A 288,358-nucleotide genomic window follows, 5' to 3' on the forward strand; every position below is an offset into this window, starting at 1 on the left:
AATAACTACCATACCAATCCATGTGGTTTATATAACGTCAAGTGGTGTTGGATTATGAGTGTCAAATATGGGCCCAAAGATGTTCTCCTTTTTCATTGTATTTATTCTGGAGATGGTTGTGCCCTGAGTCAGGGACCAGGAATAGCCGTGCCCAGCACTGCGCTACCTCACAACAAAAAGGTGAACTTTGCCTCTCGGCTTCTTCTGCTGCCTGAAGGCTGTTTGGGACACTGGGGCAGGGCACACAGGAGGAGCAGGAGGAACAGGCAGACAGGACAGCTTTTAACATCGCGGCTCCCAGCATGGAACAGCATAAACACAGGATGCACACTACGTGTGGCTGCAGCATGCTGGGCTGTATAATACTCTGTGACAGGGTTGAGAACCATCCAGGAGGTCAGCCAAACAGTCCTGGGAGCAACCAGGTAACACCAGCTCTCTGATAGACCTGTTAGCTGCTCAGTGGTAACCAGTAACTAAGTTGCATAGGAAGAATTATAACACAAACTTGGATTATGCTTCCAGCCTTTTTGAAGTGCTTGCTTTAAGGGCTATGTGTACTTGTGAGGCATGGGGAAGGCCACTGAAATGAAAAGGGGCTGTGGGTCAAGATAAGTAGCTATGTAGGGAGAATGTGTTTCTTTACCCACCCTCAGTGTCCCTGAATACGTTGAAAACCGGTGCAGGCCAAAGGAACAGGTATACAGCAGGGAGCTCCTTGCTGTCGAAGTGTTCACAGCACAAATGAGAGTGTCTGGAGCTCCTACAGTTGCCCAGATGGCCACTGCAAGCTTTCTGGCAGATCGGTTTGCATCTGGTTGTGGCCCCCTCACCTGGGAAAAAGGCTGCTGGATTATTGCTTTTCCAAACAGCTGCTAACCCAGTAGCACACAACCAAGTCTGAGCACTCACTGGGCTCAGAGATGCTTATCAAGCACTGTTACGCATCCCCACAGCAACAAAATGGCTCTTAAACCCACCATCTATATGTCCTCCCTGGGATACACATGTATCTACTGTGGATCCCAGTCACGGAGGGCCAGAGACTGGTGGTGGGGTGGGTGATGCTGGGTCAGTCACACACCTTCTCCAGGTTTGGTCCAGCACAAGAAGAATAGTTATTCATTCTCTCTACTGCAAAGGTAAAAAGCAAAAGTTAGGAAGGGGTTATGATCTATTGGCATTTACAAATAATTTTCAGATGTGATTTCTGTAAGTCTCTGTGATGAAGAACTAGGAAGAAAAGTGTTTGTAAATGGTGCTACTGCTCGCCTCAGGCAACCCTCAAAGCCTTTGTTTTTATTCCCACAAAGTAGCTCTAGTTTTACTGTACCAAGGCTGCCAAGGACCTTCAGAGCCTGATGACAGCCTTTTCATTTGAACAAGCACTTTTTTGGATGGGTTTTCTCCTAAAAGGTGAGAGACGACACACATGCAGGTTAAAGCGAACCTAGAGATGTCCTGCCCTGCTGCTGGCTCATCTCCGGGGCTCTTCTTTTCTGTTTTGTTTTGGGTTTGTTTTACTAGCAAGTTTCAGGGCTACATGTGTTAGGCTTATGTTCTAACACCTTCCCCAGTATTTTTGCTTTGAATGTCAGCTTTTCGCTTTCCCATGCTAGCTACTATCAGATAACTGCGCTTAACAGAGGTTTCTTTCATTAGCTGTAACTTAGAAGAGCGCTGAACTCTGGGTATTCCTGACAAGTCCCACTCAAAACATCGCAGTGCTTTTGCTTATTTACCTGCAGTAATTAACCTCAGCCTCCCCACTCCCCCCTGGTGAGCAGCTCTGCCTGCGGGACACTTCCAGCAGCCGCTCTTGCAGGTGGGCACAGAGGCTCACAAAGCACAAATGCCTTCCGGCCCCAGGGGTGTCAATAGGTCTGCTCAGCTATGCCAAGTGTAGTCATGCATTTTAAGTTTCTTCCTGAACAGGGGTCTTGATTCTTGTGCCATTTTAATGGAACAACGAGGTCGGGTTATTTATAGGTCGGTCGCCTTTGTGTGCGTGCAGCTAGCAATGCCTTCAGTGCTCCAGTTCCTGGGACTCTTTTTCCCTCCGGCTCTTAAGTCTCAGCTATTCTCTCCTAATGCAATAACAGTAATTATCCTATCGCTGGCCACTGCAGCACCCTCCATTAGCGCCCGCCTCACCTAGTGTACAGCACAGGCTGGGAGCCAGGTAAAGCCTGTGTAATTTATAGCTCATCAGAGAAGCCAACCAGCCCACGGTCTTCCTGTTTTGTAAAGAGACAGACCTATCACCTAGACACTGCTGTGATGGGTGCGCTGGGAAGGCAGGAAGATAAAAGTAGTGCACAGGCAAGCTCTGGCCCCATCTCTGTTTGTATTCTCTGTTGTTTCATCCAGGCATGCAGTCAAGCAAAATCGATGCAACCAGAAGGCAATATTGACGTGGTTTTTGCTCCCCAGTAGACCCATGACATTTCACAATGTAATTGTTGTTTCATATTTGGCTGCTGAGCGCAGAACAAGAGACGTAGAGCTGGCCCTGCTAAGTTTTCATCTAAGGCCAGGATTCAGCACAAGGATAACCTCTTACATGTTTTATTTCATTGCTGTCCTATAGCATCCTATAGGGCATACTGGATGGCGCACAGACTGACTTCACAGCTTCTTCAGTCCTTATACATTTTCAGGGTACCTATAGCTCCTTTGGGCTGAAATTGCCACCTAATCCTCTGGTACATGGCTTGATCTCAAAATTGCAGAAAAGGGACCAAATGAGGGGAAAACCAAGCTGCTCTGAAGGGACAGGGCAGTTTGGCTCCCAGCCGTCTTTCTGCCACCAAACTGCTTGGCCTGGGGCACCCTGGGGCCGTCTGAAAACAACACCCTGATTGCGTTTTTGCCTAACATCCTGCTCTTTTTATGGCGAAATTCTATTTCACTCTCCTCACCTAGGAAAGTGCTGTGCCAGGCAAGGAGCTGCCTGTAGGGGACTTTTGGGCATTCCACCCCCCCCCCAACCAAGCACGGACTCTCTATTGAGTTGTTGGTGACTCGAACCACCATCAGGCATCCTGACAGTCCAGCTTCCCATCTCAGGCACCAAAGAACTGCTGTCACTGTCAAGGATACTTTCAAAAATGTAACCAAAAAGAAAACCAGACTCTATAAATAAAAGGCTGGACAGGGCTTTGAGCAACCTGCTCTAGTAGAAGTTGTCCAGGCACATCACAGGGGGGTTGCAAGTACATTACCTTTAAGGTCCCTTCCAACTGAAGCCATTCTGTGGTTCTGTGAAATTCTCCCTCATGACAGTGCTTGTGAAGTGTCTGCTCTTGGAAGGAAAAGTTATTTTTCTGTAGCTGCTAAGCCGACCCATTCAGCAGGATTTGGAGGGCAGAGCTAATTGATGTGGTTAGATGAAATGAGAGCAGATCTTGAGAGAATCACTGCTGACGCAGATCCCAGCCTCATGCAGGCAAGGCCAGATAGTCCTTTGCGCAGAGGATGCAACATGAACCTATCTGCACTGGAGAGATTGGTCAAGGAAAATCTTCTCCCACACCATTTGGGCTTGGTAGCTCTAGGCAGTGAGGAGTATTTTCCACCATGCCTTAGGATTCTTTGGGTTGATAACCATGCATTTTCCAGCATTGGAGTTTCTGGCAATGTTTCACTGAGAAGATCTTACCCTTATGATAGTCACACATGGCCTCTGGAAGTCAGCAGGAGCAAAGCTGCAGGGTCAGAAATATACTTTGTCTTTGTTCCTTAAACTGCTGCTCGTGGTTTTGACTGCGATAAGAACTCTTGGAAATTATTCATGTCTTCATTCAGTGCTTTGGCGATCTGAGGAGACTGCATTACTTGATTCTGCTTCTAGCTAGCACTGCTAGGGCACAAATATTCCTGGGTTTGACAACCAACAAATGTCTTCATCGGTGAACTTGTACAAAGTGATGTTGTTTTGATGTGCAATTAAGTTACGAGGGATCTAGTCACAGAGCAAAGCTTTGAACTGAGTAGCTTTCACTGTTTGAAGCAAATAGGAGAATAAACACAAATACATTTGCATCTGAGACTCTGTTTGCCAGAGGGCAAACTGATCAAGTGGGTGATACTCCTCAGCAAAGCTGGCTCAAGTGAAGAAGGTGGAGGCATGAGTGCAGGGGAAGTACAGGCATGGAGGTGAGGGGTCCCACACCCTGCCTGCTCGCTCCACGTGTCCATGGAACTCAGTTCTCTGGTTAGTCCTGGGGAGCCTTGGGAAGGCTGTTAGGAAGACACAAGGGTTCACAGGCTGCAGAAAGAGGACCAGATCATTTAGAGGCTAAGAAATGCCAGTGTAGCTGTCAAAAACAAACCTGAGCTGAAACTTGCAAAGCATTCCAGAGGAAAAAAAAAGAAAAAGGGAAAAATTCTTCAAACCTTAATGTAAGAAAACAAGAAAAATAGAGACAGGCTGCTGTGCAGTAAATGAGATTAAAGATAATCTAGGCATGGACTACAATCAAAGGAGCATTTTACCTCTGTTCTCCTTTAAGGAAGACAAATCCTAGGGGCAAAAGCAGGCTGGTTAATGGGAACAGGGATATGGAAATAGAATTGCTACTGTGCTCAAAGAGCAGACTGCATTCCTCTTGGGGGGCAGATCATGTCTGTCCAGGAGTTCTGGGAAGACCAGCGTGTGAGGTGGCCCGTCTAATAGCAACTATGCTCCTATACATCCATCAAGTCAGTGAGGGACCCCATGGCTGCAGAATATCCATTGCAACGCGTTTGGTTGTGCAGGGTTAAAAAATAATCCAGCCAACCATTGTCCTAGTAGCTCCGACCTCACTGGTATGCGGGGCTTTGGAACATGCCTTGAAGGTTAATTAAAAATGCAAAGGCACATCAAAATGGGATGAAATGCAACTAAAGCTGCATCCTGCCAGACTAACCTGATGGTTCTCTTTGATAAAACAATTATTTTTCCAGACAGGTAATACTGGCCAGATTTCCTTTATCTCGACTACTATAATGTACTTGCTATGGTGTCAAATGTGAAACTGATGTTGCTGGAGACAAAATAGATTAGCAGAGGAATTGTGTTGTTGGTAAGAAGAGGAGACAAGGAGTGCTGAGGATGGAGATCTCAGGCCAGGAAGAGTTATCTATGAGAGCTCTTCAAACAGGAGTTCTGGGACCAGTTTTGTTTTAATGTTTGCATTAATGGCACACTCCTGACCCATGCGAGCATTGCGCTAATGAAGTGTGCTGCACAAAGCTGTGACGCAACTGCTGGCATGGAGGTGGTTTGCAGGCCAGGCAGAACGAGTGGGGCACCTCAAGAACAGCTGTAATAAAAGGAGGATGACATTCAAGTAAAAGACAAAGAGTCTTGGAGGTGAAAACCGGTGTCAGAGGTGACTTTTGTTATTAACAGGGAGTGAGTCAGTTGGGAAAATAATTGAGGGAAAAGAAAAATCAGCATTAAATAGTCACAGAAGAGCTGTGTGCTGCCAGCTTGATCCTTATCTATTTCCAGTTGAGATGAGAAAATATGAGTGCCAGCATACATGCCCCAGATCAACTCTCCTCCTTTCCTGCCCCTCCTTTTGGGAAAGATGCATTAGCAGCAGAGCAGCTGCAGAGAAGAGCTACAAGGGAGACTAGGGAACCAGAGACCCTCTCTTCTAGGATGCCATAGGGAGGTCCTGGAGCATATGTGTGTGGTGATGGGGATGGAGTTCAACAGAGCAAGTACTGTCCCGCAGTCTTGGGTTTAAGTATCCAAACACCGTCTGCATGGGGCTGCTGTCGCCTAAAGCCAGCCCACAGCCCTCTGCTAGCTGAGAGTGTATGCACATTTGTTTTGTTTGGATTAGGGGCACACGGCATAGGCTGGGTTGGGTAGAGGCTGGACCAGCTCAGTGGTCTCCCAGAGCTTTGGTACCCCATGAAGCCCTGGTGCAATGTCTCGCACTCTGCCCGGGGAGTTACCAGCCCTTCCGCCAGCACCTCGTGCTGCAGCCTGGCTCAGCCCGTGCCAGCGCTGGCGTGCCATGAGGAGCGGTTCCAGTTGCGTGCAATTACCTTTGCTTTAATATTTTTCCTCCAAGCTTGGAAAAGCAACTGGAAGATGAATAAAAGCAACGGCCTGTCTGTGCTGTTGACAGCCAGAGCGATAAACTGCACACTGCTCTGCCCAGCAATTACCAGAAGTTTTTCTGCATGTGTTGTGGTGAAGGGAATTTTCAGGAGGGCCCCAGATGAAGTCTGAACAAACAGGTATGAACAGAGTCCAACCGTCTGGTCGTGCCTTAAGCCAGTCAAACATGGAGCAACCTGTGCCTGGAAGCTGTATTGCCACCTTTGCTGAAGACGCTGTTGGAGAGATGCTGTTGCTGGGGGCTGTCAGATAAGGCCCAGCAAGTTACTAAGAGCAATGGTTTCCACCTGAGTTTGTCGCCCCAATGCTCAGGTCAGCAAAGGGAGCAGAGGTGCTTGGGGCTGTTGAGACTGGGCTGCAGGGCTGTGCCCTCTGCGGAGGGATTGCACGGTTACATTTCTGAATTTCTTTGGCTTCCCTAGGAGCTAATATCGTCTCTATTACTGGTGCCTTTCAAAAGAGAGGGGTGAGAGGGAAAGCAGAATGTGAGAGCAGAGTAAATAAGAAAGAGAAGAGCTGGGTGGCGGTGTGAGACCGCAAGAATTGAAAGTGGAGGGTCTTAAAATTTGTGCAAGGCTCACACAGCACCTGCAGGTTTGGCAAAGCAGCCGGGAGGGCTCCTGCTCCTCTCGTGAGAGCAGCCGGGAGCAGGGCAGGACTCTCCCACTGGGAACCCTGGCAGCCTGTTGATAAACACGTTGGTGTCGAGAAGCTAAGTCAAATACAATTATTAAACTGATTATTCATATTGCATTCTGCTCGCTGTGGGAAGATACTCCTTTTGGGGTTAGGTTTATGGGCCACACAGATTGTCACAGTGAATCTAATTAGCAAAAGAAATCCAAATGGAACAATGACTGGTAATTGTTGTTAACGATGCAAGCGTATTATACCAGCTAAAATGAAACTTTGGGCTGCAAGCAGCACTGAAAGGCAAATGAATATTAACAGTTCTATGCTGTAAGTCCCTACCTCACTGATGTCAAGTGTGGTTAAGATGAGCTCCCACATATAAAACAGCGGTGATTTGCCAAATGCTTCCCAGCGGCCACTGGAATAAAATGCTGCAGGAAATTAATGACCTGCAGAGCTTTTTTAGGAGAGGTGGTCTGGAACTGGTGAACGGGCTGAAAGCTATCCCCTGCTTTGCTTTCACCAAAGCAAACCTCAGCTGCTTCCAGAGCTGAATTGAAAAACAGGATCCTTTTTACTCGCACAGTCTCTGGATTGTGCCTCCTGCCTGGGAGTCAGACCATCCCAGCTCCTCAGCTGTTGGTGCTGCTCTTGGCATGCCGCTCCAGCTCCACCGAGCAAGTGTGGGGCGGGCCACCATCCAAATATTTTGGATTAAATTTGGATCGTGAATTATGCAATGCACACAGACACACACACACAAAACCTGCATTGTTCTGCTGCCGGAGGTGGGCACGCAGACCTCCCAACCGTATGGCAAGCTGTGCGTCTGAATTCATTGGAAAGATGTGGTCGAGAGCCTGTATTTTGGTTAGCAGCCCCCAGACTAGAGTGCTGATGGCTGGTACTCTCAGTCTGCGGAAACTGCCATGCTTTAGCAGTCAGTGGAACTGGGACAGCTCATAGCAGTGGTGGATTTGATCCAGCACTGAGCTTCAGCTCTCTCATGGGATGGCCCTGGTCCCGTGCCTTGTTTCTCTCTTTCTAGCTTTTAGAATATTTTGGACTGGTCTTCAGTTAAAGTCCTATCTATTCCTCTGCTTTTTTTGTGTATGATGGGTTTGTAAGAGGTGAATTGCATAGAAATGTTGTTGGGAAAGGTGGTTCAAGCTATATAATTTTGTTTTCAGATATTAAACACAAGTTAGCTGGGTTTTTTGGCAATACTATAAATGTAACTCTGATGGGAAGCCTGGACAGCTGAAACATTTTCTGCTTATTCATCCTTCCAAATGTGTGTGGGCAAGACAACCTGATACAGACAGAAATGCAGACTCTCCCTTACATTGTTTTACATTTTCTATGGCATAAAAAAGGAGACTTATAACGGCCAAGTGCGGGAAGGAAAGCAGAAGGAAGAATGTGAGAGTTTTAAGACCATGGCACCAGCTAAAATCTCCATGCCTGCAGACCACTGCTCCCTTGACCAGAATGTGCCAGCTGGCTGTTAAATATCACTTCATTGATGCAGTGTTGGAGCTTTGGAGACGAAGCTGAGCACTCAGCTAAAATGAAAATGTTCATTAAAAAAGAAAAGTTTATACTAACAGTTGTAGAACTTGAATAAAAACAAATGAAAGAGCTGGCAAAACCTAATGCAGATACTTTTGCTTGAAATAGCATGAAAGAGTGGTCTGAGACAGCTGGTTTCTTCTAAAAAACCTCAACATTTAAACAGTAATTTTTATTTCTCTTAAATAGGTTTATCAGCATTTTTTAAAACAGAGAGAAAAGAAACCTTTCTTCTGTGTAGTCCTCCTCCTCCTGATGCAGGTTTGAGTCATTATAATGAGTCCATTGATAGGCACGCAGTTTTGCCAAGGACACATAAGGTTAAAAATTGAAAAGCTGTGAAAGTACTCACATATACTCATATACGTTAAAGACTTTTATTCGAGTTTTTCCAATGACAGGCACAGAAGCTTTTTTCATATATCCAGATTCATACATAGAAAAGTATTTTCCACAGCTAACAGTGTCATCATAACTTCATTTTTGTCTCTTAAAAATAACGATGAGATTTGATTTTTTCTATGCTTCTATTTTTACAGGAGTATAAATGGTGATTTTTTTTTTCTATTTCTCTTTGCTATTCAGATGTGCCAAGGAATTTCAAAGAAAAACAAAAAATTGCCATTCAAAACAAAATTCCTACAGTGTCAGGCACCCCTTGTTTTAAACATCAGGAGTGGATTGTTTCTTTGTAAATTATTAGAATAAAAGAATGCATAAATCCAAATTCTCCGTTTCTGAAGATTTTCAAAACTCACTCGACCAAAGCACTGAAGAGCCTGAACTGGTGTAGAAGCTGGTGCAGCTCCAAGCAGGGTGTTGTACCACGTAAGTGCCAGAGGTTCATTCCAACCCAAACTATGCCATGATACTGAAATCAAATTTTTGCAAGTTTCAGTATATTCCTTCTAGTCTGATTTGATTCCAGAGTTCTTCCAGTGAAGATTTGAATGCTTTTTTGTTGTCATCAAAACCTGGGTCACAGTTCATTTATTTCTTCATTATTTTCAGTTACAATAAATAAATCTGTTACCTTTAACTGGAAGGCTAAGGAATGATTAAAAGTTACAAAGAGACCTCTTGGTATCCCTTTAACAAAACTGAACAAATGCTCAAGAGAAATCTTCACAAACCATTTTGCTAATTCATTTAAAAGTATTGTGTAAGATGGCATAACAGAACCAGCAAGATGTCTCTGATCATATTATAACCAAGCTTTATTCTGTAACAGCTTCAATATACTAACAAAAACCTTATGTCTTTATTGCCAAAAAACCAGCACGCTGTGTCTAACTTAAATTGCCTGGTGTTTTAAATATACTTTCACAGGCAAATCTCTGTAAAACAAGTTTCTCACATATATGCCTTGAAATTATCAATGAATCGAACATTTAAGAATACAAAAATGGGCAAAGTGTGACAGCATGGGCTCCCCAGTACAGAGCAAGACTCTTTTTTGCAGTAACTTAAAGAACACACTATACCTCACATACAATCCCCCAAATACCCCAAAAGATTGTCTTATTTATTCTAGAATCCATGAACCTGCACAGGTGGAAATAGTTTATTTTGTTAAGCCATAATCTTCCAAGCCTTAGCATGGCAGCTGTGGGTTTTCAGGAACTAGAACTATCCCACCTGTGACTCTAGTGATGGAGAGTGGCTCTCAGTAGCACAGACTCCTTATCAGAGGCTTAAAGGGCAAAAATGGCAGTTGCATTTGTTGATTTAAACAGCATCATCGCTTTTTTTTGTTGATATACACTTGATGCTATTCTAAGGTGTTGTCCAATGTCAGTGTCTACTCCTTCTTTTTGTCTGCATTACTTCTTCTCCATTCATTTGCTTCCCTAAGAGTTGATGTTTTGTCTGTTAATACAGAACTAGAGGAGGCAGCAGCAGGAGGTGAAAAAACAGCAGCTATCCAGGTGGATGTGACAAAATATTCTCCCAGCCTGTGAACATGGAAGCATGAGAGGACATCTGCATCAGAGCAGGATGAGGTTTATGGCATCCAAATTACACCTGTGCTGTTGGACATTCTTTCACCTCCTGAAAAACACTGATGAAGAAAAACCCCAAAATATTTTAACCTCATCTCCTTAATGCAATAAACCTTCTTAACCTTACAAAATGTGATTATCAAAGAAGAAAGAATTCCACCTACTTTACTTATTATGTATAATTTACATACTACCCCATCCTTCCAGTGCAGGTTAGTAGTATTTAAAGGGCACTGAAGTATGATAATAACAAGTCCTATGCTGGCTGATATATTATGATATGAAATGCATCCCATTAGTCACTTTGTATCTGAAAGGCAGGAAAATATCTACCTAGCAACAGTGAGGCTTTTAGGATTAAAAAAAATATTTGGCAGGCAGTAGGCGTGTTAAACCACGCCAGGAAGAACTCAACCGAGGCTTCTGAAGACAACAGGAGCATAAATAAGTTGCCACCAGTGTTGCCCACCACAGAGCTGGAAGACAGTTCAAAGCTCTCTAACCTGAAGGAGCAGAAGACAAGTGAAGGGCAGCCCGGTGGCAGCCGTGTGTGGAGATCTCTGGGAGGAAGCATTGCCCTCCAAAACTGCAGAGAAATGTAGCAGCAGACGCCACAGCTCACCTGATCCCCACTGTGCCATTATGCGGGCCACAAAGATGCCACCTCTATTTTGTAGCTTAGAAAACAGATCCACTACCAGAAAGGTTCTATTAATTATGGTGGTAGCGAGAGAGATGGAGGGGGATTCTTGCCAAGTCTTTTCTCTTTCCTCTTACATAAGAACATAGCTGGTGCAAGAGATGTTACCACTGAAAAACAGAGCAAGCAGAATGCTTTCATTCTGGACGCAAAGCACGCCAGACAAAGGAAAGGAACTTTCCCTGTTTGTTTATAACATTAACTACCTAGATTTTTTTTCCTGTCACCTGTAATTTATCCAGACACAGCAATGCTCTTAATGGGCCAGGCAAAACCTTCTTCCAAGAGGACCATGTTTCAATCACATTAAAATTTACATTCAATTCTTTTCTTTCGGAGGAGAAGCTCTTTTAGCAGAGCAGGAGTAAGCAACCAGCAACCTCCCTGCATAGCTCAAGAGCAGCACACTGAAAACAGGCAGCAATAGTTTACTTCCCAGGTGCATCCAAGTCCAGGACCAGGGATTTCAGAAGGCAGCCAGGGAACTTCTACAGGCTTTGGGGAAGATGCGAAATCTTCTGTCTCAGAAGGATGTGTGCCTCAGCCTCAGAGCACATTCACAGAAAGTCATCCTAAAATGAAGATCGGGAAATTGCTTTTCCACCTGTGAAGGGACAGTGCTTTGGTATCTGGCCATGATGGGTAAAATGAGCAGATGAATACAGGTGAGCATAGTGAATGCATGTGACTCCTCGGCCTGGCTTCTGGAGGGAGCTGGTTTACTTACAGGATGATATTTCTGCTGCACAGAGAAGACCAGTAGAGGAAGGAGGCCTGAGGAAGGACAAGCCTTGTCAGCCCCCACCTTGTTGGAGAGGCAGGCAGCCCACAGGAGTCAATGTTCCTGCCTTCTCCCTACGAGCCGTTATGTGGACATTGCTGGACATCTCTGGCTGTTTGTCTGGAGGAATGGATCACATCCTCAGCTGGGACTCACCAACAAGATGTTTGCCTTATTTTATTAGTGGTGAGTGACAATATTTGTGTCAAAACTTCAGGAAAGACTATACACTGCCCAAGACAGCAGAAGGGTAGCTCTGAGCTGAGTGTTCAGCAAAGAATCACCATCCATGCCTCCTGCAGCTTGTCCCCCAAATGCCTTCCAGCACAAACAGCTCTGTGGTACTCCCATGAAGGGTGCCAGCAAGCACAACAGTGCTGAGCAGTGGAAAGAGGTTTGCTGCTGGTTATCTAAGAAGCCTTCATACACTTTGTTCCTTATTCCCATCTACTGGAGATAGTGCTGAGGCTGATAAACTTCTGCCTGGAGTAAAAGTCTTCCCACCCTTTATGTTAAACGGAGCCCACTTTAGTTCGGGGACAAGCCATAAGCCATGATTTGAGGACAGCTAAAATTGCTGTGAACTTCCCTTCTGCTCAGCTTAGTCTTTGTGTTTCCTATCATGAATTAGGTAGGGCAAACGCAGCCAGACAAAACAAGGGCTGAAACCTGCCATCAGAGCTCAGCCCCATCACACAACCAGTGCCCGAGGCTGGAATTCGATCATGGGGAAGCTAATAATAACAACACACAGCAAAGAACAGAGTACTTTGCTGCTGTTGCTGAAAGCATGAAAAATACCATCTTAATTTAGAGACTTATTATGACATATTATGGCAGGGCATGTTGATAAATGTGGCGTGAGGTGGAAGTGCTATGCTGCCGTATGTGCTCTGTTGCAATAATAGCATAAAAAAATAATGACCCAACATTCTGAAAATCACAGTATTTCACAGAATGGTTGAGGCTGGAAGGGACCACTGGGGGTCATCTAGTCCAACCTCCCTGCCCAAGCAGGGTCACCTTGAGCACATTGCTCAGGACTGTGTCCAGGCAGCTCATAAATATCTCCAGGCAAGGAGACTCCGCAACCTCTCTGAACAACCTTCTCCAGTTATCAGTCACCCTCACAGCAAAGAACTTCCTCATGTTCAGGTGGAACTTCCTGTGTTTTAGTTTATGCCCATTGCCTCTCATCCTATTTCCTGGCATGACCAAGAGGAGTCTGACCAAAACACAGTTTGAAAAAAGAAAGGATGTTCTGCTGTTTATTCAACAATAAAAGCTAAAAGCTGCGATATACACAAAATACTCTCCCTTTAAAGTGACCAAAAATAAACTGAAAGGAATCATTACTTTTCTGTCTCTGAAAACCTATTACATGTCCCTGTGGCCTGCAGAATATTCCACACAAGTGCTTTAAATCTTTTTCAGATTTTTCATTGTACTTGACATGTCCTTTTTATCAAATTTCATTCTTAAAAAATACCAAAGCTCACAGTCAAAGAAACACAGGCACTTCAAAAGCCTGGTGGTACTCCATAGCTTTCATTTAGGACATTGCAGCCAGCTTGGTTAGGATGCAGTGCTTGCACAGGGGTACCAGAGATAGGAGCACACATGTGGGGCCCACCACCTGCTCTCGTGCTGCTCTGGCTGGGAAAGCAGAGGTGGGCTGCAGACCTGCTGTGAGGGTCTGCTGGTTAAAGGAAGATTTCAGATTCAGAAGAACCGGAATCCCTTGCTCCTCGCTGCACTCAGCTACCTGTCAGACCAGAAACAGGATAGATGGAGAAACTTAGGCATACCCTGGAGCTGCTGTTGACTGATACCCTTCAGAACCATCACCTGTACTCTGTAGGCACAAGGGCACCCCACTGCCAAGCTGTAATCAGGCTGCTCTTTGCTCTTCCACAGCATCTCCAGTAGCACCATGTAAAACCACCATGGTACATGAGCAGGATGCACCACTGCCGCTACCAGAACAGTCAGAGCCTTCCACATGCATCCTTGGAGGTCACCTGTATTTCATTTAACAGGAGCTTATAATTACTATCCAGTAGGAGGATTTCTTAACAAAATACTAGATAAATCCTAAATTTGTCTGGAAGGTGATCAGCCCTTTCTGTTTGCAGTTACTTGGTAGAGAGATTATTCTCAGGAGTTATAAACCATTCTCCAGTAAGGAAGGAATGTTTCGGATTTCCAGCATTAATGCTTGTAAGAAATCATTTGGCTGTCACTAACGTTACGTAAATAGATGGTTCATGTTTATACTCTACAAAATGCATTTACAAGAAAAAAGCTGACTAATTCAGAGGTCACTTTCTAATTCAAGGTTAGTACTCAACAGAGGTGTTTTTAGCTACCAAAGGCTAAATTAAAACCATGTGCTGTAACCTACCTTTATGTAGTTACTGATATAAGGAGGGTAGAAGCAGTTTTGCTATCAAACTTAATGCCACTCTCTAAGGAGTGAAATAAAACATGCCACAGAAGCTTTTGTACAAGGACCCACACATCAGGACTCCCTGACCTAGAAAGTGTGAAGTGCTCAAGTACATGAAAGTCACCTTCCAGTGACCTGTCACTGTTATGATCTTGATTTTACAGGAACACATTGAAATAAAAAGCCATTTAATCAACAAATCATCCTCTTCATTAGGAAGAGTAATTGACCACAGGGAAAAAAATGTGATCAGCATGATGACATTTGATTCTCTTTCAGATGTTTGGATATCCCAGTCACGGTGAAAGAGGCGAGGCCCATCCCATTAACTCCCCTAGACCCACAGTAGGTGGTGATATTGAAGATGGCTGCCAAATTTCTGAAAACTGTCAGGTGCCAACGTTTGTACCAACATTTTATTCTCCCTTCCAACGATTTGTTTGTCATGTCTTGAAAATTACCTGGCGTTTAAAGGCTCACTTCAAACTGAAATAAAAACTGAAGCCCACTCTTTATTAGCTTCTCAAGTAAAACTTGAAATTCACCCAGTATCTTCTTAAAATGCTTTGCCTGGAGAGAGTGGGAGCGTTCACCTGAAAACCCAAGCAGAATGTCAGTGACTCGACTCAACTGCAGGGCAGCTGAGTACAGTGTTTCTGTTCAGCCCCATAAGCACGCTCCCAAACAGTTTGAGATGTGAGGTCTGTCTGGCCCCGTCTCTCAATCCGCCTATGCCTAAGAGATGTTTGGCCCAGGTCTGGGAATGAAGTCAGGGAGATAAAAGCCCAAGAAGATGTCAAGTGGTGGGACTGCAGCATGCAGGCAATAGGCCCCCATGCAGAGCCAGCCTGACCAGGATCTTCCTGACTTCTCAGCCACTGAGCTATGGACCTTTTGGGGTCATGCAGCCGTCCTCACAGATCCCAAACAACACGTCTAGCCCTTACTGCTGCAGAAGAAAACCTTCAGTTTATGAATGGAGAATTCAGTTGTGCAGCATTCTTCTGCAGAGCCAGCCAGCTCAGAGAGTTGATTTTCTCTGGCAAAATCATTGTGATTATCTGAAGTAATCTGCTAACTTTGGAGTATAAAATACAAGTTGAATTATGAAATAAACAAATGTTTGCACTTCATTGCCCCAGTAACAACAGTAATACACTTATACATCACAGTGGCTGACGTGCATAACACAGACTACTAGTGCTGCAAGGAAATACAAATAACAGCTAACTATAGGATGCGTCTTCAATTCAGAGAAGGCCAGGAAATAAAGAGAATTCATTTATTTAACTGCTGCAGGAAGGGACAGCATGGGCATAGGGTTGCTGTATATGGGGCTGGGTTTGCCGTGCTGGTTGCATGCTCCCACCCAGGTCCAGAAGGCTCCCGTGCCCTGCATGAGACTGGAAGGGCAGTGAGAGGATCAAGCATGTGTCTACAGCCTGTAGCCAGTGCAGGGTAGATGTGGCAAATGAGTCTCCTAGGTGCTGGATATTTGTGTTACCTGGAGATGCACCTTGCCCAAGGTAGAAATAACACCCAGCATTCTCAGTTTAAGGAATTCTCTCTTATTTCCCAAATCCTCTTTTGTTTCAGGCGTTACATCCACATGGTACCTTTAAACCCAAAAGCTCCTACATTTATTTACAAACTGAGCCCCCATCAAAATGCAAAAAGATATATTTTAAGTATAAGCCCAGACTAGAGGTGGTGACATGAGAAGAACTGCAGTTAGGTTCATTTCATATGCAAAACTTTAAAACCTAAAAATGATGACACACTTTAATAATAGGCTCAGTACTGCCTGTAGGTCTGGCACAGTGTGCAGGGGTGTACTGACCCATCAGAAAGTGGGAATAATCAGGATTGTTATAACCTGACATTGAGTCTATGTAACTTTAATCTATCGCACTGCATCTGTACCTGGATTCTGGCGACGACTGTAGTAGTAACACACCTTCCAAGAGGCAAGATACGCAGTCTGAAAAGAAAAAGCTTTAGGTTTTTGCATTAAGTGGAGAAATGGTTTTGAATGGATCAGCCAAGATAGCAATAATTGCCACAAGGCTTAATGTAGTTTGTGCAGAAAATGTTTCTCAATTGCTTATGGTTGATTGTCAGATGTAAGAGCAGACAAATTGAGCAGCTTGTGAAAATAATCTCAGCATAGCTTCCAACAACAGAAGTTGAACTTTTTTGTTGCTAAGAAATGTGAAATTATAAAAAACAGCGATACCAGTTGCTGCAGAACCAACAAAAGCAAAAAATATCGTTAGATGCAATCATTCATTATGTATCATCTGATTAAAAGAACTTGCTAAGTAGCATTTTCCAAGGTTTGCCCTTAGATAAAATGATACGTTTTGGCAGAAAAGGTCTTCTGTATTGACACGTACAAAGTGAAGCTCTTTGCAAATTGAGAAAACAGTTTTAAAAACTTTGCTGACAAGAGCATGTTTTCCCCGCTGTTCACTAGAGACTCAAGTCATATTAAAACGCTTCCAAAGGCTTTCGTTATCTGAAATCGGTTGTTTTTCTGAGTATTTTCAATATGGTAATAACACAATGTTAGCAAGTTTGGAAAAAAAAAACAAACCAACCTAGAATACAACCAAATTATTTGATTTCAAAACTACCTATATTTGGAGATGCCAGTATTAACTTTGGGAGATGCTACTTTCTAAAAGAAAAATGAAAAATGAGAATGAGTGATTGCTGCCAGCTAACTGTTGAAAACATATATATTGCATACATCCATAAGAGATGATCATTTAATCTTCATTTAATCTTGAGGGTTCTGCATAGCTTTCAATCACTTAGGGGTTTTCTTCATCTCTCTAAATGTCGGAATTACCACTGTCAATCCAACGGTAAGGCATGCCCTCACATGACAGTTCATCCCTACACCCTAAAGTTGAAGGTAAAATGCTTTTCCAACTAACAAAAGTTATTTTTGTCCAGTAGTTGAGAATTGCTCAATTGCCATTTTAAAATTCCTTAAGGATGAGAAAGACAGTGATGAAGGAAAGATGTTTTCAGTGACTGAATACTCCTTATCTTCATCTCATGCTGTGCTAAAAGTTGGACTGTTCTAATTTTAAAGCTATCTAATCTTTTATGTGCTAAAGCATATGAAATCATGCATTATCAAAAGTACGAATTACAAGAAGGGTTCATTTATTTGGTGTTATATATAACTGTTATCTAAAATGCATGTGGTTAAAAATTTTTCATTTAGTAATATTCATTAAGTCTGAAACTTTTCTTTCAGAGAATAAAATCGCTTTAACCTGGTTCAGATATTTTATCTGGGGGAAAAAAGTTACTTTTTTACAAAGTCTATAAGCATTAGTGAATGTTTTGATACTTGACAATGAGTTGGATGTGAATCCTGTGTATAAAGAATGTTCATTACTGGGAGATCCATTCAAGTGAGTGTACAGGCCTCAGGAGTCTCACACTGGGAAACAGTTACATATTCTTTCTTCAGAAATGCAAGTTTTTCAGCTTCTTAGAACACGTGGAATGTGTTATATTCATTTCACTGTTGCATCTGAGCAAGGCATGTATGAATATTTTGTTTGTATACACATGGTTGGAAAGATTGCAGAAATTTATTAAAGGCAAACTCCACTTAAGGTTGAGCTTGAAGTGTTTTTAACTGTAGAAGAAGTAGTTTCATCAGTTGATTTTTTAAAGCTGTGCTTAAATGCTAAAATGATGCTTATCAGTTTACCAGTAAACTGAAGCTTAGCAGAGTGGAAGGCCGCACTTGAGAGCAGTGGACATTTCAACCTTGAAGAAAATCAGACAACGCTTGAAAGGCAAAATGGCATTTCCCTGAAGTGTTGCTTAAAACAACATTCTGAACGCCTACCCAACCACCCTGCCCAGAAATGATGCTTTCAGGACAGATGATTTGTTCTACAATGAAAACACAGTTCGAATCTGCACTCATGCTTTTAGTTAAGGCCTAGGACTTGGGAGTTTGGTTTTTGTTTTCAAGTGTCACTAAATCTTTCTCCCTGCCCCTCCACTGCTAGATTAATTATTTTCTGTGCAAAAGCCCTTCTTTCAAAGTCCTCCATTATTCTGCTTTGACCATACTGGGGAACTTATCCAAGTCAACAGAAAGGCAGCCTTTATCACAGAGAGGCTGTTCATGAAGTGGATAGTTTCATACATTACTGGGGGAGAATTGCCTTAACATTGCCTATTCACACTGATGTGCCAGGTGCATCCACTTACATGGCTCAAAACACTGCTACCACCACATCCTCCGCTGCCAAGACCATTATGTACTTTGAGTGATGGAGCAAGAGGCAGGACTTAGATCTTCTTTGCTGGGAAGTGCAGGGAGAGAGAAGTGATCTTTGTTTCAATAAAAAAACCAAACCTGCTGTAGGGAGCCTTTTAACTCTCTGCAGGTCTGCAACTGTGAGAGCTTCGGAAGATGGGGAGGAAAACAACATGAGTTTAGAGTAAGACTCTGCTCTGCATCACTGCCCCGAGATACTGTAAAGAGGACAAAAGGAAACTGGGATATAAATAGAGAATGACATTTTCCTTGCATTGTCCACAATGAATACATTTGTACATGAACAAAATCGTTGGAACGAGACAACATGCATGCCTGATGTCGAAGAAAAGCCTGTTTGTGCTTAGTACATTGGAGACATTGTTCGAAAATAGTTCATCCTTTTGTAAATATTGCCTCGGTATTGGTGCCAGGGTCACTGCTGCTTTGCGCTAGCAGCTGAGTGAGTATCAGTCATGCACATGCTGCTGGGAGAAATTTTAATACGGGCACCACATTTAAAAGGAGAAAATTATCCTCCTAAGGACTGTCCCATTCACTTGTAGCTAATACTCCCTGCTTTCCTCTTCTTCCTGTTTCTTCCAAACTTACCCTGTTTTTCTTTACACCTAAAGGGTCCCTGGGAAATAAAACTTGCTCTATTCCTCAGGTGCTGCTTGTATGTGCACAAAAAACAAATGTCCTTTTCAAACAAACCCCTGATCAGTGAAAGCTTTGCCTTTGTTTTGCATCTGTACTGATGCAGCTACAGCAGGTCCAGGCTATGCTCCCTGTGCTCCCTCCTTGTGCAAAGCGGCTGATGTCAGCTGAGCGGCGCCGAGTTGAAGATCTTGGCTCTTTGGTTTGTTTGCTTGTTTTCTGGAAAGACATTTATGTGGCAACGCTTTATTTTTTCTCCAGAAGTTTTGAGAATCCAGCAAAACAAATACTTGTATCGCATGCAAAACAAAACTTGTGAATTAATAAAATATGTTCTGCCCTCACTGAAAGCCTCCTTGTATCCCTGAGCAGAAGGCAAATCTGATGAACAAGATACTTTTGTATTCATCCCCACACCCAGCTTTTTTGGCATGAAATATCGAAAAAAACCAACCCAGAGTTCATTAACATACTGAGATAATGGACCACAACTTGTCTTTAAGTATGCTTGTGCAGCTCCACCATTATTAGTAAGAACAAACGGGTGCAAATGAGGCAGAAATTAACCATCAAGTAAAAAAAACCTCTTCCAGTGATGTATCACATCAAAACACTTGTGATCCCAACAAATCAGGCAGACTCCTTTTAGTCAGTAGGAAAAAGTGGGCTTTCTGGAGCACAACTCCCATGATCTACTTCAGATCCCTAGTTCAGGGTGAGGTGACCTGGTGCTTATTTCTCTCACACAAATATAAGGGGAGTTCAGAGAAGAAGAGGCGTGCGCTGTGGATGTTTAAAGGTGAGTGTGGTGAATCCAAAGATTTTTGTTAACAGGTCTGTATGAAGAGTTTTTAGCAGCAGCTATGGCCTTGGATGAATACTTAAATAAAATTGAGAATAATACTAAGAGAAGAACAATTGCTCCAGACGAGAATGTGCCTGTTGAGATTTCCAACAGACCATGGTCAGTCTGGCAGGTAATTCTTACTGCTAGGCTATTAGCTTAGAAAGCATCTAATTAATATGTTGGGTTTGGCAATCCAGGAGTCATGTAGGTGGGGGGCACCACGACAGACCATGACGAATGGCAGAGTTAGTCTGGTCTTGGGATGTGCCACCTGAGACCTGGTTTCATAAAAGTCATTGGAAATGGAAAGGTTTTAACTGAATAGTCTTTGAGTGAACAGATGACTCCTGGTTGTAGGTGGCCTTGGCCTCTTCTTAAACCCCAGCTATCCACACCCAGTGGGGCTGGTTTAACAAGAATACAAAATAGAATTTTATAGAATTTGATTCAAATAATATTATCAGTTTTCATATTTTCTTGTTGTCCAAAAAGCAAAGTTAACACTCTTACATGTGCACCTTATGTTAAATATGCAGAGGTTTTGTCTCATTTTGGATATGCCATGCTGCCCTCATTTCCCTGCCTGATTAGGAATGGGCTTTTATTTCCTGAAAACCACCTGCTCCAGAAAGGAAATTAATGTATTTGTAAACTGAGGATACTGTTCCACATCAAGATAATATGCAATATGAAACTACAGAAATTGCAGGACCCTCCAGTATTCCATGCTCGCAGGCAAATACAGTTATCCCTATGATACTGACAAATAAATCAGGGGAAAGTGAACTACTGACTTGCCCAGAAAGTAGTCAATGGAAGAGCTGAAAATTATACCTTTAAAAAGTGCTATGATGTTCAGGCAATTTTCAAAACGTTTCGCTGCCTTAAAGAAGGTATAGTTCAAGTTCAAACGAGATGTGGTAGGAGCTATTGTACCAGGCTTATGCAGCATCTGATGATAACGATGCAAACACCCTGAAGATTACTATATTCTGCCACTCTGCTTTTATCTCTGCAGCCATGCTGCAAGGTTAAAAAGTGGCACCCTTCAAATCAGGCCTCTAGATTTTGCAGTTGGCAGTGGGAGTTTCATTATGCTCCCTGACAGAACAGGGACATGGTATATGTATTTCAGCAAGCATCGCACCCAGTTTGAAGTTGTGTTGCACTCACCCACCTTCACCTGGGCAAAAGGGCCAGGTGCCCAATCTGCTCCCAGTTGGTGGGGCAGGGCTCAGGGGACACAAGTCCTGCTCTGTGGCTGGCCTGCTGTGCGATGGCAGACAGCTTCTCCAAGAGCCCTCTGGAAGGAAAAGACCATGGCATAGGTGGGCACCACAGGAACCTCAGTTTCTGAGGAAGTACATATGCTTCAGTTCAGTGACTGCTTTTGTGCATTTGACCTCTGCCTGGGTTTATGGCTCAGATGTGCCCTTCTGGGCATCCACTGCTCAGGTAGACTTTGTCATATTACCAATTTCATTGCAGTTGCTTAACTGATTGCTGTTCCCTAAAACAAACAAAAAATAAATCTATAGGTCAAGGATGAATGTCCAAAGACTCTAGTAATCAATTAATAGAAAATTTATTTAATATCTGATAATAATGATTTACTGGAAATTAATCCATCATATGTTGTTTCAGGCTTTGCTGATAAATACCTTAACACAGTCAATTTTCATGTCTTCTAATACAGGTCTGCCAGGAGCTATTTGAAGTTTGTGGAATATCTGATAATTGTCTGCAAAACAGTTGCATCTGTTGATTTAACTATTGTTTTCCAGAAGCAATGCCATACCCGACAAAAACATACATGTGCTTTCACACATACAAGCTTCAACTAACAATGGTGATAAGTATAGAACTGGAAGAAAAGGAGACCACTAGAATTCATATTTTGTGGGGTTTTTTTTTCATTATTATGAAACCCTTTCTAGTTTCACTGCAGTAGTTGATGAATGGATTTTTTTCTTGTCTGTTCTAGATTGGTTATGAACTTTTCTGAACTAAGTTATTGAGAAGGCTGCTCAAAGCCAACTACACTACTCAAATAGCTTGTGTTTGAGCTTTGAAACACCTTGGGTCCTCGTATCAGTGTAGTTCCCTGCACGTTTTCCAGCACTATAATGGGGCCAAGATTCCATTCTACCTGGGTCAATGGTTCCAAAAGTATAAGAAAATCTAGAGGTCAAAGGAAAACAAAATGTTCTTGTAGTAAAATTAGTTTGACTAGAAATGTGAATTTAAATGAGAACTAGAATCCATTTCTCTAGGCAATCACTATTGTGATTGGCTTTCATGTGTGGTAGAATTTGGCAGACTTTTAAAGTAAAATTTGTTTATTTGTGTATTTATATATTTTATTTTTTTATTATTTAAGTAAAATTTGTATATATATATATATATTTATAAAGAAAAGGAGTAAAAAATTTCATCCATCCCAGCAGAAAACAGCACATCAAAAAGTTACCATTTTAGAACTGGGGATCGATTACTCAAAGAAATAGAGGACTGAGTAGTCAAGGAGACAGTACACTAATCCTAAGTAGGCATAGTTCTCTTCCCTAGTTGTGATCTGCAGTGGGTACAGAGCCTTGACTTTGCACCGTATTTCTGCTAAGAAGAAAGGAAGTTAATCTGTATCTTCACAGGACAGAATAATAACAAAACATTGTGATACAATGGAGTTATTTCAAAATACAGTTTCTCTCAGTATTGTGTGGTTTCTTCATAGACCATAAATAGGGAGTTAAATATAAATATTCAAGAGAAAGTACTGTCAACAAAGGAGCATCCTACACCTTGGGAGTGATGTAAAGTAAATGTATTAATAGGATTCCAGCAGTAGCCTATACTACAAAGTTTTACTACGGTCTTTAGATGACAATCTGACATCACAAACACCATATATATTATTAACTATAATTTGCTTTTATCATCCAGGTGTTCCACTTCAGACCAGGGACCTTTCCTCTAGGCACTGTAAAAAATCATTAGAAATGTGTCTGGAGAGATTAAGATGAGTATCTGGCTACATCTTGGCCCTGATTGCAAAAGAGCACACCGTCAAGCATCTTAATAACATATTTACTGATGTTCAATTAGATGCTAGCGAATAAAATTGATCACCATGCTTGAAAATATTTGCTACTGCCTTAAAGTGGTGAAAAGTGTCACCATCCATCATTTATATGGAAGACCCACTGGCTGAGCACCAGTTCCCACAATCACTCTTCATGCCTTGCAGAGGAGCTGGTAAGTGCATCCAGCCCTGCTTCCTAGTCATCTTCAGTTTTCCACACGTACCTGGGCAGCACAGATGGGGAAGGCTGTTGGAGTCAGAAACAAAAGTCTTTAAAAAAAAAAATTCCCTCTGTGTCCGTTTGGTTAGTGACCGCAATGTTTTGTAACCAGTTCTGTCGAGTCATGTCAAGCTCCATTTTGTCCTGAACAGCTTTCTGCACATGATTACTTTTCACATTTCCTGAGGACAGGTGACCCAGATCACAAATGATATTGGGCTGGAAAGCAGATACTGGTAATCCTGCATCTACATTGCTACACCATGCACCTGCATCTGCTTCTTTCCCAGCTGCATCCCTCCACTGCCCCACAGGGTCATCCTGTGACCTTTGGAGATCCTCCTGTCTGTCTTGGAGAATCTCACTTGTAAACGCCTATCTGCAGCTGAAACTCTTCCTAGTTCCTTAGTGTGCAGACATGGGCTTTAATTAATTTTCACCTGCTTCTATTAATGCAGTGGACACCACCATCCACTTCCACTCTTCTATACTGACACCGAACTCCCAGCTCTTGCCTTGTTGGCAGGTTTCACCTGTACAGCTGATACATGGATTGTGTTGTTGGTACAGGTCACTCATAAATATATTAAATAACCCTGATCTCTGAGGTACTCGTCAACAGTCTGCCATCACATCTCATCTGCCCAGTATTTTCTGTGTGTGTAACTTGTGTGTGTAACAACCCCGCGCTCTCCTGCTTACTAATGATTTTTAGTGCAGCATTGTAACAACTGCTTTACCATTATTAATAGATTTGATGTAGGAGGACAAAAGAGGGAAAGAGAGGTGAAAATAAGGGTCAAACTATAATCAGATTGTTCTACATACTCATATTCTACAGACTCATCTTCATCACTCCTTAGCAGTGACTCATCTTCATCACTCCTTAGCAGTGACTCATCTTCATCACTCCAGCAGTGCCAGGGCTACCCTCTTACGTTGTCTCTTTTCTTCTTGGCCTTTCTGAAGGTAGGGGAGAACCCTGTGAACTGTTGTTTTCTTTTGGTACAGTGAGTTTTGTTTGTTTGTCTGGTACTGTCTTTCTAACTTTGATTTTGTAATGTTTTCTAAACAAACACATTGCTATGCATTTATGTGAAAGGCAGCCAGGCCAAGGAAACACGTACAAGATTTGGATAAGTGTTAGAAAAGTTTTAATAGCACCATAATCAGGCTGGTTCTTTTAAAATGTTGTTCCCTATCCCTTTCTTTGTAACTCCTAAGGTTTTGCTTGCTTTTTGAACCGCTGCCAAGGAGAACATTGATGCTTTTGTGGAAACATCTATTACAGCCCCATGACACTGCTCTGGAAGGGTACAGCCAGCTGAGACCCCATCATTTCCCCCTGTGTATCACAGTGCAGTTGTCTACACTGGAATTCTGCTGTTATGTGTTGCGTAGTCACTCAGCTTCATGGCGTATTCCCTTGTCCTGCCTTTGTGTTGGCAGTAATCTCTGCAACTTTCATTTATGCCCCTTCCCAGAATGTTTCTGAGCACACTGGTCAAGGAACTCTGCTATTTGTCTCCCATCACCATGAATAGTGAGCATTCAGTTCTGTCATTTGGTTCCTCTCTTTTCATATGTGGTTTGTCCACATGAGAAGCTGCCTCTTTGCCCATGCAGCTTAATTTCTTTGAGAGCCTCTCCCCATACAGAGGGACTTGAGGCATTGCTTCTCTTCACAAAAGCTGCCTGTTTCTTGCCCTAAGTCACACTTACCCATTTGTTCACTAACTCTTTTCTTAACTAGTTCACCTGGCTTGGCCATCAGGCCTAATGGTCTGTACTTACCTGTATCTTTCTCTAGAGCCATTGCTAAAAATTAGCACCACATGAGCCAGTGAATTTTCCGTCCAACTCATTTTTTACATAGAAAATAGTGTTTTACATATATAACCTGCCAGATAGGCATTCTTTTCTATTTATTTTCTTCATTTGGGTATAGCTTCAGGTTTTTAAAGAATGCCTTGTAACTTGTAGCAATGTTAACCAAGTTGTTTAGCTATGTTCACTTTCTTTTTAAGGCTTTATAAAACCTCCAAGATATAACCAGCCCTTGGTGCACTGGTTAAGAAGCAAAGTGTGAAAATCTTGGAAGAGTAAATGGCAGGATTTAAAGGCTTTTATGTCTATGGTCTTCTCATCTACATGCTAAAGTCTCCAAGAAAATCCACGTTTCCCTACCATGTCTGTGAATGAGCTTTTCCGTGCATCCTTTAGATGGAGGTGAAATGGAAAAAAGAAAAAAAAAAAAAAGGGGGGCGTTTTTAAAAGCCACCAAACCCTACTTTTCTACATATGAATAAATGTTTGCAAAGTAGTTTTGAAGGGGAAGTCTCCAGCTAGAGAAAAGTAGATAGTGGACTTCCTTAAAGAATGATTCCAGACAGACCTTACTCATTGTTTTCACAGACTACCTTAACCTAGGAATGATCAACCAATGACACAAAGGTATTGTTTGCACAAAGTGGGGCTGGAATATCAAAGGGCTCTAAAGTGATTTTACATGATGGGCTTGACTCACTACCCTGGAACTCAGCATACACCAAACCTAGCAAAAGTTCTTCAGTATGGTATTTTCACTATAAACCTCAGTGGTCAGGTTTCTACAGAAGTGAAATATATCAAATAAAATTGCTATATAAGAATACCACAATACAAATTTTATACAGCACGTTCTGAGGGAAGACAAAGAAAAGAAAGAAAAATAGGGTTTTGCTTATTTAATTAGAGACAGTCATTGTGTTACTTAACTTCCAGAAACACAACCACTGAAACCCTCTAGATTCTCCTCTAAAAAGCCAAACTAAAATCTTATTTTTACATGTTAGTCAAGAGTGCCACACAACGCGCAGAAGTCCTGCTCTCCCGCTAGTTTCACAGGAACAACTTTGCAAACTGCGGATTAACCTGCAGGATGAATGGAAACAACATAATGTGTCACCGAGCCCATCTCCTCTGTTGATCCAGAATTTGGTCTCTTGCTCCCAGAGCTGTTGAATGAAGCCAGTGCAGGACAGGGAGTCAGAAGTCCTGTACAGCTTTCTGAAGGCTTACCTGAAATAACACACCGTGTTGTGCCTGAGGTAACGTAATACAAGAGACAACTCTGTTCCATGAGCCAAACTTGCTCACCTGTAAAGCCCTGTGCCATATCATGTGCATGTGCCAGCTCACGTCCGTAGTTGTGCAAAACACAGTGATTGCTGAACAAATCTGGACATGCCAGAAAATTCACGGGAAGCCCATGCCTTGAATGAAACTGGTGACACCCTTATGAAAAAGCCTTTTGACACCTCTGCCATGCAATACCAGTGTAACAGTCCAAGGGTCAAGGTCATAAACTAGGAACAAATAAAAAGAACTTGTGCTATCAGCATCCACAATAAAAGGTAAGTTGGGTGTTTTGCTCAGTCCTCAAGGCCGTGAGATGGTGATAGCAGGTACCTCTGAATATAAGAATTTATAAAAAGCAAAATATTCGTTGCTGTATATCTGGCAGGGATGGGAAGGCATTTATGCCACCACGAGAGGCCCTGGTGACGACTTATCTGTAGTATGGTATCTCCTTCTAACTCTGCATGTTAAGAGATTTACTGAAATTGAAAAAGATGCAAAGGAGGGTTAGAAGAATGGTGAGGAAAAAGCGCCCTCATCTACAACAGGTACAGCACAGCTGTTTTGGCTGAACAGAAGCTGAGCAGGTTTCAGCAGTAACTTATGATAGCTCAAGGGGTGACAGATTGGAAAGGACTTTACACTGGGAGAGAAAAATGGTGTTTATACTGAAGTCAGAGACCTCGCAGAACATAAAGAATTCAGCTGGTCATGATACACATCATCTGAAATCTTTAACCATTCAGAGGAATGGAAAATGAGGAGCAGCCTCATGACAAGGGTATCCTTAAGATGGAGCCTGGTATCTCTGCACAGAAGTTGAACAGTGCAACACAGCTGCCTGCAGTAGCTGGGATGAGGCCTGATGGCTGAGGCGGTCCTCTCGCCTACGTCAAGGTCAGAGCTGACGAGGAAAGTTCTGATTTTCAAAGTGCATTATCAAATTTACACATTTGTCACCAGCCAGTTTATCACCACCTGCTATCTTCTATTCAGTAGTGTTACACAAGAGTATAAATTAACATGGAGTGCAATCCTCCTAATTATTACAGTTGGGGAACAAACGGGCTGTGCATATGCAAGTGTCTAATTAGTCATGTCGTGGTTGCATGTGTGTGGAAATACCCTGTTTGACTATGAAATCATGCTGCCTACTTTGGCTTATACAATGGTGTGTGTTGCTGTGACTCTTGCACAAGGAGAATTAAGCCTCCTGTTTTAATAATACTGCTCAATTCTGGGCCCTTAATCTTGCATCACAGTGAAACACGGTAGCAGCAACACATAATTGTATATTTTTCCAGTTTTCCATTTTGCAAAATGGTAGCTCCTGAGCTCTGCTAAATGTGTACAGCGGCCTACCTTGACATAATATTAATCTTAACAGAAAAGAGTTCCAGTGTAGCTGTAATAGTAAAAAATAATATGATCTTACCTACTCAGGAATTTCAGTTTTCAGCCTTCTTTTCTCAGAACACCGCTATCATCTTAATACATCACGTGTGTAGCCTCACAAGATCTGTTTGTTTTAGAACGAGATGACTTGGCCTTATTAGCTCTTTCTATCCCCTTCAGTTTTGGTGGGGTCCCAAGTGCCTCCTTAGCCGTATTACAACAGAAAATCCCCAGAAACTGCATAAAGCCCTAAAAAAGCTGAGGGCAAAACTGAGTGAATCTCTGCTCTAACAGACAGAGTCCTCCCCTCGTGCAGCACTGCCGTGGGTTCAATGGCAGCTCTGCAAAGAGAAAGAGAAACACAGCCCACAGGTTTTGCTCGCTCTCCGTGTCTGAAACCTCACCCAGACTACCTTTTCTGTATTTGCTCCGTGTTTAAGGGAGTTTATTGCTGGGATTTCCAGGACAGACTGATGTCCCTGTAGTGCCTGTGTAATTTACAGTTAATGGGTGCCAAAACAAAAATGCAGTTTGGAGGATTGGGTACAGTACAGGGCTATGCTCTCTAGTGAAATACTTGCCTTTCTGCTCAATCTGTAGGCACACTTGCTCATTTCTGAATTATCACTGCTTCAGTTAGATGAAAGTCAGCACTGGACACATAAAAAATTATCTGCATGGTTTTAAAAATACCTGGATCTTTTCTCCAGAATATGACAATTCCTTTTGCTGATATACACAGCAATTCAGATTCCTCCTAATTACTAATTAATTTTAGGGTTGATTTTAGCTCCTTTTCCCCCTCCAAACACACAGACACGCATATACTTACGTACATGCACATACGCATACCCCATCAAAATTATTTCAGCCCAAGTATGAATGTCGTGAACCGAAAGTTTGGCATCCCTACTACAGTGAAAGCTGACTGCCACCTATGGGTAAGAGCTCATGTTAACATATTTAGGTAAAATTTTAATATTATTCTTTGTAATTAATTCAATTTGTAATTATCGAGCAGGACAGAGTTTTGATTTCTTTGCTATACAGTTTGTCAACAACCACTGCGTATCCTCTGAAAGCTGGGTATTAAACCCAAATCTCTTCCGAAGGAGCATCAGCTTTACGATGAGTAAAAAAAATGGGGTATGACGTTCCTATTTTCTTATTCTAAATAAGGAATACACAGAAGTACCTTAATTCTCTGTGCAAACAAAAAAGACTCAGTGTTACACAGCAAGGTGCATCATATTACATAATGCTGTATTTAATGATTACTATAAAGTTTAGCCATCTCAAGGTTTTAATATTTTGCTTGCTGCTTTCTTTTACTAAACACATACAAAGAGCTTGGCTATGCAATCTCATGAAAATTTGTAATAATCAGTATGTCATAGTAATTTACTATTCAAAATTTTTCATTTTTCAGAGTAAAATGAAAGCTAACTGGGGGAAGGAAGACGGGAGAAAAATACATGGCTTGATTATGTAAGCCTCAATTTTTCTGATTCTCAGTCTATGTAGCATTTACTTAGAAAACTCAAAAGGAAGTACAAATTGAAAAGCCAAACTTATTGTATCAGGAATATGTGTCCTGATTCAGCTTTCAGGTACTTAAAAGCAAACAGTCTGACAGTTCTGAATATTTGACTACCAAAGAGAAAAATGCTAGATTACAGCTGTTAGAGCATAGTAAGCTGCATTACAAAGGACATCGCTATTTCTCAAAAATGCCATAGGTAAAAATGCCTGGAAATTTAACAGATTAATGCATATATTTCAGTTTGGAAAAAAATCATCTTGCTCTGGTAAACAGAAGGTAATTGTAGCCATTATATTTCTCCTTTTGGGGGCAGGGTCATAATAGTTCGGAGGGAAAAAAGAAAGAAATTTACAAAAGGAAAAATAACATTAAAAAGCAACTAATACAAACTAAAATTAGTCTGATGTTAATTTTTTTAAACCCCCTTTTTTAAGTAATCTTATTCTCGGGCCTTCTTATTCACACTCTATAAAATATGATAATCAGCCCATCTAAAAAATCTGAAGTAAATATTACACTAGTGCTTAGCTTGTGCATTTTCACTAGGTTTATATTACTGAACTTATGCTATAGACTTATGAAATAATGTAAAAGCAGTCAGTAAACGACACTTCAGTATTAGAGGTTATCACATCAACATCTATGATTTCATGCTTGCTCCGATAGCGTTGGTACCCTTTATAATCTATGTAATTCAGATGTTCGTGGTAAAATATTGGTGCTTCATAAACAAAAGCATCTTGTAGTTAAAGTAACTCTGCTTCACAGCAATATATTTGTGATGTATTTTCCTTCTTACTTCTGAACTGACATATTTTAAGCACCACAAGAAATGACAGTCTCCAATTTACTTCCTTGCGTCCACTTTGGGTATTGAATCAAGCTGTCAACTGCCCAGCAGCATTTCCCATATTGAAAATAACCTTGTATTTTCAAACCACAATTTAAAGTTAACCCATTTAGTCTCCTTGGATGGGAACTTCATATCATACAGAAATTACTGATTTTTATGTTTGATGAATCCAGTTTAAAATAAAACATGAGAAATGCAGGAACATCTGTGACAAATGACTTGTCTCAGCCATTCTGCTCTTTCTTACTTAATCTCCCACTGGAGTACAGTTTAGTAGGTATGCTGTTTTATAGTGCAGATCTCCTGCCACCACCATACTGCTTGCAAAAGAAATAATAATAAAAAAATATTTTCCATGTGTCATACTAAAACCTAAAGAGAATATAGCTGAACCTTTCAAAATAATTACAAGTATTTGTAACTATTGCAAAAGGGAAACAAACAAATCAGCTAATACCCTCAAATTTACAAAAGCAACAAAAAGGTAAAAATAATGTAAAAATGCAATAGAAGATTGATAAACTAATAGATCTATTCGTGCAATATGAATCAAACCCCCCCTTTCCTGGTGACACATCACTGAGCTACTACTTGTACACTTCCACGAGTATAAAATGAGAGGAAAAAAAAACTCTTATTTTTTCAGTATATCAAATTTTGAGATATTCCTGTTTCACTATCTTTAAAACTGCGGCCTTGTTAAAGGACAGGGTACTTGGAAAGATCTCCATGATTTGGAAAACCGAGACAGGTTTCTCCTGATTTTTTTTCCCACCGATGAGCTCTGTGTGTGATAGAGGAAAAGAATAAAACCACAAATCAGGCAGTGCACCTAATTCTCTAAAGTGCTTGTTGTTAATTTTATGCCTTTACAAAAAAGACGGGGAAAATTCCACTTCCCAAGTAAATAAATACAGAACATCATAACAACTTTAAAAGATGATTCTTTCTGTTCTATATAGATGGCTCATCAATTTCACTTCAATGCTGCTTATACTGTATCACATATATCTTACTTTAAATAATAGTACTTAATGACTATATGGATATTTTTTTTTTAATCTAATAGCTTTTCTAGAACGGTCACAAATTTTCTACTATGCTAAGTATTTTTTCAGTACTTAGTCACACGCCTGCATTTTCCAATAGACATTCACAATATTACTGCATTCTGGTCTATTCCACCGTGTTTTGACTCTGGAGAAGTGCATTCAGATACCCATAATGTAATATGCTTATAGGAACAACTGAACAAAAAAACAGATTACCTTGCGATATACTGGAATGAATGGGACTTTCTTCTAATCGGGGGAAAACTGCTTATAATAATTTATTTATAGTTGAGAGAGGGAGCAATGCACCTGGAGCTGACTCACTGTAAACTCCAGAAATACAAGGAACTTCACAAAAAGTCCATGGTTACCTTGTTTTTTAAGTAACCATGCAAGGCTGACAGCTATTAACAGTAGCAAGGACTTGCATAACGAGGACTTGAAGGAAGCACTGTCCATGCTGGAGTGATTTAAAGAGAACGAAGGCACGTATTTCTTTATGATGCATTATGTAACAACACAGAGGGCAATCTGAGGCATTGACAAAAATACAGGACCCACATTTCATCTTATACTTGTTTGTCACATGAATATTTCATAGTGTTTATACTCTGAGGCTTGTAAAACACCTAACTTAGGAACGTTATCCAGTACAAATGAGTTTGAAATGATTTAATGACGTATTTTGTGGTTTGCACATCTTTAGAAAAATATAATAGGTCCCACAATTAATTTTCTTCAAACTTCTGAAAATCATGACGTCTCAGATAAAATTGTCAAAATCAGTGATAGCTGGACCTTCTGGTTCACATTAGTGTGAAGAGAAAACTGCTGTTGAGCTGACACATTGATAGATTACGAGTTCTGCTGAAGAATAGCTAAAAATGGTGATTCAATCTTGTTACTACTATATAAGAATAACAGAAGTGGAGATGGTACTCATGATATCATGTCTTTTATCAAAACCCTAAAGGGTTCTGGTACATTGGACACATTCTCTTCCTAAGAGCTTCTGGCTCTAAAAAATACCAGTGTAAGTAAATGAAAATAAATTGGCCTATTAAAAGAAAAAAAAGGATTAGCTTGTGCACTAAATCTATTTAAACATGAAAATAAAGATCAGCTTGTGAAAATACAATCGTTTAAGGGGTTTTTTCCTCTTCCTCCTTTTTTTTTTTTTTTTCACAATAGAGCTACAGAGATATTTGCCTTGTAATGATGAAATGAAGAGCTAGGAGGATTATGAAACACAAGTAACATAAAGGGCAAATCTGACTGGAAGAGAGGGAGAATATTATTCCAGTTACTTAAAACTGAGCTGGGTTAGTTCCTTAACTAACTTAAATCAACACAGAAATCAGTAAGGTGATATAGGTTCACCCAAGACCTACCTAGGATGCAAGATAATGCAGACCATCATCTTCTGTTAATAAATACAAATACATGGGGAGCATCATCTTTTCTAAGCAGCTCCTTCATTTTTAGATACGCAAAAGAGAACTTTTAAAAGAGGCATCTTAAGTACTTCTGCTATTCCAGCCCTGGTCCTCTGCTTATGCTGAAGTCAGGTTTAAACACTGACTTCAGTCCGTCAGTGCTTCATACTTCCCTGTGCTGCCTGCAAAGCACCACGGAAGGCTCAAGATGGAGGGAACGGGGCCTTGGTGGTTTGTGCCTTCTTCCCACGGACATCACCAAATGCTCCTGGTGCTTACTTCCAATTCATCCAAGGAGTTCTGCAACAACAGAAGGCAAAACAAGGCTGCACAGTCCTCATCCTTCACTCGGAGGGGTAACAGGTAAGGAGAAGGAGGAGAGAGTAATGGGGGGGGGGGGGGGGAGTTGGGGGGGATGTGTTCTTATGACAAGCTTCCCCCACCTGAAGGGAAAAACCTTGATACAAACTTCATCACATCACACAAACATACATAGGTAGGCACCTGAGATTTCTGGTAACTCGGTGGTTTTGTTTCAGGGAAGGGTAAAGTACTCTTTCTACTTTTGCTTTTAGCAGGGCTTCTACAGTAAGTACTTGCAGCTTCTCTTACAATAATTAATGTTTCACGTTGCATAGGAATTTTTTATCTAAAAAAATCTACCCAGCAAAACTGTGAGTTAAGTTTTGCTCTTAATTTGAGGATAAATGGGGAACAGGGGAAAAAAAGCAGCAAGGCAGGAAGTTCACCTTGTTCTAAAACATAGGCAGAAACAGAGATTAAATCCAAGAGATGCCTCAATCCTGCTCTGTTTTGCCTGCAGTTCTTACACACACATTTGCCTTTTGAGTATGCATGCCGACATCTTCAGGATATTCAGGCAACATATTAACACACTGTGGATAAGGGAAAGAAACAAGTCAGAAATATTTGGAGGGTGTGAAGCAGTAAACAGTAACCATGTAGAAATGTTTTAAGCAATCCCGTTAGGGCTTGATGGCACAGTGGAAGCTCTTTTCAAGCTTGTAAGCTTGGCAGCAAAAGAAACGAGTTAATTTTTCAGATTTTGGAATGTAACTGAATTTTGGTTGTTCCACAGTGCTATGCAGCTCTTAAGCATAAGAGCTGTTACAGATGAAAGTCTGCTTTTAGGACAGGCCCCGCAGTGACAGGCTGCGGCATGGCAGGGAGAGACCCAGGTAATTCTGGCGATGCTCGACCCAGCAGGTATCCAACTCGCCTCACTTAGGGATCTCATTTTCGTCACACTACATCTCGCCACCGCACAAGGCAAAGGCTATTCCATCTCCCCGTGCAGCGCCAGGCCCAATATCCGCATATAAATTTATTATTTATTTATGTTCCCTCTCCAAACAGCACATCTACACAGCGGTGTTTACCTATTTGCCCGAGCCGTGGCTGCCACGCAACCTATCTTTGCGGGCGGCCGCAGACCCTGAGTTCACCGGAGCGTTGCCGAAGAGGAAACCCCCGTCCCCGGCTCCTGGCGAGCAGCTCTCCCACGGCGGCGGCGGCGGCGGGGCGGCGGGCAGCGTCCATTGCGGCTCGGCGGGGAGCAAACATCCACAGGCTCCGGATGCGTGCGGGGCACCCAGCCCCTCTCCATCTCTTTGCCTCCCACCCCTAACACCGTCACTACCATCATCAGGTGCGTTTCTCTCTCACACCGTCTTCATCCCTGTGCCGTCCATACCCGCCAAGCCCCCGCAGCCCGGAGTGTCCCCCGGCCCGTCTCTCCCTTTCTAAGCTTTTCCCAGGGAAGCAGCGCAGCGGAGCGGACCTCCTCTCTGCCCGATGCCCGCCCTACATTCCACCTCCCCTGGAGCCCTTAAAACAAAGGCGAAAATTGCTACTTTCCACGCTCCCCCCCGCTCCCCGCCGCGCTACGCGGCTGGCTGCAGCAGCTGGCCTAGCAGGGATGGAAACCAAGGCGGGGGTTAAGGAAAGGAAGCGCACCCAGCCCGCCCCACGGCCGATCCCCATCCCCGGCCGGCGGCAGGATGCAGCACTACCCGCACACCTGACAGCCCGCCGCGCCGCGATGTATTTCCCTCCCTTAGCGACAGGGGAGGTGCGCGGCGGCAGCGGCACTGCCATTGGCGGAGGGGAGAGGCGCGGCGCGGCCATAGGCTGCCACCGCCGCCAATGGGGTGCGCTGTATCCGGGAGGCAGGGGGCTGCGGTGCTATTTAAATCCATCTCGGTGATGTCAGCGGGCCGGCGGTTGGCGGCGGGAGGGGGGGTGTAGTGCGGTGCGGGGGGAGTGGAGCGGCGGTGGCCGCGCCTGTCAGGCCGCGTTAAGCACAGGGCGAGAGGTGAGCGGGAGCGGCCCTGCCGAAACATCCTCGCGTTACGGGATTCGGCAGCCCCCTGCCCGCTGAGCGGGAGCAGTACGCTTGCCCGGTGGCTCTGAGCGCCTGGATTGTGTGGGTTAATTTCGGGGTGTTGGCATGCGCACGCTGAGGCAGAGCACAGGCAGGTGGGCTTGCTAGTTGTGGAATTTTATGCGAAGCCACCTCTTAAAGAGGAGGCAAAAGGGCTGCTTTCTGCATTAGGAATACTTCTGCAACTGCTTGTGGGAGGGGTTACCTCGCAGTACCTTTCTGCGCTGCTCTGATTCACGTCTAGGGCCTCCCCAAGGATTGCGAAAGCAATTAAATGCATTGAATTTCATCCTTTGCACCGTGCCTTCAGGAAAACACGGCTTACCGCTTGGTGTGCTGGAGCTGCCTGGCTTTGACCCTCAGGGAGTGCCACAGGAGGGAAATCCCCAACGGGTGGCCCTGGTTTAAAGATGCATATTTGGTCCACAAAGCATGCCAATAGTAGGTACAGACATCTGGCTAATTTTCTTTCTGCATTTCTGATTGTAGTTACAGCAGGTCATGTCCAAGTTATCAGATTAGTATTAACAAGTCCAAGGAGGACTTCCAGATGCTAAAACTTTATAGATGCTTCTGGCCACAAGTGGTCTGTTTTCTACTGTCCCCCCAGCATGCAGTCAGATAGAGTCAAAATCTTGTAGTGTTACAACAGAAGAAGATAAGGGAAACCAAGGTACAAATGCACTGGTCTGTCTTGGTAGAAAATGTAATTTGCTGTGCTCTTCAGTTTGCTGGGGACCTGTCCTGGAGCTCAACTTGTTGAGCTGAATGAAGGCTGAAAAGCGGGATTAAAGTCAACTTGTTTGACCTGAGGTATGTAATCATCCTGCCTGCAGCCTGATGCCCAGTACCAAAATGCAGGCATCTCCCACCATATAGTGGTGTGTCACTCGTGATGGGAGTGCACACAAACATCAAGTAACAGACTGCAAGTTTCTCTCAGTTTGCAGATGGATGTGTGCTGTTACCATAAATTTTGGTCTGTATTTACAGGCGTTTTGGTTGCCAAAAGGTGTGTATTCAGTTATATGGCTGCAGTAGGACATATGGTGTGGTGATCTGTGGAGGTGGTTCCCTAAAAGCAGTGCTGGGGTATGGTAAGCTGAACACACAAGATGTTACTGAGCTGAATGTTTCTGGTGTCCGAGAAGATTTATCATGAGGAAATTGGGACTGGAAACCAGGAAGAAGGAGGTTGCTGACAATCAGGGGACTGAAGGTCTCAACAGCTTCCCAACAGGTCAGCAGAAGCAAACAATCTATGCTGTTTCATGGTGGAGTTTCATAAACTCACAATCACGATAAGTATGAGAAGGCAGATTTGACCTAGTACTTAGCAATTAAAGCTGGAGTGAGGAGCTGGTACCCCCAAGGAAGAACGAAAAGCCCTGACTAATGTGTGAAGGAGCTGCCATTAAAATGATGTTTCATCATGGTGGCAGGATGTGACAACAGAGGTAGCAGACATCAGAGGAAGGCTCTCTGTGGAGGTAGCTTCTGAGTGGGGAGGGAAGGCACATCATAACTTTGGGTCCTCAAGGTGAATCTGTTTTTCTTTTAAGGATGTTCTTTCACTGAGAGTCAGATGAAAGAATCTGAAAGAATCAGGAACCAATTCTGTGCCTTTTCAGTCCCGTTGGCATTTCCTTGCTTTTTCCAATTTGGAAAGCTGCTTGGACTAAAGACTACCTCACTACACTCAGTATGTTGTTCATGTATTGTATTTGTCTATTAATGCCACACTCTAGATTTTCTGAGTTGCTTGCAAGGGTCAGAAAATATTTTTTTTTGGTGTTATTTTGATTGAACTTTATCTGTATCTGGCTGTGTTACTTCTAGGGTGAATTGGGTAAGTGTCAGCTTCCTATGAATTATCAGATCAGTATTAACAAGAGATTAAAAGCTGGCCAGAGGTGTTTGTGGTGGACCTGCTCCGGACATGCTCACATGCTTGGAATTCGGCCTGGAGAAGAGAAGGCTCAGGGGACCTTAAAGCAGCCTTCCAGTACCTGAAGGGGCTGGCAAGAAACCTGGAGAGGGGCTTTTTCAAGAGCATGTATTGATAGGATAAGGGGGGAATGGCTTTAAACTGACAAAGGGCAAACTTAAATTAGATAGCAGGAAGAAGCTCTTCACTGTGAGGGTGGTGAAGCACTGGCACAGGATGCCCAGAGAATTTGTGGATGCCTCATCCACAGTGTTCAAGGCCAGGCTGGATGGGGCTTTGAGCAACCTGGTTCAGTGGAAGGTGTCCCTGCCTGGGGCAGGGGGCTTGGAAGTAGATCTTTAAAGTGCCTTCCAAACAAAAACCATTCTATAGTTCTATAATCTTATGATCAGATTTGTATTGAGAAGAAAATTTTTCACCCAAATGCAATTTAGGCCATTGGATTTTGGGTGAAAAAGGAAAGTGGGAGGCATTCGCTCTCCTCTGCAAGATGGAACATGATTTGCTTTGTAAAATGAATGTGAGTATTTTGCGACAGTAACTGCTGGAGTGGACCTTGGCCATTTGGCCTTTGGCCTGGAGTAATACAAACCTGAAGTTTGTTTTGGGGTGTATTAATATATGTGAGTGGAAGAAGGAAGGTCATTGGATCTTTCTGGATTTCATAGCTATGGCATAAACTTACTGGGATAGAAAAGAATGTGAATAGTTCATCTGGCCCATTCTGTGATTTTACTACCATAAAGCAATATGCAGTCTCCTTATCTATTTCTGGTAAATATCCCAGGTATGCAAACATTTTCAGGGAGAGAATTTTATGATCTCCTCAGGCATCTCTTCTAGTGCTCCACTTTCCTTAGCATAGGACGGTTTTCTGTTGCCTCCAATTAGAAACTCCTTAGATGCAGTTTAACCCCATGACTTCTTGCTGTATCCATGTAGAGAATGGATCTTTCCCTTTTTACCATAGAATTTATGTATTTTGAAGACTGTGAGCATGTGTACCTTCAGTCTTCTCTCTTTTTTACAGCTAACCAAGTTCTTAATCTGTTCAATTTTTTATCATCAGTAATTTTTTCTAGTTTCCTTCATGAGACCCTGGGAGACTGCAGTCCCTGACCCCTTCTCATTTTCAGGCCTACGTATCTGTTTAAGGAATGTCGGGAGAAAGAGGCAAGTAGTGATGTCAACATTTCCTCATAGTCCTTTTTTCTTTTTTTTCTCCTAAACAACCATGCTGAATGAACAACATTAGTGTCAGATAAAATTTACAGCCTCTAGGGAAGGAGTACACACTGCAGAAGAAGATGGATGGATGGTGCTGAAGTGGTGACACCAGCTCAAGAGAGGGACATAGGGACAGCTGGCTGCTAAATGGATTTGTGCAGCTCCAATGAAAAACTAAAACCCCAGCAAAACCCTGACTTTAGGATGATTAAGGAAAGGGGATGCTGAATGATGAACAATAAAATGTTACTGTAAATGACACTCATTGGCAATTATGGTTTGTTGCAGCACCTCAACTCCAGAGTTTCACAGAGATGGCTGCTAAAGCTGGGTAAACTGAGGCACAGCGAAACTGCGAAACAGGTGAATGACTTGAAGTTTAGACAAGGTGGAACTGGAAATCCTCTCCCGGTGTTGACACTGCTGCTTCCTGGCCAGTCTTTAGAAATCCTTCTGGTTTCAGGATAGTGGTACATGATACCATGGTTGGTTTGTGTTTTTTTTTTTGTTGTTGCTAAGAACACATTCTGCACAAGGGTCTGTCTATAATGCTGTGTAGGTTTCAGCTGAATCATCTTTGATAAAAATCTATTTTAAATGTTATGGTCAAGACTAGTGAAGCTTTTCAGTTTTTAAATGTGTTTCATGTCAAAAATCCCTCTTAAATAATTAGCAAGTGCTGTAAGCATTACTGCATCTTTTATATTTCATCTGCTTGGAAGAAATGGACAGTTCTGTTGCTACAGTTTAACTGCAATTTATTTTGTGATAACCCTCACTGCTGGAAGAGAGATTTCATAGTTCGTTTGCTGTACATCTGATTATTCAAAGAATGGGGATGGACAGAAAATGTGTTTAACCGCAACTTTTCTTCTACTTCAAGTTCCAGCAGACATTTGAGTTTATAAAGAAAAAATCTGCACAAGCTGAGAATTTGAAAACCAGAGAGTGAGTGGTTCGACAGCACCGAGGATTGCCGTGCTGGCTCTTATTTTCTTGGCTTGCATTGGCTATGATGGTTTATTTATTTTACCTTTGACATAGCCTTAGTCCACATTTCAGTGTAAATTTTTCTCAGGTGGCAAAAAAAGAAAATCACTGCAGCTGCTACTGCATGAATTAGTCTTAGGTACCAGTGGGCACTCCTTGTGTTTAAAATGAAGAATTTGGCACAAAAAGCTGTACAGACTTAACCTTTTCTTCACAGAAATGGATTTACAAATGATTCCTTTCATGAAATAAAAGATAAGTTCATCTTTTAATTAATTTTGATGATCAGGTCTTTGTTCCTAAGGTTCTTTGAAGAATAGTTTATGTCAGAAGCACGTCCCTGGCTCTGCTGTGGGCAATTCTGTACACCTAGGTGCTACACCATCAGGCCTTGCAAGCTACACAGGGTGGTAACTGTCACTTCTGTTTTCCTAGAGAGTTGTTTTGTCCTGCCTTCAAGACAAAGTTTTGTAATTGGCAGCCATTCCTGAAGGAATAAAATGCTTCAATCTTTATGTGTGTTGGACCTAACAGCCCTCCTGGCAGTCAGCGGGAGGCTTCAGTATGCCAAAGAAAATGCAGATGTGGGCTCTTCAGCCTGAAGAGATTGCCCTAGATTAGAGAGTACAGACAAATGTTGATTAACTAAATGTGCCTACAACACACAAAAGTTCTCCTAGAGTATGAACTAACTTCCAAGCTTTCTCCTCTGGTGTAGCACCAGTAGCTCAGAGCTCTCAACAGTCCTCTGTTCAATTTCACAGCCAATGCATAGGAAGCAGATATAGTTTGTTTTCTAAGATATGTGATATAGAAGGCCACATCAGCTTCTTCCACAGTTTGCCTAGTGAGCATTTGCAACAGGCATCTTGTGAAGCCTTTGGAAAAAGTCTCTTCCAGCTTGCCAGAGACAAACATGTAGGATGCTGGTGACTGGGATTATAAAGAGGATGGTTGCACTAGTACTCAGTGGTCAGTTAAGGGCCGGATCAGGCTAACGAGGATTGCAGGGAAAAGATCAAGAACTTGAATAAAGCTAGTTCTCCGTTCTGGCAATCAAACAGGGGAAATGTGTGTTTTCTTGCAGCCCTGCTGAGGCTTGTAAAAGTTCTTCCATCTCTAAAATGTTACTAAGACTGATGCCAATGAAAATAACACACAGCAACATTTTTAACTTTTATGCCACTTGTTTGCAATTCAAGTATGGTAAACTCCTGTGTGCTGATGTGTAGGGAGCAGAATAGAACAGACCAATCTATGAAGTCTGAAGGGATTATTTACCATCACTGAGACTCAAAGGATTTTTAAATGTTATTGATCAGTATTCCCAAAATGGACTGAATTGTAGCTTTCCTGTTGTGATAAAGCTGTATGACTAACATTTTGATTATTTTGTCTGTTGGTAGCTTGGGACCACATCTCAAAAGGCAGGGGACACCAAAGAAGGCAATAAGAATGTGTTCAAAATAGCCCAGGGAGGCATTTTATGTATTATTTCCTAGGTACAGTATTCCTAAGGCAGTATAAAATCTCATTATTTCAAGAAACTTATCTATACATATGTAACAAAGTCTGGTTTATTAAGTATTGAGCTGTTTGGGCAACTACTCTTAGATTTGGGATGATCATTTTAGTAGATAATACTAATTTCTGCAAAATTTTCCATAAAGAGCAGGGAACTTGAGAGGAATGGCCTTTTATAAACCCATATAATGAAGGGGGAAGCTTGTCAGCTGTATTTCATGTATATGGAGTATTTTTGCTTTTAAAAGCTAGCTCTCACATTTCAGAGTTGCCTTCTTTTTCTCCCCAGTCCTGAAGAACAGCCTCTTCAGTAGCTAGCATGAAATTTTAAGTCTGGAGATGACTGTTCCAGTAAATACCAGCATGACATTAAATGTAAGTTCTTGCCTAAAATATCTGCAATAAAGCGTAGATCCTATAGATATGTATATGTATGTATTGGTACTAGAATATGATCTAGGTAGGGTTTAAGCACCACATTCGAAAAAGGCAAATCCATTTAAACCACTTGTCACCTCTTCATCATCTGAGCATATGCAGGCACCTACCGTCTTTGTGACACTGTTTCAATCCTATGTGGAATGGCTTAATGAAGATAGCTGCATCTTTAGCATACATGGAATTTACAGAGTTCAGCACAGAGCTATTCCCAGTCAAGAATGCAAACCAGCAGAGATGGCTATTGTCCACCTCTTGTCTCATGGTCACCAATAGAGGCCTTGCTGAGGAAATGAGACTTTGAGTGCTCTCAGTCAATACCTGCTTACTAAATAAGAAATATCAGCCTAGTGGCACAAGTGGAATCATGACAGAGCCTCTTACATAGTCTTCAGAGTTGATTTTCATTGTCTGCCATGCTTGCATGGGACTTTTCTATAACCACTTAAAATGCTCTATTTCTCTGGTTTCTGTGAAATTCCTGGTTTGGAGTAAGAAAAGGGATAATTTTAACACCAGAACTGAAATTGTGTCTGACTTCTGAGTAGACAGACTGAGTGCTATTACCTTAGGTCTTTAATTTCTGAGATAAAAAGTATACACCTTCACTCTGGTACACATACTCCAACTTCTCTTGTATCCTTTGAATAATTATTCTGTTAGGAGTTGTAAGTTACATAGTGCTTTTCAATTTATACAATTCAGCATGAAGAAGTGCATATCAAATTTATGGGCTGAAATGGAATCATCAACCATTCACAAGGGCGTTTCTTGTCCTGAGCAACACAGAATACTGAGTAGCTACTTCGTTAACTTGTTAATGCAAATCAAAAGCCCCTGGAGTGAATCCAGTATTACTTATCTGTTTAAGAGCTGTGTCCGTGTGTTTGGTTGGTATCATGTTTTGGTTTTGTTTTTCCAAGGGAATCATAACTCATTTGCACAAACAATTCTAGTCCATAATGAATATACATACTAGGATTTATAACAGATAAATTAAAGGATATGCGCTCAAGAGACAGCAAAGCATGCAGCAGTAGAAAGGATAAGAAGTACCCTTTTCATGCTGTCTGATAAGAATGATCACTTAGAGCAGAATATAATTTTCATTTCTAAGTTATCCAAATACCCACATTAAAAAAGGAAAACAAAGAGAGAAAACAGGTATTTATGGACACACTGGTGTCACAAGTGCTTTGGTATCCTGCTTTTGTACAATGCATTTGATATCTGGTAGGTAACATACAGCACAAAAGTGCACAGCATTCATAAAGATGTCATTAAAGAATGTGACAGTCTAGGCTGCAGGATAAAATAAGAAAAAGCATGGTCCCACTTAATCATTTGCTTGAATCTTGCATTACTTTTTTCCAGGGTAAATAAAATAAAGATTGTTAAGCAGAAGATGGCAAGTCAGCTGCTGCTCAAAAAAAGAAATGAAGCTCTGCATGGTGTCCTCAAAAAAATGAGAGCCAGGAAGAAGTTGTCATCTGCAACAGAGAGCTGAGGGCACATGTTACTCTTTAATATAGGTAAATTTAATTTACCAGTAAATCAACTATGATAAGATGCAGGGGAGAGATAATCATGTTGTAGGTGTGGGTGGTAATAACATGCACAGCAAAACAAGCTGGTTGGATATGTGGAGAAACGTGTTGCTGGAAAATCTTGTAAGACTTTTCATACTAGCTGCAGTATCATATATTAACTCGTGTCACATGCTGTTGATCAGGCAGAATTCAAATGCTAACTTCTATTTTCTGCTAACCCTAACTTCTACTTTCTGCCTGTTATGACTACGCAGTGCTGTTTCACGGCAGTTCAGAGGTTGTTTGAGGGACTCTGAGGAAAGGAGTCTGAATGGCATGCAGCACTGGAATGGACACAGCAACAGCTGGAAGGTGCAAGGATTCACAGGAGCGGAAGGCAATGGAGAGAGGCAGAGTGAACAAGCTTGGAGTGCAAAGATGGAACAGAAGTGTATCATTATGGTAAGTTTAAGACCCTACCTAGGGATGCTAGGACCTGTGGGAAGCTGTAGAGTTTATCAGTGCTCTTTGCTTGGCATGGCAGACCTGCTTATCTAATCATTTTCTGTAGTATTTCTAGAATACAAGTAATGTGCAAGCTGTACTGCAATGTGGACACAGCAGTACAGGCAGTTCAGATGCTGGGATCTGCAGATGCTGATGCCTGTGATCCCTCTAATTTGCTATGTGGCTGGCAGGAGGGGACAAAGCTTAGTAAAGGAGAACCACGGTATACTTGGTTCTGTGGTTCAAACAGCTATAGCTGTCAAACAATAGTGTTTCTTGTTTGGGAGTTAGCTTGGGTTAACACTCTTCAGACCTACTTGCCTAGGGCAAGCCTCCAGGGTGGAATGCTGTTAGGAATTTGCAGCTTAAAGCTCCTTGGCAGCAGTTGCCATTTTTCAGCTTCTATGGCAGTGGAGCAGGTTCCTGAGAGTCAGAAGGGAAATCTTGGAGAGTATTTGTGAGACATCTGGGAGATGTGTGTGGGGATGGGGAGGGAATCTGGGAGAAGCCAGCAGGGTGTTGTGTGTCTGTGGCAGACCTGGTAGGAGGGGGAAACTGTACTCAGCCTCTTTTCCATTTCTCAACCTGCCCTGTTACTTCCTCGCAGGGGTGGTTCCTCATGTTCTTGGGGTTTCAGATTGTTTCCAAAGTCTGTAACTGTCTTCTTCCCACCTTATAGCTGCCTTCCTCTATCAACTCAATTCTGCCTAGAAAAAAAACCCTCCTCATGGCTTTGCTGTAGCCTCTATTCTCTGCTGGTAAGAGGACAATGCTGGTGTGAGTTCTGTTACAAAACAAAGAGGGGGCAGAAGGTGGATGAGGATTATTTAGGCCAGAACAGCAGGTTCTATCTCCCATAGCACAGGCAAAGGCAGTTTTCAGCTGCCCCTACCTTGTCTTGTCCTACTGAGCTGACATCACTCAAGTAGTCATGCTGATGTTAAAGGCCCACAGTTCGACCTTTATTATGTTGCTACATAGTTGTAAGGGATGTAGCTTTTGTTAGGTAAAGCATGAGAGGGGAAGTCTTATGAAGAAAACATAACTGGTGGAAATAACAGAACTAACCTAATACAATAATACTTGCCCAGTGACTCGCTACACCCATCATCAAGGAACACTTTAGAGCAGATTACCAACCAGTAAAGATCAACCAACTTGGGTGGTGGTCTCTATGTCAGCCTGAAGGACAGTAACAGAGCCCTGCCTTCAAGGACACCTGACCATGGAGGACTTTCAGGAACACGTGGGACCAAGCTCACATAGTTGGAACCCGCACACTGAGCACTACTCCTCCTGTCTAGTGACAACCACCAGTTCTGTCAGCAAAGAAATGGGAAGCAGATATAACCACTTTTCTGTACATCTGTAGTGCTCTTTGCATTATTAATCACTCTTTCACAGAAGTAATGAATATCCACACTCCTTCACACACATCCAGTTATATATAATAATTCATGCATGCATTTAGCTCATCCTGACCTAAACCACAAGATGCCAAAGTCTTTTGAGTCAGTTTAAGCCTGCCTTGTGAGTTTCTAAATCAAGATCAATTAATGGTACATATTTCCTGCACACTCTCTCCAAGCTCCTCTCCCAGCTTCTGCCCTTCAGAGTCTGTTTCCCAGTGCAGTGATAATCAGACAGGATCATAGCTCAATGGGGAGTGATCTGGTGGGCACAGTAGTCTCTTTTGTCTCTGCACCTTCGAGTGCATGTAGAGGTTACATGTATGCAACTTTGTGTCTAGCTAAAATGAGCAAGGCTAACTGAGTGTGTATGGATGGAGTAAAAACATTTTCCTCTTTATTCCAGATCCGATTTCTATCCAAAATAATTTATTGTCCTGTTGACCTATCCACCCCAGTGTCCTCTGTTTCCTCACATAAATAAACCACAGTTCTCTGTGTTTCTTGCAAGCTATGCTGACTTAGATGACTAATCATCTCTTTATTCAGGTGTTGCCTTTGGTCTCCTCAGGGTCCTCATACCCCTGCAGTGTGTAAAACTGGATGATTCTTCCCCTTAGTTACCTCTAAAATAGTTCAGTCTTCTCAAATAATTTAAACTTATCTGGACCTTTTCCATCACATACCTTTACTAAGGAAAGCCAGTTTCAATGATCTGAGAAGCCTTTTGTTCCCTCTCCTGGTTTTCAAGGAAGCTGGTTCCTATCTTTACTCAGCCAATGCTTGCATACTGCTTTCCCTATGTGAGTTTCAACTCATGCTCCAAAATGCTTTCTTCCTCATTAGTCTTGAAGTATAAGTCCTTCACAAGCATGTATGGTAGACCACTTTAGAAGTTATCTTTTTTGCAGACACTCTCTGAATCTGCCTGTCATGATAGGAATCTAGTTGCAGACATTCTGGGATTTATAATTACCATCATAGCCACTCCTTCATAAATATCATCTCTCTCTCTCTGCATTCACCTCCATTTTTCCTAACAACTGGATTGCAAAATCTCTGTGACCAAGAATGTTGTCATTTTGCTCAGTATTTAGAGAAACATCTAATGCCATTAGCTTATCATTCATGACTGAATTCCTAGATATTACAGAAATACATGTATTTTTTACTTTATGTATTCATTTTAAAATAATGTGATATTAGGGAGTATTTTAAGAGATTTTTATGGAATATTCCTGAGAGAAAAATCAAACTTACTGATTCAGGATTCTATTAATCAGACTTTTTCTCCATTGCTCAAATTGCCCTGGAGTCCCTCCTCTTACCTTGTTTGTAAAACCAGCACTTTTAGTGTTTATCTGGACCCTCACCTAAGACCATAAACTGTATCAACCTTCACTGCAGGAATGCTGTGATATCAGGGCAGAGCAGTTTCAAAACCTCAGTAACTCTGTATTCTTTCAGATACTTAAAGTAATAGATTTTCTAAGCTGTATAATCTCACCAGATTCTTAAAGAACACCATCTGGCTGGGCCATCACAAAGTCCAAGAATACCCTCCCCCTCCCCAAAAATGCAAGATTTTTTTGTGGCATAATCACTGAATGTATTTTTACAATTAAAGGAATTTAATAATGTATTTGAAGATAAAAGACAAGACAATTAAGAAAGCAGATTGTGAGATTTTCCTCTCTGGAAATATTTGAAAATCCCAGACCTGATGGGAATGTGGAACTTGAGCAATGCTTGTCCTTTGCTCCAACAGCTCAGGAATACCATTCTTAGAATCACAGAATCATAGAATAGTTAGGGTTGGAAAGGACCTTAAGATCATCTAGGTCCAACCCCCCTGCCATGGGCAGGGACACCTCACACTAAACTGTGCCACCCAAGGCCTCATCCAACCTGGTCTTGAACACTGCCAGGGATGGAGCATTCACAACCTCCCTGGGCAACCCACTCCAGTGCCTCACCACCCTAACAGGAAAGAATTTCCTCCTTATATCCAGTCTAAACTTCCCCTGTTGAAGTTTTAACCCGTTACCCCTTGTCCTGTCACTATAGTCCCTAATGAAGAGTCCCTCCCCAGCATCCCTATAGGCCCCCTTCAGATACTGGAAGGCTGCTATGAGGTCTCCACGCAGCCCTCTCTTCTCCAGGCTGAACAGCCCCAACTTTCTCAGCCTGTCTTCATACGGGAGGTGCTCCAGTTCCCTGATCATCCTCGTGGCCCTCCTCTGGACTTGTTCCAACAGTTCCATGTCCTTTTTATTTTGAGGACACCAGAACTGCACACAATACTCCAAGTGAGGTCTCACGAGAGCAGAGGGGCAGGATCACCTCCTTCCACCTGCTGGTCATGCTCCTTTTGATGCAGCTCAGGATACGGTTGGCTTTCTGGGCTGCAAACGCACACTGAACCCAGCTCATGTTAAGTTTCTCATCGACCAACACCTCCAAGTTCTTCTCCGCAGGGCTGCTCTGAATCACTTCTCTGCCCAACCTGTAGCTGTGCCTGGGATTGCTCCGATCCAGGTGTAGTTCTTCCAGCACTAGAGCAAAAATCATAATACAGATCTCTGGATGTACTGTGGGAATAACAGGGCAGGATACAGAAAATAAATTTTTACTTTTGACCAAGTCCCACTCTGTTTAGTGCTTTTATGAATTAGGACCATTACTAGCAGTAGGTTTGATGATAAAGATGATCTTTCTCATCAACCTTCTTTCTAATGAACTATGGCTTTCCTGTATCCTGCCAGCCTGTAAGTCACAGCCCAAGCTTTAGTCATGCTGCATCAGCAGCCTGGCTTATATTAAGATCCCTAATAGATGAGAAAAGAGCTCAGTGTGTAGAGGAACCTAAGGCTCCATTAAAGCCTTATTATGTGTTACTGCACATTTAAGATGATCTGCAATGCTCATCTGGATGAGATATGCTACATCCTACCTGTGTGTTGGCTTGTTTTACCAATGAAAACCCCTTTTATTTTTGTGTACTCTCATTATTTTCCATCAAAGAAATTTTGTTAGTATACTTAAGTTTCTGATAAGGTAAGAGACAAAATCTGTGGGTCAGTAACTGTTTGAAAGCTATGCAGAAATGGAATAAAATACAATTTTTTTCTCTTTTAACCACAGAGATTTGTTACAGTTTCACTGGTGCTGGTCTTTTATTACTACTTGCTATTGAAAAGGTGAAGAATATGGTGAGGTTGATACTAAGTTCTTTAGCATACTAAAATAAAAAGCCAGCTGTAAAGTGTTGCAGAAGGACCCCACAAAAACTTGAATGAAAAAAGAGCTGACAAAATTAGGTTTATTTAAGAAAGTCTTAACTTTTCAACAGACCAATGGTTTCTAAACTAACATTTGCCATTCAAGAAAGAGGCCATGAAATCATTTTGACCAGCTTGATTAAAATAGTCACAGTTGAAAGGCAAACCCCAAAGAAAGAAATTGAGAATAAACAGAAAACATTGATATAGCACTGTACTTTTCCCTATCTCTTACTTCTCTAGGTTACAATACAGGGCAAGATGAATGATCAGAGGTGTGGAACTTTTCCATATGAGGAATGAAAAGTAAGCAGACTAAGATGTTTCTGTTTGGAGAAAGGGTAACTGAGGGGCTACTATGAAATAAACCTATGAAAATGGTGACTGGTATTAGGCAGACAGGGAGCAATCATGTACAGCTTCTCACAACAAAAGAACTGAGTGGAGTCTATAAAATTCTCATTTGGTAGGTTCAAAACACAAGGAAGTAACTTCTCCTGTAATGTACAATTGGATGTAGAATACATGTACTGTTATGGTAACAAAAATGGGCATGGGTTAAAAAAGGAGTCAGAGCAATCTGAGGGGCCTATCAAAGACTATTATATGGTCTAGAAAGAAATCCCCGGCTTGGTATTATTGGGAGCTACAGAATATGCCCTAGAAAGAATCAATTTAGGTATCTAGTAAGCTTTTCATAAGCACCCACAATTAGCCACTGTGGGAAAGAGGGAACCCAGCTACAAAGACCCTTGGTCTATCCAAGTACAGACATCTCAGCTTTCACTTTTCAAACAGAATAAATGAATTTAATGAGACTTTTAATATAAACCACATAATGTGAGGTTAGCACAGGTAAAGGAAATTTCAGATATTATATTCAGCTCCATATTGCCTTGATAACAGCAATGATATATCCAAAGGGCATTACTGGGCATCCTTCAAGTGGCACTGGTCATATGCTATGAAGGCAACAAGCCTATATATGAGTCCAGAGCTCTTCCTCCTGGTAAACACCATGCCATATGTTTTTATCAGGCACTAATTTGGGGGAGAATTAATCTTTATATAGTTATGATGTTAGAGTGTCCTAGTTATGTCAAAGTATAGAGCTGGGGGCTCCTTTATTTATACGAATATTGCTGAACATTTAATTTCAGATTCTCAATCTGATGGATAATAAAAAATGACTACGCACCAAACCAGTAGCATTAAATGGAGACTGTATTTTTGACAGATCATCAGAGAGGGGTTAATACTACTGGAATTGATTTGTTTCTCAGCAATGCCTCCTTAAAAACAGCTTCCTCTGAACACATTTTTCTATTTTATTGAGAAAAGGGAATACGATATTAGAAATCAATGTTTTTAAAGGGTAATTTAAAGAAATCTAATCTTGGCAGATGCTGAAATATTTTCAATTTACAACAAACAGTATTTCTGTCATCCATTCAGCTTTTTAAAATTAGACCATTACTCCTTGATAAGTTAATTACAAAACAGAAAGAGACTCAACCGATATAATAAAAGTATTAATGAAAGTATAGAGCACACATCTGAAAGCTGCTTTTACTGATTTATTGTTGAAATTTTATTTTTTATACAAAAGACCTTGTCTCCAATGTCTTAAGTCATAGGAAAAAATGCTCAATTTTTCACCCAATCACAACTAATTTTTTACACTGGTACACCGATGGACTATTGTTTTTCTGGGCTACCATCCATTATAAAAAGTGACAGCATCATAACTGAAGTTGTTTAAAATATGGTGCATTTAGATAATGCGCTACTTCGGTACAAATATGACTACATAGGGAATGCTGCTACTGGAAATTGCTAGGATGAGCTACCAAAATGGAATCATTGCTTAGCAGGCCATATTCCTCTGGGGATAGGAAATGAAAAATACCAGAAATTCCTTCAAAATGCAAAATGAGAAGAGAATAGAAGGAACATTTTTTGTTGTGTCTAAGGCCTGGTCATCTTTAGTCAAATTCTTACACCAGATATCCAGTATCAAATGCTACAGTTACACACTGCACAGACACTTAGGCTCCATGCAGAAACGGGAAACATGGAAAATGCTTCAACTGGGTTGAAATATCTCCAGGCCTATCAGCTGAATCCTGATCTCATTGAAATCTTTGGCAAGTTTTTCAGTCCAATGAAGTCACAATTTCACTCCAAGGATTTTGGGTAAACACAAGAAAAAAAATCACAAAAAAAAAAAAAAATGCATTCGGTGGTTCACGTCATAAAATCTGCCCAAGGATGTCTTCGTAACTGCACTGCGTGGCTGCATTTTCTGCTTCTTACAGTAAGAACCAGCCAAAGTGCCCAGTGGAAATCCTTCCTGGTTATGTCTGATGTCACAAGTGTGCCTGATCCAGTGTCATGGCAGGTATCAGTCTAATAATTTAACAGTATGAATAGTGGCAAACCAGAATCCAGACTAAATGCCCTGCCCCTGATTAGTTTACCAGTATAGAGATTGTACCACAGAGTGAACTGGCTTGGCAACCTTTTTGGGAGCCCATCACTTAGCAATGCGTGCTGACTGGTAAAGCTACTTCAACTAAAATACTATTTAGCCTCAAACAAGCAGAATAAAAGACAATGGAAGAGGAAAAGGCTTTAAGCCTTAACTAAAATATCAATACATATCTTCCTTACCCCCAAAATGTTAGTGCCCTAAAGTGAAGAGGCAGGTTTAGCCTTTTCAGATACTGTACAGTTTCGTATAAACACCACTCCCATAACATAGATTGCTTATCTCTGCCACTATTTTCTGTAGTTCCACAACAGCTGGCACACATAACAGAGGCTGATAATATCGCCTTGCAGCTATTTAATTGCATACATAGTCCCATAACAGCCCTCTGACAATTCATGAGGAATGATCTTAGCTCCAGTCAGTGTTTAATTTTCCGGCCCATATTTCAGCAAAATGTATTTCAGCCAATATATCAATCTCTGAGTGCTGCCATGCTGCACATCTTTCCCTCTTGACCGAAGCCAGATCTACAACATCATCTACATCAGGTTGCTGATTTTATTTTCAACACTTACAATGGCTCAGTTGGTCAAGAAGTGGTCAGAGTTTCATATAGACAAGGTTGTGTGACCCCAATAAGGGCAAGCCAAGATTGTGCTAATGGCAGCTGCTGGTGCTGCATTGGCTATGATATAGTTAGAACAGACTGGAATGGAATGGACAAGACTAGAGTAACTATTTCAGTTGGAAGGAACCTACAGTGATCATTGAGTTCAACTACCTAGTCAATTTAGGGTTGACCAAAAGTTTAAACATGTTATTAAGGGCATTGTCCAAATGCCTTTTAAACGCTGGCAAGCTTGGGGCATCAGTTGCCTTTCTAGGAAGCCTATTCCACTGTTTGACCACACTCTCATAGAGAAATGCTTCCTAATGTCAAGTTTGACCCTCCCCTGATGCAGCTTTGAGCCATTCCCATGCATCTTATCACTGGGTACCAGGGGAAGAGCTCAGCACCTCCCTCTCTGCTTCCCTTCCTCAGGAGGCTGTAGAGAGCAATGAGGTTGCCCCTCAACCTCCTTTTCTCCAAGGTAGACAAGCCCAAAGTCCTCAGCTTCTCCTCATAGGACGTTCCTTCCAGACCTGTCACCAGCTTTGTTGCTCATCTCTGGATGCATTTTGACTACCTTCACCTCCTCCTTTATTGGTGGGGCCAGAACTGCACACAGTATTCCAGGTGAGGCCATACCAACACTGAATGCAGTGGGATAATCTCCTCTTTTGACTGGCTGCTTATATTGCGTTTGATGTCTGCAAAGATGTGGTTTGCTCTCTTGGCTGCCAGGGCACACTGCTGCCCCATATTGAGCCTGCTGTCGACCAGCAATCCCAAATCCATTTCTGCAGGGTTTTTTGCCAGACACTCTGCTCCCATTTTATACCTGTGCCCGGCATTACTCCATCCTAGATACAGAGTATGGCATTTGGACTTGTTAAATTTCATCTCATTAAACATAGCCCAGTGTTCCAATTTATCTAGATCCCTTTGCAAGGCCTCCGGTCCTTCAAGAGGGTCAACAGCACATCCCAGTTTGGTACTATGGGCAAATTTGCTAATGGCGCATTCATGAATTCAAATACCCGCATCCAGATCACTGATAAATATAATGAACAGGACTAACCATAGAATTAAACCCTGAAGACCACTGGTGACTGATCACTAGTCAGATGTAGCCCCACTAAATTCAACACCAAAGAAAAAATGTTTGCAATTTCTGTACTTCAAAGACAGAAAAAAAAAAGGCATAGGATACAGTAAAAAAAAAAACCCTTTAGTATATACTATGTGATAATTTTTTAACTACATGTGAAGTCTCCTTTACACAAGGTTTTATATATTACTCCTCACATCAGTACTATCTCAGACATAACCACCACCTAAAAAATGCAATATTACCTTCCTAAACATGGAGCAAAATTGAGGCAGACAATGGCCTTCATCTCTATCCCCTTCTCCCTTTTGATGAACAGAAATACAGGTACCACTGTAAAGTTTGTAACTTTATACTGTTAAATGAGAATAAACAAGGGAAGCAATTATGTTCACTATCAGGAAGTATATAATGTCCAGAATCATCTCCAGATCCAGATATAAGAAAAAGTTCTTTACTGCGAGGGTGCTGAGGCACTGGAACAGGCTGCCCAGAGAAGTGGTGAATGCTCCATCCCTGGCAGTGTTCAAGGCCAGGTTGGACAGAGCCTTTGGCAACATGGTCTAGATAAGGTGTCCTTGCCCATGGCAGTGGGGGTGGACCTAGATGCTCTTAAGGTCCTTTCCAACCCTAACCATTCTGTGATTCTATGTTTGACAGTCTGACCATTTCTTTAAAAGTTGTATAGTAGGTGAACATCTTTTACCATGTTCTCCTGTAATCATGCAGGTAACTAAGTAGCACATCCCAGGTGAGTCCAGGGAGCCCGTAAAATTAAATCCCTGAGCCTCACAATGGTACTGTAATTTCCTGACTTTATTAGTTTTGTTTATTTGTTTTATTGCAGACACAAAGTAGTAATGTTTACCCCTTCTATTTAGAGGGAAAACCTGTCTGGTGATTTTTATTTTCACCTTACAAAGTGACACAGTCTAAGTACGGTGAAGGACAGGCATGTTAGCTCTGCAGTTTTGATTTGGCCTTTTTCCAGGTTAGACCATTTTTTAGACATTATTAATTACCACTGTAGAACAGTTTGTATTTTGATATAATTGAAATCACTTTATTTAAGTGCAAACTTTAATTTTCACAGAGGAAAAATGGAAGTCAGAAGTTCTGTATGAAAAATAAATATAAGCTATACTGAAAACTGGACTTTGGATCATTATCCATTCGTTCACATTAATGTGCAATAGGGAAGTTACTGTTAGCATGACAGCAGAGTTCTGAACCCAGGTTCCAGTTCTGTCACCTCCTTGTGGCTTTTCAGCAAGAGTTTCTTGACTTGCTCCACCATGTTAGGACAATGTGTAAGGTCAAGTGGGGAGTGTCACTGAAGATCTGTGTTAGGAATTGTGTCTGGCCTGAGAGAATGTAGTCTCCCAAGCTAAGTCCATTATCATGGGCTCCATTTGACTCTTGTGGTATTTATCATAGTTATTAATGCGCAAACTCAAAAGGTCAAGTGACTCTCACGACATTCTCAGCTTCCATTTGAGGAAAAACGTGTCCCTAGCCTTGTACTTCTGAAGAAAAGACACAAAGGTTTAAGGAGTAGGAGAATACTTAGAAAGCAAACATGAAAAGACATAATAAACATGTAGAATTTTTTATCTGAAATTATGATCTGGGGGACAAGTTCATGATTTTTGAATGTCAGGGATAGGAAAGATTAGAACGGACAATAGACCTGATGGACAGGGTTAGAGTAGTTGACGTCATCTTACTTGGACTTGTGCAAAGCATTCAAAACTGTCCCACATGACATTGTTGTCTCTAAATTGGAGAGACATCAATTTGATGAATGGACCACTCAGTGGATAGAGAACTGTCTGGATGGCCGCATGCAGAGTTGTGGTCAACGGCTCAATGTCCGGCTGGAGACCAGTAACGAGTGGTGTCCCTCAGGGATCAGTGTTGGGACCGGTCTCGTTCAACATCTTTGTCACTGACATGGACAGTGGGATTGAGTGCGCCCTCAGCAAGTTTGCCAATGACACCAAGCTGTGTGGTTCGGTTGATACGCTGGAGAGAAGGAATGCCATCCAGAGGGACCTTGACACGCTTGTGAGGTGGGCTGATGCCAACCTCATGAAGTTTAACCACGCCAAGTGCAAGGTCCTACACCTGGGTCGGAGCAATCCCAGGCACAGCTACAGGCTGGGCAAGGAAGTGATTCAGAGAAGCCCTGAGGAGAAGGACTTGGAGGTGTTGGTCGATGAGAAAATGAACATGAGCTGGGTTCAGTGTGCGCTCACAGCCCAGAAAGCCAAACGCATCCTGGGCTGCATCAAAAGGAGCGTGACCAGCAGGTGGAAGGAGATGATCCTGCCCCTCTACTCTGCTCTCATGAGACCTCACTTGGAGTATTGTGTGCAGCTCTGGTGTCCTCAACATAAAAAGGGCATGGAGCTGTTGGAACATGTCCAGAGAAGGGCCACGAGGACGATCAGGGGACTGGCGCACCTCCCGTATGAAGACAAGCTGAGAAAGTTGGGGCTGTTCAGCCTGGAGAAGAGAAGGCTGCATGGAGACCTCATAGCAGCCTTCCAGTATCTGAAGGTGGACTATAGGGATGCTGGGGAGGGACTCTTCATTAGGGACTGTAGTGATAGGACAAGGGGTAACGGGTTAAAACTTAAACAGGGGAAGTTTAGATTGGATATAAGGAGGAAATTCTTTCCTGTTAGGGTGATGAGGCACTGGAGTGGGTTGGCCAAGGAGGTTATGAATGCTCCACCCCTGGCAGTGTTCAAGGCCAGGTTGGAAGAGGCCTTTGCTGGAGGAAGGTTTCAGTCCTCACATCCAACTGGAATGAAGGTGACACAGTGGGGAATCAAAACTGTGGTTGCACATCCCACTTCTGGCTTTGACTTATTGCACTGGCATTCAAGAGATGGGACAGTCTTCATCTTCTACTATGTATTCTAATAAATCCTTATTGTGTGATGAAGGGGGGTATTATTTAGTTTTTAAATTCCTGTGCTTGCGGGTTTTTTTTGGGGGGTTATGGTTTGTTGAGTTTGTTTGTTTTTTTTTTTTGATAGATTCTACATTTAATTTGCAGTTTGAACTTCCTAGGACTATAAAATGTATTCTTTTATTAGCACTTGACATCGCTGCTAGAGTATGAAGAGAGAACTTCTCTATTGAACTTGATGGCTCCAAAATTCCCTTTTGATTAGCTAGCCAGTGGTCAGATTTTCAAGGGAAGGGCACAGTTGCTTCAGAAATGATGTCTATTGGTTTTTCATAAATATCTTTCATAAGCCTGACAGGAAAAACCTCAATATCTGGGAAGAATTGTCTTCTAAAAATCATAAAATTAGAAAATTTGCTCTAAGTGACCAATACATTCGTATTTTTCACCTTTAACCCAGCTGTGGTTTAGCTTCATTTGTTTGCTTCATCTGTCACTTGCTGACTAGTAATGCCCTGGAGTCCAGTCATGGCTAGTTCTTCACAATGTCAGATGATGTATGAACACACTAGCAGAATGATGCTTCATCCCAGAGATGACATAGAATTGTTGTTAAACACAGTCCTAAAGATGACTAGGCACCTGAGGAAGCAGAAGTGTTGGTCAATATACTACATCACCATAAACATGATAGGCTGGCTTTAGCTTGGCAGTAAGTTATCTTTTGTCACATATTTGTAGTTGCATCTGTAAAGTATTTCCATCTCACATTTCTTAATGTTATGCTGTTCTGCTTGTATCACAGCTGAAGACTGTTAAGTATTTATAAGCCTACTGAACAAAACTTCTTGTATTTTTCCCTTGTGTGGGCTTGCTCCAGGAGCAGTGAGAGCTGAAAGGTAGAAAAGCACTGTTTAAAAAAGTGGTGGGATAAAGAAGTCAGCTAGAAAAAAATACCAGATGTAAAGCCCTCCCACCTAGAAATGCTGTTTCTTATACCTTCAGTTTCCTCTGCTTCTCACAGTCTATCCTACCAAATATGCTTGCCTTTCAAAGTTACCCTGGTTTTGGAATGAAGGTGTCAGCAGCTGCAAGACCCCAGAGGGTGTGATTATCTTATTTCCTGTCTGTTGACTATGTTTAAACATATGCCAAACTGGAAAGGTAATATTTCTAGTGTGACTCTGGAGTACACTTAATGATAGTCTTGTTAGTGACTGACCTCTGTACCTACAGAGATTAAACATCTTGGACAAATTTTCATTGCTTGAATCTGTGCCAAATCCTTTTAATGCTTGAAGGACTTGATCACTTTTAAACCAGCGGTATAGAGCAAACAAGGTTCTATTGTTTGATGCCCAGAGGCCTGCCTGATTTTTGCAGTAAAGAAGCAGAAATTCATAATCATTATGGGAATAGCAAAAGAACATGTATCTGCACAGATCTTTGTTGATAATCTAATCTGATTGCAAAGTGCATCCTGCCTGGGCCAGGCTGAGTGGCAATGCAGCAGGCAGTGGTACTACAGTCATGCTACCTTGCATAATGAAAATACTTTATCTGAGTTTAATCTGTCTATGCATCAGAAGCATAACCTCAGCTTTCAAAATATGGGAATATACTTTTAAAGTATTTGTATTGTGGAAATTAAAGTAAATTAGACCATGTTGTAGTGTTGGTTTTAGCAACTTGCACTTACTCCCATCAAATTTAGAATTAAATATAGCTGAAAAACCTTATTAGATTATATATATGTATATATATATAAAATTAGATTATAACAGGGCTATTTTTAGGGCCCTTTTTATGCAACACTGACTTAGCATTTCATGGCACTGCCAATGCTGGCCTTTCTGATTATATTGAACCTTGCTGAATAGGAATTTTTGTATCATTTATGAGCACTTCTTTGCTCTGCCTGTACTCTCTATCTTCTTCTCAGGGATGATGACAGGTGATGTCTCAAAAGATAAGTAAACCTCCACTACATACCATCTGCCTACAGTAAGTTCTCTAGATGTTCTACATGAGGTTCTCCAGGAAAATTCATCATGGCATGTTACCTACTTTATTTATCCATGCCACCTGATACACCTACTATAAATAGCTGTTCTTAGATGACTGAGTCTTTTCCTCTTACGTGTGTCAGTCTGCAGGACTTAATTCTGTAACTGATTTTACAAAACTGAAGACTCGTAAGATGAATGGGCTGCATTCCACTACTAACAAAACACGAAATTGTATCCTCTAGGAATATTCCGATGATTTAAAAAATCCTAAGGATAGATGTCATTTAGAAGGAAAAAGAAAGGGGAGGGATTCCATCCCCCTTTTCACACTTATTTCCTCTTCTTCACCATATTTCCTTTTATCACTTCTATACTTAGGTAATCTTTCTGTCACAAAATTAATTTTGCCATTTTATGCATCTTTTTTTTTTTTTCTTCTTTACTTTTGGATAGTTGTTGTGGCTTAACCCAGCAGGCAGCTAAAAACCACATAGCCACTCATTTCCTTCCTCTCTCAGTGGGATGGGGGAGAGAGAGAATTGGGGAAAAAAAAGTAAAAGTTTGTGGGTTGAGATAAAGGCCGTCTAATGGGACAGAAAACGAAGGGGGAAAAATAATAATAGAATTAGAATATAGAATATAGAAACAAGTGATGCACAATGCAATTGCTCACCCCCTGCTGACTGTCACCCCCTGCTGACCGTCACCCCCAGCCAGTCCCTGAGCAGCAGCCCCTGCCTGGCTTTCTGCAGTATATATGCTAAGCATGACACCACATCTCTTTGGTTAGTTGGGGTCAGCTGTCCTAGCTGAGTCTCCTCCCAGCTTCTTGTGCCCTCCAGCCTTCCTGCTGGCAAGGCAGCATGAGAAGCTGAAAAGTTCTTGACCCCTGCTTAGCAACAACTAGAACACTGGTGTGTTATCAACATTGTTCTCATTCTAAATCCAAAACATAGCACTGTATCAGCTACTAAGGAGATAATTAACTATCCCAGCCAAAAGCAGCCCAATATTCTGTTACACTACCACTATGTGAGAGAATATTTCTACTTATTTCCAGGTATTTTCTGTATTTTTATCATTAATGAGAATGCAATTGGAACCAAATTCAGCATCAACCAATGGCTGATTAGCAATCTTAGCATTTGTGGTAAGAATGGGCAGATAACAATTCAATTTTGAAGGAGAGGTTAACTATTACAAAATTTTGTGCACACCCTGGCCTTTCCTTGATACTTTAAGTAGAAAAAGTAGATGACTGAATGTAGCCTAGCTTCTCATCAATAGAATGGTTTTCCTTACATTATCACTGAAGGCTGCACTGACAGGAGGCCACATTAATGCTTGCAAAACCTGAGCTTGTGGTTTAACATTGACAGTAAATCCCCTGCACACTATGACAGAAATGATGGCCCAGAACGTAGTTTGCTGGGCAGATATGCACAGGGACAAGGACAAAATTAAAAATAATTCACCCAACCCTTCCTTTCTGTGCTCAGGGGCAGGCTGTAGAACACAAGAAGTGTTGAAAAACAGTGGCTGCAAAAATCCAAACCAGCACAACCTATCTTTGGAAGTGGTGCTGAGCAGGCCAGCAGGGTGCAAAAGGAGGTGGGCTTGGCACAAGTATGAAGACAGCACATGTACAACAGTCACAAGGTCATGCAAATACTACTCAAATACCTATGAATATCTGAGCTTCAGCTGCTGCTAGAAAGTGTTTTTTTGTCACTGTAATTCTACAGGTAGAATTATATTTTTACATATAGGATAGAATCACACTTCACATGGAGGTTTGTGTTTCAAGATAACAAAGAATGTCTTCTGCCTTAGTTCATTTATCATGGAATAGAAGTGTCCACTCAAGAAGCTTTACATTCATAAATATATTGCTAGATTTTTACTGGTTCATTTTCAATGTAGGCAAGTCCTAAAACTACTACTTGATAAGAAAACTTGAGGAAGAACAGGAATTGATGCTGAGATGTCCTGGGGATGTTACCTTCTTACATAAAATCCATTGCTATGTAGGGATGAATCTGGACATTACACAAAATACAGTCAGCAATGAAACACAGTGTTTAGCAATTTAGGAAAGACATGCAAGGCAATAGAAAAGAATCCAGAAAAGCAACAAAGATGGTAGACACATGGTTGTGTGTTTCACAAACACTGAGCTCTCTTAAAATAACACGGAAGGAAGAAAGAAAAGCCAGAAAATTATACATCAGCAGTACTATTTCTAAAAATAATGGTTTTCAAACTTTTCCATGAGGCATTAACAGCTCTTTAAGGGATAATCTTTATTGCTTTGTAATGTACAAAGCAATAAACAGCTGCCTAGATTGATTAATAGCCAAAGCAAAGTTGAGGCATGTAATCAATCTAAAAAGCCATTTATTGTGAGTATACTACAAAGCAATAGAGATTATTGCTGTTGCACAACAAACCATAACAGAGAAAACACACAGACACACACACACAAAGCAAAAACAGTTGTTTTCTGTTCAAGGCTCACAGTGCTACACTGCCTCTTTTCTCAGCTTTCAAATGGCAATCCATTTGAGTCAGGCAGTCAACTGGCCTTACAGCAAGCAATCTCCAGGCAAAACTAATACCCTAAGAACTTCAGTGTTACCTGAGGGAGAAATAATATTTGGGGTTTTTTTACTTTCTATAATTAGAAATACAGAATTCCACATGTATTAATCTTGTCCTCGGAACTGGTACTGCTATCCATATTACTAAGTAAAACAAAGAACTGGCTCCCCAATTGAAAAATTACTTCAATTTATGCTAATGCAGAGCTTGTTTAGAAATGAAGGCTATTTACTTTTGCTTTTTTAATGAATGGCTACTAAATCACTTCAAAGTTTTCACAGGAATACTAAATGGGACAAGTGGGTCTGAGCTCCAGCTATTTTGGGCAACTGCCTCACCCCATTCTTTTTATACAACTTTAATACAGCTCTTAATATATTTTAGGTTTTGCCTTCTCCAGTGTTCCGGGGAGGCTGTTTCAGAATTCTATGTCTCCAGTGGTTTTAAACCTTTAAAAAATGTTGCATTTCCAGGTCAGATAATGCCCATTTGTTCAACACTGTCTTCTAGTGTAAACTGCTCTTTATCTTCTTTAAAGGGATTACACAGGGCGAGCCTCTCACCCTTCACTTTGGCAGAAAAAACTGTGCCACTGTAGCCTTATGCCACAGCAGGCTTATGCCTTGATCATTCTCGTCTAGCACCCATCCTTGTCTTAATTCCTCTTACCTGAACACAGATGCTCTAGATTGCACTGAGTTCCAGAGGGGCTCTCAGCACTGCCTTCTCCAGCCACACTCACCTACTGGAAATAATTTCACCCAGTAAACTCAAGGTTCAATTTTTCCTTTTTCACATTCCCTTAGCATATGAAGCCAGCGGTCAAATTGCACTTCCAGGCACAACTTGCATATTTCTGTTTCTGAACTGATGATCTTGCAACTTATAACAGAAATTTGTGTTAGTTCATAAGGGCACACACTTGCCATTTACACTATTAAGTTTCATTCCATTTCTATTACTCTAGTTCTCAAGGTTATTCAGTTTTTCCTGTATCACATTGCCATCCCCTTCCATACTAATCATGTCTCCCATTTTCTTGTCATCAGCAGATTTCATTAGCAAACTCCTTCTTCCTATTTTAAGGTAATGAATAAGAATACACCAGTATCCTTGAGCACAGTAAAATATCATTCAATGCCAGGTATCACAATAGCAGGAAGTGCATTCTTCAATTTCACATTTGCAGGAAATACAATTCAGCTGAGTGAAAAATTAGATTTCATATCCTAGTGGATATAAACTTTCCAACCTCTTGCCTTTGCAAATCTGAACTATTTCATACCTAAAATATTACCTGAAATTTAATAACACCTACTTAAAATATTAGAATAAGAATTTTCATAATTGCAAGTATGGTAATTCCATACCTCTTCATAGCTAAAATTTGGACTGTATAAATTGTACCCATGGTGTAGTGATCACTTTGCTGGTTTCTAAGTATTTAACTCTGGTACTTAAAATATTTGTTTTAAAGTTATTTATACTGTAGCAGTCAATTTTACCCTCTAGCCACTCTCATATTTAATTTCTTTTCACTTTCATACTACTCCAGCAAATAGCAGCCTTCCTGGAGCAGATGATCCCCACATGTAGTATCACATTCTCCGTGAATTCCTGTTCTCTGTGGGTCTGAAAGATCACATCCTCATTTTCCCACTTTGGGCTGCTGTACCATTCTTCTCGCAGGGTACACTGGGCCCAGATTCATGACCATCTTAGCCCTTCTCTACTTCTTATCACTTTTTTCCAGCTGGAGAGCTCACTATCAGCAAAATCAATACAAATCTCTCAATAATGATCAGCGATATTTCTTTTTTCCTGTTAGCATTTTATTTGCAAAATGGTTGTCACTGCTGTACATGGTCTTTTGTCAAAAATGTTGAAGTTCCACCTACAGCAGCCAAATTGAAGTTTGTACCTGTCTCACTACATGTGTCTGGTGCTACATTTGTGTTGCTGATCAATCTGGAAAGAGTAGAAGAGTATTGTTTTGTTTTTTTTCCAACAGAGTGCAGACAGAGTCCTGTTATCATTTAGCAGAAAATGACCTATTGGAAGCTGGGTTTGCTGCATCAGCATAGCACTGCAGAGATGGGACTGCTGATGGTAAGGCAAGAATATGCCAAGTAAGACGGATGGATGCACAGCAGCCTAGTGAGAAGTGCTGGTAACTGGACCTATGAAGAAGAAGACCCCTGCAGAACAACTGTTGAGTATCAAGAGTTTGTCCGAGCAGAACTTCTGACAGTAAAACTGTATTATTTGAACAAGGCCAGCAGCAGAAGCATACAGAGGACATATGGGTTACAACCTGCACTGGCCTGGGTGTTGGTGAGGAGAAGGGCAGCTGTGCTCTCCCTTTACTTCTTGCACTGCTGCCACTGTGCAAGCAGCCACCAGGATGCCTGCTCATGAGATGCCCTGAGGCTGTGTACCACTGTTACTGCTGCTTCTGGCCTTGTCTGGACTAAAAAGTTTTACTGGCAGAAGTTCTGCTGGCATGTGCTACCGACACAGCTGTTTCAGCAGGATGTGTTCACGTTTGGCTGTTTTTTAAAGATGCAGTATGTCCTCAGAGCATCGGGCTTTTATCAGCAAAAGAAGTCTGGCATTATGGGAGGCTAGCCCTGAATACCTTGTGGCATGTTTGGTAGATTGCCTTCTGTTAATTTATTGCTCATATTGTGGAGCAGCCATTGTATACTGCAAGGTACAATGTCACATCACAAAGTCTGTGTCAATATTGGGTCAGATTTTAAAAAACTTATATCTTTTGCAATAACCTATTTTTATATGTATTGTTCCTCCACATTGCAGATTTCTCACTGCCAGAAACCTAGAATACATCAAACAGCAGAGCTCTTTTGTTCATTTAGGGCAGATGAAAGGATTCTTTCATATATAAAGAGCAACCTAAAATACTGGGTACTGCGGACAAGTGCAACATAGAGACAATGAATGGTAGCTAACTATTTGCAGTAAGTATTTGCTAAACTACAAGAACAAATTGTACTGTGAACAATTTCAGAGTTGAATGTCAAGTTTGTGTTAACCTCATAACTCATTCACCCTAAGTCACGAGCTGTTTGAAAGGAGACAGTGGAAGAATAGGTGGGGCCAGCTTTCTGAAAAGCTGTTCTGATCTGGGCATTTTGGCATTATTTGGGGTGCTCAGTCTCCAGTGAGCCACACAAAATTAAGTATTTCCTGCTGCATGTCTTTTCATGCTGGGCAATGTACTGGAAATATGAGATATACCTGACACAATCAGCTTTGCTAACTGCAGTGGAACAGCAAATAAGGTTTGTGTCCAATTTGGTCCCACCTTGTTTTGAATACAAAAAATGAAAGCAGTGCTTTTCCATGGTGATCTCTAGACAGTATGTTACATGAATGTTGTTTGGGAGAAAGCCCATCCTTCTCTCCCCATCTATACTGTTGTCATTAATAGAGTTACAAAGCCACCAACTCTGGCAACAGAGACGAGGAAGCTCTGGTTGGAAAGGTGTTTGTAAAAACAAAACCCCTGTAACTGAAAAAAAAAAAAAAATAATAGAAATAGCCACCAAACTAGAAAACTCTAATTTAGTGGTCTCCTACAAAAACCAATGAAGGGTCTCAGCGGGTACCTTCATTTGCTGAGCAAAGTTGCATCCCCTTGCCTGAATTCAGCGCAAAGCAGTGCTTTAGTGCTTTTTTTCCAATGACATTTCCAAATATTACACACAAATGCACTCCTTCTATCATATATGTAGAACAGATAGATGGAAAATACATAGAGCTTGGAGACCATACACATGCATGGAACCCAATGGCCTGAACTGCATAACCACATGTGTAATGTGATTTCCCAAACAATGAGTCTGACATATTATGGACATGCAGCACCTCTGCAGGCAGTCTGTATACATACAGTAAGTACAATGTGTTCTGGACAGGTCCAGTTTATCACTTACTCACAGATACTCTGCTTAGCACATGCAAAGAAGGTCTGGCATGACTGTATGCACCGTGCTGCACATGGACCGAGACTGCTGTTTTACATTTCCTGGATATAAGTCAGGAATTCAAATTTCTATAGTGCTATTTATTCACTCATTTGGTTCCACTGTCTCTAAAAATAATCTAAAGTTATTTGGGTTTCTTCCAATGATACTGTATGTTATTGGTTTAAAGCAATACGATGAATGTGCTCACTCACTGCTTTGCAGTAGCTTTTTTTCTGCTCTGTGAAAGTTTTGGTTTCGACTTTGACTTTTGGCAAATACTGACATTTCAGTACTCTCAATATTCACTCCCCCAGCATTTGGTCAATACAGTTTGATAAGAGAATGTGGCAGGAGGAAAAGTCAAAGAATGCCTTTGCGAAAGAAATCTTCTGAAAGTAAGATCACTGTGTTAATACACCAGCCCTATTAAGTGAATTCCCTTCCTCAATTAGCTATGTGCGCTCAGTGAGCTCCATAAGGGGTTCTGTATCTCAGTAGTTTTGACTCCATCCCTGTCTGTTCCTCAAAATCTCTTTTGATTAAGCCAGTTCTTGGTATCCTTCATAGGCTTAAGCGAATGATAAGAACAGTATACCAGCTCAGTATGTTCCCTGCAATGAACACACAACCATCAAAAGGTGTGTACAACAAACCAGTCCTAAAAGGAACACCTTGGACCTCTTAACTTAAGGTTATGTCCTGCGAGAAAATAAACTGCCTTTTTTTCTTTACCTGGCACTGGGTCTTATCTCTGCTTTTACACTTCACATTGGATTGTGGCCTCCATGAGCTTCACATTTTCCTTCCATACCTATTTTTTATTGAAAAAAGGCTGTCTCCCCAAGCATTCCTTCCAGGTCTGCCTGTAGAAATCTGGGTTTTAGATTGAGTAGCAGCACCAAAGTCATGTGGAGTCCTGTCTGTCTAGTCCAGTCAAAAGGCAGACTAGAAGAAAAGCAGGCATTCTGCTAACACACCAGGGATTTCCAGTCACTCGCAGAGGCAGCAGAATTAACAGGAAATCAATGAAAGCAGTCATTGATGTAGGGACAATTGCATAGTGGGTGTGCGGCTGGTAGATCGCTTACAGTGCTTAGCTGGTACAAGAAGTCCTTGCATGCTGTGTGTCAGCACAAACGTACCAACTGAAGGGTATTTCACTTAGGAAATCAGCACAACTACATCAGGAAATCTCAGGGGTTTACTGATGGGACTGAACAGTGAGCATGATGGGAATCAAGAGCTGGTCAGAGTGAAGGTAAGGTGCAGAGTTTGCAGGATGCTGGCACAGTGACCTCATCACACTGAGCAATGCAAGCCAGATATAGCAATTTCCAAATCTTAAATTTCAGCCAAATCTGAATAAAATTTTAAGGAATAAAACAAAAATTAAAAAAAAAATATCACACAATATTTAAGGTTGGAAGGGACCTCTGGAGATCATCTAATCCAACCCCCTTGCTCAAAGCAGTCAACTACAGAAGGTCACTCAGGGACTTTTTCAACCAGATTTTGAATACCTCCAAAGATGGAGACCTCTATGAGCAACCTGTTCCAGAGTTTGACCACCCTTACCACAGAAATTTGTTCTGTTTAAATGGAGTTTCTTGTATTTCCATTTGTGTCTACTGCCTCCTGTCCTATCACTGGGCACCACCAAGAAGTCTGACTCCGTCTTCATTGCACCCTTCAGATATTATACACACAGGTAAGATCCCATCCAGAGCGTTCTCTTTTCTGAACTAAACAGTCCCAGCTCTCTTGGCCTTTCCTCATACTAAAGACAGTCCAGTCCTTTAGTCATCTTAGTGGTCCTTCACTAGGTTTACTCCAGCATGTCTGTGTCTTTGTTGTACTGGTAAGCCCACAACTGGATCCCGTATTCCAGCTGTGTCCTCATCAGTGCTGTGCAAAGAAAAGGATCAGCTCCTTCCACCTGCTGGCAATGGTCTTCCTAATGCAGCCCAGGAGGCTGCTGGCCACCTTTGAACATTGCTCACTTGTGTTCAACTTTGTGTCACCTGGGAACCCCAGGTCTTTTTCTGCCAAGCTCCTTTCCAGCCAATTGGCCCCTCACATGTACTGGTGCATGGGGTTACTCCTCCCCAGGTGCAGGGCACTACATTTCGCTTTGCTGAGGTTCTGAAGATCCCTCTTGGCCCAGTTTTCCAGCCTGCCAAGGTTTCTCTGAATGGCAGCTCAACAATCTGGGGTAACAGCTACTCCACCCAGTTTTGCACCATAAGCAATCTTGCTGAGGGTGCACACTGCTGATGGCCAGCCTCCAGCTGCATTTTGTCCTGCTGATCTCAACCCTATGAGCTCTGCAGTTTGGCCCAATTTCATCCAGCTCACTATCCACTTAAATGGCCAATACTCCACCAGTTTGTCTGTGAGGATGTAATGGGAGACAGTCAAAAGCCTTACCTAACATAAACAGCATACCCCGCTCTCCCATAACCCACCAACTAGTCATCATATAATCAGTGCTCTTTTCCTGTCACAGATTGCCCTTCTGCACGTAGTGGAGATCTTCATAAACCTGTCTGATTGAAACTTATTAGGCCATCTAGTACAGGAGTTGTTTCTAACTGCCGTAAAATGAACTACTTCACCTGCCTTTGTAATGAGCTATGAGTGATATGAAACACAGGGCTTATTTAACAGCACGTACCAGATGGTCTATGCAAAGCTGAACATGACAGGAACATTTTTGTCCAGATTGGGGGTGGGACTGTTGTTTCATTTTGAAAAAAGAGGAAAGATATAGGGAGAAATGGGGATTGCACTGCCACTTGTGTTGATGAAATTGCACTGGAGGCTGCTCTTACAGGTCAGCAGCAAAAAGCAGCAAGTATGATAAATGAACACTTGGCAGGCAAAGTGTTTAACACTGTTAACTAATTCTGAATAGCACTGAAATATAGGCCTTGTATGCTTAGATATCCAAATAAGTTTCATTTCAAGAGAGATTTGAGTTTTCTAAACTGAAAATGGAGACTAGATAGCAGCACAAAATCCCTTTCATTATTTTCAAATCTGAAACATAATCTGAATAAATATGCCATAACTGAGTACTTTGTGTTATTTCATTAGTTAGACAGAACTGCTCAGAACACACTGCTTTCACCTCAGCAATCTCTTGAGCTAACACTGCTTGCCTAGACCAAATCAGTTTATGTGTTTTGATGATACTTCCATTCTAAAGCAGTGTTATTGCAAACAAGGAGATTTAATTAAGTACCCGGATTTAAAATAGGTGCCAAGAGAGTTCATGCAATAAAAAGCCCACGAGAAAAGGGATTTAAGTGAGAAAGTTATAACAGTTGAGACATAGCAGAGAAGCAGCACACAAAAAATATTTGCTGTAATTGCCAAAGCTCAGAAAATGAATAAAAAATTAACTCTTCAATTTGATGACCTAGAAAATAGAGGAGAAATAATGTACATATGAAAAGGATTAAAGAAGATGCCAAGAAGGAAGGCTTAGTGGGTTTAACTGGGTGGATTTAAAATTTGTTTAAAGTATGATGAGAACAGTTAAAAGAGCTCCAAACTGGCTTTACCAGGAAATAGATCTACACATTTTTCTGTGAAACTTCGCTTGTATTACCTCAATAGAAGAAAGGTTCAGAAGGAAACAACAGAGAATGAGCTAACTGTGACTGATCTGAAAATAGTGTGCATGCACATGAACACACATTCTCTTGGCTTTTGAGGAAGAATGTACAAAGAAAAGCAAGTACAATACTAACAGGGTTTTCATTACTTCTGAGGTACTGAGGTATTGAACTTGGCTGCAGAAGAAAGAGGGCTAGATGTCTAATAATTAGAGATAATGTAGAAGCTAGCAGAGATAATGGCATGTGTTATGTAAACTGGGTAGGGTTACACACAGAGATCTTTTTACTGCTATCATAATGCCTGTCAAAATCAAAAGAGGAACTGTAAGAGAACATTTTTCTAGAAGAAAGGGGCATAAACAGACGTATAACAGCATTCAGAAAGCCAAATTAAATTTAAAATGTCCACAGGGTTCTCGTCTAACAAACATGAGGAAGTAAAAGTTATGATGTTTGTAAGCAATTAGCAAAAGGAACTTCAAATCAGAAATATACGTATATTTACATATGAATATATACACAAGATTAATTTATTCTGAGAGTGCTTTCAGATATACCTTAAGCATGTTATAAAGGAACCACAGAAGAAGGTTGTTCAGATGGAGCTGTATTTGTTGTGGTTTTCTACTATTCACAAAAGGCAATAACCACCCTCCTATAGCAGTTTTTAGATACATTTCAAAATGCATTCAGAGATGGTGAACAAAGACTGTCCTTGTCAGTCATGAACAACTCACTTGCCACAACAGACCCATCTTGCTTGTTGCTACATGTCTGAAGGTTTCCTGACACAGGCCACGATTGCATCCCCATCCCTGTAGTGGAAGGCATGCGAGGGAGCAGTTCAACAAGTGTCTGGTGCACCTAGGGAATGGGGGCCAAATCCTGGAGGTGGCTGCATCTTTGGTAGGACCTTGCCCAGAAGGCACCTTGGGGGAGACACTGCAGGTGACCCCCTTGTGCCATGCCAACAAAGTTCTCCAGCCTGTGGGACTGATTTGGGCGGAACACTGCTACGGACATTGTGAAAATGGCCTCCCAGAGAATAGAAGGGGAGCAGGAGATGCGATAGCACTTGTGGCCTGGTAGGAAGCCATCAGGATGAGGGATCTGGCCCTCAATGCCTAACCAGCGGAACCCAGGGAAGAGGTTTTGTGCCAGCTGCTATGCTGGGCCCAGCTCATAGAATGGTTTGTGTTGGAAAAGACTTTAAAGACCATCTAGTTTCAATCCCCTGCCATGGGCAGGGACAGCTTCCACTAGAGCTGGCTGCTCAAAGACCCTTCCAGCCTGGCCTTGAACACTGCTAGGGGTGTGGCAGCCACAGCTTCTCTGGGCAACCTGTGCCGGTGCCTCAATGTCCCCCGGTTTTGTTTTACTGTGATAAACTTTCAACATCACTGTGTACACTCCATAAATCAGACCTCAGAAAGAGGGTATCATAACAGGTCACATCCAGCACTTCCGAGTAACTTGTCATCCTTAACCTGGGCTTTTGCCACCTGCTTCTACACCCCAAACGTGACCCAGGACAGGACAGGGGAAGTGCCCTAGAGCTGAAAGCCATCATTCTACAGGCCAAGGCTGCAGCAGGAACCTTCACTGCGACCACCCCCGGGCGTGCACATCCAAGGGCGACGACCACAGCGGCACCGCTAACACGTTCCCACGAGCCCACCCAACCCGCCCTGGCCTGCACCGAGCTGCGCATGCGCCTGCAGGTGCCTGCGCAGGCGCCCTCGCGTCTCCGGACTCCCCGACCCCGACCCTGCAGGTGTGGGTAAGGGGAGCGAGCGGCGCTTACCGGTACTGGCGCCGTGGTAAGACCGTGGTCTCTCTCGGCGGAGGTGAGTAAGGGACTCGCCCGGCCCCGGCGTGCCCCCGGATAGGGTCGCCCTTCTCCCTCGGCGGCCATGGTGTGTACTGTTGCCATGGGAACAGCGAGTGCTGGTGCCACCGGGCGCGGCGTGGCGAGGTGAGGCGGGTGAGGGGTAGCGGGGTCCCGCAGCTGGGGAGGACGTGTCGGCGGGACCGTTAGGCAGCAGGTTCCGCGGCCAGCGCCCGGATGACGGGGGCAGCCCTGTCCTGCATTGCCCCTCCCCGCCCGCCAGTAATGCTCGTCCTCGGGGGTGTCCCCTCGCCGCGGGGCGCGGAGGCCCCGGCTGGGGCGTGCGGCAAGTCGGCCGGAGGGGGAGAACCTGCGTTCCGTTTACCGGCAGCTTGCTGTCCACCGCGTCCGGAAGAGTTGTTTGCCGGGCTTGGTTTGGTTACTCCGCAAAGCCCCAGTCAGCTTGTGCTCCACGGTGCTGCTTACTTAGAACATGGTATCTAAGGGCTGAAAACATTGCTCTGTTTATTGGGGGCTGTAGGCTCAATTTCTCATTACTTTGTCCTCATTTCTTTTTGATAGTGATTTCTCTGCTGCAAAATTTCACCATGCTGAAAGCGTGACTGGTAGCTCACTGATGTTTAAAATTGTATCTAATAATACCCATTCTTGGTTCACTCTTACTAAGCCTGTGTTTGGATGCTAACTTTTCTAGAGATTTGCTTGGGAAGACAAAAGCTGGGTTCAGATGTTGGTGAGCAGAGTTGTTCAGGGTTTGAGTGCAGGGTTTCTCCTCACTGTATGCAGTGATTGCAAGTATACCCACTCTGTGCAGTAGCACATAAGTGACACTGGTTTTGCGATGGGAGATAGGATGTGAGAGTCAGTGTGATGCCACATCTGATGTCATCAGCCGTGCTTCTTTCATGTGCTGATGGGCCCCAGGTGAGTGTTCAATGGGTGCAGCATCTCATTAGGACTAATTCCATGTTCTCTGATCCTGTACCCCTTTCTACTGGTTTCAAGTCTTCCTGTACAGAGAAGACCAGTCCTCTGGAGTAAACAACTGGGGAAGAAAAGACAAGAACTTAAGTATGGCTTTTCTGACACTGTTGTAATATTCTGCCTTCCAGCTGAGTCAGAGAAGAGCTGTTCATGTGCACGAGTTAAAAGGTATCTGGGGAACAGTGACAGCAGTGGGTGACAAGATCTGTGTGTACCAATTATGCTGTTCCCATTGACACTGTGACATTCCCTTTATCTGTCGCCTGCTATGATTGTGGAGCAAAATGGGGACAATAATAGGTTTTCAAAAAGAAGCACTAATAATTAGAATTATTTCTGATTTGCAGTTGGGATACTTTATTTATTTAAGGGATAGAGTTTGGGAAAAAAATTAGAAATTCTTGCAAATAAATACAAAGGTAGAACTAGGCTTGTATAAACAATGAAAGCCAAGGGTAAAACCAGATTGTATGCTGGGCAGCCAGCTCAGTAGTTTCCCTTCCACTCTTGTGCTGCTTCTTCACCCTTTACTTCTACATTCTGCTTGTCGCACTCATTTGTTGCACCTTAATTTAAAATGGTCTTTGGCATTGAGATTGAATGATTCAGGTCCTTATGCTCATCAAAGTCAAGAAAGCTTCTGGTGACTGGAGGGTTTTTCCTGTATGCACAGATATAGGTGGTAGTTTTCTAGGAGCAGAACTGGTGTGATACAGCTGAAGGGGCTTCCTCAAAGCTTCTGGGGTGTGGGATGCTGGAGAGCAGATGAAGCTTCTTTCTTGAGGGCTGCTGCGACAAAGCAATTGCTTGATGCTTGAATGAGTCAGCCTTAGGCCTACAAGAAAGATGCAGAAGGACTTATGAGAGCAAGTAGGAATAGAACGAGGGATAATGGTTCAAAATTGAAAGAGGGTAGATTTGGATTAGTTGTTAGGGTGAAATTCTTTATTGTGAGGGTGGTGAGGCACTGGCACAGGTTGCTCAAAGAAGCTCTGGCTGCTCCATCTCTGGCAGTGTTCAAGGCCAGGCTGGGTGTTGCTTTGAGCAACCTGGTCTAGTGGAAGGTGTCCCTGCCCGTGGCAGGAGTTGCAAGTAGGTGAACTTTTAAGTTCCATTTGAACCCAAACCATTCTGTGGTTTCAAAACAGTACAAATTTTCTTTCTCTAGCTGTCTTTTGAGAAAGAGACAGTGGTTGCACAGTGATGGCACAGCAGCCAGACTCATTCAGATAAAAAAATTAATTATGGATCCTTCATGTTTGCAAGAAAGAGTAAGCTTTCTTGCCTTATCATATCCATCTACACACACATCTCATTTTGTGACACTGCTGACTTGTTATTCTGTGTTCTGTTACATTTTCTGGCTAATAATTATGGGATATCTATTAATGATATATTTGTATCGTATCACTACTTCAATTTCGAGTGTGTCTAATACCCCTTTACGCCGAAATGGCGAGGTGTTAATGCTCTCATCGGTTCGGAGCTGTCTCAAGCTCTGCTCGGTGCCGCCCCCCGGTGACAGCTCCCGCCCCATTCTGCTCTCGGTGCCGGGAGCCGGAGGCTGTCCTCCGCCAGCGCCGAGGAGTGAGCTTAGTCCAGCATCCGAACTAAGCCGTAGGTTCCCTTTGCGGCTTTAATTGTTAAAACTTTGTTTTTAATGGATTGGAAGGGTGACTAACAGTGCCCAAATAGTAAGACTTCACTAATTAAGCTCATAGCAAAGCTCTTGTGACAGTTAAAAAGAAATAGGTAAGAAATGAAAGCTTCCACAAAATGTTATAATGGAAGCTTGATCTTAACTGTGGCAAATAAATGTACTTCTAGGATAGAAAATTTGCAGTGGACAGCAGAATTAACAAAACCTTATGCTGATTGTATCAGTGATGTATCAGAAACACATCCTATGTCTCAGGTTGTTTCTTAGTTTAACTGTGAGGTACATATATGTAAATCCCATAAAAATATATGTTTCAGTGTCAGAGCACAGAGATTTTAAGAACAGTGTCCTTCAGAGATTAAATGTAAGATAGTCGATTACTTGAGAAGATTTATTTTAAATTTTAGCAAGGTGGATAGAAATGTATAGACCAGAAAAGAATATTTGTGAATTAAGTCAAATTTATGATTTGTAGAATCGTGTTAACTATGGTTTAGTGTTTATTCATAGCTGTTGTTTCTACATCTGCTTGACACTAACAGTGTCAGACATATGGCCTATGCAGAAGACCTTCCACTTAAAGGTCAAAATCTTGACTCCCAGTAGCTGGGAGAATAGGGAACAGAAGCCTGCCTTCCCTGTTTGGTGAGGCATGGCTGTGTGATTGCTCCAGACAGACTGCTGCAGTGGAATTCCTTACTTAGTTCTTCTGAATCATGTTGTAAGAGAGCGAAGAGTAGGGAGCATAGGGAGCCAAATTCAGTCACAGAGATGTATTAATGGTAGTCAGATTAAAAACACTGGCAGGCTCAGGCTCCTGATCTGTTCCTGTATTTTATAATTGTGCACCTTTTAGTGAAAGAGGTTGGTGCACTGCTTCTTAGCTTCCAATTTTATCTTGTGTAGTTCAGCTGAAGGTGTTCAGTTGTGTATTAATTAAAGAAACTGTGCCAGAATGTACAGGCTCTCAAAGAAAAAACAGGAGAGGCAATTGGACATGTGAAAATGCAGAACAGGAAGAAGTGAACCAAGAAACTAGAGAAATAGGATTTATTTTTTTTTTTTCTTCATAGTTTAGGAATAACCGAGATATTGGTGTCTGATCTACTGTCGGTTCATTGTCATAAATTATGTGAGAGAATAGAAATTACCAGATGGTCTGAGTCACAGACAGTGCAGAGACGTATTTTTCTTTTTAGGTAAGTTTGAAAAGCACAAGAGGAATTTTGAATGGTTTAAGGCTCATGATGAATTTTCTGTAATATGACAAGGATGGTATCTGCAGAGAACTGCACCAAGATAGTGATTGATTTTGGAGGGCTCCAGAGACAATGAAGCAAGTCTTTCACTGCCCACTGCATTTGCTAGAAGATGCAGCAGGACAGAACACTGATTGAAAGTTTGGGTTGACAATTTATTTTAGTGTTGAGTTCATTTGCATGTACTTGAGGGTAGGTTGGGGAGGCATTTCTCTCAGATTGAATTGCTTATTCTTCCTTGTCTCTGCTTATTGATTACGATAACTGTGCTTCTGTTACTGAGAATAATGCCTCTTTGACTTATTAGGAAACTGCCCTTGGTCAGGTCAATAACTTATATTTGATTTCCTAAGTTCAATGGAAAGGAAGTGTCTCTTCACAGCGTATTACTGAATTCCTGCTGTGGCTATGATGGTTTATAAGTAATCAGGTGTTAAGAAACAGATTTTCTGTAGTATTGGAAAGTACTACATTTGGCCCAGAAAGCACTGTGGTACTGAGTGTGGTGTACTTCAGCTTCCTCTAAAAAACTGAAGGTCCTCCATGTCAGATGCTTTCTGCTTTTCAGTGTTTTCCTAAGGAACTGAGAAATAGCGCAGGACTGTCTAGAATTTTGTAATAGTATCCTTTTTAACTACACTGTGGGAATTTGATGAGTTAACAGTTTATCATTTTGAGCTAGCATTATATTCTGTGCCTTCCATATATGCTGTAGTGTTCTTCTTGTGCACTACTTTGCAGAGGAATGCAAGCTTCAAAGAATAAAAATACAGAAGAGGCAGAACCATTCTACAAGCTTTCAGTGCCAAAGGAGAAGACTAGTTCTGAGATTATAAATGAAGCGAGAGATTTTCTACGAACACTGAGAACTCGGAGACCATTTACACCTACAGAAGAGCAAAGGAGACTTTTTGGATCTGGATCCTCACGAGCTCCTCAAAACAGACCCCCTTCAGTTTTTAGGTACTGTGGCTTTAAGATTTTTTTTTTCAGCAAGAGATTTGATTCTGTAATTATGTTTCCGGTGAATTTTTTCCCCTGTATTAATCTGTGTTCCTAATCCTTTGCCACCTTCTAATGATCCTTACTGTTGATGTTAATCTACATGTCCAGGAAGTTCCTGTGGATTAGAGATACCAGAGGCAGTCTTTACAGTAGTTTTGTATGTAAAGAGTAGTATAGGAAAACAGTAACTCACTTTTTTCTTAAGACAATGTATGCTTTTAATATATGCTTCAGTTTTTTCCCTGTGAAAAAAAATGAAACTGAGAAAGCTTGCTTGTTTCCACATAAACTGTATGCAAGATCTTTTTATCAGAGCTTTCTCAGGTATTTTTAATCATAAATTGTAGGTCTTGAAGTTTGAAATGCTCATTTTTAATCATAATTTATACTACTTCGGAATTATTTGTGTGGCGTTTTGTTAAGTACTATAATTCACGGAGCTCAATAAATAAGTCTCTTGTGACAAAAGAGAAAAATATATTGGGCTTTTAAAATCCATTTTACTGGTTATTTTTTTAGCTCCCCATTTATGCCAGTTCTATAGTCAATGTAGGGAGGAGATATGAGCTGTATTCATAATGTTAGGTGTCAGGCGTGCCAGAAATGATACTGAAATGTGTTGGAAAAGCCGTACAAGTAAGTCAGTGTCCATGCTGTTTTCATGGCAGCATAACTTCAGGCACTCAATGTACCTGATACTCCTTACTGCATCATGTTGTGTCCTCAGAGGAGGCAAGAGCCTGAGAGTGACTTGATGCTTGTTGGTGACCAGGTAATGAGATCCCTCCGGCTGACATCCATGCTTCTTCTGCCTATGCTTCTCGTGTGTACAGGAAGGAGCATGCTTATGCCTACACAAACCTGGGGTTTCTGCCCTGTGGTGTTCTGCAGCTTGTGTCAGATAGCTTGGGCATTAACCACGGTTAGTTTGTGGGTGGATTTAGGCTTGTATTAGAGAATTGTTATAGTGTGTATGAAGTAAGCCATGTGATGGCAGGTGTGCAGGTGATCTTTTAATTCTTCTCCCTTGGTGCTGCTGGATTCCCACATATCAAAGTTAAATAGAATTCATGGAAAAAGAATGATAAACTGCTCTGTCAGTTTTCCTTTCTTCTTCCTTTTCACCATATTCATTGGCAAATACAAGAAGCAAGTAATAAAATACAAACAAAAAAATAAAACCCAACCAACCAAAAAACCAACCAAAACCAAAATCCCCAAAACACAAAACGTTGGATCTGCTTTATTCATATTATGTTTCATTTCTTTATACTAGTCTTCATGCATCCAGTTTTGATTTGGCTGAATCAAGACCAGTGTCTGGTGCTCGTCTTAGCCCACTGAAACATGTAAGTAGTACTTGTTCCAGAGTTTGAGGATTCCAGGTGAGAGAAAACAAGAGACAAATAGAGAACTTGCAACTAGTTTATTAATATAGGAAAATATAGAGATAGTAAAGGCTACGGTCAAGGATACTTCCGATGTTTGGTTATCTTACCAACCCCAAGGACCCTGTTAAGACGATCAGGAAAGCAGCTCTGAGAATCATCACTGCAGTGCGAGGTGGCAGTCTCAACCTTAGCCGCTGTCCCCGCGGAGGCAACATTGACCTGGGTGGTATGAAGTTCTGCCTCCCCCACATCGCATGAGGCTTGGGGTTTTATACTGACAAAAATGCACGCTCATTCTGACTCAGGGGGCCAGCCTAAGATGGAAGAAGTGACCAGCAATATCTAGAAAGGTCTCCAAGGGTCGAGACTTTTCCAGGGATTTCTAAAGTGGAATATTCTGGGTAGGAACCAAAGCTGGCCTTTCCAGGGAGCAGCCAAAGCAGGACTCTCCGGGGAGGTGCCAAAGTGGACAAACAGTACTCTTCTACGTTTGTGTGTTTCACCATGGACCATTATCTGTTGTCCCTGACACAGTACTCTAGAAATAACTTGGGCAATACTGACATAAAAATACATTAATTTGTAGCATAAAGTAAAGATACAGTTTAAATAGGTTAGGGAGAAGTGGAAGGCCGTTGTAATGTTAGTCTAAGGCTTCAAAAGTCAGTTTTGACTTTTTTCCCCCCCAAATAAATCTGAAAATAATTAAAAACTATTTAAATATTTCTGTATTGCATTGTATTTCTAAGTGACATTAACAAGAATCAGAAGATGGATACCTGAGTCAGCTTTCTTTGTGTAAGATTGCTAAAACAGAAAAAGGTCATGAGCATCAACATGAGCCAGCAACGTACCCTTGCCACTAAAAAGATGGCTAATGGTATTCTGGGCTGCATTAGGAGGAGTGTTGCCAGTGAGTTGCCACACCTGGAGTGCTGGGTTCAGTTCTGGGCTCCCCATTAAAAGAGAGACATAGAGCTACTGGAGAAAATCCAGTGAAGGGCCACAAAGACAATGCAAAAAGATGATGAAGGGCCTGGACTGAGGCTGGGAAAGCTGGGAACATACAGCCTGGAAAAGAGAAGGCTCAGGGAGATCTTATCCGTGTATATCCAAAGGGAGAGTGCGAAAAAACCACCGAAAAACAGAGGGGGGGGGAGGGGAAGTGGGACAGAGACAGTGTTTTTTTCAATGACAGAACCAGGGGCACGAACTGAAACACAGGAGGTACCCTTCAAACTTCAGGAAACTCTTTTTCCATCATGTAGGTGACAAAGCACTGGCACAGGTTGCTCAGAGATCTTCAAATCTTCCTGGATGTAGTCCTGAGCAACTGGCTGTGGGTGTCCTACCTGAGCAGGGGGTTTGGGCAAGATAACCTTCAGAAATCCCCTTCAGCCTCAACTATGCTGTGGTTCTGTGATCAGTGACTTGAAAGTAACTATATTGATTGTGCTTTCTATTTGACTTACACATCTATAAAAGGTAATGATTGTAGTGTATTTAAAAACAAATAGAAGTACTTGTAAAAATTTTTCCCCCTCTGTGAAAAATTTGTTGGTTTTTTTTTCAATTTATAAGCATATCTTCTGTTTCAATTTTTTTTTCTATTTAATCTTTAAATATAAGATTGAGTCACGATCATTTGTTTAGTACCTGAGAGAACAGAGTGTGCTAAAACAGGTAAATATGCTTGCTGCATATATTGTTTCTTAAAGATAATATTCTTTAGGAAATTAGGGACAGGAAATCTAAGAAATGTTATATTTCAATTGTTTTGATAAGATAACGTGTTTATATGAATCTAATTTAAAAATCATGACCATACTTAGGTTAAATGTATTTGCAGTTGTATTTAATAACTGATGTTAAGTTTCCATTTATCTTGTGCGTGATAGTGGAAGACTATCTGTTAAGACCAATGCAAAACCTGCCTTTTCTACTTTACCAATGGAGAGAAGTTAGTACATTGTAAATGAAAAGCTTGTGTTAGTCACAGTGGATGTGTGGAGTGCATCTCACCTGTTTGCTAATGGGGAGAGCTCTGGAGGATCGGACTGGAGACTTTTGAATGGATCCTTTATTGTAAGGAAATTGATAGAGAGCCTTGATCTTAGAGGGCAATGTCTTCATTTAGGGCAAAAGAAGTGTTCTGTACCAGAGGTTCAGGGCCTTGGCACATCCTCAAATGCAAGGTAGTGACATAAATAAAGCTGGAACTTGCATGTGTCTGGATCTGCATGATTTGTTTTAGTGTGATAGGAAGTGGTACATGTGATATGAACACATTTGAAGTGTTTTGGAAATACTAGTTTAATGCTCAAAACCGAATCATGAAGAACAAATATGCCTCTAGAATTGTTAGTACAAGTCTTTGGCACAACATTTTTTAGTGTGTTTGTTTTGTTTTGGTTTTTTTTACAAATAATCATACTGCAGATGATGCTAAATGAGCATTTATGAGGGAAATAAGTGATCCTGAGTTTCAGTTGCTCTACTCAGGCTAGTTTTTGTTTGTTTTCTGCCCCTCCCTAAATATTTGCTTTTAAATGGCTTTCTGTGGTCATAAAAGGTAGTGGAATCCATATGAAAATTTATTAATGAGCAAATCTGTGGGACTTCTATCTGTCCTATTCTGAACTTAATTTTTTGTGTAAATAATTTGCATTTTTTGCTTATATGAAAGTGAAATTATCTGTGCTTTTATTAAAATACTGTCTTTATCTTTGTCACAGAAACCGGTATTAGTCACTTCTGCAAAAGGTGAAGATTCTTCCATTTTCTTTCCAAAAACTCTTGCTGATGCTGCAGAGATCAGAAAAGTCAGCAATGCTCGGGCACGCTTATTTAGAAGAGCTTCTTGGGGAAATTTCCTTTCTGCTAAAACGGTGCCTCCTGATCAGAGTAAGAATATTTTAATATATATTATTTCCTAGAAAAATAACTGTGTGATGGGTTTTAATATTGTTACTTATATGACTTATTCTATTAAATGACTTGCATGTCCTTTCAGAGTAAATTTAAAAATTACTTAAATGGCTTTAATGCAGTTTTGAAAATACGATTTAAAATATTATACTGGCTTTCACTTCTGAAAGTGAGTTGAAAGCTGCATATGCCTTTTTTTTTTCCTATAGGTTTCTAAGTAATGGAATTTTTACTGGAAGTTTTCGTCAGTGGGTAAAATTAACATTAACTGCTGAAATGTTTAAAGAGATAATGAGATGGCATCCTCTAAGGAGATTCCCTGATGGATTATTGAGTATAAAGGAGGAGTAAAAAGAAATTCTGTGTCTTGACAGACTTCCAACTACATTGCCTTTGTTGTTAAGAGTTTCGTTAGTAGAGAATTAATAAAGGTCACAAACCATGGACTTTTAAGAGTAATTTTTTGCAGATGGAAATGTCTTGACATCTCGGTTTCCTGCACATCGGCTCATCGTAAAATGTGCTGGAAATCTGTCTTTAATGAAGACTTATTTGTAATAATGACAATTCTTACATGGCTTGGGATTGTTACTTTACATGATAAACTGAGTATCTCACTTTTTACCTTACTGCAAAATAACTCTTACACAAAGAGTACTAAATTTTAGTTCATTATTATGTACATATTCTATAGATGTATATTTAGTAGTTTATGCAGTTTATTGTAGATGTAGTTTAATCCATTAGCCTGAATAAGTTGATGTTACTAATCGAAGAAGTTGAGAACCTGATGTAGCTATAGCCTGAGTTTCCCCTCTTCTCTTTGGAGATCATGCAAATGTTTATGTAAGGATTTCTGGGCATGTTCTTGTCACGTGTAGATACCAAGGTACAATATTAACAGCTACTTTTTGAGTGAGTTCCTTCATAATATTCAGATCCTGAAATACAATCACTTTTTTCACATGGTACAATCCACCTATCTCTAAAAGGGAAATAAAAAAAATTGATTAAAGATAAAAATGTTAAAACACAAAATGGAATGCCCGTGGCAGGGGGGTTGGAACTAGATGATCTTAAGGTCCTTTCCATCCCTAACTCTTCTAGGACTCTATGGAAAGACTCAACAACTTTATACTTCACTCTAATTATTCTGAAGCTTTCTCACTTTCTAAACTAATACAAGCACATTTAATGTAACATGACAAACAGTAGTTCATTTTAGCTCTGTCTTGTGTATTTATTGTGTATGAATACTTCTACAAAACATATTCTCTTTGGCTATTTCAGAGGAAGAGAAGCTAGATTCTGAACAACCAGCTATGATGAATAATCTTTGCAGGACTAATAATGACTGCTTAGCAGAGCAAAGGTCAAACACACGATGGAATGGTGAAAGCAGACAATTAATTTGTAATGAGCGTATCAGTGGATTGGAGAGTAGAGACTTTGTAAAAGGGACAGCTGGAAAACTTTTGTTTCAGATGAGAGGAGAAAGGTCAGTATTGATTGAGTATAGTAATGTGCGCCTTCCATACAACCCTCTTCCTATGTATTTAAGGTTTTAAGTATCAGAATGTTTAAAACTGATGGAATTTGAAGGTAGCACTATTCATGCATTACAATAAAACTAGGTTTAGGTTATTAACAAAAAAAAGGTATCTTTACACTTCTGTTCTTAAGAAGTTTCTACACTCAAAAGACTTGATTTGTCCAAAAATTGTTGGTATTAAGTTGCATAATGTGAAATAACTTTGTTTGATCATTAACATTTCGAAACTAAGTTGTCTCATAATTGCATATAGAATGTTCAAGTTTAAATTCAGTGTGCTTGCTCTTACAGTTCAAGCCTGTTGTTTTAAGGTATATACATTCTTCCTTTAGCTCCACAGATGAGTAGAGCTGTGTTTCAGTTCTGGTGTTGGGGAAATATGTGATCATACACAAAAATCAGGCTTAAACGCATTGCCAATACAGACAGAATTTTTTTTTGGCTTTTAATTTTTTTAGTTTCTTCGCTTTTTTTTTAAATGACCAAACAGGCATAAGAGATTGACGAAATGTATGTACATGCCTGAATCTGAACCTAGATCATTACATCCTTTCTGTAATTCATAATTGAGTCTTCCCCCCCCCCCCCCATTTTTTTTTTCCTCTTTTCATTCAGATCTGAATTCTCACACAGGAAGAAATAGCCTGTGGCACTATGTTCAGCAGGTGTATCAGTTGCTGCACTATTGGTTGGATGAACAACTGTTTTGTGCTAATAACGTTGACAGAACTAACAGTCTCTACAACAAAGAATAAATAATAGTTTATTTTCAAAACATATCCTGTAAACACTTGGTCAATATTAAGTGTAAATATTTGCCCACAGATATTTTCTTTCTAGCATGTATTTATGCTTAGGAAAAAATTATTTACCTGGATATTTTAAACACCTTTGATATTAATGAGTAGATTCTTAGCTTTATAAAATGAAATGCCTTTCATTTGCTAGCTTGGTGATAGTATCATATAGTTTAGAGGATGTTGTCCATTGAGGCTCTTACAGCAAATGATACATAGCAGAGCTATTGTAGCACTCTTCCTGTATATTAAACTGAAAGAGGATTTAAGAAAAGACTGGAGACTTGTAGGAGCAAATAAAAAGTTTCATGAGTATGGAGGGAGGGAAAATGAGACAATAAACCCAGCAATGAAAAACATGGGTGAAGGACATGTTTCTCTACTGACATATTCTTAGGAACAGGCAGAGAAAAAAAGAGAAAGGCCTATTAGCAAAAAGACTGCTTGTGTTCTCTTCCTCTGTGTAAGAGGAGTTTTAGAAAATATGAGGAGTTGAAAGGGGAAAATGATATATTTTCAATTTTATATTCTTCAAGTACCATTATGCATATTTGAAGAATATTTTGTCAAGCTTTGTTTTGCATAACCTGTGTTGGCTTAATTTCTTTTTGACCTGTTTACTCACTATTCTGACTCTTAAGATGATAGCTAAAATAATAATGATTCTAACTATAAAAGATGGATTGTTTATGCATGTAGCATATTATGTCCATGTTTGATCTAGGGAGAATACTTCTTTAAGTAGTTGGATCTCACTCACATTAGTTCTCAAATTACTGGCCTTAAGATAATAAAATATTTTCCAATCCTGTTCTGACTAGTTTTCTCAAAATAGAAGAGCAACGTATTATTCCTCCCTCTTCCTGTGCTGTATGCAAAATCTGTGTTTTTTGAATGGTGCTTTACCTTCTCCTGCAAGTTGTGCATGCTTTCTGTGGACTTGAGACAGAGATTATTTTTGCTGATGTTGCCTGTGCTGCTTTATACCCTCGTGCCAAATATCACTAGCAACATTTAGGTGCTCATATGGCTTAGACTACCAGACATACCTGCAGTGCTGCAGTATGCACAAAAATAATACAAAGTGCTTTCCCTTTAGTAAAGACAAAAATCCTTCATCTGTATCAGCCCAAGTATTTCATGCCATCGTATGATGGAATGGCTCTAGGTAATCTCAACTGCCCTCATACATTCTAGCTGATTGCTAAGACTTAATGCCAATAGATATGTTGGTTTGGTATTCACATATGATACTCACAAGTCAGGCAGATCCTGATCTATGTCCTTTTCTGAGTTCAGAGATGCCATTTTTTGTCTGACAGGGTAGTTGAAAGATACCACAAACGTATCCTTCAGTACAGTTCACTGAGTTTGCAGTTGTACATAAAAGGTTCCAGTACCATAGAGATGTTACTGCAGTAACAGAGTTTTGTTATTCTTTCTCAATATAACATATTTACAGGTATTGGCTGATTGCTCTGATTAGGTTGCTTCTATGTCATAAATACGTGAGGCATCTTGTATGAAATGTAAAGATATTTCTATTTAAAGTACATTGTATTCAGGAGTAATAGAATGAAGGCTTAAAGGAATGTGAAAACTTGTATCACCTGGAGTCCTGTCATTCTTCATATGAAGCAGTTGTCAAGCCTCAGTTCTGTATCCTAGTGATTTAAAATCCTTGCAGGAATTAAGAAAGAGAATTCTAGAAATAGTACACTTCATGCAAGAGGAGGTGCATGAGGCTCCTTACTTCCGTTTCCCCACAGTTCCTATATATGTACCAAAATAACTTTTCCAATAAAGCTGTTTTTGTTTTTGTTTTTTTTTCTAATGGAACTGTAGAGCATGCCAAAATAGCATAGTAATTCTTGCCTTTAATGCTATTACTGTTATTTGAAAAAGAACAGAAGGGAAGTATTCCACAAAGTGACTTGCTCACTTTCCATCTTGGGTTCTTTTGTTGTCCCAAGGACTGATGAACAGATGAACAGTGCTGATGGAATCACTACTGCTTTATAAAGATACTGGGGGGGGAGGGAGAGAGAAGGAGAAGAGAAAAAGACCTTTTGAGGAGAAGAGTTGTGCATCATTTTGTCTGCAATTCTGTTTTTCAAATAGCCATCTAGTTAGAATAGGTAGATTAATTGAAGTAGATTGGATTTATTGACATTTTGCCTCAGGAAAGCAAGGAGCAATTTCTGACAACTATAAGGAAACGAAGTTTTGTTTATAACTTCATCCAGCCATTGTGCCTTGCCATCTATTGTGATTGCTATAGAAATGAAAGTTCTAAAATGTTTTCTGCATTCATATATTTCAACAGACATGTCAACAGTGATGGCAGATTTGCTGATGAAGAGCAACAGTTTCCCTGGTGAGAAAAAAGGAATTTTATTCTGGGGTTTTTTTGGTTTGGTTTTTTTTTTTTTTTTGTCTTCCAGTTTTTCAGTGTTCTGAAAGCTTAGATGTCGTTGCAGGACTCCTTAGAAACATAGGTGCCTTTGGTGAGGAAAAGCTTGGTGGCAAACAGTTGATTCCCAAGTGGCCTGCTCTACACTTTCTCTAAAGTTGTTTCTATAAATATCTGCCAAAGGATTAGAAGGTGCTGTAAAGAAGATATACTATGCCCTGTTTTCTTTCACCATTGCTGTCATTGTTAAATGCCTGTTTGACTGATTCCTCGAGAGGTATTCATTAACTGCTTCCATAGGACTAGTTTCTCTTTTTTTTGTGCCTTTTGTAGTTTTGGAATGGTTCCATAGAAAATGATAAAAGCAGGGGACAAGTGATTACTGGAAATCGCTTCTGTCTGATTGCTTAAGTGAGCTTCACATCTGTGCCCGAAATATTCATTCATCCTCTCCTCAAAGAAAAGAATTCCTATGGAGGAGGTAGATTTCTTTCCTGAAGGGAACACCCATTCTGTTTTGCTCTGAAATGAATGACATGATGTGGACATTAGTTTGTTGTGTGGTTTAGTCGATATTGCTGCAGATTCTCCAGACTTCTTTCAGGATTTGTCTTATTATGTATATTCACAATTTTTGGAGTTCTCATAAAGACATGGAAATGGGACATTAATCTACTCCTAACCTTTCTCTGTTTCTGCCCCAGTTCCACTAGCTACTGAGGCCACTAATTTAAGAAAGAAACAATTGAGTGGTGGCAAAACTGTCACAGGTAGAGCCTTCTGCATTGTTTTCCAAGGACGTATGACACCTGTCCTAAGAAGGTGCTTATGTAGGGTTGGGGAACACTGAGAGAAAATTGGGAATGAAGAATTCTTTTTTCATAACTTTCTTTAGACTTCTGAAGAAAAGAGTGATAGGTAGCTGTTATCTCTGGTCTCTTCACTTGTGAAATAGTGGAGTTTAGGCTCACTTCTACTGCCTATGACAAAGGGAGTCTCTCCACTGTAGTCATTAATTTCAGGATAAGGTCATTGGTCTCCAAGCGTGGGAGATCTAGGTCTTGAGAGCCCTTATTGCCAATTGAATGGCAATTGTAGAATGGGAAAGTGTGCCTTGCAAGGGGTAAAGAAGGAATGCCAATTCAGTCTAGGTATAGTAATGATGGATTTAGATTGAATTTTTGTTTAGAATGTGAATGCGTATTCAAGTTAGGAAGATGAAGATGCTGTGGTTTTCAGACTCAAATATATTTAGCCTAGTATTTTAGGTATTTTTTTAGTATTTTTTATCGTTAGAATTAGGCTGTCAGTTGTCTGCTTCCTTAAAGATATTCTGCCACAAGTAGATATTGTTACTATTTTCTGTATTAGGTAGAAGAAGAAAAAGGATAAGGATACAGGTTTTTCATCAACCTCTATTATTCTTTTAAGCCATACTATTTAACATGTGCATGAAGTTCTTCATCAACAGCCTGTATAAATAGAATTCTATATTCTTTTTATCACTGGAGCTGTCATAGGTAATGGGCTATGCCCGTGATTGTGTTTATAGAGAAATTGTTATTTGCTCATCTTTAGGATGACTCAGAGTGTAGTTGGACTATTTGTCAACTTATTTTTGCAAATTATGCTTCCTTTCTACTATTTATCCTTTCTTGTATCAGTGATATCAGTCGCAGTTATAGTTTTCACTCCTTTTGTGTTTGTCTTTTCTGGTGGTGTTACTTATGATATAATCCTCTATAATTCCTGAAGTAATTTCAGGACATCTATATTATCAGTTTTTAAATTATTTGCATGCTTTTGAAAAAGTGAGAAACAGGACTGACTAGAGGTTTGTGTAATTGGTTTAATACTTTAATTCATATTTCTTTAGCTGCCTGCAAGTAATTTAGTATGTATCTGTTGTTTTCAGAAAGGAAAATAGATAACAACCTGCTCCTCCCCCCCCCTCCCCCCCCAAATAATAATCAAGCTGTCTGAGAAAATCAATTGCAGCCTCTCTTAACTTGTTCCAGCTCTACATCTGACTCTTCTCCTTTGCCTTGGGTTCTTCCACTGTCCTATCCCCTGCTGCTGACTCAGGATCTGCTGCATCTTGCCCTTATTCCCAGGATCACCATTAGTTTCTTTTAACTTTCCCTGGAGATGTCATTCTTCTTTTTGTGATAAAGCTGCTGAGTCTGGCTATGCCCTGATAAACTTGATTATGCCTTATGCATCTTTGTACTGTGCTCCTGCCAAGAGATGTGATGGGCAGGTCATGAGACCACAGTTGTGAATAATTTAGAAAAATTACAACTGACAGTATATAAGCAACTCGTTGTCTCATACACCAGAGGGTTGTGCAGCCATCCAGAAGGACCTCAATAGGCTGGAGAAATGGATTGACAGGAACCTGATGCAGTTTAACAAGGGCAAGTGCAAAGTCCTGCACCTGTGGAGGAACACCCCCAGGCACCAGTATATACGGGGGGACTTCCATCTGGGAGGTAGCTTTGGAGAAAAAGACCTCAGGGTCCTAGTGGACACTAAGTTCATAGAACAGCTCAGGCTGGAAGAGACCTCAGAAGATCCCATCCTGTGGAAAAGGGAGCCTAGATTAGATTATCTAGCACCTTGTGCATTTACATCTTGAAAGTTTCCACCATACGTAGAGTACTGGGTCCAGTTCTGGATTCCTCAGTGCAATAGAGATACAGAGCAGCTGGAGAGTACAGCTACAGTGGAGTCCTTCATATGAGGAAAGGCTGGGAGAGCTGGGGCTGTTTAATTTGAAGAAGAAAAGGCTCGGAAGGCATCATCAATGAATATAAATACCTGAAGGGAGGGTGCATTATGACACCCTCATTCATTGTGTAGCAAGAGCTTTTCCTTTTCTCCTGTGGCAGGCACTCAAAAGAATTAAAAATAGCTGTTTACCTGTTAATATTCCTTTTAGAGACTTACTGGTTGAGACTTCCACTTTCATAAGTACTTTCCTTGTAGCTTTTCCCTTTGTAATCCATACAGAATTTGGGACTCTTTGATTGAAAGGAAAATACACAACTGCTTAAATAGCTAAATGATTCTTATCAATAGAAGGTATGCCATACTGGATACTGCTGCCATTAAAAATAAACTCAGATTACAGTGTAGATGTAGTCACGCTATAAATATACATGTCAGTAACATCTCAAAGAACAGTTTTTCTGAATGACATATCTGTTTTGTGATTATACATAGTCAGGGGACTGAGCTCTGATCTAGTCTGAAAGAACAACTTTGTGCTTAGTAGTCCCTTGGTACATCCAGCTTGCCTGAGACAGGCCCCCAGCATCTTCTTAGCATTGGTATAAATCTCTTACGGATTTTTTGGATGTAGATACATCATGTCTGCCTTTCCAATGCACACAACGTATGTTTGTAAAATCAGATATTTGGTGCTTGTATTTATGTATAAACAGTCTGCATCTTTTATATGCTGCAGTGTCTAGGCTGTTTTTAGAGCCTTGTGAGAAGTTAGAAATGGCTCTCCTAGACACTTGAAGACCTGAAAACATTGATATATCAATGATCCAAAATAAAGCTTGTAAAAATTTGAGTCACGTTTTGGGGTTTTAAATCAACTAGAAGAAAGGAATCATGTGGGGGCTAAAGGGGGTGGAATGAAGAAAAATACATTGGGGAGAAATGAAGTGACTATAGGGGGGAAAGTAGAAGAAAGTAGAGTGGGGGTATGAATCAAGGTGAAAAATGTGAAGGCAGAAACTGAAAGAAAACTGAAGGCAGGGCAGCCCAACAGCATGCTCTATTTGCTGGGGGCATCTCAGAAGCTGCTAGAAGGCACTGAGTAAGGTGGACTTTCAGCATGACCTGTTACAGCCTTTGTATGTTTTTGTTATATAAATGGCTAGTAAAAGTGTCATTGGTTTTGTTTGCCTTATCGAAATAAAGATGAAAAATAAAAGGGCTCTAAGGACAAACAATGAAACTATTAGGGGCTTAGATTTGCTTATGATTAAGTAACTTAGGAGATTAGAATTGTGGTTCTATAGATACAGAAAATGCTCTGCAGTTATGAATGTGCTGAAATTGTATTCGCATAATTACAGTTTTCTGACTTAGAAAAAGAGCGTCAAACAAATAAAAGGAAATTGAGAGACAATAAACTCAAATGCCTTAGAAATTTATTTAAAAATAGACTGAATCCCACCCCAAACCAAATACTACTTTACTTTAGAAAATGCTACTAGAAGTTAGCAATGAGGCCAACATTTTATCGAGAGCAGATGGATGATAAGAGATCTTTCACGTGGTGACAACACAGACTAAGGCTTCTTATCAGGGAGGAACTTCTGCAGAGGTTTTTCTGCGAGTGTCTGTACTTTCCAGTCTTATGTCTTCTTCTGATACAGTAAAAAGAGGTAGCTGAAGACAGGCTTTTGGACTAATTAGACCATGCTCTGTTTTGTATTTGAAAAAAAGTTTCTAAATGTAAATTTTAGTATTACTGTAGTTTAAGTAGGTGACTCCTTCAGGAGGCAGCTGTTGTGTGGTTTTCCAACTGTCTTCCAAGTTAACCTTTTCTGGTTTAAGTGTTGCTGTTTGAGATTTACTGCTATTTGGAAAATTTTGTGTGAAAGTGACTGAGAGAAAATGGTGGTTTTGTTAGTCAGCCTCCATGAAGTCCTTGGACATTAAGCCTAGTATTTGTTTTATTTCTGTCAGTGGAAAGCAGTTTGGTGCTTCTGATGTCTTCAACCACCTCCTTCTCACCCCCCAAAGAAGTTGCTTTAGTCATGTAGAAATTGCCAACAAAAGATGCCTATAAATGCTAACACAGACGCAGAGCACCTTATTATCTTTTTTATCACAAAATTTGTAATTAATTTTCAGTTTCTATTTAAAAGTGGGGAAGAAATCTATTTCCAGACATCAGCTATTTTCTGCTGTTTGTGGCTTCCTATGGTATTTACTCAGGGCATGCTGTGTGCCGTCTGCATGTGAGTAGTACTCTGCCCTTCTAAGAGTCTGCTCCAGTTTACATAGGATAGTCCTAGTTCCTATCTCTGCTTTGATGGAGAGTCCACACGTTTGGTTTATGTGGGTGCAAGAGGGTCATAATCTCTGGAGAAGCAAATTCGTGTGAGATCTTGGTACTTGCAGAAGTAGATTTTATGAGGCTTATGGACTTTTCCATACCTACTGCCCTGATCTGCTCATTCCCCATTACTCCTACTCTTCTCTTTGAAAACTAACCCCATATTCTACATCCTTTATTGCACTTTCTCCATTAACTGCGCTCCCCTGTTCTTCTCCCACTTCCATATTTTTTAATTTTGCTTCTCGAAGTTGTAAGAATATGTGGGTATTGCAAGAACTACCATGAGTTCTCTTTTCTTCCTAGTTAAGCTTTGCCACCTCACTGATCAAAAGTGCTTGCTAGAGACAGTTCTGCAGAGAAGCATTAACTTGTTAGCATTAGGCTTTGTGTCCCTCTTAGCTGGTAACTAAATAACCCATGGGGCACCAGGGCTACATCTGTACTAATAATTAATAAAAATTAAACAAAGGAGTTAGTTTCTGGCTTGGTGGCCACCTGCTGTGTCATGGGTTATGTTACAACAAATGCGTTTTTAACCCCCTCCCTACCACACAGAGGTAGGAATGTCCCTGCCTCTCTCTGCTTGTCTGTGCCCTGTGCCCAAGCATTTGTCAAGGAAAGTACTACCTTTCTTGGCCCAAAACCGTAGCAAGGACCATGTGAAGGGTCTAACTGTATGTAAGGCTTTGTGGTCCAAAATTCAGGCCCACTGCCAGACTCTGCTTTACAAGTTAAGAGGTAGGGAGGCTCTGCATTGTGAGGGAAGAGCGCAAACACTGTTCTTCTTTTGGGATCTTACACTGATGTTTGTGAATCAGACCTTGCTGTTGTGTGCAGCTTCTTGGAGAGAAATAGCCCAACTCTTTGCCTCTGCAATGCAATTGTATTTTTCTCTGGAATACCACTGAAGGTGAGAGTTTGCAGATTTGCTATTAACATGAGGCTCATGGCAGAAACAAGTAAAGGTCTAAACACACAGAGTTTCTGAAGGAGTGCCGCTTTCACTTAATTATATGTTCTTTCACCAGGGAAAAATACTGAACAAATGTATTTGGTCTTGCTGAAATGGAGTTAATTTTCCACATAGCAGCCTTCATAGTGCTGTACTTTGTATTGGTAGCTAGAAGGGTGTTGGTGTCACACCAGTGTTATGGGCACAGCATTAAGATTGTCTCTCCAGCATTCCTCTCTCACCAGTAGGTTGGGAGGAGGGCAAGATCTTGGCAGGGGATGTAGGCAGGACAGCTGACCCAAACTGACTAAAGGGATTTTCCATACCATACTATGTCTTAAGCAATAAGAGAGAGACAGGAGGAGTAGGGATATTTGTTATTATATCACTTGTCTTCCAGAGCAACCTGAAGTCCTAATTCCCAGGAAGTGGCTGGATATTGCCTTCTGATGGGAAGTAGAGAACAAATATTTTGTTTCCCTTCACTTCCATGTGCAGCCTTTTCTTTATTAAACTGCCTTTATCTTTACCCATGAGGTTTCCCCCCCCTTATTTTCTCCCCATTGTCCTGCTGAGGAGGGCAGTAATAGAGTTGCTTGGTGGGCACCTGTAGTCCAACTAGTGTCAACCCAGCACAGCACTCTACTGCAGCATTGGCTCACCCTGTTTTGGGAAGTTCTCATGGTCTGTGTCCATTAAGGAAAGCAGTGTTCCACACAGGGGCTACTATGATCTCCCTTATATGAGAAGGATAGAGATGATCCAGTTGCCAAGTTCTTCCTCTGTAAATCATCAGAGCCTCTGTCTGTTGATTTCGTGATGAGTCCCTTATCAGATGATCAGATTTCTGCCAATTGACTTTGTTTCCAAGGCAACCACTCTCTTGACAAGCCAGTTCCCTTCAATAGTAGGTAACTTATTTTTTAGAGTAGGTTGATTACATTTTAACTACATAGTTCTTAACAAGATATTGGTGCTTAAGTTTCAGCCTTGCACACAAGTGAAAAGATAACAAAGAAGCAAAAGTCTCTTTAGCTAAAATGGAGTTGACACCATGGTAAAGATACGTAGAGGGATTTTATTACCTTCACAGAACTCATAAATTGTACATAATTCCTAAAGATAAGCCTGCTCACCAATCATTCTCATTTTTGGTTGTGTTCAGTATATTCTGATTTTTGAAAATAATGAGAGTTCCAGTTAAGCTGTTTAACTTACGAGGATGCTTCCCAAAAGTTCAGATAGTTCTGTAAATACCAGCAATCTGCTTTCCTACTTGCATAGGCCTCTAAACTGGGTGATGCTGGTGTTTAAGAGAGAAAACGTTCCAACCAACATATATCTTTTTTACACAGTTCAGACTTTGTCATGGTCTTGCCCTTCATCTCATGCGTGTGGTGTTTCTCTCTGATAAGTGTTCAGGTTACCGCATCCTTTGCTTCTGTCTTTTCTATTCATCTACTTTTGTTTCCTGCAAAACTTGTAGGATTGGCTTTGTTGAGATTTCTTAGATTCGTATTTATATTTTGTGGGAAGAGGCACAGGCAGGATATAGTTACAAAGCTCTTTTTTTCTGAGGAAAGCAAACTCAAGCATCTGTATTCATATAGGTAGATAGCACCATCATGCCTACGTAAAATTTTGAATAATCTGATTTTGTAATATATCTGGGTTAGGATGAGGTGACTGAATTTGTTTTTCTCTTTCTTATGTAGTGTCCTTTCAGGTTGTAGTCTTGATTTCAGGGATGGATGAACCTCGTACAATAATTTCTTAAACATCTGAAGTTTGTAGGACAGGTTATTTGCATAAATGGAAGCAAATTTTGATTTATATTAATAGGCTGAACTGTATTTAATGTGTGCTATAGAAATCCTATTTCTTACAAATGTCAGTCTATTATTTCTTTACTATTATTTTTTAAGCATTGCTTCCTCAGCAGGGTAGAAATCGCCATGCATGAGCTGAAATAATCTCCAGGTAGTTTGTGTAAGCATTTGGATTTTGGGATGCTTAAATTCTCGTGTTGTAAAAAGAAAACATTATTCACTTTAGTGATGTTCATGAACCAAGTGTTCCTCTGTAATGTGATTGCTTGGGAAATTTTTGACTGATCATAGTGAGCTATCCGGTCCCTTTTGTAGGGAAGTGATCTTATAAGAGCTTTGTCTTTTATTCTGTCTCCATCTGTTGATAGGATGATTTACATCTTCTGTCTGGACTGGCAGACAGGATTTAGGCGCCAATCCAGCAAACCACTGGTTTAACTGTTGTTTAACAGTTTAGCTTTAAACCTCATAGAAACTAAATTAACAGGTAAAAAAAAAATAAAACAACAAAATACAAATACTAAAACTGAACCCCCACCCCACTGCTAGCACACAACTTACCTTTAGAAGGAAATTTAGGAGATTAGGTTTTACTGGTACATGAACTATAAGTAGAATAAAAAGGGTTAAACATACACTGAGAATAGAAAAGGTAGATTAAGACTTTTGTCTTTAGTACAGAAATTAAAGGAGGGAAGATCCCTGTTTAATAGCAAACAGAGTCTCTATCTGGTGTATTTCTTTAGGCCAGTGCTGCTTGAGTGTATACCTGGCAAATAGCATAGGTTTATCCCAGATGTATGTGGTAGTTTCCTCTGGCCCAACCAGCAAGAATTACACACTGCTGATTTACAAAGAAATGACAACATATCTTTTTCTTGTGCTAACAGAATTAGTGACCACTACTCAACAGTAGTTCACAGGCAAACCTGGATATTCTAATATTTACACTAGAGGTTGCTGAAGTGTTTGTTTCTTTGCAAATTATTCTCATAATATCTTTCAAAAGCGTTAATTCTATCAGAAGAAATCACTGTCCTTGTGAATGGATGAGCTTGCAAGTTTTAAGCTATTTGAATTTATATTCATTTAATAAACTGATGATAAACCGAAAATTTGTTCTGAGTTTAGTTCAGCTTTCAGATTTATTGTACAAGTGCAAATGTTTTAGATTTTGTGTTCTATAATAGTGACCTCTTGTGTTGAAAATATGTCAGTATTTCTGGAGGAGCTTCCTGTAATATATACTGGAGGAAGTTGTATTTATTATCATTTTTAATGAGTAGATAATCTACTAACTTAGTAAAATAACTTATAATCTTCTACGATAAGTTACTAATATGCAGATCTCATACTAAGTGCATATGAAGGAAGAAGCATTTTGAGCATTGTATTCTAATATACATTGTGTGTCTCTACTGTATCTTTTAGTGAGCAGAAGAAAAAGGCAGGCACGAGTCCATCACGGCCAAGTACAGGCTGGAAGGGAAGAGAAGCAGGTACTTCATAAGGCATTTCAATCTCCAGTAAAAAAAAAATATGTGGATTACAGTAAAATAGAAATAATATATTTTTTGTGATTTGAAGATCTTTTTCTTCTGTATTTACTGAGCAATATTTTTGGTTTTCTAGGTGTATGTGGTTTTTTTACTATTATTGGAAAAGAGAAACAGTATTCAAGAGATCTTGACTCAAAATCTGTTGCTTTTTTCCCTCTTATTCTTCTCATATGTAGGCTTAAGAATTTGCCAGTCCGTTAACGCCTTGTTTGCCCATTGCTTTTTGTAAACTGGCGTAGTTGCACAGAAACTAATGAAGTCATGCCAGGCTATATTGTTTGAAGATACAGATTCTGCATTGCCCTGGAGGGATGCATTTTGCTGATTTTACATAACAGATTTTAATTAATTTTTCCTCATAGCTAGCACATTTCCTACATGGCAAGTGCCTATTTGAGGGTCTGTTACAGAAAGCTGAAGTTTCTGCTCTGCTATTATTATGCTTTATTACTATTTTTCTAGAACTGAGAAGATGCATTATTCTGGATCATTCTGGTGAAGGCTGACAATATTTACATGTCATGGGAGTTAGTATTCTGTGGGGCTGTATTTTCTCTCTTTATAGGTCTTTTAATTTATTTGTGCTGTTTTATTGGTGCTGTTGAAAATATAATTTGTATTATTAGGATTGTTCCTTTTTTATAACATTATGTAGCTTCCTTAGTTTGTGCATACTTCATTTTTAATCCCAGAATAAACAGTGGGATAGCAGCAGGAATTCTCAATCATTTCTTCTCACGTCCTGGGGGAGTGTTCATTTTCAGATTATTTCTATTTTCTCATATGATTTACGTTTATACTTTCACATTTTAGAGAGGAGGTAGACTGGTTTAATATAGATATATTCCTAGCCACTCAGTATTCCGTGAAAAGGCTAAACGTGATAAGTCAGGCAGTGCACAGCTTTTGAAGGCTCAGTGTTGCTAAGGCTCTTTTATTTACATGCTAAAAACAGCAACCAATAAATGTAGACTGATTAGGGACTTTTTTTTTTTGACCAGAATGCAAAGCTGTGGTTAAGACCTGTGAAACACTGAGACAACGAACTTCAACGTGCTGAATTCTTTTGCTTGAGTATTTTTGCTGTTGAGGTGTAATTCACTCAATTAGAAAGTTCAGGGCAGCTTCTGCAGTGTTTTAAGTACAGCTAGTGCTGTAACTTTTCATCAGCACCTTAAAAATCTCCCAGGACTGAGCCATGTGCAAGTTTACAATTTCTTAATGTTGCCTTTTTTCATAATAATGTTTTTTCTGATTATTCTTATTGCTAGGATTAATATTTTTTAGTAAAAGCTGATTATGGTTGTTTTCCTAATTACATCAAAAGCCGTTACAACTTTTAGGTTGCTGTATTTTTCTGATGAATGTGAGACAAGTGCAGCAGTGGCACAAAAAATCAGTTCTTTTAGTTCTGAACTAAAAATTGAATGGCTTTGTTTGTTTTTTGGTTGATTGGTTGGTTGGTTTTTGTGGTTTTTTTTCTAGTAAGGAGTGTGGTCATATCTGCAAATGCATACGTGAGCTATTCTATTTCTTGCTTAATAAAGTTAAGCATGTGCGTACTTAGAAAGTGAGTCTTATCTTTCAGTGTGAGAGGTAGCTACAAATTGGAAAGAAAATAAATAATTGAGCCAATATGTGGGTTTTGTGGCAGGAAGGAACAGAGCAAACTATTCTGGTGTTCTCACTTCGGCTGTGCTCTTATATTATCCAGAGCAGAACTTTCACTTCATTGTAAATGCTGTGTAGTGTTTTATTAATTAAACTACTCATTGGTCTAAATAAGACTATTAACTCTCAATCTAGAAAATGGAAAAGGTCTGCAAAATAAGTAATATTACCTAATAACATGTACTTACACTAATATGTATATATGCACAAACCAGTAATCTATAGCTATTATAATAACATACTTATCTAGTTATTACTTATGAAACAGCAGCATTTTTGTATAATCTGATGAAATAGATACAATTGATAGATTAATTCTGTGTAAAATATAGGTAGACAGGTAAAGTTAATAAGGATTAAGTTAATACAGTCTGGATTGATTTATTTTTATTTAAGAACAAGTTTTAAAATAAGAAGATTTTAATTGTTTCCATATTCCAATAAATAACGCAATAATTTTTTCAAGTTCTGAGACTGTTCTCATGATGCAAACCTGAATGTCAGTGTTCTCATGCACTACAGTATTTTTTATGTTAATGATTACATTAAGAATTTACATTGTCATTTAAATGCAAGAGCTAGTAATGAACAGTAGGAGACGCTTTCTTCTGACAAATCTGTCACTTAATGTATTCTATATTAACTATAGTCTTAATGGATTTCTTCATGTTAATTTAGTGTGACTCTTACTTCCCTATTAAAAGAAAAACCATACAAAAAAACAAACCCCATCTTTATAACAACAACTTTGGTTGCCTGCAAGATAAGGAGTTTAACCTAATCCTGAACTCCAAAAATATGCCTACATACACCCTGTAAGCACTTGTTAGATCCTTTAAAACTCAAGTTGTACAGAAACTCTGGTTCCGTAGTGGGCCAATGGGCAAGACCAGAATTCTGCCACTTCACACAGTGCCATGTGAATGTGGAAACCATGTTCAGCAAGTTGGAATAATTCCCAGTGATTAGGAGGGAAACATGCATTTTACAGAATTTAGCTAAGAAGTTCTCAAAACTAATTGCATGAAGCGATTAGAATTTTAACAGGATGTAATAACTAACAAGACTGTTTTTTCTCTAACTGACCAGAGTCTCAGTTAATGAAGCTTAATGTAACATTGTGCATGTGTACTAGGTAAAATCGTACTATCCCAGAGGATTGCCTGTACTATGGATGTTTTCTAACACAGAATAAGTTGTCATGTGGACACAGAGCTGAAAAGTAGTAGGACATGTTGATGGAAAAGTAGTCATTACCTTCCAATTCAGCAATCAAATGAAATGACGTCAGTAAACAAAACCAGATCTGGCTTTACAGTAGAGCTTTACATACCACAAGATTTATCCATCTAGTTTTGTTAGAAACTTGTTTTTGACAAAATGCAAATAAAAACAAAAGCTTGAAGAGGTAGAATAACCTATAATATAACAAAATGTAACATTTTTTGATTATTTCTTTTTTTCTGACTGATGAGTAAAGTATTTGTAGCTATTAGTTTGTGTAGAAGGTGAAACCTTTGCTGAATATGTGGTTTTGTTTTGAATGTATTTTATAGGCTTACAAGTTGAAATGAGAATAAATGAATCAGAACAGGAGGAAATCTTTTGGCATTTAAAGATTCTACCAATTCTTCAAGAACTGGAAAAAGGTAGGTAACTCTGTTGTTGAAAAGGTGTATTTTCTGTACTATTTCCTGTAGGAAACATGGGGCTCATTTGCGTTTACCACAAAAGAATAGCAGTAGTTGAACTATGTAGCTGTTTATGCTTTCATATGTTCTGTGACTTTGCAGTGTAAAATTGGCCTGGGCACCTCTCTCTAGTTGGCCCTGGTTGAGCAGGGGGTTGGACTGGATGACCTCCTGATGTCCCTTCCAACCTCAACCATTCAGTGATTCTATAAAAAGAAATATATATATACTACTGGTTTAGAGAAGATCTTGTCTTGTAAGAAAAGAAAGAAAAAAACCCCACCCCAAATCTCTTGAATTTTAAAAATAGGCAAGACTTTTTCTTTTTCCTGTAAAGCAAGCATGTATGTGATTGCATGGTGTTGAGATGCAGATTTGTAATAATTTACTGCAGGTTTTATGTTTGTACGTTTTAAATAGTGTTTGAGGGTCTCTGGTAAAGAGGTAGATGACTTTCTCATCAGTAGCCAAACAGTCCACTCAGATGTATCTTGCACCTCTACTATTCATTGGATAGTTCTAATGAATTATTACATTCACATTTTCTTAATCCCAGCAAGGTTTCACATACCAGTTTATGCATGTAGGCACAAAAATATTCCTTAACTGCTGCTTTTTCACATGACATGTTTGGTGGAGCTCTTTAAAGAATATGTTCAGTAACAGTTTCCTGGTAGATATTTAGTCAGTGTGATTATTAAGCATTAAAGGTGAGTTTCAATTTAGGTTTAGGTATCATTTTGTCTTTGCGATTGCTTGGCTCAAGTTTTTTCTTTTTGTAAGAGCAGAAAAAAAATGTTTCTGAGAATCACATCATTTTAAGAGATTCATTGGGTGCCTTATTTTTGTTGATGTGCAACCCAGTCTTTCTTTTGTTCTTCTGTTTCTTTGTCTATTGAGATGTTCTGAAAAAGGTTGTACTGATACTTATTTTTTTATTTTTGTCTCCCTTCCCACTCCCTTCAAATAGAAGACAATGTAGAAAATCTTTGTCTGGCTTGCACCAAGCTGTATCAAGCCCTGAATGAAGAAAATATGCTTGGAAAAAGATTTAAAAGAAGAAATATGCTTCTGAAGATATTATATAAACTTGTAGACATTGATTCAGACCCACTTTGCCTGAAGTTGGCAAAGATTATTCTGTCTGTAAGTGTTTTAAAGTGTTGTTTGTTAGAATAGGAACTTCAAAATCATGAACTACAATTTCCATTTAATTTTCACTTCATACTTTTAAACTGTGTCTAAACTAATCCTTTCCTAAGCACAATTTCTTGCCACATAGATACTAGGCTCCTAGTCATCCAGATCAGCACTTGTTGGAGCCTATTTTTTGCAAAGAAATTGCATCTGTGGGAGGAAGGATATAGATAAAATAGAATAACTGGTGTACATTAGTAGGAATATTGCTTAGGCATGGAAAAGAGATAGTGTCCTAAGCCAGGATATGCATGCAGGGATTTAAACAAAACTGTAATTAAAAAAATTACACATGAAAATGAGTCATAGAATCATAGAATGGTTTTGAGTGGAAAGGACCTTAAAGATCACCTAGTCCCAGTGCGCTGTGATGGGCAGGGACACCTTCCACTAGACCGGGTTGCTCAGTGCCACATCCAGCCTGCCCTTGAACAATTCCAGAGATGAAGCTTAGTTTTTTAATAGCATCTTGACCATATTGAACATGTTTATTTGAACATGACAAAATTGTTCTTTTAGAAAGTAGGTATAATTATCTCTCTTCTCTAGTATTTCCTCTTAAAACTCTCAGTTAATTGGTACTCTTGAACCTATTGGTTCAGCTTCTAAGTATGTATGGACAGTCCCTGGTGAAAGGATACTAGCTAGCACAATATGTGTGTGTGTTGGGGGGAGGGTGTGTGTTTCCTGTAAGAGGTATATATGTTATTTTTATCAGAAGATATAAATTTAGATACTACATAGATGTCAAGTGGTGCTTATTAAAAAAAAATGTTCTGTCACAGACATTTTTCTGTGGTATATTTTAAAAATCATTAACAAGATAAAAAATTGTCCTTTTCATGACCTCTCAATGATCACCGTGTTTTCTGAGGTTTGAAAACAACTTTCATTATGACATGTGTTGTTGCACTGGAGTTCCTTATGCATGTCCATAGATGCGAAACCAGTGAATATGTGCAGAATTTCTTTGTAAGAGTGAATTAGAGAAAAAAATCCACAAGTTATTGATATACTGCAGAGAATACATTAAAAGGTTTTATATCATCTGTTATTTTAAAGTCAGCCAGCACAGTTTGCTAGAGAGAGCTTAAACTAGCTAGGTTTCAGAGTCCTTTAATTCTGCAAACTTGACAGTTTGGCTGAGTGTGCTGTCAGGGTTTCGCCTGGAATTTAGTAGTTCTGTGAGAATACATGTTTGCCGTGGTGTCTGAACTTGTAAAATGTTATGGTACATTTTTGTATGTAGATTTTGGTTGTGATTTTTATGTGCTTTACATTCTTTACAGATGAAAGTGGATGGAAAAAATCTTCTCCGTGTTTGCAAGCTTGCATTTAAAATTTGCAGGAATGAAGAAAATGATTACATCATTCAAAATGACGGTTTGTTGGGTATGTATTCTGTTCCTGTATATAAGTTAGGTGTTGAAATGCAATAGTCAGATCTTTCAAGAAACGTTCTCAGAGTTAACTTAGTCATGCATTAAAAGTTGCTTACTAGGTCAAACTAACAGTCCATCTAGTCAGTATTCTGTGTCTAGTGATGATGACAGGGAATGCTGTTTAGGGAGAGTGTAGAAGCCCACGTGTTTTCTTTGATCCATTTCCCTTGTACTATCACAGAATCTAGAATTGTTACGTTCTATTTTCTGTTAGGGATATTAGGTGGGGCATCCTTGCCTAATCCTTCTGAGCTTCTGTATATAGATCTCTTGTTCATTAATTTGCCTTATTCCTTTTTGAACTTTCTGCTTCTGTCTCTGCAATCTCACAGAGCAGTAAGTTTCAGAAGTTCTCTGTCTGCTGTTTCAAACCTATCTACTTGTCATTATGCCCCTGCTTGTAGCTTTGCATGATTTAGAAGAGTTTCTACAGTCAGCTGACCTTCCACCTTCATGGTTTGGTAACCTGCACTCATATAGCATATCTTTGTCTTTTCCTTTTCAGACTTGGGCATCTCAGCCTTTTAGCTGTCTCTTTGAAAGAATATTGTGTCATTCTCTTGTTGTTTTAGTAGCCCTTTTCTGTAACTTCTCCAACTCCAGCAGATCCTTCTTGAGATGTACAGAACAAAGTTGTCCACAGAAGTCAGAATGTGTCTGCACCAATTTTTATACAAGTGAAATAATGCTGTCTGTGTTGTCAGCCATCAGCAGGAAGGGTATTGAGAACAATCATTGCCTTTTTAGCTGCCTCTGCATGTTTCGCTGATGGTTTTGGAGAATTGGCAGCAGTAGCTTTAAGATCTCTTTTGTTATTGTAACTGCATTTGTATCATACACATGCACCTTACAAATAGCAGGAAAATGACAGTCTATGAATGATACTCAGTATCAGTTGCTGGTCATTCCTTTCATTAAAACTTCACTATGTTTTATTAATGTAGGCTTTGATTTTGCAAATAATCTTTTTTTTTTGTAGTATGTGCATAAGTTAAAGCATATGTGTGTATCTGCTTAAATAGATGAGAGTATTCACGGTCTTAGAGACCAGATAAACCTTTCCAGCAGTAAGGTCAACAGGAAAGGACTTGGAGAAAAGAGAACAGCCCAGGTTGTTCAACTGACTTTGAATACTGAGAACTACAGTTTTGTAGAGATGAGCATCATACAAAAGTCTGAACGAGCTGAGTGGCTGTCTGTTTAAGCACTGGATTTTTTGATCTCCTTTCCATCTTTACTCACTTTTCTTTCACTTGCTCATCTTTCCCTTAATTTTAAAACTAGTGAAGGAAAGATGCTTTTGTCAGGAGTTTTCTTATTTGTTTATTCAGTCTACGTTTTTGATCCACCTTATCCAGACTGTAGACATGAACCTCATCATAATCTGGGTTGTCATCATAATCAAGATTCCTTATACAATTTATTTTTGTTTCTCTGGCCCTGTGAACCATTTGTGTGCATCTGGAACAGCTCCAGTAGAAGAAAGAAATTAACTGTTTGTTCTAAAATAAACAACTACTGTTCAAGACCCAATGTGATACTGAGCAGAACAGGAACCTGAAACTGATTTCTCACATTGCCACAGCCCAATTGATTTAGCTGACCACTAGGTGTTCAATGAAAGTGGGAGCTGGAGCAAGAGCCTAGAGTTGTGTGTATTTCAACCATATACACCCATGTACTTGGAGAAAGTTTCAGCTTGAGTTGAGACTAAAAGACTTTTAGAAATCTCTTTAAGTTTAATGAGATGTTATTGTTTAACGAGCAGTTATTCAGCTGGATGGAACACAGGAAGCAGAAGTAAATATCAGTTTCAATCAGTTACTAGAAATTCAGAATTAAAAAATGGGGTAGGTTTACTTATTTAAGATACACTTACCAAATTCAGCATGTCTGTTTGACTGTGAAGATCCATTGGGCTTGTGGTAACAGCTGTTAATTTTGACATTTCAAATATCTGACAGTGGTAGCATAAAGCAAAATCTTTATAGTAACTTTACCTACATAGAAAGTAAATCTAAAAAGGACATGAACAGACTTCAGGTGTGAGATTTGAGTTAGGCACCTGTGCTTTTCAGTGCTTCATTTGAGATGTTTAAGACATTTGATTTTTAAGAAAGTAGTAGAATAAACCTCTCAAGAATGTCTGAAGTTTAGTACACAAAATTACACACACACACTCATTTTTGCAAATCTTGACTGAGATTTTCAGTGATTACTGCTATGTGTGTACAGCTGGTGCAGGTTCTTGAAGCCTGATAGAACAAAAGTCAGGCCCATTCTCTTGTTTGTCAATAATTGTTTGTTGGTTTCAATCCAAATGCCCAAGTCTTCTGGCCCACTTGTTAGAAATGTAACAGTTCAATCTGAGGTTTTTTTCTCAGTTGTTAATCTCTTTAGTAACTTGACTGTATCAAATATTAATATTAGGCTTTCTGAATAATTATTTTCCTTTTAGATTGTTTGTTGGAAGTTCTGAGAACTGAAGATCTACAAAAAAACAATGAAGCTCTCTTGTATTGCATGGGAGCTATAAAATTCATGTCTGGAAATGCAGTACTCCTTAATGAAATGGTGAAAAAAGGAGCTGTTGAAATGTTGCTGCAATTAATGAAGCAGATTAATAATATAAAAGAAAATGACAGCTATTTCTCCAACTTGGGGCACCTATTAGTCCAGGTTAGCATTTACTTTTATTTCTAAAAGTACACACTTAAAAAGTAAATTCAAAATTTAATTAAAGGTGGTAAGAAAACCCTGTGTGCCACAGAGTTGTACCTGTATTTGAATAGTCTTTAAGAAGTTTACATGAAGTTGTTCAGGACCTAAATTTAATTATCATAGATATTTTTGTGTAGTCAATTTTAAAGGATTTAGAAATTCTGAAGTTAACAAATATTTTTATGTAGATAATAAACCAGTTTCTTCTTATTACTTTATGGTGCTGTTAATATTCTGGATATTATAGTAAACAGATAAATATGTGTTCCCTGTCTAAGTTCTTTAAACTGAAATAGTAAATACAAACTGGTTTTACAATACTTTGGGAGGTGACAGAACACTTTTTATTACAAGAACAATGTATTTCAAAGAATGCATAGGAAAATATAACTGTTTCTCTGACGAAGTGTTTTTGAAGAACTGATTTAAGGAAAAGGTATCTGTAAAAGCCAACACTTTTTGAATAATTTTGAAGGCAGCAGGCTCAAAACTATCTTTTCACATATAAGGTACCTTGATGAGGTAGAGGATGAGGTGTAGCTAAATCTTAAGGTATGTATAGGATGTAGGGTTTTTTTGTATTTGTCAAGGATTTGGCAGGTACATTCCTGGCATTTGTTGTTGGAATTACTGAAGTAAAGAGCAGTGAATGGTGTAATTGTAAGGTTTTGGGGGACTTCCTAGGAAAATACACTGAACAATTTACTAAGGTCATATTGACATTCAACTTCTCTACTAATTATGCCAGTTTTTTTTCGTTGTCTGCTAACTTAAAATCAAAGGATTTTATGCTACTTGAGATTATATGAGAAAAAAGCTTACATCATCAAGTTACTATTACTGGTTTTTGTCTATTTATTTTAGTGGAGCTATGAGGTGTGTCTCTCCAGGATAGTCATAAACCAAACAAACTGGGAGATGCTAGAAACCGCTGAATGAAATGGGAGATGCTAGAAACCGCTGAATGAAATGGGAGATGCTAGAAACCACTGAATGAAATGAGAGATGCTAGAAACCTCTGAATGAAATGATGTGGCTTAGTACGTACGTTTGGCTAAGAAAGTCCCAAAGTGGCAAATTGCTGAAGAATGGAAGAATATGTGATGAGACTGGAAATTTTGTGCTTGTCATGTTCCTGTTTTCTTTCCTGTGTGGTCCTGTCATCATTAAATTCCTATATAGATCACAAAATTATCTTTTATACACTTCTGTCTTTAGAATTGGGAATGTTAACTTTCTTGTGGCACTGTGAATTCTCCAAACAGTTCTACCCCTGAAAGATGGTAGATTGAGATTAGGAATTAGTTCCTTACTGTGAGGGTGGTGAGGCACTGGCACATGTTGCCCAGAGAAGTTGTGGCTGCCCCATCCCTCACAGTATTCAAGGTCAGATTGGATGGTCTAGTGGAAGGTGTCCCTGCCCATGGGAAGGGGGCTGGAACTAGATGATCTTTCAGGTCCTTTCCAACCCAAATCATTTCATGATTCTATGATTTATAAAATCATCTATATTAGTGCAGATATTTAATTTTTCTTCCTCCTGTGAGGAAAGCAGTACTTCCTGCTCCTATGTGACTTTTTCGTATCAGTTGCTTTAACAAATTTACATTAATGTGCACCATTTCTTACATGTGAGTTAATTGTTCAGTCCTGATAGACAGTTCTGTCTTCAGGTATATAGTATAGAACAAAGCTTTGTCTACAATTTATGTTTTCTGAATAAAGGAAATTTTTGCGTCATACTTTAACTTGTAGTGAAAGATCAATTATCCAGTGGCATACAGAAAACAGTCAGTAATTACAAGTCTTCAGGAATAAGGAGAAAATTATACTGGAGGAGAAAGCACCTTAAATAGTCATAGTGGTCTCTGAGGGAGACTCTGCCATCTTTTAATGCTGGTGACTGAAGAAGCTCAGTTAACTGGTACCAACTTTCTGTTCTTTAACCGTATAGTTGCACAATCACCAGATGGCAGTGTTACGCATAATCTTGCCAGGTCCTTTCTGTGGGAACAAACTCCCTCTCTGATTTCTTCAGTGTTACTCAACAGATTTTATGTAGAAATTCCACAATACAAGAATAAAAATATTTGTAATAATAATTATTTTTCCTTAAGAGAGGACATGAAACCAAGGTCATTTTTGACTCATGTTGTGTTGCTTCACTTAATAGTCTGATTATATTTGTATGAAATATGGTAATGCTTATTCAAAAGCCAAGGCTTTTGAAGTGTTGCTGACAAGACTTAACAAGTATTCCATGTTCTTTAATTGAAAAGCACTTAAATGTCTTCTCCTTTAAAAATAGCATTTGTCTGCTGTGAAATTTTTCTGTTTGGATGAATTTGATCTTTTGCATGGCAACATAAGGATTAGGGCTGGTGAGGATTACTAGAGCCAATTGTTATGCATTTCTTCCTGAATCATGGCATCTGCTTGAAGCAATCAGAGTATCTCTGGAATTCACTTGCTGTCTGGATAGCTTCTATTATTTTTTAATGTGTACTCTTCAAATTTCACTTGAGTACTAGCTAATCTTTTGAATTTCATTGTCTCGCACATTTAAACGTATGCATTATTTTGCATTGCTTTTCCTTTCCAACTTTTTATTGCAAAGTTTAGCTAGACCTCAACAAGTATCATCCTAAGCTGAATGTGACTGTCTAGTATGGGAGCACTGAATGGAGTCTTCTGTGTCTATTCCATTTGGCAAGAGTTCGTCCACTAAAACTTCTCAGTAGCGAAGTACATATTGGAAAATTTTTATTTAACATTATCTCCAGTATTTTGTTGATTTTTGAAGCATTATGACTTGTGATATGCTTGTGAATGCATATCTAAAGATGTATGTTTACAGTTGTTCAGTTAAAATAACAAGAAACTCCCGGTGTCTTTGTAAAGTATGAATATGAAGCAAATGGCTTCTACTGATTCAGTTTCTGTTTATTCTGTAGATAATATGCATTTCATATTTAATTTTGAAGCTAAATCCATTTGCATATAACTTCCCCCCCCCACCTTGCTTCTCTCATTTTGACACATTGTTCCTTCTCCCATTCTTCTATCACAGAACACTGAGCAGTAACTGAAGACATACACACTTTTGCCAAATTCATTGAAGCAGGACAGTGAATATTAAAGCAGTTTGAGAAACGGCTGAGTAGTGCATAGAATCCTATGAGCAAAAGCTCCTCAAACACAGCAACTTAACCTGCTCTTTGCCAGATGTTTCCTTTGAAATGAACAATTACATGTAACTGGACAGGAGGTCCAATTCAGTGTTAAGATACTTGATTTCCAGAGGGTTTTTTGTGATAACAAAAAATTTAAACAAACAGCTTTTGCATCTTACCAGACTACATTTAAAACCAAATTGAAGTTAAATAACTTACTCCTAAAGAAAATGTGAAGAATTCCCATATTCACAGAGATTAAATGGCTTCACGTTAATTTTATAGTAAATTCTGGTTTAGATCAACCATTAACTTGCATGTCGTTGCCTGTCTGACCTTGGCATTTGAGTACCCTTACCTTGGAAGAGAACCGGAACATTTAAAAATATGCAATAGATTATTCATTTTGCATATATCTGACCTATAAGGGATTAGATATTTTATGTTTAAAATGCCTTGAAATAGAACAGTAACTTCTGAAAATATTTTGTTTTCTACAAATACACTTGAGGACTTCAGCTTTTCATTTCTGTACTGTTCAAATAGTAGATTTATTTTGATTAACTTCTAAAATTTTAGATCACAATAAATTTTGTTGCCTTTTAAAATAAATTTAGCTTAGTTTTCAACTTACCGTTATTATCAAAATCTATATTATCAAATATATATATAGTTATGTATACTCTATATAACTGATACATAAAAAACCTGATATTTTAGATATTATATATTCTATTATTATATGCTATAATATACAATGTATATATTATCAAAATATATACAAAGGATTACTTTGTAAGATGTAAATGTAAATTTGCAAATTCGGACATTATGCAAAAAGTCACTTTATCCACAGCATTTAACCTAATTTCCAATTGGTATATGCTCGTATAGATGCATACAAGATTTTAAAACGTATGGAAGATGATGTTGCCCTCAGAGAAGGAGGCTACATGCAGGCAAAGACCAGGATCAAGCTTTCATTTTCAAGCACTTCATATACACAATGTTGTTACTCACACATTTCCTGTTACAATTTATTGGTAGATCCACCCCTGCAGAACGTTATCAGAGCGTTCAGACTGCCTTAGACATTACGCGTGAGATGTGAGCTCTATTAAATTTTCAGAACAGCATGAATTCTGCTGTAAGCGGCTGGGATTAATAAATCTTCAAATATTGTGTCTGCAGCTGACAGCTACCTTGCGAAACTTGGCTGACTTGGCTCCGGCGAGACGCCAGCTCATCCGCCGTGGTGCAGCCTCTGAGCTCTGTGTGGCGCTAGAGCAGCGCATGAGGGATAAGGATGTGTGCACCTACATTGCCAGGATATTCAGGTATGTGTAGAACGTAGTCCTGTTTCTTCATGCAGTCAAATTGGTGTTACTGCTTCGAGTGACCCCGCTAAAATTGGAAGGTTTACATTGAATTGTTTTCTTAAAAGCTCTGTGTAGATTTTTAATGATTTTGTACAATAATTGTGTCTTTATTATTTAATTATAGCCATATAATTATGGCTATATAGAATTATTTAATTATAGCCATACAAACTTGGATTCATTGTCCCTGTGAAAAATGTTTTGTTGTATTGTGTCATTCTTTGATCCTAAGAATTCTGATCAAGATTTTTAAAGTACCGTTTCTTATATTTTAAAGCTGCATAAATTTTATGTTAGGCCATGTTTAATAAAACCAAGATCAATTACACAAGCTTAAATGGCATCAGGGACTGTGTTTTATGAAATAAAATGCAAAAGAGAGAAAATGTGACTGGTGTTCATTGTTTTGAGCTGTCAGAGAGTGTTTGAGATTAATCTGTGGGATCAGGGCTTGAGTGTACAGATAGAAGCGCTGAAAGAATCTCCATTTTCTGAGCAGTTCAGTGGCTGCTTCCCAAGATGTGTTTTTTAGAGGGAGACCAGTAGGAGTGAATCAGCCTAAGAGATGCTTTTGTAGTCTGAATAGTTTCTCAGTCAAAAATCTTCCAGTTACCAAGTACCAGCTTGCAATATCCAATGCTAAATGAACTTGCAAACAATGTAAGGATTTTGAAGAAGTTGTGAAAGTAGCTGTTAGTAAGTTTAGTAGGAGCTGGGTTATAAGCACAATTCATGAATGCTGTTCTGGATGAAGTATTTAACATTGCTGCTTTGTTACTGTATTGAGTCATGTCACCTGTTGGCTCCATGTTCATTGGGATTCTGCTATGGACTGCTTTTCCTGTTCAGCCCCTCCAAATTATCCATCACGTTCTCCTTGCTAGGTGAGATTGTCTGTGCTTAGAAGAGCAGCTACATAAAGGAGTGTCATTCCTCTCCACAGCTAAAACCAGGCAAATTGTGTCCTTTGCTGTTTGTGCTAACTGTAAAGCATGTGAATTGCTTTCACAGTTCCAAACTGCATTGTCCACATCTGTCTCTCTAATTTTGTTCCTAAAAATAAGTTGAGTTCTGGCAACAAATTACATCACTTTGAGCATATTTACTTCTTCTAAGGAGAGAGCATTTCTTTTACTTGGAAAATGCCATGGAAAGTGGGGTAATGGGTTTGTAATTGTAATCGGTATCGATATTTATACTGTAATTCTGACAAGGACATTTATTTGATCTAGAATTCAATATGGAGCAAAAGTTATTTGTCTTATTTAAGGTTTCCTACTGTTTCACTATTTTTTTTCTTAAATTTAGTGAACTGCATGCTCCAAGGATACAAATTAGCCATAAAATCAGTGTAATTAGCTTCCTGGAAATTGCAGTCACATTACAAAAAATACTGTACTGTACAGAGCACAGATTAGAGTTGTTTTGTCTTCTACTAATACAGAATGATTATTCTTTTCTCTCAGTCAGTTTACTTTAGGTAGCTTCCTTGCAGAGAATATGTTCAATCTATTCTGTTCAGATGATTCATTTCTCCAAGTCTGTAGGTCTTGCTGTAATTGGTTGTAATTGAACATCAGCACAGTTATTGGCTGGTTTTGACTTTATGGGAAGTAAGAAGTTGTCCTAGTTTGTTCTGTCATTGCAATAGTTCTGGTATGACCAAAGCACATCCAATTCTCTGTTTTTGTAATGGTCAAGATGAGCAGTGTAGGACAGCAGCAGATGTTAGGGAATGCACAGAGATAAAATTGCAACTGCACAAAGGCACGTTTTTCATATTTGCTGGTGAGAGATGTGTTCTGTCAGTGCTGGGCTCCACGAGGTGTGCATTAGGAAGGGACCCTTTATTTCCTCTCTTGTGTGACTTTCTGTTCATCTTGAAATTACAGTTCTGCCATTTAACACTAAGAAGTGCTAGTGTTAGCATACTGTGCCCATATGGCAAGCAGGCTGGGAAGCTTCTTATGTTTACTTCTTCCTGTAATTAACTGTGGCATGGGTAGCTAGACTTCTCTCTTAGAGTGATGGCATTCATTTTATTTGTTGGAAAATACAGCTCTGAGAGTAAAAAATAGAGTGATTTTTTTCTAAAAGGATCTTTTGTGGGGAAAAAAGTGCTTTCATTTACATCTGTTGTATTTTTGTCTCTTTGTAGCAAACTTTCTTCCTACAATGATTTCTGCGCAGCTTTAGCAGACTGCTCCAGATGTTATGTCTTATTTTTAGCCCTACTAAACAAACACCAGAAACAGCAGGTCAGTTTTTAAATCTCTTGATTTTTATATATTAATCCTTGGATGTGTCTGTGTATTATTGTGTATAAGCTTGTTTTCAGTGACCTACTTCTATGCATTTACCAAATAAAAATTTTAAATGGTTGACAGCATTTTTAAGTAGTAAATAATTGAAATGAAATAATTTAGATTAAAAATCCAAAGCAATACAGAGGACAGACAGTCGATTAACTTGTCTGTCCTTTGCATGTGTAGAAAGCAATTGTTTGAGTATTTAATAATAGGAAATTATTGGGATTTCTCCTGCTCTCCTTCTCTGAAAAATGAGTGTGGATTTTTCAGAGTTAAGCAGTCTGAAAACAGTTCCTCTGATAACTGCATAAGGTATCAGAATGTATCATCTACCAGGGAAAACCATATACCTAGGATAGTGCATCTGAAACATTCACCTAGAAATAAATGTTTAAGTTTTGACCTCCAGGGATCAGATATTCCTGTATTGTCCTGGTGTATCAGTGGTCTTCTATGTTTATTGGAGCACCAGACTCAGGGGGTTTGGTGCAGGATCACAGTTTTAAAGACCACCACGTAGGTAAGAGTGGTGTTCCCCATGTATGGCAAATTACTTAGCTCTATTGCCAGGTAAGATTTAAGAAGAAAATAATTTTTATGTAAAGCATGGATGTTCAAAGGTAGAATGAGGTTTCAAAACATAGAACATTAAATTATATTCAGGTTAGGCTTAAAAGTAAGGAACTTCCTTGGCTGCTCCAGCATCTAAATTAGCTTGAGGACATTTGGTTATCCTATACAGTTTCTCCCAGGGTTAGTAATTCCTGAAGAATTGTTGAAAGAAGGTCTTGCGTGCTGCTGTTGTTAAAGGCAGAAGGTAACCAGATCAGCTACACTGAACAATTTGTTCTCTCTCTTGCCAAATACAAAAATAATTTCTCCCTTTCCTGTTTACCTGCATCCCTGGTTTTGGTGGTAACACTCGTGGAAAAGAAACAAAGATGAAGTTGTTTCTACTCTTCTAAATGCCTGTCGATTAACATTTCTTCAGCATATCTGAGTATTTCTAGGTTCAGGCTGCTCTTGGATTGTATGGTCTTCAAAGACACTTTAGTTAAAAACGCTATGTAAATGCTATGTAAATAATATGAGAAATATCAAAGGTGTGCTATTTTACTAGCTTTATAGTTATTTTTCCTTGTGAGCGCTGTATTAAAAACTCAGCAAATGATGGACTGGGAATAAAAAACTTAAATTGAATGAAATCTTCCTCTCAATCTTCATCTGTAATTTTAAGGGGAAGTTTTCTAGGCCTCTGAGATAACAGTTTTGTGTTACAACAAATTGTAGGCTCAAACATAAATTCAAATTATTTGTTGCCAGGTAGTGCTGAGAATTTAGCTTCACATTTGTCTACTTTATGAAGTGGTCCTAAAATACATCATTCTTCACTAGATTAGCATTGCTTTTTGTGTTAAACTGTCAGTTGTTTTATCAAAATACAAGTTAGTAAAGAAATAGCCCATGTATTAAAAAAAAACTTAGTTATTATGTTGTGATGATTATGTGTGCAGTCTTCAGAATAATTGTTTCTTGGTGCAGTTTTTAAACAAGCATGCAACTGTCAGTTGTCAGCTTAGTGAAGCCCTGCAGAAACAAGAAGAGGGACATAGATAATGTAATGCGCCACTTTTTTCTGTAGTATATAATAAACACTTCAGCTGTGAGGAGTGCAAATGTTTTTCCTGAGGTGTAGTTGGCACTGCTAATCTTTCTTTTAAAATGCTGACAGCTAGTGAGTTACAGCATGAGTTGGGATGTGTTGAAAGGAAAACAGGTAACAGCAGTATGAGCAAAATTGTCTGCTGGGGAAGAAGCAAAGAGGAGGATAAATCGGTATTATTAACTCAAAGCATTAAAAATCCTCAGGACTAAGAACCAATATGTTAAGAAAGGAAGTAAGTTTTCTGTATTTTCAGGTTGCAGAGTTTATGGGATCAGGTTTTTTTACTAGCAATCATGGCAGCAGAAATCTAATGGGAAAAAATAAAAGAAAATGAGCATTCAGACTTTCTCATAAGTATGACTTCAAAAATAAGCATTAAAGCTTGTGAAAATAAAAATGTGAGCACTGGAAATAGGATTAATGACTTGCTGCCATACCACTCACTGAATTCCACAGCTGCCACCCAAATAGTGTCTGTTTTTCTCACCACACTGCAGTTTCAGCTCTATTCTTTTTTCCCTTTTTTTTTTTTTTTTCCTCAGCTCATTTTTCTCTTGGGTAAAAGAGTGAGAAGGGAGAGTAGTAATTTAACTCTGAGAAAAACTTTTTTGGGGAAACGGAGTTGGCAAAACTTACTAAATTCATGTGTAATTCCTTGGGTAGGGAAGGATTGGAAAAGCTGGATCTGTAAGGTAGGACTTGAGTATTCAGCAGTGCTTGTCTGAAGTACATATTCTGTTGGACTTCACTTGTCAACTTGTGGTTGGTTTTATGTGAATAATGAAAAAACCCTTGGTAGTTGCCACATGCTGTGAAACCTGTCAGAGGTGTTCTTGTAAAGCCTCTACCTTGAGGGTGAGCTTTGCATGCTTCTGTTTCTAGTCAGCATTGTAGACTTTTGCCCATCTCCAGAAATCTTTTAACGAGATGCTGTTCCCCTTTCCCAGATCATAATCATCTCTAAGCTTTTCAGATAAGCTATATAAAGGATGAATTTCCCAGGCTGTGGTTAATGTTATAAGTCACAAGGAAGCCATGCTTTTGGAACAGGAAGATTGCCTAAATAGGGCAGTAGCTTCTGACACTACCCAAGCTTAGGTGGCCTTCTGTGGGCCTGCCAGCTTCAGTGTAATCTTTTATCAGTGTACAGTTAGGAATCTGTTTTCAATCCTAAGTGCATAAACACAGGGTGTGCTACTAATATTTGCATAGAGGAAGACTTGTCCCTGTTGTATACAAAAGCCCCTTTATTCTTCAGCGTAGCCTACTTTTTAATTAGGAAACGTTTGTAAATATCTGACAACGCTGGATGCAACAACTGCCTATTCAGCAAAAGAATAATCACATGAGGTCACGTGACAGATTCATCTAGCTGACTGTTCATACTCAGCAGTGGTGAAAATCAGGTGCCTAAAGAACAGCAAAAACAGAGCAAGCACATGTGGAACTTCCTGTGTATACTTAACCAAACCTCCAGCTCTTTCCAGTCTGGAAACTTCCTCAGCCAGCTGTAGTTTTTGTGTGTATGCAATAAATCTCAGTTGACTTCCATGAAATTTGACAGTCTCTCCTCTGCCCCAAATAAACTTCTAACATGTTAACCATCCCTTGGCAAGGAGTTGTCATAGCAACTGTCCATTGCACAAATAATTCCTTTTGCTTGTTTTAAATTTGGCCTTTACCATCTTTATTCGATGCCCTCAGATATTGAAAAATTGATAAGTATTTAATCCTGTCATTTGCTTCACAGCACCCTTGACTTTCTAGACCTTTATAATATCCTCTCTGAGTTACCTCTTTTCCAGGCTGAAGAGCCCTTGCTTAGTTAAGAGTCCTTGCTTTCGTAGTACTTTCTGATACAGTGGCTATTCCGTACCATTGTGCATCTGTGTTGCTTTTCTCAGAACTTTTTACAATTGTGATTCCTGTATCTTTATTTTTGAGATGAGGTAACCAGAACATGGCAATTAAGATGTGGCCATATCATAGATTTACATGCCTTCACAAGTTTATTTCCCAGTAATTCCCAGTATTATATTTACTTTCTTGATCTCCTGTGAGCATTAAACCCCCATGTGGAATCTGTCATTATCCCTGAGATTGCTCTCCAGGAGGATATGGTTGGTTCAAAGGCTGTAATTTTATAAATGAAGGTATGTCTACTCTGTGTTTTAACACATGCATCATTTCATGTTTTATCTGCATTTAAATTTCATCTGCTGTTTTATTACCAGTTGACTACAAATCCTTTTTCTGCTCTTCAGTCAGCCTTCATCTTTGTGGCTTTGAATATCTTAACATCAGCAGCTAACTCTCCCATGAAAAATAATTTTTCCTTCTGAAAGTAGACACACCACAAGTGCTTTCATGAAGGAGAATATCATAGAATCACAGAATGGGTTAAAGCTCATCTAGTTCCAACCCTGCTGCCCTGGGCAGGGGCACCTTCCACTAGACCAGGTTGCTCAAAGCCCCATCCAACCTTGCCTTGAACGCTACCAGCAATGGGGTGGTCATGGATCCTCTGGGCAACCTGTGCCAGTGTCTCACCACCCTCATAGTGAAGAACTTCTTCCTAATATCTAATATAAATCTACCCTCCGTCAGTTTAAAGCCATTCCCCCTTGTCTTATCACTACATGCCCTTGTAGAAAGCCCCTCTTCAGGTTTCTTGTAGGTCCCCTTTAGGTACTGGAAGCTGCTCTTAAAGTCTCCTTGGAGTCTTCTCTTTTCCAGGCTGAACAAGCCCAGCCTCTCTCAGCCTGTCTTCATAGGAGAGGTGCTCCAGCCATTAGAATAACTTAGTGGCCCTCCTCTGGACTTGCCCCAACAGGTCCATGTCCTCCTATGTTCGGGGCCTCAGAGCTGAATGCAGTGCTCCAGGTGGGGTCTCAAGACAGAGGCACAGAGTGGACGAATAACCTCCTTTGGCCTTCTGGTCACACTCCTTTTGATGTAACCCAGGACATGGTTGGCTTTCTGGGCTGCAGACTCACACTGCCGGCTCATGTTGAGCTGCTTATCAACCAACACGCCCAAGTCCTTCTCCTTAGGACTGTTCTCAATCCATTCTCCGCACAGCCTGCATGTGTGCTTGGTCCACCTCTCAAGCATGTCAGGGTCCCTCTGGATGGCATCCCTCCCCTCTAGTGTGTCAACTGCACCACACAGCATGGTTTCATTGGTAAACTTGCTGAGGGTGCACTTGATCTCAATGCCCATGTCGCCGACAAAGATGTTAAATGGTGCTGGTCTCAGGTACCAATCCTTGAGGAGCCCCACTCATCACTGGTCTCCACTTGGATATCGAGTCATTGACCACAGCGCTCTGCATGCGGCCATCCAGCCAATTTCTTAGCCACCGAGTGGTCCATCCATCAAATCCATGTCTTTCCAGGTTAGAGAGAAGGATGTTGTGTGGGACAGTCAAATGTTTGCACAAGTACAGGTAGATGAAATCAGTTGCTCTTCCCTTATCCTCCAGCGCTGTAACCCTGTCCAAAAAGGCCACCAAATTTGCTAGTCAACTGGTCAACGCAAAGAACTCATTTTTCTTCTCTGTAATGACATTTTCTTTTCTGAATGCTTCTGTTTCATTCATCATCAATTAGTTCTGCAGATTCTGGCCAACTTCCTGGTCCTGGTATGTTTGAAAAGTTTTGTGACTGTTTTTGCATCTCTTGCATCAGCTAGTAGAACTGCACTAATTTACAATTCTGATTTGCATGCTGCTTTACCTGTTTGAGTTAACAATCAGTTTGTCAGAAACAATTTATTAAATGAAGACTAGACTAATCTTGTCTTGGCATCCTCTCGAAGGATATGTCCTCATTTATCGGGTTCACTGACTGTTCCTGGATTTGCACAGCTGTCTTCCCAAGTGCATCTACCAGGTAGCAGGCCCTAAATAAATTTATAGTCTTCTGTGAGCATTCAGGCTTCTGCTTGTGAGGCTTTCTCTTGTCTTCCTCCAAGAAAAAGACTCATTTCAGGACTGTTAAACGTCCTTTTTGCTCTTAGGATTGCTGTAACAGGAAAAGTTGTCACAGATGGGGCCTGTAAATGCAAGGAATTTCTCCACTTTGTTTATGGCTTTATTTATTAGATGAAGGCTTATCTGCATGCATTAACTGGCCTTACTGGCTGGTTTTGGCTGGTTTATGGAGTATTCTGTGATGAGCTCCCAGGAATGCTGTCTGTTTGTCAGTCATATAACATGTCACCCAAAGCAGCCACAAGCTCTTAACAATAGAGACGAATGCTGCAGCTATGTTTAGTCCAGATATATGTTTCCTTCGGAAGTGCTGTGTTAGTACTGTTGGTACTCTGCTCAGTGGTGCCATAGTCATAGAATCATAGAACAGTTAGAGTTGGAAAGGACCTTAAGATCATCTAGTTCCAATGCCCTTGCCGTGGGCAGGGACACCTCACACTAAACCATGCCACCTGAGGCTTCGTCCACCCTGGCCTTGAACACTGCCAGGGATGGAGCATTCACAGCCTCCCTGGGTAACCCATTCCAGTGCCTCATCACCCTAACAGGAAAGAATTTCTTCCTTATATCCAATCTAAACTTCCCCTGTTTAAGTTTTAACCCATTACCCCTTGTCCTGTCACTACAGTCCCTAATGAAGAGTCCCTCCCCAGCATCCCTATAGGCCCCCTTCAGATACTGGAAGGCTGCTATGAGGTCTCCACGCAGCCTTCTCTTCTCCAGGCTGAACAGCCCCAACTTTCTCAGCCGATCTTCATACAGGAGGTGCTCCAGTCCCCTGATCATCCTTGTGGCCCTCCTCTGGACTTGTTCCAACAGCTCCATGCCCTTTTTATGTTGAGGACACCAGAACTGCACACAATACTCCAAGTGAGGTCTCATGAGAGCAGAGTAGAGGGGCAGGATCACTTCCTTTGACCTGCTGGTCATGCTCCTTTTGACGCAGCCCAGGATACGGTTGGCTTTCTGGGCTGCAAGCACACACTGAAGCCGGCTCATGTTCATTTTCTCATCAACTAAAACCTCCAAGTCCTTATCTGCAGGGCTGCTCTGAATCTCTTCTCTGCCCAACCTGTAGCTGTGCCTGGGACTGCTCCGACCCAGGCGTAGGACCTTGCACTTGGCATGGTTAAACTTCATGAGGTTGGCATCAACCCAGCTCACAAGCATGTCAAGGTCCCTCTGGATGGCATTCCTTCCCTCCAGCATATCAACCGAACCACACAGCTTGGTGTCGTCAGCAAACTTGCTGAGGGCGCACTCAATCCCACTGTCCATGTCACCAACAAAGATGTTAAGCAAGACCGGTCCCAACACAGATCCATGCAGGACACCACTCGTTACTGGTCTCCAGCCTGACATTGAGCCATTGACCATAACTCTTTGCAAGCAGCCATCCAGCCAGTTCTTTATCCACCGAGTGGTCCATCCATCAAATTGATGTCTCGCCAATTTAGAGACAAGGATGTCGTGTGGGACACTGTCGAACGCTTTGCACAAGCCCAGGTAGATGACATCAACTGCTCTACCCCTGTCCATCAGTTCTGTAGCCCCATCATAGAAGGCCACCAAATTGGTCAGGCAGGATTTCCCCTTAGTGAAGCCATGCTGGCTGTCACCAAGCACCTTGTTGTTTTTCATGTGCCTTAGCATGCCTTCCAGGAGAATCTGCTCCAAGATTTTGCCAGGCACAGAGGTGAGACTGACTGGTCTGTAATTCCCCGGGTTATCCATTTTCCCCTTCTTGAAAATGGGGGTTATATTTCCCTTTTTCCAGTCGTCAGGAACTTCACCTGACTGCCATGATTTTTCAAATGTGGTGGCCAGTGGCTTAGCAGCTTCATTCGCCAGCTCCTTCAGGACCCGTGGATGGATTTCATCAGGACCCATGGACTTGTGCACGTTCAGATTTTTAGGATGGTCTCTAACCAGTTTCTCTCCTATACTGAGACCAAGGTCTTCATTCTCCCAGTCCCTGCGTCTGCCTTCCAAGACTTGGGTGGTGTGGTCAGAGCCTTTGCCAGTGAAGACCGAGGCAAAGAAGTCATTCAGAACCTCAGCCTTCTCCAAATCCAGGGTAGCCAGTTCTCCCTATAGCTTCCGGAGGGGGCCTACGTTATCCCTTGTCTGTCTTTTATTCGCTGCATACCTATAGAATCCCTTCCTTATCAGATATGAATGGAGCCTTTTTTAATTACTGTTGTTTTTGTTGCGGCTGGTGGTGATGTTTCTGTATCCATTATTTGCCTTTAAAGAAATGGTCATCATTGCTGATGCAAGTGTTCTTTGTGTTTCAGTTACTTATTTTTCCCCTCTGTGCCATCCCTCATTTGGGCTCAGGACAGCTGTCTGTGTAGTGGTACATCATGCCCCAGAGCTGATCCAGCTTCCAGTAATTTAAAACTGGAAAAAACCCCAATTCCAGTCCTTTGCTGAATAATCACATGCCGTGCTTTCCAGTGTAGTTTGTTGAACAGCCACACAAATAGTTCCTTCTTCACAAATACTGAGGAAACAATATGGGAGAGGAACCAAGCTGTGAATGGAGGGTGGGTGCTATTTATGCCACCACTTCTGCTGAAATCCTTGTCAAGTTAACCTTATGAAGAACTTACATAGGTAATGTGTTCTTTTCTCTTGTGTTTACAAATGCATATTTTCAGTTGCATTCCTCCTTGCCCAATATTATAATAGTGCCTTGGACAGTGAAAAAAAGGCATGAAGGGAATATAGTAATTGACCCTTAAAGATGATCATAGAAATGCCAGATTTTTCTCCTCTGTTGTGTGTGTGCACATGCATATTCATAACTCATCATTCAGTCTCTCTGAATTAACTTTTTTTTCAAAAGGAATTAGCCATTTTAGGATAAACATTCTGACAACTCTGAAGGAATTTCCCTGCTGATAAGTCTGAATAAACACAGAAGGTCACTTTTCCCCCTATAGAATGATTTATGACAGTATGCTGAGCTGATGGTGTATTTGCATCTTCCTAATACTTTGATTGGGGGGGTTTTGTTGTTTTGGGTTGGTTGGTTGGCTTGGTTTTTGTTGGTGGTTTTGGGGGGGTTTTTTGTGCGCATGAAAGAAAAGGTGAAGGTGGAAAGGAAAATTCAGAGTATGTGATGTGTACTCTGAATATAAAATGATCAGGAATGCAGAACTCAAAGTTTGTAGTCAAGCAGCCTTCACTGGCATGTATCATAAGAAATCTGCTGTTCTGATGTATCGAAAGATACAAGAAAACTAATGTAATTACCAGGTAGGTAAACATTAGAATATCAAATAAAAATAAGTAGATATTAGTGCTTGGTATGACAGACGCTTTCACTAAAATATTTTGTCTTAGTTTTTTTGATGTTAATTTCTACAAAACATGTTGAAAAGATTTGGACCAGCTCTGAAAAAGAGTTAAAATAATCATGTGTTAAAAAGACCTCAAGGTTTGAGCAAATTAATTTATCAGTGACAAAAGTCAGACCATTAACAAGTTGTCTATTAGTAGAACGCACAAGGAAGACGTTTCTGTTAGTAGACCATTCTATAGGAAAAAAGGGAAAAAGAGAGAGTGGCTGAAGCTGTACAAATTTAAACTAGCAATGAGAATAATGATTTTAATGAGGGAGATCAGTAATCACTTGAGCACTACTATTGGGAGATAGCAGTTTCCAGCTTCTTTTTCAATTCATGATTTCTGAAATGTGTTTTTAGAGAGTGTATATTGCTTTTCTTCAAGTGTTGTTTTGGTGACAGTTTGCTTTGTTTTCTTCATCTCCACATGTCCTCAAACAAACGTAAGTGCATGGAGTTCTTCATTGGTACAAATCACTAAGTGCAGTTGAACCCTTTTCTGAAAAGTCTTAACTAAACATTATATTTTGGGGGTGTATGAAATTGTAGGGTAGGGTCCTAATTGTGGTGTGTGATACACCAAGATATAACTATATTCTTGTAATGGCCTCTTCTCAAATTCATTCATAGTTGCATGGGAGAGAGTACTTTACTGGCAAAGTACTCCCTGCTATCACTGTGGACAAGCTTCTCTCTGCTCCTCATTTCAGGTCCCTCAGTCAAGAACTTCATTCGCTTTTGATACTTCCAATGCATTCTACGCCCTGCTCCACCCCTCCTTTTTCCTTCTTGAAACTGAGTTTCATTTTGACTCCTTTGTTATTTCTGGACTTGACCAGGAATTTTCACAGCCAGTTTGTCACTTCAAGATGAGTCCTAACTGTGTTTGTAAGAGATCAGCTCCAGGATGCCGTAACTCCTGTTATTTTGTCTGTAAGCAGGCTATCAGATCCTGCAAAGAGAACTCTCAAATTTTCTTTCCAAGGTACATAATAAAGCAGAAATACAAATTTGAAAATGAAGTCTAAATTAGGTTTGAATGAGAAGCAGTTCATACTGAATTTTGGCTACCTCCATTGAAGTTTGTGTAACATGGAAAGCACATTTCATTTGGAGATGGAGATTCAATAGGAACTCAGTTGCTGGCGTCTGAGTATTTTTCTTTTTCATGCTACTCCTCCCCTTTTGAGGGTCCAGCCACCCTAACAACTAACAACGGGCTAACAAGTAACCAGGCTAACAACAGATACTTGGCTAACTTGCACAAGTTCTAGAATGGACTCCCCTCTCTTATTTATTTTGTTTTAGTTAGAAATTACTGACCTAATTGGCTTTCCTTTCCTGCTGAGAAGCAAACCTGTATTATTTGTATCTCTCTTCATCATGCTTTACACTGAAAGGCAGGCACACTTTCAATTGCCAATATAAACTGCTGTCAAGTTCTGTGACTCAGCAAGTACATTGGGTACCTTAGCTACTTAGGCAGTGCAAGGAACAGATTTTAAAGTAGATAAGCAAAGAAGTCTTTCATTTCAGTGATCGAATGTATGTGTTCCAGTTGTCAGAAACATAGGAATTAAATGCTGATGAAATATATGGTGCCATTACCATTTTAAAAACAAAATATCACAGTGGCTTCACAGGTTGGAAGCAAAGAAAAAAATCAGTTCTCCTTCTCAAGCTTTTCTTGAATTGTTTCTTCAGATTTGTATAAGTGAAACTATGTGGTTTCATATATAACCTTGCAGTCAGGTTGGGTGCATGCTCTGGACAGCATGTCTCGCATGACTGCCTCCTTATAAAAAGATGAAATGGCTGAGTGTAATTCCTATCTTTAATCTAATTTGTCTTTAATGCCTTACATGTTAAAACCTCCAAATTATATAAATTAATGTGATAAATATCATTTGTCTGTAAGTATGCAAGAATGTCTGAAATTCCATATGCAGTTAATATTCCAAACATTTAGAGATGCATAATAATCTCATTTATTGTACTGATTTTTTTCATTATGTACAGAAAGGCCTATGGGCCTTGTACAGGTTTAGTCTTGCAAGCAGTTTCAGAATGCCATTCATCTTTACATGTATTTCTTTACACAGCAATTCTAAGCTGGTGTTTCTTACTCTTGTAGTGCTTGCTAATGAGCATTAAAAAAACCATATAGCCAAAAATAATACAAAACCTTAAGTATAACACTACTCAGGAGAAGTTTCTCTTTGACTCTGCAAGTTAAATTTTTACTGCAAGATAATGAAGCTTTGGTAATGTGCTATTAAAATTGGATGTGCTTAGCTAAAAAGAAGTACTTTGTAAGTTTGTTTTGCTAGCCTGTAGGTGGAAAGCACAGTTGAGATCACACTTCTCAAAATATCAGTTGATTGCTGTACAGTACCTGTTTGTCTGTTTTCTGATTGGGTAGAGCTGTTGCTGGGCTGATACTGTTTTGACCAAAATTAGAAAGTCAATATAAACGAGTCAAACTAGACTGCCTGCTCTTTTCAGTTCTCTCTTCTGATTCATCAGTTGTTTGTTTCAAATTCTTACATCCTTTGTGAACTGGGGGTTGTGCCAGCAAAGGTGAAAGCTGTTAGTGGTTAGTCAGTAAGAATGTTCATAGAAATTTGTCTTGATGACATTGAGATGCTAGCAAAAATATGGTTCCTAGTTAAAAAAAAATAAAAAAAATAGTGGATCCTGTGGAATGATCATATTAAATAAGGAAAGTGAGAAACTTTTCCTTACTTAGGCAACTGCCTGCTTCTCATATTCAGGGATGGCATTCATCTTCTTGACCCTGTGATTTGGAGAAAACTCCAGGAACACACTCGCCAACAAAGTTTTCAAGCTGACAAGCAGGTATTCTTTATTGCAGCGCCAGCAGACACAGTGGATAGCTCCTCCTAACATGTGTCACCATATTGCCACAAAAGCCATCCTTATATAGTCCCTGGGCATACATACATACATATTCATGAGGCTACGTATGAATTGCATCATTTTCCAGAGAGTTTCCCGCACACGTACACAAATGCGGTGGTGGTCTCTGAGGGTCGTTTACTTCTTCCAACAATCTTCATCACTTCTGGCAGCCTTTGAAGCACCAGCTTAATTAACATTACAGACATAGCAATTATCCTGTCCTTCTACATATCAGTTAGTTTAACTGCTCCCATCCTGGACATCTGCTAGTCCCAGATAATCCCCATCCCCAGGTCCTGTTTTTCTATCCTGTTTTTCTTACATTTTTTGTACTAATGTCTTAAGGACCCAAAACTATGTCAACTAGAACGGTTTATCTTCAAGCATCTCTGTTATTTGCCATTGCAAAGCTGTCAAACTTAACGTTACTTAGAACTGATTACATTCTGTGCTTTTGTGCCTCCTTGTCTCACCTAAGAGGATGTTGTTGCCAATGCCTTGTAGCAATGGCTCAAGACCTGAAACTTATTCATAAAGGCATGTATGAAAGAAGGATTCACTGCTGACACATCTCTTTTTTCCTTCAATATTAGTATCTATACTTCAACAAGTTAGGCTGTGCCTGGTTAAGTTATGTTGTTAATGCCAGGGAAATATCTGTCAGTATAATTATATTTGAAGAAAACCAGCATGTGGATTGTTTAGTGAAATTCTAGGTTAGTGCAAGTACAGCATTAGCAGCTGAGAGTAGATGGCTGTGCTGTACTTGAAGAAATGTTGTTACTTTACCTATACTGTTAAAATAAAGCTATGGACTTTTCTTTTGGGAAATGAGTAGGTTTTGATGCAAGTGACAGAGGAAATGTTATGATAAGTTTATACTTAGGTCAGTTCAGACTTTAAAATTTCATTTTTTTTCTTCTGTACAGGTGGGTAAGAAAAAGATGGGCATGTTGTTGAATACTGTTTCTCAGTATTCATGTCCCAAATGAAGCAACAAGAGATGTAATTCTGTGTTCCACTGAAGGGCAGAGATAGAAAGTGCTTTAAGAGAGCAGCTTGGTTAAATCATTAGATCGAGATAGCGTACAAAAATAGAAATAGGTCTCATTTAGCAATCGTAAGAATAAAAGGGCAGCAAGAATACATAAAATCATCATCAGAAAAAAAAAGTACAAAATGAGATGCAACTTGAAAGGGACATAGAAACACAAAAGCTTTGTATGATACATTAATTGTGAGAAGAAGATAAGGAAATAATTGCTGCAGTGTTCAGGTGGTTATTGATAGATGCCACTATGAATAGTGAAGTGTGGAATGCCTTTTCTTGCTTCTTTTTCTGAAGGGGTTAAGTATGATCAAATGATTAATCTCTACTTCAGCCTGAGTTCTTTTATCACTAGAAAATGAGCTGGAGCATAATTAAGTGTCTTCAAACCAGCTAGGCCTTATGAAACTTACCCTTTGATGCTATAAAAGAACAGAAAGGGTAATGTCTCTGGGACTCTTGTAAAGTTGTGTAGGATTGCAAGTTTGTAGGGCTCCTGTCTTTGAAAGAGGAAAGAGGAGAAATTGGGGTCCAACAAACCAGTCAATTTAGATTACATTTCTGGTAAAAATCTGGAACAAATAATTCAGCTATCTGTAAGACTTAACAAGGAAATGAGTAAGAGCTGACATGGATTTAACAAATCAAGGGGAAGTAGTTTAACCTCTACAGTGGTAACAGGTCTAGAGAAGGGAAGGTCATGGTCTTTGGCCATCTCAACTGACACTTGCTTACTTGAAAGATTAATAAGGTCTGGCCCGTATTATTATTCTAGTTATATAAAGTGCTGGTTTAAGATGTTTTAGGATTACTGTGGGCTTGGTAAAAATAGATGACCTATACTAAGTATATCCCATTAGTATCTACCCCAGTTCTGTATTAGTTCTGTCAGATGTTTTTGATTTCTTCTGTAAATCAGTTTATGAAAAACAGTAGCAGAAAAATTTTTTCTAGTTGCTGTATTTGGCATTCCCTCAGTTGTTCTGGACCTGTTGCTAAGTGAATTGCAAAGCAAATTAAGTAGTATCTTCTTTTTAAGCAGCTAATAGCTTCTGATGTTCTCTGTGTAATACGGTTTGTTTTATTGCAGGATTTGGTTATCCGTATTCTCTTCGTTCTTGGTAATTTAACAGCAAAGAATGACCAGCCCCGTGAGCAATTTTTTCAAGAAAAAGGAAGCATTAACACCTTGATATCATTGTTCCAAACCTACCATGAACTTGATTTGAATACACAGAAATGGTACCAAGAAAAAGGAAGGGAAGAAAAAAAACAACCAAAGCATCCTTCAGAAGCAGAAGATGTTCTGATAAAACTGATAAGAGTGCTGGCCAACCTCTCCGTTCATCCCAGCATAGGAGCAGCTCTGGCAGTTGCCCATCGTGTTGTAGAATTGCTTGTTACAGTACTAGGTAATAAAATCTATGTGGTGTTTGTTACCTTTGTTCAGTCTATAAGAAGAGTTTAGAATTTTTCTACTTGACCTTCTTGATCACTTTTCACTATGGATCAACACACAAGTTGATCCATAACTAAATTGGTCCCATTGCTAAATAACAAAGTCAATCTGCTGATATTCATAATCTGTTTTATGTAGAAAGCCTGTTTGAGACAGTGGAGGCATTGCTGCTTTGCTACTGACTTTTCAGTTTCTGGGGAAAGATGTTGTAGAAATGTTCAATTTGGTGATTAGATTTGCAGATACGATCATTAAGGAGGAGTAAACAAATTTTACTTTAAATACACCTCTCAGAGTTCATATGTAAGGGAAGTCTGTTCTTAGCAGGTGCTACATCAACGTGTTTGGTAATGGGATTTTGTTTTTAGGTTTGCAAGTTTTGTGACTGTTCTGGATTAAGTATTCTTTTTGTTCCCTGTACCCATAACTTTCAGCCTCTTCTTATTTTTTCTTCTTTTTCAAATTTCCAACTTTTATCTCTTTCAGGCAGAAGAAAATGGCCCTTTTCCCACAAATGGAGGCTTAGGACTGCAGTTCCTTTACCACTTACTGATCCCATTGTAAATATAATTACAGGCTAGGACTGTGTAGCCTTTTCTCCCCATACTTTAGCAGTGACAAGATACATCACAAATAACTTAGTGTATTTTAGGATGTGATGAGAGCATTAAATATTATGTAAAGACAATCAACCTTATTATATGCTAGCTTACAAGTCTTAACCACCAGACATGGTGAGTTAAAGAAGGCAGACTTACAATTTTGTCTGTTCTGTCTTAATCCGTGGAGAAGCTTTCTGCATTGGAACTGTGTTAATCATTGTGTAAGTGCTTTTGAGCCTCAGAGTTTCTCTCTGCCACCCTCCCCTCTTCTTGAGCACTGTATTGGTTTACTACCAAATGTCCTCTCTGCCTATGAACTTAACCTTCTTTTTTCTTCACCCTTGGTTTCTGAGGCCAGAAACCTCAGATAAGTTGGTATACATGACTTTCAGACTTGCTGATGTAGTCTTTACACTGGTTAACATTCTGTTAGAAACTCTGAGAGAAAGAATCTTGCAAAAACTGTTAATTTTTTTTTTCTCCAATTTTTCATGGTACCTGACACTTAAGTATAATAGTCCTTGGTATTTGTCTGTGACTATCATACAGGCCTATTTCTGCATGTGGATTCTCCTCAGTTCCATCTTAAAATAGCAAATAGAATCTGTAAAATGTCTTAACTAAGTGGATTCTAAGCCATGTTGCCTTAGTCACAACGATTTCTGCAGATGAAGAAAGAGTGACTCTATATTGCCATTTTTGGATCAGCTGTTCCCGTTAGCTTCTGCCATGTTACTGCAAAACAGAACAGTTGTCTGTAATAGTGGCCCTGTAAACTATGATTTAGCTTGCTTCTGAGATATAATGGACAGTTAGGTTAGACTCATCTCTGTGTGTCTGCATATGCGTATGTTCGTGTTTGTTGGGTTTTTTTTCACTCCCAGAATACAAGTCAGTTGATGAGTGTGAGGAGTTGGTCATCAGTGCTGCAATAACAATCAGCAATTTATCCTACTACAAAGTGAAGAGTTCTGCTGTTCAAGACAAAAAGCTACACATTGCTGAAAGTAAGGACTTTTAAATTAGTACTGTATGTATAGGTTTTTGAAAGTGAAAATATTTTGACACTACAGGAAATAAAGACACTGCTAGTGTTTTGTGGTATCGTATAGCATGAATATAAACTTCATAGGGCTAAACTCTTCCCATAATGATTTTTCATTCTTTTGGAACATAGTTCTATGACTTGTCTGAAAATAGTTAAGTTGTTGACAAAACCCTGTCTTTTCTTGAAAGGAATTTCCCATATTGTTTTCTGTTTAGCAATTTTTGCTAGGCTTGTTCAAAACCCATATGCCTGAGCCAAAATAATCATGTTGCTTTTTACTTCTTATCAAACTATAGTAAAAATGTTGGGTTTTTTTTCTTTCTAGACCTGCAAAATCTGATTTATGTCTATTTCTAGCTTACAAATCCATTGGCAGTACAAGAGTTGTATGATTCTCTCCCCTCTGACAGTAGTAGACAATAGTCATATTTTAGTGATGTGTAAGAACTGCATCTGAGTTCTGGGACTTATGTTACTGTTGTACAGAAGGTAGAGTCTATGTCTTGCATATCTTTCTCTCTAAATAGACAAAACATGGGGGAGAGATGGAGCCTGGAATTTGCACAACAGGTAGAATGAAGAGTAGAAAAAATATTCTGTCAACCTAGTACCCTGACTGGTAGCCATCAGATTCTCTTTAGGTAACATTCTGCTGTTCTGTCATGGGTCATTTTATCACCCCTAAGCCAACTGTCTCTCATTGCTAGTTGGAGAAATGTGGAAACAAATGACTTCTCTGCCTGTCCCATGTGCTCTCCCTCTCCTGTTTTTATTGTTAGCCTGTGGAAACAGCCCCCTCACTTTTCTCTGCCTGGACTGAGGAGAGAGAAAGCCTGTTGATGGGAGACCAGCAGGCTTCCTCCTCCAGGAGACATTTTGAGAATACTTGCTGCTTGATACAAATGGATCCCAAAGAGAAAAAAGGAACCATTTCAGATGTCTCTTTAAGACAAGTTCAAGGCATGTTCAGTATTGCAACATTCAAAGATGGAAATAATGGGAGCAAAGCCAACATGTTTTCCTAGGATTTTTCTTTGCCTAGGATTTTTCTTTCTCTCACTTTTCTGTGGTAGAAGAGTTAAAGGTTAACTGATTTGAGTCCTTTACACTATAAACTGGTTTCAGTGGTTCACTTCATGCTCATAGGAGACTGATAAATGTAACTCCTCTGACACTGCTCCTTTGCTGTGCATCAAAAACCTACCTGATAGTAGCTGTTCCTAGCAAGTACTGAAGGTCTTGTTCTGTCTGCTGAAGACATATGAAGACATACACTAGTCATACGTGTAACCGCTAAGCAGAAAAGCAGCAAGCAAGTAAATGCTTCAGACCAGGGGCAGTATTAAGTAGCCCTGTTCAGAGAAAATGTATTTGCTTGTTATAGGAGCTTGTAATAGGAACTTGTTATAGGAGCACTGAGCTAAAATCAGAGAATAATTTGAGTTTTAGGAGACATCGAACCATAAGACCATCTGTTCAGGATCTAAATCAATTCTCTTCTATATTACAACGTTTTTTTTCTTCTTTGTCTTCCTGGATTTTTACATAAGCCCACTCAAAACTGTATAGCAAAACTGGCTCCCATTATTACCACTGTGTGTAGGCTGTCTTCATAACTCCCCATTTGTTCATTTGCGTTAAGCCCCATATTGCAGCTCTTTGTCTCATCTTCAAAGCCCTACACAATTTAGCTCTTGTTCTACCATCAGCTCACCCCCTTCACTGCAACCAGGCGGTACATAACTGTTCCCATTTATTACATCTATTGCTGTTGCTGTTTGTGTTTTGTATTTATTGATAAAAGCCAACCACATGTTTGTGATATACAACTAATTGTTTTTTTTTATTTCTCTGCAAACCAATAGTGCTTTTAAAGCTGTTAATGAGCAACAGTATGGATGGAGTTGTGGAGGCTGTCAGAGCATTTGGCAATCTTTCCCAGTATCATGAGATCTGTGACTTCATCATACAGAAAAAGAGTGAGTTACTTTTGCATTTGTAGGAGTCCTGTTTTTAAATGTCCATAGTTCTAAAAAGGGAAGATTGTTAATAAGCTGTCTTAGTTCAAGGGTAGAAGCAATCTCTGATGTTTTGCATATAGGCAAATGTTAGAATCCAGTCACAGTCATTATAAACACCATTTTATTTCAGTTTCATTAAAACAGAAATAGTGGAGTAGGAAAAATACGCCATGGTGCCCCTTCTCCTTCAGTTTTTCAAATCCTGCAGGTTAGTAGTGGTATGATGTAAATGAAAATCCAACTAAATTCTCATTTAGGCTCAAAATCACAGTTCAACAGCTTGTTAGCAGTTTGTAATATGCATTTAAGATGTTCAACTGTCTCAACAAAGAGATCTCCTATTTGCCTCTGGGTGGAGTAGGATACAAGTCTTCTCAAGCCTCTTTGCTTTTGAGAGCTTTGGGAAAAATGGCAACTGCTTGCTATCCACAGAGGGTGTGTCATAAGTTTAATTAAACACCAGTTCACTGTAAATTTTTTTGTATCTACGTACCTGTCAGTGCTGAAATTGAGGTGATACGCAACAATACACAACTCCTTCTTTGAAGGGTGGACGTGTTACTGACTTTGGAGGAGAAGGTATTTGCAAAGGGCAAATTGACAATAGCTGGTTGCTGATGAGCTGTCTCAGGCAAAGAACTAAGTTTTCCAACTAGGACTGTGGTATCAACGTGCCAAGCTGAGGTACAGCTGAGAGGCTGCCTCTCCATTAGGCAAGACTGACTCCCTCACTGGGGTTGCCTTCCACTGCCTCCTGAGTTCAGTGTCAGCAAGTGCTGCAAGATGTTGCATGTCCAGTGTCTGATTCTTGCCTGTCTCCTGCAGGAGCTCCAGGCTGCAGCACTTCTAGCTGGCCTTGGTGCAGTGTAGGGCAACCTGGCCACTCACAGAGGTGAGAATGTCCCTCTGGGAGTACCAAATGCCGAATCCCAGCAGTTTCTGCTGACTGCAATTGAGAGGAGGGTCATACTTCTGAGAAATAAGCTGTAATTAGTTTTGTCAATTTAACCTCTTCTGATGGGGTTTTCACATTGTGTCAGTGTGTTTTTGTAACTATGACTCTGTATGTGTTGTACTGAAGAAAACTGGTGTTCAGCATGATGGTTGTTACAATGGGTTGTGTGCCTACTCTACAAATGTCACAGTAGTATGCTACAAGGTTAAATTTTTGGGTACGGCACCCTGCATTTGACTGCTTTCTGAGTATACAAGTTTAATAAGGATGTTGTAATGCCACTTGTAACGCAAGTCCATCTTTCCAGTAATACTGTCTCCTCCTTTACAATACAGTACACAAGTTCGTGATTGCTTTGCTTGATGCCAAAAAGCAAGATGTCTGTTTTTCTGCCTGTGGAGTTCTGCTCAATCTCACAATAGATAAGAACAAACGAGCATTTCTGATGGAGGAAGGAGGAATTGGAAAGTAAGTTCCTGATTATGTTTATGAAAAAGGCAATTTTGAGTAGTTTGGCCGAAGAGTTTCAATCAGATTCTTTTTTTTTTACTGTGGGAAATAACTTCTAATAAGGATATATACTAAATAGATCGTAAGCATCTAATACTCTTCAAGAGCCTTTCATCTTTTTTCCTATGTTTTTTTGCAAAAGAATTAGAATCATTTAGCCTACTGCAGAGCCAAACCCCATAGCATAATGTCCCAATAAGCCTCCTGGTTGATTCAGCAGAGGAGAGTACCATACAACAAAGCAACTAAGGCATGGCTCATGCTTGACTTAACTGGACCCTATGTGGGCTACAGTTAATAGGCACCATTAATGTGTATCATCTGTTGTAAGCGTGAAGATTACTTCAGGAACTAGGATATACCATATGGTCTCTTGCCATTTTTGTAACTACTTAGTATTGTAGGGAAAACTACCTGATGTAGCCATGCGCAGCAGAATAGTTCAAGGTTAAGGCACTTGTATTGTAAGAGGTATTAGGTCTTGAAAACCCACTGTGGATGCAACACTTGTGGCCTTGATGCTCAGATAATAGCGGATCCAGCTTAATTGGAGCAACGTGAAAGACCGTGTTGCTGTGCTTGTAAAGCAGTTGATACAGCTTACGTTTACGCAACCGTACACCTAACTTTCAAATGCTTTCTTGTTCATACATCATATAATTACTTTTTATTACAATATAAACTATGCATAGTATGCTCATCCTCCCTTCCCATGTTCTAGTTACCAGACCAAATATAAAGCTGAAAGAGAAGAATAAAAATGTTAGAGGCAAATTGAATAATAAGTGTGAGAAATTTATATTCTGTAGAATATAGAACTGTCTGTACTCTCTCTGAAGATTCGTGAAGAAGGAAGGGGGAAAAAGTAACATCATGAAATAAATCTAGAGAATTTGGAAGCGTTTGTTAAGGAGGTCACCCTGACTATGCCCAACTGGCTCTGTGGATTTTTGAAAATGAGGTTATGGTATTAATATATGGTGGCCCTAATAAAACATGGAATTAGTCTCATCAGAGAGTTAAACTTAAAAAAGAAAAAGAGGGCAAATCCATTTGGCTTTTCATTGTATGCCTCCCGGTCTTCCACAGTGACTGCCTTCAGAGAGGAGAGAAAGAGCAAACCTCTTTTGGTTGCTTTTCAATTACTGCTATTTTCAGCCATACCCGAACGTAATAGTTATCCCGTGTTCCCTTTACTAATCACCAGATTATAAATCTCACAGTGAAGTAGAAAGAGAAGGTCATAGGGCTGGGGAAGAGAGCAGCAGTGAAGGGTTACTATTATGAGAGGTCACTAGGGACAGCAAGTGAAAACATTTACTTACTTCTGCTGCCGTGGGACTTGTGAACACTGCTGTTTGGTAATGGGAATTCTGGATAGCTGGTGCAGGCAGAAAACTTACAGCTTAATTTCAGAGTCCTGCTTATGATCTAGCCTGCATTTGGTACTTGCAAGGAAATGAGAGTGGGAGAAAGGTCAAGAACCTAATGGTCCTTAATAAAACTGGCATTCCCAGTGGAGGGGAGGAGCACATGTTGAGGAAATATAATAAAGGGCAAGATCCGCAGAACAGTCAGGCTTCACTGAATGTTAAAGGTAGTTCTGTGAGTCATGGAAGTAGTAAATTCCTTTGGATTTGTCTTCTGGTCAGATTCTCTGATGTGTAATAAACTGGATATTCTGACCAAAGCTTTTTCTGCATTCATATCATCTGTTGCAGATGAATTCTTGGCGCCTGATGAGGTTCGACTCCCATTGCAGTCTCTGCTCTACTGGTAGCCATGGATTTGGGACAGTTACAGATAGTCATGAAATCTGATAGAATTTTCGTGTCTTTGAAATTGTTACATTTGTGATGTGTGTGATTGGAATTGGTCAGTTGGGTTAAAACGTTCTAGGGGATAGACAGATGCAGGCAGGCAAATGCATATATGTGTAGACAAAAGGCACGTTCACATCCCTAGGGAGCTAGACTAAATGGGAAGGAGAAGTTACTGGGGGAGAAAGTAGCATCTTGAGTTTATTAATAGAGAATTTTCCTGCAAACTTTCATGGAGTCTGCATACATTTCTAGACTAGCAGATTTTGAAGGGCTTAGAGGAAAACTACCTGGAGCAAAACACTGGGATTTTTTTATACCGACAGGTTAGTTGACTGTTTACAAGACTTTGGGCCATCAGATTGGCAGCTGGCTTGTTTGATATGCAAAACCCTGTGGAACTACAGTGAGAATATCACAAGTTTGGCCTCATGCTTTGGAGAAGATACTGAGACGTTGCTGGTGCTGCTCACATCACTCTTAGGTGAGATTCATAATCTTGGTCTCTTTTCCTAATAAAGGAAATAAATAGAGCAAAATCAAGGCAGTATTCATTTGGGTGGGAAGTCTGTCATGCAGCTTTAAGTGGTTGGCTGGTGTGGACTATCCAGCAGTACACTGGTTCATTGCCATTCAGCACATTCCCCCAGATCTTACGGATTGCCAAGGTGGAATTGGCTGTTGTCACTCCCCACTATAGTTTGTCTAGTTAGCATGCTGCTAATGCTTGTCACCAGCTGCCTCTTTGCCTGCTTGAGCCAACTATCCCATAGACCTTCAGTGCAAAACATACTTTTCACTGGATGTGGGCCCTTCTGGCCTCAAAGCACTGCAGGTATTGACAGAAGCAGGGGCTCAGCTGTGATGCACCTGGTTACCACACAGCACGCACAGGGAATGTGGCTTTTCCCCTCAGCCTAAGGGCTGAGTGGTAAAACAGGCTGAGCTTGCTGCTCAGCCCCTTGGCCGCCCTCCTTTCCCATCATCATCTCCTTGTGGGCAAGGACAACATCTTGAGAATTTCTCATCTGCTCCCTAAAGCAAGGGAGGCAGTGCCTCTTCACAGACACAGGCTGGAAGGTGCCGACAGGTGAATGTTAAGACCCTGATTTGCTTATCCACCTGGATCTTTTCAGCTGCACATTTGTGTTTGCTTCAAATTTTACAGAGTTTAATTGCTATGTAATAGTTCTATATAGTCACTATATACACAATTTTCCTCCTTTATGAGCACTGCTTTGGATATGATTTTATTTTGAGTAGGTCAGTTGCAATTACCTTTTAGAACAAGATCTTTAAAATGTAAATGAAATCGAAGCAAACCTTAACTAATTCTGATTTTATTTTAATTGGAAATTTAATCAAGATGTATGTATGCTTGCTGTGGAGAAGGCTGTGTGTTAGTCAGACCCAGACAGAAAGTGAAATCCCAGTGGTCTGGTTTGGTTCTAGACAGTCAGAAAAGTGGGTGGATTTGTGAGGCCAGAATTACTGTTATTCTTGTTGTAATCTTTCCTTGCATTACATTCCTTGCTTTGATGGAACATATCTTAATGTGAGCAGTAATTCCATCTATTTATCTGAAAATCCTGTGTTTCAAGATCATTAGTGCACTTTCTAACATTCTGAAACAGAACTCCACACTTTACAGCCACAGTTATGCTTGAATTTTCTGGCATGCAGCAAGAAATATATGTCTTTGTCCAGGAAAGTTCTTACTTATTTTTGTCTCTCCATTTAACACTGCTTATTCCAGCAGTTAATTTGATTGCAGAATCTAGGCTGGGTAGTAACTGGAAGTCTCATTAACTGGTACAGCTTTAGTGAACTGGAAGTTCACGTAGAATTGCAGTTGCAATTGTAAGGCAACTGTAATGACAATTAATTAAAAGTAGGTCACAATTAAATGAGAAGGCAAGTCTGTCTTCACACTGCTCAGAAGAATAGCTGTAGAAAAAGCGCATCTTATTGGATCTGGTTCTTCTATGTGTTAAGAGCCAACAAATTTTAGTAATAGCAGCTGATTAATATTGTCCTACATCTTCCTCCTCCCATTGTATCCAGTAACAGCCTTGAACTGTCTTTGCTCTGATTCTATCATTCAGGAAGCAGGAGGCAACTGCTGACAGTCAGTGGACTGTACTTAAGCATCAGCACACCCTCAGGAAACGGAAAAAGTGGAGCATGGCACAGCAGACACCTCACTTCACCTGCTGTGCTTGGCCTTGTCCCCTTTGTTTTTCTTTCCCCTACCTGGCACAAGATGAAAAAAAGATATGAGGGAGCCAAAAGGGAGTGGAAATAGCTTCAAAAGATGTTGGGCCCAAGAAAGGCTGGACAAAAAGCACACTTTGTTTTTCTTTTTTCCTATCTGCTCCCAGCAGCTGGGATGCAGTGGCACTGCTTTCCAGTGGCACTATCATTTGCCTTCTTTCAGCTGCCTTTGAGTTTCACAGCTGCAGGCTGGTGTTCCCAGGCCCCTGGCAGCAGCTTTGCTTTGCCTCTGTCCCCCAGGAGCAGCAGTGGAGATGAGCCTCTGTCTTGAGAACATTATTCTCTTTGGTTGTTCAGTGAAATCTCCTTTCTACCTCTCTTTTTTTTTCCAGACCTTTCTTCTGTTCACCTTTACTTGCACTATCAATTCAAGGGGGTTATTTTGGAATCTCAGTACACATGGACTCTTACATGGCAGGATACCAGCTTCCAGGGTTTCCTGGCCTCTGTCTTGCCAGTTATAGGGATGGGTAGCCCTTGCAGGCAGTCTGTACTCTGGCTTTGTGCTTCCCTCATAGCGTGCAGACCCCGTGTGCTTGTCTCGCTCCTGGGCTCGCAGCCAGTTCATATGCTGTTTGGCCAGTACCCAAGTTTGCTAGTTTGGAGGAGGGTCGTGGGAAAATTAAATTCTCTGAGGATGCACAGCTTAGATGTGGGACACTGGGCCTCGCCTATCCTGTCTTACCTTCATTCTACTTTGGGAGATAGGCATACCGGTTTGGTTCCACACTTCAGCGCTTGAACTGTTTCTGACCCTTGTTCTGGTAGACTAGAATTCCTGACCTCAGTGATTCCATAAGCATTCAATCAACTTCTGGGGGACACAGCTGTATCATAAAAGAGAGTAATGTCTTTTGCCCCATGTTAGAAGATAGTTACTTTGGCTAGAACAATCATTTCAGGAGTAGGCAAAGCAATTCTCCCTGAAAACAAAACCCATAATCCTTTATCTTCCTCTTCTTCCTCTCACTTCTCTGCTGCTGAGATTCATTTTAGGTATGTTGGGTGGTGCCATTAAATGGGACAAGAGGTACTGGAGCACAAGTTGCAATAAGAAAAGTTCCAATTGAATATTAGGAAAAGAAGTTTCCACCATGGGAGGGGCCAAGCACTGTTACTTGCTGCCCGGAAAGGCTGTGGAGTCTTCATCCTCAGAGATACTCAGTACTCAACAGTATGTAGACCAGAGCAACCTGATCTATGGTGGCTCTGCTCGAGAGGATAATTTGGGTTGGACAGGACCTATGATCAAATATAGATCTGATATCTGAGGCTGGATTTTATCTCTGATTATAGGGTTTCTTCCTGCAGAGGTATGACATGTCTTCTTTCTTGAAATACTTTTTCTTCCTCTTTTTCACAGAAATCCTCTATATGGCATCTTCTCCTTATGCAGAACCCCTTCTGGAACCTACCTCACCATCAGCATCTCTTTAATTTTGTTCATTTAGGAACACTGTAGTGGCACAGAAGTCATGTATTGTTTGCAGTTACTGGTAAATGTGAAATGGAGCCCATCTCCATGCTAAAGTAACATCATCTCTTCTTTCATAGCCGTGGCAGCTCAGGCCATATGCTCTGCATAGGCACCTTGGCATTTGCTTAAATGGGGATAATTGCTGTTTGAGCATCTGTCTTCTACACAAAGTTTGACTTAAACTTGGAGCTGAAGGTTCCCATATTTTATCTTCAGAGTTGTATTTTTACCTGCTCTCAATGTGCAGTGAGCTCCCTTTACAGCATTATTTATTGAACAGATTCACAGCCTAGGACAAAGATAAGTCACACTGCCCATTGGGTGCAGGGTTGTATCTTCATTTTAGGTACATTTGTGGCCTTAAGGCTGTCAAAAATAGCCTTCTCCTAAACTGTATGAAAACATTTGTTCAGCATTATCAGTCAGGAGCAAGCTCCGGGTTGCAGACTGGTTTCTTCTTTTCAGTAAGGGTTTGTGTCTGTGTTTCATCCAGTACCAGGTGAAATGGATGTGGAATAACGAGTGATGGCCTCCTGTCATTTCTAACATGGCTTATCTCTTAAGAGTATCCTACCACTTTAATTACGAAGTTTGTGAGGAAGAGAGGGCATCAGTGATACAGTAACTAGTGTGGTTTTCTCAGTGTAATAGTAAACACAATTTGAAAGTCTTAATGAACCAGATTAGCAGAGCAATTTGTGACAAGAAAAACATAGTTGTAGTCAGATGAACTGATTGCTTACATTAGCAAAATTGCTGTGGGTGATGTTAAAACTCCAGTAGTTTCCAGGCTGACAGCCACAGTAAATGCTTGATCTTGGGGATACAGTTTAGCTACACCTGTGAGGTGTGAGAATAAGAAGAACTTGCAGTATCCTTTTTAGCATGCTACTGACCTTAACATCCTTTATTTTCAGTTAAATCAAGTCCCTCAGATAGTGATGCTTAGTTTGTCTTCCACATAGAGTTGTCTTGAATCCACCAACGTACACAAATGCTAAGTTAGAATCATAGAATAGTTAGGGTTGGAAAGGACCTTAAGATCATCAAGTTCCAACCCCCCTGCCATGGGCAGGGACACCTCGCTGTAAACCATGTCACCCAAGGCCTCGTCCAACCTGGCCTTGAAAACTGCCACGGATGGAGCATTCACAACCTCCCTGGGCAACCCATTCCAGTGCCTCACCACCCTGACAGGAAAGAATTTCCTTCTTATATCCAGTCTAAACTTCCCCTGTTTAAGTTTTAACCCATTACTCCTTGTCCTGTCACTACAGTCCCTAATGAAGAGTCCATCCCCAGCATCCCTATAGACCCCTTCAGATACTGGAAGGCTGCTATGAGGTCTCCACGCAGCCTTCTCTTCTCCAGGCTGAACAGCCCTAACTTTCTCAGCCTGTTTTCATAAGGGAGGTGCTTCAGTCCCCTGATCATCCTCGTGGCCCTCCTTTGGACTTGTTCCAACAGTGCCATGTCCTCCTTATGTTGAGGACACCAGAACTGCACACAATACTCCAGGTGAGGTCTCACGAGAGCAGAATAAAGGGGCAGGATCACCTCCTTCGACCTGCTGGTCACGCTCCTTTTGATGCAGCTCAGGATACGGTTGGCTTTCTGGGCTGCAAAAGTTGTATGTGCTGTGGCCATAAAGTACATAGTTGGGTATATTTTTACTCAGAACTGCTGATAATACTTTCTTTGATTACAGATGCAGAACTAGCGCTGGATTACAGCCTCAACGGAGATGTAAGGGACTACCACAAACTGTATTGGGAAAGAGAGTTCAAGCCTGTGGCAGAAAAACTTCTTGATAGAATTCAAAATCATCAAGCCTTCCAGTTGTGACTGGCTATTACTCCATTTTAATCAGTCCTATTTTTTTGGTGTTATAGATTGACCAGCTTTACATTTCTAATATACCTGTACTTTGCCATTGGTAAGTGTTTTGGACAGTGTGGCAATTGAATTTTTAAGAAGTCAGTAAAGCCTGGAATTTATATACTGGATCCTACCTGTTGAGAAGCTTCCATCCAATTTTTGCATGTGTAATTACTTTTTGCAAGGTATTTAAGCTGATGAAGCAGCTGTTCAGTGTGATCTGTCTATTAATTGCATAGTTTCTTGGCTGGGAAAATGAAATGAAACTATTTGCTGAACGTTTCATTTTTAAAAGGTAAATTACCACTGAGTGGTACCAGTGGGCCTCTGTGGTACCAAAAGTGCTGTGCACTGTGAAAGTGTGTTACATGCTTGGAATTGCAGCTTGCCTACAGGCTTTGACACACTCTTACTTTCTGTGAATTCTCCCGCAAGAGTAACCCAAATGCTATTGGGGCACTCTGCTCTTAAATCCTGAGCTTCATTGTCCGGATCAAGTGCTGTCCATGGCCAGGGGGAAGCTGCTTCCTTTTTTCTTTTCTTTTGCAAAATCCCCCTTTCTCTACCTGATACTGTGTGGCTCGGGTATCTTAGCTCCTGCCTTGGTGTCTGTGGGATGTAGGTCCAGCTGTGTTGGAAAGAGGCTTTTCTGAATTGGGACTTCAGTCTTAAGGCAAAACGCCCCTATCCCTGATGTAAGTGGGGATTTTAGGTATTCTGGTGTGTTGTTCTTTCAGCTGTTCCCACGTTCCCAGGCCCGTATGCCTGTACTGCTTAGACTGTCTTGGCCAGCCATCTCCCCTGGGCTCATGTTTCCATCCACAGGGCACGAAAAGACTTTGCATCCTTCACGTTCCTTCTGACAGATGCCGTCTTATTGCTCACAGTTTTCATCCTTTCAGAGTGTTGTTGCTTGTGTAATTGTGTTGCTCAGCAGGTGCATCACTGGCCTCAAGCATTAACAGCCTGACTGGCTAGAGAAAGCTTCACATATCTGACCCATTTGCCTCTTTTCTGACCGCAGATCACTAAGAACAAATCACTGAGCAGGGGTTGCTGGGCTCGTGGCTGTGATCCTGAAGGCCAGCAGCCTTGTGTTGTGCTGTGTGTGTCAGGAGAGCAAGTCTTCCCCTGGCAATCCCCTCAGAGAGGCTGGAGGAATTGGTTTGAGGCAGCGATTTGGAGCAACCTCAGTGGCACTGCTGTATCTTTGACATTGCCTGGACCTCTGCTTCCAGGTGAGGAGATGAAGCGAGGTTGGGAAGCACAGCTGTAGTAGAAGGGCAGGGAAACTTTCTTCATAGTTTAGATTCCTGCTTCTCAGGGACTTCTTTGCTGTTGATGGAACAGGTGGAGGACAGATTTCATGGTCCTGGTTTTGGGAGTGGTGCAGAGGCTCTGTAAGAGCTGCTTGGTAGTCATGAGGGCTTAAAGCCTGCAGGGGAGGGCAGCCCACACCAGTGGCCAAAGCAGCACTGTGGCTTCTCCCTCCTGCCCTGCTGTCACACACAGCTGCTGCTCTCTGCAGTGATCACCACTCATGAAGCATCTGGCAACTCAACCCTTCCTTGTTTAAAGACTAACCTCACTGACTTTGGTTGCCACTGTACTTAACGGCTTTGGCTTGGTCTCTTTTGCTTAGCACCACAAACGCCTCAGCATGCAAAATGCCCAACCATCTTCAGGCCTCTTCTCCAAAGTAGCATAGTGCGTAGTTAGGGTTGGCTGCAGGTTGTGTTTACTGCTGTGGTTGAAAATATGACCCTATGAAGCCAGTGGCACACACATGCTGCAGTATTTGCTGCTTGAGAAGGCAGAGTGTGTCTGCAGGTACCTGTGTTTGTCTGGATAGCACAGGACAGAAACAGCCAGTTCAGGCTTCTCAGAAATTTCCTGTCAACCTTTCACCACTCCCAGAAAGCAACTGGAGAATCAGGTGCTTCAGAAACTCCACCTGCAGACTGGAGAAATGCTGTGTCCTTAGGCAGGCAGAGCTTAGCTTTATGCTGTGGCCTTACACAGGAAAGTTTTGCTCTGGCTGTGGAACATTAAAAATCCTGTATTTTTAGTTAAGAGGAAACAGCAGATGCTTCCTGTTAGTCACATTTTTTGACAGTTTATTAATCTTTCTCCCCTCGATCTTTTTAGATATTTTAGCTTCTTGGACTATAAACTTAAAACTCTTCTCAGAATGTTCTGTATTCAGAGCAACCAGTCTGAGCTAACTGAGAATCAGGCCAAGGGACAGGAATCTTGATTTCATTCTGCTGGTGGATTTGGGAAAATCTGTTTCTTTCCTGCCTTATGGATAAGGCTCCTTACTGTAAGCAGGTGGGGTTTCTACACTCAGAGGGTAACCCCCATCACAGCCAGCAGTAGGAGCGTGTCCAAATGGCTTTGTCACTTGCTGGTGGCAAACCCTCCTCCTGCTGCCTGTTACCTCTTGCCATAAAATCCTCAGTCTAGCTGCGCAGGCCTGGTTGTCCTTCCAATGGCAGGTGCCCTTCTGGCACCAGGCTATGGAAATCAGCAGCCAGAGACGGAGCTAAGTTAACTACAAGAGGATTTTAAAATCAGTTTAATTCAATTCTTAAAATAATATTTAGAGCTGGTTATTGAAAATAGGTGACTATATAAATATACGGATGTAATCTCTGCCCATTACCTGGGAGGAAAGAGAAAACCCAGTATGACAGAGTATTCCTCAACACAGGGTGAAGGACTATGGGAAGCATGAAAACACTATACTATAGATTTAGATCTTCACTGAAACTATGTTCTTTTTAAACTGTGCTTTCTCCCATCATTTTAGACTCAACTGCAAAAAATTTCCTTTTGCCGTTTCCAGTATGTTTCCTCAGTTACCAACAGTTTACAATGGTCTCTGAACCGTTTCCCAGTATACCAGCAAGAACGGAAGTGCAAAGTTCAACCACGCAGAAACACCAGGAGAAAAAGTTGTTACCTTTATTTAAAAAATACCAGTAATACTGACAAATTTAAAAAGCAGTTCACACTCATACAAAAGTATTCATGTGTTCTCCAAACCCACGGTGTATTAAACGTCAGCATTGTAATCATGTTCCGATTTGCTAAAAATAGATGGGTTTAGCCTAGTTATTTAAGCAACTGCAAAAATCAGTAAGACCAGCATTGGGCACGTAATACATTAGGACTGTTTGGCAGCCTAGAACACATTCCCACACCTGTCCTAGCTCCTCCTTGGTTCATCCTTGACAAACAGGATGAGGAGCCACTCGACACTGCGCAGTTCCATCTCGAGAGAGCTCTGAGGACATGAGTCCCCTGCTTCCCAGAGGAAGCCCATTGCACTTTGGAGCTCACCACATTATGCTGGGCAGCTGTCCCTTAGCACTTTAAGGCTAAACTATTTAAGAAAACTGACTGCTATCTTTCAGATGATCAGTGTGGATAGAAGAGGTTTCGTTCTGATTAAAGAAGAAATCTAAATAACAAGGCTGTTCGAAACCACACACAACAAGGCTCAGACAATAGCAGTGCTCACTTTCACTTGTAGCTTAACTGGAACAGCCCGGGGCTGTTCACTTCACCAGCACAAATAGCAGCATCAAGATTTTTCTAAAATTATTCTCATAGGGAAAGCAAATATCATCAAGTCCCACTTTGTTCACGTTCCAACTCCCATTGGATTTGCCTTAACACAAGATCTATGCATCTATCGTTTGCTATATTGCCACAAGTTCACAGGGAGTCCTGTGCTGTCTAAAGCCAAAATACCAGGAGCAGGCAGCACTGCCACACACCCCTGTTTTTTCAACTGCCAAGCGTTCACTGCTGAGCAGCAGCAGTGATATTCCAAACATGGAAATAGCTGAAACTAAAGGAGTTATGGCACAATGGGCATCATAACTTAGAGCTACCATTGGTCCTGAGGCTTTGTATCTTCCTCCGCCACACTGCAGCTGCAGAACATTCCAACATCGACAGGCAGCCGGAGATATCAGGTCATATAGCGAGTAATAGCTCTCAGAGCATAAAGTAGTTCGGCTTGCATCCGAGCTTCTACCAGAAGCAAATTTACATGGACCTTTAGGAAAGAAAACAAGCTGCACTTTAGCCGTGTGCTCATAGTGAAAGGACGGCTTTGGGGCTGTGGGTTTCCTATTAGCAGCAGCAGTGGGGCAGCACTTTGTGTTTTGGCTACCCAGATAATTAGTTCTATCTGTAAAGCTTGCTGAGGGAGCAGACTGAGCAAACATGTCTGTATGGGGTCACAGAGACCCTTAAGCGGGGCAGGGTCACAGGAAGAGGCAGTCCCCTTTAACAGACCAACTGGTTTAGCTGGAAAAAACAGAGCAGCTTTCAAACACACAAGCCCTTCTGCAGCAGCAGACTGTGCACAGCTTGGAAATAACTGTTCAAATTTAGCTTAAAAGTTAATCAATTAAAGGCAAAAGGGTAGTTGGTACCTGTGGAGCAGAGGGGGTTGTTAACAAAGGAGGAGGTGATAAGGTCGTTTGCCCCTGTGGGACAGAGAGAAACACACAGGTAATTATCACCTGAACAGGATGGAGTGGTGAGCTGAGATGAAGTACAAGGTAACATGCCATAAAATTGTCTTTATTGAGACAGTAGCTGTTCGAGGTAAGAACTGAAGTTCCCCAGCTCATCTCTTCCATGTCTTTACTGTATTTCTTTGAGGATGACATCAGAAACCATGTGGGGAAGAAGGTGAAGAATACTCTCTCACTGACAGCAGGTCAGGTGTGAGTTTGTTGTGGCATGGAATGGCTGCGTGTGCTGCCTTCCATGAGGATGGATGGTGATGGCATTCAGTGACATGTACCTGTATGATCTTTGGATTTTGATGGCTTTGGAGATGCAAAGTTTGGGGCTTTAAATACGGATTTGTGTGCTTGAAAAGCTTTCAGTCTAACCAAAGCAAACGTATAGTATTTCACTTGAACAACCTTAAATCAGTGTGGTTATAGTACCCTATTATTACTGGGTACCTCTAAACTATTTTCACAAGTTTAGCAAGAAATAGAGCCTCCAATGATATGAGCACTGATTAAGGCACACTTAATGTCTCAGAACTGTATCAGCATTCATTTTTAAGTGGGCTTTTCTTCCAAAGAGCTGGAGGTTATGAACTTGATGGAGCTGATGTCCAAGAGTTAACAGCACAACATATTTCTGGGAGGTGCAGTTCAGACTGTAACCCAGCAGCAAGACTTCAGGCTTTAACACGAAGGAACAGCTATGGGCCATTCAGCCTGAAAACGACCATTGGACTGCAAAGACCCTGGGCCAGGATGGTGGCTGCTCTGGGTCTGAGAGCCTCACATCACCTTGCAGCCTCTCTGGGGCGCAGGAGCTGCCAGCCAACAGCCAAGGGGAATGCTGCGCCACTTAACGTGTTTATCCTCCCATACAGTTCAGAGCTTGTGCAGTCTGAGTCAGCTGTTCGCTAGCAAACATGCAGTAGGAAATAAATTATTTCGGCCTAGGAAGTACTATAGCTCCTACAGAATTTACTGGATGTGAGCAGAATCCCATCAACACCAGCTAAAAGCCTCAATGCTATTTGGGTGGCTGTGGCTGTTAAGTGTGGCAAGTGGACCTATGGCCCATATGCAAACCGTACCTTCTCAGAGTGTTCAAACTGCCTCCAGAAGCTATCATACATTCTTTTTGTGGTCTTTTCAGGAGTGCAAACCACAGTCTTGATATAAACTTTAAAGCTGCGGTCCAACAACTGATTAATTTCACCGTAGTCATAATCATCATATCTGTTCAGAAAGAAAGAAAAACACTTTCATTTTCAAGACTGAGTTATTTCACTTGCAGTGGTTTTAAGTTCCTATGGCAAAATAAATTACTGTGTAATTTGTACCTCTGACCCTCTCCCATAGACAAAATTATGTTTAAAAATACCTGCATCTTTGCTATAAATAACTTTGCTTCAATCTGATAAAGAACAGAAGGCCAGTGCTAACAAGTCTGATGTGTTTGCTTAGAACAAAAGCAGTAAAACTGACCTTATTCCAAACATACAATGAATATAGTTCCAAATAGCTCGTCGTAGCATTGAGGTATCCACATCTTTGTGCATGGCCATGGTGTTGTAAGTCAGATTATAAGCAATGTGAAACTTCTCATCAAGTAGTTGTCCCACATCTGGGTAAAGACGATTAACCAAGGAATAGCCGTGGTCTTCCCAGGAATAATCCTTAGAATAAGTAAAAATGGAGAATGGAGCATTTCAGGAATTAACTTGTGCACACCTAGTGCTTTACTGCAATTTATCTTGGGGCAGGTGATCTGTGGGGGTGTTCATTTGCTTGCTTTGAGCCTTTGCATCCATGGGGCACTAAATTACAGCCTAGCAATGTCCAGGTTTGGCATCTGGCACAGCAAACTGATAGCCCCCTAAGCCTCCTGAGAGCAACGCCCAGCCTTGTTACCTGAACACGAAAGGTGGGCACATGCATCCCGTGTCTGGAGAAGTCTTTGTAACCATAGCTGGTGTCCTCAAAGTGCCGAGACACATCTCTTGCAGGTGCTGATTCTTCATCTTCTGTAAATTCAAGCAGAATTTCATGCCATTTCAGTAAGAACAGACTGGACGTGTACTAGCAGAACTCTTGCACAAGAATGGGGGTCTCTGTTCTTTTTAACTAAACTCATAGGTTCCCTGGACTACCTGTATTAAAAGCTTTTGTTACAGCTCAGTGTCACTGCAGCTCTGGATTTCAGAGGCAACTCCATGAAAAACACTGATTCTTTCTTACAGACAAACACCTCTTTTCCCCTTTCTTTTGTCTGCCATTCTTCATCTTGTCCCCTATGCCTAGGGGATGCTTTGCTCCTAGCTCAAGAGGCCTGTGAAAATATCAAGGGAAAATCTGTTTTACTAAGCTCTTGTTCCAAAACAGAGATCTCTAAGACTTCCACACCAAGTTTATTTCAGAGGGAACTGTTAAAGAGTGAACAATCCTAAACCTGTAAGAGATGAAGTACTGTCTCACAGTTGTCTGGAAGGCAACCTTTCACATGCTCTTAATAGCTGCTTGTTGTAAGGGCTTCTTTTTACAATGTCTTGTGATATGTTTAAATCTCTTACAATCTCTCTCTCTCTCTCTCTCTCAAGATTCTATTTCTGTTGGAAATTTCTGTTAAACATAATATTGGCCAGTGGGTGTTATGGTGTTTTTGAGAGAGGCCACAGATCTTGGCACTACTTTGCTCTGAGGCATTCTTGAAAGAAAACAAGGCACCCCAACCTTCATCCCTTCAAAGAAACAGTGGTGGTTTTGACACGTCTAATAACATTTTTCCCTCCCTTTTGTGGAAGTATTTCTTCAAGTGATTTGGGAAAGTCTAAGTACACACACACACACTACAGCATTTCTACCTGAAGAACAGACAAACATGCTCTCTCTCTTCTCCCTTTCAAAACGTGTAGCCATCTCTTCCTGGCTCGCTTCCTCTTCATCTCTACACTCCTGTAGCTGCTTCATTTTCTCCATTAGAGCTTCAACTTCACAGACAGACTCTGTAGACTTGAAAAGGAGTGAGAAGCATTTTATTTCCATGTCACAAGAACTGTGACAGAAATCATCAAGAAATCGGATTAAAACACAACTTACATCCTTCATTTACATCTTCAAGTACTGAGTTCCTGAGGAAAACAATTCTCAAAAGAAATCTGTACTGACCCAATGTTCACATTTAGTCATTATCTTTTCTCAATTAGATCCCTGGTATTTTTTAGCATATTTTTAGCTTCACAGCTTTTGGGAACAAGTGGTTCTCACACTAAAATTAATTTCTCTTACTTCATCTAAATGTTTAATAACTGAAAACCAAGGAGCTGTAACAGAAATTCTGATAGAGGAAGTAACCACAATTTACTGCCCAACTGAATTTTCCCTCCTCTCTGCTCACAAAGAAACATATTGAAGGCAAAAAGGAAGAGTGAATGTAAAGGCAGATTTAACAAAGCCTCAAAGGAAAGCTAGTGCAAGATAACTGTATTTCACAAGAGCTGTTTCAACACCACGACACACTGTTAATTCAACATCTGGTCTTGTAAAAAATCCATCAACACATAGCAAAGTTATCTCCAGTCTATACACTTCTGCCCCTTTCCCCTCTGACTTTTGCAGTCTGCTCCTTCAGAGAAGCAGCAAGCTCCAGCAAAGAACATTTAAACGGCACCCACAGCAGTGCAGTGACCTCTCACAGCAGGGAACCTGCACTGAAAATACCCTGTTACTGCTGTTCTTCAACCAATGCTTGGTTCACATCGTGCTCTTCACTACGTGGAAGCAAGTACATATCAGCAAGCACAACTGCTGCAGGCAGGGAATACTCATTTAGAGACAGAGAATTTGGCGTGGTCTGTGATGTATCACAAGAAACCTCATGGCAGCAAAATCAAAAACTGGAATCCAAGGGAGAGCCAACTTTCCCCAGCACCCATGGAAAAAGCACTCATGGCTACTGCTGCTCAGGATATGTATCATAAACTGGCTGAGATCTGGAGTGGTCTCAGTTTGTTAGTATGATGACAAGAGACCAAAAAAACAGACAACTTAGAGACTGTATCTTTGTCTGGCCCTCTGGTAATTCCCCCTAGTTTAGCAGTGTCATTACAGCTTCTCCTAAACATCTTTCTTCTAGCTGGCGCTCATGTGCATTAGGTTCATCAACCCCACTCTCACTGAACACTGACAGGCACCCTCCATGTATTAAGTTTACAAAGAAACTACTGCTACTGAACAAGACTGCTTGTGCAGACAGGTACTTACTGGAATACTTCCAGTTGGGCTGGCATGAATTTCATCCACTCCATGGTAACCATTTGTGATATCACACATGCAGTAGTTACTGACAGAAGGGGACCTGAAGGTGTGACCCCCTTCACAGTCGATCTCTGGGCTGATTCCACAACCAAACGTGAAAGAAGCAAGGGAGTGGTAATGTGTGAGGAGAACAACTGCATGGATGAGCTCTGCCAGGGACCAGCTGTTCTCTTCGGTCTTCAGAAGTTGCTTTAAAAGTAACACAAGAGAAGTATTAAAGTCATTCAAATGATTCCACCTTAATGCAGTTTACCACCACACTTCTTTACTAGGTAGAATTATTCTTCCAATGTCCACATATGCTTCCTAACCCTCTGCTGCCAGTAGCGTGCTCAGTGCCCTCACCAGGAGACCTGCCAGCCATAGACTCATGTGGTTGAGCCACAGAGGAGATGGCTTCTCTCCCCTCTCTGGCCTTCAGCTATTCAACCAGTTGGGGTTTTCACTTTGCACCATATGGTTTGTACTGAGGCCAGACTGACATCAGAAATTTCACACCTCTGGTGGAAGATGCAAGCACAATAGTTGCATGTTTCTTCAACTGGCCTTTACAGTCTCAGCAAACCCTGGCAACTCCTTGTGTACCAGCTGCATGAAAGCTCAGCACCAGGGCTGGGCTCCCTCCATCATGTCCCTGTGGGTGGTGGAATGCTCTATATTTGACAAGAAGCTTCAAGCCCCAACTTCCCCTTCAGGCAGGAAAGAGTGGGAGGTTTGGGGCCTTCTGGTGGAGCGCACGCCCTCCCCCCTGGCCCAGCACCCTGCCTCACATGAGCTGTACAAGGGCACAATATTGCACAGTATCGCAGTGATACAACACTGAAAAAAAGTAACACAGAACATCTTTCACCCTGACTGGTTCTTAACCCTAAGAATCTGTGATTGCATTACTGATAACTAAGGGTACACTCACATTACTCCATGGAAGATTTACCTCAATATGCTCCTTGGTGATAAGCCAGGGTCGGTGAGCCAACATTTTGTTCAATTCTCCTAAATTTTGCAGTTTTTGAGGTGCACTTTCTAGACCATTCAACCATTTAGGGTCTCCACCGACATGAAGGAAGTCATTCACATGGAGGTTAACAAGGTAAGAGCACTGGTGTCGTGCTGCAGCCTAGAAAGGAAAAGGCAGTTGTGATACTGAAAACAATTACAGTAAGTTGGTGCTTTATGACAAATACTGTAAGTCATTGTTTCCTCAAAATATTCAAGAATAAGACTTGCAGTGATCAAAGGTTGAAGTAAGAACAAGTTGAGATTAGCAAATCAGCCTGTTTTGATTCCTGTTCTCACAACATGATTATTCCTCATACATTATAACTTGCTTGTATCCAGGGAGAAGCACAGACATAGCTTTATGGTGTGACCTGAAGTAAGCAATCCATACTGCACAGTACTGCTCAGTGGGGAAGAAGCAAGCCTGCCTCCAGGTGGATCTTCACCAGCAAAAACAAAAGCAGGTTTCAGAACACATATAAGCAAGAAAGACTCAGGGCAGCTTTTCAGCAAACAGCAGACCCAGAAGCATTTATTAAAAAAGAAATAGAATCACAGAATCCTAGAGTGGTTTGTGGTGAAAGGGACCTTAAAGCTCATCTAGTTCCAAGCCCCTGCTTAGAACCCTCCAAGCACCTCCCACTAGACCACTTTACTCCTCATATTAGGACACAGCCCAAGATTTTAATTCAACTTCAGCGAGCAAAGACCACTGAACTGGCAGACTGGAAGTTATGAAATCAACCACTTCTGGCAGAAAACTTGCTTAGAATGTAGAGATTCAGAAACAGATGATGGGATGGACTGTCTAGTTAGAGGGAGGTGTATTTGACAGGACACACAAGCCTTCCTGAAAAAGATCCTGAGATACTAAGGAAATCAAAATGAAACAGTTGTCTTATTTTTTAACAGATTTGTTCCCCCCCCTGTTTCTCACAGTCCTACAAAAACTATGAACAGAAAGTACTGCTCTGATGAAACAATTTGTAAACCAGACACAAACAAACCTACTCTGCTTTTTCCCTTAGCTCCTGATGAAATGCCTCTCCAACTAGAAACTGCAAAACACAGTAATCATTGCTATTAAACAAGACCAGACTGTTGCCAAAGTGGCTCTTGCTGCTTTCTGTTCCAGTATACCATTATCCCGATGTAGTGTCGGTAATGAAGCGGGAGCGGGCCATCCATTTGCAGCAGATAGTGCTGAGTTTTCAGAAAGCTCTCAAGATACTGGGGGTGGAAAACCATCACCAAGGTAACGTTGTCCAACCGGCCCAGCGCAGCAAAAGAATCCGCAAACAGTGCATGCATCGTGGCGTCTTCGTTTCCCACCTGGATTGTCTGAGTGAACAGAAAGAGCAATCAGTAATGCTGTCAAAGAAGTACCAGAAAAATAGCAAATACATATATTAGTCACAGCATCCCAGAGATCCTGGTGAAAGAAATCGTGTTATAAATCTGTTAATGGCATTAAATCAGCATAAGGCAAGGCATATAAAATCCCTTTAATACCTCTCATTTAGGAGATCACAAGTGGTTTTATCAGCAAAAGGAGGTTTTTGGCTTTACACTTTCTCTTGTACAGCACTGACTTCTCATTTTTAACTGTTTCAACTTCACTTTCTTCAGTGCCCCTATTTGATCTAACTTAAGTTTATTATAACATTTTTATTATTATCAATTTTACTATGGGGAAAAGAAGGAAAGAAGTAAAAAAGCTAAGATGCCAAGAGAGAGAAATAAAAGGAAATTGAGAGTTTAGGCTCTAAAATTCCTAGAAAACCATAAGCATATTACTAAGTTTCCCCTGCTCCAAATTCTCTTACCAGATGATCCCAAGAGAAGCACCAGAAACAGCCACAACACTGACACTTCTCAGGTTATGCAGAACAGTAGAGGCAGCTCAAGATAAAGCAGCCCCAGAGCAGGGGGCAGGTGCTTTGCAGACCAGTAGGAAACTACATCCGGGTGTTCACAAGGAAACAAGACACTTAAAGCAAACAGTATTGGGTTTCTTATGATAGACAGCAGTGTTAAAGGAGTCATAATTTTTCCAAAGGTCCCCAGGGCTCTCACTGCTTCTGTACACTGGAACCATGGCCAAAGTCTCACCAGGACTGAATGTGATCACAACTGAAGATCTTTGACAGCTCAGCAGCTGTCCTGAAACCAAGTGTGGGTTACTACTAAAAGGGTGTTCCTTAAAAGCATAAAGTTCACTGTGTACTTGAAAACATTACCACACCTCCTTCTCCGGGATAAATCTGCTTGGTCCGTGTCCCAGTGGTCTAGGAATTCTTATTCCAAGTTCCTAGAAAAGAAAATTACACCATCTCAGCATTTAGTTATAAACAGCTTTTAGCTGTGGCTGCTAGAAGGAAAAGAGTTCTGCATTCAGAGCTGGGTTTATCTGGGTACTAGTGGTACTCTTACACGAGTACCTCTACTAGTACCATTTGTACAAATACAAATCATGTTTTCTACAAGTGTTTTATAATTAGCCCACTCCAGCAACAAAAACCGCAACAACAAAGGCCCTGCCAACCGAAGCAAACATGCACAAATTCATATGCACACTACAGCCTGGTTCACAGAAAATTCTGCATCAAGCATATTTTGGCAGGGTGTCCAGGACAAGGAGTTCAGTACACAGCCGTCTGCTGTGTGGTTATGCCACTGATACAAAACGAGACTGCTGTGTGTGTGCGTGGTGTGTACATCCGCAGTACACCAGCACATAATACTCTGTGCATCTGCCAGGAAATGGAACAGCTGTAACCCTAATCAGATTTCTTTTTCCCAACCTCAAAGAGCTCTTAAACTGCTGAAAGTACCTGATCTACATTTGCATCTGCTTCTTTTCAAGACAGGATAAAAAGCTATTCACACTGGGAAGGAGGAAGGGGGGTTTGCTCAATCAGAACAGCAGCAGCCGTGCTATGGACAAGTTGCCTTGCAGATGAGAGGGAGGCTGAATAGGATACCCCTCCAGCAAGTTCTTTACTTGCCCTCTCCTTCGGCTAGATGAAGCTTTCTGCCAGGCCTACAGCACCCTGTGCCCTTCCTGTAGCCAAGGGGCAAACTGCACAAAAGGCAAAGACTTGGGTGCATTTGTGTCCCACCTGTTAAACCATTCTGTCTGGAAGGGTGGGAGCCATGGGCTCAACAGCAGCTTCTGCATTTGGCACGATCAGCCCTCACAGAAGACCCAGTAGGGTCCATGGGGCATGTACCAAAGCAGGACATAGCCTCACCTTGCATAGCCACACGTGCCCACCTCCCCATCACCAGAGGCTCACTCCTTCCTGTGCACAGCACTTGCTGCAAGCCAGGTCTACAGTGGGGCATGGCTTCCCCAGATAAAATGGGAGCTCCCAGTGGGGCAGGCTGATGGCACAGTGCTCTTAAAAGACAGATGGAGACCTGGGATTAAAGCTGAGGATGGAGCTAAGTGCTAAACACTAGGCTATACATAAACTAACAGGGATACTTACCTGTTCTTCGCTCTCCCCTGGTCACCTTTTAAAACCTATCCATTGCCAACGTTCCATAGCCCCGATAGCCCCCACACATCATCTTCTGATGATACCAACTCCATCCAGGTTCTCAACTGGGTTTAGGTTAATAAATACCTTGTATGGAGCACTGAGCCAGTTCAGGCCATGTAGGGCTGCTTCAGGCCTCAAGAGCAAACCAAGTCCCTAAATGCTGACTGCAGTTTTTAACTTTGCTACATAGGCAAAGGCTGTTGTAACAAGCAGTACCAGCTGCACTCACTATTGCACTTCTGTCTTAGCTGAGGTCTCTATTTGCACGAGTTCATTGTACGAGAAGCAGTTTTATTAATCAGTTACTGTTCCCTGAACTTTCCCCTAAGATTAAAAACCAGCTTCAGAGAGCCAGAAACAATCATAGCAGATCTAAGGCAGAACTGCTGAAGCCCATCAGTCTGTCAGTCTCCTTAAATCCTAAGTGAGATGCCTTCATTTCTCAAGTCTTATTTGGATAAAGTGAGATCAAAGGGCAGCTCTCACTGCTTGTCTTTTCAAATTCTCCCTGGGACAATAATGTTTGTGATGTAGCTTTATCCTGCTGAGGGTCCCAACATCCACAAACAGATTCCGCCTGTCAGCTAAGTCTCTAGCAATGTCACTCATAGGATGGATTTTTCATCTTAAAACCACCCTCTCTCCTCAAAGCCCTAGCACAGTTCTTATCTCGGCTGTAAGTACACCAGCAAATTAGAGAAACATCTTACATCCAAATGACAGCAAGGGAAAAAAGTCTGTACACATCATTTAACTTAGCAGATGTCTGCAGTTGTCTGCAAATCAAGCTCTCCAACAGAAATACCTTGAAGTTTAATTCTTGAACACCATGTTTCAATCTTCTCCTTTCCCAGAACAATTATAAGAAGAAAAAACCAAACCAAACCAACAGCAGATTTAAGAACCTGCTATCAGCAGGCTGCTGCTGTGTTTTGCCTCACAATCTAAAATGCATCAATACCAATATACTTCACATTTTTTACAGCCTTGCAGAAGTCAAACTACTCTGATTACACTGCATCTAACAGGTTACATTAATGAAGTATCCACACCCTCTCTGCAAAGCAACTTAAAGAGTTTTTTAAGGATTGAGTAAGTTCCATCCCCCTCATGGCACCCGCCTAGTACCCTAGACACTTGTGTTCAAGTCTCTGTTTTGACATAGACCTTGCCAGGGATCTGTGAAGATGAGCCTCAGTTTCCCATCTGCAAAACGTTCCTTCCAGAGGGTGCTGAGAAGAACAGATTCTTATTGTGAGGCCCATGGTTACCACAGTCATGAGAGCTGTATAAAATCTGACCTATTGGAAATCCTCTGAAAGTTGTTATTCTTCACTCACAAGCTGTGGCAGACCTTTTAACAACTGCTTCCCTTCTTTTTCAGAAGCAGCATTTAATTAAATTCTAGTACTGGAGAAATAGCAGGCATCCATGGGTGCTCCCAGTATCCCAACTATTCAAATGCTATATAGACATAATACTCAAAACAGCACTAGAAGTATCTTCCCTTAATTTTGAACATATTTCTATGCTCCATGTTGTCCTTCACTATCCAAGCCATCTTCCAAATACACTCAACTCAAGAATCACCACTCTCCAGCTTTCCCTCTCAAAGGCAATACCCCAATCCTGACCAGCCACACCACCAGGTCTCTCTCCAGCACCTTCCCCATGAAGAAGCACCTGGGACACCAACAAGAACTTGGCAAAGCAGCTGGGGGGGGGGACGGGACGGACGGGCTGGGACAAGCAGCAGTTGTGAGCAAACAGAATTTATTTTGGTTATTAAAGCAGCACCTTCGTTGTGATTCCAGACCAGAGTCAGTCACCAAAGTGACCTACTTAGTGCCATGTTTTCTGCATCAAAATTCTCCTGGCTTCGTACCTTCCCCTTCTTAACCTTGCCACTCCGCTTCCATTCAGCCTAGAAACTCTGCAGTGGGATACAGCTCCAAGCTCAGCAGAAAGCCAACCACAAATGAGGAGACAACAACAATAGTAACAATGACAACAACAACATCAGAGGCACTCCATCTTCAAAGCCAGAACATAAAACTCTGATGACTGCAAAGCTGAGCACCAAGGGTAGAAGAGATTCCACTTTCAACACCCAGAAGTTCTCAGCTAATGGAGGAAGCTGGACCTCACCAGCTGGCAATCCACTCCACTGCCCATTTCCCAGAGGTACCTTGACAGAGAAGCAAGACTTTAGCCATATAAATGTATCACTGTGCTGGCAGAGACCCTCATGGATCGCAGAAAAGCCTCCTCCTTGCTCTTCTGTGATGCAACTTCTATTTCTCTACAGCCACTATTATTATCTCCATGGGTCCTATGGTCATCAGATACCTACAGTTTCTGAATCTACACATCCCTCATCAGTGCCATATCTGAGCACCTCATCTCATGCATTTAATTCATGCAACAATCCTGAGGTAGGGCAAGAGTATTACCTCCCATTAAAAAAAGCACACCTGAGAAACATAAACACTACATGTCTACCAGAGGCTGCTACAGAAGACTGGTGGCTTGAGCTGAGCTCTGTCAAGTCGTGGGCTAGTGCCCTAACCACCAGACTGTGTGTCTTCTCAGAGACTTCTCAGCCAGGAAATATGCTTTATGAAAATCTGCACCAAGAAACATCTCTTGAGAGCTGAAACAGAATAGTTAATGAGTCTGCAGACTTCATTATGTACTTCCCAGTCACCACTCTGTCCCACCAGCCTGGCCCTCTTACAGTACATCCAACTTCACGACGACAACCAGACCAGAAATCTGTACTGCACGCATGTATGTGCTCAGAGAAGACCACTCTAAAACCACAAAAATGTACAATCTCACTCTACTTACTTACAGCTGTTCTGTATCTTAAAGCTCTGTCAATCAAGCCCACTTTCAGGTAACTATTTAAAGTGCCTTGACAAGAGCAGGATTCCCATGGAATTTAAGTGACAGTTGAACTGCAAACACTTAGAAGAGCTCACCTCTTCAAGTGACAGAATACCATCTGCTTTGGTTCTGAACCTCTTCAAAATGTAAGTGAAGAAAACAAAAAAAAAGGCACTTCTAAACAGACACCCAGTATCAGAAATTCCACCTAGAAACACTGGAGCCGAGTTAAGCAACATGGCAAGATGCAGGATCTCTAGATCAGGAACAGCTCCCTACCTCAGGCACAGCTCTTGCTCCATGGGGCACCTAAACAAACTGCTTTTTCAGATCCCTGTTCCTCTCCTCTGCTGGCTCCTGGCAGCCAGAGCTCTTCCCAGAAAACCTCTCCCAAACTCTGAGTTGTGTCAGATGAGTATGGGGACTTGTACCAAACTGTTACTTTTCAGTCATTTGGGCTTCACGAGCTTAGCAATGAACCACAACCTTGAGACTGCTTCCCTGGTGTTAGCACAGTGAGTCATTTTGCTCCCCTCAAGTACAGTCAGTACCAATATCAAATGTTATCTCCCAGAGAAACTTATTTACATACTTACTTAAGCCTCCTCTAAGCGCAAAAGAACATTTTATCATAGACAAGCCACAGGCAAAGTGAAAATACAATTATCAATTCACTTCACTAAACCACATTTGGATTAACATCTTCATCTGAATCATCTGCGTCTCCATTAAGCATTAAATACTGCTAGAGCCAAACAAAATTATATGAAAATCATGCCCTTATGCAATATAAAACAATCTAAAGGAAGGAAACAAAGAAGGGAAATTAGTTTGAGGTGACCTTTTTTTGGAGGTAACATTTTCCCAGACAACCAGTGATCATTTTACATAATCCAAGTGCATTCCTGCCCAAGCTTAGGGTTAAGAAAGGCACAATGAGCTGTGGCTTAAAAACTCTTCCAATATAATCTCCTAGTAGAATAAACTCCCCCCCCCCCCCAAAAAATGTGCCAGTGCTGAAAATTCAGCTTAGTGTATACTACAATGAATCTGAAGCTGACATTAAAAATACCCATTTAGAGCTTTATATGCTTGTATGTCCCAAACCATCCAAGGCAGGCATTGGCACCTACCAGTCTAAGAGGCCTTGTGCTGCCGCTGCTTCACTCACTGTGTCTGGTTCCTATTTCCTCTTTAAAGGTCACCAACAGCAAAACCTCACTGTGGTGGCATAGACAGGCTACAAAATTGGACTTTTCTCGTTTAGAATCTCAGTGACAAGTGATTCACCACCAAACTGATACATACTCAGCTCAAAAACTGTATCTTCAGTTATGCTAAAGGCTCAGGCTATCATTCAGCTGAAGCACTGGACATGTCCACACTTGCACTGATTTTAAAAAGTGAGAGCAAGTACTCCTTCTCTCTGTTACAAAGCACTTTGTTCCACAGACCTACTGCTCTTCACCAAGATTAGAGCACAGCAAGCACTGAACTGTTGCTGTTTCACAGAGAATACATTATTCTTACATGAATTTAAATACATAAATTACTCCAATTTAAATACCAGTAAGTGTACTTTCTCTGAGTATCTCAAAGTCCTTTGAAATATCAGGTTTTAAAAACATCCCCAACCAGTTTGTGTGACTTGATTCGAGACAGAAATCAAGGTGACTGTGTGCCCACGGTCACACACCCTGTTCACAATGGCAGGAATAAAAGCAAAGCCCAGGCTCCTCAACCTCAAACTCCAGCACCTCTTCTCTCTGGCCAGCTTCTGGCACCCAGCAGTAAGAGCAGGTCCAACTGGAGCAGTCTCAAGAGCTACCTATTCTTCCTTAGCAGTAATAGCTCTTCCTGAAGTGGTTTTGTGACACAACTGCCTAGACACCACAACCCAATTTACTTTTGATATGAGCTCACTGAAACCAAGAGGGTGAATTTCAATGATTGGTGCTTGGCTTTTCTATATGCCAATTCTGTAATGTGCATAATGACAGAAAAAGTATTAAAGGGGAAGGGATTTAGAAGGCACATCTGCAACGTCCATGCCATCAACACTGTTTAAATGCCAATAAATCAGTGACAGAAGAAAACAAGTTTAAACATGACAGTTACAGTATGCATTATGTAGACTGCACTGCTGGGTTATGTCAAAGCAAAACTATTTGTATCTAAGAGTACCAGATCTATACAAACAAGAAAAACAGGATTTAAAAATATCCTTTAAAAGAAAAATCTTAACGTGGTGACACTAAGAAACTTGGAAAAGAGATCCAAATCAGCACTCTAATTCCTGTCCAAAATGCTATTGACTTGCCTTTGTTTGCAATTACAGCAAGCTCTTATCAGAAACACAGCACCGGCCCCACTGTTTCGAAAGGATAACCCAAGTCTGTGCAAGAACGAAATAAATACCGGGCAATTCATAGGCAAAAAGTACTTGGATGTGCCCCAGCAGACACCCCCCCACCGCACACACAGGCGGTGCACAGCCCTTGTGGGACCAGGTGGCAGTGGGGAGGCTAACGACAGCATCCGCACTGGTACTGCAGGCAGCAGCCGGATGTCCCCTAGGCGGCAGCTACAAAGGACCTGTGAATCCCCCCAAGTCACCTCCTGTAGCAACGAACGTCCTCAGGGGTCGAGCGAGAAGCCCCAAGGAAGCGCTCCCCCTGCCTCCCCAGCTCGCTGCAGGGGGCCTCCACCCCACTTCCCAGCAGGGATCTCTCCGTGGGGATGAATCCGGACAGCAGGACCGACCGACCACCCCGGGTGGGGGGTCCAGCCATGCAGGGGTGCCCCACGGCCCAGCCCCTCTCCTCCCTCAGTACCTGGTGCTGGGGGCCCGACCTCGCCTCCCTCAAGCCAGCGCTGCGGGGCGAGAGCCGGGCACGCTCCCCTCACACCCCACGGCAGCTCCAACCGTACGGCCCGGCACCGCCGGCACGGAGCGGGCCCTCCCCTCCCCGCCCCGCGGCCCGGCCTCCTGCCCGGCCCCCGGGCGGAGCGGCACGCAGGGCACGGCCCCGACGGGGCGGAGTGGAGCGCAGCGCCGGTGGGGTGGGAGTTACGTGCCGCCGGCTGCGCCCTTTTCCAGCTGCGGGAACCCCAACGCGTTTCCCGGACAGGAGAATAAGCCCTGGGTCAGAGCCGGCCGGAGGGCAGGGCTGAGGAGAGGGGTACCTCTCCCCGCATGAAGCCCCGGTCTCCTCCGGTCCCCTGCCCCCCCCGCACGGAGCAAATCCTCGGACAACTTTTCCCCCGTCTCCCCTGTTCCTTATGCAAGAGTTTCTACCTTCTCTTTAAGCAACAACTAATTACGGGTTTTAAACTGAGAAATCGCACGAGGTTAACATTTTGTAGCTATCTGTGTGACTAAGTGTGCTGCTGCAGACATTTGGCCTCCTGCCTATTCCCAAGATCATAACAGTCCTGGGCAAACATATGTTTTGCAATCTCATCAGCAAAACACTCAGGCTTTGTTTGCAGCAGGCTGTACTCCTCTCGCTGACCCCCCAGGGCTGTGAACTCTGCCAGATGCCTTACATCTCCCACCTCTTTTTGCTCTGGGTTTTATGTCACCAATTATTCCAAAAGAAACAAGTCCCTGAGCTGCCCTGTGTGATTCTGTTGTTTGGGGATTTTTCCCTTCCTCAGCAATCCAAGATTTGTAAAGCTAAATTTTGTTAGATCACTTTCCTTCAAATATTTTGAATGAAAATAAACTATGATAGACCACACTACGAGAACCTAGGTTGCACTTTTGATGGGAGTACAGCTCTGAACCCTGGAATACACTCATTTGGGGCTGTTCCTGTTACGGGTGTAAGAACCTCGTGGTGAAGTGCAGAAAACACTGAGGACAGTGCTGTGAGGGCATGACTCGAGGCAGCAGTCCTGCACATTTCTAATGCTAAAGCTTTAAAGGCTTCCTTTCCTCTCCACTTTCTAAATACCACCACCAACCACTCTGGGCTATACAATTAACTTGGTGAGCCAAGGGCTACTCTACTTCTGAAGGCTTAGCAGCAGCTACGAGGTTAAATTAGCTAGAGATGCCCAGGTACCACAGCTCCTTACCTGGGGCCTTGGCTTTAAGCTGGTAAGTCTTTCCAGAAGAAATGAAGTGTGCTTTACACCTACTTGCACTTCATGAATGCTTACCAGAAGCATGGAAAAAGAAGAATGCGATACTGGCAAGGAAAGTTGCACTTTGTGAGGTAATAACTAATGAAGAACACTGTTTCATTCCCACCAACTACTTCCTTACTTCAGGCCAAGACATAACAAAACTAGAAGGAGTGGGCTCCTCTTGCTACACAGGCAAAGAACTGGCTTGTGCTCCGAAAAACTGTTGAAAAAGAGTAACTCCCTGGAAGCTGAAATGCAAGATGCCGCCTCACCATAAGCAGTCTTCCCAGATGTCAGCTGAAAGGTCACCCCTTCCATGAACTCGTTAACACCTTTGGAAGGAAGGGACAGGGGAGGGAGGGCAGCACTCTCGCAGTTCCCAGAAGTGTTTTTCCCTACTGTGGTGGCTTGCCCTGCCTAGATACTAGTTTTGGAAGCCTGTTTATGTTAACATTTGTTGCTATACAAAGAACCTTGCCAGATACAGATTTTTCTCTGACATGTTCCAAGGGAAATTCTCTTGCATTAACCAACTCAAAAGCAGAAGGTAGAAAATCATACCATGTTCTTTGCTTGCTGCATCAGGATAAATGAAGGGAGTGACAGCACGTCAGAAAAAGCATGTGCAAAGGGGAAGAGGAAGTTGCACAGCCATAGCAAACAAATAATAATGCTCTTAAAAGCTCTCCCATATGGCCTGAGTACACAAGCCCTGCTCAGGCCCCAGGTATTTCTCTGCCTTAGCAGAATCTCATCACCCCACTCTGCTGTGTGTTCTCCACCCCAGCCCTCACACCACTACTTCCAAGGTGCAACTCCTTCACATGGAAGAACATGCAAAACTGAGCTACGTGATCATCTGTAAATCAGTACACAACTGAGACTGAAATTATTTCCTCTTGGGGGCCAGTAAGACAAGCTACAGGAGCACCTTCACAAGGGAATATGGTCTGACACCTTCACAAAGCTCATTTGGGTACTAACAAGTGCAGACCCCAGTGCAGCCAGGAGATACGGGGAGAGACCTATGGTCCTGTTTGCCTAACTTGAGTGTTCCCCTGGGGAAACACAACAGCATGTTTGACCATGTATCGATGCAAGTAAACAGAGGTCTAGTAAACTGCTCATAAGGGAAACAAACAGCAGCAAATGTTTAGCATGAAAATATCGAGAGATACCAATTTTCCTTTCACACAGAAAGAGTGTAGGATAGATACACATGAAGTCACCTAAAGCAAACACCACGTACAACATGGAAATGTACTCTTTCATAGCAAGCACTTCCATAAAAGCTGCTTACATAAAGGGATGACATTTAACATCTGTGCAATCCAAGTGAAGTCATCAGAAATGCAGTTTTTCCTTATTGCTACAGTTAAAGAAACGTCCTGGTGAAACTAAAAGAAGACCAACCAGTTACAATGTGAAAAGCCTGATCCTGCATAATTATATGTCTGTACTTAGCCACTGTAACTGGAACAGTTCCATTTCAGTCCAATTGGGTGATTTTTTTTCAGTCAAGTTCAGCACAAACAAATGACTCTGAAGAACTGGCAAGCCAAGGTCTTAAATTCTTTCCATAGAAAAGCTATCCAAGCAGGAGCACTCAAAATGCCTGTTACTGCAATGCTCTGGACATCAAATTAATATCCCAGCGGATGATCAGACAATCCTTTCCCAGGAACATTTACAAGTACAACCAGATAATTCTTTGGAGCTCTGAGCTACCCGATTTGCATTAGTTCGTAGGACTAGATTTCTCTTGTGGTTTCATAGGGTAGTGCCAGCTGACGCAAGATGTAGCAAGCTCAGCAGAATGGATGTAAATACCAGCATTCACATCCAAATGTTTTTGAACCCCCTGAGATGAGGGCCCCTAAGGGCTGCTGGGGCATGGTGTCTCCCATGGCAACCAGACCTCCAGCTTAAGAGGTTACTCACACTAATCTGGGTGTCAGTGTCCCTCCGGGAGAACAGGTCTCTCTCCTAAGACCTGCCCACCAGCTGCTGCAAGCAGCACTCCGTATTGCACAGTCAAGAGTAAGCAATCGGAGGGCTATTTTGGATTGGGGTTTTTTGATTGTTTGGGTTTTTTTTTTAATTGTTTGACTTATTTTGACACACAGTGGTTAGGCACTGCTAACAATGACCAGACCTCAAGGGACGTAACGCCTAGCAAAGCAGCCACAATAAAAGCACAGGGGCAAGAATCAATTCAACCAGAACAGACCAAGCAGTTCCACTTAATATGTCGCCTTCATGAAGTCATCAGGTGTTTCTGCAGTGACTAAGCAGCCCCACACTGGCCACTGTGAACATTTCCCTGTGGATTCCTTTCGTTCCAAGCTGTCCACAGCCACTACCCTTTTCATCATAAATTTCAAATGTATCTCCTAATCTTTTCTGTACTATACACCTGTTATTTCTAAAACAGTAAAATCTTTATCATGATAACAATATGGCAGGCACAGCAATCAAACCGTTCATTACAGTGATGAAAGAATTTAAATTAGCTAGAACGTATCATCCTAGTATGCAGTTCAGTATTTCAAAGCATTCTTGATTTAACCTTAACAATCTGATCTGTCAGTCTTCAGAAAACTCACTCTATTATTAGAATTAGTACATAATTCTGGGAGGAGGATAAACTGTATTCTTTGTACACTTAAAATTCTTGCTGTATGTGTCAAAAAGGATCAGCACTTAGGAAGGGCATTGCACCCAATACCTTTATATAATAATAACAAAAGCAAGGTTTTAGCAGAATGGAGGGCTGACAACTGGCCACATCAGGAAATAAGTTTAAACCAATATACAGAAGTTTTCCTTTTATAGTCTCTTGAATTACAGGGCTGGCTAAGACTGATCATTTTACAGTATTTAGAGACTGTATTTAGTGTCAGTTCTTCGAACATTATCCGTCCTTGAAATGCTATTTTTCTGTTTCTAGGTCTTTCTTACGTGCTGCTTTCTTAATGGCCACACCTTCAGCTTTAATGGGCAAATGACTTCCAAGTAATTAAGGTGGTTTGTGAATAATTACACATCAGGTCATTCCTAGCCCACTGTATCCCCACTGAAAGAGCAACTTTTCTCTCAAAGCTGCAAGAGGCTGTAAAACTCTGTTGTTATATCTGAGCTGTTCTCATAGCTGACTTCAACTTGCCAAGCAGGCTCCAAGAACTCCAGTGGCTTTATCTGTTCCCTGAACTAGCTGCTTCATCACTCAGGATTCATCCCCCAGAACAGTCATTCTTCTGGTAACTTCTGCCTTTAAGATTCCTACAGGTCACCCCCACCTCTAAACCACACGTTTTGTTTCTTCTCTCCCTAAAGCTTGCCTAAATTTAGCATTCCCTTCTGCAGTTATTAGCTAGGAGAAGTACAAAGTTTAATTTAAGGAGCTGTAAGAAGCTGAGATCTTGAGATTATTCACGCTTTGGCAAGGACACGAAAATGGACTTATGGTTTCTGAGACTATTACAAATAGGTAGATAAAAGATGCATAACTAAAGCTTAGTAGATTGAAAGAATGTCTTACAAGATTATTCTCACTCCTTTTCATAAGGGTACACAGCTCCTCCTATGCTGATAAACAGCAGCTAAACTATAGAAGTTGTTTGTCTGGCACGCTATGAAGAGCCAGTATTAGAGAAGTGAATTCTTCTGCTAGGGTTCTGAGGTGGCCTCAAGCTCCCACACTATGCAGGAATACCCTGGTTAACAACTCCCCCCAGACCCAGCTCTCTCAGAACAAACGTCCACATTTACTAGTTTCAAAACTGACCATGGTAACTCAGAGGTACCTTCTGATCTTTTGGTATCTAGAACATGTATGGAGAGGGGATCAGTTGTCCAGCTGCAGATTGCCCCTCTCTGGAGAACAAAACATTTGCAGGCTGCCAGCCACTCCGCAGTATCCCTCAGTATTAAATAAACATTAAGGATAAAGAAAATTGGTTTAACCTTATTAGAAGAGTATATTTGGAGTTCAGTCAAGAAAAATAAAATTTAACATACCTCATAGCTGTCTAAAACTGCTTTGGCCTAAAGAGGTCTCCCCTCTTCCCTTCAGTTAGCAAACTGCTAACACCAATGCCCAAGGTATTTTGCACAGCTCCTTGGAGCTGGGATGCATTTTACTATCTTTTCTCAGGCCCTCTCTCCCCAGGATGAATACTGAAAAGGGACAAACATCCTTTATCAGTTGAGTGAAATTTCACCTTTGGGAACTTCCTGCAACTCCTAGTCCTCATAATTGGCTCAGTTGAGAGCAATGAGACAATGCAGTACCTTACTTTCTATGTTGCCTGGAATGCTGTCTGACTGTGCTTCACCCCTGCTGTGCAAAGATGCTGTTGGAAGGCCTGTCCTACAGGGATGGAGGCTATCTTACCACTTTGGGCAATCCACTGCAAACAAAACCTTTTACACAATGCAAATATCTGCTTTCATGGGAAGGGAAGGCCAGCTGAATCATCTCTATGTGAGTTTAAGGCTTCTGGGTTTTTTTAATTCTTTACTGTTAGGGTGGTGAGGCACTGGAATGGGTTGCCCAGGGAAGTTGTGAATGCTCCATCCCTGGCAGTGTTCAAGGCCAGGTTGGACAGAGCTTTGGGTGGCATGGTTTAGTGTGAGGTGTCCCTGCCCATGGCAGGGGCGTTGGAACTAGATGATCTTAAGGTCCTTTCCAATCCTAACTGTTCTATGATTCTCTGACAGCAAGTGACCTAGAGCTGCATTGCAGTGAGTTACACTGAGGACGCAGGAAATGCTGGACAAGTGTCCTGTGGAGAATTTGCAACTAAAACCTACTTTCACTCTCTGGTACAGACAGACATCCAACCCTGAAGCTGTTCTCCTCACCAAAAGCATTTTGTGATCTTTACCCTTAAGGGCTCAGGTATATTTCTAGAAAATTTATTGAAACTCTGACCTGAGATTCAGGCCTGATTTGGTTTTGTATGTACAATAAAAAGCTTATTTCTGCAGAGCCTTCACCAAGGAACAAACTAACAACTTAGAAAATGCTTTGTTAGACTTCAAGTCAGCCTTTAATTTCACATATATACACACTACAGCCAAAACCTAAGCAACTTTTTATTTTTTAAATAATTGTTTTCTCCATGAAAAGACAAGAAGAACACAATGCAACAAAGGCATGGCATGGCATTTAATGCACTTCAAAAAGACTCACAGCTATTTTTCTATAGCTTGCTTCTTACAATGAGATAAAATCAAGTGAAATATGACTAAATTAACATGAGGAATACCACTAGAGATTCGTGAACCTTTATATCACTTACTGCAGTTTGGGGAACTGTTTTGTGGCTTTCTTCTTACACTTGCCACTTTCAAGCACATGCTCAGTGTGCCTCAGAACAGAAGGGGGAAAAAAGAAAAATCAGTTGGTTGGTGGTGGTTTTTTTTTCCTGTTTTCACAGTCTAGCTGTGACACATAATAGATGTTAGCTATCTGAGTTTGTGAGTTTTGGAAAGCCAACAGTATTGTTGTTTTATTAGGGGAAGATATCCAAATACCTATAAAGCTCTAGTCTACTTCTGTAATGACTTATCTTGATGGCAAGTTTGCAAGTTCCTTGAGACAATCTCTCTCCATAGCTGTTTAATATATAGAGCCAAGAACAATAATATCATACGATTTATCAGCTCCTCTAGAACATTATCTTGGCAAAAAGTTAAGTACAACAGTAAGTAACATTATCCTAGAAGTGTAAAGCACATCACTGATTTAATGATAGCAGTTAAGAAAACAGATCATCCGCTAGGTACTACCATTCAACACCTGATTGTTATAAATTAAGGAGATAAAACCAGATCTGCCATTTTTGTATCAAATCTATTTTTTTTTACTTCTGTATTCCAGCCCATGCAGACATCTACTTGAGAAGAAGCATTAAAACCTTCCCTACACCTCCCAAAAACAAACCCTCCAACACCATGTTAATAATGTATTTTTGCCATTTTGGGGGAGTTATTACTAGTGTTTTAAGTTCAGACAGTGCTGTATTCTTCATTCTTCCTGATTTGAGATGACGACATGGCTAAGACATTTTGACCCAAATCAGCCTTTGCTTTCTAAAACAGCCTTTATTTTTTTCTCTGAAAAAAGACTTGCTTTCCTGCTGATACAAATTCTAAAAGAGCTGGTCTTCTATTAAGCAATCAAGACCACTTCCTAGACTGGGTTTTACTATTTTAACACTCACATTAATATGCCATTTCTTTCTGTAAGTTGAAAGGACACTGACACACGCCCAGGGATACATCAGGAAGCAAAGTCCCTCTGCCCATCATGGGCCACCCCTGACTTGTGATCAGCAGCAGTGGTAGCCAACACCTGCTCCTACAAGCCCCAGGGTGGGCACAGCAAGCTGCAGTGCCACTAGCAACATGTGCTTCGAGGGCATTGTACATGTGCCCTGTTTAACACAGCACAACTTCTGCATCCTCCCAAGTCCTGAAGTGGCTCGGAGCTTGGAGAGCTCCCTCAACACCACTGGGGTAAGCTGGCCTGCCTTCATGCTGCCTGCAGGTCCACTTCCTTATCCTCCAACCCCCACTGCCAGCCTGGTCCTTTTCTGCTGGCCACAGAGGCTTTGGGTCTCTGCAGAACAACTGTAAAAGTGCAGGGAGATCTCTGCAGGTGAGCTGCTGGGGATCTCAATAAACCCACAAACTTTTCTGCACTTTGTAATGCTGCTGTCTGCAATGGTGACCTCCAGACAGTGGGACTGCTAATACCTTCCCCACCTGCCTTCCCAAAAGTGTATTTGGTAGAGAAACTAAGTCTAAACAGGCTTGAAACCAATTCTGGCACTTTCTGCTCAAATACTGTTAAGTGTCTTTGTTTGTTTTGATTTTTTTTAAAGTTAACCACAATATTGGAACTTAGCCTTAAATCTACTGTTTGCTAACAATCAGAATTTTAAATCAACCACTTGCTATTGTGAGAGAGGAAAGGCCACCTACTGTTGCTGGACCACCCTGACTACTTACTGTACAGCATTTTAAACATGCAATACTTCAGAAGTCCTGGGAAAGGCCAGCACTGTATGTGTAGCCCCTCAAACGTGCCCAAACCACATACAAAATACTCACAGCAGACATGCTGCAGAAGACACAATGCTCCCAGATTTCCATAGCAGAAGCAATATTTTGCAATCAAGCTAGCATTAAATCCTCATTCATAGCAGTTTTCAAATGTCAGTAACAAAGTGCAATAAACAAAAAATGCACACAAACCACAGTAAAGACACAGAAATTTTACTAAGTATTAAAATAGGGATAATGTCCTTAAATAAGGGGTTTGGTGCTTTCAGTTGACATTCGAGCTTATAAATCTGTTTTACCAGATATGAAGCTATAGCAAACACCTTCTCCTTTTGTCAGTAAAGCTACAAATCTGTACCTGCCCCTCTGCTTCTCACCAGTGAGACAATTACTCTCTAACTGCTTAGCAGGAATTCCAAAGTCAGCAAAACAAGGCAACAGATGAAAACTTGGGCAGAACTGGGCAACATTTTCACTACCAATATAAATGCAAGAATGATCACTGAAGCCTGTAAACTGAACTACTGGCAAAAAACTCTGGTTCATTTGCTGACATACCTTAATTTCTAACAGCAGCAGAGAGAATGATTTCTCTTTATCAGGGTATGTTTGAGAAGTCTTCTTGAGAAGTCCTCCTCTTAAGAGACTACCACAAAAATAATTCATTCTACTATTTTTGTAAATGTAAAGATAAATTTAATTGTATCTTAATGTGAAATGTGACTTCAAAGAAATTTGCAGGTACTGTCAAGCTCTTCTAAAGCTGGCAAGGCTGAGGCTTAACCAAGTTTGAATCATAGCCACCAAGGGCCAGAGACCAAACCCTAGAGTCTGGAGTTGTCAAGGATCACTGCACAACGGCTAAAAGCAAACAAGACTAGGATGAGTCCAGAATAAAGCATTTTGGTGAGCTGAGGATCACAGAGAAACCAGAACTAGGATATGCATTAGGATTTGAAGCAGTGAAGACAGGCAGGACATGATTTGGGCATTGGGCTAGGGAGAAAGAGGACTCCTGAGTATCATCTGTCTAGATTTGAACTTAAGCCTGGTGGGAGTCATTTTGGTCAGGCAAAGTGTTTGCATGTCCACAGACAGCAGGTGAAGTTTAGAGTTGCACTAATCAGGATCCAGAAAGGGAGGTTCAGCTATGGCAAATGAGAGGGGTCCCGGGGCCCTTCTTGTTGTTTCCAAGAGGCTGATTCTCTACTCTGTAAGAATAAATAAATAAAACTCTGTGACCCTGAATTTATATTTCAATATCATCTGTATTCTTTCTTTCACGTGCAAGGGCCAAGTTTTCTACAGTAAATTTGTTCTCAGGGCTATAGAAGATTAATAGAGCATTACACACACAAGCAGGCACTTTCTTAATAGCTGTACTGCATTAATTATTTTGTTGAAATACAATCAAGAGATTGCTGGGAGGGAATGTTTTATGCTAGGGTCACTTGAGACTTCAGGTTGTTCCTGGCAGCACATTGTGCTAGCTGAGGGAAATGGTCCTGTAGAAGCAACCAAAATTCATCATCTGACCACGCCTAAGCTGACCTCAACAGGAAAGAAAGATAACCCCCATATAAACTTGTACAGCAAATAGGTTAGGAGTGGAGGACTGTGCCCTGTGAACTGGACAAATTCTTGTAATGATTCTGAACCTTTCTAAAACACAGCTGCTCTAAGGGGCACACAGGAGAAAGTAGCTAGTGGGCAAGCTAGGGAGTTGATTCACAGGGAGAAACTCAATAAAAGAAATCACTCTCAACAGAAGAAATCACTGGATAGGGGCTCCACATTTCTGGATGGGAATGTGGGCATAGCATACATACATGGTGTTAAATCAACAGATTTTGAAGAAACATGAAAAGTAACTGTGGTGCATCCAGAACATATCTCAGTGGGCTGTGACCTCCCAGGTATTGCATGTATAATAGGTCTGAACCTGCCCCAGATCAGACACCTGTGTGTACACACACAGTATTCATTTGACAGAGACTGTGTAGCTAGCCACCAGAAGCCCCACATGACCACATTCTTTTTTCCCTTGTCTATACAGTCAGTCTTCCAGGAGCAGAGGAGAGGGCAGGGGTGGAAGGGACAGGAATGTGTGTGGGTAATGACAGCACTATTTATGTAGTCCTAAACCCAGGCTCTCTGCATGGGTACTCACTGATTAAAATAAAACAAGACAACTGCCTGCTCTGCCTCATAACAAGACAGACGTTCACATAAAACAAAACACACATTTAGATTTTTGGCTCAATATTCTTGCCTCTGAATTGTTGCTCTACATATCCACAAATGATCCTTTGTTTTAAGAAAGCCTTACCGGCCACAGGTTTCCCAAAACAGGGACACTACATTCTCAAGCACTGACAGGCCTGCCTGGTAATAAGCAACAAGCATGTATGGGATAGATGGCACAAATCCAGGTCTGAGTATAAAGGAATCACAAGCATACTCTCCAAGAGAGAGGATGAATTAAGAAGGCATCTGGATACAAGAATGACAGAGGGGTACTGGCCACAGTTATCCTACACCCTGGCTATGCTGCCTTGCGTGCCTGTTGACATTTAGGTGGCTATTAAAAAAGAAAGAACAACCACAAACAATTCACAATGAAAACATTTTTCTAAAAGCACAACACTAAGGAACATTGGACACAGAGGTGTCCAAGCCAGTCTTAAAGCAATCAGCTTATGTTGAGTTACTGGCTAACAATTCTTAGTCAACAATAGCTGAAAACATGCTCAATCCCAAGCACCTAGAGCATGGGAGGGACTGCAGCCTATTTCAAAGTCAGTAATATCATCAAGAGATGTAGTAGAAAGAAAAGTCTGGACTTTGCAAGTACATGTCTTTTCCGCTCCTCTTTAAAACAAACTCTCCTAATGGGAGTTGTCTAATTTAGCGTCATTGGCGTATCCTACTAAATTCTCAACTGAACTATGTATGGTTAAAACTTTTATTTTTGTAAAATACAAGAATATAACTGTTCTTTTTTTGGCATCAGTTTGTTGACAGAATAAAGCAACAACACTTTACAGTATAGTTTTCAAACAGTAAATAAAAGCTCTGAAAGCAAAGTTATTTTGTTTTCCCTGTCTAGCAAATTATCAACTAAATGTTAATGGCATTTATCCTGCTATTTTGGTCACTATCAGATTTGAAGGAATACAGCTGCATCCATTTTTTCCCGTATGTTTTATACAAGTGTCTCCCTGAATATGTTTTCCTTCTCTCCTCACACAAAACTTCCACCAACTGCTGGAGAAGCTACGCAACTGCATTTGACATTAATGTGAACTTCCTGATCAGACCATCTACAACCTTCAGCCCATGTTCCCACTTGTCTCAGGGGGCAAAGGGAGTGGGCAGCTGCTCATCAAGTTTGCAGCTAACAGTACATTGTGAAAAGAACGTGAAGGCAGCTAGAGACAACAACTGAGATCTGAAGATTTAAGGGAACTGCCCAGACGAATAAGCACGTACTTATAGTCTGGTAACAACCTCGATCATTACATAAGTGTATCATTACCCTGGAAAGCACACAGTTCTTGTGGTGGAAGGGTGCTTCATCTCCATGGCTTGCTGCTTACATGCAACAGTTTATATCAAGCAGGGGATCCTATCTTAGGTGCCTTTAAACCAGCTTGAAAACTTATTAAAACAGTGTTGCAATTAATGTGAAAAGTGGCTGGGGAAAGACCCAGAAAGAAATTTTCCAAGGTTTTCAATTAACTCCTAAGTGACATTTCTAAGGCTCAAGCTCATCTGTTCCATAACGAGAAATTGTTTTCCAACCCTTTTTTTCTCTGCCCAGTATTTTTGCAAAATGGCTAGTACACAGCCAAACACAGGTGGGAGACTCTGAAGACTGCACACTAAGAGACATTTCAGCAGGACTCTGGGTTCATGACCTATTTTAAATAAAGGAAATCTGCTTAAAAATGAATCAAATGTAGATACTGAAACTCTTTACATTTAGATTACATCAACCAATGTGCCTATTCCTTAATACATGTGTACAGGTAAGGCTTGTACAGTAAGTTCTTCCCTGACAGGAAGCCCGTTCAGCAAATACAGTCACAAAATTCAGAACACAAAAGCCTTTTACTTAAGCCAATACCTAAAAAGATGAGAATGTACAGAGAACAGCTGGGCTTTTAGATGCAGACCAGTGCACACTGATCACAATTCAGTCACAAGCTGACTTCCTTCTTCCAAGCTGGGGCTCCCTCCTCCCTACAACATCGCTCCTTCATTCTCTCACTGTTACACCTTTCCCACCATGACTTGTCTATTTCAGTTCAAAGAACCAGACATTACTGTAGAGTGAATCTGATTTTCTTATTACCCTATCTTAAAAATTACTTACTGTTAGCCTGGCTGGGCTGTAATTAACAGAATAGTGCTCTGGATCTGCACAGCAGCTCTGCCTGCTTGTCTGACTCTAGACACTAGTACTATGAGCACTGGTGATTACTTAGGGGTGCCGTGCGCAGAACAGAGGATGTTATCCCTGGAGAACATGTATTAGTTCCAGCAAAGACCTTCTTTTACGGTATGCAAAAGTCTGATTTCTGCTAAGTTACAGGTTGCTGCTATTTCCAAGAGACCTCTAGCTCTGCAAGAAAGGATGGCTTTGCTGACTGCTTGCTACCAAAGCCACTTGCAGACTGAAAATGTCTGAACGGCCCCAGGAAATGCAAAGTCTGGCAGAAGTTATTGGGGCTTGATCGTACTACAAACCTGAAACTTGCACAAGTTCACTGAGTGCAGACTGAGTTTCAACTAGCACCACACCACAACTTCCTTCTACCTCTGAAGAACTCAGAGGGTAGAGGTTGAAAACTCTCTCCGTACATCATACCCAGTAAAAGAAAACAGACTGCATTCCAGGCTAGTACCTGACAGGTGGACTCACTGGTCATTAAGGACAGGGGAATGCAAAGCTAGCTAAAGCAGTTCCTGAAATGAAGGATAGAAACCAGAGGCTTAGGTGAGGAAAGTAAGAAATAACATCTGGGGCTAAGAACTCCTCGGGAAAAGCATCCCTCTACTTGTCTGGCTTAGGGACAGCTCCGTTAGTATAGGGACTCACCCAGGACTTCATAAATTGCTGTGTAGTGCATCAGCAATGAGCAGAAACCACATCTCTCAGACTAAAAGCCATTTTCAAGGGGTGAGGTTTGGTATGGGATTCAACTTAATTTCAAACAGTAAAAGTTTATACAGTCATTTCATGGAAAACATGAGTTACCCAAGTCAGTGTCCAGACTGCAACAAAATCCTTCCCAATGGCCTAAGAGCTTTGCTGTATAACCTCTGCAGAGGGGTTCAATTCTTACAATTGAACTTTCAAGTTTTAGTATTAAGCAGAGCTGCTAGCAAACCGAAACACACAAATCTGATGTGAAAATAAAATGGTAGCCTATATGTTATTAAATCTATAGCATCTGAGAAGGAAAATCCAGATGCCTGCCTTTATTTTTCCTCTTCAGAAAAAGTACAATAAATTACAAAAAGCATCATTTTTCACCCAGATTTTTCAGAACTGACTTTACAATTAACACTACAGGCCAGTGATAAAAGATGTAGGAGCACCTGTTAACACCGTTTAACAAAACCAGTTAAATCCCAAAGTAAAGAAGGACTCAAAGTCTTTCAGTAGGCAAGCAATAGTGGACAGCTGGCAACACGAAGAGAGTTAATGAATACAGCAGCATTCAGCAGCGATTTCAAAACTGTCTGCTTGGGTAAGGCTGAGTTATTAAAGAAATCTCCATTTATAAACAGTGTTGATGGGATTTAAGCAGCCTGTGTAAGAAGGATTAAAAGTCAATTGAAAAGCCCTGTATAGATAAGAAGGCAAAAAGAAACTGTGCCCTTGAATTCTGTACATACTGTTTTCCCTTATCTCTGTTTCAGTCTCTTGGCACACAGCACGGGTAAAACAGGCTGCCTTATGCACAGCTGGTGAGGTGGGCTCTGTGTTAGAGGTATTCAGTGCTTGTACAGTGCTTCCTGCTATATTGTTTCTCGCTCCCCACGTTCCTTTTTAAAGTTGTATACATTTATCCTCCCCACCAGGTACAGCTAGCAGATACCAAGTAGAGAAATAAATTGTAAGAGTCTGTCCAGGCATATTATCACAATCAGGTGTTTCCCCTCCTTTATGTAACAGATGATCTTGCTATTTTCTGTTACACTTTTATAACTGTACACCTTCAATATAACTACTGCAAATATTGACAGTGGGAAGGCAAGTGGGGATTTCTGGGAGGAGGAGCTGGTGGGAGATGAGAACTAGGCTTTAAGGTTTTTTTTCTTCTTGCCTCCAAAGTATCCTGGAACATTCTGCTTTACACAAAAGTTATTATGGTTTTTAATTTATATATCACTTCTTAGAATAAGACAACAGACAAACACACAACTAGCTCTTTTCATTCATTAATCCCTCCCCTATTCTTTCCCATCTTCCCATCATCCAAACTCCAGCCTATTCTGGTAACCTAAGTTGCCTATTTCTGATGTGCCTTTTGTAAGACAGCCAAAGCTAAAGAGCATTCAAGGTGAAAATGTACAATACCACGTCTTGTCTTGGTTTCCCTAGCCAGTAACATAGCCTAACATTTGATTTGCTTCCCTTAGTCTTGTCCAGGATACAATAAGAGCTTTATGAAAAAGCTCTATAAGAATCTGGGCCATTGATTTGAACAAGGACTATTTAGACTTGACACACAGCACCAAAGAGAACTGCTCAACAAGCCAGCTCTGGAAGCAGTATTGCCATTTCAGTGCAGGGCTAGGGAGCAAAGCTGGACAGCTTCTGGGACCTAAGGTTATCTCTTGGTGCAGTCCTTACCACACTGCACCAGCCTGTCAGAACTAGTTCCGTGTGTCCAACACAGCACCACAAAACATGTTGTAAACATACTCTGATTACTTATCTGTGATATTTATCAGCCTATGCTTTTTCCAAGGGATCACACAAACTATTCCATAAACATAACCAGAGTATTACTTGCAGAAGGGGACAGCTATTCCACTGGGAAGGAGAGTTATAGTTAAAAACAAACAAACAAGCCACAGATATTTGGGAGTACATTGCCTCCATGCAAATTTAGGGTAGAAATGAAGAACATCAATATACAATAGCCCCAAGGAGATTCAAATAGCTAATCAGCTTACTTGCTGTTTTTGTATAAACCACAAAAAACACACAAATGCTGTAGGACATACACTTTCCTAACTCTTATGGCTGAAAAGTTAATCTTTAAAATGCAGTTTTACTCTAAGCACAACCCCATTTCCACTAGTCTGCTAGAGCATGAAACTGCCATGATAGCAGCAAACTTCTCGCTCTCCCTTGCCTTCATGTAAGTGAGGAAGCTAAAGCCCTAGTACAAATACTGTTTGATTAATATCTCCAACAGATTTCATCATACAGTTGTTATCTGGTTACTGTATGCTCTCTGTATTCATGAGTTCTACTCCTTGTATTTTGCAAATATGGTTTTATGACCTGCAGAGTAAGGATATTGTCATTCAAAACACGGTTGGGACTACTCATTTTGCAGCAATGTTTTCATTGTCCAGTTATTACTCTGGATGATATACACAGGGAATCCCCACCAAGGACATGGAAATAAACATAGCAAAACCAATCCCTCCTTAAAGCTCGTAATTCTTCTATACAGCTCCTACTGCTGAAAAAGAGGGAGTTTCCTGGTACTTCTGTTTGGGCTGCGAAGTCAGAATAGATAAGATAGTTGGGTCTCCCTATTTATTAGTGCCCCAACCTGTTTATATGGCAACAAAAAGGCCTGGATTGCCATTCTAGAAGGGCTATGAAAGATGAGGTGAACCTTAAAAATTGAAAAAAACCCACCTTGTATCTGAATACACTCAGGCAGCTGCCTTACTGAAACTTGTCAAGAGCATTAGTCACAGGTCCCCTGCCTCAGTGCACGTAGTTAGAGGATTATGATCTAAAAAAGTGCAGTTTGGCTCCCTCACTGTAACCTCATGATGTTATTTGGGCATATTTATGAATAGCCAGATCTCCATGCAGCAGAGCTGCTAATAGCATGGAACGTACCAATCACACTGCAAAGCAAGTGATCTCACCTAGGCAGCTTGTGTAAACACATCACAGCCACACAAATATGACAAGCTTCTGAGTGTACTTAAGGTTATTCTATGAAGAATATTTATTGTGCTGCCTTGAAACATATAAATAGGGCTTTGGGGGGTTTTCACCTCCCCTACTTCCCCACAAATTTTCTGTAACGAAACTTTACAGAAACAACAAAAAATCCTTCAAAGAAGGGGTTTGCTATTGCGATAATTTAGCATACCATACTTTGAAGAATAACTTTTCTAAACAGTATGTCCCAACCCAGAAATCTTGCTTTCTGAATACCTATTTCCATTAAGAAGTATTCTGCTGCTATACGCAAGAACTGACAGCAATTCAGAGTGTCCTGTTTCAATAAGTGTACACTGCTGGAACAGGATGGATTCTCCCCAAGAATACATTTTGCAGAAGTACTATTTAAAGCTCCTTGGACATGGCAGTGAAACTGAATGTAAGTTCTGAAAGAAAAAAAAACTTCAAACACTTTGAAGGAAGTTATTGGTATTGGTATACCTTATTCCTTAACCCAATAGATATTACTTGTTGGCAAACTGGCAGGAAAATTAAGTCTTTGGTTACTTGCAAGGTTTATCAGAAAGTGACTAAAACCCAAGAATGGGTAGATTCAGTTCTAGTGATCTCACACACAAACAGCTAAATTCCAGTTCTGCCCAAATTACAAGAGGGTAAATCCTATTTACCTGCATTTAGTCTCCAGTGTACTATGTCTTCCATTAATAATACTTACAGCAGAAATAATTTATGTGGAGCAGAGTTCTAGAACAGAAGTTCCATAGAAATAAATATGAAGATCATTGAATATTAAATTTCTGGCTTGCAAAATATTTACCAAATAAACCTGTAAATAAGGTTTATTTTTAAATAATGTATTTCATTAGATCAACTAATGCAGCTGGAAAACTACAGGGGGCAAGCTCTACTTCAGATCAGGCTTAAAAGCTTATCTACTTTTATTAATTGTAGGAGCTCATCTAAGAAAAGCCACTACCTCTCCCCACAAGTCTGATTTGCTGTTATCACAGCTACAACTCTATTTTTATTCAAAGAAGAAAGAACGAGTTTAGAACACTTGCTAAGAGGTTTTAGTTGTTTTTTTTCCCTACGGAAATAGCAATTCTTTCCTTAAAGGCTCTACTGATACAAGTATCAGAGCAGGAGAATAAATACTGGTCAGACAATTAATTCTAGACATGCATTCTCAGCATTAAATAGGATTTCAGAGAAAAACTCTGTAGTAGCCAAGTGATAAAGAGGTTTAGCCAACAGCTTTGCTGTTTTTCAGATAACTTTGTAAAGTGAGCAGCTATTTAGTTTCAATACATAGTTATTGTAGTTATGAATCTAACCCCTATTTCCCCTTTTGTCAATCAGCACTAGGTTTTCTTCTGTTAAACTGGCTGTTCATTCATCATTACGGCTCAGTTTGAGGCAATGATCAGGAACTTCAATTTACATGGAATAATTTCCCATGCGGATAAAGTCTTTAAGACATTTTTACTTACTTACAAGTTTATAATCTCATTTGAAAGCAGCAGAAAGAAAACATCATGCTAGAACAGTTACCACAGTGGGAAACCCAGTCAATGACAACTTCTAGGAGCTGCCATAACATAACAGCAATAAATGAAAACCTAGGGAAAAAGACTGAAATCTGTTCTTTGTCAAATTATACAAATTAGTACACTAATCCATGAAGGCAAAATGTCTACATATGTAATCAAATGCAATGTGAAAACCCACTCTACAAGTATCTGATATTTATTACTATTATTATTATTGTCCTCTTTAAATACATTAATCTTACTTATAAAGCACTGTACTGAAGCTCAGAGCTTACTTTATCAGGAGAGGCAATTCTAAAGCCTAAAAGAGTTCTTTTACATCTGCTTTAAAATATATTTGTGTTCAAGCAGCATTTTTGATTGCCCTTGCACTATATCTCAGTGATTCCATATGAAATATACTAAGCCCATTAACAAAGGAGTTTTAAAAACGTTTTATACCATTTTACAGCTGGGCTTGCAAGTTCGTCCAGGTCCAAAAGTCTAAAGTGCAAATCTACAGAGTGAAGTTCTACACTTAACTATGCCAGTGCAAAAATGTGTCTGAACACAAGCCAGCTCCAGTGCAGGAACCGTAACACCATGACACTGTTTTCACCATTTCAGAGCTAATAAACCCTGCCTCTTAATGTGAGAAACAGGTCTATGCCTCCTGGAAGACACCCAATCATTATGAAGGTCAAGTTACATCCAGATACATACTTGTAGTATCACTCTGCTCAGATCAGTAACAACCATACAAAACTTGAAATTATATCAGATTTCAAGCAGCTAAAATGGCTTTGCTGATGCTGCTTAATCCTGGATCACCACCTGATTCATTCTTACTCTACTAGAGAGTTCACAAACTAACAAGAGTCAAAAGTGAGCATTCATGCAAACTGGTATACTCAGCAGATAACTATATGGAGACAAGATCCGTTGAGAAAGCAGTCTTTTTCTAGCCTCAGCTGTATGCAGTATTTGTAGTTAAAACTGCTACCAGTTATTTAAAATGGATTTGGTTAAACTGTCACAAACTATGTGTGTACCTTTTTAAACTCTGTTTATGAATGGCTTAAGAAAGCGATAAAACCAATATGAAGCTTTTATAAGCCAATGTACATTTATTTACATCAGGATTCAAACCAGCCTGTATATATCACTGATGAGCTGGGTTATGTATGGAGCAACATTTGTAAAACAGACTACTGACAAAGCTATGCAAATGGCTGCTGTTGTTCTTGCAGTACTGTCAACTCAGCTTGGGAACAGCTACTGCTGTGGTTTCCTTGTGAAAGTCTAAGCACTTTACAATCTGATAAGAGACACTGTAGGAGTATATATTATAATAAAGACAGAAATTCAGTTTCAGCTCTTCTTCCTCATACATACACTAGGATGACAAAAGCTCCATATGACATATGTGCAAGTTATTCTGCGCTTTAAACATGAAAACTGCAAGTCTGAAGCTTAAGTATTTGAACTTGATACTGCCTGTAAGTACTGAATGAGCCAAGCAAGATTTCAAATTTTGGCCCTTTCCAGCTTCAGACAAGATATTTATGAAAAGTTTAGCTTCCAAATTAGCAAATTTAAATATGCATAATCCAAATATCTGCATGTTACTTACCTGTAATTAAGAATTAGGTACAGTTCTCTGTAACAGCATTTAAAAAATTCTGATGTCTACTTATTGTTGAAATGCTAATTTCATACAGAGAGTATAAATGGCAGAGAGAGTGGAAACTCAAGAATCACTCACTCAGCCCTTACTTGGGCATCCATAAAGTTTGCATGCTGGAGACACGGCCTTCTTTACTTCTCAAATATGGTAATATACCCTCTAACACAAAAAACACATTACCTGAACTGTAATAATATGGTTTCAGAGAGATGCATAAGAAAAGCATGAAGGGGAAGTGGCTCTCTCCACTGTGTGTCTTCAGGTACAGGGAGAAAGTTCTGGAACTGACAAATCATAAACCTCAAAACCAAAGAAACCTGCTTGCTGCATAGGCTGTGTGATAACAGTTCAAAATGATACATTTTGGTATATTCTGTAATTAACCTCTGGAAATGCTGTCTACAGTAACACCTGTATAACATGAATACTTCAATGCATGTCATTTTTCAAAAATAATTGGCAGGGAGACACTGGTTATATTACTCAAAAAATGTATGCTACATGGCTTAATGAGACTAGCAAAAAAAAAAATTAAATACATCTGCAGCAGTCTTTAAAGTAGTCAGGAAAGCCTGTGTGATGCACTGCTCCTCCCCCTTCCAAAACAAAGGCAGAGGTAAAGGATGCTTTTATTTGCTAAGCTTGGAAATTCAGGTCTTGTCTACCTGAGCCACTGGAGAATGAGAACAGCTACACTGCAATTTTAAGCAAACAAAACTCTGGTCATAAAATACAGTGTGTATCGCCAAGCTTGGCATGACTCATTCCTTTTGAAACTGTGCCTTAATATCTACAAGGCCCTGCCAATCAGCTTGTTTCCAGGAATACCATCTTTTTTGTGCACCTGCCTAATAGCTCACAAGTAGGTTTTGTTTTCAATGAGAGAAGCCAAAGCTCTAGCACAGGTCTGCCTTTCAAGGCACACTCCTTCCAGCCATATGACACAGACATAAAAGAGTAAGCATCTCTGGTTTAAATGGTAGCCTTGTTGACAAGGCACTTTACTCCAGGCTTTTTGGTCCTCTAGTCCAGTCTTTGGCCATATGACTTGACTGCTAGAGAATAATACTCATCTTGATAAGCACAAGGAGAAAAACTGAAATAAAGAGTGGCTACAAAAGGATTTCATTCTGGATTAAAAGGGGATTTACAGAAAAGGAAGGAGAAAGGAATCACTGGTAAGCTGTGCTTATCTTCTGTTAAGAAAAGATTATTTTCTTTCTTCCTTTGTGTCACAGAATCACAGAATGGTTTGGGTTCGAAGGGACCTTAAAGATTATCTAGTTCCAACCCCCATGCCATGGGCAGGGACACTTTCCACTAGACCAGGTTGTTCAAAGCCGCATCCAACCTGACCTTGTACACTGCCAGGGATAGGACAACCACAGGTTCTCTGGAACAGCCACATCTGTTCCACTGCCTCACCATCCTCCCAGTAAAGAACTAGTTAATACATAGAAAAATAATACAAAGATTAGAGGTAAAATATACAGACATATCTAAAAAATTTAAATGTGCTTACAGTTCTATTGAGAGTTTAAATTAGCATGACGCAACCATTCTTTTACAAGGGAACTTTCTCCCTGACTTTGAACAGGACATTTCTCTTTTCATTTTCAACTTAAACAGATGAAAATTTAGCTGTTTTTCAAATTCTGAAATAAACATTCACCTTTTCAAATATGTCTGAACATTCCCCCACCCCCACGCCCCAAACCCCTACATCTTTAAATAGCTTGAAAGATTCACGTTAATTAATTTGATTACAAATTCCTGAGACTTTGGTAAATAATTCATAGCTATTTCATAAACAGAGGGACTAGTGCCCTGCTTAAATGCTATTCATAAATTGAGAACACCTTCTTCCACAAAAATGGCTAAAAACGCTTGTATTTCAGAGATCTGGCTTTAAATGTTTTGTGTTAACCATGACATAACGTGTCAGTATGTGTGTATACAATATGCATGTTTTAAATAAAAGCATTTTCCTGACAAGGAAACTGGTCTCAGCTACAAAAGCCATAGCAGACTTCCTGCTCTTTCATTAGCCCTAAATGAGAAGTCAAGGCAAATAAAAAAAGAGTGCACGTTGCTGCTTCTCCAGGAAAACATTGGTACAAGCCAGTTAAAGAGTTCAAGTATCAAGGCCAAGCTAACCTGATATTATCTTAATAAAAATCCTTGTCTTATGGATCTTGTGCCCATATTCCAATTAGAAACAACATTATCCTTGCCTGCTTATCATATGTCTATATTGTTAACAGTCAAAAATAACTTGAATTATTTGGTACAGCTGCTATTTCCATTAACATATGCAATTAGGACCTAACAAGATGTTGTGACATAGGCAACGCATGGACATACGGCTATGTCATGGAAAACCCACTCACATAGCCCTGAAAGGGGAAAGACTGCCAAAAATTCAAATTCAGAAGGTCCAGTATTTCAGCATCTATTGTCCTTCTAGCCTGCAATTAAAAGCAAATATTTTGAAATTCGGAAATGAGATAATAAGCAGAATGGAAAATAACAAAAAGGTAACAGCACTCATACAAAAACATCCGAATTTCCTTTTCTAACCCTCAGAGCTCAGCATCAACCCAACTGTCAGACCAGAATACAGAAAGTCAGGCTAGAGAGAACTGAAATAAATTTTTTAATTGCCTGAGATTCTTTAATTTCACCTTAAATATATGAAGAATTGACTGAAGTGGTGTTATTTTCAAAAAGTAGCCAAAGAAACAAGAAACACAGTATTTTTATTTAAAGAAGGAGATAAAACGGGAACCAGTTCAGCCAGCTGAATTTCAATTCCTGAAAAAAAATGAACAACAAAAAAAAAAAAACAACCAAAAATTCGACAAAACAGCTTGTAATAGCCTGGGCAATAATTGCAACTGAAAGAAAGCAAAAAATCAGTTTGACATGCATGTTGAGCACAGGTCCTCAACATGTTTTTCTACCTTCCTTTTCTCAACAGGAAGATACTAGTGTATCATAGAATCATAGAATAGTTAGGGTTGGAAAGGACCTTAAGATCATCAAGTTCCAACGCCCCTGCCATGGGCAGGGACACCTCGCCCTAAACCATATTACCCAAGGCCTCGTCCAACCTAGCCCTGAACACTGCCAGGGATGAAGCATTCACAACCTCCCTGGACAACCTGTTCCAGTGCCTCACTACTCTAACAGGAAAGAATTTCCTCCTTATATCCAATCTAAATTTCCCCTGTTGAAGTTTTAACCCATTACCCCTTGTCCTACCACTACAGTCCCTAATGAAGAGTCCACCCCCAGCATCCCTATATGCCCCGTTCAGATACTGGAAGGCTGCTATGAGGTCTCCACGCAGCCTTCTCTTCTCCAGGTTGAACAGCCCTAACTTTCTCAGCCGATCTTCATATGGGAGGTTACAAGTATGACCATAACTCTTTTTGATGAAACTACAACAATATGAACACAAAACTGTTGAATGCTCAATGGCTCATTGCCACCATGGCAGGACATAGCACGTGGGATTCCATAGCAAATGCCCACAAAATGTGGTTCCACATAGAATGGCAACTTGCATTATAGAATCAAGAGAATGCTTAAATTTATGAACCCATATAATACAAAGCTTGTAAGGACTGAGGGAACCTGAGAGGACATACCTGAACTTCTAAATGTTCTTGAAAAATTAGGGAAATTTTCTAAAATCACCTAAAAAAAGAGAACACAGTTCTTAGGGAAGATATTTAAATTATTACTCTCTGGTAGAAATTATGAACTATACAAAGATAGGAAAGGGTAACAAGCTGTAAGAGACATCTGGCTTTGAAAAGAATTAAGGTTATAAAGGATTATGGCATCATGAGGTCAACATGAAACAAACAATCAACAAAACTTTAATGTGATTCATGCATAGTAATTTAGCTTGCAAGACAGAAGAAGCAAATGTCTCTGCTCTACTCTACAGGAACTCCCCGTTGTTGGTCAACACATATCAAAGGTATCAACTGAATGCTGTCCTCTGCATTCTCACCAACAAAAATGGTCAGATGCTCAGAAAAGATAACTCGAAAGACTAGGAAAAGGGAGTAAAGCACCCCTGACAGTGTTCAAGGCCAGGCTGGATGGGGCCTTGAACAACCTGATCTAATGGGGGGTGTCCCTGCTCATGGCAGGTTGGAAGTAGGTGATCTTAAGGTCCTCTGCAACCCCAACCATTCTAGGATTCTACGATTTTTTATAAGCAAAAACAGCACAATGACATTTGATCTAAGGAGGAGACTGAGAAGAAAGATTGATTCTTGACTGCTGCTAGTCTTTAAAACAAACAGATAAACTTCTCATGCACAGTTTAGATGTAATAATTGGTTCTTCCCCGCTAAATCTTGGTAGATGTAACAGATCTCTAAAGATCCTTCCCTATTCTGTGGGCTCTATATAGCTAGATATCACACACATAAGGACAAAATAAATAATCAACATGTCCATATGGGAAAGTAATTTGGAAATCACTGTCTCCAAAAAGAACATTTGGGAACTGCAAATCAGGCTCTACTGTGCATTTATAGTGCCTAGAAGGGTAATTCAATCTAAAATGCATAAAATTAGGAATATCAGGTAGAACAAACACCTTTCCTATATACACTATGTTGATCTGACTTTTTAAGAATAGGATGACTTTTCTGGTGTTAAAACTACCTGGAAGTACTGGAAAGATTTTTACGGCTCGTGTTTGCTTGATAAAGAAAAGGGGCCCCTTAATACACAGGTTAAAAACCTCAGTCTAGGCAAACTCTGAAAGAGAAAGTTGAGAGATTACTTCATTATTTTCACCTATATGGACATATGTATTTATATACATGCATACCCCTAAGACTCATTAAGATGTCTGAAAAGGAGAAGAAGATGGGGGGGGGGGGGAGAGATTTTTTTTAGGTTCCTAAATCAGCTCATAGAAAACTACAGTGAACGGAGACTGACATTACATGAATGTATCTTGCAGGGATATCATTTCCTATTAGCAAGAACAATTAAACTCTGAAAGCTCTTACTATAGGAAATGTGCATCACTGCTTCAATTTTTTAAGGTTAAATATTTTTTCAGAAAGATATTCTTATATTCAGCTTTTGGGAGAAAAACGAAACTCCATAGCCTCCATATACAAAACATCAAATCAGATTATCACCATTCTCTAACATGGCTTAGCAGTCTTAAAACACCTTTCCCTCAGCTATTCCATTAGATACTTCCTAGTCTATGCGTTTTGCAACAGAAAGGAACCAAAGGAACTGAAAACAAAAGTGACCTGATGCAGAAATAGGAAGAAAGAATACTTCAGGGCGCCTCAAAGCAATGGCCACATAAAAATCATTCCTTAAATTCCACAAAGAAAGGAACTTTTAAGACTTGGAAAGTAAAAAACTCAAAAGGTCAAGAGAAAAGGTGCAAGGAGAAAACCGAACATAGCTGTAAGAAGATGCTCACTGTCCATCGGGAAGAAACGGTGAGTTGCCTCCTGAGAAGGCTCAGGGCACGAAATATGTACAAAAAGAAATTAAACTCATCTGGTCCTAAAGACTATGGGAAAACAAATATTCCACTTTTCCTAAAAGCTGCCTGACATGTTTTATGTTAATTGTACCTGAGGCTTTCTGTTGTTCCTCCATAAGCTCAAACTTGCCTGATAAAGCCGTTCCAAAGTCACTTTGCTTTCAGGAATGTCACAAAAAGCAAGCAGGCATTTTATTGTTATTGCTGTACTGACTAATCCATGTCTAAGCCTACCCTGTACATTACATATAGTCAGCGTTTACATTTTAATTACTGTACAAGCTGTTCCAAAGGAATCTTTCCCTTCCCTATGGTAACAACCAGGAAATAAATTTCCAATAATAGACTATGTTTCCAAGTGTGGTTATTCGTCGTGACAATTTCACCTTCAGGCCATCACTATTCTATGATTCTAAGTACTGCTAGAACAAAATCTCCCAGCAATGCATCAAGTCGTACTCCAAAACACTTGTCAAGGCTGCTACTGGATCCTCAGCAGAACACTTCAGCAGTGTAACTAATCCATGCTGCCTATCTGCTTAAGAAAATTTAAGATTACCAGCACAGCTGGACCTTTTCTGTGACAGCAAAACAGCATACCTGACATGCTTATAACTTACAGGTCCCAGGCTTAAGGTCTCAATATTTTTGCCACTATGTTGTCAAAAAAAATAATTATAAGGACATTTTGTATGTCAAATTATAAAGTGTTTGGAAAACAGAACCTAAGTTAAACATAACAAATGTTTTAAAATTAAGGCATTACTGTAGAAAGGATTCCTTAAAATCTAATAACATGAGAGATTAAGCTGCAAATACATATATGACTCCAGAGTACCCAGACATTTACTCACAGAACACAAGAGGGGAACCTCAGGACTTTTTTGCTGTTTTGAAAGACATGTCAGAGTAAGCTAAGTTGAGAGAGACGGAATACACTCATACTCTATAGCTGTGAATAAAGATATTTGTGGTGTTAAAAGAAATCAAGCCATATATACCCTTAAATTCAATTACAGTTAGATTGGATGTGTACTGAAGCTTGGACAGGAACACTCAGGAGTCCTAAGGGATGGTGACCTGGGGAACAGAGACCCCAAACATAAGAATGAAAGGATGTGATAATAATACAGGGTTATCAAGGTTTCAGAGGCTGCTAAGAGATGCAGGAGAATGCAGGAGGGACATACAAAGAAAAGGAGCCACAGACAGAGTTAAGTGTGGTACATGTTAGACAAGAAACTGGCTACGGAAAGAACTTTGTGATCTGGAGCTGAAGTCACATGCAGGAAAATAACAGGAGATCCCAAATTTCTTCAGAGTAAAATTGTGATACCAGCTAGGCCTATGGTCATCTTACATCAATCTCAGTAGTAAAATACTTAGTATTTGGAATCATATGCATTATCTACCACATCTTTCTAAAAGAGTGCTACAAATCCACAGAACAGAGGGTAATATGGAAAGGTGCCCTTCAAAAAAAAAAAAAAACCAGGCCTAGAGCAGCTCAATCCTGAAGTCTCATTTCTGCCTGAATAAAATTCTAAGTTCATGGAACTCAGAAAACATAAAAGAAATATAAAGGCTTGTTCTATATGTGATATGGAAATAACAGAATGTGGAGGAGTTTAAATATGTGAAGAAATGTATACATATATATATAAAAAGTAAGAAATTATAATATGGCACACATTACTGACCTGAATTAATGAAGAGAATGAAAATGTCACCAGAAAGGCATACAAGAAAAGAACAAGCTGACTATGCTAAAGCACTTCTGGAGCTGAGCCATCTAACAAACACGGGAAACATTCTGGGAGAGAAAACGCTCTACCAAGCATACTGAGACAAAGGGCCTGTTTATAAGATGGGGATTTTTCACAGTATTTTAAGGTAGGTTCTGCTCCTCTTTTCAATGTTTTGGTTACTTTACCGCCACTTCAACAGCTTTCAATTTAATATTATGAATTTCTAAAACTGCAAGATTATGAAAACCTCTAAAATCCTGCTTCTAAGTGTTCATAACACTTTAATTGAACTTCAGATGTCTTATAGACAGTGCTTCCTACGCAGAACAGTGTGGTTCCTACGCAGAACAGTGTGGTTCACTAAAGGAGAAGCCTGAGTGATAGTACAGCAAATGACATTAAAAGCAAAGCATCATTTTCTGAGGTATTTTGGATAATTGCTTTTAAACGTAGATATTTAACATTAGTTCATATTAACTGGACTCCAATTAAATGCTGTAAACATTCTTATTTTATTTTTAAGCTGAAGGTTGAATTTTAAATTCTTGTTATTATCCAGGGGATGCATTAGCAGCAATACTTCCTTACTGAGCTAGGACATACATGTATTACAAGGTGTTTGTCATCATATTACAAGTATTTGTCAGCTGAACAGGCCAACCAGGAGTTGTCTGCTTTGGACAAGACTTAATTTTCACATGGAAGCTAAGAACATATGCAACCTACCTAGGAAGAGCAACTCTGAACTTTGCTAAACAGTCAGGCTATTGGTTTATTTTTTACCCTAGAATCTGTACCAATGCCAACACTGCATAGGTGTTCCCTAGTCAAACTACTTCAACCAGCCAATATAAAATTCCTGGGAGATCAAATACTCAGTCCTCCGGAATCCAGAGCAGGTCTGAATTTTTTACTTATCATAAAAATTCACGTTGCAGTGCTGTTATTCTAGGAAGCAAACTAACATTTCACATACTTTTCCTAATACTGAGTCTGTGGATAAAGAAGCAGTACTGTATTGTACTGTGTAATACTATATAGGCTTGTATTTTAATTGCTAGTGCAAAACCGTTCAGCCTACCATTTATTGATTCACAGTGCTCTGACAGTCCTAGGAAAGGTTGTAACATATTCATATTTCTGATTTTCATATGTAAATTAGATTTTTAAAATAGGGCTTAATTACAACTTAAATTCCCCCTCCTTCCCCATGATGAAGAGATACAGTACACAGCTTTTACTGTAGGATAAAGCTGATGAAAGTGATTAAAATAGAACTTGCTGTACAGTTGCTCAGAACCATGCTCTTGTTTTCTGCAGCTTCAGCATTTCCAGAACTTGCAGGAAGGCATAAATAGACTCCAACAATGAAACAGAGCTCCACCAGAGAGCTGAGACAATGTACACAAGTACAGGAACTTCCCTTTTTCAACTTTTGAAAGTCCCTAACCCATATAATATCCTGCATCAAAAAGTTCAGAAGATATAATTTGGACAGGGGAAAATGCTAAACTTGCCCTTGACTAAAATTTTAGTTTATATTCTAGAATTTAACCGGGCAGTGATTGTGGTGAGGATCACATTTCCTGTGTAATTGAAGGAGAAAAATGACTGCTACTGCTGAGCCCAGGACAATGTCAAAACTCAAGGGAACATAATTCAGGTTGCATGAGTGATTTCAAACACAAACAGCACCGGCATAAAACCCCACTAAGCTTCAATCCTGGAAACTGTGGCACAAACAGAAGTTTCTTCACACATCACAGGCTCTTAGAATCAGAAGTTCTGGTGAACAGCAATTTTATACCCATATTCTAACTTTTCCCCCATTTCACCTCCAGGGGAAAGGAAAATCTACCATGACTACATGACTAGAGTGCAGGTTTGTGGACAGAGCCCAGTTTTACCCCCCTACACGTCCACTCTCACAACTGATCTAACAGCTGCCTCCTATTGCTAGGCAATACCCGTAAGTGCTGCAAAGTTTTCATGGGCATGCGACCGCGCAAAGGGAAATCCTTCTTTTCCAGATTTATACCCCAGAGAAATCTGAGTGGTAGTCATGGTAAAAAAAACCCCAAAAGGCCTCTTGTGTAGCTCAACCGCTGCCTTCAAATATAAAAAAATCTGCTGCAAAAAACTGACAGATTCTCTCAAAGTCATTAACAATCCTTTCCAAGGAAAGGTTAGGGCATATCTGTAGAGATTTTGCATATAATATTACCTCAGCAATACAAAGCAATGCTAATTTAGAAAGAGATATAGGTATAGCTATAACCCCAATTTATAGTAACAAGACAAAAGTACTTCTATTGCTACCGTTTATAGCTGTGGATAAAATGGAGAATTTGTGATGTTGAAATTTTAGACTGACAAACATTTCTGAGCATTATAAGTAAATAGGTAAAAAAAATAGGTAAAAACGGTTAAAGGGGGAGGGGGTGGTGCAAAACCCAAGAAGCCCTAGAAGCTGCAAAAACACTGAAACCTACCTTGATGCAAGGTGTTTTCCATCTTCTATTTGATCTATAAGCCAGCCAACCAACCCAATTTACTGAATCATGCACTTCTTTCCTCTGAATCAAACCCTACTCAGTGCTTTCTCCAGCCTTGATTTAGTGGCCTCAAACATTAGACTAGCCACTTGTAATCTACCTTCTGCTTTAAGTCTTTCTTTACTCTTAAGTACACTTACTTCAGGGAATTTCATTCTTTTCCTTCCGTTTTTCAATACAGAGAGGTTACAGCCATCTGCCTGCATAAGTAAAAACAAGCGAAGTGGGGGTTTATGCTACAGTGTTTGGAGTTTTTACAGTGACTGAACAAACTGTTTACATATATTTGCCTTAGTTTCCACTTGAAGCAGAATGGTATAACTCAGTCCAATCCCTCTGTGCAAGAGTCAATTATTTACCAGCTTCCTTTTGGCAAAGATTACTTTCAGCTCTTATTTTAAGGCACTGAGGGTACCAAGGTGTTTCCTGCTTTGTCATTTATCAGAGCAGGCTTATGATTTATTTTAACAAGAAACAAAAGGCTATCACAGAAAGTGTAATGCCCCACAGTACAGGGAATATAATTCTAATAACTACTGAGGCAAGCTTCTAACTCTGAATGTTCTCCTACCAAAGCAAGAGCTGTTAATGCATGCTTATCCACAACATTGTACAGACTGCTGGTATATTCAGGCATTACTTCCCCCCTTTCCATTCTCCCCAGTTGAAATGTTCACTGTATTATGAATAAGTTATACCTAACCCCACAGAGATAACTCACAGTTTTATTTTTGTGTGTATATACACAGATGTGCACACACATGTACAAACACTCCATGCCATGTTACTAAAACTCTGGTTTTCTCCTGTCAGGTCTCACCTTCTAACAGGTGTGTACATGCTGTTCCAAAAGCTAGCCTGAAGAAATTAACTCTTACATGGCTTCCACCTCCATTTCTAGATTAAGATTCCTCATTGTAAGAAATAGTTAGCACTAGCTAATGAAGCTGATGCTTTGATTAAGCTTTGAAATTGGTACCACACATCTACTATGAAGTCACTAAAGATCTGATAAAATCTATTTCTTTATTTAGCATTTAGTTGCTGACACAACAGATATCTTCCTAATACCTCCAGGAGACATGAAATTAAATTCCAGAATTCATTAAATGTTTGTAGTCTGCCTGTTCCCTGGGCTGCATGACAAAAGATCCTGAACAAGTGAGCATAACTGAAGCTAAACATTTCCCTCATTCAAGGATAAAATTTTGGCCTCTATCTTCTAGAAAAAAATCCCAACTTTTTTTAAAAATTCACCTTTTCCTTGAAGATTTAAAAGAAGAAACTTACACACAAGAGGACTTTGCACTCTTTTCCTCTTAATTTTATCTTTATTATTTGTAAACTCCTGCACCCTCTCAGCATAAGGAATTAATCAGTTCTCTGAGCTACCCAACCAATCCAAGTTCTGTTCTCCCAGCCAAGCATCTGTACCTGCCCTTCCCCATCTGCTGTTCTTACTCTTGAGTTAGCTTACCGTATCAACCACTGCAACTTCCTTTACAGTTTCACTAGACAATAGATGGGTGCTTTCCTGAATGAGGATGCCTTCCGTCTTTTCTATCACTCCACCATCTTTTCCTCATGACTAAACTGAGGTGATAAGATGAAACACATCAAACAGAGGCTTGTTCATCATCTCTTTTGTTTAAACGTGGGTATGTCACGCATGCCAGTTTTTCCAAGATTAAAATTAAGATATTAAAAAAGACAAATGCAAAGACAAGCCAAGAGCAAGGACTCCAAATATATATACATATGCATCTATATAAAAAAAATATAATATATTAAAATATATATATGCTACATTTGTTCTGAAGCAGACTAGGGAGAAGGCCATTTAGAATCAACATGAACACATTCCTACAAACCACTGTAGCCATCGTTAAACGTTTACTTGGTTTTGCCTGTGTGCAGTGTTACTCAATTGGCCATTTCCATTTCATTTAATAACATAAATGTGATGAAATGCTACAGAACACAGTGTTGTCAGTTCATAACAGATTTTAGTCATATATGTATTGCCCAGGTTAGAAAAACCTGTAAATGTAAGAATCTTAAATGAAAAAAGAAATGACTGTAGTATATGAATCCCACAGGCTGAAGAACCAGAAGGAAATAAAACTTACAAGTCTCACTGTTTTGGGAGGCTGCTGGGAGCCAAGACCGGACTAAGTAGACTGAGGAACAGAGGTTTCCCTACAGCAGAGTCAACAGCTTCAAAACCAAACCACGTTAACATTTTATCAAAGTGATCTAACATTAAAATGGAAGACTTAAAATAATTTTCTTAGACTAGAGTAAAACAAATGTAAGTAATTCCTGGTTTTCTTACATATGGACATGGCCAAAATCTGACATGTATTTCTTCGGGAAGGAAAAAAACCTTTTAAAAGAAAGCATCTCATTTTGCCTGCAATGCTCATTTTGCTACCACCCAGTAATGCCACCAAGAACTCTGTATTCTTCCAAATGAGCGGAGTCAGAGAAATACTGTTCCTGTTCTCAACACTATTGATTTAATAATGTGCCATACCACTACTTCACTATTCTATTCCACCCTGGCTCTCTGTTTAGTTTAAATGTTTTCCCTCCTTCTGGTCCTCCTTGCCCCACTCCTCTATTCACCCTTCTTCTTACTCTATTTTTTTTTTATTTCTTTTTAACTAGAATACACCTGGGATTAATTGTTACAATGCTTCTTTATTTCACGCTTTGTCTGCTATTTGACCAAGAATGGAACAGACAGATCTGAGTAGTAAACACAGAGCACAGCCCACCACATTATGTAAACCAAGAATTTGTTTTCCCTTACATGCCTGTCTTGCACTTGTCAGTACAAAACGCCATCTGTGATCCAATCACACTTTTTGATGCCCTCTGCTACCAGCTTCCAGTTTTATTAACCAACTTAGTATCAGCAAATATTTTCTGAGGTTAAGAAAGTGTCACTTAAAATAACAAAATAAAAACTTTGAGGATTTCCTCACTAGCTTTTTAAAGCCTAGAAAGAAATCATAGATGCATACTTCAAGCTTACCAAGACCTAGGTCATGCAAACATAATGCTGGCAAATTAACAAAGCCCTAAATAGTTTTATCAGCAGTAAAGCATAGTTATAAAAAGTTCTTCTCAAGAGTCCCTACAGCTTACATGGAAAAAAAAACTAAGGATGGGGTAAGCAGCAAGTGAAACCCCTTTCTTTAAGCCAGTCTTCAGGAACCTCTGCATCAGCTAACAAGCTTCCCCCGTTGACACAGCTATCCTTAATTACACTAATTTAAGGATATATTCCACTCACCAGTTATTAAAGTGAGCATAAAAGAAATAATGTTGCTAGCTCTCTCATTCCTATCCAACAGGAAAAATATTTTCTCTATGGCAAAAGTCACTTCTCACTTATGCTTGTTACATAGCTTATAATTAGCAACAACAACAAATTAGAAATCACACATACCATTCCCATTCTACTCCTCCATTCGTAGCTGATGAATTAAATATTTATTTACTTTTTAAGTTTCTGAGGAAATCTATTCTCAGTCACTTTTCTGGGTTAAGAATTTAAACAAAGACACTTGTGCATCACAGAATTTAGAATCTCTTTGCTGGTAATTCCTCCATAAGCACAGGTTTTATTTCCTCATCACTCCAAAGAGCAAGGAATTTTAACGGGATAATGTGGAAGCTTATAAAACCATCACCGAGGGTGCAAATATTTAAGAATGGTATGTTCACTACTGGTTAAGCAGCACCAATAATGTAACAAGGCGAATCTTTTGATAATCTTAAAATGTTGATTCTATTTAGATGAGGAAAATATAGGTGCTTAACCAAAAGCTGACTGGCAATTTAAATATTACCAATTTCTGCCTTTATCCATATTTAAATATAACAGAAGCAAAACCAGTTATTCAGGGTGGATGGTGGGGGCGCTGAACCTGGGTTTAAAGAGCTTTCTGGCAGTCAGTTTCCCTTGTTTTTGATCTTCCCTCCAATCCATTTCTGTTCTCATTCTCTTATGTATCTTTCCTCTTCCTCCTGAAGACATGGTCAATGTTCCTGTATTTTGTGCTTGTTCAAACCCTTGTTACTTGATAAACCCCACAAGTTCCTGCTTCACAAACTAGGTTCTCACAGCCTTCTGGTTCTGCATGCATCTCATCTGAACCACAACAAAAATCCTATCTACTTCCATATAATTTTCTTCCTTTTTCTTTTCTTTTTTTTTTTTGAGAAGAAGTAAGTTAATGAGTTCTGATGTATTCAGTTATGGCAGATACTTCATCAGCTGGAACATTCACTGCAGTTTATCAAATCTCTCTTAATACAGTTATGGTCTGAAGTTATTGTAACAAAGGACTTCACAGGGTTTTAAGTTATTAATTGGGGGGGGAAGCAGCAGCAGCCACAGCTCACTAAAACATGATCAGGAATGGTAAGTTGGTATTTACAGGAACAGTGCAAGACATTATTGCAAATGTAAACAAAATTTTACAAAACAGACATAAAAACAGTTTTAAATGAATAACTGCTTTCAGTATAAGCTGAAGTCAGTACATTATGAAATCTGAAAAACAACTTTCAGCTCTAGTTAAGACGCAGGAAAGTTCTTCAATACCATACATACCCACCCAGAAAAATACAAAACAGATCTAGACAACTCACACAGGCCCCACTGTACTCAGAAGAAAAAAACAAAAACACCCCCAAAATAACCCCCTCAACTCAGTCTACTCATTTAGCTCTAGCATTACAACTGTTACAAAGAGGTTAACTGTGCTCATTCAACTTTATTTGGATATTAAATGCAAGATAAAAGATCTCTAGATGAAACGTAAAAGATCGTATCTTATTTTTAGGAGATAAACAGATTCGAGAGGTGTGTTCCAGCCCAGCCAATCCCGAGGCTGTTGTGCAGCTCTGCCACCTCTCTAAGCCCAATCGCAGCTCCGAAGGGAAACTGCTGTTTGTCTCAGCAGTGCTGATGATGAATGGCTGCTTCAGGGGTAGAGATCAAGCTGTGTGGTAAATCTTTCTATTTGTTCCATTTGCTTTTCTATTTTAAACAGCTGCAGTGGTCTGTCTGGCACCCTACATTAAGTACATGTGAATTTCATAAGAGAAGACATTTATGTAAGTGAAAACATGGCTTTAATTTGTCCTTTCATTCTCAAACTGAACACTGAACTTCTGTAAGCAGCTGTGGAAATTTACTATAATTTTGTATCCACCTTCCAGAAAAGGTATAGCATATCATAGCTTGATTGTACAGTTTTTAAAAGGTCACCTTTCAGTGATAGCAGGTTTTAAGATGATGACGTTCTCCACCTTTCTTCCTCCTGCCACTGAATAACATGCAAGCAGAGTATGTTTATTAGACTATGCCCTTCAAATATACAAAGACCTAACATACAAGCCTTGCTTATCTTCCAGTTATGCTGAGGTTGTGCTAGCATAATGTATGCCAACTGAGCCTGGCACCAAAGGTCACAATTTTAAAGGAATGCTTTACACTAAAACCTACTACGAATTTCTAAACTGAAGAGACAAGCAATGGGGTTTTTCCTTTGTTTTGAAACACCACTCTTGACTTAAATTAAGCCCAAAATTTCTGGCCAGATTACAGTTTGGACAAATCCTGCTTTCTCTTATAATTTCAGTATGTTATTCTTTGTATCCTGACTTCTCAAAGCTAGCTAACATTTCAATGGCCAACAAAAAAAGCTCGGTGCCTTGATGGAAATATCTACCTTACCACCAATTTCAAATGTTTTAGGATTCTAAGGAAAGCAAGTGCAAGCACATGTTGATTCAAAGACTGTAAAAGGGTTATTTTCACCTCCTTTTATTACTCATACTCTAGTTCTCTCCTTCAAATTCCATTCAGTTTCTTTGAAAGCTTGACCATGTTTAGCCAATTCTGAATTCAGGCAAATTAAAAGTGAATGAAAGTAAATTAAAAGTGAAATGCCAATAAATTGAAATGAAAAGGCAAATAGCAGCACTGTAGGTTGCCTGTTCATAATATCAAAAGAAATTATTACAGCTCTTATTTGAGATAACTTCCACCAAATTCCATTTATCTGGAACTTTGTTCTGTTTTCTTAAGTGCAGTAGTATATAAAACTTCTCTGGAAGTATTGCAGTGTCAAGTAAACATTTCTCTGTCTTTATCCAAGCAGCTTTTCGCATAACTTAAAATTACTGTAAAGTTCCAAGAGTGTTAATTCCATTTTGCAGATAAGCAAGATGAAATAGGGCTATTAATTCATCCAAGATCACACAACAAATCGGGGAGTGACAGGGCCAGGAACAGAACTCATCTGTACTCCCAGGCCAGACCCAGAACTGTTATGCCCATTTCAGTATTACTAAAAGAAGCAGAAGGTACATTTCTGGGGAGAAAAGCCAGGGGAAGATTTCTTGGTAAGGAGTCTGGAGAAGCCCGTGAGAACACTGATGTGCCAAGTCCTTGAAAGATCAAAGTCTCCATTATACTTCCAGTCCCTTCTTACAACAAACCAACACACTGAAGTATCTTTCAACAGGACACATGAATGGGAATGTAATACCAAGCTGGAAAAGCCCTCAGAAGTTAAGATACGATCTTAAAGGCTACCTACAATGGCTTTGATTACCAGAACTTGCAGCTGACAAGTTCATGGATTCACTGTAAAACTTTTCAAATACAATGACTGAACAACAAAATAACCACAGCAAAGGGGTAATCTCTTAGGAAGAAATCAAAATAATTTCATTAGAGAATTGTCTGTTTGTACAGTTTATATTACAGTATCATGTAAGTTTCATTTTAGAAAGTATTTTAATCTTTAAATCAGTTTTAAGATTGTTCAAGGAATTTAGCACCTTCAGGAAGAATTCCAGGACAGAGATTGTGTTCTGTGTTCAGACAGGCAAACTAGACATTTTCAATGATATTCTAATGGTTAAGACAAAACACAGTTAAGTCATGCTAACAAGGGGTTTTTGTTTGGTTCACCAGTAAGCATTGGAGAAATAGTGCAAAAAAGCTCTGCACAAGCATCTTGAATAAAACACGTCAAAGTAACCCAGAAGGAAAACAAACAAAAAAAACCAAAACACACACAACTAAAAATGTACTACTACATTTGTCTGCTTTCAGCCCTTAAGAGCTGTGTTGTCATGCTCTGTCAAGGAGCTGCAACTAAATTGTGACTTCATTCTTTCATTTTGGATTTCAGACAGTTAAACTTTGTTTGCTTTATTTCCTCACACACACACCCCCACTCCCATGTCCTGCCTCAGCAATACCTCTCCTGTTATGCTACCATGCGTCAGAGGGATGCATTACTGCAGCCACACATCCTGTATGATGCAAGTATGTGCAATCTGAAAGGACTGTTATTGATATAGGCCCAGTATGTTACGTGCTTTATAGGCACACAAAGATTCTGTCTGAACAGCCAACACAAAAATCAATAGCCTCATGTAGTAAGTCCCAGTAGAGCTGAACAGATGTTTAAAAAACAATGTGTTGATTTCATGACACATCAGTTGGCAGCATGAAGTACTGTAGGAAAATACTAAGATGATGGCAGAGTTGTAAAGAAGAGCAATAAGAAGACTTGATGAGAGACAAGGGAACAGAAAGACTGAAAGAAGTTCAGCTTAGGATATTCTTAACTATGGTAGTCATCAAGTACAGGCATGAATTTGATCTATGCACAGACTGCTAAGATGGAAAATGGAGTCTGCAAATCAAAAATAAGAGATGGTCTACCTCAAAGAAAATTAATATGGAAAACATTGATAAGTTTGATGGTGTGAAGTGCAAAAAAGGGCTACAAAAAGAATACCATGCAAGTGTAATTAACATGGACATACAGCATTTACACACAGTCACTGGTTAAAAATGTGCAGTTAACCTAGGTATAAAGACATTTATTGCATGGATTTTACCATCCAAGGTGCTTTCATTTCCAGATTCTGCCAATTTGACATTTGCAGGCTCCACTCTCCCCTAATGATTGCTGGCTGTACAGCTTAGTGAAATGATCGATCGCTAACTGCCAAGTATTCTTATGCCTTAGCAGGATATACGCTACTTCTGTCCAGTAATACAATTTTATTTGGCAGTTGATACAAAATGGGCATTAGGGTTATGATTCACTACTTGGTTGTCTTATTAACACTGAATGAATGTCTTTCTCCCTGACATTTTGTAATTGAACTATTAAAAGGCTAAAACAGGCAAAAAGGTTTCAAAAAATGTTCTCTACAGAAATCTGCATATTTCACGGGGCACTTTTCAAGGACAAGAACACCAAACAATCAGCCAGAGGTGTCTCAATTCTAAAGCAACATTTATTATGTTGCTAGCAGCTGTAGTCTTTCCTCATACCTTTTCCTACTGACCCATTTAAACTCCCATAAAACTCTAACTTAGTGAAAAATGCTGCTTAGTTTTTAATATATTCTCAAAGCTTTATGTTCTCACAGCCTTCACAGAGTACAGAATTTTCTGAAAGGGGAAACCTAAGGGTACCAGCAAAAGAGAGGTAACACTGAACAAGCTTCCAAAAAACTCCCTTAAGTTCACATGCTACTGTGTTGATCCCCCTCACCAACCTCTCTTTCCCACTCCAGAAACAGTAACTAGACTTGCTCAGCTCTATCTTCATAGAAGCCAGTAGGATGCATTACAATCCCTGCTTGATTCTGGGTGCTATTTCACCAGCCCTGTTGGACAAGGCTCCAAACTGACATGAAGCAATGAGCCCAAAAGCCTCTGGCCTCCAAAAGGCTGGATCTTGAGCCAGAAATGCAAACTGCTAGACTGTCATAAACTGAAAAGAGCATCTCAAATTATTCTACCCTAAGTAAGAAAAGGAATTACTAAAAGCAATGGGATTTTTAGAGCATGGACCATCTCCTCATTCCATGAAACCTTATGCCAGAGTTAAATGTCTGTTTTCCCCTTCAGCTTATAATTCTTCTAAAAGTTAAAACTCATAAGCCAGCATTCAGACAATGTGAACTGTAGGAGCCCAGAGAGCTTTTTACTCTTTACATCTCTGCTGTTTCTGGACTCTGTTTGGTCCAGGCAGAGGCCTAACTATAGTCACTCAAGTCGCTATAATCACCCTTTACCCAAACAACTGGGTCTAATAACAAGGCCTGACTGAGCAAGATCTTTGGCCCACAGTGAAACAAGCCAATTCGGAATAGTTTAATAAATGTACATTGTCTAGACTGGGGAGATTCCCAGATTTCCAGCAGGGAGAAATCAAGCAGTGGATCATTACACAAGCACAATGTCATTAGATTCTACTTTGCACAAACTGCTGCATTCCCTTGGTTCCACATGCTAGGTGCAAAAATCCACAAGCAAAGGACTGAATGGAGTCTGTCCTTCCTTTCAAGGATACTAATAACTTAATCTTAAAAAGAAAGCTACTGGGTTTTGTTTTCCTCTGGTTTTGTTGCTTGTTTCTCCGTTTGATATTTGAAGATTAAAACTTTACAGAAGAGGGAAGGACTCACCACAAAGGAAGCCTGCTAGCCTGACAACAGGCCAGCCTTCAGTTTTATGCTAGCTATTCCAGAAACAAAAAACCCTGCACCATTTTGAAGCTCTGTATTTATAACTCTAGGCTTCTGAACATTCATAAAAGCTTTTACAACTAGGAGGTCACTAAACAGTCACCCCAGGAATTGTGTAACTAATTCATGTCACTTGGGGGAGGTGAGGGAAACAACTAGCCCAGTCTTGTGGGAAAACAGGGAAAGAAGCAGCCATCATCTGCCACCTTCTTTAATCTACTGCCAATAGATTAAACCAATAATTATCTACAGCACCACTTGATGTTTGGCATTTGCTACATTTCCTTCCTCTTCAAAAATCTTTTAAGAAAAAGTTTCAAAAGTGATGGAATATATGCCTTAGCATGCAGGCATGTTTTAACACAGAAGACAAAGTAAACATTAATAAGAGCTGTTACCAGAGTGAGTTCACAACTGCAAACAATCCATTTACCACAGTATTCCAAGTAAAATCTTGTCACTGCAGCCACAGCAACTGACAGTATGCTCCCTGCTTGACATGTTTTACACAGTAAGTCAGACAAGTCAGTTTTTACAGATGAGCTACTCGGAAGTGCATGGTAATTTAGTTCACATGCAGTCATGTGAAGTTACCCTAAAATCAGAAGGCTTGAGTATGAAGTATTGCAGCATACCCTGTAAGTCAGGTTTTCACAGTACTGTTCACAGAATCTCTGGCATTTCAGGATGCTCATGGCCATCCACTATGAACAAATTTCAACTGCACACAGATTTATGTTTGAATGAAGTTCTGTTAAACAGAGTTGAAGCACAGTGTTGCTGAAGAAGCATCTCCTATTGTTTGGTATAATTAGGGGATAAGAAACAAGAAGGCATCTGCACGTTTAATATGTCATTAAGCCATCTAGTTGCATGTCTGCTAGAGGCTTACTTCATTTGGCCTGAATACAAACTTGGAAGAACTTCAGGTTCTTTTAATGGTAATGATCTAGTTCCTGTACAGTACGGTCAAGTAAAAGAGCCTGGCATGGGAAAACTTCAATAGCAACAAGAATACACATTTCTTTTCAATAAGAATTTAAGCTTCACTCTATTAAAAATCAACACAGTGTACAGTACTTGCTGACACTATTTTGCTCCCTTCAGACTGTTCTGCTGGTTCTGTAAGCCTGTTAGCTGCAGCAGTGCAGGTTACACACATCTTGTTGCACCTGCGTTTTGACAGCAAGTTGCAAATCCACCTGAGACCAATTATTTACTGTCCAAAGTGCCAAATTTTACTATGAAGTCTTTCATTTTAAATAACTATTTTTCTTTTCCTTCAATGTAAATTTATAGGTCATAACATTTTTCTCCAAAACTAAAGACAGAGAAAACTCCCAAAAGAATTATTCAAGAGATACCCAGTTCTAGTTCAAACCTTCCCTAAGTGCTTGTAGAGCTACTTAAGTATAAAGGAACAATGAAACCACAGTGCCCTCAAGTGTGGGGGGATGTGAACTGGAAGAAGGCTGGAGATCTACTGGGGACAGAAAAGCTCTCAAACCTTCAGAAGGGACCATGACTGAAGCAAAACCTGCTTACTTGAATAGGGGAACACCACAAAGGTAGTTTAATTATCTAGTGTAGTAGCCTTTAAATGGTATTTAAAGGAAGAAATATCTTAGTGGAAGGTCAAATTTTACACTGTAGAAATAAGTCCATTGATACTCAAGACAACAGCACTTCAGTGCCTGCATCTCTTGGCAAAGATCACACTTTGGTCTTATCAACAAGAAACACACAAGTTATATTTATTTTAGTTATATAACAATTGAGGTGGATGATACACCTTAACTAGCACTCACAAAAACCTGTAGGTCAAGTTGGAAGGCACCTAAATTAGCCACCACCACCCACCAGAAGGTACTTGCTTCTGTTCAAGACCACAACCTCAAGACCAGAGACTGGCTTTCTCACCTCAGCTATTAGATCACTTAAACAAGAGAGAGGCCAAGTTCAACTCATTAATAACCCTGAGGTGATTTCAGCTTCCCCTCCCTAAACAAACTTAAGCTATTTAATGATGGCAACGCTGTCAGCACTTCCAACTGCACTAGTCCTGCTTTAGATGTAATCCTCAAGGTGTTCACTGGCCCAGAAGTGAGTGCAAAAGCTAGTCCAATCCTCTCATCTTGGGAGCCGAGGCATGCAAGAGGCATGACTTCGAATCACCTCAGGCAGAAAAGGTGCTGAACCTAGAGTCCTCACTCTTTGGGAATGCTCTAACCACTATGCTATTACTCAGGAGTGGGAGGAGTAGCTCTGGTTTGTTTTGTGCAAAGCCCATCTGATAGTTCTTCAATAAACAAGCTGCGAGAACACCATGTTCCGCGAGCTCTGAGAGGAGATAGAGAGGGAAACATTTAATCTCTGGATCCAGAGCAAGTTTGAGCATAGGTGTGGAACTATTGCCTACTTTCAAAACTCAAATGCTCTTACACATGGCTGAACATCTGATGGAGTTCTGCCTAGCTGCTCACTGACTTTACTTACAAGGTTAGAAGTATCCTGAGTTTTGAAGATCTGAGTTGGGACATAAACACAAGCTTTCTGAATTCAGCTACAGTCTTTGGGCTGCAGAACTGTCTTTCAGCAACTTAGTGAAAAACAGGACCTTTGCCTTGATGAGTAATTACCATACAGGACAAAGGAATCCCCATGTTGCTGACTGTAAGTGCCACAAATCTTAAGGTATCTTACTCCATTAAAAAACAAACCAACCCTGTATTATAAAAGCATCGAGTTTGGAAAGCATACCATTCTGATGCTAGGAACTACCAGAAGCAGAGTCTGCCTAGATGATTCCAGCTTTCAAGTTTACATCCTATTATTATGGGGAAATCTTCTGTTGGGGTTACCTTTTCCTCAGTTCCACCTGTTGCAGAACCTCACCTCTTACTGTTACCATGAGCTATGTACCACAAACAAAGCAGGGACGAATCAGTCAATGAAAACACTGCACACTAAGGTCACAGTCATGATCTAAATGTACACCAAGCGGCTGAATTACCATTCAGATTATCTTAGGAGGCTATACAGTGCACATCCAGAGCTGTAAGAAGTATTACAGTATTACATAGGAAAACGCCTCAAAGATACAAGCTAATTCTTTCAGTTGCATATATAGTAAGGGAATTGAAGCAATTTGAAGAGTATTTTCATCTAAGAAGCCACAAGCTCCAGCACTTCCCCCTCTTTCCCCCCCTTCTTTAATTCAAAACACCACCTGTGTTCAGATACATTAGAGCCTGGTAGTAAAACTTTGAGCATACATGCTGTCTGGTGGGGCACTCCTACCGCCATGGGTTTATTGAGTAGAGAGCACCCTTCTACCTGCAGCAGGAGAGAAGCTAAAATGCAGCACAGCAGCCAGCAAGTTTCACTGTGCAAGGTCCCTTTTAGCATGCCTGAGCAAGTCCTTTTTAATGGACCACAGTCACAGAGCAAATAATGTAGTTTCTTCTAGCAAGCGTGAACTGCTAATGGCAAAGAATTATCTTTTCCACTATCCTTCTTTATAATAGGAGACAATAAACAGTATTTAAATAGGTTTTTCAAAACTCAGCCTGGACAATGCAGCAGTTTTACTCTGCTTGTAATAGGGAAAATAAAATAAAATAAAAAAGCTATCAAACAGCAACACTACCACACATGATTTGATTTTAAAGGTTCAGCAGAAAAACTGATTTTATTCTAGAGATAGCTTAAACTCATTCACTGGTTAAGTTTTGCTTCATATGAACTAAAAAGTCCCGAAACATTAAATATCAGCCCAGTCCCCTCAACTAGAATCTATGCTTTTGTAATCTCTCAGTTTAAAGTATTAGTCAGCAGCCATATGCTAATCTAAAACTGTTCATTGGTAAACTCCTTATTAAAGTTAGGAGTTATTCACCTAAGTTCTCAGAGAATTTCATTTCCCCCTCTTACTAGGTCACTCAGAAAAAGAAAACAGACTGATTATGGCTATTATTGTCTTCTAGTACCTATGCTAATATTTTCTGACTCTATCACGACAAAACAACATTCTATCATGTTGTTGCCATGGCCAGCCACAGAAGACACCATCAGACATACTCAGAAGACTGATTTTCTTCACAAATGTCTTTTTGAGTCCAGTGGTTTCAACTACTTAGAATGTCACTATGGTTGGGAAGGAGGGTTATTTTGTTTGGTTCTGGGGGATCTTCTGTTCGTTTTATAATAGATGGGAATGCATGTCTCCTGTGTTCAGAAGAGGTGAACTCCTGCTGTTATGTGCATTATTTCATTTTTGGTTTTAAAACACATATTGATGCACTATCTAATAACACTACAGAGATAAACTTAGGAAGTTTCCATCGAAGATAAATTCCTTATAAAACAGAGCTACTGAGAGTCAGGAATTAAAATAGAAATAGGCATGCAATTTGAATATAAGAGTGAGCATTCATAACTACAAATATATGAAGTGCTACAATGATCTGGTTCGCATACTATCAGAAACTTCTTATTCACGCATTAGACCTCTTTTCCCTTCCCCACAACTGTATCACTCATCATTGCTTTCACAACTAGGTGGAGAAGTCACTCAGTTACAATTAAGTAATTTTTAAATAAAACCAGTAATATATCATCACCAACAAAAAAAAAATACCTGATGCACCATCTCAAGAAGCTTTGAGGTTGCTCTTCTGTAATCAAAAATAGCACAACATAGTAAGTTAAGAATGAAAGCTTCTTTCTTCAAAAGTTTTAGGATAATAGATCTAGATTCACAGTGACGTTCCTTTAACCAAATCAAAAACTGAAAATAAAACTGAGACATGAAGTCTCCCCCAAGTGTTCCTTCAAATTCATTACATCTTTCTGCAGCGGGTGCATCAGCTTCAGTTCACTTAGATCCGCTACACATTAAAACAAACCTATGTAAGAAACAAAAGGATTTGGATACTATCCAAAGAAAATGGTTTGCTCCAGTACAGCTTGGGATCCAGAAAACTGCTAGTCCTTTCTCCAAGAAGCATGGCAGAGCTGAACTGTAGCAGGTTGTCATCTCAAGACTGCTATCTGCTATCAAACCCTTTCCATGTGGAACTCTGTGAAGCATGTTCAAGTGAGCAGAAATTTGCTTAAGCTAAATTAACTAAGCACTGGCATGGAATTTTTATCTGAATACAGTGAATACTGCTATGGTAACTGGTACTTCTGGTAGCCCACGATCAGTGAGCCAATTTGGTCCTGAAAACATTGCACCTGCATTCACAAGACATTACATTTTACCTCCTAGGCCCTGCTAAAAGGTACCCCACCACACAAATAAATACACTGTGCTTCTGGGCTCATTATGCCATATTCAAAATCTTCTTCCTACATCTTCTCTACTCACAACGTAACTTCACAGATGAAGAGACAACTGTGTCAGCTTGGCAAAGGGATCACAAAACTTATGGCCACAAAAGGTCCAGGAAACCTGTACGAGGAAACACAATTGTTCATAATAAAAGGAAGTACTAATAATATTTTTAAATGGAATCATGCAGCAGGGTATCAAGATGCTTTTGGACAAACCAACTAGCACAGAGCCTCAATCCCCCAAACACATATATGCTTCACTTTACCACACAAGCAGCCGTGTTAATTCAGGGCTGCTTCCAGTAAGAAAATAACATTAAGCAGTTGTGATTTTTTTCAGGATAATGTGAAAATTGTCTGTTGTACACAACATTTTTATGAAGTACCTGTTGGTTTATGAAGAAATCTGTTGGTTTATTTTTCATCCATAGTTCTTTGATCATCAGATGGTAATAATGTAACTACCCATAATAAACTGTTTCCACTGCAAATGTGAGAGTAGGTGGCCAAACAACTATTGCTAAAACAACAAATACTCCAGGTCAAAATTAAAATCTCTGTGTAAAACAAACAAACAAAAAAAAAAAACAATTCATAACAAAGTTCTAATTAAATACATATGTTTAATATCATAGTAAGGGATATAGGAATCAAAACCTTTCATCTGAATAAAGAAAAAATGCTTTGCCCTTGTGGTACAAGAAAATCCTGACCTATTTCTATAGCACAATATAACATTTTTTTTCCTCTCTCCAAACAAAGATCCCAGTAGCTGAACTTTAAACAAGCCATATAAACACAGAATCATAGAACTGTTAGGGTTGGAAAGGACCTTAAGATCATCAAGTTCCAACCCCCCTGCCATGGGCGGCACACCTCACACTAAACCATGCCACCCAAGGCTTTGTCCAACCTGGCCTTGACCACTGCCACGGATGGAGCATTCACAACCTCCCTGGGCAACCCATTACAGTGCCTCACCACTTCTTCCTTATATCCAATCTAAACTTCCCCTGTTTAAGTTTTAACCCATTACCCCTTGTCCTATCACTTCAGTCCCTAATGAAGAGTCCCTCCCCAGCATCCTTATAGGCCCCCTTTAGACACTAGTTTTCTGAAGTTCATGTATTTAGAAGTGTTCTAAAAAAGAAACAGGAGATAAATACTGAACATTATAATTGGCAAAATAATTTTAGCATGTTTCAATCTTCACCAAAATCAGCTCACCTCATTAGTTTAAAAATTAATTTACAACTACTTAGTTGGGTAAAATCTTTCATCCCACCTCACTGTGCCTTAGAAACTTCCTCATCACTTTGGCTTTAATATAAAGCACTTTTGCACTGAGGAAAATGAATTTTACTTCAGAGAAAAGCATGAAATTTATACTGCTTGAGAATATCTACTTTGTCTATTCAACTGCCCTCTCAAGTCAGTGATGTGAGAGGGACAAAGCACAGATTAGAATACAAGACCTTCATGCTCATAGTTTCTAGCTATTCTAAGCCTATTTTTCTGTCATAGTCTTCACAGGACTTTCACTTGTTACTGAGAAGACCTTCCCATGCAAGCACTTTGTCAAAAGCAACATGTTTTCACATAAAAACGGTTTTTATTGATATACCAATCATCTTTGAAACAACCAAGCAAACACTGATATCCCAGCAAATTCTAAACTTCACTTTCTAAAATCACACCAAAGAAATAGCTGAAACACCATGGTGAGCTGACCCTGGCTAGAAGCCACTCTATCACTCCTGTCCTCAGCTGGGCAGGGGAGAGAAAATGCAACAAAAGGCTCAGGGATCAAGATAAGGACAGCAGGAGATCACTCAACAATTAGCATCAGAGGCAAAACAGACTCGACTTGGGGAAATTACAATCAAATCAGAGTAGGATAATGAGACAGCGAAACCAAATCTTAAAACACCTTCTCTCCCCTCCTTCTTCCCAGACTCAACTTCACTCTCAATTTCTCAACTCCTCCCCTGCAGTGGTGCAAGGGGACAAGGAATGAGGGTTGTCATCAGTTCATCACAGGTTGTCTCTGCTGCTCCTTCCTCCTCAGGGAAGGACTCCTCTCACTCCTTCTCTGCTCCAGCATGGGGTCCCTCCCATAGCAGACAGTCCTCCATGAACTTCATCAACATAGTCCTTCCCATGGGCCACAGTTCTTCATTAACTGCTCCAGTGTGCGCCCCTTCCACAGGATGCCACCCTTCAGTAACAGTCTGCTCCAGTGTGGATCCCCCACTGGGTCACAAATCCCGCAGCCAATCTGCTCCAGTGTGGGCTCCTCTCTCCATGGGTCCACAGGTCCTCCCAGGAGCCTGCTCTAGCATGGGCTTCCCATGGGGTCACAGCCTCCTTTGGGCATCCCCCTGCTCCAGTGTGGGGTCCTCCAAGGGATGCAGGTTGAGATCTGCTCCCTTGTGAATCTCCATGGACTGCAGGGGCACAGCCTGCCTCAGCATAGTCTGCAGGGGAATCTCTGCTCTGGCATCTCCTGCCCTCGTTCTGCACTGCCCTGGGGTCTGCAGGGTTGTTGCTCTCACATATTCTCACTACAGCTGCTCAAGGCTTTTCTCCCCATCTTAACTCTGTTATCCCAGAGGCTTTATCACCGTCACTCACGGGCTTGGCCTTGGCCAGCCAGCAGGTTGGTGTTGGAGCCATATGGCATTGGCTCTGTTGGACATGGGGGAAACTCTATCAGCTTCTCGCAGAAGCCACCCCTGTAGTCATGTCATCCCCCTTCCCCCTTCCCTGCTACCAAAACCTTGCCGCACAAACCAAATTCAAATACAGAGAAAGGGGTACAGGGGAATCAATTCAATAACCAGCCCCACACATCTCCTAGACTTACGTCCACTATGAGAGAAATAAGAAACTGTTTTAAGACATTTCTAGAGCTTTATAATTTGCTCCAGTAAGAATTAAGAGTTCACAAAGTATTTAGAGTTTGTTCTTAGATCACCTGCCTCTTACCATATTGTATAGGCTTAACAACAACTTACAGCACATGCCATTTCCAAACTGATTACCTTTTACGTTTCTTGGAAGTTTGGGACAACAAAGGAACTAAATGCTTTTTACTAGTCCTGTTTAGTTCGATTGTCTATTCTGTTATTTGTAAACAAATATTCAAATATTACAGAGGAACTATTTAAAGATTAGCTTTATTTTTTCTGCTGAAGTTATGGAAACACTCACATGATGATACAGATTTGTATATTTGTATACCCGATGGTATCTCCTCATAGCTGCCTAAGCCAACTACATATAAAGAAAAAAACAAAACCAAACCAAAAGCCCCACAAAAAAAAACCCACAAACAAACAAACAACTGAGGTTTTTTGTAATGAAATTTAAGCCTTTCGGAAAAAATACAGCATACCCAGTTAGTCCTAACAGAACTGGCAACAAATGAACTATTTTCAGCAGCAGCAAGTAACAGAGGATGTGTCTTGGTTCCAAATTTGCCAAGCTCTAGACAGCAAAGCCCACCACGCTTGATCCTATATAGTTCCATTCAGTTCAGGACCACTGCAGCCAAGGTGAGACTGTAACATCCAATGGACTAATTCACAGCTTAAATATGCTTGGCAAATCTAGAAAATGTTTTGCAGTAACTCGGAAGAAAATATCTTTCTCCCTCCCGTATCCCTCCACAATAACAAGCTATTCAGCAAGTGCACCAAGACAAATTTTAAGCCATTGCAGAGAATGCCAAGTACCAGCATGGCCAGACAGATTTCTGCTTTGGCTGGACTGCTAATGCATGAGGGACTGGATGAACACAACAAAGGTCACCCTAACAGATTACAACTCTGGCATCTGGCCCATTTGATCTCCCACCAAGATACCTTTCTGGCAGCTTCTGTGTGCAAATATGAAATACGAGATGTAAGGTGTTGCTACTGCAGAATCTCCACATACAGACTAGACTTCCTCACACAGGACAGAACCATACAGGTTGTATTAGTGAAGGATGATCTGGGTTGCACCCAAGCAATATCTTCAGCACAAGGCTTTCACTGAAACATACTGGTTTGGATGTCCCATCACAGCAACCCTGAATAAAGTGCAAATGCTGTTACAACTGCCAACTGAAACAGGTCATTACAAACTAGGGTAAAACGGGACTAGCACTGAAGAGTCAGCTGTCATTGCTGCATTGATGGATTTGCAGCAGTATTCTGGTTTATCAGTAAGAGGTAAGCACTGAGGCATCTAGGTAACAGGTACAGAATAACAAAGCTCCCAAACAGTCCCTAAACAACACACCGTTTAGTCCTGAAATTAAGATGAGATGTTACAAGGATTTAGGGGTATGTCTACATTTTGCCCATTTACTTCAGAGAAAGCTTCTCAGATTGCATAATAAGCATTTACAAGAACTTAGAAATTTCTGATGAGCTGCACTGAAATGAGATGTTTCAATCAACATGAAAAAGCTAAAGCCTTATTTCTGAGGTGTTGGCACTGAACAGTCCACTTCAAAGGCCCATTTTGTTCAAATTCTTCCTCTATAGTCATGCAAATCTACAATTAAAGTAAATTTTTAAGTTAACTGTAACTTTTTCTCAGGAAAAAAGAAAAGCATTTTTGACCAGTATTTTACCTTAATGCCATTTCTGTTTATTTAAATATCACTGTTACTGAGGTATATATGCCACCACAGATCTATTTGGAAGTCTACCAACATTAAAAATTAAAACCCAAGAATCTTTCCTTCCTGACTTGAACACATTAACTGGAAGGACTTCGTGCCTTGCTTCATATGTTAAGTTACTTCTTAAAACAAAACAATTCCTCCATCTGGTCTGCCCCCTACATAAAATCTGATGCTATATCTCAGAAGACATGTTTATTCCTGAAGTCATCTTTAAACAGACAATTTGAAAGTGTACATCTATAGAAATCCTCAGTTTGCCAACCCCATCAAGAACAGGTTCAGAAGTTGATAGTAAAATCTGAATTTATTATTTGTAAATTGCTTTGGATTTTTAACCTCAAGGACATCTTTCAAAGTATTTTTTTAGAAACTATTTTTTGAAGGAACAGCAAGTCATTCAGCTTCCACATGAGATTTTCAGAAGAATCTTCTTAATCATCTTACCATTATTAATCTTCATGCATGAAGATTTATTACTACTGGGAACTAATTTTAAGACATGTGGCTACCCTACCCCAGAATATCTGAGATACAGGAATTATACATCTCAACAAAACACACAAATCTGTGAGAGACATTGCATTGCTGAACCCTCTAATGCAGACCTCTGGCTCCAAGAGGAGGAACATAGCTGCAAGCCACATACATAGGAAGCACATCACAGCCTATCACTATAAAATTAATTTTTGCACTAGAAGCACCATGAAGTAGCCATATTTTCCACTGGCCCTAGATGTAATGAATGATTTTCACCCTGAATTCAGAGTCTATGAAGTCTGCTCTTCCCCCAAGTGTCTTGTAGCAAACATACCAGCTATGTGAGCAAACGTACTAGCTAAGTCTAAAAGTAGAAAAAAAAAAACACAAAACAACCTATGCTTCAGTATCAGGTATTCATTTAATGCATAAGCAATAATAAGTTAACTACTACCTTTAGAATCTTAAACGTCAAGCTTTTATTCCTAGTGAAACCTTACCCAAATACTTGAATCCTTTAACAGAAATGTCTAACACCAAGCAATGAAAGAAAGAGAAGCATTTGACCTTCCGGATCTACACATACTCTTCTTCTGACAGATTCCAGAAAATAGCCAAGCGGAGTTGGCATGTTCTGAATAGTTAGAAAAGCAGAACACTAGAAGCCAAGATACCAATATGTCTCCTAAAAGCCAGACAAAAACATTTCCATTTGGCCTCTTTTCCTCCACCCTGGAACAGAATAGTAGCAACAAAAACGTCAGAATAAAGCTTTTCTTATAGAACATCATTTAAATATTAATTTCTAGGTAAATATAAGCAACTTTTATAAGCATAGCTCTTAAAAAAAAAAAAAAAAAGTAATCCAGGTAAAGTTACAATGCTTTCAAATCCTTTTCTGTAACACAAATGGGAAGGACAAAATGGACACATATGAAGTTAGGTGAAATCGTTTTTGATAAGGACTTATTTTCATAACATGATGAGCTCCAGAAATCTTGCATGCATAGCAGCTGCCAATTATTTAGTACTGTTAAAGAGACATAAGTTGGCATTCAGCATTGATTCGAAATTCACAGAAATAGAAAGTTTTTCTTAAACTTTTTTTTCTCTTCAGTCTGTCTTTCTACATGGAAATCAGTGCAAATCTAGATTAGAACTAAAACTGAAATAAATGGAAAATCCAAACAAACAGTTTAATCTAAGTGGAATGTGCTATTGGCAAACAGGCTGCATTTTAAACCTAAAAGTTCTGTTGCACCAAAACACCCAGGAACAGTGGAGGCTCAGCAACAAGCTGCAATGGAAAAAAGTCTTTCAGAAAAGAGGTTCCCCTCCTCCTCAAAAAAAAAGTGCACAGGAAAGGCTTTTGAGTTCCAAGTAAGTTTCCATTTTCAACCTTGTTCCTCCTTTGAACAAATATCGTATTATTCCATGTTTACTCTATATGAGCTAAGGAATCCTTGACTAAGACACCTATTTTGGAAGAACAACTGTTGAATAAAATAGCAATTACATAGCAAGCAAGAATATCCCAGGCAGAACTAAGAGGCTGTTACTTTGAATCTCAAAAGAGGCTCACAGAGCCAAACAGATATTTACAAAGACAAAAGACCTGCAACTGCAAAAATTTTAATACTGACTCCAGAAAGCATAGAAAAGTGAAGTTACAATTTAAAATTCATTTACAGTAAAAACAACCCCACATTTTCAGAAGCACTGTGATTTCTTTTAGCACTATGACTGGATTGAAAGTAAATTCTTGTAGTTGCACAGAAGGAAGACTTACCTCAGATTACATAAGTAGCAGTATGTGTTCTAGCATCACCTCTATTTTTAAAATAGGATCCCGGTATATTTTTGGGTAATATTCAGGCACTAATACACAACATTGGGTAATACTTTTGACCCAAAACGACTTGAAAGAACAAGCTTGGTTTCCACATAATGCTGGAGTAAAGAAAATGGTTAATTGTTTACCAGGTTTAAATATAACTAAACCAGTTCACCTTCCCAACCCAGCTTTTGGCAGCAATCTAACATAAGCTTTCCAGAAGAAAACACAAAGAAAAAAAATAAAGTCAAAGTAATTGGAAACATCATGAAAGTGGTAAACAAGACAAAAAACCACCACTTAACTTTTTGGATTTAATTCATGTATATAGCTCCAAGTGAAGATTTCCATGTTTCACTTGATTTCTGGAGAGAGAGCTAAGCTTCCCCCTTTCCTCCCCCCTTAAACTGTAAACAACTTACTGGAATAGAAAACCATACTGACAGCAAACCATATTTTTGGAAATTTAAACACTCAGTATCCACGGGAAAATATACTCAAGCTTTCAAAACTATTTTTCTGTCCCACAATGGTATATTCAGTACTTTTCCACTATGTTTATTTTAAAAGGAGAAACCCTGACCTGGAGAAAAAGTCAAGAGTATGATGACAAAACAGCAAGTATTTCTTCAATGATCACTTTGCACTTGTCACAGTAGGACAATATCATTTTCTTTTAAACAATGTGTTTTGGTCAAGCTAATGGAAGGTGTATTTTACAGAACCTAGGAGTCCATTTTTATTTTTTTTTAATTAATATTTGGCCTATTGCATGCTAATTTCTAAACCTTTCCAAATTCTTAGTGGTTTTCACTTTGAACATCTAAAGATGCATAAAATTTCCCCTTATGTTAGCAAAAAAGCATCCAAATGCATGCTAATGGCCCAAAAGGAAGACAGTTATTTATATACTAAATAGGAAAAACAAATAGTGAGTTTTGTTTCTTTTTTGAGAAAATAGAAAAACATTGGCTTTTTGGCAACTGAAAGCAGAGCAGAACTTTTATCAAAATCAATGTAGAGAGGGGAAAATTCCCTGCTACCCATACACCATTATTATTAGAGTGAGAAAAATAATTTAAGGTAAGGGACTAAATTGACACTGCAATACATGAGACTGGAAGGGATCATCTCCAGCTATGAGTTTAAAAGAACAGCCAACTTTTACCTCTAGAAAGGCAGAATAAAATAATCTAAACCAGAGCTGGTGTGATTCAGCAACTGTTAGATCAGGAGAACAGATGCTGTTATTTACAAAATGCATTCAAGCTGAAGCATTTCTTTTTTCTATAGATTTCCAGATATTAGCTCCTATGGAAAAAAATAAATGCACATCCTACAGCTGCTTACCACATTAATAAACAGCAAGAGATTAGGAAATGTTTGTGTTCCATTTCTCCAGTTTAAAACATTTCTAGAAAGTAAAAAATAAAAATCAATGCAGCCACATTATCAAATGTGTGCTTCATTCTTTGCTTCTTTTAAAAGTAAAAATTCCAGTTATGATGTTCTCAAAATCAATCATCAGAATCACATAGACCCATAAATTACGTTACCCCAAATAACCATAAGAAAACGTTGACTAAGCAATGCTCATTTCCATACACGAATGGCATACAGCTAGCATGGAAAATTATGGAAAGGCTCCAAACAGAACCAGCATTAGAAGCGTCTCAGCTATCTTACTATACATCATTTTAAGAACCTTCTGTTTTCAAGCAGCTCTTTATTCTAACCAAAATGTTCTCAGGGTCAAGCAATTCTGCAGTTGACAAGCTCGGTGAAAGAAATTTTCCCTTCATCTCTCTCAACTAACAGACTAAAACCTTCAGGAAGGTGGCAAGAAGGCTGAAGGAGGGAGGAGACAGATAGGGAAATCTAAAGACTACTGACAATTCAAGTTTTTCTTTAAATATGCTCACAACCCTGCTCAGAACACTCCCTGACATGTCAAGATTAAGTCTTCTTCCTTAACTTCTCCAGCCAGCTTCACCCCAATACATGTGATATTGACCCATCATCAAAACATGTTTACAGTAAATACTGCAGAGAGGCAATTATTTCTGTAGCCTGGCAGAAGCTTTAAATAAGACTGATCACTTAAGTGCATCATGTCATTACATCGGTAGCTCTCCTAATATTAAGAACAAGAGTATCTGAACAACAACAACAAAAAAAAACCCACCATCACAAACAATTTTTTTTTAAATTAGCAATCTCTCAATGACATGTGGCCTTTGAAGGGCGTACCCTACGGTACATAATAAACCCATTCCACCTATTGGCTGGAAGAGACAGAACACACTTCTGCTCTGAAGTGATCTCACAATAAGGAAAAAAAGAAAAGAGAGGTCTTTATTCACTTTACATAACATTGCTATGGGAAGCAGAAAACAATTCGGTATTTGCATTGTGTAAGGAGACTAGTCAATTTCCAGATGGATCACATTCACCACCACCAGCGAGAATACTATATTGGAAATCATAGGCTTGAATAGACTATAAATTTCATCTGAGACACATGATGACTGATCAACAGTAGGCATCACAGGGGAACATCACTGTCACACATTAGGACCCAGTCAAATTAACTCAGAAAAATCCCACAACCTAACAGATCTGCCTAGCTACAGATTCCAAAGTTCACTAAAGAAAGTTACTTCCATTGTGCACGAAAGCTAAAAAGACAGAGTTATGAGGTCATTCATCATAGATCATGCCAAAAGCAGGCTAAAGATCTGGAAAGTTAGCCAGACTCCTGTAATACTGGACTAATCAAAATAAACCATTTGAGAGTAAGGAACCTATCTGAGTTTCATTCTTATTGCTCTTAAAAAGCATGCATCACAGAGCTCACATGTGGAGCATAGATAAAGCGAAGAGAAACTAAACTCCATTGTGAGAAAATCTAGCAATGAAACAGAAAAGTAACTCCTATTTTATCCTTATGGACATGCACAAGGGAATCACTACCTCCTCTCCTCATAGAGGCTTTATTTGTCCCACACACTGTGGTGGAGGAAGAGGACAGGATGCTTGCTCTGGCTGTGACTTCCCATATCACATTTTAATATGTCTTCCTATCCTTTCTGGATGCTCATTTAATTTAAAACCATATAAGTATTTTGCCAGAATTAGGAAAGGTAGGAAAAGTATTCCACTCCATGTCCCCTGCCAAACAAGCCTAGGTCACAGGTAGTACCCAAAGGTCGTAATAATATTTGGCTGCTGACATGACCCCTCTTGTTACTCGCTATACAGCCCTCTGCAAACTCGGATTGTTACATTTATCCACTAGACCAGTAGACCTAAGAAAACAAGAGGGTACTCAAAAGTCCTCCCCAGTCCACCTACTGCTTTTTAGTAAGAGACAGCAGCTATAGACCACAAGTTCCAGTGCTACATATTGGATAAATACAGTCTCAGAGATCAAAGGGAAAGAAAGCACTTAGTCCCTCCAAGCAGTTACCAACACAAAACACAGGAAAAGAGGCTGGAAGGAAATATCATCCAGTCAGCGATGTTCTGCCTTTCCCAGGGAGAGATCAAATAAGCATATCACTCCTGCCTGATGTTTAAGAACAGTTTAAACAAGGGTTCTAGTAATGAACATGACTGGATAGCCTATGCCATTGCCTTATGAACCTAAGCCTTGAAATTTTGCCACAAATGTCTAACCCAAGTCTTGCTGGAATTCAGATCAATATTCATTCTAGTTTCCTTCCTTTTTGCAGCAGTCTTTTCATCCCTTCCATCCCCCATTTATTTGGAACATACTATGTTAGCCTCATTTTTAGCTGACCATTGCTATTCTTCAAACTTTCTTCAGAAAAAAAAACGGAGGTCTAGAAGATATGATCCAAGCTCTCATTAGCCATTAACATAACTTTAAATTCTGTGGCTGCTCTCCAGTATTCTTACTCTCCCTCCCACCTTGTAATCTGCAATTCAAGAAGTGCAAACCTTTGTTAATCAAGATCATGCTGGACATTACCTTGTAGAGTCTGTACCAAGCACTTGTTACCTGACCTTGTTTACCCTCTGAGGATAGTTTTCCAGCTAAGTTTGCTCGCTGCACAGTAGTTTCTAGATCATAATTCCTTAGCTTGTTAATGAGAATATTGTGTGAATATTGAGGACCCCAGTATATAAAAATATTAATGTTATAGCATCTCTCTGTACCACTAGGCCTGTTACTCCACCATAGAAATAAAAGAAATGCTGGATTTAAAATAATTTATCTTGAATATGTCTGTTCTGGCTGTTGCTCAACTTCTTTTTCTAGGCACTAAAAGAGTATTTCATCACTGCTCCAGTATTTTTCTTTGAGCTAAAGTTAAAAAACATCAGTTTCCTCTTCATCCCATCCCTTTTATCCCATACTGAAGAGGTATGCACCATTATTCTTTTTGAATCTGCTACTTCACTATCTTGAAATTGCTATCCACTACATGAAATTGCTTTAGATAGCTGTTTTGGGGTTTGGGGTTTTTTGTTTGTTTGTCTGCTTTATTTTTCTGTTTGGTTCTTGTTTGTTTTTTTTAAGCACCTCAGAACAAATTTCATCAGGCCCTAACAGACTGAAAATCTTGTTTATCCAAGCAACCCACAGGTTCCCCCCCCCCCAGCCTAGGAGGGTATTTATACTTTTATCACGACTGTTAAATACAATGGCTGGATTAACCGTTTCAGAGAACATTTTAATCACCTCAGCATTGTCCATTAATCCACTAACATGTGGATCTTTTATTTCTTGCTTTCCTCCAATATACCTTTTAGCTACACCTCATTATTTGATTGTTCCAGTTTTGTTCATGCATCTTCATGCACTTCATGTGCATCTTCAGCCAAACACTGGTTCCCATTTCTTCTATGTTTCTAGTGTTTATGTCAATGAAGAGATCAATAGAGAGCAACGGTCTTTTTCATTACTAATTTTCCTCCCCAGTGAAAGTGTCTGGTACTATTACAGTACTTCTCAAAGAGGCTGAGACCAGTTTCTTTCTTCCTTGTATTTGGCCCCAGTCAAGCTTTCCATGCCAAATTCTCAGCTTTTTGACATTTGTGGGTTTTATTTTACTGATATGTCATCTTTTCTTTTTTCCTATGTAGTTTAGCCTCCTGTCAATCCTGCAGAACCTGTCTTCCATCTATGCATTCTCTTTGTTAACCTAAAAGACTATTTTTATCAATTTACTTACTTCAGCAGAGCAATATGATCTGCTCAGCCTTTACCAAAAGACATTGGATAGTTATGAGAGATTTTAAGTAGCAGATCTCACACTTTCAATGATTCTTCTCCAGCTACTGACATACACCATGTATTTATATCCCAGTCACATCTACTTGATCTGACTGAGGCTGCTCAGAATATTTTTAATGATCACATGTTAAGACCTTCTGCTGCTGTTCATTTCCCATATATCTGTTAATGTGCAGACACCTAGCATGCTAGGTGGAATGACCTGCTGTTCTGCAAGGTCATAAGCAATATGCTATAAATGCGGGCAAAATACCACATGTGCTAGAAGTTATCAAAAAGCTATGATACATATTTGGGGGTTTTGCTTAAAAAATACTCAAAGTATTTTCATATGCAAACATTCAAACTCTTTTCACTTGGTTAAAGCATTGCTGTTGAAGTATCTATACAGATATGTGGTCTTCAGCAACCTCACTGTTATTAATAAAAGCAAGAAAGTTTCAATTAGGAACAAGGGGGCTTGGGGCTAGTTTGCTGATAACTGTAATAATTCTTACAAAAACAACTTGTCTAATCTAAGTGAGAGATATATTTTTAGGGTAAGAAAAATAAATTATTATATATATATAGCCTGCAATAAGAAACTCATTATCCTCCATACAGGTCAAAACAACAGGAACTTACATTAAGCAATAATTTATAGATTTTTATACTATGGTAGTACTGGAAGTAATACCAGGCATTACTATTTGTTAACAATGGCATTAATACTACTATTTATTAACAGCAAAGAAGTTGCACACTTAGGATTCCACCATATTCCAGAGGAATTTTTCTCCAAAAAAAGAGACCACAGCAAAGACAGGCTTAGAGGTATGCTGTGCTGACAGAGTCTGCTACCAAGCCTGCAGCTTACACCAGCCACATAAGGCATTGTACCACCTTGCTCCAGACACAAAGCTGCAAAAACACCAGCAGCATAGTTGCTCATGCAATATTATTTATTTAGCTCAACAGACAAGAGGGCAGTAGCCCCAGAAGGAAACGGCAGCCCCAGAAAGAAACAGCTGTCAGACCACATGGAAAATTCAGTTTTTTTAATTTCCTCACTGACCTATCCTGGATTCAGGGCAGAAAGATGAAGAAAGCACATTTTACAATTCTCCATTTCATAGGGTGTGGGGTGTCAGTCTAAGCACAGATGACTACTCCGAGTTGGACCATCCCACAGGACAGAGGAGGAGGGCATGACCAGTTCCTAGGAGAATCTTTGGGTTCAGAGCTGTCTCTCCTGCTCTGGGCTCTATGTCATTGAATAACTTGGAAGACAGTAAGGTTTAGACATAATGGTACATATTGCTATGAACTTGAAGATTATTTTGTATTCCAAAACAGGGAGATAAGGTAGAACAAGTCAGTCCTTTAAGTACTGATACTGTGCTGAACAGAATTTCACATTTTTATAATGTTACTAAGCTATTTACCTTTAGAATCACTGCTGAAGGCTGTGAGTTCTATGCAATAATTTAGTTTAATAGTTTGCTTTTTCCACCATCTTCATTGCAGAGATTTGAATAAAATTCCTCTTGGCCATGAAATCAGTAGAAAACATTTCACGCCTGACAGCAGTCCACAGCATCCAAAATGGAATACTTGGATGGGTTTATTTCTTCCACAAATATGGATCCAAAGATTACAATGAAAATTTTCATTTGTGAGTACAGCCATAAAAACTAAAAATTGCCACTCTATATTCAAAGAATATAGAATACTTCACTCTTAGATCTACTCCCTAAAGGGAAAAGTTACAAAAGCAGTTTTTAAAGATTTTTCTTAAGGTAATGATGTATTTCATTTTATTTTGCTTAACTTGTTAAACCTTTACTGCAGTTGGTGTGTACACAATTTGTTTTATATTTATTATATCTTTGCCATTTAGTTTCATTAATCAAGCCGGGTATGACCACGGGATTTGAACTTGCTATTATCAAGATGGACTTCTTTACTGCCAGAACTTTTTGACCTATTTAAAAAAAAAAAAAAGCTAGTAACAAAGTTCCTAAACAAGACTAATAGTTGAACATGCCAGTAACTTCATATGTAAAAACCGGAAAAGGGAGTCATTAGATCATATATTCTGACCTCCTCCAAGAGTTATGTGAGAGATCACCACCTGCTTGGCCTTTGAATAGGCTCTGATAACTTGTGCCTGATAAGGGCAAGTCTTCCCTCAGCAGTCTGTTTCACTGACTCATTCTCACTGGTAATGGGCTCACTTCTCATTTGAATATTTAATAGTGGAGATGCTGATGTGAAAGTGCCAGATTAAGTTTTCAACTTAATATTAAAGGTTTTGTTTGCTTGTTCTTGTTTTGGTCTTTTTGTTCTGTTGGTTTGGGTTTTTTAAAGAAATGCAGTACAGCTGTCAAGACTTTCACACAAACCATATATTGTGCTTATAGCTTCCACTGGCAAAATCGGTTTTGAGGAAAATGCCCCAATACAGTCCAAACTGTATAAAATAAATTAAATTATACTGTACATATCATATTGCACACTACTGAAAAGTTAGGCTGTTTGTCTTTCTCAGCTTCAAAAATCCAAACCTGATTTTCAGATTTTCTCTGAACCACTTCAAAGTAGGACAGAGCAAATATGAATCTATCCATCTCAAGTTCCTTTAAAATACTTATATACATGTATTCTTATATATATTAGTATATATAATGTTTTATATTTAATACATATTTGTGTACATTGTATATAATATATTCATAGTGGTTTTATATATTTTATTTTTCCCTTAGACTCCCCTGTATTAAACCTGTTAATGTTCAGGCAGAAAAAGTACAATAGTGGGAATCAGGCAGTTAACTCTGAGAACAGCTCTATGTATCCACTTGTGATTAAGAGATACCAGAATTTCCTTTTCCTACTCTGCAGTAAGTGGTATTGTTGGCAGTGTTGGGGACCCGCTGATACAAGCCCTTCATCAGAATTTCAAAACCGGCACAAAAACTTTAGGTGAGCAAGAGAACTACAATGCAAGTAACTATAATTAGACTGTAACAGTGGAAGAGTACAAAGTAACATTTATTTTTGTTAGCATAAAAGGTCAGCAAATGTAATCCTCTATTGGACAGACAGCCTACAAGCTATAAACAAAATATTTTTGATATTACCGATTCCAGTGGAGAAAATATTTATCAATAAACAACAAAAAGGGAATTTTGACACGCTCTGCCTTAATAGTCTTGAAGTTGACACAGCTTTTAAAGGCCAGAAAACTTCCCATACCGATTTACATTTTCAGTTGACCACCTCGAACGTTTATACCTAAATCTTCCCTGCTTTTGTCTTAAAGCAAACTGGTCACATCACAAGACTGGTCATACAGAACAAAACTAGAGCACTACAGTTCTCATTTTAGTACTCCCTTCGGGATGCCCCAAAGACCAGATACTTTCCAGCCTTTCATCGCTAAATCGTCTCCGCGGGATTACACTCAAAAACTTGACGCACCCCCTCCGCTTTTTAATGTTTTTCTAAATGTTTCTTCGGGGGGTGGGGTGGGGGGGTGGTACATTTAGCATTGTATTACTGCACGAATAAACCTGACCAGCCTGGGTCAGGCGTCAACCTCTTTGTACAGCTGAAAGCCGAGAGTGCCCAGTCCCACGGCGGAGGTGGGGTTTGCCGTGCTTACCTGCACCTCGCTGAGGATCGCCTCGCTCTTCTCTCTCACGTCGGGGAAGGGGCAGCGCTTGGAGAGCATGAGCAGGCGGGCCAGCACCTCACTCAGCCCGTCGCGGGCGGCGGGAACCAGGAGCCCGTCGGCGGCCCGGGTAGGCGGCACCGCCGCCACAGGAGCGATGGTCTCGCTACGGCGGAGAACGGCTTGCCCGATGGTGTCCAAAGCGGCGGCGCGGGTGGCAGCGTCGCGGCTGCACAGCCCGTCCCAGCGCACCTCACCTTCCCGCTCCTCCATGGGGCCGCCGGGCTGCTTCCCCAACGCCTCCTCAGCAGCCCCGACGCGGCCGCTCCATGGCGGTCTCCCGGCAGCAGCCAACCTGCCCACAGAGACGACAAACACGGCGGCGAGAGGAGAGACCTCTGCCTGCACCGCATAGGGGCAGAGAGGGCGGGAGCTCCCTCAGCCCCGGCCGGCGCCCGCGCCAACCGCCGGCCACCGACGCCGGGGCTGCCGAGCGAGCAACACCGCTGGCGCTTCACCTCTCCCGGCGGGGAGCGGGGCAGCCACCACCCCGCGGCGCCGGCGGCTCCTCCTTCCCGCTCCAGGCATGGAGGGAAAGGGACGGCCCCAGCCCTGCCTCTCCGCCGCGGGGCGGCCCCGTCAATCCTCCCCGCCGGGGCCGGACCGCCACAGACCCCCGACGAACCCCTCACCCGGAGCGGGGAGGGGGCAGAGAGGGATGGCCGGGAACCCACACGACGGATGTGCCCACCCGCCAACCACCTTTCAGCACTCGCTGCCGGCAGCCCAATCGCAGCGGGGAGCAGCCGCTCCAGAAGGGGGTGTTGGGATGTGTAGTCCGGCCGGAGGGCGGCCCTGCGCCCGACGTGGAGAACTACGCGTCCCGGCGGGCAGCGCGCAGCGGGCCCGACCCGCGCCGGATCTGCCTCCCCTTGTCGGTGTCAGCCCTTGAGGCTGCCGAGGTTATCGAGAACAGGTATATGGCTGGCAGCAGTCAGGAGTAAAGCAATGCCGGTGGTGAGCTTGCCTCAGAAATTTGCATTGGCAAAAACTGCAGCAGACGCGTGGTTCGAGCCACTGCAGAGCCTTGTCAGGTGTGGGCTTCAGCAGAAGCCTTCGGTGTAGCTTAAGTAAACACACTGTGGAGCTCTCATCCATGTATATTGATACATATATGTATATGAAGGGGGGGTTGCAAAGAGAATGAGGCTAGACTTTTGTCCCTGACAGGACCAGAAGCAGTGGGCACAAACTGAAACACAGGAGGTTCCCTCTGAACTAAAGCAAACAGCTTTTCTGCTGTGAGGATGGCTGAACCCTGTGTGAACCCTGAACGGCTGCCTAGAGAGGTTGTGGAGTCTCCATCCTTGGGGGTATTCAGAAGTCTATGCCCTGGACATGGTCCTGGGCAGGCAGCTGTAGGAGGCTTGAGCAGGTAGGTTGGACCAGATGGCCCTCAGAGGTCCCTGCCAATCTCAGCCATTCTATGATTAAGTAATCTACCACCAAACAGGCTGGTATTTGTGTTTCCCTTGCTTTTCCTGCAGGGTAAAAAGGTGCTTTTTTGGTAAGGTTAATTTTCAGCCAAATCACTTCCTTGATCCAGTTCATCTCTTAGCAGAGAGGAGAAGGAAACAAAGGCAAAACCACCTGTTTGCAGCTGTCCCATTAAATCAATCGTAAAACCATAATTCTGAGTATACTGAAATGCAAAAGAATGCTTGCAAGGAAATTGGAAACAGGAATCAGGCATACAGGATCTTGCAGAATTCTTTCAGACATCTCAGGTACACATTTCCCGCTCTAAAATTTAAACCTCAAAACTTAAGTTAGTTGAAGAAGCAGCAACTCACATACCACTAAAAGACATGTTTCTGAGTCCAGGAACAGCACCTGGACAGACTCACCAACACCACCCATCAACAACTTTAAAGAATCTGGTTTCTTCATCTGACATTCCTTTTTTTTTCTGGCACTGTTCCTCTAAAGCTTGAAAAATAAGTGTCATTCTGTCATTACCTGAACCTTTCAAGGAAGAGCAATCTCTTTTTTCCATAAAATCCTTTCTACAAGTAGTCTGCACTGCCTTTGTTTGGCAGCATGGACAGGCCTGGACTGCTTCATGCAGCTGCTTCCTGTAGGCCTTTGGCACCCTTGTGAACAATATATCTACTGAAATCATCACTACCTGTAATAAATGTGAGTCTTGACTTCTCTAAGCACTCAAGGCCTCCACCCATCATAACTGATGGGTTCAAAGAAAATAATTCTGCCAGTGCCTTTTATGTTTTTACATCAGCTACGACTTCAGTTTCCTGTCCTGTTCTGTCGTCACTCGTTATGGTCTCCCAGTTTTCCTGTGAATAGGCATTTCATGTGTGCTTGCTTTATTTCTGTGTTAATCTTGGTCTTCAGAAGTTGGATAGATCTCCTTTTTCCCATGATAAGTTTGCACTTGTGGGGTGTCTCTGGCAATGGCTGCATACATCTGAGATAAATAAAGTCAACCAGAATCATGACTGAAGCATTGGTATTAGACTTTGGTACAGCTAAATTCCCACACTGCATGCTAAGATTGATTGAAAGTCACGGCAGAGCCTTTTATCTTTTAGAAGTTGTTTTTTCCACAGGCTGCAAATGAACTCTGGCTACAGGAAACAGATTGTGAAACTGGCTCCAAGGCCTAAGCTTCAGATTTCAGCCCTTTGTTTTATAGATTCTAATGTAGTACTTGGTAATGGACATGGAGGTGGCTTTATTTTTTCCAAACAAAATCTCTGCAGTTTTCCAATACCAGGTCAAGCTTCTGTATGTGCTGCAAGAAATGTGGAAATCAAGGTCAAAGGTTACCAGTGGAATTAATCAGAGCTTGAAGTTAGGGGAATGTGTTTGTTTGATTTGTGTGTTCACTGACTGAGGTTAATATGCTTGTTTTTGATCCCTAAAGAATGGATAAGAGAAAGGCAGAATTATGAAGGAAACAATCTGGCAACTCATCCAGAATTACTGCATTTGAGTTTCTAAAATGATAAGCTGACAAAACACAAATTTGTGGCTGTTTTAAACCTCAGTATTTCCTTCCTTGATGATTTATCAACTTCCCTTTTTTTTTAACTAGATAAGGACTTCTATAGCCATATGCAACAGGATAATTATTTCTTGATAATGCAATACATAATAGTTTAATTGTATCTTTTCTAAAATATAAGATCTGAATTATATTTACTTTTTAAAATGTTTTCTAGTTTCTGTATGTCACAAAACAGCATTTTACTGCAGAATACACTTAGTCAATTACTGTAGAACTAGTAACAACACAGTGAAACTTGTGCAGCTTAGAAGGAACTGCTTTTTAAATTAGATACCTTCAGCTGCTTTCATTTACACCTAGTTTTGTTGAGGCTTGTTTCATTCCAACCAGTAAATACCAATAAATATCTCTTGTAAAAGTTCACCCTCCCCTCTTAGATCTGTGTTTTGGCATGTTGCCACAACAACTGGGCACTCCACGGTGTTTAGTGCATTTTTTCTTCATAGCAGCCCTCTGAAGAAGCAAAGTTCTGTAACTCCTGTTTTGTAAAGAGACACCAGAAAGCCAGAGGCTACTCCTCTACTGTCTTTGAAGCCAGGCCCGATCTTGGTGTCAAGCCCAGGCTCATGTATCATCCCACAGATTGGCCTCAATGGTTGAGCAAGCTACAGCATACTATGTGGGAGAAAGCATGGCCTTGGTTTACTTCTGAGCACGTTTGTACATCTGCCATGTGTTCTGGCCTATTGTGCCAGAACCCTGCCTCCTTAGGTGTCACAAATGCAGCAGGGATGGGCAAGTTAGTCACTGGCTTCTTTTTAGGAGACCAAATTTTTCTAGCAGAACGACTATAAAATAGGTTCATGCTGAAGGGTGGGTTGCTTTGAGAAGAGCTGAGTTATCATGTACCAGAACTACAGGTCACTTAAAGTCCAGCTGTACTTTGCCAAATCTCTGACTATACACCATTTAACTGTATAAATATATCCTAAAAAGACTAAGGGCTAAACTCCAGAAAAGAGTGTGGGTAAACTAAAAATTCAAATCCGAAAACTCCCCTGAGCAGCCATGTAAACCCTTAGTCTGTTTCTGGATAGAAAACAAGCTGGGCATCTTGGCACCTTTGTGCCCATTTGTGGTCTAGGAACTAAGTAGAGCAGTTCCAAAAGAGGTCCAGCTGAGAGGAACATCTCTGAGCTCAGCAAGTCAGGTTCTTCTGTTATAGCCACAGATGGCTTCAGTGCTCAGCCATATTTGGTAGAATGCACATCATCAGTGCAGTAACTCAGTGATGATAGAATTGGCTTTTAGCTCAAAGGGATTTATATCAACAATATCTAACTCCATGGAGAGTGTCCCAGGTACTCAGAAGGACTGCAAAATGGAAGACAGAACTGTTGAAGTTGTGTCCCTATTAGAAAGGATGGCAAATGTATGACACTGGTGTGAGGTAGAAGGAAGGAGACACAGGGAACTGTAGGCATTTACTCCTGGTTTCTGGTAGTTATTCCCAAGCCAGTGCTGGTTTTTATCCAGGAACTATTTACTACAAAAATGTATAAGTAAAATCCAGGACACTTTCAACAATTAAAGTAGGGGAGAGAGACACATCCTTGTTTTACTGTCTTTTGCCTCAGCTGCTTTCTCCTTGTCCTAGACTCTCACATGCCTTTCTGAACAGGGTCTTAACTTCAGACAAAAAGGTGGTGACTCCCCGTTTCCTTCCTGCTCATCTTCCTCCCTGTCTAGTATGGTGGTCAGGGATGCAGCATGAATGCTTCCCAGGAACTCCCACTTCCTGGCCAACGCTTTAACTATGGGGTAACAGCATAGGGAAGATGGGCACTATTTCCTCCAGCTACACTTTAAAGGAAAATGAACATTGCTTATTGGAAATTTTTATCTGCTGACCGCCCAGTAGGCCTTTTAAACACCTTTGGCAGACTGTCTGTTAATACAAACCTTGGTGATTTCCAGTAATAACACAAAGAAGAATGCTGTGACCAGCAGCCACATGAAATGAAGTCATATACCAGAGAAGCTAGAGAAGACACAGGGACTCTATTCATTGTTCTGAAGAACAGATTTTGGCACTCACTGCTAGAAGAGGACTCCAAATTCTGAGTCCCAAGAGGAAAAAGGTGACAAGTGCTAGTGTAGGACTTCACACGCATCTAAATTGATAGAGTCCCACACAGCTTTTGTTAGCTTCTCTCTGAGCGTGCTGCTTGTTTTGGCCATATACCTGCACTTCTTGTACATAAAGGGAATGTAAGCCTGTCGCTACCAAACTCAGGATTCAGCAATGAGGCTGGAAGGCTCAGGCATCCTGGAGCATCAGTCCTAGTCCCATCTCTTGGTGATTTATTAAGGTCACACGGACTAGCAAGAATTTAAGTCAAGTCCCTAGAGATTCACCCAATTACCTTGCAGTCAGAAACTGTACATCTAGTTAATAGGGGAGGAATGTCTCTCAAATAATTTATAATCAATTAAAGTTAGTTTTATATCTGCAACATTGTGCAGGGGTTCATAGCATCTTATTCAGATTTTCTTTGCATCTCTGAAGTCATGGAAGTTTAAATATACAGATTACATGAAACAGGGATCCTATTGCATGGCTCCGAACATTGTAAGTTTTCCCAGACAATTTAGGGCAGAAGTAGTGATAGACCATTTTTGAGTACTCATTATACACCGTACGATATGCAAACTATTTGGCATTAATACTTAGGTTATTGTGCCTGTTCGGGATGCACAATGTAGATGTGTTGGGAGTTGCTATGAATATTCTGAGTCATGTAAACATATTAAATTATTTTAAATTATTCTTCAACAAAATAGGTCTCCAAAATAAGACTGAGGACTCACTCTGACTCAGATCTGCTTGCAAATTTTCTGCATCTTTAAAGACTCATCTGTTGCTGAGAAGAGGTGACTTTGGGAATCATTTCTTGCCAGGAGTGAATGCTCCATCCCTGGCAGTGTTCAAGGCCAGGTTGGACGAGGCCTTGGGTGATATGGTTTAGAGCGAGGTGTCCCTGCTCATGGCAGGGGCGTTGGAACTTGATGATCTTAAGGTCCTTTCCAACCCTAACTATTCCATGATTCTATGATTCTATCTTTTCCTTGTTAGTACTTTTTTCTTTTTTCTCTTTTTTAGGTTGCCTGCTGTATAAATGCAGAATGGGGTTCTTGTTCCCCACCAGGTGCCTACCTATCAGCAGCACAGAAATGAATATATAAAAAAAAAAAAACAAAAATGAAGGGGTGGTAGTAGGTAAAAAGAGACAAATCCTATGAATAATTACCATCTTCATGTTTCTCTACTTGTCCCTGCCATGCTCTTCTAGTTATCTGGCTAAAAACCTACCTTCTACTCCATCTTAATGGAGTAGGAGTTAAAGGATGTTGAATGAAGAGACTGAGACTTTCTCTGAAAAAGTATTGGTAAAAACAGAAGTTTACTTTGAAAATAAGTTCCAAGGACACAGTGAGGACACAGTCTGTCTATTTCGTCTGCCTAGAGGGCAAGTTGCAATGTTCAGAACTATCTTTCAGTGATCCCATTAAATATTTGAGACAAAAGGTGAAAATTATCATGCAGTAGAAGTGGTTACTGTGAATGAGTTGGTACCCTACCTCATGTTATTTCTTTGCTATGATTGTCATTTCAACCCACACTCACATTTGCCCCACCCTACCCTAATATGTCTTTTTAGCATTTGTTCCTCTAATCTGTAATTCTGCCTGTGCATAGATACACAGTATTCTATTCTGATGATACCCTTGAAAACCTTCCCTTTCCACACAGCAAAGTCTTCCTTTTTTTTAATCAAAGGTCAAGAATCAGAGCCACTAATTTCCTCCTGGCCTCCAGTCTATCAGGACACTACATACTCTGCTTTGCTCTCTAGAAAGCTGTGAGAGCTGCTTCCAATCTAATGAGCAAAAGCAGATTTTTTGAGAAATGACCAAACTAAGCAAACTACATACGGAAGAGCATGATGGCATCATCAGCAGAAAATCACAGTGGGGACAAAATACAATTTTTTACATTCTTCATGTAGAGTACTGAGGAGAGCAACTTCAGTTTCCACATCAGTCAGTGTACTATGAGCAAACAGCATCAGTTGAAACTGAGTTCTAAGTATGAAGGGAAAAAAATTGATAGTTATTCTCATGTGGGAAAAATAATTGGATCTTTTTGCTTTGTAAAAAAAAAAAAAGGAAAAAGACAACTTTTTGTGCTGGAAAAGGGAGCGGGAGAAAAAGAATACCAAAGGGAGAAGAGCAAGCAACAAAGCTATAGGATGATGTAAGTACAATGAAAAGAGAGGCGATGAGGGAGTAAAAGCATCTGTAACAGGGGGGTGGATAAAAGGAGAAGATATGAGGAACAGTACTACAAGGGAAGCAAGAAAGTATGTTAGTGGCCATTGATAGCATTTGGTTTTGTATTTCATGCTTATTACAAAAAGATTATATTTAATTACTTTGTACTGATTAAAGGCTTAGAAAGGTAAATATTTTGATAACAGTAGCTTTCATGCTAATGTAGCAACTGTTACTAGATAGGGATTTGTGGTCTTGCTCCTCTGAATGCTAAGTTCAGTTACAATTTGCTCAAGCAGGTTAAAGAAGTTTGCAACAACTCTATTTCCCCACAGAGTATTGAATCTGAGTTTATCATGCACTTATGAACGAAAGCCCAATTTAATGAGGAATTGGGTCTGCTGTGCTCATTAAAGAAAACAGCAAAGCTCTAATGACATTATGACCCAAGTTTGCTTTATTCCTAAAAATCTTGTCTTTAAAAAAAATCTGGTTTTTTTTTCCTACCTGGTTATTTTTTTGCCTTGTTCCTAAAGTACTTAGAAAGAAAATGAAATGACTTACACAACTCTTTTTTCTTCTCTTTTATCTCTAGCAATAACAAACTAGAGAAAAATCAGTATGATGCTTATAAGGTCTCACACAATGAAATAAAAGCCTTAGGAATTTTTTTTCTTCATTGAAGTACCAGGTTTTGTCATACTTCACAGTACATACAGTGTCATGAAAAAACACAATATAATTTATTTTCCTTTTTTTTCCAAGACTGAAAAAAAAATATTATATGAAAGTTCTCAGTTTGAATTGAAATTCAGGAATTAATAGGTTTTGTTATGGTAGTACCAAAGAAGAAACCAATCATTTAACCTTTATATATCCAGTTTTGAGACTGTCAGTTTGTATGTCACAGCTTGTACAGCAGACTAATTCCCATGGATCTGCCTGTGTAAGTTTTTAAAAAAACTCCCAAGCTCCTTGATTTCTCTAACAAATTGTATTCATTTTTTCTAAACTTATTTAAAGTGGGACTTGACAGAACTTAAAAACACATTAAAATGCTTTATTGATTTAGTGAGGTTTCACTTCCTATTAGTTTTGCAGCTGTCACCATTTTGTTTCTAACCCTCTTAGATTAAAGAAGGCACAGGAGTACCTGTTACTGAGATAATGTCCTGAGCAAGGTTTTATGTTTCAGGCTGATTAAAGCAGTTGTGTCACGATGCTACAGACTGGGTGTTCCCAAAACAACAATGCAGTTCGCCTACAACATTATTTATTTCTTTTTGTCATTGGAAAGACTGTTCTTTGTCTGGCAGGAGTAAGGCTGAAAGAGAGTTGCAGCACAGCTAGTACAGCTGACCAAGCTTTTTTCCTGGTTCTCAAAGGAAAATGAAAGGGTAAAAAGCAGACCAATTTGGATTGTGTCATGAAAATGGCCTCTCACATAACCTTTCACCAGCAAGGCTTGGCTTGAATAGACAAAGCAGCAGCCAGCATTCTGGGAGTTTCTTGGTATAGTCTGTGTTGGGGCAAGTCTTAAAATTTTCTCTTATGTCAGATAAACAGTGAATCATTCCTTGATTCATCTGAAACTTTGGTTTTAGTTATGAAAAACCCACTATAAATTGTACATGCCCAGTGGGTCAGGTCAAAAGATTGGTATCTTTGTATTGCTTTCTGAAAAATGCTTCAATCTGTTTTTTTCTTTTTCCTTTTTGAAGGTGCTCTGACAGCACCTTTTTGGTTCTAAAAGGTTGCCCTCATAGTTGATTTTGAATGAATCAGGGTGTCTGTGAGATAACAAACATTCAAGAGTTTAGTGGAAGCATCCCTTACATTATCACATTATTGCTGTAGTGTATACTCTTTTAGAAACTGTTAAGCCAGAATTATTCCCTGAATCTGCAATAGTTCACAGTGGAAAAAAACTTTTCCATATGCTGCTTTACCATATGGGCCATAACTCTATATGTGGCAAAATGGTTTTGAACTTTTTAACCTCAGAGAAAATTTTTTTGAAACTTCTGATGATGTGGCTAGGAATAGAGGGAAGGAATGCAAAGGAGGGGAGGAGGAGGATGAGGAAGTCACAGCTAGCCTCTCTGTAACATTTAGGATTTCGGTGTTCAGTAACTCTCCACTGTTGACATGCTTACTTGTACTAGACAGCAGTAACTAAAATGTCAATTGATTTTTACAGCAGTCTGATCCAGTACTCTGGCATTCAATGCAGGCCACATTCAGTAAAAACAAATATAAATAGTGTAAAGGCAAATCACATTAGTACTTGCATGACCATGATGAAACGGGAAATTCTGTTTGTCTTAAGGTACCAAACTCCAGCTTACTTGCTCTCCTCTGGGGCACTGAAGTCATGTATACAGGAATGGATCGGATTGTGGAATTGCTTCCTAACAGCCTTTGTGCAAGCTCGCTCCCAGCCTGCATGTGATGGTGAGCCAACAGGCAGAAATGGTCCCACTGAAGGGACCAGTGCTGCTCATGCTCACATCCCAGGGGTGAGCACACCAGCTGCAGCAAGGTAGGAGGTAGGCAGTGTAATTGCATTAGTGAAGTGCTTTTACAGAGCAGTTTTCTGTGCCTAGCACCATACGCAAGATTGCAGCTGTGTGACCCTGCACTCCAGGAGCCTCCTCACTCAGGCTTGGAGTCAAACAAAGGTGGCTTTGCCAGACTGATGGTTAATGGCAAGCCCATGGTCAGTATTGAGTTGCCCCATGCTTGTTGCTGTGTATGTATGTACTTTGTGGGTTTCTGTATAAATAACACTGGACATCTGAGCATCACCACTGCATCCACCAGCACAGACCAGTTCTGGTTAAAAAATCCAAACGGCCAATGCTGATTCGGATGCAACCTGCATAGTGCGAGTGCTTCACCCGACTCACCACAACAGGGCAGGCTACTGGGGTGGGAGAGGAGTATTTCTTCCTTCTTTACCTCCAACCCCCTCTGCCGTGAGGTATTTTGCCAGCCTCTGTTTAATATGCATACTTCTACCTTGGCTGTTCCCAAGGCTCAAGTTGGTGCACTAATTTCCTCAACAAAGGACTTGTCTAAACAACGTGGTTTGGCTGCTTTAACGGGTGTTGTTCAAGTGCTAAATTCCCCTAAGCCTCATACAAGCCTTAGTACAAACATCACTACTGGGGGAGCAGTATTTGCTTTAAAGCATCTCTCTAGGGCTGTGTACCATCATCCACAGTAGCATGAAATAAAAGAGTGGTAGGTTAAGCTGGCAATGGATTCGGGCTGTGTAACAAACTTGTCTGTGATGGTTTTATAGAAACTTAAATACTTGTGAGGGAAAAAGTTGATGGCAGGACAGTTGACGTCCAAACATACGTCAGGCTACTTAATTATTTCCTGATATGTTTCTTGTCCTAGTGGTCTGAAAGTGCCCAGCATGTTTGGTGATGTCTTGCTGGTGTAGAGTGACTTGGTCCTTTTCCTGGCCCATGTCCTTCCCTGCAGACTGCAGTATTGTAGACATGACTCCTATGCAGGGTGGTTGTTATAAACTATATTTACTGGCTAAGATATTAAAAGACTCATCTCCACCAGAGCACATCTACTAGAGTAATAACGCTGACAGAGCCCCTAAGCACTATAGCAACCATTCCTTCAGCCTTTGCATCTGAGAAAGCTGTGGCAAAGCAAGGCATCCGTAACTATGTCCACAGCAAGGGTTCTGCAAACACAGGTGTCTTGGTCATGCACTGCTGTATTCCTTCATGCCCCTTTCTAAGCCTGTGCTCTTCGGAGTAGCTTGAGGTGCTCCCCCTCCAGCTGCAGGGTGCATATTACCCTCTGCTATGCTGGCAAAGTTGGGTTTTTTTATACTGAAGTCTACACTATATTAGCTGGATCAATATCACCGGGGCTGGTGAGCTGGCCTCTTTCACTTTTCCTCTGGCTTCACTTGCAGAACAAAAGGGGTTTGCTTCCCTTTCTCCTGAATAGAATGTCCCCCATGCCCCCCCCACCTGTGTGTTACTGATCTTGACCACAGACTCTAAAACTTTCTGGTGCTGTATTCCCTCCCTCTCTTATTCATTATTTGCTTCGGATCACCGCCCTCCTTACAACTGTCCACAGACTCATCTCCTTGGAAACGGCAGAAGTTGTTTATGTGGAAGTCATAGGGACACTAAAGCAGCTGCAGGTGTGTAAGGGAGCCATGTTACACTGGAGGGCATAGGAAAGGTGAGTCTCCACTTACTCTGACTGACAAAAGGTTAGATGGCTGAGGAAAACCCACTTTCTTCCTCAGGAGTTTCCCAAGTTGCCTTCCTCTGTTCACAGAAGCGGTGCAGAGCTCATTGCATGCACATGTGTGCATTTATATGGACCCTTTTTTGATCATGTTTCATCACCAACATGTAGGGGTTGAGAAACAGTGGAAATTTGGTGAGTTTGCTATTTATTATTTTGTGGAACACCATGTTGGTGCACCATACCATGCCAGGCCCATCTCCTCTCCTGTCTTGACCCTGTAACCCCCTCTGTGGCCACAGGACTTTCCCATCCATACCTTGTGATTTCTGCTGCTCCCTGCTTTGTGTGCTTCACCGCCAGTGCTGCCTGTGCTGTTGGAAATGGCCGGTACACCTGCCCGGCCTAGCTGTTGGCTGTCCCTGTGCGGTGTTTCCCAGTCCTCCAGGACAGAGCTGTGCAGGCCTGTGAACAGCCTGTGTGGCCACAGATGTGGCAGGGTCACCAGCTGAGACTTCTTTCCAGTGATGCTGGCATGCCTGGCTGCCTGCAGTCGCAGGCAAGCGGCCTGGGCTCGGGCAGGAAGACAGCAGGGCCCCATGGGGAGAAGGTCTGTTGTGCTAGGATAGCCTGGGCAGCTCCCCTTTTGTGGGTCTGGGTGGGCCGTGCTGGTGCCCGGGGGCCATCCTGATCTGTGGATGTTAGTCCCTGCCCTGGGAGTGTTAGTCCCTGAGTAAAGAAAACCCTGGCGAAGAGATGCCCAGGTCAACATCTCTGTGATGACAGCTTGGAGGAGCAAGGAAGGATTTCTGTGTAGCTTTGGTTGTGTGGATGGTGGTGTGGACAGGTGATATTTGTTCTCCCTTACACAGCCTCTGAAACAGTGCTGGGAGAGCTGTTCCTTGAAGCTTTTTTTCCCTGCCCACCCAATATGAATGGCTTTTCCTGGGGTGCGCTTCATCAGCAGGTTCCAGTCTTGCTGTGGGTTTCTTCCTCCTGTTACTAGATACCTCCTTTGGGTGACTTTCTTGAGAGCTAGTGTCTGTAAATAGCCTTGCCCACATGGGAAACCTGTTCCAGTTGCATGCCTAGTATTTTAAGCTTGAGGGATACCATAGTTACATCATTGAACATTCAAATAAATTGGTTTTCTGTAAGCTGAAGCTGTATATAACTCTTAATTTCTTACACTGTATCAAGTGAAATGCTTGGTACTACTTTACTAGGTACCTGCTGTGTGATTTAAAACATACTTTAACTTCCTAGAGGTTGTACTAAACTAAAGCACTTTCTGCACTTTTCACTGTCCATGTCTTGAGTGTCAAAGAGATCACTATGTGACAGGGTGTAATCTATCTTCAAATGTGATTCTGACAAAATAAAGATTGTGAAAAGAGAATGGAAAACTAGGACTTAATAACAGGGAGAATGTTGGGGATATTGCATGTTAAATATCATTTTGTGATCTCAGCACTAAATGTGGAGAACTGTATCTTTATTATGTATTGTATGTAAAAAGGCAGTAGAGCAGTAAGAAGGCTGCAAAAGAAAACAGGCTGTAAAATGTGGAATGCTTGCTCTGCAGGGACTACTGAATGGGAGATAGATACTGAAGTTTATAAAATAGATAATATAAAATGTTAATCCTTGGCTTTTAAAAGGACAAAGATCAGTAGAAATTACTAGAAAGCACCAAGAAACATCTTGGAAAATTTTGGGTGGTTGAGGGGAAATATGTTTAATGTTATGAAAGGCATCATTTTGGAATTGCATAAAAATGCAGGATTCATCTGAGCATCTGTGCTGTGGTGGTTTTTTTTTTTGGGGGGGGGTTAAGTATTGTTTGATTGCACATGATCTGGTTTAATATGAACAGGGCCAGGGACAGCACAGTGACATATTTTAAAAACTGCTACATAGTCTGTTAAAGATCTAATAGCCTTAAATAGCTCTGTTTTACAGGCTGTGGGTTCCAAATCAAAGAACAGTTTCGTAGGAAGCTTTCTTCAGCCACCAGATAGGATGCTTCCTGCAGGCTTTGCTTGTATAGAATCAAAAAAGTTGGCAGCTGTTGGTGGTGACAGGCCTTCTATCTCCAATAACCAAGGTAAAGCCAAAACATGTCCTTAAAGTGTTCTTTTTAATTGTTCCATGTGAAATCTCTTGAGAAAACTCCCTGTTCTGTTTTACTTAGTTCAATGACTTACTGCAATTATCAGACTGACATTGAGACAGGATGTATATGTGTCCTGCGGGAGTAGTCTCCCTGAAGTCATATGTCTGGAATGGAAACTACTGCAAGTCTTCTAACATCCTCATAAACTTTGGCTTTGAAAATTGTTTAACTTAGAGTTGTCAGACTTCCTCTAAAAGCAAAGGAAAATGCTTCAAACTCAGCAGAAGCAGTTAATGACTTCAAATACAGAAAAAGAAAAGATAATTCATATGGTAGTACACCGACTTGAAATTGGCTTTGTGTAGTGCTATTTGACTCCCTCTAGCTTAAAATAACTTCTAAGGTTATTTGTGTGGTATGATGCCTTGGGAGAACTTTTGAATGACACAGACTCCCAGGAAAGCTGGGTCCCAGGAAATATGGGTCTATTATGGTTGTCATGTGCCTTAATGGGTGATTACTCTCTGGAGCTTACCAGAAAATGCTTGGTGGTTTAGTATATCTGGAGAGCTCCATGAATCAGAAGGATACCATGGTTAGATTTGCTATCATGGACAATTTTACAGTATTGCGCAGCCTATGTGTGTGCATGTGTTCATTGTTCTTCACTTGAAGAATATGTGACTTACATAGTAATTTTTTGTCATACAGAGCTTGGGCTTTTTGGATTAAAATGGTCAATTTAATGCTATGCAGCTAAGTGCTTAAGTAAGGAAAAGTTTGGCATGTCAGTAGAAAGATGGAAAAAGATCTTTTTGCTCTCTGGTTTCTGCTTTCTTTTTAAAAAAAATATTTATAATGGGGCTATGATAAGATGATGAGAATTGTTATGGAGCTAGCAATATTTGCTGGGTATTCCTTTACTGAGAAAATTGCTACTGGGAAACTATTAAGAATTATGCATCAGAAAAAAAGCTTGAGTCAGTACAGTATATGTCTTGAACTTACAATGGTGTGTGTACCTTTTGGAGAGCTAGTAGACTTTTCCTGTAGCTGAAATCGGTTTAAAGAGTCATCAAATACAAGAAACTAGGCATTGAATCATTAGCTTTTGAAACAATAAGCTTTTTAAATGCATCATCTAATAAAATGCCCCTTTGTATCTGATTTCCCCCCTGACCCAAGTCTATTTTAGTTTTTTCAGTCTGTCCCCACCAGTTGCATTACACCAAAACTTGTGACCTAACTTGGATACCTGTGTTCTCTGTGTCTGTGTAAACAGAAATCCCAGGGTTCGTTACACTCAATTTCCCACAATATTTTTTGTGCTGCTGTCATTTGGAGTGAAAATAGTTTTGTTCATAGGACCTGTGCTTTACACCTCAGTTATGTAGTAAACATATCCATTTTCTCCCAGAAAAGTTCTATATGTGTTAGTGTACTGCTTGGGAATATAATTCATTTTATGAGTGATCCTGGGAAGATCACTTGTAAAATGAAGTACTGTTTGCTAGCTGTAGTGGCAGCCATGAAAACTCTTCAGGAAAAGATGCACCGTCTACAGCTGGAGAAGTCAAAAGCTGAAGATAATCTGCGCAGCCTCTCCATAGCAGCTGCTCAGTATAAGAAGGCAGTAGAGCGTGAATCCTACAAAAAGGACACAGTACATGAAGAACTGATGCAACAGAGGAAAGGTATTTCTCTTGAGTGATAAGGTGTAGCTACAGCAACTCCAAGACTGCATAATCCAGGGAGTGTTTGTTTTGACACACTTCTAAGTAATGCACTCCCCCTTTCTTTTTTTTTCTTCAGAACTGGGGAGGGGCAGGAACTTGATATCTCAATAAAGCTGAAATATTTTTTTTACATATATTAACGAAGTACTGCATAACCCATAAAACTATTTTAAACCATAAGTAGAGTTCAGGTGGCATGTTTAACTCCTACAATAAGCAGGCAGCTGCTTATGTGTATTACACTGTTAACTTCAGAAAAGTGAGGAGAGCAGAAGAAACCAGATTCTGGTTAGATATCTGCTGATATAAATCAAAGTAACTGCAGTGCTCACACCTTTGGAATCCAAATTAGAAACTAGCTCTGGAAAAACATTTTGATTCTCATATTTTATATCTATAATGTGTTTTAACCACATGACTTGTTCAGACTAACAAAACTTTTCTTGCATATTTTGAAGACAGAGAATTCCCCAATGAGATGGCAGACTGGCTAACTGTGTAACTCCCATTGCTGTACTGAATGTCTTTTGTTTCTCCTGGTAGGTATAAATGTGCAGTTAAATGCAGCACAATCCCGCTGCTCCCTGCTGGAGAAACAGCTGGATTACATGAAGGAAATGGTCTCCAGTGCAGAACTGGAAAATAAAACGGTTTTAGAACAACAGGTGAAGCCCTTGCTAACAAAGTAGTAATATAGTTAAAAAGTGTAGAAATGTGTAAGATCTGAACTTCTTCGTAGACATATTTTTTCCTCAGCTCTGATCAGCATGCTACCAAACAGAAGCAGTTTACTGTCTGACTGGTTGATGACAACCATTCAGTGAATTGTACGAAAAGACTCCCTAGGTGGAACTCTTAATGAGCAAAACCATGCTAATACTTGCACATTTGGTAGACAAAAAGGCTGCTGGAAACTTGAGTCTTCTTTGTCTGCCTGGTGTTTTTCATCACTTAGCAATTTAAGAAAAATGAAATTTAAACTAGTTAAAACACCTTAGGGTAGTGTGTTTGGGTTTTTGCTGCCTGAAACAATCTGAGTCAGCTGCCATCTCCATTATTGCTTACTTTTTTCTAGGCCCAGCTTCAGAAAGAGGAAGATCAGAACTGGTTGAAACTGCATGCAAAACTTGAAAAGCTTGAAATGCTAGAAAAAGAGTGCCTTAAACTTACTGCTACTCAGAGAATTGCAGAAGTAAGCATGCATGGAATGACAGTCTGAAAGTAATTAATTTGATATAATTTGTATGTCATACTTTTAATAGAACTAAGTTTTGCAAGAGTTTCCTCTGTTAAAGCTAAAGATCATAAAGCATACCTGACTGAATGCCATGTTGGCTTCATTTGCATGAGTATTTTTTCAGTCTGGGTTTTAAAAATTCCTACAGTCCTGTTTTATCCCAGATCACAATTGCAGCCTACTTCAGACTTCTGATTCAGCATGGCAAACTGAAGTGTGACTAATCATTCTTGCCTTCAAATGCAGGACAAGATCAAACGCCTAGAAGAAAAACTTTGTGAAGAGGAGCATCAGCGTAAGCTAGTACAAGACAAAACAGCTCAGGTAGACTGAAAAGGTTTTATTTTATCGTATTTTTTATGACTGAAGAATTCTATTGTCTGCCTAAAATACCCTTTTTAATGACATTAAACTGCACATGTTTATTACCCAGGCAGAACTCCTGGAATACTACCTAAGCTACTTATAAACTACATAGTATAAAGCTTACTAGGTGAATTGCATATCCCAGTCAAGGAGGATTATACTTGGTTTTGTATTAATAATACAGTTCATCAGCCTAAAAGCTTCTATAAGTGATCTGGGTAGAAAATTAATTTCTAGAGAATCTGCAACTAAATCATGTAACCTTAACTTATAGTAATGAGAAAGTGGTCATGTAAGAAACCTTATAACCCAAGCAAGGTTGGTTATTCTGTTTGTTTTTCTCTTCCTGCTCAGATCTGCTGAAATATAATATATTGGACTGTACATGGAGAAGTCTTTAATCAGTGATTCTGTTACATTGTTCATTAAGTGAGAGCTTGAATAATTCATTATTCTGTGAGGCTGTAACCAGTTTGTTGGATCACCATCTGAGAGAGGAATATTTACCAAAGAAAGCAAAATCAAATAAACCTTTTGTTAAAGGGACAAAGTAGTAGTATCCCAAAACTCACTTCACTGAGAATTACCAGCTATTTTAAAAAGAGAGCAATTTGTGGTGGCATTCTCGGAGCTAGAGGGTGATGGTTCAAAGCTGAAGAATTATATTGGAAGACCATAGCCATAAGCAGAGCTGACAGGTTAAATTAATTCTTCACTGTTGTCAGTTTTTATACCTCATCCAAGGATGACGGGCTTTCATCAGTCCAGGAAGCTTGAAATAAATTGCAGATTGTAGCCCAGGTATCTGACCACCTCCAGAATTCAGAATAATGACACAGTTGAAAACTTGCAGATTTTGGGCTTCTTGCTTCGGCTGCTTGCTGATGCAGAGCAGAAGGCCTAGCATGGGGATTTTATCTTCTGAGAAATATAGTAAGAATGACTTTCACAGATCAGATAGTCTGACTTGAACAGCAGTATAAACATTTGCTCAAGAAAGGATTTTGATGTAGTAAACCAAGTCCTAAACTAGTATTAGTACCATCTTAGTTCACTGTAGGATGGATTTAGGTCTGTTGGATCTGGGTTGGGAAACTGTGTGTGGGATGGTTCATTACCTTTTGATGACAGAAAAGCAAGAATTACCTCATTTTTGTGATGGACCTCCAGCATTGTTTAGCTGGAACTGTTACACATGCCAAAACAAAGTCCTAGTCCTATGTTTGAGTGGGAATAGCTATTATCCTGTTTATCATGGGACTTTATGTCAGCTAAACTAGAGAGCAATCTTAGGATTGTCCAGCAGGTTTGACATCAGTGTCACGCAGATGCGCTCAGTTCTCTCTGCCCCTAGATTGTAAGATCCAAACGTTCATATTATTTGGATTTTATGATCAGATCCCCAGCATGGGGCGTGATTGGCTTATCTCAGTTGCTGGTTTTCACAGTGGAAAAATACAGCTGCTGCAGCTGAATTTAAAATTGAGGACTTCTAAGATAGAAGATCTGCCTGATACCCTGCCATCCTAGTAATCTGTTCAGTTTTTAAGTGTATTTTGTGTCTTCTTATCAGGGCAGGTAATAGTGCCCTTAATTGGTTCTTACCATCTCATACGTGAGAACCTTAATTGGTTCTCATTCGTGAAAGAGGGAATTAATTAAACCATGTGGTTTCATATTTCTAATATTTTTCCTTTGTTGCTTATTCCCACAGCTCCAAACAGGATTTGAGATAAACAGAATTTTGTTGTCTTCAGTGACATCTCAAAATGAACCTAAAAAGAAAAACATGAAGAAGAAAAAAACTAAGAAGGTGACATGAAGGTTTTTATTACCATACTGTTGCTGATAGTATCTGACTCATACAGATACTGGAATTTGTGAAAAATGTTGATGTAAGAGGTACTTGGTGTGTTTGCTGCACTTTACTCCATTTCCAAAGGAAAACAGTGCTGAATACCTCTTTGGTTTGGTTTGGTTGTTTTTTCCCTTTGATAATTAAGATGGTCCTAGGGCTGGTAGGTAGCACCTCACTGGAAACTTTGCCTTACCAGCATGATAGTAACCTCTGTTACACTCTCAAATGCCACCCCCATGTCCTGTCTTTGCTACCTTTCAGTTTATCTGGCAAGATTAGTTTCCAAAGCAGTTTTAACTAGGCATCTTAAGATGGTGTGTTGAGGGGATTGCTGAAATCAAGAGCATTCATTTTGTAACACAAGTCAGTCAAAATTTTGCAACCGTGATTTTGCAAAATTAAGTAAGCAAAGTTCAATTTCTTTTATGTCAACCTAATTGTCAAAATATCTGCTAAATGCATCTGGAGTAAAGTTTTCTTGTCTTGGCTGTTGAAAAGTACTACTCTTTCCACTTACAGGTGGGAAATTATTCTTTAAACCAGAGGGAAACAAAGGTGATACATTTCACTGCTTGTTTACTTGAATTTTACTTATTAGGGGAAAGAAAAAAAGAAAAAAAATTCAAGCTGTTTGGTCAGCAGATTGGAATTTCTTGTATTACTTTTTCTATCTTATGGCAGAGAAATCCTACAGTGAAGAAAATGCACCTTTCACAATTACATGTAAGGGCTGGTGAACTACCTTTTGTAGCTGGGAAGGTGAGTGAAACCAAATCTCGCTAAATTAGCACCTACAGTTTGAATAAGTCTCTTTACTGTACTTGTTAATCACTTATGCAAACCACTTAATAATTCTGCTTTAAGTCTGTCAGCTCCAGCCATTCTGTTAGTGCAAACGTTCAAAGTGTGTTGCACATTATGAAGCATCACAATCCATGTATCTCATCACGAAGCCAAGAAGGAGCTACATCTGGGATTTCAGGACACACAGCCCTTTCAGAATCTGTATCCTCTTGTTCCACATCACCTATTGCCACCAGAAGCCTTTCTGACCTTCTGTTGGCCATGCAAGATGAGCTGGGCCAAATGAGCTTGTGAGTACTCACCCCTAATGTTATGAGTAAAAGTGACTTCAGTGGTAGCTCTGTGAAGCTACAGGTGTGTGTCGTGGTTTAAGCCCAGCCATAAATCAGATTACGCAGTCTCATTCCCCCCCTTCCCCCCACCCCCACTGCCAGAGGCTATGGAGAGGAGAATCGAAAGAATGTAACTCCCATGGGTTGAGATAAGAGCAGTCCAGCAACTAAGGTATAACACAAATCACTGCTGCTACCACCAATAATAATAATGATAAGGGAAATAACAAGGGAAGAGAATACAATACCACCTGCTGACCAATACCCAGCCTAACCCCGGCAGTGATCTAGCCCTTCTGGGTAACTGCCCCCAGTTCTACATCCCGGGCATGATGTGCTGTGGCATGGAATACCTCTGTGGCTAGTTTGGATCAGGTGTCCTGTCTCTGCTTCCTCCCAGCTTCCCCTCCTCCCTGGCAGAGCATAAGACTCACAAAGTCCTTGGTCAGACTAAACATTACTTAGCAGCAACTAAAAACATCGGTGTTATCAGCACTGTTCCCAGGCTGAAAGTCAAAAACACAGCACTGCACCAGCTACTGAGAAGGAGAAAAATGACTGCTACTGCTGAACCCAGGACAGTGTGCTATAATTGAATCTGGCCTGTTTTAAGTATAGGACTACTTGTTGCCAGAGTGGCCTGAGCAGCCCTGACTGGTAGGATTTTTCTCATTCAAAAAATTATTTCTTTCCTGGTATTTAACTGATCCTATGAGCAAGCAACACACTCTTCAGCTGGGTTTTTCTGCTTCCACATCCTGTACTTAACCAAGCCACTACTGATGTAACAGCTGCAGCAAATGAAAGTCTTCCAAGCTTGTGCTTTTCAGAAATTTTGAACATATTCTGAGACCTACGGAGTAGACCAAGAATGTTTTCCTGGAGAAGGTTGCAAAAGTGATGTTAATGTTGAGTAGTACTGCAGCATGCAGTCAGTCTGGGTGGTAGAATAGGTTAGTTCAGCTGTGGCAAGATGACGCCTGTTACACAATGTGTAGGCTACTCCTTTGTACTCACTCTTCCTGTATTCTCTCCATATGTGGGTACCTCATGGGATTTTGTTGATGAGACAGTCAGGCATTCATACTCTTTCCTTCTTGATAGCAGAAGAACTTGCCAGTCCTGTAAGGGGGTTGTGGAAGAGGAACACTCTCCTGCCAGAAAATGGGCAGGGTGTGGAAGAAGCTTACTCATTAGACGGGAGTGTGTCTTTTTAGCCATACAAGTAAATGTGGATTACAACAGCATCTTCTGTTTTTAAGCATTTTCTTAGGCATCTTCCTGTTAATGCAGGCTTGTAGGCCAAAGCTATATAGCTGGTCGAAGGAGACATGGCAACATTATGAGCTGTGGTTTGAACAGAGGAGGATGTGTTGGTTAAACCAGTTAGGGTGTCCCCACTGATTTGAAATCCTTGATGTGGCAAAATTTAAACTGGCAACCGATCTTTTCTTCAAAAAGCAATGTTCGGCTTACTCATGGTAACACAAGGACAGGCATTATGGTTTTTTATAGGAACAACCAGTTGCTTCAGTTAACCTGTCAAGGAGCAGCACTTACTCAGAAAGCAGAAAAGAAGCTGTGACCTTTGTAAAAAGATTATCTAAAAGAGTATGTCTGGTTTTTACTACTTCAGATATCTAGGTATCATGCATATAATTGTGTATACACAATTTCTTGTAATTAAGCTGGTTAATTAAGCTGATTAAATTAATTAACCAGCACACCTGACTGCAAATCTTTTTGAGAATAATATTTTAATTTGAATAATCTGTCAGGAAAAACTATAATTTAAATGTACTAGTTTAAACAATACTTTTATGTATTAAATTAAGCTTCCAAATTCTGGACTAAATTGAACAGGAAGTGAAAATACCATACTGCATAGCTGTTGTTCACTTTCCAGATTCTCATTTTGCATACTGTTTCACATGTAGCTGTTTTATCTTGGCAAAAGGGAGGAATAAGATGCACGTCAGCTACAAATGTGGAATAAGCAAATTAGTGTAAAAACTTTTCCTTTTCTGGTGTGAATATATTCCACATTAATGTGTATTGTATGAGAGGGTAAATCATGCTAAATTGGTGTACTTTGGAGAAAATGGCTAGCAACTCCTGGAATACACTGAAAATACTGGAAGAAGTCTCAGAGACTGTACCATGAATACTTTGTGTGCTATTCTTGTCTTTAATAGTGAGCATCAAGAACTTCTGAAGCAGATACAGGAGACTCAAGACTCCAAAGTTCGTGAACACCTAGAACAGGAGCTGGATTGCCTTGTAAAACAAATGGAGATTAAAGGAAAACAAATATCCAAGCTGAAAAAGCATGAGGCTACTGTAAGAATAAAATATAAACTCTGGGTAGTAATACACTAGTAATACAGTAGTGCTACAATTTTGCCTCCTGTTGTCATTAACTAGAGTGTCACTGAAATGCTTAAGCCAGGGTGTTCAGTATGTGTGTTTATAATTAGGCAGCTAGCTCAGTGTTCTTGTACCTCCAGTTCCTTCTTTTAATCAAGAAAAAATGCTTACAGCTGGCAGCTAGGAATGTATGCCAGAGGGAAAGATTTCTGCCCTGTGGCAGTTCTGCAAAACAGAGCTGGGTTGCTCAGTCTGTCAGTTCTGCTCACTGCATTATGACAAAATGTTGAGATTTCATTCCTTTGTCTCCTGTCACTTTGGGGAATGAGAAAATAGAAGCTATAGGTCCCATACAAACTGTATTAAATGTCTTCTATATTACTGAAATATTGAAGCTTTTTATTAACCAAATAGTCTGTTGACCACAGCTTCTCCAAAATCATAGCCAGGCAAGTCTTTTGGTTTTATTTAACTCCTAATCTGTATGCATTCTATCAGTATGTGTTTTAGAGCCATAGAGACATAAAGCCATAGAGCTTTTCATACATGTCCGTATAAAATCACACTTCTGTAGATGAACAGCTCAAAACCTTTTGTGGCAATTTGGTGTGGAACATATGACAAAAATGCAATCCCTAGTTCTGGTTGACAGTTTTCTGTTCTTCCATCTTATGTTTCCAGATAAACAGACTCACCTAAGAACTTTGCTTATACAGGAAACAAAACAAAACTCAGAGTGAGACCTTACAAACGGGAGAGGTGATGGTTAATTTAAATCTGACCAGTTTTATTCACATTCATTCTGTGATAGATTTTACTTAGTCAAATCTTTTACTGTCCACATAACTGCAAGCACAGATATGTTAAAGTAGAATTAACAGAGCTGCATGTTAGCAATATGGACCAAGAACACTGACTCTTGCATCTTCACTACATCTCTTGGCAATGTCAACTGTTTTTTTGACAAATCTTTGGTATTCTTGAAGAGCCAAAAATTATGGTGTTATTCCTTGCCTCAGAATCTTTCTGACTTCATCCTCCAGGAACCTCAGACAATGGACAAACAACTGCACCTTTGTTTATTCCTTTTGTATATCTTTATGGCTACAGCCTGCCTTCCTTTTCAAATGATGAGAAGAGGAATAGGACATGAAATGTGGTGCAGCCTTGTTGTCATCCTTGCCTATTATCAGCCTGCAGATCTGCTGGCAAGTTATCTGTGCTCTTGTCAGACTATACACCTTAGGGTCATGATGTGAATAGCACATTCTTTGTCTTTGTCTGATTATTGTTCATCATGCCCTGGTTATCGATTCATATTTCAGCTTTTAGAACCTGTCACACTAAAAATGCCATAGTTATCTCTGTGTTCCACAGTTAATAATATGTTCTGGAATGCAATACAAATTAATTATTTTTAGAAATTGACTTAAAGCATAAATTGGCATGTGGAATGCTTCCAGCCTAATTTTATCCTTGGGAGTGACCTTTTTATGCCAAGTGCAAGTCAAGACTTATTATTTGTCATTAAAAAACATTCTTCATCAATCAACTCTATTTATTTTGTTTTCCAGTTTTGTTATGAGGCTTTGAAGTAGGCTGCTTAGATACAGTAACCAGGAATAAAGTGTACATTTTATAGGTTGGCTGGGGAAGAGGTTGGTTAGGGTTGTACAATCTGAAATGGAAAAAGACCATTGTAAACATAAATTGTTGACTGATGAAGTTCCATCTCTCTCAAGCAAGCATTTTTACCTTAAGGAGTTCAACAACCTATTAAGTGTGGGTGAGGTCAGTTTTCTGTAGTGCTTTCTGTTACAATGAGACAACTGTGTGCAAGATTAGTAGGTTTCAATTTTCTTTTTTTTTTTTTTAAATGTTCTTTAGACATCTTTAGTTTGAAGTTTAGAAGTTCAGTAAATTCTACAGCTGTAGGTCTTCTGAGTATGTAATATTCTGATCAGTAATCTTTTCTCCTAGGTGCAGAAATTAAAGAGAAAAACTCAGAAATTGAAGCAAGGGGCAGCTCAGGTCAAACTGAAGTGTGATGACCAAAAGGAAGCAAAAGAGATTGCAGTCACTGTAAGGAAAAGTATGTGTACATCTTCTCCTGGGCAGAAAAGCAGAAGCTCTCTTCAGCTGCTAAAAAATGTACAGAAACTTCAGTCAACACTGAAAAAAGATGGTATCACGTGGTAACAACAGTTCTCAAGTTTACAGTGTTTTTTTAATTTCACAAAATACCTTTAAAAAAAATAGATATAGCATAGATACAGATGCACATTCCAAACTGCCTACTCACTAACAGGCCAGTTTGTTCACCTCAGAATCAACTTTCATGCAGAGTAGCTATAACTCAACTACACTGACTTGTAATAAAGTGTTTTAATGGATTAATGAAATGCTTACTTGTTAACTTGTATAATAAAATTTTATACTTTTTTTACACTTAGAATAGTATGCCATCTTTGGTGTCTCATTCCCCATGCTGCCAAGGGGATACTCAGAGCTTACTTTTTGAGAATGACTTGGGCTACTGATTCTATTCAAATAAAAACAGTAGTTTTCCTTTTCCCTAAAAACTGAAGGTTCAGATCATTGCAACTGAGGCAGAAGAAGAGGTATTGTCTCTTATTTATCTATATTTTCATTATAATTAATGTTATTACTCTATAAGTGTTATTGACAGTTTTAGGGACAGGTAGGGACTATCATTCCATGACTTGGTTGAATCATGAAAACATGACAGTGTTCGTGATAAGTGCATGGAAGGGGCCACTACCAAAAGCTTGGGTGCTTGTCTTCGGAACCTGGTTCTATCACAATATGAAATAATTGAGCTGTCACAAAGGAGACCTTGAACTGCTACCAGTACATGTTGTGGAATCTGTGTACTCAATACAAATGCCAGATGGATTTTTATGCTAATGATGAGTCTGCTCGTTTCCATCCCCCTCTATGTATGTATGGTAAAAGGCATAACAGTGACTTCAAATCAACACTGGTTATTTAATTGCAGTAAAGTTTTGTCTTGAGGCTACTGACTGACACTGATTTTCCTGGGTGTTTGTGTATGTGAGAAAAAAATAGCTTCTTGGGGATATACCAGTGAAGTTCTGCTGCAAGATTGAGAGAATGTGGTAGTAAGAATAAAAACTGGAGTCATGCTCTGTTACCAAGGTTTTGAATAAAGGCTAGTAATGATTTATGGTCCTCATGGACAATTGGAGCTTTGGATTGGTAAGTTTTGCTCTTCCACCTTTCAAGACAGAGGATTAAAAAAAGAATAAAATCAGAAAATAAATTCAAATTTAGAATAGACTGTTACAGTCTTTGAAGGAGTTGGTTTTGTGAGCATTTAGGGATGATGGGTAGAGTTCATATGCCCTAAACATCTTCAGCAGAACTGTGGAAGACGCGGTTGTTCAGCTGATATTTAGGGATGTGTTTCCTTCACTTTATGAAATTGTATAGATATCCTTCTTACTTATGGATTATCTCTGGCTGAGAAGAGCATATTTTATGCTTAAAAACACTTAAACACCGTTCTATGAATGGTATTTTCCTGGTATAGATAGCATTTCTAAGATAGGTTTACCCATTTCTGGACACTGGAATCACCGAAACCAGGGACAAAAGAAAAGTAAGCGGTTTTGCTATTAACATATTCGGATTGTAGGTATTCTGCTGCCATGAGATAAGCCTTTGCAATTCCAAGGGGTGGTTAAATAATCTTTGAACCCCTGTGCCTGTGTGAGAGAGTGAGCAAGAAGGGCCTTACCGAGCCCTAAGGAGCATAAAACATATATAATCCAGAGGTCCATCCTTCATCAGGCATTGGACTGAGAGAGAAAAATTGCCAGCAATTTGCCCCAAATGCATAAAACCAGGTGGAATGACGTTGTGTGGGGCAGTGGCAGGAGTGAGAGCAAGAAGCACACCTGGCTTGCAGCTATGCAGCTTCTGCAGGTTGGGGTTGCTATAGGGACAGCTGGGCCTGCCCCGTCAGGGAGCTGGCACATCAATCACCCGCTCCTTCTATGCCTTGACCTGTTTGGGGTTTTTTTTTGTTGACTATAGAAACTCGGGGAGAAGAGGCCATTTTGGAGCTAGAGCTGGAGAAGGAAGGCCCTGGTTTCCCTCCTGGACAAGGGGCTGTGGTGAAAGGCAAACAGCTTTGGGTTGGTCAACCAGTTACCGGATGGGGTAGTGCTTAAATGGTGGAAGCATTGAGTATCACAGTATCACAGTATCACAGTATGTTAGAGATTGGAAGGGACCTCAAAAGATCATCTAGTCCAATCCCCCTGCCGGAGCAGGAACACCTAGATAAGGTTACACAGGAATGTGTCCAGGCAGGTTTTGAATGTCTCCAGAGAAGGAGACTCCACAACCTCCCTGGGCAGCCTGTTCCAGTGTTCCGTCACCCTCACTGAGAAGAAGTTTCTTCTCAAGTTTAAGTGGAACCTCTTGTGTTAAGTGGAACCTCTTGAGTAGTCCACTCTTCAAAATGTGCATGCTAACAGGGACTGTCCAGTCCCAGAATAAAACTGCTCTGTTTGCCTTTCTGTGGGGCAAGTTGCTGGAGGGAAAGGAAAGAGCTGAATCTGGTCCTGTCTGCAGGTGGGCATTTCGCATCTTTGCCTGCTTTGGAGTGGGATGGGGAGCTGAAAAAGCTGGTTTGCTCAGAGCCAAGAGCTGTGATTTGAGAGGGAAAAATATGAATGAATGGTATGTGAGCTTACAGAAACTGATGGGTACATCACTTGTATTTCAGTTTGGAAGGTTTCACTGTATTTTGGTAATTCTTTTGTGCTTTTTTTCCTGGAGCTTGTCTTTCTTTAGCACATGTGTTTTTAAACACCAAAGTAAAGCAGATGCATTTCGGCGTGGGCTGAGAGAGTCAAACCGGATACAGAGGAAGTGTATCCCAAACTAGTTTTCTTGCTTGAAAAAGCACAGAAAATCTGTTTTCAGATTGTATGTTGGGTGTGTGAGGCGCAGGGTAGGAGATCAGCTTGTGTATGTATGTATTTATTTATTCATTTATTGGCATATTCACAGTTTGAGGCAATTGTCAATCACATTAAGTCTTCAAAGAAATACACAGCATCAATAATTCTGCAGCAACCTCAGTGATGAAGTTAAGCTTGTGCACAAGTGTTGGCAAAGTTCAGCTCCACAGGAATTAGGCAGGCACATCACAGTGAGTTTTGCTGGGATCTGAATGCTTCATGTCTTATGCTCCAAAAAAGTTTTGGTCTGGAACTGCATAAATGTACGTTTGGAGAAAGCACAGTGGGTAAAGCAGGCTTCTTCGCAAGAACAGTATGTTTTGGCTTAATAAGTGCTTGCTCTGCTCTTTTACAGATACTCATTTTGATTTATATCCTGCATGATTTTGTTTGTCTTTTCAGATGAAACTGAATAGTTCTTTTTTCTTTTCTTTTCTTTTCTTTTTAAATAAGTATTTTGAATTTAGCTATACAGGACAGCAGTCAAAAACACACAGTGATTCCAAAAAATACTAATTGGTTTATTTACTCAAAATCCAGGTTCTTTTATGCTCTCATGCAAAATTGCCACAACAGGTTTTGTTAAAACTTGAATCTAGGGTCATATTTTATGGCTAGACATTAAGAAAATTGGACAAGATAGGTGGGTCAAACAGTATAATTAAAAATATAGACCAGTAAATTGTATCCAATAATAGTTCACTTTTCTGCTGCTAATCAAATATGCTAGCACAAATTAATGGCTTGTTACTTAAGCATGCTTGAAAGACTTTGTTCTAGTACAAAAGGCATTCAGTTTGAGAGTGTGTGTTACAATCTTCTAACTGGCAAAGCTGGAGGTTGGACATAGCTATAAATCCAGTGTGTTCTGGGAATAGAAGCTGGCAAAAACACTCCCAGCAAAATAATCAGAGCAGGATCTTGCTGAGATTTGGACACTGGCTAACGTTAACTAAGTGCAGATGTTTGTGTGGACTGAAATACATTCTCAGAATAAGAGTCCTGTACAAACACATGGTGATTTTTATAGCAGAAAAAACCCAAGGAAGTGGGGATAATAAAACATATGCTCATATTTCTGATAAAGCATTTTGTTTTCCTCAGCTTGCCTGTACCGATGTGGTCAGGGTTACCTCTGTCACATCCTCAGCTGAGATCTGTTGAAGCTTCTGTGAGTCGCTTGGCTTGTGGCTCTGGTGCTTACCTGAAGGTCTCCATGCGTTCTCAGTGTGGGTACCATAGTCTCTCTTCCATCAGCAGAAAGGAGTAAGCATTTCTGAAAGTGTTAGCCTAAGGTAACAGCGAAACCAGGTCAGGTGAATCTTACCCTAAATGCCTGGTTTTCTCTACCAAATACAAAGGGAGTCTGGGGATACTGGTGAGCTTGAATGAATATATTTATACTGTACAAAGAGTTTGGCCAGATAAATTCTGAAGAAATGCAGCTATGAAGAAATCTCGCCTCTAATTTCTGGGAATCCTGAGTTAGCTCTTCAAAATCTTCTGAGGTATTGGGTAAGTCCTGGGCTGCTGACAGCCTGGCAATCCTGTGCATTGCTCTGCGTGCAACCATTTTTCCTCCTGTTTTTGTGCTGGCTTCTGATGCTTACTGTAACTTCCCTGTGATGAGTAGTCTGACTGATCCAAAACTAGGAAATTGGGGTTTCAGTGTTGTATGGTTCAGGAAGACACAGACTGCTATAGAATTTTATTTTGCTCATACTTGAGATGACTTCTGTTTGTAATTTGGATTTATTTATGGGCAGCTTTACTCTTTTGCCAAAAGTTTTGCTCTATACCCAGAAATACTAAATCATATTCCCACTGCATCACTCTGCTACCCTAAGTTTACTTCGTCCCCAAAACCTAAGCAATTGCCATTAGTTTTACAGCCATATCTGAATTATTTTAATCCCTACTCCATTGTCTGCATAGTGACATAATTTCTTTTGTCTTGGTTTCTTCTTATTTATATAGCTAAAAACCTCTTTATTTTCCTTAATTTTTAATTTAGCTGGTGTTTCTTGTTTTAATGCTGGGCTTCCTGGCTTTCTGGTTTCGGGGGTTTTTTTCCCCTCTTTTTTTTTTGTTTGTTTTTTTTTTTTCTGCTGTGGTTCTCTGCCTACTCTTGATGACTTTTTGGTTGGCTCCACCATCCTCACTTCCAGCTTCTTCCCCCTGCTTTTACTTTGAGAGTAAGTTCCAGCTCACTTTTTACCATTGATTTCAAGATTCTCCAGATTCGTCAATGTTAAAATCCTTGAGGTATTAGTTGCATTTGAGTTTTCTAATTACTTTAAATTTCCCTAAATTAGGGCCTTTTGGATGTTAACGCTTTACATTCAGGTCTGGTTTTGTTCTTCCATTCCAACCCAGATTATAATCACTTCTCTAATATTCTCACCACTTACCGAAACTGAAATATCACTTAGGTTCAGTAACTAATAGAAGGCACTTGTGCAGCAGAGCAGACTTTTTTTTTGGTACTAATCTAGTAAAAATGTTTATCTTAATTCCCTGAAGTAAGTAAATCTAGTGCACACAGATTCCCTTTGACCTTTGAATGGGGCTAGCCCTTCATAAATATTAATTCATCAAAATACCAGACTATCCTATTACCTTTACCATAAATTCGGCTTTTCCAAATCATTCCATATCCTGCTGCCAAGGTGTGGTTGTTATTCTGCCTTGTTTATATTATGCCCACAGTGTCAGATTTCATGTCTTACATTGTTAGTTTAAGCTCTCTGTAGTGTATGAATATACTGTCTGCTTATCATTGATTTCACCCAGATTCCTGTTTGCAATGAGTAAAATCTTCTAGATTTATTTATTTAGGTAATACTTCCTCATTTTAGCCAGCCAGTTCTGTGTTGTTTCTTTATATCCCCCTTTATTTGAATTTCCTGTTTTTCTGAGCTGTGAAATTCAGGTGCAGAGATCTGAATTCTCCAGTTCCTTCCCACAGTTGCTTAGTTTACAGCTGTTATTATCAGCAAGGCCAGTCCCATGACAAGAGACAAGATTTGCCCAAGACCTCTGGATACAATCCACCAAGAAGAGCCCCCGAATGCTTCATCCTATACTGCTGTATTCAGCCTTTTGACCATCTCCCGTATCTGTCTAGTTAAACCTGTGACTGGACCAACAGCTGTTATCTTTCAGTGTTCTGTCATGAAAGCAAAAAGGAGAAATTATGTGCCCAGAGCAGCCAAACAGAGTCTGCAAACCGCTGAGAAATAGATCTTACAGATGGTTGCTCTGTGATTGATTAGAAATGAAATAGCCCATTCTTCCCCTTTGCTTCCAAGAAAGAAACCCCAAATCTTGCCACAATGGCTTGCTTCTTCCCGTAGAAAGACAATTTCCTTCTTTTTTTTTTTCTTCTTTCTAATTGATTATGCCCCTCACTGACAAGTGAATAGAGTAACTGTAATTCCAGATGTTGGGAAGAAAGCATGGTTATTTTATAAATTCTCACAAAGCAAGTGTTTCCCATTAGGTCTGAGTGAATTTGATATAGTAGTTTATTTGCAGACAGTACGTTTATCAAAAAGTGGCATTTCTTGCATATTCTTTAATTCCTTTTATTCTGGTCAGCTTCAAATAGTAGCTTCAGGTGAGAGAAAGGGGAGAAAATTGATTCTGCATGTCAGCTTATTTTGTTTCAGAAAAAAGGTGAAGGCAAGTTTTCAGTTCTTTGTGAAAAGTTTTATTCAGCACATCAGAATTAATTACTAATTGCCTAAACTTCCTGAAGTGTCCTTACGAAACAGGGTGAAGAAAGGAGGAGATGGCATGTGTTAGTTGAACACAGGACTATACTTGAAAATATTTGGCTAGAAGCATTTTTCGTCTCTTTTCCTCAGGCTGGCTGCCAAAATGGGGAAAATCACGTTCACTCAGTTCTGTTCCTGATATTAGAAGAAAAGTCTTCTTGGTAAAGGAAAGGCTGAATAAACAATTCCTTAATGAAGTTGCCACATACTATATATTGTCTATATAGGGAATTTGTGCTTTCTGCATGGATAGTTCTCCAGGACCAGAATTCACAAGTGATTTGCTCTTGAGAAAGGGGCTTCTTTTCAACTGATTTGTCTTTTGGTCTACCAAACTGAAATAACACAAAATGGATGAAGTATAAGAGATCTCTTGTACTGAAAGGTCCAGCAGCTGGAACAAGAAGTAGCAGCACAGCTGGCAGAGGTGAAAGCAGAAATAGGAGACAACAGGATACTCCTGAAGGGAACACCAAGTAGGGCATACAGGTAACAAGAATTTTCTAGGGAGTGAAGGAGAGAGTCAGATTATAGCAATGCTTTGTATCTCTTCTTGGGTTTTTTTTGTCATGATACGAAAGTCGTGTCTCCATATAACTGTTCAATTTCAAGACCTGAATGCACACATGGGAGCCAGGAATAGTAGCTTTTTCATTGTGTGTTTACCACAGAATTATGGTTGAAATGAAAGAGAATGTCAAAACAAACTAAACTGATTTCATGTTCTATATTGTAAGCAAAACTTTAAACCTCCCTAGCATGTCAAGTATTCCTTCTTACAGTGAGGAGGAAGTAGCTTCAAACATAACGCTGGAATATATAAACACAATGATCACATATACGACAGATGCTCTTGCTTTCCTCGATGATGAGACACATGCTAGCTATGACAATGTACCCAGGTTTGGCATTATGCTTCAAGGAAGCTGTAGACTACTTGGAGAATATGTGGGGGAAAACAAGTGATGAACACTTGAGTAGGACACTTAGAACAGGAAAGATCTGGACTTCTGTCTCCAGTCCATTTTCTGTAGATTATAAGTCTTCAGACACATGCACATGAGAGATTGCTGTAAAGATGAAGGGAATAAGCTTCTGTTTGTACTTATGAACACTACAAAAAGTAATGGGCTAAAACTCTAGCTTTCCAAAGATGGTAAAAGTTAAACATTGATAGCCAGAATAGGAGGTTGCTGACCATCCATCATGGCCATCCATCTTTATGAACAGAACAGACAAACATCTTTAAGGAACAAATTTACTTTTTTCCTGTCTTAGAGCAGTGGAAGTGGTAGTTGATCACAAACCCCCTCCCAGTCTTACCTCTTTAGGGCTCTGAAATGTTCCAGCAGTTTCCTGTGTATTGCTTTTGGACAAGACTTTGGAGCCCTTTGTTTGACAGCCACATTTTCACTGATGTTTTTAATTTTCATGCATTTATTTTATTCAGTTACATAAAGACTATGAACTGTATTCTTCCTGTAAACATATTGATCATAGAATCATAGAATATCTTTGAGTTGGAAGGGACCCATAGGAATCATTGGGTCCAACTCCCTGTTCCTCACAGGACTAGCTAATACTAAACCATGTGCAGAAGAGCATCATCCAGACGCTCCTTAAACTCTGACAGGCTTGGAACTGTGACCACTACTCTGGAGAGCTTGTTCTAGTGACCAGCCACCCTCTCAGTGAAGAACCTTTTCCTATTGTTCAGTGTTGATGCCTGAGAATCAAAAACTAGCTCTCCTCCAGAAGTTTACTCTGCCCTTCCTTCTGTAATACTGGCCTATTAGGAAGTTAATGAAATTGTGAAGGATGCTTGTCAAGGCACTCCACTGCATAGTTATGGTTTGTAGTATGTGTCCATAGAATTGACAAGCATCCAAATGAACTTTTTAAGGGCTTTTTATGAAAAGCAGAGGTGGAGGAAAACAGTTTGCCAAAAAATGTCTGCCAATTAAATAAATTCTGCTGCTGTAATGTACAATTTTCATACCATTAAATTTGCTTACTGGTCGCTTCACCATCTGTCGTGCCTGACAAATGTTTGATTTATACCAGCTTGTAACATCCTGCTGAGCATTTTTTGTTCCTGCAGTTCTGTTGCAATTCCCAAGATGCATCTTATTTCAGAAAAGAAAGGGAGGTAATACCAAAGAAAGGCTTACAGGTAGGTGGCTAAAGTGTGTGTTGGCTGAAGTCTATTTGCTCTTCACTAAGTAGTAACTGAAAATTAAAATCAGAGAAAGTGATATGTTTTGGGGAATCTGGGCTTGTTAAGACAGAGTGGAAGGGGTCATGGTGTTGCTTGCCTGGCAGTAAAATAGCAATAGCATAATTTTTATTTAAATAATAATGTGTCCCTGGCTCTGCAGCATTTGTTTTTGTTGTTTGTTTGCACTTCCCAATTAAATTCAGAGCCTGAACATTTTCCTGTATTTACCACTTGGTTTTTAATGTATTTTTGTATGTATAGATATACAGCTCCTGAAAAAGAGATTTATTTAGCACGTGCTGCGTTTGCAGGCGACAAAAGCAAAACCTCTTGTTATTCAGGTTGATGTCATGCAGAGGGAGTTAGAGAGCTGCTGGAGAAGAGAGCATGCAGTAGCAAACTTGCCGCTGCTGCTGCACCAGGTAGTTTGCTCCAGCTTGCTGCGAGGGTCCGGGAGCTTTCCTCTGGCCTGCAGGTTGCACTGTGCACACTTGAAAATAGAAACAGTATGAACCTGCTTCCTGAAAACGGGCACGAAGATGTTGGTGCTTGTGGCTGACTCATACGATGTGAACATTTCTTCTCTTTCTTTAAAGGACAGGAATCTAAGCCAGGGCAGGTGGGCTGGGGTAAGAATTCCCTGAAGCCTTTGTGCTGTTCTACTCTGTGTTGTGGGTTATTTTCTTTTCCATTTTTAAACTGTAGCTCAAATCTCTAGGTCCAGTGGACTGAATTCTGCCATTTTCATTGTAGTAACTGCTTTTTTTTTAATTGCCACAATAATATTTTTCACTGGGACAATTTAGGGGAAGTACCCTTCGTGGATAAATGTAACAGCACGGTGGTATTTGGTGTCTGATTAGGTGTTGTTTTGGTGTTATTCTGTGGTGGTATAGAGATTCTATGATCTGTATACTGCTTAAGTTTCCTCTAATGCTAAGGTTTACATATGTGTGATTAGCTGGTTATTTCTGGTTTTATTCAAACATTTTACAGACAGAATTACTCAGTCCAGAGTAAATATTTTCACATGCTTAGGTGGAAGAGCTTTTGTACGCACAGTAGCTCTATGGAACACCTTTATTCTCTCTATCAGGTGGGAACCAAAACCTAGGATCTAGCATACATATATCTAGCACAGTACCTGTTCATAAAAAAGAGATATGTTAGCAATGGCTTTTTTTCCACCCAAGTATGATTTATCTCCAGACATTCACTCTCAGCTGTCTGCTTTCCATCAGTATTAGCTGCTCAGACAGATTTACTGTTGGGACTGAAATTCTCTTTTCCTCACTGGGCTGAAAATACTGTTTGTAAGCATTTAGGAAGGAAATAAACCTTTGAGATTATGCTCAAAACTAGAATTCGTCATGCAGTGGGAATGCAAACACCTTCTAGCTAGTAAGGGAAGAAGATGCAGAAATGCTAAAACTGACAGTGTCTCCTTTATATACGTAAACAGGAACGAGTTAGTCACATCATGGAGGAATACAACGATACAGTTCAGAGGGCTGCAAGACCTTCAGCAGCGAGGGAAAGTTTCCTGACAGGAAAGAAAATCCAGTGAACGTAGTGACACAGGAAGATCAAATGATTTACACCCAGTGCTTAGTGTTGCCTGCACTCTCTGGAGGTCATTCACCATTTTCTCCAAGTAAAACAAGCATTTTTTGAACAGTGAAATATATTTTGAAACATTCAAGTCTTGGATAAGAGAATAAACCTAGGAAGATAAAATTCAATGTCAAAGAAATCTAAGGTTTGTAGGTAACGAACTAGATTGTATACATATGACTTTCAATTCTTTCAGCAGATTGATTTTACTTGAAATTAAATAATACAATGGCAATACTGAATTTAGGTAAGTGGAATAATGAGATCCCTGGGTACAGTGTAGATAGTGTTGGGCTGCTTTGATTTGAAGAGATCCAGGAGGAGAAAGAGAAAGCTTGAAGAGACCTTTTTTGTGTGTGTTATTACTGTGATGATGGTTTGATAGAGCAGGACACTGTCAAGGAGCTGAGTCATCTCAGTGAACAGTCTACAGATCTGAGTATTTGTTAAAGTGTCTCCTTTTGAAATCTGAATACTTACTTATTTTATCTAGCTTCTGTAGTTATTCTATCAGTACTACAAGTCATTGGCAGTGAATAAACACCTGGAATTATACATAATGTATAACTATGGTTTGTTTTTTCTCTTTTGTGTCTTATTTTATTACTAGATTTGCAACTGAACTGTTTGTACGCTTTCTAGGTGGCTGAGAATAATAGGTGTGTTCTTAACTCCAGGTTCTCCAGCATTTGCGTATTTCTCACAAAATGAATGTGGCTGATCAGAAACACCCTGATGTGGCCCAAGACAACTGGGACAAATTAAGTGCTTTTGATAAGAATTCTGGTATTTTTAATATTGATGTGCTTGCACTGTTCAAGAGCTTTAGGAAGAAATGGTGAGAAATTACCAGCTTTCCTTTAAAACCAGAGGTCCTACAGATAATGCACCTGTTGATGTATAATCTTTGAGAAAGATTAGAAGTGAAAAAGTTGCCATCTTTGTTTTGTACGCTTAAGAAATTTGGAGCGTGTTTTTTAAAGTCAGCAAGAATCCTGGAAATCTGGTGTCCAAATTCCAGAGTGTGGAACCCTGAATCTGCAGCAGTCACTGCTCTGGCCTTACTGTGCCCTGTGCTGCAGAAACAGAGTTCAGAAGGATACTTCCGGGATCGAGCCAGTCGAGAATGCAGGATATTGTCCCAGTTATGCCAAACCCTGAAACTCATCCTTCCAACTTTCTGCAAGAATATTACTTAAAATATTTTTGTGGGTAGCCTGATTCTGGAAAAATTAAGAAGAGAGAACTGTTGTTTTAGGACTTACACTGAAATATCTCTAGAAAAATCTCCTTGTGGTTACTTAAGTTCTCCTTCATTTTGAAGGAAGGGAGTGATGTTGTTTATGTAGTTATCCATGTGAGTGGTACTTAGCAGGCAAGGCAGCATTCCTGATGCAGAGTGTTTAAATCCTATGATTTAACCCATGCTTCTCAGAATGGGAATGGTGTAGAACTGTGGGAGCTCACAGGATTGTTTCTGGAAGAGAACAGAACAACCCCTCTCTCCTAGGAACTAGGCAGGATGTGAGCCTCCTCCTTGCAGTTGAGAAGGGGGCTGGCTAGGGTAGAGGAGCTGTGACTTGTCTTCCCTGTCTCCTTTCTCCACTGGAAACCTCTACCACATGGGATGTGCCTGTGGGTCTGCACAGGGGAGCAAGGCACAGCCCTGGCCTGGAGTTGCACTGCCCAACCACCAGTGGCAATGGATTGGGAACAGTGCTAGAGAAACTGCAGATTACCTGGGATAGATAAGGGTTCTTTAGCCCTTAGTGAACTAGTTAAGTTCTAACTGGTCTAACTGTGCTGTTAACATCAAGGGTGCTCACACATCAAGGGTGTCCCATGATGGTGAGATACAGCCCCAGAGGTGCAGCACTACCAGTATTAAGGTACAGGGAAAGGAGGGTTAAACTCTTCTCTCCAACAAAGCCCCTTGAATAGGCCATGTTTCTCTTATCTGAGCAGAATGGGAGAGGGAGGGGTGATCCATGATTTTAGATACCATGGGCTAATAATGTACAAAAGAGGACACAGACCTACAGTGTTACAGAGTTCAACTGTGCCATTTGTTTTGCCATGGAATAGACACTTATTGGTATTAAAAAGCAACTCAGAAGAGCTCTAGTTCATTTTCATCTTCAGTATCTAGTTATCTAATATTTGAGGAACAGTGTCATATTACCATCATAAGCTTCATTCATATGCTATCCAGATCTAAGCTTCATAGATGAAACACCAGATGATTAAACAAGACATTAAAAACAAAGCTGAAGTAAAGCATGGAATAGAAACACAGATGGCCTTTTATTGCTGAAACACTGAGATAATAAATTAGATTATATGTAGCTCCACTAAACCCCATGAGTTTTGCTGAACTTCAGCAAACTGTAACTTACCTATTAGGATCTTTGTGTGTATCAGCAGTACCTACCAGTACTGGGTAAAGCAGAATCAGTTGACACCTATTTGGACTTGAAAAAATCATTGGGAAAGTAGTAGCAGAAAAAGTGCTGCTGTTTGTTATGGCTTGGCCTAAGACAAAACCAAACCAACCAACCAACCACCCAGTGTTAAATATACCTGTCAAAGAGCTGGAACAAGGGAAGATGGGAAAACTTACAGGAACATAGTAGTTTTTGCTCTTCAAGGATGAAGGAGTACTGATATCCTACAAAGCCTTGAGCAAGCCTGAGATGAGATAAAGAACAAGGAGAAAACATTTCAGTTCTTCTAAAAATGGGTTCTATGTTGCCAACAGTCTTTTCAGCACTGATACCAGGCCAAACTCAGTCATGCCCAGTACACTCTTGTTTCAGAAGTTTGTGATAGCAGCATCATGCCAGAATCAGATACTGGAGGAGTGATAACCCTGAAATAGTAACATACTTGAAGTTCTTTTGGCATGTGAAGATTGGGGAGGTGTGTGTGTGAGAAGAATGTTGTACACCCCTGAGCCAGGACTCTGTTCAGGCAGTAGAATTTGTTAGCTGGCGTCCTTTCCATAGTTGAAGATAGGCACTCCTCCAAGAACCATGGAGGTGCCCTGGCCTGCAACAGCTGTTAGTCTCTGGTCGTCTGGGGTAGAACATTTATAAAAGAGAAATTAAAATAATAAAAATCTATACAATGTGTTTTCCCCCCAACCCTTCCATTCTGTGACATAGATTTGTTCAGGACAAGAAAATAGGAATAAGGGAGTTGGAATTAGATGATCTTAAGGTCCTTTCCAGCACTAACTATTCTACGATTCTATGATTAGGTGGGTGCAAAGCAAAGGGCACTGAGAGCATTGCTTAAAGTCATCTTACAGTCATGTTGCTTAGTGTTGATGTTCTCCAGCTGGTCTGATTGTGGCTTTTTGCAGAATCCTGCCACAAGGACACTGGATTCACTTTGCCTGACCACAGCACTGAAATCGAGGAGCTGAAACCTCAGTTCCAGCTTCTGCTTTCTCACTTTGGTAGTGACTGTGACCTTAAGGATCTCAAGAACTCAGCTGATGAGACGCAACGTTTTAACCTGGTAACTGAAATGGACTTCTCAGGACTAAAATCAATCAATCAAACAAACAAAACATCGTTAGAAGGATGGAAGGAAGTTCCATTTATTACAAGTCAGTGTTTTATGTCATAAAAAACTAAGATTTTTTGTCCATTTTTGCTTTTGATAGGAAGCAGCAGAAAGGCTCATCTTGCTCCCACTAAACTACATTTAACTGCTGATGTTCATCACATTTTCAGCATCATGGCTCTGAGTCCATACCCTTGTTCTCCCAGCTGTCACTCGTGTGTTTTTCTCTAGTTTTCCTGCCTTGTTTGGTGTCTCCCTGATCTGTGGTCCTTCCACTAGAGGTCGGCTGCAACACACCATTATCTCCCAGGACCTCACCTTGCCTGTAGCTCAAGGGGTTACCAGCAGGGAGATTCTGGTTTTCATCTTTTCTGTCATCCAAAAGGCAAGCCAATCGAAAATCTCCAGCCTGTGTCCAGCGTCCAAAAGAGATGCCTGACTATTAAACGGGAATTACATACTGCTTTTAAACACATGGCTTGCCTTGCAAATTGGGCCTTGTGTAAGAACAGGTGGTCAGCGGAAAAGGACAAAGGCTAGGTTGCATAAACTGGTTAAGTCTTTCATCAAATTAACATTTGACTAGTCCATCTGAGATAAGCACAGGCAGACATGTTTACACAACTAGGCAATAATGTATATGACCTTCATTGTCACCTGGCGGTGGTATACTAATTCTTGAACAGGATTTTCAAAGTACATCTTCTAAGCTAATACTATTCCTACTGAAGCCAGTGATGATAAATTTGCCGTTGACTTTGACTTAAAGATGGTGTTTTTGAAAATCCTGGTCTTCTTTTTGGAAACCTCAGAGTTAACAGTGGGGAGTTTCATCATGTCTGCTGCAAAGGAAAGGAAACACAGGACCAGAGTGTCTCCTTTGTCACTTTGTCACTCCATTTATTTATTTATTTATTTTCGGCTGATAATATGCAGTATTACTTTGCTCTAGGATTTAATATCCAGCTTGGGACATGTATAGCAGCAGTACCATCTCCTTTATGCCTTAGGTTGTCTGAAAATTTAGAAACTTCTTCTGCAAAGAGCAGATGATGAGAACGTTTCCAGTTTATGACCCTGAGGTTTCTCGGTCAGAGAACTGGGACATGCTAAACCCTGCCAGGGCTTTTAAGAAGAAAGCCAACTGGATCCCTTTTCTAAAGGTAATTATGAGGAAATTTCCTTTTTCAGTTGTGTTAGTCCTAACCAGTACCAAGGCACATGTCAGTTTGTTTCTTTTGACAGAGTGATGTTTTTTTAATAATTCAAGCCATATTAAACTACTATATTTCTGTATAGTCAAGAGCTGCTTTTCATGTCTGTTGAAAATATAAAATGAATGAATTGCACTCTTGCCTCCTATACGACAAGCACATAGTGATATTCGTAAGTTTTGTGGTTACTTTTATGTCAACCAGATTAGGCCTAAAGTAGATCCCTGGCAGCAAAGCTTTTGGTAAAACTGAAACAATGGAAAAAAGTGGATAAGCTTATGGACCTTCATTCAAAATTTGTAGAAGTAATACAACTTAAAGTGATTTAATTTAATGTTATTTTATTTCTTGGACTTGAAATAGAAATTGAAATCTCTAGAGATAGGTTGCCTCAGGTTTATGTATCATGTGTATTTGCCTGAATTCATTAAAATCTATTACTAAGGTGCTATGAAGATCCCCCCCACACTTCTCACTTCAGTGGTTTCAAAAGATGGTTTGAACACTTGCATTCAAAAGCTCTGAGGTTCAACTAAGTCAGATGAACATAAGCCCCAGAACTTGTGCCTAAGGGATTGCTCAGAACAGAGTTTTTTATAATGTGGCCTGTGCTCAAAAGACAAGGAATGATACTTCAGTAATGAGGTACAAGTCTAAACCTTGGTAGGGCACAGTGTGCCCTAGGGAGAAATTACTGAACGTCTATAGTTTGGTTCTAGCTTTACAGGTTCTCTTGGTCCTGGTGATGCATTGACATTTGTGGCCATTTTGAGGATGTCCTGAAGGACAGCTCTGTATAGTCTGCCTGCCGTCCAGTCTCCTTGGAAAAGTGTAAAGGTGCATTCACAGTTCAGACCTGCTTTGCATCTGCAATGAGCCTGAAGCATCCCTAACAACTCACATCATTGTCTTGCAAATGGTGATCCTCTATGAAGAGCAGCATTCACTTGTCCTAGTTGCATTTTATTCACTGAATGTACCCTGGAGGGCTTACTTGTGTATGCCCAGGGACCTTTGCTTATTCATGCCTGCTTCAGATGCATGAATGAACTGCAGGGTCTGATGGGCTGGTCAGGTGGACTGGGGTCTTGGCACATTTTCCCAGTGAAATCTGAGCAGGTCTGGTATCCTCACCTATAAGACTGGTATAATAGGTGTTCTCTGCTTCTCAAGGATGAGGAAAACTAATGCAATTAAGATGGCGAATTCCTAGTGTAGGACTGGGCTTGTACAGATATCTCAGCCAGTTAGACTAATATGGCAATCAGAGAATGAGATTACTGCATCTCATCCCCCACGAGAACCTGAAGCACTACAAACAGTAAGGAGACCTTGTAGTTCAGCTCCCAGTCTTACACAGGAACCAGAAAATAAATCCCTTTTATGATGCTGTGGAGGAGTTGTGCCTCTATCTGCCTTCTTCTACCAATAATCACATTCCTGCCAAATGGAAAGTCCTTGGCAAGCTCTATCTTTCTTTTCTGGTACCTGGGCAGTTTTGGGAACACCAGAGCAGCCTAAGTAGTGTTTCCAGCTCATGTGAGGCTATTTTGTTACTGCAATGTCACTGGGCTCCTTGGTCTTCTCTCCCTGTGGAACCACTGCCACAGTCCATGCAATTTCCTATGCCCTCAGGTTTAAAGACCCCCTGCTGTCTAGAAATGGAGTAGTGGGCATGTCACAGAGCCATAGATGATGCTGTGACTATGTTCAAGTTCTGGGCAACCCTTGATTTAGGACCCTTACAGGAGTTGCTGCATTCACTGGGGGCGGTAGCTGGAGAGGGGAGGAAGCTTCCCATCTGCATGGGGACTGGGGCGGAACAGGGGAGAAGGTGTCAAAAAAGCAACCAAGGCAACGTGAAAACACCTGGCAAAAGGCAAAAGCACTTAGTGCCAGCTCAGCAGGGTAGAGCCCTCGGTGCTGTAGCCATGGTCCACATATGGGGATGGTGCCTGTGCTGTTCCTGAGCCATCTCAGGATTGCTTAGGATCCCATCAGCCTCTTGTATCCTCTTTAGGCAGGTACTTGCTTTGCCTATACCTGAAGCTGACCTCAGTGAAATGGCAAAAGGGGAGCCTTTGTAAGCAGTTTTGGTTGGGCTGAAGGCAGGAGGACCATAGGCTGTGCTGGTGCAAACTACACTGTGGCTTGGGAAGGGGAAAATGGAAGCTCCTGGCTTCCCACACAATTCTTCCACAAGCCTCTTCCCACTCCCTGACTTCTGATTTTGTGTTTCAGTGTCTAATAAGCCTAACAATAAGGGAGGAGAGGTGCTTGGCAGTGGAATGCCAGATAGTAAAGGTGTTTACTAGAGAAGCAGTACGAATCAGATGTTGTTGACTCCCAACCGGTAAGAAAATGAATGAAGAAAATGCTTGGGAAATTTGTAATTTACATTTTCATTGAAGGCTGCTTGCTTCCATGCTCTCCTATCTTTTTTTTTCTTTTTTCTTTCCCTCCTGTGTTAAGCAAGGCTCCATTTGTTTTGACTTTTTATCATCTTTGTTCAAAACAGATTGTAGATGTAAAACTCATGGCCTTAATCCCCTTAGAATTCCTATCAATGATTTGCTAGGATTCATGTCAACAGAATTTTACTGATGCCAGTCATTGCTGAAGCATGTCCATGTTCTTCAAATTATACTTCTGACACAAGCAGCAATTAAAGAAAAATCCTGCCAGATTAGATGTGTTTTTCAAAACTTACTTTAGTACTACTCCTGATGTTGTTTAACTTGCTTTTTGGCAGTACTCTGTATATATTTAGTTTCCCAAGCTCCTATTTAACATTCGTTATTTACTTTTGTGGGTCTCACAAAGCATTTGAGAGAGAACTCTTTTAAAATCACAGAAATCAGAAAGTGGATGTGTAGACTTTGCAGCTGAAGTTGGCTTTACAATATTTTAAATAATTGAATGGATTCGATTTCGATGATACTCTCAGAAAGATCAGCCATTTATGGGGTGATTTTTGTGGGTTTGGGTTGGGGTTTTTTTGTTTGAGTTGTTTTTTTTTTTTTAATTTAGGACTGAAATAAGCTTTCTTTTATGATCCCTGTTTTCAGACCTTTTCCCCATGCCAGATATTTCACAAAGAAACCATTCTTTCAGATCTTGCCACAGCATGTAATCTTTGTGGAAAGCTTGGGTGAAAGCCATCATCACCACTAACAAAAGGAAAAATGGCTTTGCAGCCATTGCTCTGAGACAATGATAACAAGATCATTCTCCCTGTTTTTTTCCATAGTGGCTTCTCACCAAATGCAATATGTTTGAGTTTGGTCAAAAAACATGTACACCTCATTGAGGGTGAGGGGTAACAGGAGAGAGGGGATTACCCAGCAGTCACACCCCTCCATAAATCTCAGGAAAAAAGCACTTTTGTATTCTTTCTTATTTGGTGTATTTTCTCCATATGCTGTGACAGGCAAGTCCATTTCTACACTATAACCTTGGAGAAGGGGCAGCAGACAATTTTCCCAAATAAAAGAAGTAATGAGCAGTGCTGAAGAGGCTCCCTCCTTCACAAGATGCTCTGAACTGACCTTGACTCACTGTGGGATGGGGGCTGGCACACTGACTTGTTATCCTTGTGAATCTTTTGTCTGTATTTGATGTGGTTTGAAACAAGGTCTCAGACGTAGAAAGGGTGATGGAAGGTATCCAGGAACATGCGGCAGCAGTGTTTGACCACATCCTCTGTGGTCAAGTTCTACCATTTCTTCTCAGGCCTTTGCTACAGTCGTGTCTGGAAGGAGATCTATGCTTGCACTGAGCTCCACCAGGTACTTAGAAAGGCCAATGATGAATAACGGTCAACTAGCACGTCTAGCAGGCATTTGTCAATGATCAAGGGCTATAGAGGGCTCCTCTTGCAGTTTTCTGTTTGGATACCAGCATTCCTCCTTTTCAAAATCCAGTCTTCAGCTACTGCTGCTAAGCAGGAGCTGCCAAGCTGCAACGTATGGTTGCATTCCCAAGCCAGATGCACAATGTCCTCTTCTCGGTACTCACTAGCTGCTGTGCAGCCACTGGTCCAGTCATAGCACAAGCAGCATGAGTTGTTTGTGTTGTGGGGGTGGGTGTGGGTTTGGGTGGTGTGTTGTTTTTTGGGGTTTGGGTTTGGGTGGGTTGTGTGTGTTGGGGGGGGGGTGGGGATGTCTTGGTTGCTGAAGGCTTGTGGACCTGACAGCAGAAGTCTGCTTTGTGCAGGGGCAGTTCCTGTTCTTGGGGAGGAAGTAGCATTTGTGGGCATGGCCTCATGGAGGTTCAGAAGCTGTGAAAGTTGAAGTTGTGAGAGATCTTCAAGTTTTGGAGAGGAAAAAAAAGAACCCACAAATGGCCTAGCTGACAGGTTAGCGAATGAGAAGTAAGATCTGTCTCTGGTATCTGGGGAATTTGTAGTAACTGTGGCATGCCTTACATGGTGAGCTTGATGACTAATCTTCTGAATCTGAAGCTACCCCTTTGATGAAGATGGACTTTGATTCCCTATTTCTTTATTGTCCTTCTGACTCAGAGGTCGTTCACAGCTGCTGCTTCAATGAATATAAGAGCATTACACACAGAGCTGTTACATCCCAGGAGTTTCTGTACCTACAGCCAATCTTCATTTGGCTCACTCTACCCATGCTCACCTGCCTGCACCAGCGGGCCCTGGTGGCAAGTGAAGAAAGGACTGAAAAATCTCCTTGCTCCACTTGTTTTTTAAAGAGGAAGCGTCTTAGCTACTGGGGCTGGATGCAGCTGTAACATTAATGAGAAGGTTTTGTACCCCTGCACTTGGCCAGGACCAAACAGGGCAGTGAGTAATACAGAAGCAGTGGAAGGAGAACAAAGGGAGAGATATAGCACATAGTCTGTCCTCATTCCCTTTCCTGTGTGTTGGTGTGTTTGTGTTTTTTTTTGTGGGTTTGTTGTTTTTTGTGTGGTTTTTTTTTTGGTAGGAAATAAAACCAACATTGGGTTGACTCACGCCAGCTACATGGTGATTAATTTAAAAAAAGAAAGACAACAAGATTGCACAGTACATCTTCTGTCAAGTACACTGAGCCCACGACTGGGTTGGGAAAGAAATACCTATTTGGAGGCAATGCAAGGGACGTGACTGATCTCAGTTTTGAAACAGGTTAGTCACGATGGTGACTGAAAAACTAGAATTAGATCCTTCACAAAAAAGGAAAAAAAGTGCTGCCCAGGTCTCAGTGTTTTCAACATAAAAATTCAGCCGCTACCCACAAACGAGACATCACTTTTTTCCCCATTTCACTCGCATTTTTCAGACAGCATTGTCTGTATCTTTTTAAATTAGAAATTTGAAGTGGAAATGCTTCATCCCATATAGTCCATATACTTATTATGGTATTTAATAAAGATGTACAGATAATGCTGTTGATTCAGGAATATATGTGTTAAACCTATTTGACCTCACATTATTTTAAATAAAAGAGACAGAAGCATCTAGTTTTTCTGAAATTTAAGTAATTAGACTTTTGGAGTCAATGAGGACAGACTGAGTAAGGATGATCATGCTTAGTAAGGCTAGAGAAATCTGTTAACAGACAATCTATCATTGCAAGGATTCTGTAAAGAATTCATTGTTTGACAGTTTGACAAATCAGAAGGAATTTTTGGAGATGATACACTCACGTCAACTTGAAAATTTATAGAACAGCCAACGTAGTCCTGAGTTTATCTGTGTCACTTCTATGAGTAGCTTTGTTAGGATGTCTCATGTTGAACCGGATGAATTTGACAAGCACAATTTGTGAAGATACATTATTAGTTTTTTTCTCTGATCAGAAAACAACAATGCCAAAATCAATGCTATAAAACCATTACCACACTGAAAAGAATTTCAACTTACGCCATCCAAGTTCAAATGAAGTGGTAAAATAAATTGGGATAGAGAAGCAGGTTAAGAAGGCAAGTTTTTCTTACATACTTGACTGACTGAGGAAATTAATTGGATAAAGCCTAGACATCAGTGTCCATAATGTTCCACAATTAATAAATGCTGTGTGACTCATAATGATCTTCTCATTTACACTGGTATTAATGCCAGTTTAATTTCACTGATGTTGCTGAAGTAACTCCTGATGCATGTGAAAAAAGCCTTGATGGAGTTGGTAACATGGCAGGTGTGGCTGTTTCCCTGCTTGCTGCTCTCCTACTACTCTTTGTATTACATTGTTGAGTGTGCTGGAAAGGAGTGAGAAAAAAAAACCCCACAGACAATCAGTTAATGCATTTAGTTTTATGAATGTTAGCTAGAACATTTAATATATGCTTGTTTGGGGGTAGTTATGTACACATCATGTTAAAGGTTTTCCATAGCCTAGTCTGATGTTACTTCTTTGTTGCCACACTATCATTTTGCTTCATGCTCAGCCTATGATCTGCTGGAGCTCAGAAACCAGTTTTCCGTTTAGAGCAGGAGCATAAAGGATGGCCTAGGAAGTCAAGATGTGTCACTGGCCATAGTTGGGTCGAGATTTTGAAAGAGATGTTCTGAGTTTCTTTGGAAAGTTTTCTCAATCTGACCCTTGCCACAGTCTTGTCAATGAAACAGGGAGAGCTCTTTCATACAGCTCAGGACTTTGTGAAACACTAAGGATTGGAAAGCAATCAATTATTATGGAGTTATATGTCACAATGATTTCACTGCTGGATGGATCATGAATTTCATCTAGTATGGCACTTCCTTGCCTTTTATTTTCCTTTTGTTACGATAAAGCCTATGCATAAAGCTGTCAAATAAGAATCATATGTGCACTTACCACACCAATTTTTAACAACATGTATTGGAACTAGGAACTAACTATCGAGGATGATAACACAGCTGTGGCTCACAGTGGGGAGGATGTAAGAAATATCAGCTCAGGTAAGACTCTGGCATCCTTCAGAAATAAGACTGAAAGAGGGTAAAAAACTGTTAATATGTATACGTATGAAGGTATTTAAGAAAACCTGAAAGAAGGAAGAAAAATTGTATCAGCCTACTGTTTCTCTGACAGAAGCAGTAATGCCATCCTTTTCCATTATTCCATACCACAGGTTTCCATGACAGTCAGTCCTGTAGGCAACATCAGCCTTCTCTTAGACAACAGGCATAGCAAAACTGTCTCCTTTAGAAAGGTTTAGAAATCTCCTCAAGTAGCAAAAATGTAATTACATTTTTCCTGTCTGGATAAAGGTGTAGTTATATGGGCAGCTTGCAGCTGCTAGGATTAGAAAAGCGGAGCACGTGGTGAGGAGAGAAGCATACCTGTCCCTTCTACATCACCTGAGACTTCAGGAGCTAAAGGTAACAAAATCCTCAACATAAGATTTGCAGAGATCAGAGTTAAATTTTTTAAGAGGGGAGGTGTTCAACTGAAAATGCAACTGTCCATTTGCTCTGGTTTGGTTAAGAGAGTGTGCCTGGGGATCCTTTATTGCTTCAGGTCTGTGGAGAGAAGCCTGACCATCAGGACCACTGGTCACCTAATTCCCAGTACAGAAAATACGTCCTGGGTTGGTGCTGCCAAAGGAGGCACTGGTGTTTCTGATGGCCTGAGTTCTCAGCCATATATTCACTACACACCAGCTGACTACAAGGTGAGGTACCTCCTAAGTCTTCCAAAATGTGTTTTAACAGTAGTACATAATCCATTTCTCTCTTCTATGCAAACTGTGTCGTGATCAAATGCTGAACCATCTGAGGGATTCAGGGTAGCTTGTTCCTCAGAATCATATATCTCACCCTAACGGGCTAAACCTGTACCTAACTGCAACATTCTAAGAAACTTCAGGTACAAGGAAATACCATGTCAGTAAGGCCTGCCACAGTCATCTACTTAGGTGCCACTGGCTGTGCTTAAACTAGGACCTTTGTGAGTATGGGACTCATCACACAGAGTAGATGTGATGTGAGAAATTGAAGGCATTTTGCAATTTGTGGTGATGCTTGTTTAAGTAACAAGACTTCCCTCCCACTCCAAAAAAAAACCCTGAACAACAGAAAAAAACCTTCATGTCCCTAAACATGAAAAAATCTAAACCTCTTTGGAGATAAATAAAATGTGTGGGGAGGACATGGATACTTTTAAGGTATCTTTAGTTTTATTTCTAATATGGCCACATTTATCCTTTAAAAATATATAATCAGTGTTTCTAAATCTAATCAGTGTTCCTAAATGAAAACCTACTCAGAACTAGAAATTGTGATTTTCCACTAAAGGAATGCTGAACTGGGTGGTCCAGAATCTTTGAATAGTCAGAAGTCATTTTAAAATGTCTGGTTTCCAGTGGGAGGCGTCAGATTTCCAGGAAGAAGGCGTTGTGACAAAGTCTCCTTCTGAACTCTGCATAATATACCTTCATTTTCATTCCCCTTTTTTCCTGCTGCAGAAGAAAGGATGTAAAGAGCAGTTCTGACCTTCCATCTAAGCATTCTCTGATCTGGAGATTAGATGTGAAACACTTTGGAGAGCCTCTAGCTATCAGAGAGACATTATTTCACAGTAGCCTCTCTGTCCCCTGGACTAATACATATATACACACTTGAACATCAACTAGATAAATATTTACTAATCCTATTACAGTTTAAATGGCAACAAATTTAGAAGCAGGGGCAATAGTATTTCCTTAACAACAGTTCCTAATGTGTTGGGGTTTGTTGTTGTTGGGTATTTTTTTAATATACTGCACAGACTGTCTTTCAAGAACTGAAATAATAATTGAGCCATTTTACTAGCAAGCTGAGACCTATCTAACATACTTGTTGGCATGTGCTATAAACCTGAAATGGATGGCATTGTTTTAAAAATAGTTTTAGCATCCAATCTACGCCCCAGACTGGAGGAGTGTTATGAAACCCTTGGCACTGTAAACAATGAGCCAGTGTGGTGGCTCAGGACACAAGCTATCTGAAACTGAGATTCTGAGGCAGTGTTGTACCCCCCCCAGCAGACTGCTTGCAATAGACATCATCAGAGGTGTGAGTTTCAATGACAGAAGGCCCTGCAAAACAGTACATTATGTGAAATCAAAACTCTTTTCTGTCCGCTGTTGAGATTCAGCTTGGAAGAAAGTAGATAGTATATGTAGATGCGCAAGTGTTGCTTTATAACCCAGAAGGGATTTGTTAAACCCTGGTAAACCTGAGCAGAGCTGGAGGAGCAAAGCCAAAATCTACAGGCAAAAATCACAGCACATAAATATCCAGCTACTTGCTTTGTTGGTACAGACATATAACTGGGCATTAACATTTTGTTATAGGCATAGGCAGTATTTAGAAGGCTTGAGTAGTCTCTAATATATGACTCCCAAAGCAAACGTGACAGGGAGAAAGTCTTCATTTCTTTTTGGTCTTGTTTTTATAGTCACATGCTCCCTTCTGCAGAGTGCAGTAGCCTTTACTGAGATTTTTAGGAGAGTGACAGAACAGAAAACACTAGAAAAAAAAATTCAAGAGCTTGAAAGGGAGATATTTCAATGAATTTTCTCCTTAAGGATGTTTAAAACCACTAAAACATAATCTTCTACCTACTATGGTGAAGTCAGCATAGTATTTGCTCAGCTATTTACCTAAATCAAGTTGAAATTAATTATCTTACAAAGGGCTTTGATTTAACCTTTAGCAAATTTTGCACCCCATCACTAAAAGCAGTGAAACAAATAGCCTGTTCAGAAGCATAAGGGAAGAACAGAGAGTGCAGAACACCGCACTGAAAAAAGATCCAACATAATGTTGAAATTAGGTGTATATTTCGCAGGGCTGCCTCATTAACTTTATGGTAAAGAATGATTTCTGATCAGCATAGATATGTGAAGCAATAGGCAAGCTGTTCTTCCCACTACTTTTAAGTTTGACTAAGATTTCCATGACTAAAGTGAATACCGTTTTCTTTCCTCCATTCTTTCTTTTAAGAGAATTTGAGACAGCCAAGTGCTAGTAGGTAAATGTGGGTAGCACTGGGGATCTTGTAAGGGCAGGTGTTAGGAAAGTCAGTAAAAGGAGGAAGTTCCCAATACACTGTGCATCCTTATTTGGCACTGAAGTGAGAACAAAGGTTCATTACATACCAGGAAACAGTAAAAACAAACAGTGGAAAAAGAGAAGCTTATATTTGCTTGCCAGCTTCTTACAAAAAGAACCGTTTCTAAAGGCTTTTACAACTACACCCCTATACCAAGTGGTTGTTTACACCAGGGGTTTAACTTTTAACTTCTGTAATTATACACCTAGAGATAGACGTATGGAATTCATTTTGTGGCACTGGTAGTCAAGACAGGTTCTGGAATCTAATGTCACTTCTGCTGACTGCAGTACTGGATCCTTGCCTGGGGTGTTACCAAGCTAACCAGTGACTCATGGCTACGGTAGATGATTCTTTTTTAAAAATGCTGATGATTTTCTTTTTTTCTTGAAAAGTAAGGTCATTGCTAAACTATTCTATTGAACAAGTGCTGATGTCGCAGCCATTTAGGACTTCAGTCGATGGGTGTTCCTTTTAATTAGTGCTCAAGTCTTTGTGTGTGTGAGCTTATCTCTAAACCCTGGAAGTGTAATTTGCAAGTGTAACCAAGAAGGCTTTAAAAAATATGTTGAACAGAGTATTTAAATATCAGAATTTAAGATACCTTTTGCCAAATTTAAGCTGAATTAGAAAAAGGAAAAAAAGTTCTACCTTAGTTCAAGAGCTAACCTCATTTTCATGCCTTCATGGTGGTTTTTGTGGATTTATATTCCTGAAGGAAAAGCTAGGCACAACAGAAATCTTGTACAGTTTATCTAACTCTATAATAGTATAAATAAACCTACAGTGTAGGTGTTACCTGTAAAAAAATAGCATTTTGGCAATATTGTATTTTAGTGTTCTTTGCTAATGATAAAATACCATGTTCCTAGGCCAGGGCCCCCCTAGGTATGTTCATTGTACAGAACTGCAGTCCTTGCAGAGCTGATGGCTTGTATCTCCGTGTCTCTTTTTCATGGCATAGGGCCACAGCACTCAGTTCACGGAGTCTGCAGAGGTGGAAAATCATGATAATTTTCACACAAGTAAAGATGGATATATTCACACACAGGACCAGCAAGACATTTATGTAAAGTATGATGTGACTTTAGAGGACTTGAAGGAGCTTGAGAACCAGCTGCTGCTTGTGGCCAGCCAGTACAATGAGAAAGATAAAAGTAAGATATTTGCAGGTCCAAAAGACCTGTGATAACTTGGTTTGAAGGTATGCCAATCCTATGACTTCTTGAATGGTTGCTGTATTTCTTCAAGACCAAATGGTGACTGGATTTTGGGGAGCTTTCTTTATCCTCCTAGCTAGATAAGTGATAAATGTGTTTCAAGGACCTAACTGAGCATGTGGAATTGTTTCTCACATGTTGTTAATGTCAGAGTTTTGCACTTCTTCAGGGTCATAGACATCAAAGTCATCCTGGAGGGGAAAATAACACAGAAGGGACATTTACTGATTTAGTTAAGTAATACAATGAGCAAGCACATCTTCAAGGCACAGAGAGAAAGCCAGAAAAGAAGAAGGTTAATTGTTTCTGAATATCTTTTAATTAATGTATTGGACTGCTTTTCTCCAGAACTAAATTTACCTCTGAGCACTTTGAAACTTTTGTCTGTTTTAAATAAGATATGGGAAAATATTTGATGTTCTAGGTTCTAGACTTCTTTTTTCTCCTGCTATGTTTTCTTTTTTTTAGCAGCAAGAACTGAGCTGAGGCAGACTGTATTACACATTTCTAAAAACAGCAGCTGTACTTCCTAGAATAGGAAGAAGCTAGTAATTGTAGAAATCAGTGATTAAATCAGCACAAACACCTGTGGTATCCAGAGAATTGCACAGAATATTTCTTACAGCACTGGAATTACTTTCTGTATGGCTAGGATAATGTTTCTGATGTTTTAGTATGCTTTCCTAAAATTGAATGTTCTGACAAAAAATGCAGCGCTGAGTTGAGGACTACGATGACCAAAAATCTTTACAAACCTCTGAATGCCTAAATGCCTGCTAGGACCTCCTCTGAAGTAACTTGAAGGTCTCATTGCAGACCTGGATCGTCTTTCTGTGTCATCTTTCATGTGAAGAGAGACTGAGAGAGCTGGGACTGCTCTGCCTGGAGAAAGCTCAGGAAGGACCTAATCAATATGTATAAATAGCTGGTGGGAGGGAATGAAGAAGACAGTCCCCACTGACAGGACCAGAGGCACTGGGCACAAATTGAAACACATGAAAATCCATCTGAACACAATAAAACATTTTTTTTACTGCAAAGGTGGTCAAACACTGCCACAGGTTGCCAATAGGTCTGTGGAGATACTCAAAATCTGACTGGACAGTCCAAGGCAACTCATCCTATGTGACGTTGCTTTAGAGCAGGGGGTTTGACTAGAGGTCTTCCAGAGATCCCTTTCAGCATCAGCCATTCTGTGATTCTGTCATTACAGGAGGCAGACTACTGAATGAGTCTGGTATAGCAGTTCTTGTGCTTATAAGCCACTAAATTATTACCCTTGCGCATTATACTTGAGGACTGATCATATATAACCTGTCCAGGTTCCTCATGCTCCTTCTTGTTATGGCCTCTTTCTGTGTGCCATGGACCCAAGCACTTTTAGTGCTGACTTCTCAGTGACCATGAACTTCAAATAACTCCCTTGTTTAGCTTTTGAAAAATAAGATACTTAAAGTCTGGAGCTGAAGAGTAGCTGCTGAACCTCATGGCCGATTTTTAACTCTAGCTCCAAACATTTCAGATTCACACTACTTGATAAATCACTTATTGTCAACATTTCCCCAGTTTAGACAGTGTTACAACCAAGAAGCCAAAAGCATGACTTTAATGATTTCTCATGGGCTGTTAGTGTAGTGATCTTTCTGCCTTTCTTCACAGTCATTTTTAAATTATGAAGACTGACTTTTCTAATAGCAAGCCGTCTGAAAAGAAAGCCCACCCTGGGGTCAGCATTCTGACCTGCTGTATCTCTTTATAAAATGTATCTTTGGGTAGTCTGCTGCTTTTCTTTGCTCTGAGAGTGAAGGTGAGGAGGTGAAGATTATCCAAACATGATTTGGTGCAGTGAAAAATTAAGTTTCTCTTCACTTTCCTCCCTGTTTGTTTTTTTGTGTGTGTGCTTTCTCTGGCTTTCTCTCTTGATGTGGGTCTTTTGAACTCCAGCCTCTCAAGGAATATTTGTTGTGCTTGTTCTTTGCCTTGCAGAGTACTCTGGGTCCCTCCAAAGCTTATGGGACTTGAAATATTATCCTGGTCTAATGTTCCCTGGCAAGCAAAAACCAGAGCCCTCTGCTGTAAATAGAATTACCACAAGCCCTGGGACTCTAAGAATGTGGAAACCCCTCTGATACGGGCATCTGCTTTTTTCCTCCTTTTTTTTTCTCATCTTAGGCAATGTAACTTGTGAGCAATTCAGTGGCAGCAACCTTCTTGGCTGGGCATGTGCCTCTGTGGATCCATGTGCTGTGCTGCTTTACCTCTGGACCTGTGACGCTGCTCTCTTGGAAAAGAAAAGCAAGGTACAGAAGCTTTTCTTGGTCTGAAACTGGTGATTTACAATCAGTTCATGTCAGGTTGTGTGAAGTTCCCTTTCATTTCGCATTGTGTATACACATGGATTCCAGAGCGATCAACTGTGGTTGGTGGTATGGGTTTCAGATGCTCTGGGAGCCTGATGCTGGGCTGGGTGCTGTGAGTTGTATCCAAAGGACCACATGGTATGGCCTTTGCAGAAAGGGAGCAGACATTTTCTGGTCAGCCAGCAGCCTGTGTAGCTGCTGTGCCAGGGGCTGGGAGCATTTCTGCAAGGTCTCAGGGAGAGTCCCCCGCCACTGGAAAGGTTGATTTGGAAAGACAAGGCCATCTCACTCTTGTGAAACCCCACCTGGAGTACTGCATTCAGCTCTGGGGTCCCCAACATAAGAAGGATGTGAACCTTGTTGGAGCAAATCCAGAGGAGGGCCACAAAGATGATCAGGGGGCTGGAACACCTCTCCTGTGAAGACAGGCTGAGAGAGCTGGGGTTGTTCAGCCTGGAGAAGGCTCAGGGGAGACCTTAGAGCAGCCTTCGAGTACTTAAAGGGGGCCTACAAGAAAGCTGGAGAGGGACGTCTTGCAAGGGAATGTAGTGACAGGACAAGGAGAAATGTCTTTAAACTGAAAGAGGGTAGATTTAGATGAGAAGTGAGGAAGTTATTCTGGTGAGGCACTAGCACAGGTTGCCCAGAGAAGCTGTGGCTGTCTCATCCCTGGCAGTGTTCAAAACCAGATTGGGCAGGGATTTGAGCAACCTGGTCTAGTGGAAGGTGTCCCTGCCCATGGCAGGGGGTTGGAACGAGATGAGCTTTAAGGTCTCTTCCAACCCAAACTGTTCTGGGATTCTGTATCTCCAAAGCAAAACTGCAGAGTGCTTTTTGCCCCTACTTGCATGCCAGGGAATGGAGTACATGCAGGCTAGGTAGAATCAGGTCCAACCCAGAGATGTCTGGGCCACCAGGAAGTCCAAGATGCAAATATTTTCTGAGGTCCTGTCTGTTCCTGGTTTCTGGGGCTCGTGCAGGGAACTTTGGATTGCAATTATTGCATCTTTGTGAGGCCCAGGGAAGAGAGACTGAGACTGCAGCTGGCTAGGCCCCCCCAGTTGGATTACCCTCTGTCAGAGGAAACCAGAGAAGTATTTTGTATGTTATTGCATGAAAATAAAATCAATTTCTTAATAAAACCTATATATATGATTATATATTACAGATTTATTTCTTGCTTGTTAGTTAATATGTTTGAGAAAAAAATGCCATGATTTAGTATGGAGCTAAACAGCAAACAAACCAACACTAGAAAACCAACAAAAAACAAACCATCCCATTAAGTGATTTGTATCTTTGTGATTCACAAGGGCCCGTTGCACATCCTGCGGGCTTTCCCCCTCCTCTCTCTGAATCTAGTCATGTGTCTCTATTTTTTGCCAATGAGACATGAAAGCGCACAGGGTTCAGTCTTAAAAGATGAAGGTTAGACAAGTTCAGCGAAGGGACCCAGAGGAGCCTGGAAGCGTATTTCTGTCAGAACCACCAGTCCTGAGGACAGTGCTGTGAGAGTCAGGAAGTGGAAAGGAGCAGGTAGTCCTCTTCAGAAGCAAAAAGAAATGACACTAATTGAGGTTACCTTCACACACTTGAAATGTTTCATTCTCAGTCCTAGAGCAAAACAGTGCAGCCTTCAAAATAGGAAGGGTAGAGAGTGTTAAGGAATCTCCTGTGTATCACTGAAGAGGCTTTAAATAGAAAAGCTTTTAGAATAAAATGGTTGTATGTAGTTTAGGAAATGTCTGAAGGCCACTCACCCATTTTCAGAGGGGCTCTGTGCTGCAGAGGTATATAAAATACCATCTAATTGCATAGTTTAAATTTCTGCTCTCATCCCAATAGACTTTGCTTTCTGTTGCTGTATGATCATCCAACCTCAGTGAATCTACCTTTTATTTTTTTATCACAGGCCTTCTGTATAAGGAAACTTCCTTTCTTTTTGGAAGAAAAACTCCCACTGGAGAAGAATGAAACCTCTAGAGCAACAATACATTAATTCTCTTCCAAAGCCATCAAAGAGTATATTCTGGAACTGCTCTCACAACCCAGCTCCCTAGGCAGGATTAAAAGGACACATGTGCTGTTGCTGGATGTCTTTCACTTTTAGCTGAAACTAAATGGATGTGGGTCTTGCTAGTTTTGTTTCCAGCTGGGACAGTTCTTTCTGCATGAGGAATCAGCACTCTGTTCAGCAGCTGAGACATCTTAGCTTAACCAATATAAAACTTGCTAATGGCCTATTGTTCAAGCACTATTCAAGTTTCCTCCAGAACAGTTCAGGTCAGGCAGGTGTGAATCAGGGAATTTGCTGAAATCTGAATTCTCAGCTACTGGGTTATCTCCTAAGCCCTTCTGTATCTTCCTCTTCCACAGTTTTCTGGTCTCAGTATGGAAAGTAACATAGATGCTTTTCTACTTCCGTGTCTATGCAAAATAGCCAGACCTAGATCATTTTGTATTGACATGACCGGTTTGTCCAGAAGCAAAAGCTCTGGATGTTCATATTTCCAATCCCCTAACTGCCACCTCACCAAAAAGTACTACAATGTCATCTTGAGAATTCACGCATGCTGTCATACTTAGCACATTTCATCTTCTGTCCTAAGCTGTGGGTAATTGAAACTAAGTTTTTTGTTTAAATTAAAATTTACAGCTATTCTTGGTAGAGGAGCCTGAAGAGGGCATGTGCCTTTATACATCTTTAGTTATCTTAAATTAATTTGGAGTTTCTCCAAAAAACGTTAAGTAACTGTGACAGTCATTGCCAAATGAGATAACAGAGAGTCCTGGATGAGTCTGCAGCTTTCAGGTTGGGGGAAATGGATTTTTTCAATGATATGTAACCAGTATATGTGCTGGAAAAGAAACAGAGAATAGATTAGTCATGGAAAGAAGCAGGTGTTTTTGAAGCAGTAATTACATTGCTTTGTTACTTAAAGAAAAAATACATAGAATGAAATCTTCATGCCTTAGTAGAAGAAACCCAGCATTAACTATCCGAGATTTTGGAAGAAATTCCTCCTGTGGATGGTTTATTCCACGTCCTGTTCTTGAGCTTTCTGATGACTGTAATAGCCTGTGCAGAAACAAGATACCACATCAGCTCACTACTGTTTTGATACAGGCAGCAACCTTGGCCTTCAGAAATCTTTCCCCAGCAAAGAATTTTTGGGTGAATAAACACTTCTAAATGTGCTTCTGAATATCAGTTCAGCTTCTAGATGTTTACTTCAAAGCTTACTAACATGCTCTGGACCCAGAGGAAAGAGTTGCTTTGGCCCAAGCAACTGACATAATGTACGATTTGGTCGCAAGCTTGAATATTTCGTCAGTATCTACAAAGATGAATGCATCTGTTTGCAGCTTCACCTCCAACTGCTGAAGGACACAGTAAACCAACAAGTAGGTTTTGAATTTATGGTATATCCATCTTTGGCAAGTGGGAGGTGACATCCACAATGGGAAACTGATTAAAGCCTGCATGGGTTTAGAGTGTTAAGATGGGTCAATACTGATTTGGATGGATGTTTTGTAAACTGAAGGTCTCAAGAGCAGAAAGCTATCAATTCCTCAGTATCAGAAATAAAATGTTGGAAAGATGGCAGAGCACTGTGTCATGTTAAAGCTACATCTGTTATTGAGACAATTAGAAATAGTTGAGAGATGTGGAAGATAAATAAAATTATATTTTTTTTTTCTGTAATGCAGTGGATAAGGAGCTAGCCCTGTTTAAAGTAAAAGAGAAGAGACTTCAAAGAGAATATAAACAAAGCTTTTAGTTTAAAGTGTGCTTTGAAAAGCAATGTATTTCAGACAGTTGTGAATTCCTGTGCTAATAATTAAAGCACAATACTTGAAATCCTCACATTTTTCCCCTGGCTTAGAAATCTGCCTCAGCTTTTCTGTTTCCTGCCACAGGGTATTTTGTTTCTCTGAGGTTTGAATTTCAGAGGCTGAAAGTCGGGAAGTTTAATTAGCTAACTTTTGTAAATGAGCTTTTAGCCCACAAATAGAAGTTTGGGGTTTGGTATAAGAGGCTACTGTTGTTCTGCTGTCACCACTAATGATACCATATTGCTAGCAATAGAAAATGGAGTGTTGTCAGCATCATTGGAGCTCTAATTTTTTTCTGAAGACATATGAAATATTCAAAATGATGTTAGCAGGAATAATTAATCTAGAGTGGGTACATATAGAATTAACTCGAGCATTTATATATCTGAATAAAATTTTTTGCAGCTTGTGTTTAAATGAAGAATAGTTGGGTTTGCCTTGACTTCTAGCTATGTATTAATTTTATTGGCTAATAACTTGTGTTTATTACTGAGATTTAGAAAGATACCCAGAAGGAATACCTCCACAAGATTTGTCAGGAAGGTCATAGAGAGTGAATTTGGACTTCCTTATAATGTAATTGTTAAGCAGCTCATCTCTCTTAACACTAGAGTATGGGTAAATAGTAACAGTTTTATTTTTCTGGAGAGTAACTCTTTCTGTTCTAGTTTATGTGATTGTATTGGGGTTGCATATCAAGGTTTTAGTAGTGGAATAGCTACAGGGGCAGCTGCTGTGAAAAGTTGCTAGAAGTTTCCCCCATGTCTGATAGAGCCAATGCCAGACAACTCCAACACAGACCTGCTGCTGGGTCATCAGTGATAGTGGTAGTACCTCTGAGATAACATATTTAAGGAGAAAAAAACATGTGCAACACCAGCAGCTGTCAGAAAAGAGGAGTATGTGTTGCTTTTACATATACTATATGTGAGAGCAAGAACTCTGCAGTCACCAAGGTCAGTGCAGAAAAAGGGAGGAGGTGCTCCAGGTGCCAGAGCAGAGATTCCTCTGCAGACCATGGCGCAGACCATGCTGAGGCAGGCTGTCCCCCTGCAGCTCATGGAGGTCTACAGTGGAGCAGATATCCACTTGCAGACCACAGAGGACCCCATGCTGGAGGAGTAAAAGAGTGTGAGGCATCGTCCCTTGAGGAGGAAGGAGCAGCAGAGAAAACCTGCCATCTGACAACAACTCTCATTCCCCATCTGCCTGTGCCACTGGTGGGGAGGGAGGAGGCAGAGAATTTGGGGTGAAGTTAAGCCTGGGAAGAAGGAATAAGTGACAGGAAGGTGTTTTTTAAGATTTGGTTTTATTTCTCATTATCCTACTCTGATTTGATTGTTAATGACTTAAGCTAACTTTCCCAAGTTGAGTCTGTTTTGCCTGTGATAGTAATTGCTGAATGATCTCCCTGTCCTATGTCAACCCACAAGCATTCAGTTATATTCTGTCTCCCATTCTTTGCTTTGGTGGGCCCCTGGTGTTCAGCCAGGGTCAACTCACCACACTGACTGCAAAAATTTGGGATCCAGCACTTAAAACTAAGACTTATCTGAAAAAATGACAGCCTTAGGGTGGATCAAACAATACATAGAGATCTCATGCTACTTACATAGCCAGAAAAACAATTAAGGAACAAAGTAATTCCTGCCCCAACACCTTTACACTGTCCTTCCATGACAACAGATTTGACAGTTGCATCTTGCAGTGCACTGGGACGTTAATATTCCTGTAGGTACAGAAATTAAGCAGTAATGATGAAAATAGGTACTGAGGTTAGCATAGCTTGAGGCTCGCTGCACCAGTATTCTGACCAGGCTTTATTATTTTCACTAGCCCCTGGAAAGTCTATTATTTTGAGCACAGCTGCCTAGTTGGATGTGTGTGTACTGTGTTTCCACACATGGAATTCACACGTACCTGCAGTACAGACCTGCCCCATGTTCCCCATCCTGCAGTTGTGCACCAATGTGGGTTATGTGAAGCACTCACATAGCAGCTAGCACCCACCCAGAAGCCAAGAGCCCCTTGCTCTGGTGCCTTCTGTTTCCTGCCTCTGTCTGAAGCCCCTTGCCCTTATTCCTCCTCCTACAGACATTTTGATTTTGTATTGGTTATCTGAGGCCTTATTTTCAAGTGCAGGCAGTTTTAATGGGTGGGCATAACAGACATGAAAATGTGGTTAATAAAACATGTCAGGTAATGAAAGAGAATTTTAAACATTTTCTGTTTTCATTAGCAAATGAGACTACTTAAATGTGTTCCAACATAATTATGTTTATTAAGGCTTCAGTTCTATTTTCAGATTTGATGATTGATCTTTGATGTGCACTAAAGCCATTGCAATTTATGCTTGCAAATTAAGCAATTGCAATGTGTATTTATATATACATCTTATAAAAGCCTTATTTGAGAGCTATTTATTCTTTATTTGGTTTTGATGCTTTTAAGTCCTACTTTGAAGAATATTTATTTGCTGGAGTTTCACTCTTTCCTTGGTCTGCTGTGCTTGGTACCCAAAGATCTTGAGTATATTTACCAGGAATTCTACAGCACCTGCAGATGAAGAACAGCCAATAATGCCATCAATCTAAAAAAGCAAGTACTTTGGCTAGTAGTTGATGAGTGGCTAACTGTAAAAAGCCAGAAACTTTCTACAGCTCTCAGATTCAACAAGATGCCAGTTCCATTTTTGCTTATGCTAATAACCTTTAGTCTTTAAAGTAAAATGCCCGAGAATGTGGTCTTGCTAATTCAGTTACACTTGCTGGCTAAAGTTCTAGTGATGCCATTCTTAATTCAATACTTTGCTTAAGATTGGTGAAGATCCTCTCTATCCACCTTTAAAACATGATTTTTTTTTTCCCTATGAATAACCACAGAAAGGTATCTAGCAGCCTGATCTCACTTTGGAAGAAAGTAAGAACAATCAGCTTAATGAGAAGGAAAATTTGCACACTTAAAATTGATGTGAGATCATAGTAAAACCTCCAGGTTTCGTGCGTGTGTGTGTACAGTCTGAAAAAAAAAAGACTGGACATTAAAGCAAATGTTGTTATAGGAGGAACCAGTTAATGTCCACCATTTCCTGGTGTAGGACTTGGAATTTGGTTGGTTGCAATTCTGATAAATGCTAATTATTGTGAATGAAATTACTGATGCTGGATGTCTCTATTAGGCTGAAGGTTTGTTTTGTGGGGGTTTTGTTATTGTTGCTGAGAGCAACAAATGGAAAATAAATTATATGTTTTCTGTACACGACAATAATACAGCTGTGTTTGGAGCATATATTTCAAATTTGGGAAGGCTCATTAGGTAATGATATGCCAAGTCTGACCAGCATAAACTAAATTAAAATACACTATTGCAACATGCTCAGTAGGAAGACATTATCTGAAGTTGCTGTGTGCCCTGGTATATCTATAACCTGAGGCAATCAGGACTTTCCACTGCAATAATAGCTGTGGCTTAGGCGATCCGTATTTGATTTGAGTCTGAGCACTGAAAGTGAGCACAAGGAGCTCTTAGCCTGCACTGTCACTTGTGTTGCCTTCACCAAAGTCAGTGGAGGAAGCTAGTTTAGCAGATTGAGAGGAGATGAAGCAGCTCTGTTAGTGGAACAGGAGCTGGACAGGAGTGCAGAGAAAATGCAGCTGGCTTGGAAATTGGGATGCCAGCCAGTTAATGGGAATGAAGACTGAAGTAGATGAAAAGATGGGAGATACAGACTAGAACTATGATCCAGTGAGTTCCTTCCTTTTAGAAGGAAAATATATGGGGGAAAATTACACTGCAAAGTGGGGCTGGAACAAGGCGGCACCTTGGGTGGTGGTGGAGGGCCAGGATGGGGTTGGTAAACAGGGTGGCACAAGCTGCCAAAACCCACTGCTAGAAGGGCTTTCTAATCAAGGGAGTGGGGATGAAAATGAAAAGTCTGAGGTGTGGAGGGAGAACTAGTTAGGTTAAGAGACTGTGAAGTGTCCCACTACCCCCTTGTCCATAGCAGATCGCAAACAATTCTTTACTTTTAAGATTTTAAATCCTAAAAGTTAGTTGCAGGGATCTGTGCACGGATCATAAAGTTACCACAATGCTGTTGTCATGGGAGAAAGGGAAGGATTTTTTTGTGTTAACTTCTTGCCCATTCATTTTCCTCCAACAGAAGCTGCAGGTGAGACAAACACACAATCAGACAATGTTTAGAAGGCATTAAGGTTGTAAAAGTCTAGCATTTAAATTCTAGGAAATTTACTTTTCTCAGAGCAGATTTAATTTTAATTCCTTTTGCACAGACATGATGATGCAGTCTTTACATGCTCACATATTGTTTTTCTTTATGACTACATGTGCTAAGATTAAGATTTCTGTCATTCCTGGACTGTTCCTTTTGTGTCCTTGGACCTTATTCTTTCGTATTTTCCCAACCCTTCACTAAGGATGGTTTTACAAGACCCAATTTTTATTCCCCATCTGACTTCATAAACATCTTTCAACTTCATAATAAAAAAAATACCCAGGGGTGAGGTACAGATGTTGCCAGCCTGGGAAGAGGTGGTTTTCCTATGTAGAAATATCAGAGGCCACACCAAAAAAACCCACCAAAACCAAAACCAAAAAACAAACAAACAAAAAAGTGAATTCTGAAATTACAAGACTAAATGATCCCCAGGAAGCTGTGAGAATGTTCTCTCTCACCCCAAGCCAGGATCAGCTATACTTACGTTCTTCCCATGAGATAAGTAGTTGCCCTGTTCTTAAAGACATTATAAGACTTTTCCAAGCAGTTGTAGGGTTCCACCAGCTTCACCATTATCAAGGCACAGACCTGCTTTGTTACAGTCTAAGCTTATTACCTCTTATCCTCATTGGAAATAGGGAACATGCTATTCTTCTAGCAGCTTTGTGAATAAGCACATGAAGATGGGATGTCCTGTCCCACCCATCCAGAGTCATAGAATTACAAAAGCATGTTGTAAAGTACTGGGTAAGAGGGACAAAATAAAGTTGCACAACTTCTGACACTGAACACTCAGGGTGTTGTCTTTAAAGGAAAAACTGCTTGGGTTTGTTGTTTAATTTATTTTTTTTTTCAGTGTAGCTGTGAAGGTGTAGCAAATGGCGGGTGTTGAAATCTGGACTTCCATTACTAATAACTGCATGGCTGGGTTCAGATTTCCTCATGATTTGTGATTCATTGATTGTAAGCAGTGTGAAGACACTCAGCTATAGCAGTGGCCATATCCATCCCATCTGACATGAGCAGGGTGCACAATTGTACAGGTTGTGACAGCTGGAGACAAAGACCATCTTTTCATGCACACAGGGCCAGATGTTCCTGTCACCACTTCCACACCACAACAGCCAATGGGCCATTGTTTTCTTTCCAGCTTTCCACATAACCAAGCTGCAGCTTCTGATCATTTTTCTTTCCTGGGGTTTCTGCTCTTTTGGAGGCTTCCACCATCCCAGTGAAAACGGGTTCAGCTCTGTTGAGTTACCTGACCATGAGTTTACTGTCCTCATTTTGGGAGCATCATGTGCTGGGACCTGCACACTCTCTAGAGATGGAATGGCCTCAGGTAGTCATAAGTCAGTCAAGTTAACAGGGCCCCTGCTTTAGAGAGGTATATACATCTGAAGGCCTTCTGAATTTTGATTACTCTAAAAAAAGGCAAATGTGTTAAATGTAAAAGAATAAACAAGATAAACATTGTTAAGTCTTTCAAGTAAAGCCAGCTTTATAGATACAGTGTCTTTACGTTTGAAGCAAGTGGCAAAACACTGGTGTATTTTTAGGGGTCAAGATAGGTCAGGTGGGCACAATTCTGGCCTTGCATGGGTTGCCAGTTACAACTTACTTCTGAAGAAGAAAAAGGAGACTGGTCTCCTTAAGTATTTAAAGACCTTGTTATCTGTATGTAAATGCTTTCTGGTTCTTTTTCTTTTTTTCCTTCTTTCCTTTCTTTGCAGGGGACATCACCAGGCAGGTGACCCAAACTAACTGAACAGGTATCATGCTCAGCAATGAGAAAACAGAAAGGGTTTTAGGAGGATGAACCACCTTCTGCCCAGAAACTGGCATCAATCTACCCACAGGAGGTGGCGAGCAGTTGCCTCTGCCTCACTTGTGTTATTTTCTTCAATTCTTCCACTTCTTGACACACATCTACACACATGCCTTTTTCTTGCTTTTATTCCTCCATCCCGTATCACAGCAGGAGTGAGTGGAATCGAGGGAGCAGCTGTGTGGTACTTCACTGCCCACTGAGGACAAGTCACACCACCTGAGCTGTATGGTCCAACTCTGAAGCTGCTCCTGCTTTGCGCACAAGACCCATAAGCTTCTCCCAGTCTAACCCATCCTGCTGAGGAAGGAACAAGCTTCTTTATTACAGACCTCCCTTGCAAAAATAGCTCCCAGTTTGCTAACAGCTACTGCCACAGGCAAAAGACCAGCCAATCCAGCCCCGAACAGCCACAGCACAGGAGGTGGATTTGTGTGCGAGATTCACAACGCGGGTACTCCACCTGGCTAGAACTCCGTGCTGTCCTGTGGGACACACAACACATCGCTTTGTAGCAGTTATGTCATTTTATTGAAGTCTCACACAGGCAGGAGGAAAGCATCAGTTTAGCTTAATCACAGGTAGAGAAATAAAGTGTAACGGAAGCAAGTACACCGCCGGGTGTGCACACCCAGCAGCGCCCCTCAGGGCAAGACAAACGCTTCCAAGCCCCTGCACGGCACCAGCCCTTTGAGGCGCACACAAGCGCGGATTTCCGGCGAGGTGCTTTGTTCGGTGTGTTTTTAAGCTCTCTCCACGGAAGCAGCAGACCCGCACAACTCGCCCGCTTGACAATGGCGGACCGGCTCTGCCGGTCCTCCTGCCCGAGCAGGGTCCCGTCAGCGTCCGCCTGGCAACCCCGATCTGCCCAGCAACAGGGCCCCGCCAGCCAATGGCAGGTTTCCCTCGGCAAAGCGGTGGGAGCCGGCGGCCAATGGCTGTGCGCGGCAGAGCCCTGCGGGGACGTGCCCCGAGGAGCGGGTGGCTGCGGAGCTCGCCACAGCCTCCTGCGGGCACCGCTGTGGAGCATGGACGGGCTCAGGTGTTTAAAGTGAGCCACTGCAGCATGTTCCGTGCTGGCAGGACAGGCACCGGCCTCGTCCCACTGCATGAGCAACGCAAGCCTGAGAGAAGGCATGCACCCTGCCAGGAGAGACAATGCCTGGAGAGGGACTGCAATCGCAGGACAAGAGGAAATGGTTTTAAGTTTAAAGAGGGAGAGATTTAGTCGAGCTATTAGGAAAAAAATCCTCACTGTGAGGGTGGTGAAGCACTGGCACAGGTTGCCAAGGGAAGCTCTGGCTGCCTCATCCCTGGAGCCCCGAGGACTAGAGCAGCTCTGCTCTGGAGACAGGCTGAAAGAGCTGGGTGGGTTCAGGCTGGAGAGGAGAAGGCTCCAGCGGGACCTTAGAGCAGCTTCCAGTGCCTAAAGGGGCTACAAAAAACCTGAAGAGGGACTTCAGACAACGGCTTGCAGGGACAGGACAAGGGGGAATGGCTTTAACCTGCCAGAGAGGAGACAGAGATGAGATCTTAGGCAGAAGCTCTTCCGTGTGAGGGTGGTGAGGCCCTGCAACAGGGTACCCAGAGAAGCTGAGACTGCCCTGATTAAAGCAGCATCACCTGGACACTGCATTGGGACCAGCTGATGTGTAGAGCGGAGCTTCAGATATGCTGGTGGGAACATAGCCAGCTTCAGGTGCAAGTGACCAAGGGGAAGTGGTAAGAGAGCCTTGCTTAAAGGAGTAGAAGGACTTTGAAGAGTTCAGCACTGAGTTTGGGAGTTTGCTGTGCAACTGGGGCTCACCTAATGGCCCAACAGCCTTTCAAAGTATGTCAGGGCTTCACAAGTTGTTCTTAATTGGGGGGGACGTGAAAGAATGTCATCCCTTCCCGTGTGCCTTCCTTGTCCTTCATATTAACAATAAATAATAATACAATACTCCTGAGAGTACCAGGAATCTCGCAAAGCCTCTGAGACTCTCCACAGACCTAGATCTTCCCCGGTTCATTATGTGGGGTGTGGAAAAAACTTCACTCCTCTGCAGTCTGTGTTACTGATACCTACCTAAAGGTACAGCCACTGCAGGGGAAGAATGGTCAACAAAAAGATGTCCTCAGTACTCAGTTGTGACTGATTACATGAACTTAAAAAATGGACTTCAGTATTCACATACTAGGGTTTGGTTTTTTTTATGGTAGAGATCTGCCAATGTTGGTATTACTGCAAATGCAGGGAAGGGTTGACTTGAAAGTGAGCAGGTAAAAGTGCTGTATTTGTAATGCTTTACTGCCTCACAAAGGGCATCTAATTTGGACGCAGAACATTGTTGCAGTGAGTAAGCATTTCTGTGGATTTCAGTGTACATAGTTTCCCACAGATTTAAATTTTTATGGAAAGTTGCACATTTCTGAGTGGCAAATACTATGTGTGCTTAGTTAACAGTCTTATAAGCAGGCAAGTTGTGGTTGCTATCAGGTATCATTTTCTGCTGCGCACTCTTAACTTCACAGCAAGGATAAAAGTTGTTCTTAGGAGAAAATCACCTTTCCACTGAGAAGTCTAGTAGTCTTCTTCTTTTGTAAGCTATTATTGGCTTCTACTTGGCTGCCTAATCTTCTGCGGCTGCACTGCTCAGGTTCTGCGCAAGGTGACTTACACATTGAGTGCCCCTTCCTTCTCTCAGTTTTAGTAATAAAAGCTCTACAGACATTATGATTTGTGTTTTTGTGCATTTTCTGAAGTAATTTTTTCTTTTATATGACTACCCTTCTCCACTGGTTTGGACCACCTACTATATTGGGGGGAATAAAACAGACAAACCAACAAACAAAAAAAAAACAAAACCCCAAAACACAGAGAGAGGGAGCCTCCATTTGTGTTGCGGGAGGTATGTTTGCTTGTTATGTGGAGATGGAGCCTGCCTGGGATTTGCAGATGTTCATTAGGTCAAAAGTTGAGGCCATGTTGCTCCTCAAAACTAACGTGAGAGGCCCTTTGCCAGTGAAAATGATAAAATTTTGTCAAAAGGAGGAGCAGCAGGAATTCACTGGCCGAATGAAGACAAAGATGCCTCCTGCAGAGTTTTAGACAGAGAATTGTTTTAATTGCCTTCTTAGGAAAAATAGTGCTATGTAAGAAAAGGCATACAAGAAGTACAAGCTTTGTTCACCACCAGAGGTAGGAAAGCATAAAAATTGTTCTGGCTATGCTGATCTTTACAATGATAATCTACACAAGGGAAGTCATTGTCATGTGTTTATGGAGTTATCAGCTGAAGAAGATAACAGTTTGTACAGGAAGACAAGGAAGATAAGGACTGAGGTAATGGGGAGACTACAAAGGGTAGTGTTGAACTATAGGCTTGGAGGCAGGTTATTGGTGAAGTTCCTATTGTTCTGCTCCATATTACTTGACATTTTCATTAATGTTCTTAATAGAAAACATAAGAGGGTGTTATTAAATTCAGGACATTGTAGTGCTGGCAGATAAAACTGATACGGAAAATAAATGCAGTATCTTACAGGAAGAACTTACGGTTCTAAGGACTGGAGTAGTAGAAAGGAGATAAGCATCAGTAACACAAAGCTTAAGGTTCTACATAATAATAGGAAGTTCTCCTGTGAACTTTGAGCTTATTAGTTGGAAGCAACAGAGGAGGAGAAAGAATTGGGTGTAAAGCTGGCCATGGGATGATTGAAAACTGCAAACATGTTGCAACTGTGTTGAGGGGAAAAGCCATTATACCTTGGTATGTAACGGGCAATGGATTTTGTAGCTAGTAGAGAGAGGGAGAATTGGCGCTGTGTACATGAATCTGGTGATGCCTTGCTTTGATTGGTATGTATAATTTGGAGACTTGTGTTCAGGCAAGATAAATTCAGATTGGAATGGGAGCAAAGATGATCTAATAGCATGCTGAGGGGAAATACAGAATGCATTTTACAAAAGCAAATGAAATATCCTGGCTTTTTTATCCTAGCAAAATGAAGGCTGAGAGAAGATAAGATTATTCTCCATAAATACACCAGGATGATAAGCACTGGAAATGAGAGGCGCTATTTAAGCTAAAGGCCAATTCTGGCAGCAGAATAAATGGATCTAATTACTGTGAATAAATTTAAGATGAAAATTAATAGGGGATTTCTAAGAATCAGACAACAAAGTTCTGGAAGCAAAAGAGCAAAGGGTAGAAAACTAACAGTTTTAAAATGAGGCTTGCATTTATGAGAAGAACTCAGGGGATGTGATTGCTTGCAGTAGCAAAGTTGTGTGTATGGGATAGATGACATTCCAGTCATGGTTTTTCTTTGTCTTAACCTTTTCTCTAGTTTTCTTCTTGAAAATTTAGAGTCAATGTCAAAAGGTCAGCAGCATTCATTTTCAGCAGCTGAAAGCCTAGAGATTTTTAAGGTATGTGAGCCACAAGGTTTTAACTTAGTTTGGTAAGAAACCTAATTTTCTGTCACAATTTTTTTTCTTTTAAATAAGAACTTCCTGAACTATAATTTGATATATTGATCTTTCCTGTGCAAATTAACAACCAGGTTAATTTACTTCAGCCCAAGCAATTCCATGAAGAAAGAAGTTTTCCTTCCCTGACAATTTGGATACTCAGCTTTCTAATAATACAGATTCTAGTTAAACTTTTTCTGCTGCTTATCTCTGTGTTCTTTTACTCCTACACATACATAAGTACACACACATGTATTTTCTGGTAATTGGTAAGGGGTGAGGTTACCCTGCAACATTTCACTTAGCTGAAAAATCAATATCCCATTACTTTTTTTTTCATGAAACCTGTAGGAAGTTAATATCTTGAAAGCCCTGTCTGCATCAGATTCCATTAATATTCACCAACAGATTTAAAAGTTGTCCGCAGGAGACAGATGGGCAGACCAGATCATCACATGGCTGCATTTGGGAACAGGGCTAAGAGGACGTACTCATCTGAGGTGACATACTTAGAAATTCCTGAAAAACACCAGTAAATTGTCATTTTCCAGGATGGGAATTCAGTGGGAAGTTACGAAAATAGTAAGACATCATGATGCGTATGTAAGGCGTATGTAAGGCATATGTAAGGCTATTAAGCAAAACGTTATCCTGATTTAATAGAAAATGGTTGTCAGTCTAAATACCAATATAAACCTATTTATTCAATGTGACATTTGGAGGTGCTATTTTTACATCTTTTGATGTGAAAAAGTTCACAGTTCATTACAATATGAAGTTAGAGACTCAGATTCAGACTGAAAAATCAGAATGTTAGTAATCTTTTATTCCTGCTATGCAAAAGTTGAAAGAAGTGAGTGCACCTACATTTGTGGATTCCTCAACCTCATACCACAGCTTCTATCAGACTTTTGGGGGGGACCTGCCAGAATTACTCCCATTACTTGACCGTCCCTCCATTCCTGGAGTGGGTCATTTACATCTGAAAGTACACATTTATGTTTTACATATTGCTCCTTACAGTCCTTGTTGCTTCTCTCACTGTTCCTCCGTCCTCAGTTCCTCGGTATTTGTCTTCCATTTTCTATTTATGAAAAGGGGCATCACTTGGGGGAATAGTAGAGCTAGACAGTGCAGTTTTAGTCTGAAGTTTGCTTCTTTCTGGTTTTGTTTGACACGTCACTTTTTTAGTATCTTTTCTTTTTCCTTATTTTTCACCTTTACAGAGGTAATGATTTGTGTGCTGATGTCTGTTCTGTACAGACTGTTCATATGTCTAAACTGGTCAACTAAGAGAGAAACATTTACAGTAATTACACAGACCTCTGTTTTAAGAACTTAGAGTTGATCTTGGCTGTGCACCATATGATTATTGGTTGATGCCACGGTGTCTTTCATATATTATTTTGCCTCCTTCCCTTTTCTTTCCCTTACTTCACAGGAAGGGAATGCTACCTGATTTTAAAGGACTAGGAGCTATGTCTTCTAGGTCCTATTTGTGTCTTTATCACATTCTCACAACACAGCTTCTCTGTGACTTGATTTCTTAACAGATAAAACACCTGCCTTTGATGTTAGGAGGAAGCAAGGGAGTATCTGATTCCTTCACAGTATCAAAAAAAATCAAAGTCTTTCTTTTTAACATCTTCTTACACTATATGAGAAGAACCATCACAGGCCAGATCAGTGATTCTGTGGTCCTGCATATGAAGGAGTGCAGTGGTGGATCTGTAGGAAAGGAATGCAAAGAGCAAGACAGTTCCCAACTTCTAACACTCTGTGTGTTAGAGATTTTCTGAGCTAGTGGTTGCCTCTATTACGTGTTTACTGTCTGCTGATAGGCTGCCCTCAGAATTTATTACATAGGAGAAGGTGAATTGGAGTTGTGTCATACTGAGGGCTTCTAGAATAAATGTTTCTTAACTTATGAACTCAACTGTTTTAATAGCAGTAATGTGTGTGAGCTCTGCTTATCTATTGAAGCTTCCTTAGTGGCATTCAATTCAGGGTGCTTCCCTGCCCATGGCAGGGGGGTTGGAACTAGGAGATCTTAAGGTCCTTTCTAACCCTAACCGTTCCATGATTCTATGATTCAGTCTTCCCAATTTCTAATCTAAAATAGTATTCATCTGTCTGCCAAATGCAGTCCTTTCTAAATAGGAACACTTAACATATTTCCTTGTTTTTCCCTTATGACACTGTAGACTAGCAACTTACCATCCTTTGTAAATGCTGTCTGTCCATTGGATAGGTGACGCTAAGCAACCATCAACTCTCTGGACACAACACTTGTTTGCTTCGTATCCATCATACCACTTCAGATGCCAAGAAATGTTTTAAGTTGAATGCAGATGTCTCATTGAAATTAGGTGGATGGATGTAAGTTTCTAGATGTGTATTGCTTACAGCAGGAAAAAAGTCATTTTTTCAAACACATCCATGTGTTTTTGCTTCTAGGTTATATAAGGCTTTTGCAATTAAATGTACCTTCCATTTATACATGAGGCTGTGCTGTTTGAATCTGCATCTCATAGGGAGAAAGCAGAGCACTTCCCACCAATATTTATGACATCTCTCCTGGAAGATGACAGCTGTGTTAACAGGTAGATCAAACTTTTTGGGGGGTTCACTGGGCATAATCTCTTTAGATTGGATGGAATCAAGCTTTTGGTCTGCTTGGGCTCACATATAGGCCACAAAAATTTCAGTGTGTAAAGTACATAAAATTATCAGGCAGAAAATGTAAAATGCTGCATGATTTGTTTCCTTTTTGTATAGCGTCTGGGATTGAATAATGCTAATATAAAGCTGATGAGCAGTGAAAGTGAGAAGACAACAGAGTGTGTGGAATGCTGGAAATTCAGAGCTAAAGAGCTTTTTCTTTTGAAGTGAGGGATGCCTGATGGGGTTGTCCTGAAAGTGATTGCCGCAAACACCATAGGTAGCAAAATAGGACCTCAGAAACTGTTGTAAAAATGTTCCTAATTCTGAACATGAAGAAAGCTTATTCTCCTAGAATCATCCTGCACTTCATAAAGTGACATCTTTGATCTTTGTTTCAACTCAGTGACTATTGCACCCAAACACAGCACAAGGAAAAGGCTATTTGTTATCTTCCCTTTTCCTCTGGGGAAAGTGACTGGAACAAGTAGATTTTACAGTTGCTGTGATTTAATCCATAACAAGTTGGTAAATGTGTGTGTATACACATATATAAATACATCAGGTTTTGTATGTGTTTTTTGTGTATTTTATATCAAGGTTTAGAAGGAAGGAAGGAATTGCATCAGGGATCGATATCAGGGCCCAGAAAACAGTACACCACCCTCCCCAAACCATTAGGAACCAATACTTAAAACAAGGTATGATTAAAATGAACAAGTAGATTTTTCACGGGTTTAGACAAAACATATCTAGGAGGAGCTAATAAGTCATAAAGTTGACCACAAATCATTATAAGAATATATATTTTTCTCACAAAACTACTTCTGAAAACTAAAGCAATGTGCTAATATCACTTAATTAGGGACTTACTAGTTTATCAGAATTATTAGGGACTAATTATTGGTCCCTAATTAGTCTATTATTATGGGCTGACCAATTCCATTATGTGTTCTAAACGCAAAGTAGAAAAGAAACGAAAAGTATTTCTAAATATCACTATTTTCTTTTCATCCTCAGTTTGTCTTCTTTTTGTGTCATACTCCATGTTTATAGGTAATTTTGCTTTTGTTTCAAATATATCCTATCTAGCTTACCATTAAACATTCAAGAAATCGACAGGCATAGTGGAAACTTTAGTTTCTGTACAAGAGATGGTGCTATGGAGGTGAATGATTTAATTTGCAGAACAAGAAAATAAATTGTATTATTTATTTGCTGGAGTATGCAAGGATCTCAATCTTGTGTTTACGAGAGTATAAACTACTATTTGTCTTTCTCTGAGTCATAATATACAATCACAGAATCAGAATGGTTTGGGTTGGAAGGGACCTTAAAGATCATGTAGTTCCAACCCCCTGCCATGGTTATGATTTAATCTGTTGTTTTATAAAATTGCACAGAAAATTTGGTTGTTAATGTGGCCTAATCCAGGAATCCTTAATGGGATGTGGTTTAGAGAGTTTTGCAGTGAAAGAAAACCTTAGTCTTCAAAGATGTTTTGCATACTTCATCTCTCTTTCTTTGTACGAGTGTATAAAAACAGTACCACAGGCTGCCAGGCCATGGGGATTTCTTCTTAAAAGCTCTCCACAAAGTCTCCTTCTTGCCATCAATGCAGTCATGACCTGTACTCTGCAGCAAAGTGGTGTGTAATTAAAAATGTGCCAAGGAAAACCAAATGTGTTTTATTTGGTATCCCCTGCTTTCCTAACCTGCTTGCACTTGGCTGCACTGTCTGGCACCAGCCTGCTCTACTGAGTAGAGCTGAGAGTACATCCCAGCAAATACAAATGCATTAAGTCATTCCTCGAACTCTGCATTTACTCATGTTTCAGTGATAACAACATATACAGATAGGATGCTCCCTTACCCCTCCTTTCATTAAATTAAGCTGCTGAAGCCTAAAAGAGAGCAATGTCTGTAAAGTAACCTGGCTTTTAAATGTCAGAGGAAATGCTTAACACGTTGTTTTCCCTCTTCTTAGCTCCTGTGTCCATCTGGAATAAGGAACATGCAACTTATCCTGGCCTGTCAGGTCAGGTCAGCTCTTTTGGCTGCTGTTCAGCAAGCCTCCTTTTGTAACTTGGTCCAGCCACCCCATACCCTGGACATAAAGGTTAGCACCATCTTCTTCCTCACATTGCACTAGTAATAATGGGTTTTGTCAGACTAAGCCCAAAGAGGGTATCTATTAATTCTGCTTATAATCAATTGGATGACAGTCCTACGCACTTGGAACACCATCACCGATGACTGCAGGAACTGCAGCAATTGTGTATTAGCATATGACATAAAAATAAATGGTGTCACATCAGTGATTTATTTAAAGTCTGTTAGTTGGGTAGGTGATGAAGTGTAGCTAAAAAAATACCCCAAGAGAGGACTGAAAGAGGTTGGAGATGGATTGGATTCAAAAGGCATGGGTAAAATCTTACAGCCTGTGGTATGCAGTAAGGCTAGCAATCACAACCTGACCTTGAAATATGTATTCTTCTGGGATGGTGAAACCATCAGCTCCTGCTGCTTTCATTTGTCCTGTCTTCTGAAAACAGAAGTATGGTCAACACTATTTGCAATGGGAAACATTCATGTCAGCCTGATGACATAATGCTGGTTCAAAAGCTACCTGCCAGGGTCACCAAGCAATTACTGTTCCCCATCTATTCTGCCTTTTTTTTTTTTTCTTTTTTCATCCTGTGTTTAATATATGGTGCTCAGGAGCTGTCCTTGCTTCATACCTGCAAAATTACTGTGGGGCTCTGGACTGCATTTTCTTACGCAGCTGTTGTGTCTCTTCAGAGGTGGCTGCATTACACTGATGAGCTAAGTGAACTCACATGTGATTTTGAATTCATAAGCAAATAGTGATTCTTTAGGGATTGTCTTGTCTTCTCTGTGCTTATACTGACATCTCTTTCCATGTTAGGACACCCTATCCATCCTCCCTCAGGCCCCTCTTGCATCCCCAGCACTCCCTGTGCTCGGTTCCTTGCCACCAGGCAGTATCCTCAGCTCATTCCTGGGTATGGGAAGTGCCTATGTTTTGCTCTCTAGCTGGGCAAGAAGCACTGTGTTTGCAGCAGGTTTGTAAC

General features: G+C 40.5%; 3 protein-coding genes and 3 long non-coding RNA genes across 11 annotated transcripts; 4 read left to right on the plus strand and 2 right to left on the minus strand.

Moving 5' to 3' along the window:
* The first annotated feature begins 37,462 nt into the window (after positions 1-37,462).
* Positions 37,463-48,917, plus strand: LOC133219445 (uncharacterized). The gene is made up of 4 exons (XR_009727439.1): positions 37,463-40,838; positions 41,150-41,235; positions 42,673-42,830; positions 48,268-48,917. It is a non-coding gene; the product is annotated as an uncharacterized LOC133219445 (long non-coding RNA).
* A 20,259-nt stretch (positions 48,918-69,176) lies between these two features.
* Positions 69,177-138,205, plus strand: ARMC2 (armadillo repeat containing 2). The gene is made up of 20 exons (XM_061366789.1): positions 69,177-69,222; positions 73,869-74,090; positions 75,409-75,481; positions 78,259-78,427; positions 79,742-79,949; positions 83,127-83,177; positions 92,512-92,579; positions 95,867-95,959; positions 96,972-97,147; positions 98,488-98,590; positions 101,099-101,319; positions 105,726-105,871; positions 108,072-108,171; positions 122,296-122,617; positions 124,151-124,273; positions 126,180-126,293; positions 127,626-127,758; positions 129,947-130,104; positions 135,080-135,307; positions 136,274-138,205. Exons 2-19 carry the CDS (start codon positions 73,873-73,875, stop codon positions 135,214-135,216), a joined length of 2,613 nt encoding a protein of 870 aa, XP_061222773.1. The 5' UTR covers positions 69,177-69,222; positions 73,869-73,872; the 3' UTR covers positions 135,217-135,307; positions 136,274-138,205.
* SESN1 (sestrin 1) lies at positions 138,203-215,445 on the minus strand. 4 transcript variants are annotated; one of them, XM_061366773.1, is made up of 10 exons: positions 214,803-215,444; positions 147,346-147,411; positions 146,241-146,441; positions 145,036-145,218; positions 144,048-144,290; positions 142,649-142,796; positions 141,699-141,811; positions 141,273-141,463; positions 140,879-141,023; positions 138,203-139,318 (listed from the first exon to the last, which is right to left on the minus strand). In XM_061366773.1, the coding sequence occupies exons 1-10, from the start codon at positions 215,082-215,084 to the stop codon at positions 139,232-139,234; spliced, it is 1,659 nt and encodes a 552-aa protein (XP_061222757.1). In that variant the 5' UTR covers positions 215,085-215,444; the 3' UTR covers positions 138,203-139,231. The 4 variants fall into 4 exon arrangements, with proteins under 4 accessions (XP_061222757.1, XP_061222759.1, XP_061222760.1 ...); XM_061366775.1 differs by lacking the exon at positions 214,803-215,444 and adding an exon at positions 152,671-152,713; XM_061366774.1 differs by lacking the exon at positions 138,203-139,318 and adding an exon at positions 139,343-139,754 and having other exon boundaries at positions 214,803-215,445.
* On the plus strand, positions 180,826-186,301 carry LOC133219446 (uncharacterized). Of its 2 annotated transcripts, XR_009727441.1 has the most exons (3): positions 180,851-181,572; positions 185,489-185,644; positions 186,089-186,301. It is a non-coding gene; the product is annotated as an uncharacterized LOC133219446 (long non-coding RNA). The 2 variants fall into 2 exon arrangements; XR_009727440.1 differs by having other exon boundaries at positions 180,826-181,572; positions 185,489-186,301.
* A 10,501-nt stretch (positions 215,446-225,946) lies between the features above and the next one.
* On the plus strand, positions 225,947-239,684 carry CEP57L1 (centrosomal protein 57 like 1). Of its 2 annotated transcripts, XM_061366794.1 has the most exons (13): positions 225,947-226,404; positions 226,504-226,597; positions 228,353-228,520; positions 230,044-230,223; positions 230,809-230,930; positions 231,341-231,457; positions 231,749-231,826; positions 233,583-233,681; positions 234,408-234,485; positions 234,591-234,820; positions 237,058-237,202; positions 237,911-237,965; positions 239,210-239,342. In XM_061366794.1, exons 3-12 carry the CDS (start codon positions 228,436-228,438, stop codon positions 237,926-237,928), a joined length of 1,152 nt encoding a protein of 383 aa, XP_061222778.1. In that variant the 5' UTR covers positions 225,947-226,404; positions 226,504-226,597; positions 228,353-228,435; the 3' UTR covers positions 237,929-237,965; positions 239,210-239,342. The 2 variants fall into 2 exon arrangements, with proteins under 2 accessions (XP_061222778.1, XP_061222777.1); XM_061366793.1 differs by lacking the exon at positions 237,911-237,965 and having other exon boundaries at positions 225,952-226,404; positions 239,210-239,684.
* Positions 239,685-262,723: 23,039 nt separating this feature from the next.
* Positions 262,724-264,679, minus strand: LOC133219505 (uncharacterized). Its single transcript, XR_009727462.1, has 2 exons — positions 264,526-264,679; positions 262,724-263,645 (listed from the first exon to the last, which is right to left on the minus strand). It is a non-coding gene; the product is annotated as an uncharacterized LOC133219505 (long non-coding RNA).
* Between the last annotated feature and the right edge of the window lie 23,679 nt (positions 264,680-288,358).

This window comes from Neopsephotus bourkii, unplaced genomic scaffold (assembly GCF_033783945.1).
Source record: "Neopsephotus bourkii isolate Nb327-2 ecotype Australia unplaced genomic scaffold, CSIRO-AGI_Nbou_v1 NB_1358, whole genome shotgun sequence".
Lineage (NCBI taxonomy): Eukaryota > Metazoa > Chordata > Aves > Psittaciformes > Psittacidae > Neopsephotus > Neopsephotus bourkii.

Coding starts and splice junctions, on each gene's coding strand:
- CEP57L1 (XM_061366793.1), top strand. CDS start 228,436: ATGCTTCCTGCAGGCTTTGCTTGTATAGAATCAAAAAAGTTGGCAGCT. Junction 230,224..230,808: donor ACTGATGCAACAGAGGAAAG/GTATTTCTCTTG, acceptor TTCTCCTGGTAG/GTATAAATGTGCAGTTAAAT. Junction 233,682..234,407: donor AGAAGAAAAAAACTAAGAAG/GTGACATGAAGG, acceptor ATCTTATGGCAG/AGAAATCCTACAGTGAAGAA.
- ARMC2 (XM_061366789.1), top strand. CDS start 73,873: ATGCAAGCTTCAAAGAATAAAAATACAGAAGAGGCAGAACCATTCTAC. Junction 101,320..105,725: donor TGGGGCACCTATTAGTCCAG/GTTAGCATTTAC, acceptor TTGTGTCTGCAG/CTGACAGCTACCTTGCGAAA. Junction 108,172..122,295: donor ACAAACACCAGAAACAGCAG/GTCAGTTTTTAA, acceptor GTTTTATTGCAG/GATTTGGTTATCCGTATTCT.
- SESN1 (XM_061366773.1), bottom strand. CDS start 215,084: ATGGAGGAGCGGGAAGGTGAGGTGCGCTGGGACGGGCTGTGCAGCCGC. Junction 146,442..147,345: donor GATTTATCCCGGAGAAGGAG/GTGTGGTAATGT, acceptor CTGTTCACTCAG/ACAATCCAGGTGGGAAACGA. Junction 145,219..146,240: donor GACACTACATCGGGATAATG/GTATACTGGAAC, acceptor TTTCCTTTCTAG/GCTGCAGCACGACACCAGTG.